Below are 288358 nucleotides of genomic sequence, written 5' to 3'. Positions count from 1 at the left end.
TATATTAGCCAAAAGGAAACTCTACTTTTTACATGTCCCTATTAGTATTGGAGCACATTGTTTCTCCTGTAATTTCCTTGCCTAAGCCTTGAAACTGGTGATTGCAACAAAAATACTACATCCTTTTTAGAAACCAGAATGTGATCACTAGATTCCAGAAAACTCAAGTAGTACAAAAGCACTGGGGTTTGAAGATGAGTATGGAAGGATCTAAACAGGTAATATCTTCAATTTCACAGTTCAGCCATCAACTGGTGGAAATCCAGCCCTTGAAATGTTGACAGTATGTCTATCCTGGCCCCTGGAGGTGTCCTATGCTAAGCAAACATAGTTTAGTAGTTTACAGAGCAGTCATTAATATCTCTAAACTTTTGAGCACCAGGGTCACTCACCCAGAAAACTGAAGAAATTTTAATGACTTCACACATCTTTGGTCACTAAGGTTTGGAACTCAGTAGCCACAAGCTGCAAAACTGAGAGAGCTATAAATAAACTGCCTGGCTCCAAAACTCATAGGGGCATGGAGGTCCCTCAGAAATGGGTATGACTGCCCAGAGGCAGCTGTGGACAGAAGAGCAGGGGCCAGCGATTCACCCAATGTGGCTCAACTACCAGAATAGAAAGTCAGGCATGGTCCCAAAGAGAAAGCTTTTTCAGTTAGAGAAGTATTGAGAAGCATGTCCAGGAAAGAAGTAGATATATAAATTATATGTGTGTGTATGTATATGTAAATATATATATGTATATATGATATGACTCATATCACATGCATAAGATACATTTATATCTTAAGCATATATGATATATACATATACACATACATATATATATACTTAAGAAAGAATATAGGTGGAAATAGCTAGATTGTTGAAAATTTCAAAAGACAGCATAAGAAAAGGAGAATTTTTTTGTTATTGTTGCTTTTAAAACCTAATATTTATTGTTTAGGTGATTTGATACAAAACAGCTTTCTTCTCACTTTGAATTTGAAAATACTATACAACTGAATACAATGAGAACAAAAGTACCAAAACTAAACTTGTGACTCTTATGTGTGTGGCATAAACCAGTTTTGTATCTAACTTGCAGTAGCAGTTTTAAATTTCCCCTTAGCAAAATATGAGCTCTACACACTTAGTGTTGTTTTCTGCTTAATGCACAAGTCAAAATCCTGGGATCAACTTCCTTCTTGAAGAAAGGAAAAAGATGGAAAAAAGTTGAAAAAGACCCTGAGTCTTTCTGAAATTGGCATCCCAACATCAATATCTTCCCTGGGGCCATTTGGAAAAAACAGCCCTTTGGGGTTTTTGTTTTGTTTTGACAGCCAGAAGTTTCAAATCATAATTGAATCTATTTTTTTTTAAAGATTTATTTTTTATTGGGCCTCCCCAGTGGCGCAGTGGTTGAGCGCTGGGCTGTGAAGCTGCCGGCAGCCTCTGCAGCACCGGTTCGATCCCCAGCCACAGGGCGAGGGTCCCACATGGCGCGCAGACCTCTCCTGCCGCCCGCTGCTCCCCTCAGCAGTGTACTTCGGTTCTTCTGCCTGTTCTGTTCCCCGCCCTGGCTCTGGTGAATTCTCTCACCCTCCCGCGATTCTGACTGTACCCAGTGCTTGTATAAATAAATAAATAAATCTTTAAAAAAAAAAAAAGATTTATTTTTTATTTATACAATAGCTGGGGTACAGGCCAGAGGCGTGGGAGGGTGAGAGTATTCACCAGAGACAGAGTGGGGAGTAGAACAGGCAGACAGACCGAAAGCACTGCTGAGGGGAGCAGCGGGCAAGAGAGGTTTGCGGTGCCATATGGAAATGTCCCTGGCTGGCCGGGAATTGAACCCATGCTGGAGAGGCTGCAGACAGCTTCACAGTGCTGTGCTCAACCCATTGCGCCACCAGGGAGTCCCCTCGTAACTGAATCTAAAGAGAAATTTTAAAAGATTAAATATAGCCTGGAATTGAGGGAACTTAAATCCAGAATTCCTACTTCAAGTAATAAAATAAATAAGGTCACTGCCCAGTTATTCCCCAGCTCTAATGAAGGCAAAGAGATAAAGAACGAGATTGCATTCACGCAGCAGCAACCATGTAAGACCTAAGAAATACTTTGTCCATAGTCAAGACTGGGCTGGATTTTTAAATGCTTCTTAATCAGTAAAAATCCTCCTGTTACAGTTCAGAAAACAAGCAAGAAAGAAGTTGACCAGGTTGTTACTCAGGCACCCTGAGAGCTCCTATTCACCACAGGGATCTGGCCAACAAAGGAGTGTATATAAATATCATTACTACATGTGTGTGCCATGTCTTCCAATTATATTAAAAACAGCTGCTATCAAGGAACAAACATTTGGTCTGTTCTGGGGCTGTGATTTTCAGCTCCAGAATGCACCAATAAATATGACATTTTAATAGTGCTTTCAAGGCCTTAGATAAAATGTTTAAATGAAGAGAGGGTTTATTTTCCCACATTTTTCTTCTCATTCTGACATCACCTTTGACCCTGGTTATGTTCCCTCAGGAAAGGACTTTAAAATCTGAATTATGTAGAGGCTTTCTGCCCACCCTACCCCGCCTCTCTAACTTGTGCACACCCACCCCCAAGAGTCCCATAGGTCTACAAGGATTGACAGTCACTCTAAATAATGTGCTAGTAAATCACTTGAGCACAGAGAAGCTCTGATGTGAGGTATTTGCTGATTTTCATAGTGTAAATACTCCATGGCTTATTCAAAGATAGTTGTGTTTAACAAACGACCTGAAAACTTCACAATGAACTCCCATGATCTACTACAGGCAAACATATCACACCACCGGCAGGGGAAGGCCCCATGAATACAATTCTCTGTCCCATGAAAAAGCCCAAACTATGAAAGAGCAGTCTTAGATAAAAACAATAAAAAGAATATAATCACTTCTTATGTGCCAAGCTTTAAAGTCCTTGGGTGGAGCATTATCAAGTCCCACAAGAACCCAACGGAGCCATCACCATGCCCATAGGAACAAAGGATTACAAAAGCTGAGTGAGGGTCATGGATATCAGAAGTTACTAAATCAGAATTCAAATTCAGTTCTATCTGACTCTAAAACCCATAATGTAACCTCTACCCTACCCTGCATCTTTTAGAAAAAGTGCAATCCCACTATACCAATGATCTTTTCAAAGTCCTGTTGTCTCTCTTTAGGGCTTTCCTGAAACTTAGTCTTGACCTTTGTTGGGGTCCCAGTCACTCTCTCTTCTTTTTATGAGGGAATTGTTGGCTACCAAAGAGCAGGTGCTAGGTCCTAGGCATCTTTACAAGCCCCGGGACCCATAAGTGCTCTGTCAATGCTGCCTGGAGGAATGATCGAGTGTGTGAATGAATGAATGAATGAATGAATTCAGAGTGACTCTAGTAGTCAATGTTATTCCTGCTACATAGACTTAGACAGGGCTCACTTTACCCAGGCATTGTAGCCTCCTAGAAGACAACTTCTAAGGACCAGCCTGGAAGTAAATAAACACACTGGAGACTTGAGTTAAAGTTTGACCACAAGATATTACTTACCACCCCCCTTGGATTTGGGCTTAATTTTTTTTATGGTAAGGAAAGATGAAAGACTCTTAAGGCAATATTCTCAGTTCATAAGTGACCTGGACCTGTTGCCATCTATATTTATATCTCAAACTCTCATCAAAATGTAAAACTTTCAAGTGGTCATTTCATTGCTGTTCTGACCCCTAAATGATTAAGTGTCACCTCTCCAGACTTGAGGCTATAACTATTCACCCTGACTCCCAGCTCTTTGACCTATAACATAGGCTCATAAAAATTACAGCCTGGAAAGCAACATCTGGAACAACCCATAGACAAGGCTGATAAATCATTTTACAAATGCATGAAAACTTAAGAGCATTTTCAAATGAAGAATAATAATCACACTTCAAAAGAATCTCAGCAGGTACTTTTGAAAATGAGGCACACTGGAGTTTTTAAGTAGCAGTATCTAATGCAGTATTTCTACGTGTTTGCTTTCTTTCACAATGTGTGAGTTAGGCAAATTAGCTTGCATTTTTAAGTCCTGTGACACACATCAAACCCAAGAGATAGTAAATTTTATGTTGATTCGCATATGAAAATCTGACCCATTTCACTTCTTCCACAGATACTTAGGTGACAGATGATCACCCCTTTTCAGTATCCTACAAGTGTCCTTTTATTGACCACAATGGCCTGAGGTAACTTTCATAGATTTCCAATTTGGTTTTTGCAGCACATTGGGGAGTAGCTATTAAATTAAATTAGGAAGTATTTTTTTCCATATATGTGTATCTTTCAAGATGTGGCAGAGAATTATTTTAGCAAGTTCCTTCTAAATGACTTTTTTATTTGATTTCATGAATTAATCACATTGTCTTGCTCATCGAAGGCCTTTAGCAATATTGCTGACTGACTTACCTTTAGTTCTGGCAAAACATCAGAAGAAGGAGCCTCAGGGGTTGTTCTTATTAGCTTAGAATATCTTATCAGCTAATAGTGAGTTGACTATGTCACCTAGGAAAACAAAGAAGAAAATCACTTATGACCCCTGTTGGTGCACACTGTGGTCCCAGAAAATACAGCCAGTCACCCTTTTGCTTTCAGAATCAGCAAACAAAAAATACAGAGAAGTATCATTTATGATCAGTTCAAAATCTGAAGTGTTCTTATCTTCAATTCATAAGACTAAACCAAAGGAACAGAGCAAACCCCTCTTGTGACAACAAATAGAATATTTTTAGAAGGAGGAAGTTAAAGAAAAGGAGGAAAAGGGAGGTGGGGAGGGAGAAAGCAGACAGCATCTTCAAGAAGCTGTATCCTTTCAGAGACCAAAAGGTCAGCACTTTCTTCCAGAGGTATTGGTAATTTTGTCCACGTTTCAACCTATACCTCCCTAAAGATCTGAGGGTAGAAGATGAGTAAGAAACTCTTCCTCATCTTCATCCAGGCCTCCTCCTTTGTGTTTCTTCAATCAAAGTCCATATACCTTCATATACCTATTAAGTTCATTTGCCTTCAAAGCTCCTTCTCCACAGAGAAGGAGCAAAAAGTTACTGTCTCTATTGACTACTGTCTCAAGGACCTTCTTCAGCATCTAAGTGTGACCCTCATTCTAAGACCATCTTCTCCAACTGGATAACTGAATAACTATTTGGTTTCATTCTGACTTTGGTCCTAGATAATGTTACCCCACCCCTACACCCTCCTCCCCAAACTTCAAACTCCAAAGAATAAGAGGCAATCCCACTCCCAACCCTAACAACCTAACACCCAAACAGACAGACAGACTAGGAAAAAAACACAATCTAGGAGAATGCTCAGACACCACATATACCTAGAGAAGGAGGAATACTCAGTTGCCTACACCATAAAGTAGGAAGTGATCCTAGACTTTATTGTTTTCTTCACTGCCAACTCCCTCACCCAACACACACACACACACACACAAAATCAATCAATCAAATACCAAGTTATACTGATTCTACCTCTTCAATATTTATGGAATTATCCTCTTATTTACAGTCCTTTGGTTTATACCTCCTCATTTCTTACTTTAAACTTTGTGCTCCTTTTCTATCTTGGTTGTGTTGCCTGACAACAGATTCTGAAGTATAAGTTTCTGTACTGGAAGTTTATTAAGGAATGCACTGAGAACAGCATCTGAAAGGAAGTGAGGGGCGTAGAGTTGGACAGCAGAAATGGAACTGTTATGTAGATATTATGGAGGTCTCAGGATAACCCACAAGGAGCTCCAAAGATGAGTTCTTAGGAACTCTTCCAGATAGGAGAAAGGGGGCTGACCACCATGTGGAGACTAGTCACTGGAGATGGGCTATACAGGAGCTGAGGCCCTGAAGGAGTAATGTAGGTGGCATACCACATTATACACAATAGCTTCCCTTTCTTGGACAAATACTTAGCTGATTTCCCCATCCTCTGTTTCTCCATTGTTGTCATAGTACTTATCTTAACCATGTGATTATGCCATCCCCAATTACAAAACCTTTCAATTCTTGGCCATATTCTTCAGAGACAAGTTCCTACCACTAAAACAACTGACAAGTTCAGTAAGAGCTGACCAACCACCTTACAGCCACATGTCACACTATATCTTAAGACAACTTGGGATCTAATCTTGTCAAGTCACATGATCTACCTTACCTCCACGCTTATGCTTCTTTTTTTTTTTTTTAAGATTTATTTGTTTATACAAGCACTGGGTATAATCAGAAGTGCAGGAGGGTGAGAGAATTCACCAGAGCCAGAGGGGAGAGCAGAGCAGGCAGACTGACAAAGTACACTGCTGAGGGGAACAGCTGGTGGCAGGAGAGGTCTGCACACCAAATGGGACCCTCGCCTGGGGCCGTGGATCATACCGGCGCTGCAGAGGCTGCGGGCAGCTTTGCAATCCAGTGCTCAACCGCTGCACCACCGGGGAGGCCCCTGCTTATGCTTCTTCCATCTGTCTAGATTGACAAGTCTTGACTTTTATCTTAAAAAGTCATGTTTTCAAACATAAAAATATGATCCTTTCTGCACATTGATTTATTTTTAAATAAAGAGTTAATTCCAGGAATTAAGGTGGAGAAACATAATTTCTTAGATAATTACGCATTTTTAAAAAAAAAAGAGAAAGAAGGCTAACTTAAAAAATATGTTAATATCTAATAAAGCCTATATTTATATGGAAGTTATGGTTGTAAATTAAAACCTTCAAGAATTACAACTAGAGGGCCTCCCCTGGTGGCGCAGTGGTTGAGCGCTGGCCTGCGAAGCTGCCCGCAGCCTCTGCAGCGCCGGTTCGATCCCCGGCCGCTGGGCGAGGGTCCCACATGGCGCGCAGACCTCTCCTGCCGCCTGCTGCTCCCCTCAGCAGTGTACTTCGGTCCTTCCGCCTGTTCTGTTCCCCACTCCGGCTCTGGTGAATTCTCTCACCCTCCCGCACTTCTGACTGTACCCAGTGCTTGTATAAATAAATAAATAAATCTTTAAAAAAAAAAAAAAAGAATTACAACTAGAGTAACAATGTTAGTTATTTTATATACTATCAACCAGATCCTGCCAAGTGTTTCATATGCATCATTGCTCATGCAAATAGCACTCAAGTCTTACACTGTGTTAGCTGAGATGCCAGGAAGTTAAAAATTTGTTCCTTATTGTAGATATAAATGACAAAGCTAGTTTTGAACCCAAGATGGTCAATACCAAAACTCATGATCTTGTGATTTCTCTTATGTTGTTTGTTGGCCTTCGAAATTCAGCTAAGAAAAAAGCTAATGGTAAATTCCTATTCAGTCATAACTATATTAGAAAACATTTGTGTGCAACTTAAAAATGTCATTCTTATTCAAAGATCACAGATCAGAGAGTTTGGTCTTTGATTATCACACTCCATGAAGTGGTTCCACATAAAACAGTAACTTAGCATGAAGAAAGGGTCAAGGAAAAAAAATGAATATGATTTTTGATGATGAAAATCATATCATAGAGAATGAAACAAAAAGTAAAAGTTGGATATATATTCAAAGAGAATGTATGAAATAGTCCCTCAGAGAGCAGAAGAGTAAAATGAAAAGGGAAATGCAGTTGGACTGTTGGGCAGACAGAAGACCCATCTGAGATATGTGCTAAGTATCGGCATGTTTTTGGACTTTTCTCCAGTCTCACTCAAATTCCCTGAGTGTTCAGACTTGTCGATGTAGACTCAAAGAGAATTGTAACTCTTCTCCAGAGATTATTAAGCAGATGACTATGAAAGCCAGGAAGGAGAACACAAAGAGGCAAAGAATGAAAAAATATGTTACAAAAAAAATTCCAGATAAATATGGGCCTGTGATTTGTTAATCCCTAAATAACTGCCTGATCGGATAACTTGAACCAACAGGAAAGGGTATGAGAAAGGTAACCATGGTTCCAGTTGGATCTTACACAGCTTCTCCTGAATGAATAGCACCAACTTTCACTCTTAAAATGGCCTCTTCTGGAAAATAAGTTATGTGCTCACCCTAATATGAAGAAAGTAGAGTTCACATCAAATACATGCAATAATAAAAACATTTGTGTTAAAGTGGAAAAGGGAGATCTTACATTCCTTCCATTCTTCCAATGAACCAAAACATTGTACTTAATGATTTTCATGTTTAACATAGAATTTCATCTGATTTGGTCTTAAAAATAGCACTTCTTATAAAAGTAAAATCATTATGCTGATTTCACAAATAAAGTGAAAGTTAGCATAAAACTTTGCTGGACATACAAATCTAACAATCAGGTTTGAAATTTCAGTCCAAGACTGACTGATTCTGATAAGAAAAAAAAAAAAAAGTTTATATGGCTAGATAGGCAGAAAAAAGATGGATGTATATATATATACCTTATAAATGTTAATGTATTTTTGTGTTTTAATTTTTCATTGTTTCTGTAAGATTTTTGTTAAACTGTGCTGTTGGAATGTTGTTTTATACAAAGAAAGTACTAAGTAGAAAATACTTCCTTTTGGCATATCATCGATACTTTAAAATTGAACACAGTCTAGGAAGCCATCATTTAACTGTTATCGTTCAACCACCATGGAAGCCTTGGTTTAGAAAATTTGATAGAGAACATTTAGTTCTATTGTGCAAATTCTTTTTTTTTAAGATGTATTTATTTATGCATACAAGAACTGGAGTATAGGCCAGAGTTGAGGGGGATGAGAAGATTCACCAGAGACAGAGTGGGGAACAGAACAAGCAGATCAACTGAAATACACTGCTGAGGAGAGCAGCAGACAAGTCAGGAGAGTCTGCTACACCATTTGGGTTGCTCCCTGGCCGGGGATCGAGCTCATGCTGCTGAGGCTGAGGATAGCTTTATAGTGCGGTGCTTAACTCCTTGTGCCACCAGGGAGGCCCCAAACCATTTTTTTAGTTCTCCCTCTATGATATGGTGTATTGTCATTTCATTTGAAGTCTCTCAGCTTTGACATTCCTCATATCCTACTCAAGAAGTCAAAGTACAGTTCTCCTAGCTCATAGCATCTTTTAATCTCTCCTTCCATTCCCTGGGTATTGTAAAGTACTAAATTTAAGCTGCATCATAAAAGCTCATCCTCATGTGTTTCTATTCTCCCATCCACATTCATTTCACCTGTTAATGTTTTAAATCTCAGTGATTTTAATATGAGTTGAAATGAATAAGATCCTAATGACTGTATCATCTCCATTTATATTAGACCAGTATATAATCCAAACTATAAATATGCATGTATTCTTAAAAAGAGAATACTAATGCATCACACTAAAGAGAGTATATCAAAAGAGGTGTTCTAAAATAAAGTACTTAAATCTGCAACTACCTATCATACTTCATACATACATGAGATATCTGAAATCATCAAGCACTCTCTAAATTTGGGTCAGAGTTTCTGAAATTTTGAAGCAGAAGAAATTATAACAGTAGGAGATTCTTCTGACTATTCTATGTTAATGTTTTTAAAGTCTGCATATACTAAAGACAAAGTGCCTTGCTTTTTAGAATCAGTATTAGTTCTCAGGAGATTTTCAATAATTACTTAATGTGTTTTAAATTTTGAATATTCAGAGTGCTAATCTATGATTGAATATCATTACCAGAAATAAATCAGCTCTATGGTATCTGCACAAACACACAAGGTAAATAATTCAATCGCCGTTTATATTCAGATTGCAGGCAAATATAATTCAGTCTTGAGATTTTAATTAAAATAAGCTTTCAAGTGTAAAATGTAACTCTTATATTTTTATACAACCAGAATGTAGAAGTCACTGAGTGACAGCAAGCCAAATGAAGAGTTCAATTTTATGTCAAGTTCAAGTTTGTGTCAAGTCCTTTGAAAGGCAATAGGTAGTTCTGATAAATGCACATGATGAACCAAAATGATGCCAATATTCCCTTCCAATTTAATTTTGTTAGACCTTGATCTCATATGTGTATGTGTGCACGCGCATGTATGTATAAATAATCAAAAATGACTTTGGAGCCTTATTTGGTGGCTATCTATCAGACTTCAAAGTGATTCTAATTCCAGCTTGGACATTTCATTATCTCTAATGTTCAAAATATTTATTGAGGCCTATTATATTAAAACTGTCTTCAATATTCTAATTCTCTTGCTCATAATTCAAGTTGTCAATACTGCAAGAGAGCTTTCTTATTGGAAGCGTCAATCACCAAGTGCTGTCAGATTTCTTTTCTTAAAGTGAGCTATCAGTCACGTTGTTATAAGCTGGTTATCTCAGAATGAAGAGTTCGAAATGACAATTAAAAAATGTGTTCCCTTTGCCCTTATAGCTATGCTTTAAGTTATTGTATATAAGGAACATAGTGTTTCATGTGTTTTGAAGTAAGTGAAAATTTTGTTCTATATCTCAAGGTGAGTTTGTGGTGAACATCTAAGCTATTGCTTTGCCAATACCATCCACTACTTTCATAAGGCTTTAGGTTACTGAGTTCATGGAGAACTGATTTCATCAACAAAGATACATCATTTGTTCTTTTTACCCCTGTCAATTTCCAAATGAGTCAACTTGTTTCTCTTTACCTTACTTTTAAGAATGCTAAAAGAAGTAGCCAACAGCCTGAGAAGTAGCCAACAGCCTGAGATGATAGCATTTTCCTACATAAGAGCCAACAGCCTTGTTTCTGTAAAATTGCCATAACTATCCCATTGAAAGGCTCTCTTGGGAGATGACAGTCTTACTGCCCCCTCCCCCCATAGCTCTAGTTTTTTGGCTCAGGTTAGATACGTCATTTAGGCTGAACCAAGTAAAACTCCTCTCAGGGATTATTTTAGAATGAAACTATCAGTTTTTACTGCTAGTGGGACACTTAACATGGAAAATTCATGAACTGTGGGATGACACATGTTCAAGTCTCTGTGAAACAAACTAAAAATGATGATGACATGTAGAACATCAGAGATGAGAAAGGCTATCTCCTGGTGGCTTTCAAACCCTTATAAGTGGCTTACAAAAACTAGCTGATTCTTGAAACTTGGTTGTTCAATAATCTCATGAATTCCACAAGGAAATTTTAAGTTTAATTATCTTGTTTTCACCTAAAGGGTCTGGCCCTTTAAGGGTCTGGTCAACAAGGTTAGGTCCTCATGAGTTGATATGGTTGGATTCAAGCAGCATGGAAGAAAGCATCAAGTGTTAAACTCCAAGACCTTTTGGTGTGACCGGAATTCTCTGGAGAACCTGGCCAACTTGTGATAAAATTATATCCATGTAGTGTAATTTTAACATCCTCCAACAAAAGATAGATTCAATATCTGCACATCCTTCAATGAACCCTGTGAGCCAAACAGTTTGATGCATACAGACACAACTTCCTGTCAATTTTTTAGTGATTCATCCTTAACTATGAGCAGACAAACAGGGATCAGCAGACATTTGAGGAAATCTTTGAACACCTAGGATGGACAATTAAATAAAGGGCTCTCAGAGAAAGGAAAGACAATAAAAGTAGAAAAAACAGTCAATCCTATAATTAACCTCAGAAAGATACCAGAGTGACAAATGCTTATGGGGGCTCTTGCTTTGGGTTAAGTGCAATTTTAAGCACTCGTTGAATCACAAAAATCCTATGATGACAGTTTTAGACCATTTTACAGATGTGGAAATTTGTCAGACTTTATGCAACCAGTAAGTGGTAGACTTGGGATTTGAATATATATGGTCTGTCTACATATGTAGATCATAACCATACACTATAATGCAACAATATAAGAAATTTCTCAATGAAACAAATTTAATCAATCTGAGAACAAGGCAAAGTTGTTAGAAATGAAATCATGGTGTACATAATTAATAATACAATAGAAGTTTCAAAAGATAATTACAAAAACCTTCCAGAAATTTGGGTAAAAAGAAAAAAGATAAATTTAAAAGATATAAAATTAGAGATCTGTTACATAAGATCCAATATGTGTGATTAGTGGAGTTAAAAAAAAGAGAATGGAAAAATGCATCAAAGAGAGCATCAAAAGTAATGATGGTGATGATGGTAAATTAGAAAATCTCCCAGAACTGATGGACATAAATTTTTAGATGGAAAATATTCACTTGAGTATCAGCCACATATAATTTTAAAAAAGGAAAAAAAATAGGGCCTCCCTGGTGGCACAAGGGGTTAAGACGCAACCTATGAAGCTGTCCGCAGCCACTGCAGTACAAGTTAGATCCCCGGCCAGGGAGCTACCCACGTGGTGTAGCAGACCTCTCCTGGCTCACCTGCTGCTCCCCTCAGCAGTGTATTTCAGTCAATCTGCCTGTTCTGCTCCCCACTCTGGCTCTGGTGCCCCTTAGCCCCCACACCTGTGGCCTGTATCCTAGTTCTTGTATGCATAAATAAATAAATCTTCTAAAAAAAAAAAGGAAAAAATACTAAGATATGTTTTCATGAAATATCAGGATAGCACAGGTAAGGAGGAGATCCTAAAAGCTTGGGAATGGTAGAAAAAATTCAAAACAAATTTGGAAATCCAAGTAGTATTGTTAGGGGGTAAGGATGTCCTGAGCAAACTCCATACAGGCTTTGTGGATGCCACCCCCACTCCATCAAGACACTGGGTACTACAAATCCCATGATTCCAAAGGGAAGTTAACTCTCCTAAGGGTAGAGTTAAGCATTCATATTCTCTGTTTATAAGTAAAACCAGCCATGTTAGTGGGGGCCGGGGCACTTGGCTCATGCTCTTGGCCAGGCAGGTTGGTCTTGGAGGGTCATTTGGGATTCCTGGTCGGCGGAATGGGTAACACATTTAAAAATTTATCTCCCTCTTTTCCCCCTGAGTTGTACATTTCCTCATTCCCCTTCCCTTGTAAATAAACCTTTTTTTTTTAACCTTTTGTGTGTGCCTGCAATGTAAGTCCCTTTAAGCGCGCAGTTGAGGACCCAAAGTCAGGCAACCTGTTTTGGAGCGGGGTTGCCCTGTAACAGTATTAGACTTCTCAAGAGTAAGCTAGAAAATGGAGGAGTAACTTTTAAGTCCAGGGTAAAAATTATTTTCAGTCTAGAAGACTATATGGCTCAGATTACAGAATGGTTTTTGAATGCTAAATTCTATCATTCCAGATGAACATATGGACATATGAACACATTTAGACATATGCTAAAAGTATGAAAAGCAGTTTGTAAAGATCAGTTTACATACAAATATATCATATCAGTAAAAATGCAGAAAATTCTGGTGGAGCAGATTGAGGTTTTTGTTTTTTTTCCTTTAATACAGAAAGTTGGGGGGGTAGTGACAGTCATACTTCATCTTCCATTCTGCAGGTTGCCTGTTCACTTGCTTAGTAATGAAGTAGGTAGATAGGCAGTGTCAGCATAAGTAGCAACGGTTACATTTACTACGGGTAAGGATTTTTCAGAACCATGAGTTTTTATACATTTTTTTCCATTTAACATTTGTGACTGTCACTACCCCACCTCACTTTTTGTATAAAAGGGAAAAAAAAAAAACCTCAATCTGCTTGACTTGAATTTTCTGCATTTGTATTGATATAATACATTTGTATATAAACTGTTCTTTACAAATTGCTTTTCATACTTTTAGCATATGTCTATAAAATGTTATGGCAAATAATAAGTATTATTTTAGATATGCTTACATAGATGTGCATCAGTGCTTATTTGTTGTGGCTTCTGAATTTAATATATTTAATCTACTCAAGAAAGTAGTTCTAATGCCAATATCACCCAAATTTCCATTTATTTTGTAGAGCTTATTCATTAAAAACATATTAAAGAGAAATATTCATAGTACATAACATAAAGACCATTAATTGTAACTACTTAAAATTACAGAATGATTTGAGATACAGTCATTCCAGGTCATAATAACATCATTATTCAAATATAATCAGTGTTAAAGCAATTTTTTCTTGTATTACTAGGTTTGGTTAATTGGATGCCCATATGGGAAACAAAATGCATTTTTTCAAACCCTGTAAAAATCAGTGCTAGGCAGATTTCAAGTTTAATGTAAAAGTTAAAACAATAAGACTATTTTTAAATAATGTAGGAGGCTGTCTTGATGACCTTAGATTAGGTAAAAATTTCCAGACAGGTTTAACAATAACAGATTATAAATGGGGCTGTACCAAAACTGAGAACTTCTGTTCCTCAAAAGACACTAGTTAAAGACAGAGAAAAGGGAGTTCACAGGATGGAAGGTATAATATATTTATCTATTAAAGGACATGTATCCAAAAGATGGGGAAAGCAGAAAATCGAATAGAAAATGACAGCTCAATAGAATATCACTTATATCTTGTAAGTACCTATAAGTGCAATTATATCAGCACTTAAGGTACACACCTTGATTAGGCATCCTGTTTATACAAATTGAAAGCATGTGCAATAGCCACTATAAATGCTCAAAGAAAGAAAATATTCAGTGTTGGCAAGGATGTAGACCAACCTCATGTACTGATGGTGGGAGTGTAAATTGATAAAAACACATTGGAAAATTATCTGGCAGTAACTACTAATGCTGAACATATGCCACACATATGATCCTATATACACAAAAGATGTGTGTACATATGTTCACCAAAAAACACAAAAAGAATGTCCATAACAGTGTGTTTATATTAGCACCAAACTGGAATGACCCAAATACTCATCAAGAATGGAATAAAAAATATATCATACATATTTACATATTAGAACACTAGTTAATTAGTCCCATCTTATACTATTCAGAAGGACCCACAACTATTCACAATATAGATAAAAGTCAAACACAATTCCAAGTGAAGGGAGCCAGGAGGCAAAAGAGAAAACATGGATTTCATTTATATCAAGTTTCTGATTGTTTCTTTTCTGGGTGTTAGTTTACCAGGGATGCATTCATTTGGGGAAAAAAAACTATCAAACTTCATATATTTCTCTTCGTGTATATTAGATTCAATTTAAATGTTTAAAAACAATACCTCTGATACTTGGAGAGTGTTGAAATTCTAAGAAGGATATAATAACAATTTGCTGAGATGTATTTTATCACCTCTAATAGAAGTGTGTGTGTGTGTGTGTGTGTGTGTGTGCAGGGAGTTGCCTTTTTGTGAATCTCAGCATGACCAACAAAAGAGCCATTATCCTCAATTAATATTTCTAATTCAGGTGAATCAAATACTTGAAGTATTTTTTACCTGCTTTCCTTGTATCTGCAGGGTTGGAAAGCTAATTGTATTCAAAGGATAAACTTTCTTTTTACTTTGTATCACCTTTTTTGACCTCAAATAGAATTAATTTGCAAATAAGACTTGTAAAGTCATTTCACGATGTGAGTTTATAAAATCAAGTACATTTTTAAAAGCTCTTAATATTCTTAAATATAAGAATCTTAACCTTTACCTTCAGTTTTTCACATCCAGGAGTGTCAGCTAGGAGTTGGCTATTCCCTGCTCACAGGATCTGGTATTGTTCATCTTCAGGGTATTCATGTCACAGATCATCTCCCGTCTACATACTTTTTTAAACCTGCCCCAAAAGTAAATAAAACTAAGTCATGAACCTTGATTTTTTTCTCAGTAAAGGTTTCTACAGTTTTCCGAAAGGTAAAGAAAGACAGCTTCCTTTCCCTGTCCCAGTAGGGATGCCAGGAAAGTTTGGTTTTTGAATGACAATCTGTAGGTCACTTGCTTCAGAATCACTGGGGGTTCTTTAAAATATCACATCTTCGGGCCTTCCTGTGATGCACAGGCCTTGAAGCCTAAGTGCTAGCAAGCTGTCACCAGCCATTGCAGCATAAGATAGATCTCCTGACTTACCTGGGACTCCCCTCAGCAGTATTTCAGCCTATCTGCCTGTTCTGCTCCCTGCTCTGTCTCTGGTGAATCCTCTCACCCCCACATCTCTGTCCTGTACCCCAGTTCCTGTATGTATAAATAAAAATAAATCTTAAAATAAATAAATAAAATATCATATTCTCATCCCCCCATTGGACCTATTGATCAGAACTTTTGGCTGGAGACTTGCAAATTTATGAGTTTCATAGTGTAATATTGATATACACTAAGTCTCAGAATCACTGGGCAAAACCTCCATGCCTGTCGCCCTAATTGAGCTTTCCGTGGTTAGGGAAGCTACAGCTAGCAAGCAAGTATATAAAATTTTACTGTAGCATTCAAATAACCCCCCCAAAAAAATCATTTAAATGAAAAGCAATCAATTGGCATGCAAATGTCCAACAAAAAGAAAGTACATGATTTAACTTGTGGTTCTGATTTCCAATTTCAATATTTTTTTCATCCCATTTGGAATTTTTTCAACGCTCTTAACCACCCCTCAGTATGTGCTTCTCCTTCCCAATCTAAAAAAGAAAGATTCCAGGCAACTTTGAATATGATCTAACAAGGTCTCCACTCTGTCTCTGGAACTGCTAGTAAGCCTCTAAGTAATTGATTAAAAAGGAGATGCAGCTCTCTTGGGCTCTGAGCACACCACCTTTTCTACATCCTTTCACTACTGCGTAGTACCAGGACACCTAACAAAATCATAGAAAATAATTATCAGACTAAAATTCCTTTAAAAATGATTGCATCTGGGGCCTCCCTGGTGGCACAGTGGTTGAGCACTGGGTTGCGAAGCTGCCCGCAGCCTCTGCAGCGCCGGTTCGATCCCTGGCTGCTCCCCGGCCACCGGAGGAGGGTCCCGCATGGCGCGCAGACCTCTCCTGCCGCCCGCTGCTCCCCTCAGCAGTGCACTTTGGTCTTTCTGCCTGCTCTGCTCCCCGCTCTGGTTCTGGTGAATTCTCTCACCCTCCGCGCTTCTGCATGTACCCAGTGCTTGTATAAACAAATTAATTAATTTTAAAAAAATCTTAAAAAAAAAAGTTAAGTTTAAAAAAAAAAAGATTGCATCTGATTTATGTAAAGAACTTGGAAGTTTGGAAATATTATCTAATTATATTTAATTTTATAGCATAGAATCTTATTAAATGTTTAGTTTTTCTTTAAGGTTAAACCAAATAAATTACAAAATGTAAATCATCAAAAATTTTCCTAACAAATCAAATTCACATAAATTTTGTTTTAGAGTCTTGGAGCAAGTAACCATGTGTTTCATAATTTCAAAAATTACAAAATTGCTTGCAGACTCTTCAGAAATACTACACAAACACAAAGAAAAAAACCCTGCCTAATAAAATTCAAAACATAAACAAACATTCCAAATTAAGCAATTCAATTATGTGTGGGAATTATTCCTTTTGACAATTTTATTATTGTTTTTTACTTTTCAATTAATCCACATATATCATACCTTCTATCTAAAAAAGTGAAATTTGGCATATGCACATTTTCTAAAAAAGTTGGTAGGGAGTGCAAGGGACTACAGAGATGGACTTTGGATCTTTTGGTGGTGGGTGTGGTAAAATAACAACACCTGAAGGAGGAGAGCCTGCACTTCTAAAACACAAGTAATGATTTTAAACAAAGTAACCACAATTAAAAAAAAAAAAAAAAAGATAAAAAATAGAAGGGATCCGGGCCTCCCCGGTGGCGCAGCGGTTGAGCGCTGGGTTGCGAAGCTGCCTGCAGCCTCTGCGGCGCCGGTTCGATCCCCGGCTGCTCCCCGGCCACTGGAGGAGGGTCCCACATGGCGCGCAGACCTCTCCTGCCGCCCACTGCTCCCCTCAGCAGTGTACTTCGGTCCTTCTGCCTGCTCTGCTCCCCGCTCTGGCTCTGGTGAATTCTCTCGCCCTCCCGCGCTTCTGACTGTACCCAGTGCGTGTATAAAATAATAAATAAATAAATAAAAAATGTTCCCTTTACCCAGCATAAAACCTTAATAAAAAAAAGAATTATTTAAAAAATAAAAAATTGAAGGGATCCTGATAGTGTTGGCTATTTAGACTTCCTGAATGGGAGGCAGTTGGGAAGGAGGACAGAGCAAAACAGAGATAGGAGATGGAATGGAAGAAGGAGACTTGTAGAGAGACACAAAGGAAGGTGCTCCTGGCCTTGGACCTGGAAGTTTTAGCATTTTGACAGAGACAATAGCAGCTGTCACCCTGACCTTGTGGTGGATTATCCAGCCTGCATAGTAATTGGCAAATTTCAGGTCTCTGCCCTTCTCTGCCTACTAAGCCCTGCCCAGCTCCTAGTTTTTCCCTCCAGGTAGGTGCCTTAGACTCCTGGCAAGCTGCCCCTTTAGGCCAAGCCAGTTTGGTAGGGCATTTGTCAGGAGGGGGTAGGTGATTTGGGGAGTTTTATTGGGTATTTATTATTTGAAATCCTTTTGTCTGGTTTGTTCATGCTCTTGCTTTTTCTGCCCTTTGAACTTATCAATTACAGGGTTGTTTTTTTTTTAAGATTTATTTATGCATACAAGAGCTGGGGTACAGGCCAGAGGTACAGGGGTGAGAGGATTCACCAGAGACAGAGCAGGGAACAGAACAGGCAGACTGACTGAAATACACTGCTGAGGGGAGCAGTGAATGAGACAGGAGAGGTCTGCTGCACCATGTGGATAGCTCCCAGGCAGGCAGGGCATCAAACTCATGCTACAGAGGCTACAGATAGCTTCACAGTGCTGTGCTCAACCCCTTATACCCCCAGGGAGGTCCCCAATTGCAGAACTTGAAGCACACTAAGCATCTGCTTTCTTTGCCTTTATGTTTAGGAGAGCCCAGACCATTTTTAAAAGGGCAAAATGTGTTTTCTCCTTAAGAGTTTGGCGTCCCTGTGATATAGGGCAGCAAATGGCACTAAAACTGGCCAAGGGCAATGCCCAAATAGTTTACTGATCACTGAGTTCTTCATCTGCGTGCACAATTGCAAGACTACTCAGGTTCAGAGAACAATAATGGAATTTATTTAACAAACCAGGGAAAACAGAGTTACTGAGACCACAAATGGCCATTTACCTCACCTGAAGCAATGTCCAGTGTTTTAAAGTCCTATACACAAAGGCTCCCGGGATGGCGTCTTCCCCACTGAGGACCTGGAGCTCCTCTCTGGAACAACAAGCCACATCCCCAAGATGGCGTCTTCCTGCCACTGTGGACCTGGAGAACGTGGCAGCCAGACTCTAGGCCGGGATCCAACTCAAGAAGACAGCAGAAGACACAACAGGAGATGCCACCCAAGCTGCTGAGATGCCCCAGCACAGCACCAGAAAAGCGACACTCAAAACAGCAGCTGCAGCAGTGAACTACCCTACAAACAGCCACACTCACACAGCTCAGATAGGCGCTTGGCCCCAGGACTTTGCCTTCCCTTACAGGCTATAATAGCAGCAAAGCTGGGAATGGTTCAGTTGCTCGGCTATTTGCAAAGCCTCCAAAATTTTCTTCTCTGAGGTTGGCCACTGGAAGCCTCTCCACATCCTTCAGAGGTCCACAACAGCAGTCTGGAAGATCTGTGTGGTGGGGGCAGAAATCACTGACCCGGGAATCCCTGAAGACCCCCTGTAGGGACAGGAATGGACACAGTGCAGGTTTTCTATGATCCAGCAGACCGGGTAAAGGAGGAGTCAGAGTCCTCAGTGGCTTTTTGCAGGCTTTTATTGGGGTTTACGAGGTACACAGTAGGCAGGGGTGCTGAGGGGCCAGGAGGTCTGCTGCTTCCGCTTCTCTCGGCTTCTCTTTCGGCTTCTGCTGGCGTCCCCGTGACGCTGCCCTTAAAAGCCCAGTCTCAGCCCAGATGAATTCCATCCACATATGCCCACACCCTACTCCAGGTGTCCGCCATCAGGCATGCATTCAGGACCGCAAGGATCCATCATCTGTCCTGATGGTGGGAGGGCAGAAAAGCCTGATTTTTTTTTCCTTACCCTACACCCCCAAACAGTGAACTTCTGAAAGTTGAATTCTGGGGACGGCTTTGGCAGTCACTTACATTTTTTGTCAGAGTCTCCACCCTGCCTGATACTACTTTGTTCTTACTTTGCCTGGGGCTATCAATCCTCATTAGCACCCCCTCCAGGAGGCACCACTTGTAACAGTCTTTGGCTTTAGGCCTCTGTTATACCTGGGTTCCCCTCAGTCTTGCTTGGTGTCACATTGCCAGAATTCTTGGGACCATAGCTTGCCTTGGGTGTTACAATAAGAGCCCTATTTCTCTCTGCAAAGTAAAGTTCCCTCAGGCAAAACATTTAAAACTTTTCAAAGAGCTTGGAGGCTAGGGGGGAGTGAAGTGTTTTTCCTTTATAGATTCCCTATGAAAAAAATAGATGATTTTATTAGGTAGTCTGGTCTTGGTTGAAATGAAAGAAACCTCAAACTGAACTTAGACAAAATATGGAGTTTAAACAACCTGAGACTTGAAACCAGCCAACTTATAGCCTCCTACCTCCACTCTCACCATAAACACTAACATTTTTTTTCCTCTCTCAGTACTAATCAGTTTTCTCCAACTGATAAAAATCATAGATGTTATCTCTTGGAAGTTTTACCATTTACAAATTGGATCAGCACCAAAGGAGGTATGGTCTGTCTCAAAGGGCTAATTCAGCAATCTGGCCTGTATCTTTTTAAATTTTCTTAATTCTGAGATGGTTTTTCCCCTGATTTTTTTAATGTATAAAAACACATGCTTTATAAATAATGATGGCTTTATCACCTCTATTCAACTGTCACCTTTATTATTAATAACTTGTAAATCAGTGTTGTGCTAGTAAATGTTTAGTCACTGCTTCTCCAATAACTAAGAGGAAAGGAAAAGAAAAATAAAAGATAAAAGTAGACATTTGCCATTTTGCTGGTATGTAAATACCTTCACCATAGCCGAGCTGAAGCTACCAATGTGATATCATTGAACACGGAGGTGGGATGAGATGCACAAAATCAGCTCTGTACAAATAGGATGCAGCAAGGCACTGCTTATAATTTATTTATTGGGCCTGTATTTGTGTAACATGTTAAATGGCAGTGATAGCCAGTGGCCTTTCTTTATTTTTTAACCTGATTTTTAGAATCCTGTGGCAAAGAGCTTGTGTCCTTAATGTTACATTTAATTAATGTTAGTGGGCCCTTGGAGTTTCTGTCTAGACTAAGAAAGGAGAGTCATCTTTGATTAGAGATGCTGGTCAGGGTCTAAGGAGCAGGAAATAGCCGCTGCAGTACTCTATGTCTATCAATCAAGGCTATGGTCTCTGCTGCTTCTCCCTGTGACTGGCAGAGCATGGGCGCTGACCAGTTGCACAACTCTGGCCAAATCATAATACTCTGAGCCCTTGCTGCCACCTTGTGAAGTGATTATTTAGGGGAGGGGGCAGACTTTCTATTTGATTCCTGGGAGTTCTTTGGTGATGGGCTGCTTTGGTAGGAAAGCAGGGCTGCTTGATGGGTGACGATATCTGGGGAGAACACTGGGGGGACAGTCAGGAGCTGCATTGGAATGCCAGTGGTCGATGCTCATTGTAAAATGTGGAGTTTCCCAGACTCCACCCCTGACTCCCTGGACAGGGGCTGCTGGAACAAGGAGTAGAGTAGAGCTGCCATGTTGACCTTAAAAACACTGTTCACACTGTCCACCACTGAGCTTCCTCCTCGACTACAGATTAGATGCGCAGAGCCTATTAAAGAGAAGCAGCAGCAGCATTTTTCTCTAAGAAACTACTAACAGCTTCCTGCCTCTCTTCCCATCCCTCATTTGGGTCTGCAGAGAATCTCCTGAAATCACAATCATTTCCCTCAATAAATCCAGAATTTTAGTCTTCTCTAAGGGTTTTATTAAAGCACCACTAATTATACCCAACAACCTATGTTTGAAAAGTAAAGTTATTCTCACTTAAAAGTTTGGGCATGAGGTCAATTTGTTTTGATTGATATTATGTAATTATTAGACAATAACAGTTCTTTGATAGCACATAGTATCATATGTTTTGGAGTAAGAAGTGCTAATGACTTCCTGGGAAAACTTAATTAAAAAAAGGTCATACAAATCTGATTGAGAACTGTTTTCACAAAAGCAGCTGGCTAAATGGATGAACACTTTACAGCAAATCCTTGTTCTGTGAGTCTCAGAACAAGTAAATCTCCTTAGATATTTTCAAGTGAAAAAAAATAAGGTGCAAAACAATGTATATATTAAAATAATATTTAGGTAAAATACATACATATACACATTGAGTACCTCTGGAAGAATCCCATGCAGTTGGTGACAGGAGGTATTCTAGGCAAGAATGAGGTAAACAAGGACAAGAGTGCCCTGAAACAATTCACTCTGTGGTTTTTGGAAAATTATACCACCTGCATTTGATAGCTGGTTTAAAAAAAAAAAAATGCGGGCCTCCCCGGTGGCGCAGCAGTTGAGCGCTGGGTTGCGAAGCCGCCCGCGGCCTCTGCGGTGCCGGTTCGATCCCCGGCTGCTCCCCGCCCACCTGAGGAGGGTTCCACATGGCGAGCAGACCTCTCCTGCCGCCCGCTGCTCCCCTCAGCAGTGTACTTCGGTCCTTCTGCCTGCTCTGCTCCCCGCTCTGGCTCTGGTGAATTCTCTCACCCTCCCGTGCTTCTGACTGTACCCAGTGCATGTATAAACAAAAAACAAAACAAACAAACAAATAAATAATAAATAAATAAAAACATGCCTCTATAAAAAAATAAAAAAAAAGTTAAAAAAAAAATGCAACAAGTATCAGAATGTGAAACTAGTATCACAAATCTGGAATTTGCAACTTTGTGATCATTGCTGCCTTTTTAACAAGTGACACAGTAGTGACTGTGCCCCATGCTGGCCTTGGAGTGGCATAGTGGCTGGAGTTGGAGGTTAGGAGTGAGAACCCAGGCTGCTAACTTAAGCACCTAAAAGACTGAGAAAAAAAAAAAATGTGCCTGCATCCGTTGGGCTGGAAACCTCAACAGAGCAAGCCCTGGGGCTCTGAAATGTAGGTAAGTGCATCTTGGACCAATGCAGTGAAATTCTCAAAGTTGAGTCTGAAGGAAGAATTGGAAAATATTGTCTGGCTATTTGATGATATTAAAGAATCATTAACTTTTATGTATAATAATGGCATCATAATTATATTTACTTAAGTGTTTTTCACTTGGAGATATTTACTGAACATTTGTGGGTGAAATGTTTAGTAAATTGTGAGATTTGTTCATAATCCAATGAGATTGGATATGTGTTGATAATTATTGAAACTGGTTGAGGAAGGTAGAGGAAAAGGAAAAATAGGCAAAGAGGGAGAGTCAGCTATCTCTTAGAGGGTCCTTGTCACCTTGAAGTCTGAGCCCAGGCTACCTGAAGCACCAATAGACACATCTTGGAGCCACAATAGAACTTGCCACCAATGAGAAATAAAAAACAGCATTTACTAAACTCTAAACCAATATGTATAGGCTGTCCAACAACAGTAGCTTCTTTTAAAAACACAGTAAATTTCACCGTTTTTTCCTGGCTTCTGCCTATGGAGGTGAGGGGGGAGGAACTGAACCAGCAAAGCTTTTAAAAAGAGACCTTTTTGTTACAGAAAGTTATGAAACCCAATATGAACAATGACACAGACTTGAGTCATTATAGTGAACAGACATTCTTATATATGCCATTGGGTATGACCAGGGCATCATCCTTGATGATGATCAATGATCAAGCTTATGATCAATGGAGTTGGTGGGGAGAGCATAGGCAAGATTTGTCCAGATGCTATGGGAATTTTGTTAACATAGGGATCTAATTCCAGCTAGGGCCATCCAACCTTTCCTCATGCCTGCCTTCCTTCTCTTCATGTTTTCAATCATTTCAGGTTTGTTTTTACTGCAAGAATTAAAATCAAATTAAGATGTCATTAATTAATTAAAGCAATTAATTAAAGTTTGATTCATTAACTTAATGTAGGAATTAAAATTAAAATGCACTGTATCCTATGGTCCATTGATTTCTTTTTTATATGTATATATTTAAAGAACAGTTTTATTAGAAAAAGGGACAGAAGAGTAAAAGACACTTGCACAGACACAAGTGGCAGGAAGAGCTGCCCTGAAAGGGACAGGTTTGCTAAGAGAGGCCTGCATGGTTGCAGGCAGAGGCCTTGAGGAAAGCTGCCTCTGCTGAGGGAGGCCAGCGTGGAGAAGCCCCTGCCTGGTACAGGTGACGGGCAGGCAGGAAGGCTGCTGCCCAGCCAGAGGGACAGATTTCTAATCAAGGCAGAGAGGATCGGCCCAGCTCAGCCCCACTCGAATCTTCTTTCTTTCCTTGCTGCTCCATGACCTTTGCAAATCCGCCTTTCCTGCTTAGTCTAGTTCGGTCAGTTAGGTCAATTGAGGCAACTTGGGATAAGTACTTAATGAGCTTAGTCCAAGAGTTCTGTGGTGGAAAGAAGTTTGTGTATAGAAAGTATTCATTGTACAGGGACAGAGACAGGTAAAATGAAGAGTAGGGAGTAAATTCCAGCAAAGTTTTGTCAGAGATATTTTATTAAGAAATCCCAGATGGGGACAGGTCTAGATAAAGCCTGGAAATCTGAATTCAGAGGGAGAATGGTGGAAAGGAGCTAGAAAGTGAAAGAGGATTAAACTGATATTATCCTATTATGCTAATTAGCATTTAGAATTGAAATACAATTTAGAATTGAAATACAATCCCATATTTCTATTGCTTTTTTTTTTTGTAAAAAGTTTTATTTAAAAAAAAATCAAGTCCATTTAATCTTCTATCCCATGAGCATCCATCCATACAGCTCTCTGCAACAAAGAAGTCATGTTTTAACCACATTTCCATTATTTCAATACGGTTAATTTTGAATACAGAATATCAGATCTTTTATTTGTCATCATATTATGAATGAGAGAGTTCAAGTTGGGGTGAGATCATCATGTATTCTATTGCTTTTTGATGTAACCAAAATTTTACTCTACCTCTACCAACAACACCAATTAAGCCCCTTCAGGATATAGTTACTTCCATACTGTAATTTTTGGTGAAGGAGGGATGAGGGATAAGCTGGGGAAGAGAAAAAGAAGTAATTCACACAGATAAGTGACAGAGATGGAAGGTGATGCTTTCTTCTATAAATTCATAAGAAATATCAGATTGTCATTTTACTATTAAAATATTAGTCAAAATGCAATACATCTTTCTAAATTTGATTAAAGTATCTAAAAACTAGCATTAAAAAGATGTTTCTAATAAAATAAGGATGGTGTTAAATAGCCAACCTCACACTTAACCAAAAATAACAGATAATATCACTAATTGGCAACAAATAGCACTTTCATTAAAGCCCAGAGCAAAACAATCCAAGGGATTTATCTCATTTAATCCTCTCAACAATCCTAAAGCTTGGGCTTCTTAATAATCCCTCTATACTAATTACAAAGCAGAGAAGTTGGATAATTTGTCCACAGTCACATAACTAAAAGAGACAAATCCTGAGATTTGAGCCTGAGGAAGGTGGCTCTAACAGAAAGTGAGTGTGCCCAGAGACTAAGTGTGTGGGAGGGAGTGGGGCAGGGACAGGAGAGAGGGCAATTGAGAGGATTAATCAAATTGGCCTATTAAGTGTTTGCTGCGTTTAAGATTAGAGTGATGTAATTGAGCTGATGGATAGTTCATAAGTTTTTTTTTTTAATTTTATTTCTTTTGATTGATAGTTTAATAGAATCATTCAGGTGCCTGGGTGAGAAGTGAACTGTGGGAACGCTTGAATGGAACAGGAAGTGTAGGGCACTGTTGCACCAGTTTGGATCCATTAGGTTTATAGCCAAGAAGATGCTAAGGAGTAAGAAGTGTGAAATAATTGTGGAGGACAAATACCAATTGTTAAAAGGATGAGCATGTGACCCAGTCCACATCCAGTTCTTCCCTGGTCACAGAGATTCAATTAGAAAGGAGAATGGGGTCAAATCAACCACTGACCACTAGCATGTTCCCCCTTAATGTTTGATAAGGAAAGGAAAAAAAAAAGAAAAACTCATGTCCTTTAAGGAAAGTGAAGGGACACTTGGAACTTAAATCTCTTGGAGGAAGAGCTAGTAAACCCCTTGAAGCAAATAATCCTAGAGAGAATCCAAAATATGCAAATAAGACAAACTGTTACCTCTAGTCCTAGGAAACTCTAGCTGTCCTCTCTTCAGCACTCCGAGGCTTGAGGGTGTGGAAGTCCAGATCCCTTTCCTATTTGTCAAGCTACAGCTGTCAACCAATTGGTAAGTTGTGATATCAATATGTGTGACCAACATCTTTTTCTAATGAAATATTATAAAAGAGAAAATTATAGTGTATTGCTCGTCATCAGTATTATTTCAGAAGGCTTGTTTTTCAATCTAACAAGAACCTGTTAAGGTGAAGGGGGTAGACCCTCACCTAGACCCAATGTTAGAAAAGTAAAAGAACTCTGAAATAAAACCTTTGGAATCAAAAGAATATAAGGAAAAAATACCCAAGCTGGGTTATTCCCCCACCTCCAATGAAGTAAGAAAGAGATGGCAGTTGACAATTCTGGGTGTAGGGTAAAGAAAATGTCAGGCTTTTCTGCTCTTCCGCCATCAGGATAGATGATGGATCCTTGTCCTGAATGCATGCCTGATGGCGGGCACCTGGAGTAGGGTGTGGGCATAGGTAGATGGGATTCAGCAGAGCTAAGACTGTGCTTTTTAAGGGCGGCGTCACAGGGACACCAGCAGCAGCAGTAGAAGCCGAAGCCCAAGCCGAAAGATAAGCGGAGAAGCAGCAGAACGAACTCCAGAGAGCTCAGATAGAGTGGGGACTTGCTGGGGGCTGGGAGGCCTCCCAGCCCCCCAGCCAGCACCCCTGCCTGCCATATGCCTGGTGAACCCCAATAAAAAACCTGCAAAACCACTGAGGACTCTGACTCCTCCTTTACCCGGTCTGCATGGGATCAGAAAACCTGCACTGTGTTCCTGTCCTGCCATTACACTGGGTCTCTGTGGAAATTAAAAGCAGATTCCAGAACATGTTCTAATCCAGCCATTCTAGAGTAGTTGTCATCATAGAAGTAGCTGACTCAGTAAATAAATAAATAAAATACAACCCTATGAAGACCTAAATGGCTTGGAAAGGAGCCATCACACGCATATAAGACTGAGGTATGGGAAATTGCTATCTGGAACAACAGGACATGGTGAGGGGAAGGAGACACAAATATTAGATTAGATGTGTGAAGGAGCAAGCAGAACATAAACCTCAAAACACCAAATGTTTTAATCTTATTAAAAAACAAGAACATGAAAAACAAATAGTTTTTGGTGAATGTACATTAACTTGTTAAAATGATTGATAAAAATTTCTACAAATCAAAATTCAGCAGCTGTGACTTGAGGCTGGGCTTGTTGGCAGACATCCTTTCATCTTGTTTTCATGCAGGGGGTTTGCATGCATAACTGCACCTGGCAGCCAGAGGACAACCTCAGAAAAGCCTTTTAGGAATGTTATAATTCTCAATATAAAAAAGAACAATTTAAAAAAAAAAAACATATATTGTAGTTGAAAGCACATAAAAATACTTGTTAAAAAAAAAAAAAACCTGAAGTTAATATGAAAAAGTTTCAATGGTGAAATTAGAATGGAAGATCAAAAACTCCCCTCACCCAGGATAAGGCTGATTCTCTCCCTTCTGAATCTGGAGGTAGAGAGAGGCATTTTAAAAAAAAAGGAAAAGAAAAATAAGAAAACGGAAACAGCCCAGAAACAGAGATTACGTACTTTGATTTGAGACTTTCAGCTGAGATCCTATATCCCCACTTCTCCTGGCCCCTCCTACTCTGAAGGGAGACATCTGGCTTTTTATAGGCCTTAGGATGAAGTCTCCACCCACAATCGTGATCATTATCCAATAATGATTATCAAAATTCAATCAAAGAACACTTAATTTAGCTTCTCCGTATTTATTAGAAATTAAATTAGAAAAACTTAATTAGTATTAGAAATTAAAACTAGAAAAAATATTAAATATTTAACTCATTTAAAGTAACAAAATCTGAGATGTGAATCTATACCCGTGAAATGTGTATAGTATTGTAAACCAATGGTACATCAATAAAATAAACAAGCTATAGAATAACAAAGCTATTGTATGCAAAAGTTTTTTTTTTTAATTTGTTTATTTATTTACACAAGTACTGGGTACAGTCAGAAGCGTGGGAGGGTGAGAGAGAATTCACCAGAGCCAGTGCGGAGAGCAGAACAGGCAGAATGACGAAATTCACTGTTGAGGGGAGCAGCGGGCTGCAGGAGAGGTCTGTACGCCATGTGGGACCCTCCTCACCAGTGGCCGGGGATCGAACCGGCGCTGCAGAGGCCACAGGTAGCTTTGCAGCCCAGCCCTCAACTGCCGCGCCACCAGGGGAGGCCCAGCAAAAGTAAATAACATAGTTTTATGAAAGATAACTTTACTGTCCAAAACAAAAAAGTGGGAATAGTGCTGCTGTTTTGTATGTTGTGAGCTAACTGTTGCACTATGGTTACAATGCATGAAGTAAACGTTGATTCCCACAATATTTACTTGGAAAAGAGAAGACTCTGCAGATGCCCTGAAAGGTTCTCAAGGACCCCCAGGACCCCTCGGACCCACTATTAGCAAATCACTGTTCTAGCACAAATCCTATTCTTTATTTTTTATTTCTATGTTTATTTTTTTTTATATTTTTATATTTATTTTATAAAATTCTTACATCATTTTTCATTTTTGCACAATGTGTGCATTTTCATTAACATAAATTCTATAACCCCAATTAGCAGACCCAAGCCTTAGTTTTTTGGTAACCAAAGACCATAAGATACACCCACTGTCTTTTTGTCTGGCTTCTGCAATCTCAAAACTCATTCACATGATGTGGCTAAATGTGAAACAGTCCCTTGATTTACCCAATCATGATGAGATTCTATTTGTTTTTCTATTTTAATTATTTAACGAGGGCCTCCCCAGTGGCACAGTGGGTTGAGCACAGCGCTGGGAAGCTGTCTGCAGCCTCCCCAGCACAGGTTTGATTCCCAGGTGGCCAGGGAGATACCCACATGGCACAGCAGAACTCTCCTGTCTTGCTTGCTACTCCCCTCAGCAGCGTATTTCAGTCAGTCTTCCTGTTCTGCTCCCCACTCTGTTTCTGGTGAATCCTTTCACCCTCCCGCGCCTCTGGCCTGTACCCCAGCTCTTATATAAAAATAAATTAATCATTTAAAAAATTAAAAAAATAAATAAATTATTTAACTGCAGTGATGACCAAAACAAGTTGTTCTCTACCACTGTCTAATACCCTGTAGGCTCTTGGTAGATATTTAAGAATGAGAAAAAGTATCATTTCTCCTTGATTCTGCATTTCTCAGCTGATGCTGCAGCTCGAAAATGTGCCAACACACTGTTGCTACTGAGACTTTGTCTGCTGTAAAAAATAGTTCTTCCCAAGAAATATTTAAATTTCCAGAATCTTCATTACTTCTATAATGCTGAATTCAGTGGTAATGTCATTTTGTTATTTTCAAGTACTGGAAGTATTTGGAGCCATTTATCTGTAATACCTTAATACCCTGATTACAACATATCAAAAATGTGCATAAAGATTTTTTTTAAGTTTTAGAATAATTTTTAATTATCATTAAGTGCTTCCCTGGGTTAAGAATATGTCACAAAATAAGCTTGTTACCATAGCTTCCTGATTAAAACAGAAATAGGCTTTCACACATGCTTGTTAGTTAAGATGAAGCTACTGGTGGAGGACGGGGCATAGTCAGCCGTGAAATGCATCTAAGATCCTCACAAAGAGATGATATGTTTGTTCAAAGCACAGTTTGTTTTTTTTCAAATGGTAGCAGCTGTAGCTGGATAATTTTTCACAATTAGCTTCCATCCCCTAGTGTGGGATTTGAGCTGATTGGGGACTCTCTTCTCATCAATTCTCATCTTTCCCTCCTCTCTGCTACCTGCTTATATACATCAAAGTGGACCCTCTGCCTATCTGAAGGAAGAAAGTGGACACCATTCTAAATTTAAGCCATCAAAGCCCATTAATGGTGAACCAATGTTCTCCTCTTCAAAAGGAACTGAGTTTTACAGACCTGGCAAAGTTGAAGCAAATGTATTTGGCACTTAGAATTTGTAGAATGTTCCACATCTGCTTGCTGCTTGCTTGATCTCTCTCTCTCTCTGTCTCATTTTCTCCTTTCTTTCTTTTCCTCCCTCTATTCTTCTCCCTCCTTCCCTCCCTTCCTTCCTTTTTATGGAAATAGCTCCAGTTTTTTTATTCATAAATATATTAATCAAGGGCCTCCCCAGTGGCACAGCGGTTGAGCGCTGGGTTGCGAAGCTGCCTGCAGCCTCTGCGGCACCGGTTTGATCCCCGGCTGCTCCCCGGCCACCCGAGGAGGGTCCCACATGGCGCACAGACCTCTCCTGCTGCCCGCTGCTCCCCTCAGCAGTGTACTTCGGTCCTTCTGCCTGCTCTGCTCCCTGCTCTGGCTCTGGTGAATTCTCTCACCCTCCTGTGCTTCTGACTGTACCCAGTGCTTGTATAAATAAATTAAATAAATAAATAAATAACTCTTTAAAAAAAATATATTAATCAAAACAGGAAAAGTGGATTTATAAACCACACGTCAATTCCAAAACATAAGAGGAATGAAACATTTCAGTGGCATCTTGGACAGTTTCAAAGGACTACACACTAGGTGAAAAATCTATAGTAAGTCATAGTTCACAATAGATTATAGTCAGTCCGGCATTTTCTCAATAAGTTTCTTCCTTATATTTGCCTTTCACTCTTCCAATTGCAGAGTGTTGGCTTTGCCTTCAAGAATGTTTTCCCCACCTTTGGCCAGCTTTAGTATTTTGCTTACCAACTTCCTTGGGTGAGTGTCCATGTGAACAGTTGTGCCATTAACCTTCCCCTGCTGAAACTCTCAATATAGATGACATATTTCTTTTTGTACACCTGGACTACCCTGCTGACTTGCTGACCTTGCAGTGTCCTTGACCCATCTGGAACTCTTCGCCCTTGAGGGTGGGCACGAAATGGACATAGTACTTCTGCAACAGCTCTTTGAGGCTAAAGGCGCATGTGTGAATGAGCACTGAAGTGCAGTTTTTCTGTGGTCCAAGATGGTGTTGAAGGAGGTGAACTTCATGGTGAAGCCTGGTGCCAGACTGGCTCGGAACATTGCATTATAAAGGACAAACTCTACCCCAAAAAAAAGTCAGGGAGAATTAGATGTCACTTACATATTTGATGATATGTAAAATCCCTACTGTGCTCCTAGTAATGAATCTGTTATTTTTTTGTTTCTCCGAATTGTTTTTGGAGGGGGTCAAAAATTAAGAAAAAATAACATTTAAACGTTTTATTCACAAGGTGTGTTCTCTCTATATAAGAACTGGACATCGATTTCCTTATATACAGCAAGTTATCTGTAAGAATAACAAGTTCAAACCTAAGTTTCTGTATATTTATCTTTCAATGACCTTAGACCAACTCCCACCCCTCAATGAAGGAATTAGCGATTGCCCACCCTTCTCTAGGCAACCGCATAAATTTGAAAGTGGTGAGTAGGAGCAAGGACACATATGTGATGCTGGCCCTTGGGCTGTTTATCTCTTTGGTTTCTAGAGCCAAACATAAGTGTTTTCAGATTGTCCACATGTTTTTCTCCTCTGTTTCAGGACTGCTGAATTATTTTTGTGTAGCTGAGGAAGTCTGAGTCTATATAGATTACTTTGCCCCAAAGTAACTGACATACTGAAGGTGGACTGCAAATCTCTTAAAACAACTTGAAATTCACCCCCATTCTGGGAATGGAGGTATGTCAAGGGAAGCAGCCTGAAGCCCTCCATGAGACTCATCAGAGACCATCTATTTGGCTCAGGACACATAATGCAGCTGTGGTCACTCCCTCTTCCAACAATTCATCCTCTTCCACAGCTGCCCATTGTTCTTCAGATAGAGACAAAATCCTACTATGTCCTCCTGACCCCTGTCCTTCTCTCCAGCTGCATCTCAGGAAATCCTGATTCAAAGCCTCCTGTCATTCTGTCCCCTGCTCCCTTCCAATTCAGAACATGTTGGATCTCTCTGACTGGAGTCAGCCCCTAACAGCTACTCATCGATCAGATAAAGCTAGAGCGCCAACTCTTCTGGGGAGAATTCCCCCAAATTAGTCAGAAGCCCCTATCACATCCTCTCATAGGACACTGTTCTTTCCTTGTGTAAATTATCAAAGTTTTTAGTTATTCATGTGATCATTTGATTAATCTGTGTCTCCATCCCATTAATAAATAACACCTATTGAGCTCTTAATGCATCTAGACCTTTTTCTAAGTACTTCACATGTTTTCTAGGATTGCATCCTTGCAACTTTATAAGGTAAGTGCTATTCTTATCTTAACCTCTCAGATGATGAATTTAAGCTTCTACCCAACCAAGCTGTGTGATCTCAATGCCTTACCTCCTCTCAAGATTCCACACTCTAGTTGACTTTCACACCACACAGAAATAAAACTTCTATCCTGTTTAAATCAGTGTAATTTCTAATTTTTCTATTTTATGCATTGACAGTGTAATTAAAGTCCAGTTAATTCTTCTAGCCTAATTCTTTTAAACTCTGGTCCTTTGGATCCATGCCATCTTGAGAGTCATAGTAACTCCAGTCTTCATCCAAGGATCTGAAATTCCTTCCATATTTTCTGTCGTATTTTTCATTTTACTGATAGTTTATCACCTAACTGAGAGACAATTGTGACTCACTGGAACGCCTATACTTCTGAGCGTACTTGTCAGTACTTGTCCACCTGGCCATTAGCTCTTCAAGTTTTTTACAATTCTTTTAATGAGTTCCTTAGCATGATATCATTCAAAACAAGAAATGGTTATGACTAATTAGCAAAGTAAGCATATTCCTGTGAACTCAGCAGAGGATGTCCTCTGTTGTCAAGTCTTTCAATTAACTATCATTGATACAAAAAACACCATCTTAGCAGCATGCTGCCCATTGTCATGAAGAAATCCAAATCAATTAGTCAAATTAACTATCCTCCTTTAAAAGAGCCAAAAATTCCCCTAACTTTACACTGAAACACCTATTTGTGACTACTGTCTTTAAGATAATTGATAATACTAAGGGATCCAAACAGTGGAATAAATAGCTGGGCAGCTGATGTCCTGTATATTACAACTAAATACAGGAGATAATACAAATACATGAGTAGACAAGGCAAATCTTGTCTTGAGAAGTAGACAAGGCAAGGCATCTAATGGACAGCTGGTTACATATATATCTTTTTAACCATATCTACATATAGATAGCGAAGGGCAATATATTTTCATCTGTTTTTAGACCATCTTTTCAGAATCTTCATACTATTTAATGCTCATTTCTTAAAGTAACATGAAAGTCCTTTGAAAGCATTTTCAACTCATCTTTTCTATGTGAATGGAATGAATGTAATTGGTATAGTTTTACTTTTCTAGCCAAGCCCTCCTCCCACCCTAATTCAATTTTTTGACTATGCACAGAAGGTACCCAAAAAATATCATGGATTTATAGTTTACAGTGAAGTTATTTAAGATTCATGTAGCTCTACCACAAATAATGTATTACTATGCTTCCTATATCTCATGTCCCTACTAAATGGAAATCATGTCCTGAGTAATAGAAAATAGATGAATAAACTAGTCATAGCGCCTGCTTCTACAGAACTTGTAATTTAGCAGGAGATAGAGACGAGTAAACTAGCAAGTGTATTCTATAAATGCTATGATAGGAAAAGGATATGGTGCTGAGAGCACATGAGGCAGGACTTCATGCAGGCTGGAGGGGGCAGGGTAGGTGTGGCATCTAAGTAGAAGTTTAATGGATGAAAAGGAGTCCAGGAACAAGCCATAGAAGAGTTTTAAGCAGAAAAATCAGTCATGATGAAATGAGCCTTCAAGGGGCATCATCCAATTGTAGCATGGTAAATGGGGTTCAAAGGAGCAAGACAGAAGATAAGATCAGTTAGAGGCTACTGTAGAAATTCAAGTAAGGTGCTGTAGGGGCAGGATGGGCACAGGGCAAGTTTTCTACGATCCTATGCAGACCAGGCAAAGGAGAATCCTGGAGCCCTTGGTGGCTTTTTCAGGCTTTTATTGAGCTTTAACATGTAGTGCAGCAATCAGGTACAAGGCAGCCAGGGGTGCCAGGTTGGGTAGGAGGCCCTGGGCAAGTCTTCACTCTGGGCTTCTTTCTCCCCTTCTCTCTCCTGCCTCTTCTCCTGCTTCTGCTTCTCTCTAGGGAATATCTCAATACTGCTGCATGGCCCACAGAAGTAAACAACATAACTTATAACAATATAACAAAATACAGGTGCCCCATCAGGCAGGGCAATCCTAATGGCAGGAGGGCAGAAAAGCCTGAAAATCACTTACACTACAGATGCTCAATGAAAGGTAATAGCAGAAGAAATGATAAATATACATTATTTATAACTGCTTTCTAAGGTATTGAGATAGACTATATATAGTACATATATTGAGGATATATATTTTTATTTATTGTGGATAGTTTGTGTGTGTGTGTGTATATATATATATATATATATATATATACTGAGGATAAATATATATAATGGCTTTCCAAGCCATTGAGGAGACAGAATCAACAGGACATAGTTATTGCTTGGAGGAAAGACAGATCAAGAATAAATGTGAGATTTTTGGTCCAGACACAAAGATCAATGCTGATATCAGTCATGAGTCCGGACAAGCAACAAGGAGAACAAATTTGTAAGGGAAACGATGCATGAAACTGTTGTCTTACAGAGGTGTCAGCAAGACAGCTAAGTGTGTCTGTAGGTATAAATTACCTACAGTTCTGAAGCTCAGAAGGGTCTGGCAGACAAGGACAGAAAAGGATTAGTACGTAAATACCAGTGGAACTGAAAGACAGGGAAGTGGTTGGGATGGCCCAGGAAAGTTGTGCAGAGTGAAAAAGAAAGACTTCGGGCAGAAACCTGGGAAATACTAGCATTTGAGGAAGGGGGGAAGCAACCCCCATGAGATACCGTGTTGTAGACAAGGAGAAAAGATCCTTGCAATCAACACCACAATATGGGAATCCAAGGTCTCTAGTCCAATGGAAGAAATTCTAAGAATGCCTACCAGTTCAGCCTAAGTGGACTTTAGGTGCCAGCAGAGGAAGTCAAGGCAGAAAAAGCCAATTCTAAGAGTTCCAGGAGCCTGTGGAATTGGGGGGAGATCTGGAATCTAAATGGACAAAGAGATTGGAAAAGTAAGTATGGTGGGCATATTAGTTCAAGTGTGGCTGGTCATACCCTACACACTGCAAAATGGAAGTCAAAGCAACATCCCTATGCAGGGACACAAATCCAGAAAGGAGGGAAGATTAGTAAAGAGTGAGTAAGGGTGTGGTCTACTAGGATTATTAAGTCTCGGTGTTATTAAGTACTGTACACAATTCCTATATAATATCTCTTCTTTGAGAATTCCTATTTTAGGAAATATTTTTAAAAATACCTATTACTGAAGTTGATCAACGTCTGCTTTGTTAGTGTTTACAGTAAGTGGCTTATTAGAAATGACTTCTTTGCTTATGAATGATGTCATCACAGCTTTTAGATCTTGAACAAAACAACAGCAGATGCCTGTCTCTTCTGTGATAAAAATTTTAATGAACCTTAGATATCTTTAGGATTACAGAAGAATGATCCCAAAATTTTGGGGGAAATAATGTATAAAAAAATAAAAATTCTTTCAAATAACCAAATAACACAGTCACCTAATCAAATGTGGTTTTGGAGAGTGTGTTCTGATGCTCATATTGCACCTAGGATGCTGAAAATGCAAAGCTCAAAATTCTGGTATATCCAGTACGAGTTTATGAACCGTGCACAGGGCTTATCAGTAGGTTTCCCAGAGTGATCTTGTTTTGGGGATTAATAAAATATGAGGCCCAGGGAGGTCAGGACATTATACAACTGAAAGATTCTACCATGAACTGAAGAAGTTTTGAAGTATAGGTTTGTTTTTTTTTCAGGCTTAAATTAAAGAAGCTTAAGTTCTTGGTGTCAAAATAGTTCATATAATTGCAGTTTTCTTTACTGATTCAGCAAAACCGAGTTTGTGAAGAGAAATCATTTCCTTGGAGGTCAACCTCTTCCTCTGACTAGGCTGGAAAAAACATTCATGTCCAGAGATTCAATCTCTTTCCAGTCGGTGGTCCCAGCAATAGGAGATGCTCAGGAATCTGTGTGGCATACTGCCATCTACCGGCCGCAGCAGGAACTGGCGCTCCGGGCTGCAGTATTTATGATCCTAGCTAGACCTTCATAGGCACATAGGAAACCAGTCAATGAGCATTACTCTCCTTTCACGTATGGGAGGTTTCGTGAATATTAGAAGAAGATGCCAATAATATATATGCATTAATGCAATTATATTCATTAATATCCATAGGATGGTGATTTTTAGAGAGTTAAAATTCGACAAGAAATTGTCTCAGTGAGGGGAAATATATTTGTAATCTTTCTTCTTAGCATCACAAGTAACAGACAAAAAGACATTCTGTTTTTTGATGAAATACCAAAGCATATAACTCTCATTTAGATGGATGAATTATGCATATGTGTGGAAAAAGAAAATATTTATGCAGGTCTGTTTTGTTTTCCTAGCTTTATCATGCATCAACTGTTTGAGGATCAACAGCCTATATTTGGTCTATTCTCTGTTATTTTTAATCTTGGCACCTACATTCTGGGAATTTCTGTACAGTAGTGAAACCAAAACAAAGGAGATAATGCATACCTCTGAACTCTCACACAGACTAGTTTTCTGAGCTTGTTAGAAATTTCGATTGGTCAGTGGGGAAAGAGATTTTAAAATCCAAAGAGGATTTCATTATGGATTTTATTCATCATATTATCCATGCAACTGGTTGTGTTTCAATGTAGAGGGTAACTAGAGTCAGTGTCTCCTACATAGTTGCCACACAACTAGAATCTAAAACTGGTCACCTCCAGGAAGTCAGCTTTGCAAGGAGGCAGCTTACTGATTGTTGGAAAGCACTAGAAGTGCTGCAATCCCAAATACATTCTTTCCTCACATGATAGGCATGATCTTGTCAAAGTTACTCTGTGGAGAATAACAAAGTAAGATGATCCCTTGATTAGGTAAGTAAGAATGTCATTCCCTGGGAAATAGAAGCGTCTGGGAAAAAATAGGAGACATGGCAGCACAGCGGGGAGGAGGGAGAGGTATTAGGAGATAGGGGAGCATGACCTCCTGCTGTGGGGAGCAGACCTCCTGTTCTGTGTTGGTTCTTACCCTCTTGTTCTTCAGTCCAAGAACCTGAAAAGGCTCCATTACTATTACTCAGGTTAATTACAAGAAAAGAATAGGTTGTTGGGGTTTTGACAGTCGGTTTTACTTAAAAAAATTTGCAAGATTTTGAGCTTTCAAACCTGCACAATTTCAGAGAGGGTTTGAACCCATTTTTCAGAGAAAGCTAACAGTTGCAAAGGCACAGCTGTCTCTTAGGTAAGGTGATACAGCAAAAATACTTTTTCAACTATTTTAGCCATTTGCTTCTCTTCCCACTGATCCAATATTTCAGAACAACCCATCTTGTAGATTTAGCCGAGATTCTAAACCTCTGTCACCACCCTCTGCTGTCACTACTAAAAAAAAAAAAAAAAAAAAAAATTTACTGATTTCTCTCTCCCCCAAAAATGAGATAGGTTTGTAGAAGAAGGAAATTTTCATCCTTCCTCATGCTCCAAGTATCTATCTAGTTCATCTTTCTGAACAGTTTCTAAGAAAGACAAGGCCAAACAAAAAATCATTTGGGCCCCCAATACCACACTCATAGAGTTCAACCAGAAACTCTCCAAGCCCAGATTGCTTCCCTCTCACGGTCATCCATGTCTCCCCACTATCCCAGTCGAAGCCTCCATTTTCTCGGGCCCCAACTGACACAACAGTCTCCCAGTTGTTGGCCTGGCATCACTGTGTTCCCCTGCCAGCCTTTCTGCTACTCAGATTCACCACTCCCTACCCCTTGCTTAAAACTCTCCAGTGAATTCTGAATTGTTCCTAAGATGAAGACCAAAATGCTTACACAGACCCACAAGGCCACGTATTGCCCTGTGTCAAGACACTATCTACTATAAGTGGAATAATGAAGAGTAACCTTGGAGCCAGTGTGTGGTGCTCATAACCAACTCAATGGTAGAAGGTGGAGATTTCTAGGCTCCACCCCCTAATGGGAAATGGGAGTGCAGCTGAGTCTTTGCAGTTCAATTGCTGGTGCTTTGACAATTGAACTGGCTGGGTCGGTGTGGTTAAACCACGCATGAGGAGGAGTGACTGTGGGGAAGCCACCAGTTTGCCACATATAGCTTCACTTTATTTTTTTTTTAATAATAAATTTTATTTTTATATTCCCCATACAATTGCAACCCCCCTTATTTTGACCCCAATCACCCCTTTCCCCGCCCCCCCCCATAGTGTGTCTCTGGTTCATAGTTGTTTGTTGATTTTGATTTTTTCTTTCTTATAGTTATTCTTTTTCCTGGTCCCCTATTTAGGTTTTCTAGATTCCTGCTATGAGTGAGACCATCCGGTATTTTTCTTTTTCTTTCTGGCTTGTTTCGCCGAGCATGATCCCTTCCAGCTCCATCCATGTTGCTGCAAATTGCATGTGTTTATCTTTTTTTGATTGCTGAGTAATATTCCATGGTGTATATGTACCACATCTTCTTGATCCAGTCATCTATTTTTGGGCATTTGGGTTGTTTCCAAAGCTTAGCTATTGTAAATTGTGCTGCTATAAACATAGGGGTGCAGGTGCTCTTTGGAATTGATGTTTCTGTGTCCTTTGGGTAAATACCTAGGAGTGGAATTGCTGGATCATATGGAAGCTCTATGTTTAGTAGGTCCAGAAATCTCCACACAGCTTTCCATAGTGGTTGGACCAGTTTGCACTCCCACCAACAGTGCACAAGAGTTCCTTTTTCTCCACATCCTCGCCAACATTTGTTGTTGCTAGTTTTTTTAATATGTGCCATTCTCACTGGTGTAAGATGGTATCTCATGGTAGTTTTGATTTGCATTTCCCTGATTACAAGTGATGTTGAACATTTTTTCATATGTCTGTTGGCCATTTGCATTTCCTCTTCAGAGAAGTTTCTTTTTAGCTCTTCTGCCCATTTTTTGACAGGATTATTTTCTTTGTTGTTGTTGAGTCTCATCAGCTCTTTGCAGATTTTTGTGATCAGTCCTTTATCATTAGTGTTGTGCGCAGCCGAAGTGTGCTGGGCCCATAGCTTCACTTTAGACTTTGGTCTCTGCTTAGCAAATGCTATCTGGGGTAGTACAGATGGCATTGACCACTTGCCAGCTCATAAATGCTCATTCTCTTTCTCTTTCCCTTATTTTGTAAATAAATCCTGTTATTGTTGCTTTACACCATGTGTCTGCTTTGGGGCCATGTCCGACGTCCTTAAACTTGCAGGCGAAGGCTCACCAACCTGATCAACCCAATGTCTATGGGTTTGCTCCATTTCACTACTTCTGTGGTCTTTATATCCACCACTCTCTCCCTTTATTCTCCATAGACAGTCCTTCCTTTATCTCTAGCATGTGTTAAGCCTATCCCTAATCCCTGTGCTTGCACTGATGAAATGATCTTTTCATCCGAAAGACTCTGCATTCCCTTTGTCACCTGCTAATTTATTCCCATCTTTTAATCATTCCTTCTTCAAAATTTTCTAGGTCCAACCCCAAGTCTCATTTTTTTCCATAAACTGACTCATAAACTGTCATTCTTTTACTTTAGAGCACTTATTTTAGTATATAGTTATTGTTAGTGTTGTGTTTTTATTATTACCAAACAACTAAAATGTTATTATTTGTTTATAATCTGTGTCTCCTAGTAGGCTGTGAGTTCCAAGAAGGTGAGAGTGGTTTCTGCTCACCCTTATCTTGAGCACTAGTGAGGGTCAGCTTCATAGATGTGTAATTGATATGCAGCTGAAAGTTCCATGTTTGGTTTAATGCTCTGCTATTGCTGTATTAAAATTCTTAATTTTTGAGCAAGGGGCTTCACATTTTTATTTTGAGTTGAGACCTGAAAATTATGAACTTCATCCTTCTTGATACACTGGAGGAACTCAATAATTCTATCTTCAATGAGTAATTTTTTTTAAGATTTATTAATTTACTTATATAAGCACTGGGTACAGTCAAAAGCGCAGGAGGGTGAGAGAATTCACCAGAGCCAGAGCAGAGAGTAAAGCAGGCAGAAGGACCAAAGTACACTGCTGAGGGGAGCAGCAGGCGGCAGGAGAGGTCTGCGCGCCATGTGGGACCCTCCTTCGGTGGCCAGGGAGCAGCCAGGGATCGAACCAGTGCTGCAGAGGCTGCGGGCAGCTTCACAACCCAGCGTTCAACCGCTGCGCCACCGGGGAGGCCCTTCAATGAGTAATTAATGAATAATTATAAACAATAATTAGTACACAGACTTATGAATTTCATGTGCAATAGAAAGGTCCTCTAAAATATATGTCTTTTGTTAACTTATATCTGAGATTCTCATTAAATAGTTCAAACATCTTACTAACAACTAGAGGATTACTCAAACTTCTTCCCCAAGAAAAGTAAAAACAAAAAAAAAAAGATAATTTAAATTCATTCAGGTACTAATCTCTGGTATTTTATGCTCACTAAGACAAAACTCATTGAAGGAAAATAGAAGAATTGTTGGCCTAATTTTGAAGACCACTGAGAGACCGGAATTGCTGAAAGCAGACCTATTTTATATGGAAGCTACAATACCATCTACCAAGCTTCTACCACTATGTTCTTTGATTAAGCCAATATTAGACATTCCTCTTACTATTTTTTTTTAATTAATGTAGATATTTTATTCCTGGAATTAGATAGACCTGCAATTGGTCTTCAGGTGCCTCATCCTACCTGGGTGGCCTCGAGCAACCTATTTAACCTCTCTGGTGTTCAGTTTCCTCATCTGCAAACTAGGGAGAAAACAGCCTATCTTAAAGTGCTATGAGGATTAGAGACAATGTATGCAAATCACCTGTCACTCTGGCATTTAGTTGTCACTCAAATTCTCTACATAGTTATATCAAGAAGAGGCAGAAATCACCAGTGAAGTTAACTGTCATTTACTTAATGGTTATGCAAGTAAGGAAAAGCATATTTCCCTTATTTCCTTTACCATCCACTCATTGCATTGAGTACTGAGATAGATAAGTCATTTAATTATGAGCTTATATCAACTCTTCATATTTAATTTAAGCAGCCCCTATATAATATAAATAATGTTGCAATTAACCCAAGTAGTTTTAAAGTGAGTTAATCTTTACCCCTCCTTTCTAAGTAATCAAATGGCTTGGAGGTCTATATATTTTAAAAGCACTTCAAAAATTTTTTGTGGCTCTGAAAGTAGTGTGTCTATTCAACCTAGACTTTATTTCCATTTACTATTGATTGAGTATTGGGTTATAGTCTCCTTATTGTCCAGAAGAAATGTCTGAGGAACTCTGTGGTCCCATATTTGAACTATGGCTTATTATAGGGCAAATTGGTAAGAAAATGGTAAACTGAGCCAGAAATTGAGGAAGTACTAAGTGGAGGAATATAACCTAATGTATAAAATCAAGGTGGAAGACATGAGATTTGCTCTAGCACATAAAGAAAAAGTAGCAGTAGGGCCTCCCCAGTGGCGCAGCGGTTGAGCGCTGGGTTGCGAAGCTGCCTGAAGCCTCTGCGGCGCCGGTTCGATCCCCGACTGCTCCCCGGCCACCGGAGGAGGGTCCCACATGGTGCGCAGACCTCTCCTGCCGCCCGCTGCTCCCCTCAGCAGTGTGCTTCGGTCCTTCTGCCTGCTCTGCTCCCAGCTCTGGCTCTGGTGAATTCTCTCACCCTCCCGTGCTTCTGACTGTACCCAGTGCATGTATAAACAAAAACAAACAAACAAATAAATAAAACATGCCTCTATTAAAAAAAAAAAAAAAGAAAAAGTAGCAGTAAAAAAATATAAATGAGAAAATCAAATTCTTTTTTGTTTTCCTTATCATGGTGATTTTATCCCTGGGCTCACAAAGCAAAGTCAGTAACAGATTAAAATCAAAGACCTCTAAACCCTGAAGCTCCTATCAATCTGATTACAGAAGAATTTATAGACATCAAGGCTTTTGTCATTATCATTCATCATCTGTTCACTCATTTGTTTTGTTTTGTTTGGTTTTTAAAGATTTATTTATTTATTTGTTTGTTTGTTTGTTTATTTATACAAGCACTGGGTACAGTCAGAAGCACGTGAGGGTGAGAGAATTCACCAGAGCCAGAGCGGGGAGCAGAGCAGGCAGAAGGACCAAAGTACACCGCTGAGGGGAGCAGCAGGCAGCAGGAGAGGTCTGTGCACCATGTGGGACCCTCCTCTGGTGGCCGGGGAGCAGCCAGGGATTGAACCGGCGCCGCAGAGGCTGCGGGCAGCTTCATAACCCAGGGCTCAACCGCTGCACCACCAGGGAGGCCCTCACTCATTTGTTTTATGTAATAATAATTTTCAAAGTCTTACTCTATACCACAAATTTTTATATGTGCTAAAGGTATTAAATATATCATGAAATTGGTTTCATAAATGAACATAACCATAGCATAACATAGTATAATAGTGTGGTTACTCTATTCTTGGTGTAGGGGGGAAATTTGAATCATGAGGAAATGGCCTCTAATTATGCTGGAGTAATGAATAAAGAATTCAAAACAACCACGTTTATAGCTTCCATATATCTGCAATATGTCATGCTCTATCTAACATATAATAGTAATGTATACATGTGTCTTCTATCCCCTGCTGGGTTACATTCTTCCTAGAAACCAAGAGAACATGTTAGATGTCCTTCTTCTCGGCCCTACATTGCACGCAATTCCCAGAATACTGTTATTAAAGTTCCAGTTGATATAAATTAAATTAGAGATATCTTTTTGAGAAAAAAAAATATTGTTATTGTAGTACAAGTGGTGAAAGTCTGAGTAATGGCAAATATGTGAGTCTTTCAACAGTATCACAGAATTGAAGCAAAACTTTGAAATTACCCACTTGTCAATGAACTGCTAAAAATCAGTCTTTACAGACCCCAATGCTAACTGTCAGATATCAACAAAAATAGTGACCCAACAAAAGAATAGAGTGGCCAAATTTATGACAGAGAATTCTTTTAAAAAGCAAAATTATGTCAAACTACTTTTGTTATTTTTAAAGTAAGAAACCACAAAGACTTGCTTTAAAAACAAGTTCAAAAACTCCCATGTGAACAAACCCAATGTCCTGTGCTATTAAAGCCCAAAGATTCTCTGCTAGCTCACATAATCACGGAATTTTTCTTTCAAATTTATGAGTAAAGCCATTGGTGTTAATAGACAGTGAGGGATTTTTATTTTTTTTTTAATGAATAGCCTCTCTATCATCATGGTTCACGACTTTCTATAATACAATTGTTGTGGCACATGTCATAGCATAATTGAGATTCTAGAAATGGAATTGGGAGGTAATTGAAGGGACAAAGTTACTCAAGAAAATGCAAATGCCATTTTAGTTGCAAATTAAATTAAAAACATAATGAAGTAGGTGTAGAAATTGATTGAAAAATTAATTGAGAGAAATGAATTTGGAATGTTACTGTGAGGGACATCTCTGACACACCTTTTCAGAGAGCAAAGCTCTCCCTGTCAGCTGAAACTTGAAAGGAAGCCATACTATAGACATCTTGAGATCATGTCAGAATTAGCCAGATTTACCCTCTGAGTCCAAAGGATGAATGTGTGGGCTTAAAACATATGTATAGGGAATTTTTTTTCCACTGTGAGCATTAAATCAATATTTAGGCTAGTGTTTAATATTTGTCTGCTTTACTCCCACCTTCTGTTGTTGTCGAATTCTTTAAAAAGTAAGTTGAAGACATTGAGACATTTTGCCCCTAAATACTTTAGCATGTGACGCTTAGAACAAAGGAATTCTCCTTCATAATCACAATAGAGAATCAAGCTGTAAAGGTTTACATTCTACTTGCTTGTCATGTCTCTGACATCACCTTCCTAGAACAGCCCACCACTACCACCACCTCTTTCCTTTTTAAGTTTTTCAGGATACTGGTGTTTGGATGAGTCCAGAGCAATTGACTTGTAGAATGGCCTCCGGTCTGGATTTGTCTGCTTATAACCTGGTTGTTCCAGTCAGGTGTAACTGGACCATCATTTTTAAACTTTTTTTTTAAATTTATTTATACAAGAACCAGGGTACAGGCCAGATGCGCGTGAGAGTGAGAGGATTCACCAGAGACAGAGTGGGGAACAGGCAGACTGAAGAAATACACTGCTGAGGGGAGCAGCAGGCAAGACAGGAAAGGTCTGCCGTGCCATGTGGGACACTCACCGGCTAGCCTGGATCAAACTGGCGCTGCAGAAGCTGCAGACAGCTTCACAGTGTTGCGCTCAACTGCCTGAACCACCAGGGGAGGCCCTGGACCATCATTTTTTTTTTTTTTTTTTTATAGAGGCATGCTTTATTTATTTATTTATTTGTTTGTTTGTTTTGTTTATACATTCACTGGGTACAGTCAGAAGCGCGGGAGGGTGAGAGAATTCACCAGAGCCAGAGCGGGGAGCAGAGCAGGCAGAAGGACTGAAGTACACTGCTGAGGGGAGCAGCGGGCGGCAGGAGAGGTCTGCGCGCCATGTGGGACCCTCCTCCAGTGGCCGGGGAGCAGCCGGGGATCGAACTAGCGCCACAGAGGCTGCGGGCAGCTTCGCAACCCAGTGCTCAACCGCTGCGCCACCGGGGAGGCCCCTGGACCATCATTTTTAAAAGTAGGCCACAATATTGATCTTTTGAATGATGAACAGTTATTTAAAATAAAGAACATAAGTTGAGCTTTTTAAATGTTTATAGTAGCAAAGAGAAGAGGTAAAAATTGTTGATTTGTTTTGGTGCCAGATTCTGTTGATCAGGTCTGGAGAGTATATTCATGGAGTGTGTATCTTGAAATTTTCAAGTATGTTTCTAAATGATTCATCCAGCCTTTAGAGATTTTACTCAAAACCTCCCTTTTCTTCCTTTACTTAGCGATTTTTGCACTTGAGAATTTAGAAAGTGATTGTTCGTTATCCAAACCCTTTTACAGAGAAAAAGGAGTGGGCAGCACTGTAAAGGAAGAATCTTAGTTTCTGGGATAAGAGACCAAATTTATGACTTTCCCACTGATTCCTCAGCCAATTTTGCCCCTTCCCAGCCCCCACTTCTCCAGAGATTAAAACATGCTTGAATTGGAGTAGTCGTTTCCTTCCTTCTGTTCAGTGCCAGTTCTCAGAGGAAAACATCCATTTTGCTCTTTGATTCTGTAGCCCAGACACAGCAATGAAAGAACCTGCCACTTCCTCAGTATAAGGATTTCATTTTGGGGGCTGCAGGACAGGAAAGAGAGCTGGGGGGTGGCGGGGGAGAGAAAGAGAGGGGAGACAGACAGAGAGACAGAAAGGGAGAGAGGGGGGAGAGAGAGAGAGCGCGCGCGCGAGCCAAGCCCATCAAGCATGGGTGTGAGAGTGATTTTCCCAAAGGTCACTTAGTTGGCCTGGAACCCAGAGTAAACCATTCAAGCACCTTAAATTGCACCACCAATCAGAGATGGCTGAGAGGAAGTCACTAAGTGATCCTGCCATTTGCTTCAGTTTTTATTGTTTCTCCTTGATACAGAAGTCCCAGAAACTGATGCAGTTTTCTATCTCCTCCTACAGGGGGAGCAAAAGACACACCTTTCAATGGGTCAATCAACTAAGTGAAAAGAAACAAATGTGAATATCCTTCCAATAAAAAGTCAAGAGTTGGACTAATTCTTTTAGTATTCTGGTTCTACTTTACCAGATGCAAAAATGTTCTCACTCCTTTATCATAAGCCCTATTTGTGAGTACTGAGTAATTGGTACTCTCCATACAGACTTGTAATCTATTTAGACATCAGATGCTCAAAGGTGGACCTACCTTCATCCATTTATATCTGAGAATTTTTTTTTAACATTGAGCTTTAGGTTTTAAGAAAAAGAAATATTCAGAAGCTCCTAACTAACCCTGGTTAAGTTCCTTGTAATATTGAGTCCTAGGGCAAGTTAGGGAAATTAGGCTGCCTCAGGGGCAGTGCAGGGACTTCAGGAGAGTTAAGGAAGTCTCCAGAGGTAAGAGCAACAAATTCCAAAGGGGACTAATCAAATGCCCCAAGACTAGGGACAAAAGGACATTCCTGGACAAGGATGATAAAGAAAAAAGACTCTAAGATAACGGCTGGGACACAGGGACTTAGTTCTGGGCACGGAGACTTTAGGGCGGTGAGTGAGACCACCGAGAATTAACCAATCACAAAGAGACTGGTGGAGCTTTAGAGTAATTAGGGAAAGAAGGGGTATATTCCCTGAGGCAAGACTCCACTTTGGCTTCCTTGTCCCTCCCTGGTGCCTCTCCTCACCTGGATCCAGAGGACTGGGAGTTCTACTTTATTTCTGTTCCTTTCTCCACAACAAACTTTTTTCTTTCTCTACAAATTTGCCTCTTTTCACTTGCTTGCCTGAGTGTCAGCAAAGGTTCAGCTGCAGCTTCATGAGACTCCAAATCCGTGGTGGTCTAGTGGCTGGGACTCAGTCCCAGTGCTGTGACTGCAGCTTGGGATCCACTCCATCTGGGAGACTAGGCCCGAAAACCTGAAATTACGGTATCAGTATGAAATCTATGTCTTCCATGGCTTCTAATTAAGGACATATGAGTTGATGGCACAGGAATTTTTTCATTTGAAACAAGAAGAAAATTTAGATCAGGGCACCTGGTGGATTTGGCCAAGGTTGGCATGGTCAACTCTCCCAATTTGCCTGGGACTAAGGAGTTTCTTGGGACAAGGGATTTTCGGTGCTAAAAACAAGACAACATAGGGAAATTTAAGAAAATAGATCACCCCAACAAGCCTAAAATATGCATAACCCCAAAAAATGGAATGCTTTTTCTAGTCCAATTATAATCTTAAATTCACCTCATAATCAGTGAAATGGAAGAGAGTGTTTACTAATTGGACTTTTACTGCAGAAAACTCTACACACACACACACACACACACACACACACACACACACAAATGTCCAGGAACAAAGATGACTTGAATCCAACATGGTATTCTGTTTTATGGTATTTGTTTCCAATAAAAAGTTAAAATAGATTTGCTTCCTCTTGACTTTTTCCCTTATGCTATGAATAATAACCATCCCAGGCTACAGAGGCAGGATTTCCAAGGCGTGATTACAGGGAAACAAGACATAAAAGGGAATTTTCCTGTACCAAACTGGCTAAATATTGATTCCTTAATCCTGAATTCCACAAAGAACTTATACCCACAGTAAAGAACTTATTCACATGGCACATGCTTCATTAAAATAATTAGAATAAGAATCTGCACTTCAGCCAGAGCTCAGTAATCCTTTGTGAAGCTGGCTCTCTGAGAAGATTGTTCAATAGGCAGTAGAAATATTGACAATAGGAAAATAATTTGTAAGGAGAATCAAACAAGTCATGGAGGAAAATATCAAAGCAAAACTACTTATAGCATGTTGATAAGGATACACTGTAATTTCTTCCCAAAAAGTGTGAGTGTTTAATGCAGAAATTACTAATCAGTACTTTAACATTCACTGAAAGTCTACATAGCATATGATATTTTACTAGTCAGGAAAGTTTGTTTGAGAAGCAGTTAAGAACACCTTTCACTTATATGTGGAATATAGAAAAACAAAACAAAGGTACTGACAAAACTAAACCAAACAAGCCCTAAGCCTGCATAATTAAGTTTACTAGAGGGGTAGGGAGGGTGGGAATGGGAGCAAAGTGGGGAGGCATCCCAAAGTTCTATGGTAAAGGGGTACCAGTGCTTTTGTGGTGGGTGTGGTGTGGTAACATACATCTGAGGAGGTGTGAACCTGTTCCCCTATATGCAGGGTCATAACCAATTATCTCAATTTTTAAAAAAGAAAACCAAAAGGTATTAACTTAAGCCACCAAGGTTCAAGAGAAGATAGAAAGGGAAGTGTCAACAGTGAGTATGAACACAATCTGAAGCTAAATATGATTGATTGGCCATGGTACTAGAATATCAGTTATTTTTCTAGAACAGTTTTAATCTGGGGAGCACCAGATTAAATTCTGGCATCTGGTAATCTGCAGCAAGGAATGGGCACAAAGACATTTGACAGTGAAGACAACAAGAAGAGATACTACTGGGAGGAGGATAAGAAGCTTGATGTAGGGAATCTGATGACCCTGGACTTAAATCCTAGTTCCATTCCACACAGCTTGGCTTTGGATGAGTTACTTAACCACTCGTTTATATATGAAGCATGTATAAATGCTGCTTTTGTAGGTTGAGATGGATGACTATTAGCAATGTCATATGCTCCAACCTGAAGGAGACCAATCCCATAAGGTTATTACAAGGATCAAGCACAATTGAGAAGCTGTTCACTGATTGGGTTAAGAGCAAAGTCTCTGGAACCACACAGCTTTTGTTTAAGTGTTGGCTCTACCTCTTACAAGTTGTTTGACCTTGTGAAAATTACTTACCTCTCTTTGCTTCATTTCCTCTTGTGTAAAATGAAGCTAATAATAGTAGCTATCCCATCTCATTGTCTTATTGTGTTGTGATCACTGGTTTGCAAACTCTTCAAAGGTTACTACTATTCAAAGATTAACAGGAATAATAAGCAACTTGAGAACTAGGATAGTTGTTTTAAAGTGAGCCTTGAAATAGCTAGTATACAACTCAGTGTTTTATTCACTTTTGTATAGGGCATTGTATATATAGTATTACCGACATGTAAATATCTAACTCTAATTGATCATTTAATCAGGGCATTTTATAATATATGTAAATAGCACCGTAAATTTACATATACACATATTTGTCACACACAGGTACATCTATATCTCTTTATTGGTGTTGTATTAAAGAGTAATGCCAGTTAATTGTAAAGTTGACTTTTGTGAACTTGAACCTTTCATTTCACACCATATGTGAAATAATATTTGAGGTTCAGATCACAGAATTTAGAGAATCAAAATACATTTTAGTGAATAAAAAAAATCGCAACTAAACAATGTCTTAAAATTTGCAGGATTAATGTACCTTCGGAAGAGTCTGTAAATTTTTCCTGATGAAAAATATTTAAGTTAGGATTTGGGTAAAAAATAAATGTGCACCGTAAATCTGAAATATTGACATGTTTTTAATTTTCTAGAATAGTCAAATAGGAAATAAAGGCAATTTAAAGTCAAAACTGTAAGATTGTTCTATTAATTATTTATCCAATTTTTATGAGCATTTTGATGATGGTTTTCTCTAATTTATGATGTACTAGAGACATAATTTTGAAATCAACTAGCTTGGTTCAGATATATATTATCATATTTGCATAAAGAGTAAATAATTTTTTGTTGGTCATATTAACTTATCAGAGATAAAGGCAGAACTTACATATTGTTTTTTGATCTAATAATGGTTTCTTTTAATTGTAAGGACAAGTTAAACAAAAAATTCAAATACATTTGAGATTTTCTTTGGTTTTAAATTTTCATTTTATTTATAGCAGGTTTCTACATAATATCTCTAGTAATCATCAAAATTAGTTATTCAGCTATTGAAAAAAATCTTAAATTCTCTAAAATCCTGCTAAATGTCCTCTAGAGCAAAAAATTCCAATTGACTCTGTCATGACAAATTCAGAAAAGTACCTTCTTTTTATTTTTTTAACTACTTCTTAGGACATTTGCAATTGGGAAAAACCTAAGCATGATGGCATATTGGTGAGCTGTCATTGCAAATTGGAAACTTAATATTTCATTTTGTGATGTTTCTTTATATAATAAAGTTACCTCAAAACAATTAAATTTTCTGTTTGAAATGAAAAATCCATGGTAACCACATTATATGTATTATCCAATTTAATCTTCATAACAATGGGGAATATTATCAACCCAGTTTTAAAGGACACAGGGTGAGTAGGAATTTATAGAAGCATAGATAGTAAGAGAAAAATGCACAAACTCTAGCTCTTTTTTTTTTTAAAGATTTATTTATTTATGCATACAAGAGCTGGGGTATGGGCCAGAAATGTAGGGGGCGGGTGAGAGGATTCACCAGTAACAGAGTGGGGAGCAGAACAGGCAGACTGACTGAAATACACTGCTAAAGGGAGGAGCAGGCAAGTCAGGAGAGGTCTGCTGCACCATGTGGGTAGCTTCCTGGCTGGCCAGGATTGAACCCTCACTGCAGAGGTTGTGGGACAGCCTCATAGATTGCGTCTTAACCCCTTGCGCCACCAGGGAGGCCCCACCAACTCTAACTCTTAATGGTCACCTTTAACAAACTTTTGAAATGATGCTAGAGTGGAGGGAACCCACATGGGAGAGAAGAGCATCCAGGTTGGAATGGTGAGAATAAGTGCTGCAAAAGCCAAGGAAATACATAGAGTATTTTAAGAACTAGGAAGTAGTCAAATTTGCCAAGTACAGCACACACACTTCAGAAAGACAAGAACTAAAAAGGTCAATTGCATCTTGGTTATTAGGGCATTTTTTTTAAAGATTTTTTTATTTATACAAGAACCGGGGTACAGGTCAAAGAAGCGGGGCGTGAGAGGATTCACCAGAGACATAGCGCTGCACTCAACCGCCTGCACCACAAGAGAGGACCCATTAGGACATTTTTGATGACCTTATCAAGAGCAGATAAGGAATGGTAGGGACAAAAACCAGATGCCTGTATAAATTAAGGAAAAAGAGGTAGGGGTCTGGTCCACTCCTTTGATAATTTTGACTTCTCAAAGAAAAAGAGAGAGACGTTATATTGGCTAGAGAGAGATAAAGAAAATTTACTTTTTTAGGAACATGTGCAGAGTGAGTGGTTAAAGATGGGAGAGAGAGGCAATGATGGTAAGAATGAGGTGCCAAAGAGCTCTGAGGGATCTGAGGGGTCAATGATTTAGGTCAATGACCTAGAGGACATGGACATGAAGTCTTTCTCTAAGACAGGAGGACAGCTCACTGGAACAGGGGTAGGAGTGGGCAGAGGGAGAATCTAGGCATCCCATTGGTGGTTGATGGGGGGTTTACCTGGGACCTAGATGTCCTCAGTGTCAGATAGCCAGGGAATTTGCTATGGCAGAGGAAGATGGTACCACAAAGGGGTCAGAAGGAATCTGATGAGCATGCAGGAAGTGTTTGTAGGAACCCGAGGAAGCAACAACTCTGAATTAGTGAAAGTGTTGGCAGTGTCTCTGATCTTCCAACTAGCATGGTTTTCCATATCCAAAGTGGTTACTCCCCTGGGCACGGGAGCAGAGAAGGCAGATAGACTCAGGATTTAATTTTGCTGTGTAAAGCAGTGAAAGGATATAATGATGAAGAAGACAGCTGGCAAAAGCCATTAAGATTCTAACTGTGCAATTAAAGTCAGAGATAAAAATGAGATCTTATACCAGTTATTGGTAAGGTTTTTCTCCCTCTTCCATATGTCCAGTGTAAGACCTAGTCATCCAGGAGTTAGATCATAAGCCATCGAAATTTCCTGGAGTGTTCCAAACATTTCACAGTTTGAGAGCTTGACCTACAAACACTGCACCTGGTGTGTAAGGAAATGTACTTTTAAATCAGATCCTTGTAACAAACAAAATCAGAAAGCAAGAAATACATACTAGCCTCTACACAATTGTGGAGAAAATGGATATGTTTGCCCCTGAATTCAAAACAGTATTTGTGGCATGGTCCCCAGAAGTAATTCCTTTCCTGTCTTAATCAAGAACCTGTCCAGTTTTGAGCATCTCTAATGAAACAAAGCCCTCCCTCAGTTCATATCAGTGATAGAAACTTCACATTTCCTTAAGTAAATAAAAGAAACAGAGCTGGAAGAGTGGTTTAGAATCATTTAATTCACCTCTTTTAATGTCCAGATAAAATGCTTTGTAGGTGAGGGAGGGTAAACATTTTGTAGTAGAAGTCAGAATAAGAATCTAGGGCCTCCCTGGTGGCACAGGGGTTGGGCACCACACTATGAGGCAATCCGCAGCCTCTGCAGCACGAGTTCGATCTCTGGCTGGCCAGGGAGTAGCCCACATGGCGCAGCAGACCTCTCCTGTCTCGCCCACTGCTCCCCTCAGCAGTGTACTTCGGTCAATCTCCCTGCTCTGTTCCCCCACTGTCTCTGGTGAGGCCTCTCACCTTCCACATCTCTGGCCTATATTTCAGCTCTTATGTGTATAAATAAATAAATCTTTAAAAAAAAAGAAAAAGAATCTAACCCTGCTATCCCTCAAGTTAGAACCTAACTTTGTTGTTTACTGGTTTGTTTTCTTTCTTTAAATTTGTTTATGAATTTTGTTCTTAAAAAAATAGGAATTCTAAAGCACTTAAGAAGCCACATGGAGACATTGTACAGGAGATATTTGCAGACACTGAAATATGAGACAAAGTAAGAGATGGTAATTTCTACATAAGGCAGGAATTTATAAAGAGGCAGTATATCAGTAAACTAAAACCCTCACTCAAAAACTTATCAAGTAACTAAATTATTAAGTGAATCTCTGTAGCGTTTCTCTTCTCCACGATAGATAGAATAATACTATTTTACAAGGTTTTAATAAAAACATATGCAAAGTATTTAAGCAAATATGAAATACAGGGAGTATTAAAGCAAACAGCTATTATTGCTGCTATTGTTACAAAAAGGTTTTGCTTATATTCTCTGTAACAATAGAGAAAACAAACAGTGATTACTTCCCAGCTCAAAAGGCACCTGGGTCTCATAGACTGCTTGCTCGCTATTGATAAGAAAATTTTCAATCTCTGAACACAGGTTCTTTACCTTTTGTACTAAAGAACATTACATCACATGATATGTGATGTTGCACATCACATCAATATCACAACGTATTCAAATGATCAGGTTTAAGTTAAAGATGTTTTATTTGCATTTCAACCACCAGGTGGTGATGGGAGCTCCCTGAACTTGCCACCTTCTCCTCTCTCAGTCTCTGAGATGTGGAGCTTGAGGTGTCCCCCAGCCCACCCATGACCTATTAGTGCTCACAGATTGTCACAGCACTCAGCAACAATATTGATTTCTTTTTATCTCCTCGATATATCACGAATGCCTCAAAGGAAAAAAATTAATCACACTCCTACTGGTATTCCAAGTTCTCACACAAATATTTGTTGAGGGATGGGTAAATAGGACCAGTCCTGTCCCAGCCTTGTATTGGGCTTCAACATCTTCTATTTTTTTTATCCTTTTTGGTAGGGCAGATTACTGGCATTTCTCAAGAAATACTTCTGGAGGCCTTCTAGAATCCTCAAATTCTGGAATACAGTTCTAAGTACTTGCCCCCTCTCTTTCTTAATGAAAGACTATGCAGATGCTTGCACATTGACTTAAATACCCTTGTCAGGTAGATATTAGGCCCACTCACACTAACAGATTTGCCCCCACAATCCTGCCTTTGTGAAATTGATCACAAATTTCTACTTGCTGAGTTTCTTGCACTGAAAATGCAGTGTTCACCCTGACAAGGATCCAAGTAACATTCTCCTAAATCGAAGTGACTATCTTCATAGTCCATGCATCAGGTAAATGTCCATTTTTCTGTTCACCTCACTTTCTGCATTAATTTACTGATTCATTATTCCATAAAACATTCGCTGAGTCTTAACAATGTGTCAAGTCCATAAAATACAAATAGTCCTCACAGACTATGCAATGTATTAAAATAAGATAAATAAAGATGTATTACAATCTGATGTGCAAATTGGTAGGGGCCAGATTATTTTGTTTTGTTTTTTAGGAGAATAGCTTTATTTTAGGTAGGAGCCTACAAACAAAATAGATCGTAAGAGCAAAGTCCTAAATAAGAAAGCAGTTATATTCCCCCACCTGATGCTATCTAGGTAACCCATAGTGTCCAAATGTCAGAAAATCAAAATACTTTAGAATCTCTATACTAACGATAACTCCTTAGGAGGAAGTAAAGCCAGAGCATTCAACATGGTATGCATTGATGACCATTCAGGAATATTCCTGAATCAGAGTTCTTTATAGAGCCATACTCTGAAGCCAGTTGAAAACCAAAACATAACATAAATTTCCCATGGCACTTGCAGAACATAAATTCCTGACTTGCTGTGACCATCAATTATTCTAAATTATTGCCTTTTGAGACCTTACATATGCCCTGTTTTATTCTTCATTTTGGATTGGGAGTGTCTCACCTCTCTCATGACTGATAAGATCTTGCAGATTCTTCCAGATGCAGTAGGTAGATCATACTGTGGAGTCAGTGAAAACTACCAGAAATGGTGTTTGCAATAAACAGCTCTCCAAAGCACCTTACAGGGAGCATAGATCAATGCCAGTGAGGGGTGGCCTCATGTTAACTTCAACAAGAATGTGGTATGAAAAGAAACATTTAAAAAAAGGAAGGTGGAAATACATGGGCTCAGCAGTCCGACGAGCTTGAATTCAATTGAGAGTGACCATTAAGTAGCTTACAAACTTTAGTGATTTTATCTGAGGCACAGGTTCTAGTTCATGTCTGAGAAATGCAATACAACAAGCACAGGAAATCTATCCTATGCTCCAAACATATCATAAAGTTAAATAAATTGTGTATATAAAGTGCCTGGCACGCCACACTCCATAATGGTACCTGGCTTATGGATGCTTATCAGGCTTATGATACCTGGCTGTAGGATCTTTACAAAGTTAGTTCCATTTGAAATGATAAGCTTCAAAAGAAGGGATATTTTTCTAGACCCACATCTCAAAGGACATATTTTAATATAGTGGGGAGAACAGATTGTTCAAGGAGATAAGAAAGCTCTTGGCAACGTGGATCTGACTTTATGTCTGGCATCTAATGTATCATGGGGAAGCTAATATATCACTGGAAGATATGCAACCTTGAACCAAGGATACAAACCTAAAATATTGACACAAAGCAGTATTAAGATGGAAATGGATTATTTATGTTCTTCTTTTTAAACAACCCATCACTCATTCTTCAAGAAGATGAGATGTGACTTTGTCTTTCCTAGATTCTATACTTAATTAGATGAGAGATGGCAGATAGATTTTATTAATGAGATAGCTTAATATAAACACGACTTTCCAAGTAAATGCCACTTCAAGATTTATGTTAGGGTACACATGCCCTATCACATTCTGAATAAAAGTAAGCTTGTGCCTCGCTGACACCATCAAGCATTGCATCATCAGGATGGTACAGTATTTGGGACTCAATATGAAGAACCCTGGGCGAGTTAATCAGAATTTTTTGGAGCATATTCAAAAGAAGTTTAGTATAGTTCTGAAACATTTTAAAATGAAAAGGATAGAACCTGGGCCTCCCCTGGTGACGCAGTGGTTGAGCGCTGGGCTGTGAGGCTGCGTCAGTCTCTGCAGCGCGAGGGTTCGTTCCGCCACCCCAGGCGAGGGTCCCACAAAAAAAAAAAAAAGAGAGAAAGAAAAGGATAGAACCTGATACAAGTGCCAACTTTCATTATTTGTGAAGTTGAACATTATGTATATGATACTTGCATTTTCTCTTCTGTGATTTGTATGCTTGTGACATTTGTCCATTTTCAGATCCGGGTGTTTATGTCTTTGCATGTCATTTGGAGGTTTTAATATGAGGAATGTGAATACGACTGTCAAATTTGTAGCAATTTTTTCCAAGTTTTTGTTTGCGTTGCCATTTTTTATGAAGTTATGGGTGTAGGGCCTCCCCCGGTGGAGCAGCGGTTGAGCGCTGGGCTGCGAAGTTGCCCACAGCCTCTGCAGCGCTGGTTCAATCCCCGGCCACCGGCAAGGGTCCCACATGGCGCACAGACCTCTCCTGCTGCCCGCTGCTCCCCTCAGCAGTGTATTGCCGTCCTTCTGCCTGTTCTGTTCCCCGCTCTGGCTCTGGTGAATTCGCTCACCCTCCCGCGCTTCTGACTGTACCCAGTGTTTGTATAGATAAATAAATAAATCTTTTTAAAAAAAAAAAGAAGTTATGGGTGTAGAGATGTTTTCCACTGTAATGTAGTCAAGTCTGTCTTTTCCTTTGTGATCATTTTAATTGAAAATATTTCTTTCTTTCCACAAACCACATTTTACTGTTCTACGATTAAGTGGATAGCATTAGGCATCGAATGCTACAGAGAGATCTAGGAGGATGGAAACTGAAGAGTAGTTATTCAACTAGACAGTTAGGATGTCTTTTATCACTTTTAAAGAGCAATTTTTGTGTACTTGTAAGGTTTTTTTTTTTTTTTTTAATAAAGATTTATTTATTTATTTATGCAAACACTGGGTATAGTCATTCACCAGAGCCAGAGCGGGGAGCAGAGCAGGCAGAAGGACCGAAGTACAGTGCTGAGGGGAGCAGCGGGCGGCAGGAGAGGTCTGCGCGCCATGTGGGACCTTCCTCCGGTGTCCGGGGAGCAGCTGGGGATTGAACCGGCGACACAGAGGCTGTGGGCAGCTTCGCAACCCAGCGCTCAACTGCTGCGCCAGTGGGGAGGCCCTTGTAAGGTTTTTTTAAAAAAAAGATTTATTTATTTATGTATTCAAGAATGGGTATAGGCTAGAAGTGTGGAAGGGGGGGTGAGAGGTTTCACCAGAGACAGAGTGGGGAACAGAACAGGTGGATCTACCGAAATACACTGCTGAAGGGAGCAGCAGGTGAGGCAGAAGAGGTCTTCTGTGCCATGTGGGTAGCTCCTTGGGCAGGGATGGAACTCGTGCCGCAGTGGCTGCCAATAGCGTCATCGTGCTGAAACTTAACCCCTGAGCCGCCAGGGAGGCCCTATACTTGTAAATTTCAACCCCAGATTGCTAGAGTATAAATGATAAGTATAGACCAATATTTCAAGAGCCTTTGTAGGAATAGAAATAGAAACTATCAAAATCTATGAATGGGAAGAATGAAGAGCTGGCTTGGGGACACTGGCTTGCATCTTTCACTTGGACAGATCTGGGATGTCTTAGGAGAGACAGTATCTTTCCCACATGTTAATGGTATCCTCAGAAGGAAATTCCATGACTTTATGTTAGTAATATCTGAGGGGGGAGGTGTGGGAGTAGAGGTTAAGCATCATCATAATAGATGAGTTTGAAAGCTTTGAAACATTTCTCCACATTATTTCATTTTAAACTCAGGCATCAAAATTAAATAGCTTGAGAGATATCATGAACTCCATTTTTCATAAGAAAAAAATGAATTTTAGAGAGTTTAAGTAATTGACTAAACTCAGTGTGGTATACATGCCCATATTATTAACTTCAGACATATAGAGACCCAGGAATGAGAAAAGATATATTAAAGGAACAATTAAGAGTAGTCCAGAGACTATACACTAGTATCAAATTTTTGTATACAATAATATGCTGCAACATAGGGAACTAATAATGAATGCTAACAGGTAACTTAGAAAGGATCATGTCAATGCTGGCCAACTATTAGCGAAGAGTTAATGGAAATATTAATATTTCAAATGGGAGCTAATTCTGGTAGAGAGAACATAGGAACATAATTCATAGTGTAAGACCTGGTGTAGGGAAGAAGGAGAGGCAATGAGGAGGCTGGAACAAACTTGTCAGAAGCAGGATGTTAAACTAGCAAGGTAAAATCAACTTGAAGAGCCTAAAATATTAAAATGAAACACTTGATAATAAATCTTTAAGCCCCATGGAAACATTGTGGAGAGTTTCAAAGGGGGAGGGAAGTGCTAGGAAGAGTGGTATGAGGGGACATGCAGAGCAGGCAGAAGGAAAAGATGCTGGAGGCTAGGGAGGAAGTTAAATTGCTAAAATTAGAGACTTAAAGAAATGGGATCTTTAAGATGATAGTGGGATCAATAAAGACAGTTTGATGCCAGGAAAAGAAGATAGACAAAGAACAATGCTTCGATATCTAATTTTTATCTCTATAAATGTGATACATGTGCACATGTATATGTATATATTACTTGCATACATAGCATCGCTGTGTTCGTGTACAGGCACCCAATAAATGCCCGTTCCCTGCTCCACTCTAGGGCTTAGGAAGTTATTAGTTTAAACATGATGGCCAGGATTGTGAGAATAGATGAATTCGCAGATGCTACAAATATAGAAATGTTTTTGAAAAATGAAGGATCCAGGGAGTAAGATTCAAGGGGCTTTCACAATTAATGGAAAGGAGACTCTAACAAAGGTGATTAGAGGAGCAAGGGAGAATCTTCGTTTCCTCTGGAAACTGCAAAATTACCTTCTAAACCATTAGGTGTAAAGCCTCATATTCACTAGGAAGGGGGTGATTGGTGAAGTTAATCGAGAAAGCAGAGTTATTCCACCGAAGAGACCCATTTGAAAGTGAAATAGCGGTCAAAACCCCACTCTAACATGGAAATTGGAAACGGCCAGATGTTCCAGAGCTACGGTATAGTTCAAAAAGGGCAGAATTGACAGATTATTAACCATGCCAGCTGGCATCGAGGAATTTATATCTTCTTTGTTATGTGAAATGTAAATCATAAGAGAAACATTAAAAACCTGAGTAAGTTCAAAGAAGGGCACAACATGCCATAAATCAAGTAACACTGTAATAAACATAACTAACAGCAGAGGGCTCCCTTCAATGCCTGGCAAATTCTGAAGGCAACAAATACCAAATGGGAAAGCTTTTTGTTTTCTGTTCACTTCTGCTAATAATTGAATGTCTTCATACATAGGAGAAACAAACAACTATGCATTTGAAAATAAATTGCAATATTTATATCTTCAGCTCCTGGGGCTCCTTTCTTTAATTTTTTTCCATTGTGCTTTTTGCTAATGAGAAACTTTTCTGAAGTTATTAATACAGTAATTTAGGGTGGTCTTGTAATAAAGTGCCTCAAGCATAGAGTGATTTCTATAACTTCTCTAATGTATTCCAGACTAGTCACCTGATGACACAGAAAGCATTTCCATAAAATTGCAATTTGGGGTCTATAATCCCTGTAGCTAAATGAACAAAATAGAAACACAAGAGAGCTAAACTCTGCACCCAGGCCCCTTTACCATCTGGTTAAATGCCAAGATGATTTAAGATCAAATAAAAATCCTATTTATATTTTCTCAAGATATTTTTATAGTAAAATATAAAGAATTATATATAAAACACACTACATGATATACTGTACAGTTCTGCCATAGTTTCAGTCAGCTATTTTTAATTTTGTGTAAAAAATATGGGTAAAAGTAGGCTTTATGTCCAGACTTGCACATTGTTCTTAGAAAATACAATGGTTTTTCTAAGGTCAGTTTCACTGCTAATCTAGTAGCACACTCACTTGAATACTGACTTACTTATACTTAAATGCGTATGTTTAATGGCTTCTTTAGATTCATTAAGGTATATCATTAAGTCCACCAGGAGTCAGCAAATTTCAACCCTTCAATTCAGAGGACAAGTCCAAGTCCACTAACCTATTTCTATATGGCACACAAGCTAGGAATGATTTTTACATTTTCAGTGGTTGAAAAAAATCAAGAGATATATTCACAACATATAGAAATGATATGACATTCAGAACTCAGTGTCCATAAAATCTTGAATTGCATAAATGGAAAATTTGTGGAAGTTTTTTTTTCTCTCTTGTTACCTTAGTTCTTACATGACATCATCAGTTTTGTCTCTAAGTCAACAAAGTCTACAAATATTTTATTTACTCTCAGGCATTATATAGAGAAGTCTGCTAGACCCTGACCTAGATCAAGCCCCAAAATCATTATTTAATGTTCCTCGGGCTCTTTATAAATAATTGAATACTTTGCTTCTTTAATACTAGAAACAAATAGTCTACTGTAGTGGTTCCTAGAATTATCTGTACTTTGGAAATACCTGTCTCTATTTACAAGATATGTGACCTTGAACAAATTATCTAATCAGTCTATTAATTTCCTCATTCATGAGTTGTATTAAAAATAATACCTACCTCATAGGGATACTTGTGGGGATTAAGTAATATTTACTTGCTACTTCAATTGTGTTCTTCAGATTAGCATCACCAGCATTACCTAAGCACTTGTTAGAAATGCAGAGTCTCAAGCCCCACCAAGACCTTCCCAATAAGAGTTTGCATTTTCACTAGATCCAATGGTGATTTGTGTACTCATTAAAGTTTGAGATTAATAGTACTAGGACACCTTTAGTTTCATTGCACAGCCAAGTTGAGTCTGTTTTCAGCCTTTCTACACCAATTCCTTTTATATTCTCATGCAAACATATATAGGTGGTGTTGAAGGTGCCCTTTGAGGTTCAAATATATTGATCTATCAGCCATGCACAGAATAATTTGAGTTAAGAGAAATTAGAGTGGGGAGAAGAATGCTTAAAAAGCACAGGGCCACCTTCAGGCAACTTAGAAAAAGAAACTCCCTCCAGGTATTCACGATCTCACAGGTACACAAAAGAATCCTTGTGCAATTTGGAAAAACAAATTCCTCTAGGCTGCTGCTTCCCTGGTTCAGAGCTCAGGACCTGCCAAGTACAACAAGCAATCAGCCAGTTCCCCTCAGGTAGCGTGTGGCAACCCTTTGGAGGTAAGACTAGGTGAGCTCCTGACCTAGGGTGTGGTCAATTGGAATGAAAATCCAGGATAGATTCCAAAAATTGCCAAAATGGTGGGGGGAAATGTAGGTTGGAAAACAGACCTGGATTTATTAAGGAAGCTACCTGGGAAGAGATAGGGTATGACAGAAATCTCAAGAGTTTGTAAAACTGAGGTATGGGGCAAGGGAATGGAATGAAATTAAATATTTAATATAGGGGCCTCCCTAGTGGCTCAAGGGATTAAGTAAGACGCAACCTCTGAAGCCACTGCAGCATGAGTTTGAGCCCCTGCCAGGGAGCTACCCACATGATGCAGCAGACTTCTCCTGACTCACCCTATGCTCCCCTCAGCAGTGTATTTCAGTCAATCTGTCTGTTCTGCTCCCCACTCTATCACTGGTGGATCCACTCACCCACCTACCCCACCATGCCCCTTCCCATCCCGCACCTCTGGTCTACACCCCAGTTCTTGTATGCATAAATAAATAAAAAGAAATCTTAAAATAAATAAAGATTGGCAGCTGTGGCACCATATGGCTGGAAGAAAGTGTACTAGAAGGGGGGGATTTAAGAGTCTAACTCATTAGCTATGAATATGAAACCTTGTTATTTTCCTCCAAAAGCTGTTCTAAAAACAATGTCCTAACCCTAATCCATGATTTCATCATTACTCTATTTGACTAGAATTTGATGTTATATTTGATTCAATGTATTCTTTCTCCTCACCTAGTCAGGAGAGAGGTCTTTATCAGACATCACCCCCTTACTACTCTCCCCTGAACTGTGTCCTCCAGAGTTGGGGCAGGACAGAGTGATGTTGCCTACACCACTTTAACCACCACCTCCACTTGTCAGTGCCTCCAGCATGTTTCACCCTCTCCAACATGCTCCCTCCAAGCAGCAGCTGTGGGAGGGCGCTGGCATTTTTTGCAAAATTTGTCCACATCTCTGGGTAACCCTAGCTGGCATTATTGTGTCACATGCTTTTGTCTCTCAAAGGGGAATTGATCAAGAGACACTTGCTCCTAAAGTTATCTAACTTTGCTGCCAGTTCCTAGACTTGCAACAGGGATATGGGCATATGTTGTGGGAGGTAGGGGGTGACCTAGTGACCTCTCCCCCAATGTGCAAGTGCAAGTACATGCACATTTGTAAACAGACATACAGCACACATTTAGTTATTCATCAGTTTCTGTAACTAACTAGGCAGACTTTCAATCTGGGAATGAAGTGTCAGTTTTTTCTTAGCTATTCAAAATTTAATGGCTTAATTTAAAGCATACATGCCTTAAGATTATAATGTTGGGTATTAATACTTTATTCTATATTTAAATGTGTTTAATTTAAAAAAAACTCATGGTGTTCAACAAAAAAGAGTAAATAACCTGGTCTATGCTAACAAAGATAAAGTTTTGTTTTGTTTATACCAAAACTTCTCTTCATAAAGTTCCTTTACAGAAAGACTAAAACATTCATCTTTTCCCCTTAAAAAATTGGCTTTTTGCCCCCAGTAGATGCCCTAACTTCATTCCTCCCCTAGCTAAGGAATTCAAGATGACATCAAAAGCCATCTGGATGAGCTGCTCAGTCATACTAAATCTCTCACAAGTATACAAAAAATGTATAGCATATTAAATCTCTCAGATTTTTCTTGCTTTTATCAATCTATCTAGTGCAAACTTAAAAAAAAACTAAAGCTGTTTTCACTAGCTTCCCACAACAAAATAAAGACCATGTAGGTAATTTAAAATCCTGGTGCTCTCTTACCATTAGTATATCTAAAAAAAGTTCTTATCCTGTCACCATTGCTCAGCCTTGCCAGAAATAAACAAAGAAGAGACCCATTCTTAAAAATCCTTGTCATTCTGAGTAACCATTTTATAAAAATCTGTAAGTTTGTTAATCAGGTGATAACTTCCCTGATATAAAAAAAATTCTAAAATATTAAATTTTTTTCTTAAAAGACTCCTAATGCAGGCAATAAAAATGTTTCCCTTGTGTAAAACAATTTAGGTCAATCTGGATACATTGATACCTCATAAAAAACATTGTCATAAAAAAATTTGTTACACTTTTCTATATAAATGTAAACTAATGGGAGTACTGTAAAAATACATAAGGCCTTCTTAAAAACTAATATATTCTGACCCCAGTGGAATTTACATCTCCAAGACTCTGGTAATAGAAACAAAAAAAAACATATGATTACCTGCTCCTTTAGGGTGGTCAATTATAAAAAACTAATAAAAGTTACTCAGAAACAAAAATCCTTAAATCACAACCTTTAAAACAAAAAGGGGGGAATTAGAGTAACTTTCCTCCATAGGAATGAATATGCAAAGCTTTATTTCCTTTAAACTTCTTAAATAGTAGTTCCTCCAGTTCCTCCGACCTAACAGCTGTTGAGCAACATTTCATTCCTAATTCTTCTGCCTCACAGCAGTAAAACAACATTTTATCCCAACACAAGCAAGCCCTAGGCCCTTGGTCTTGTATTACCACCCAATGCAAGGACCAACTTGGCTGTGACCTTAGAACCATTAATATGGGGGAGAGGGTATGTTTCTGTTTTATCACCTACAGGACCTCCTTGGCTTCCAGTGAAAGCAGGACACCCCTATCATGAGCTGGCATCAAGAAAGGACCAATCCTATTCCAGAGCTCCAGCTGTTAGTGATTCAGGCACCACCCAGGATGGATCCCTTTCCATCAACTGCACAGTTCTCCAGAATCAACACTTGATGCCCTGGAGACTGCTGTCCCTAGCTTAGTAAATACCAATAAGTCCTCTGGACTCTGTATTCTGGGCTCAACAACAAGCTATATCTTTCCTCCAATGTGACACAGCACATTGGTGCTGCCTCTACATCCAATCACATAGCCGCCAACAAGCCATGCTGATCTGCCAGACCACTCTTCATCATTTCCCCGTCTTCCCCTTGCCCATTAAAGGGGGGACATGTGGGTTCCTATGAGCTGGCTACTAGCTAGCCACTCATGGGCAGCTATGACCTATTTGCTATTTATGAATCACAGCAGAGAATTCCTTGACTACCTACAGAGCATAGCTCATATCACGAGGCAGGCCAGGGAATGCCTAGGCCGCTGTTGACCTGATTACGTGACTATCTCCATGGTGGTCTCGGGATAACTCTGCCTGTGATAACATCAAATACTTTGTTGACACAAATGTCTCTTGACATATGTTCATGATGTCCCCTTCCCTGTCCCTCGTAAAACTTTGTCCCCCATTCCTATCCCACCCTCCAGACTTTATTCCTCATACCATTGTCACATGATCAGCTTTTACTAGCCTGTATATATTCATTAAATGATATAAGAATTTCTGCTCAAGTAGTGGAGTCTTGCCTTGCAAACCTGCTCCACTACCGCTGTGTCCCTCATCGAGTTCATGACGCAGAGCAGCAACAAAGTTCCTGTCCACAACTCGAAAATTTTTGAGCTAGATAAGCCCATGAAAATGAGATGGTGTGGTCACATTTCATAAGCATGGCCTTCATTCGATCCCAGTAAATATCTCTACAGGCTTTTTACAAACTGACTAGTCATGGCATTGAATGCTGAGCCAGTTACAAGTATTTCAATGCTATGTTGGTTTAAGAGAAAAAGTAAAATCCATGCCTCATTATCCATTGTATTAATCATTCCTATAGGTTTTGACTTGCTGAAGACTGGGTCAAATGCTAATGGGCATCGATACAACCAGCTAGAATAAAGAGGGATCACTTTCCTTGGGAATACTGCTCCACATACATCAAGACCTTCCAACTAATAGCCATGGATACCTACCCTTAAACTAGCTTCCTGGGTCTTCAGAAAGGTATAAATGGACATCATCTTAACTCAACATTTAGTTTAAATTTAGGTCAAGTCTGTACAAGCAAAGGGAGAAAGAATGCTCCGCCATTGTCTAGAGCATTTGGTTTATCTCCACGGAACAAACCGAGATCATTGCAGATAAGTTTACGGGTAGGACACCAAGCATTACTTAAATCTTCAAGTCACTGAATATTTATGTAACCTTTCATTTTACTAAGGATTAGAAGGCTTACCTACATGGTAACACTACTCTGAGGAAGCCAGTGCAGAGCTATACCCAGGTCTATAAAAATCACTAGGTCAGATGAAGGTGCTTTAGAAGCCATTCAAGTCAAATATGACTTCAGCACACCAGTATTTGCCAAGCACCTGCTGAGCATTGTGTGGGGATTACTCTTCATTACTTAGTATAACTTCTTTGTGTACCAGACATATATTCTTTACAATTTTTTCTAAAGACACATGGAGCGATATGATGGTTTGGCCAAATTCTTGACACCTAGTCCATCCCTGTTAATGCACTAATCCATGCTGCTGAAGTCCAAGACCTTTGTTGCTTTCCAGATGGGAATCTGCTGACCCTTTCTTGATACAATTCATTTTGAGTTGGTACCAACAGGGACATCCTTGCTTGCTTCACTAATTGAGCTGTCAGTGCAGTTCTCAGTCCAAGCACTTTTAGGAATGAAGTAAGAAAGAAAAAGAAAGGAGCAGAAAGATAGGGGCTATGGTTAGTCCCATCCCCTAAATTTATAATTTAACCCATGGCATTGGAAATAGAGTTAACAGATTATTATCCAAAAGCTCAATTTTGTAGAGGAAGGAAGCCCAGAAAAATGTTTAGCATTACTGGTAAAAACATTATTAAGTATTTCATTGTTGTTAGGTCATGCATTCCCTTCATTTATGTATGTATCTTCTTCATTTTGAAAAGAGGTGATTAGCAAATATTTAATTGGTCAAATGAAAGGATAAGTAAATGTCTAAGGACAATCTGAATGTTTAAGTGTTCTTGAGTAGTTAAAGGCATTATTTCCTTAGGAACTAATGATAGATGATGCCTGGTGAAAGGAAACAAAGGCACCAAGAGAAGATTATAAGAAGGGTGGAGTTACCCAGACACAAGACTATTGTTCAAGGAATAACCTGAAGATTTATAACATTTAAAATCATAGAAGAAATAATAGGTGATGCTATTTCTAGAGAATCTTTCTGGAATAATGGAAATTTAACTAACTTCCTTTACGGAAGCATCTCAGTTTTTCTTAATATAAATAACCAAGCAATCAATAATCTCGTTAGAAGAGATTCAAAATTAACAATCAGGAAAGAGAGAAGAGAGAAGACACTGAAGAGAGAAGACATACTGTGGAAAAGAAGAAGGAGAGAAGGTAGGGGGCATTGAAGAGGAAAGGAGCAGATGGAAGAAAGAGAGAGACAGAGACAGAGAGAGAGAAAGAGAGACAATTGTTTCTTCCTTTAGTACTAACTTGGTAGTCATGAAATAAAGAGCATGTCTCTAGTTGAGCGATGGCCTATTCAAACTAATGCCACGTATAAGACATCAATTTTCTGCTAATGCCACTAAGAAAAGATGAAGAGCTTCCAATGGTTTGGGCAGCTTAGTGATGACTGGGAGCCTGCTGTCTGTTTGCCAAGTTTATTTCAGAAATGGAAAAAGAATGAAGTGAAACTGCAAAATTTATGTTCCCCCTTGGTCCACAGCTGAAACATAAAGCTCCAGTGTGAGAGATTAATGTAATATTATTCCCTCAAGTGTTTTGTTTTCAAATCTGTGCTTGCCAGCTCTGGGAGAAATGATATTTGTAGAAAATGCCACCCATATATAATCCAACTAATGGGCATAGTTATGATGTCTATGTTTTGCTTTCAAATACTCCAGCATAAACAGCATGCGTTCCATGAAGCCTAGGTGTAATCTGTTGTTCTCAGCAAATTCCCACCCCAGGGATGGTTAGCAAGCTAGTTAGTCAGCTCCCTGGAAAGAGGCTAGCACACATCCTTAGGTTTCTTCCTCTCCATCTTAGTATAACAAATATTAAAAATGAGTAGTCTGTGAGGAAATAATGGCACCTAAGTCCAGGGGGCAGCGAAAATAAAAGAGCTCTATAGGCCTCCCTGGTGGTACAGGGGATTAAGCACCACACTATGAAGCGATCTGCAGCCTCTGCAGCACGAGTTCAATCTCCGGCCAGCCAGGGAGAAATCATATGGCACAGCAGACCTCTCCTGTCTCACCCGCTGCTGCCCTCAGCAGTGTACTTTGGTCAATCTGCCTGTTCTGTTCTGACTCCTCTCACCACCCCTGCATCTCTGGCCTGTACCCCAGCTTTCGTATGCATAAATAAATAAATCTTTTTAAAAAAATAACATTCACTGTTATCCTTTAAAAAAAAAAAAAAGAGCTTCTATAGATCCTTCAACTTAAATAAAGAATGTGGCTTGATCTGTGGCCTGTCATCCTGCCCTGTATCCAACTGCAAAGTCAGAAGTCTTCTGTGTGCTAGAGGACGGCTCTCAGACTGACAGACCCCTGACTTCAGTTATGGATATGTCTACTTCAACTGCCTCCCATGCAGTGTGTGGCTGAATCACCCCAAGACAGAGGTAGGACCTGCACTTGAAGAGGAGGGTAAGATGGCCTGAACATGCTTAGGAATAAGCATTAACAAATGCCGCCACATCACTCAGAATTTTGAGTATTTCGTTCTGTCACCTCACAGCAAGGCAATTAGAGAGGCGTAAAGGTCTACCCACAAACTGTTGGAATTTCCTGTTATCTATTAAATGTTAATAGTTGTGCAATTTCAAAATGGGTTGGATCTGCTTGCAGTAGATAATTAAGTTTAAGAGGAAGAGCTGCTGCCACTTTCTAATTTGCCTTTCCAGGGTTGGAAAATAATGCTCAAAAGAGTGCTCCTTGTGCACCAAGGCCTCAAGCACCCAGCTCGAGCACCCCAACATTTGCTTTGATTTCCTATCGCTATAGTTTTACAGGCTCAACACATGTTGTTAAAGAACAAGATTCCAAATTTAAAGTTCTGACTTCATTAAACGATTCATCATCAGGGGAGCATCCCACCTAGCAGGGAGGAAGATGCTGTAAGTGCTTACGCAGAATGGAGGATATTTATGGACAGAGAGAGCATAGAGTAAGGTTATAGGCAAAAGATATTTCAGATAAAGTCACCTTCCTTCAAGGGAAGGTGGGGGTATTTGTGCAGATTACCTTATTTGTGCTGCTCTGGAAACTCCAGACTTATTGGTCTGTGATTACACTTTTGGGCAGTTTGAAACTGCAATTTTTCTGGTAAGCACAAAGCATGAATGACTCCAATGCAACTCCATTAGAGGCCTTTTTTTTTTCCTTCTATTTTTAACAGCCTCTCTATTAATATGCCTGCGATATTTAGTGTAGAAGATTAGCAACTGAGAGATATTAGTGGACAATTTAGACAGAAAGTATTTCACTACAGTGAACACTGGTTTCCTGAAATGTCAAAGCAACTATTCAACATTAAGTCATACTAAATATAAGGCATCAACAGAGCTTGTGTTCAGCAAATACTTGTTAGCTGAGCCCAGATCCCAAAATGAACTGCTGCCCTCCCAAAACCTGCTCCATGTAGCCTCTCTACCTCAAGCGAGCAAGTCCATGTTTCCAGTTGCTCGGGTTAAAAACTTTGGAGACATCATTGCCTCTTCTCTTTCCCCAGTATCTCTCTTACAACCAGAAGATCATGCTGGGTTGCCCTCAGAATAAATCAAGACTGACCACTTCCCACCACCCCCACGGCTCCCATGCAGTTCAGTCGCTGTCCTCTCTCATCTGAATTACTAGAATAGCCTCCTAAATAGTCTGGCATCCGCTGCTACTCTCCAGTGTCTAGTAACACAATAGCCAGACTAATTAAGTTGAAACATAAACTATTATTCCTTTCCTGAAAACCCTGCTGTCCTCAGTATTCTCTTGCAAGACAGTTGCCTCAAAGGAGGCCACTGTGGTTTCTCCAGACCAGGAAAATTAACTTCCTTAATCAGAGGAAAATTTTTATTTGTCTGCAGCAAAAAAAGCAGAATTTAGAGGTATAAATTCTTTAGCTGCATCAGATCCACCTAAGTGTTCCCATTCCAATTTTCAAGACCCTAGTATTTGCCAATCAATGCCATCCTCTAATGTGAGGGATCCTGAGAAGTTTTAGGTTCAATTTACTGCGTTTGGGGTAGCTTACTGACTATGTCACATAGGTTTCAATGCACAATGTTTTTCTTGTCATTAAATTTCCCCTGGTTTGTAATTGGTTTGACATCTCAGAGAAGTTTGAAAGAGTGCTTTTAATTTCTAAATGCCTATGTCTTTAAACACTATTCTTGTTAATGTTTCCCTTTGCTACACTGTTGTGAGAAAATGTTGTGCAAGCTTTCTTCTTTCTTGGAAGTATTAGAATTTTATTTGTGCTCTAATACATGGACCTTGTGCCATATACTGTGTGTTTGAAAAGCAAAAGCATTTTCTACATTCACAGCTAGTCAATATGTTAATTAGTTCAAATTCCTTCTATCCTTCTATATTTGTATTGACTTATTTTTCAATTTCTAACATGAATCTCTAAAAACTAAACAAAAGGGAATAAGACACCTATAAGGCCCATGTGACATGCAGAGAAAATCCAAATCTTTACAGTGGATATGAAGACACTACTGCCTCACTGCAGCCCTGGCCTTTTTTCTTCTCTTCATTCCTGTCCTGTCCTCTGTCTGGATTTCCTCACTGCTCCCCAAACATAACTTTTGTTCAGCTCTGCTATCCTCCAGCATCTACTTAGTTAACTTGCTCACCTGATAGGAATCTTTGCTCAAAATCTCACCTCTTCAATGAAGGCTACCCTCTCAACCTATTTAACATGCAGCTGCTCCCCACCCCAACCAGTAGTTTCTAGTCCCCTCCCACCCCTTACCCTGCTCTCTTTTTTCCCTTTCCTATCACCCTCTAGCATACCATGGAATTTACTCCTTTCATTTATTCCTTATTATCTATCTTCCTTACTTGAAAGTAAACTCTGTGAGAAACATTTGTTTTGTAAACTAATGTATTCCTATGCCTTAGAACTGCACCTGACACATAGTGAGGGCTTTGTAAATACTTGACAAACTACCTATCCTTAGACCGAGGCATCGGTTTTAGTCATCATGTCCAGGAATATTCATTGCAATCTAAGACTTGCCAATCCTCTAGTGGGAAAAACAGACCATAACTCTTTTAGCAATAGATTGTATTATATGATCAGAACACAATGCATCTATCTTTCAGTTATTTGACTTAACAATTTAATTTAGGTAGTACAAAATTATACTACTGTTTCTTGAAAAACTGCCCCATGGTCAGTTTTCTTAATTACTTTTGGCTCACTGTCCTCATTGATAATTCCCAGGACAGTGCACATATATGTATTTTCTGTCAATTTCAGAGAACCCAGGGAATGCCTGACACTCTTTTTATGGATGTCTAGATATTCATGACCCCAGTAAGGCTGCATGAACACAGACACAGAGACACATACATACACTTGGGACTACCGTTACATGGACCCTCTGATTTCAATTGCCTTTACTATTTTTTTTTGCTGTTTAACATCCCTCTATATCTTACCAAGTTGTTTTTTTTTTCCTGTTTAATGAAATAACTTTAGAGTGTCTTAGTTTAATGAGATACTTGCAAGTATAGATGACCATATGAAAGTTCTGCTGAAAATTTTCACTTCAAAGCAAATGGAATGCAAAATGAAAATGTGGAAATAATCCCCTGGTCCATAAATATTTAATAGGCTGTTGGGTTCATGGTTTTCAAGTAGCAAACTTAGAATATACAGTACTTAGAAATAAAATATGCCTGCCTCCTGCAATGTTTTGTAAGAAAAGCTACTCAACCTACAAATGATATTCATTATACTCAGAATCATTTATGTCTATTAACTACGATGTTCTTAATTATAACTGTAAAAACATTCTGGGTATGGTCCCTGAGCAATTGTTTACTATAAAAAATTTAAAAGTCTATATAAGGGACATGTTATAGGCAAGCTCTGCTTGGCCTATAGACAAGTAGTTTTGCAACACTTGGAGTGTAAGAGAATCTTCTGTGCCACTTGACAATTAGGCACTTCCATAGCACTCTTGAATCAGGATATCTTAGGCAGAGCCCAGAGATGTAACTCTGAAAATTTCCAGATGAGCTTTTTAAAACAACTTGAGCAATACTTCATAAGCAGTTGGAAGCCTTTTTTTTTTTTTTTTTTTTTGGATGTAATGTTGGTTTGCATCATTGCTTGTATTTTGTAAGTACAGCCTCTCCCTTCAGGTGCCACTACAGAAGTGCTTCCACCACCAAAGCACCCCCAATCCACCACTACAGTCCATTTTGCTCCCTCCTCACTTTGTGAATGCCTCAGTCCTATAGTCTGCTTTCAGTAGCTTGGAGTTTGGCTTTATCCAACTCTTTGCTATAATATTTTATTTATTGGAAAGTTGTTAAGATAATACAGAGCGTTCCATATACTCACACTCCATGTGAATCTCAGCAGTTTCCCACTAATATCTTCTTTCTGTTTCCCAGAATCAATTCCAAAGCAGCACATAGCGTTAATTCATTTTGTTCCTTAGCCTCCTCTGCTCCGAAAGTTTCTTAGTCTATCTTGCTTTTCATGACCTTGACACTTCTGGGGAGTACCAGTCAGATATTTTGTAGAACATTTTGTTCAATGTTTTCTCATAATTTGAAAAATATTTTCTCATAATTGAAAAATATTTTAAATTATATCAGGAAACATGATATCACAATCACTTATCAATGATATTAACCTTGATTACATGGCTAGGTTGCTCTCTGCTGGACTTCTTCACTATGTGGGAACAATTTTTTCACTTCTCTCTTAAGGAAAGAGTTGTTAAAGAGAGAGTTGTTAAGAACAGAGTTGCTAAGTGCAGTTAACACTAAAGAAGTAAGCTCCACCCTCTGGAGAGGGGAGTATATCTACATGCATTGCTTGGAATTCTGTAAGAAAGTTCTCCCTCTTCTTATTCAGGCATTCATTCAGTTGACCAGTCAACCGATCAGTCAGTTACTTACATTAATATGGCCTCAGCAGAGCTTGTTTCTTTATTCTTTGGGTTAGAATGTTACTTTGACAACACCTCATTAACAAATGGGAGTCATGGAGCAAGATGCAAAATGCAGGATGCTGCTGAAAGAACAAGATCCTGGTCTTTTTTATTCTTAGAGTAATCATACAGCATCCATTTGTATAGGAAGGAGGACAAAGAGAAAAGGGAGGGTCAAATTAGAAAATGTGCTATGACATCTCTAGTACAGGGGTCGTAAGACTGCCCCCCAGGCTCTTCTCATCTGCTTGATGACTCAGTATTGAGATTGAAATCAAACCCTAGTTCTCCAGCCTTGGTTTCAATCCTATCAAGGCATTCTGCTGATCAACTTCTGGGGTCAGCCAAAAGCCCCAGGTCCTACCTCGTGATGCATACCCTTCCCAGGGTGATCAAATTTCTGCTTTTTTTTTTTTTTTTTATTTTAAACTTTTTTTTTTTTTAATAGAGGCATGTTTTATTTATTTCTTTGTTTGTTTGTTTGTTTGTTTTGTTTATACATGCACTGGGTACAGTCAGAAGCGCGGGAGGGTGAGAGAATTCACCAGAGCCAGAGCGGGGAGCAGAGCAGGCAGAAGGAGCGAAGTACACTGCTGAGGGGAGCAGCGGGCGGCAGGAGAGGTCTGCGCGCCATGTGGGACCCTCCTCTGGTGGCCGGGGAGCAGCCAGGGATCGAACCGGCGCCGCAGAGGCCGCGGGCAGCTTCGCAACCCAGTGCTCAACGGCTGTGCCACGGGGGAGGCCCTCTGCTTTTTTTTTTAAAGATTTATTTATTTATGCATACAAGAACTGGAGTACAAGCCAGAGTTGAGGGGGATGAGAGGATTCACCAGAGACAGAGTGGGGAACAGAACAAGCAGATCGACTGAAATACAGTACTGAGGAGAGCAGCAGACGAGTCAAGAGAGTCTGCTATGCCATGTGGGTTGCTCCCTGGCCAGGGATCGAGCTCATGCTGCAGAGGCTGAGGATAGCTTCATAGTGCTGTGCTTAACCCCTTGCGCCACCAGAGAGGCCCCACTTTCTGCTCTTGATTGATTTGAAAGGCACTTTGTAGTGTTGGGCTCCTATAACTGATTGATAGGGCAGTTCTGATCTTGTATAGGAATGCAGAACCCCATAGATAACAAAATGGCAGCCTAACAGGGCTGCTTAGGATTAGCAGAACCCCATTAGAAACAAAGTCTACTTTTCCTTTAATACTCAAATTATTCTATCTTTCACTCTCTTGAGCTCCTTCAAGTTGACTCCTGTGTACTTTTGACATGCCCCATCTTTTTATTTATTTTTTTTTTATTTTTAATATTTTAGAGAACAGGGTAGGCAGGTTTATTGAAATACACTGCAAGGGATCAGGGAGCCAGACATCTGCCCACAAAGTAGGAGTTGAAGCTTTCCTTTATAACTTATTATCTGCTAGGATGTCTGGTCTTGGATGTTAACTTTTGACACAGAATGTGTCCTGACTCTGCTTTTGGGCCCATCTTATTAAATTATTGTTGTTATTATTAGTGCATTTCCTCTCTTTCTGGGACTCTGAATGTGCCAGGCTAAATTTGGATTTTCTGCGACCCAGGACTAGAATTAGACATTTCTCCAAAGAGCTTTGGTTCCTTTTATTAGAATAAAACATGTCAAAGCCAAACTCTAGGGCATGCTTGTTGCTACTGTGGGTTGTCACTGCCTCTAGGCAGTCTCAAAGGACAGACCTAGGAAAGATACACACACATACACACAAGCCCACATATCAGCACACTTATCAACAATTATTTCTGCATGTAGATTTTTAAGTATCAAACTGAACATGGGTTGTATTGAGGTTTCCAACTCTAACCCTGCACTGCAAGGTTTGTTCCAATTTTTCCCACTTACATATTTGTAACTTCTAACCCTGACAATGAGAAACTTAGGTCCCACTGTCTGTAATTTATTTACACATTCATTTAATCCTTGTACATTGTAAGTATTTTCATAGTTACTAAGACATAACCCTCTAAGAAATAAATTTACCAACTAAACTACAGTGTATAGTATTTGTTTGTTTGTTTGTTTGTTTGTTTTTAGCATTACAGCATCTAGTAAAAATACTAGTTTCCAGTTACTTAGGTCAGCTTCTTTTTATTTCATAGATTTGTTTTTAAATAATATTTTTGCTTTGTTAGGCAAGTAACATATGCTCAATGTAGAATATAAGAGCAAGCAAAAAAAAAGAAAAGAAAACTCATCCCTATTATGAGTCAGAAATAACAAGGTAATCACTATTTACATATTGGCGGTGGTGGGAGGGGGCAGAGGGTACATGTGTGCTATTTTACTAATATCAGAATTATCCCTTATATTCTGTTACATGATTTTTTTTCATCCCAACACTGTGAATCCTTAAGGAATTACAGTTTTATAAATTGAGGCATTCATTGTTAAGTTTCATACTTAAAAAAAATCATGGCATAGAGAGAATATAATGGATTTGGAGGGAAGGAGGGGGATATTGAAATCAAAAACACTAATCAAACAGATAAAATGGGGGCCTCCCTGGTGGTGCAAGGGATTAAGCATCAGCACTATGAAGCAACCCGCAGCTACTGCATCACGAGTTGGATCACCGGCCAGGGAGATGACCCACACGGCCCAGCAGACCTCTCCTGTCTTGCCCGCTGCTCCCTCAGCAGTGTATTTCAGCCAGTCTGCCTGTTCTGCTCCTAACTCTGTCGCTGGTGAATCCTCTCAACCCCTGCTTATACCCCAGTTCTTGTATGCATAAATAAATAAATCTTAAAAAAAAACAAAACAGGTAAAATGAGCTAGACTGAGAGATGATGTGTGACATATTTAGAGTAACAATTGGAATAAATGAATTTGAACAAGATAGAATTGCTAGAAATTTGGAGAAGAGATAGGAGAATAAGGTAGAGGGAGGGCTTGAAGAGCTCTGATATTTTATTATGGAATGGATCTGTCAAGCAAAATGATCTTTTCAGTGTCCAGATAGAACACAAAGCAAGGGATGGATTTTATATAGAGAAGTTTTGCTAGTTTTACTTTTATGCTGTTGAGTTTGAGATGCTTCAGATTTTCCAGCTGGATCATGTCAAAGATCACTTGGATCCTTGTATTCAAATAAAATGATCACATAGGAGGCACAAGATGTGCCAAAAATACTGGCATTTACACCAAGAGATTGGGTGAAATTATTCAGGGTGCTTTGTAAAAATAAAGAATAATAAGCACTGTTGAAAATTCAAATAACATTTAAAAACTGAGCAGGGGAAGACAAAGAAGCAAAGGAAACAGAAAAGGGGAAAAAGAAGAGTAAGAAAAGCAAACGTGAATAGTGTCTAGAAAGTTAATAGTGTAGAGCATTGAAGTAATGGAGTGGTTGCTATGTGACCGCTGTCTTCATGACAGTTGAGGTTTCCAGGGACTGAAAGAGGCGAGGACTTTGAAGGGACACCTCTCCTTCCAAGAAGGTAAAACAAAAAAATAGAAACCGTATGGTATCTTGAGGGGAAATTAGTGTAAATGAGAGGTATTGTTTCCTTTCTTCTTATTATTATTAGAATCAGGAAGACTAACAGGCCAAAGACTGGAGGTGAGCGGCTCCGAAAAATCTCAGGGGCTGGTAGTATCTTTTGCTCATTTAATTACCTTTATAGCCTAAAGGTCATGTGATGAATTAGTGTACAATATATACAGTATGGGCTAGGTGAGGTCAGAGCTGATAGAAAATATTGTGAGACTTCACAATTTACAGACAGAGAAAGCGAGAAAAAGGTAATAAGAAAAGACTTTTCTTTAAAATGGTGTTTGGCAAGTTGTTGTCATACACAATTACAGCTACAAGTAAAAATTCTGAGATTATTGATGAAGACCCAAATAATGTAACTTTGTATGTTTACTCATGATATGATTTCTTAACTCATTCAATCTATAATGTTCAAGTGGTTCAAAAATAATACAATGTGTTTCCTGAGGGCTTCAGATTTGTAATGACCTTGATTACAGATGGAACTCTGGTTAACTGCTAAAATACTGTGAGAAACATCTAAACCTCAAAAGAAAAATCTACATTTCATTCCTCATGTCAGAGTAAATGTTTTAGTCTTGTCTAAACAAACAACTTCAAGTTATTTATTTATGCTAGATTTTATAGAAGAATGTATTGAAAACATAAACAACACTGAACTGAAATATGGGCTGTTTATTTATTGAGTGGCTATTTTTAAAAAAAACATAATAATGTGAGTCACAGAAGTTAACTGTTCCCTTTTGTAATACAACCTGGAATTTCTTTTGATGTGAAAAAGAGATAACATCATTTACAATGAAAATAATTTCTTTAGATCTCCTCAATTAAGATGAGAGCATTAGTTTGAATCAAACTGACAATACAGGTAGAAATTCTACTCTTTGTTCTAACTGCTCTACTATATCATATCATATCATATCATACTACACTGTATTATATTATACTCTGTACTCATTAAAATGTAAGTGTATTCTGTAAAAGAGGTGTGAGAAAGAATCTTGAGTTCTCAAGCTAATTCTAATAAGTGGAAGTCACTATCTCGGAGTCTGGTTGAAGTATGTTTTGCAGATTCTTTAATTCCAACCTCTTGTAGTAAATCTATATAAATACATTCTCATTTTTAAAAAGCAGAAAGATAAAATGTCCTGATGGGGAGATTAAGCCAAAAAGAAATACATCAATTTACTGAAGACAAAGAACAAAGACATCAAAATAGTTGGAAATAAAATAGAAACTCAGTTCACACCAGCATAGTAATGTAGTGCAGTAGCTAATAGCATATGTTCTGGATTTGGATTGCTTGGGTTAGAATCTAGCCTCTGTCACAGTCTAGAACTCTAAGGCAAGTTATGTAACCTCAATATCACCATCCTAAAAATGGGCTGTTAAAAGACCTAACTTTTAGGGTTTTTGTGAGGATTAAAGGAATTAATATTTTTAAAAAATGACTAAAATGGTGTCTGACACATGTAAATACTCAAGAAAGTAGGTACTCATATTACTTGTGGCAGCTTTCTCATATTTAACTTTCAAAGTTAAAGTTGAATTTCCTAAACTAGGGAAGGGTTAGTCAAGCACAAGGTTGATTGAACTACTGCTCAAATACTCATTAGACCCACACTTGCAGTGCCCTGAAGATTGCAATCTGGGAGGCCATTTTTAAGAAATAACACAGAATTATGAAGTAGGAATGCAGCAGGGGTCCCTGCCAGAACCCATGCCTAAACATCGTGACATCCTTGTATACCCACTCCACCCCCCACCACCACAGGATAGATACAGCACGTTACTATGACTTAGAAGCTCTCTTTGTTCCTTTGCTGTAAAAGAGGACGAATGTAATGTAAGAATTCTATAAATTAGCCACAGCATAGTCCTCACTCTGCTGAGACATACTTAGGATCCTACAACTCAAGGCTGAGAGGCTTACAGAGTGAAGTTGGAAGAGACCAAGTCGATGTTTTTATTCTTAAAGCATGTTTTACGTGCAGGCGCAGAGGCCAGTGCTGGGTCCTGAGAGCCAGAGGGAGCAGACGGGAGTTGTGAGGCTGCCAAACAGCAGGGCCCCAAGCAGCTGCATGTGGTGTGTATTTAGAGCCAGCTTTCTCAGACAGTGCTCCGGGAGGGCTCAAGTTACAGAACGCCTGGGTGAAGTTAGCCTGTTATTTGTTCCAAAACAATATAGCTGAGTAGGGAAACAGGAAAGAATATGGGTAAAAAAGAAAGCCAGCAAAAGATGTTTCCTGTCTGTGCTCTTGAAAGGCAATGAGGAATTTTCTAATGGCTTCGGTCTGACAGGGACAACTTTCTCTTGAGGGTGTCCCAGTCAGTGAAGGGAAAGCCAGGCCATTCCATCAAGGAGCAAGAGCAGCATTTAAAAGCAAACAATTAAGGAGTGAATTTTCTTTTTTTTTAAATTGTCCTTGCAAACCATCCAAACCCTTGCAGTTGTCATTATTTATCTGCACAAAGCAAACTTAATCAAGAACATACTAATAGAATTTCCTTTCCCTTTGCGGGGGGGAGGGGGCAAGAAGAAGAAAAAGAGGAATATCTTTGGAATTATTTTTATAGCTCCTGTGTAAAACTCCTTCTCTTTTGAAGGAGGCAATATTTCTTAGTGATGAAATGGGATTTGGGTGCTCAGTCTGGTCTCCTCACTTTTTAGCTGCATCCCTGACAGTGGGGAAGCCTTTCTTAACCTTAGTTTCCTTGTATGTTGTGCTGGAAGACTAGAGGAGAAAAGACAAATTAAGTTCCTTGCAAACATCTAGCACCTACCAAGTTCCTTAAAAGTGCAAATTATTATTGTTACCATTATTCATGACAATATTTTCTTTATCCAATGTATCAGTCATTTCACTGTTCTTTTAAATTTTTAAATGTGAAAAGTCACCAACTGAAGACCCTAAGTGAACATTTCTATAGAATGTTGGCTATTACTGAAATATCTTTAAGAAATAATGTCCTAGATAAGAACACAATGTTTGTAAACTTGTCTTTAACATCTCATTAAAGCAATACTATGTGTTTTGCTTCAGTATCCCTGAAATCTATTCTCAGAAGGGCATCTGACCTTCTGCAGAAGCAGAAAGTATGGTCAATGGCCCTGGGAAACTTGTATTTTAATAGAGCAAGTGACTGTGTATAGAATCACCTAAATAAATGTCACAGATGCACATCAGCAAACATTTATGGAGCTGAGCACAGCTGCACAGGTTTACACAGGAGCTAAGTAATGTATCAGGGAAAGAGAAATTAAGAAAGTGGTGGTTATTATACCTCTAAATCATATACAGTGTTGTAAACTAATGTTACCTAAATAAAAAAATTATACAGTTCAAATAAAGTGATGATCCAAAACCATGTAAATTTAGGAAGTCTTTATGGTTACTAAGTAGTATGTTGAGACTAAGGAAGCACAAACATGAATGAATTCCAAATTATGTCAATGAGTGGAGCTGAGTTGTTGTTGTTGGTGCTTATGACTAGCATTTGAGTCCAATCATCGTACCAGGAACAGGATTTTTTGTGAATCATCTCATTGAATCCTTACAACAGCAAAAGGTTGTGTCATTGTTATTCCTATTATATAGATGATGAAACTGAGGCTCATGGAAATTAAGAGACTTGACCAAATGTGTGTCTGTTTATCAACAAGTGCCTCTACTGGGCCTGTCTGATTCCAAGCCTGCCCTCTTAAACTGCCACCCCATGTCCTTGCTGCCATGAACTGAAAAGATCAGAGGTAAAAGGGATTATTTTAAAAACACACAGTGAGATTAATGACTGTTGTCTAAACCCCTTAAAGCCCAAGAAAAAAGATTATGACAGGGCCAATCTGCATAGAAGAGGCGAAGAGTCGTGTGAGGGGTAGAGGAATGTTGGTGAGGAAAAGCTTACACCAGTGGCCTACATCGTCATCTACCTAAAGCATTAGTGGCCAATTCCTTCTCTATGACCAAGCAAGTTGCTTTTAAGTGAAAGCGCCAGTTCCCTCGCAAACACTGCACACATCACAATGCCACCCCCTGGAAAGCAGGTCATCTCAAATATGCATCTAGCTGACCAAAGAAAATAACTGGTTAACCACTTGGTAACAGCCAATTGGGAACTAAACTGAAAATACTATCTGTTGCCTAATTACTGTTCTTCCAGGCAATCTTTTCCCATTGAGTTCCCTAACCATATTCTGTTAACCTTCCTATTAGGAGAAGACTAGAAGACTAAGTATCTGAGGAAAGATCTGGATTTCAGTTCAAACTCAAACACCTACTGGTCCTCTGACCATAAACAAGGATCATAAGTGTTCTAGGCACCACCTATAATGAATGCATAATAATTCTATGCTAGGGCTTTGGAGAGGAATAGCTGAGATGATACATATGAAATTAGTAGGGTGCTTGGCCCGTAATGAGTGCTCAAACACATTAGCTGTTGTTTTTAAAGACAATACAAGTAAGAACACTTTGTAAGCTCTTCAAAGCAGAGGCATCCTTTGTCTTTGTTACTGAAATCAGCAGTGCTATTCTCCCATTGAGGATATAGAAATCTATTATTTAGCGTCTTTATATTGAACAAGCACATTTTGCTATGGTGGTAGCACTTATTCATGCAAAATAAAGAACTATCTAGTTAATTACTGTGTGTTGGAACTCCAGTAATCAAACCCTATGACTGAGATGGTCTGCGGGGAGAGAGACCAATGCTAATTTAAACATTTCCTGTTAGGATTTTTGTTTCCCTCAGGCTTCTTGTGTTTGCAACCAGGGCTTGCAGTATGGTTTAATGACTCTCCAATTGTGTGAGTTTTTGTTTGGGTGCTGCTCAGTCAAGATGATGGGGTTTAGAGCGAGGGGAGCGCAGTCTATTGCAGCTGTTCATCATTAGCCAGATAAGCTCCAGAAGACTGTCAATTAACCTTAGTGTGTAATAAAATCAATCAGTACATGAAAACAAGAATTTCTCATTTACTGAAATGATATTTGCCTTGTAATTGCTGTCTGGGAATGTTGAACCAAGAAAAAATCACTAAGGAAATTTCCCTCCTCCCCACAAACTTAAGTTGGTGATTTTTTTTTTTTTAAATCAAAGTAAGTTACTTGATTTAAAAGTTACAGAAATATGTATTATGTCTTTTGATGTAAAGTAATAATTAAAACACACTTGTAGTTTAAAACCTGAAATATATTTATGACACATACGTATTTTCAATAGTCTTTATTGCCTTAAAACCTAAATAATAGAAATTCCTTATTTAAATAAGGAATCTATTATTCATCATCACAAAAAATTAAAAAGATCAATCAAATGATACCATTTTACAGATACCATTTTCTAACAGGGCAGTCCCAAGGAAAAAAGGAAGTTTCAGGTTTCCTGACCCACCCAAAGGAGGGTGGAGCTGAGCAAAGAGAAGAAGAAGAAGCTGCAGAGGAGATGGAGGAGGGAAGGAAGCAGGATGGAGAGCCAGGAGACCAGGAGGAGGCACATGGAGCAGAAAGACACGTGAAGAAACTGCACTTGCCTTTTGGTCATGGACTGGTTGAAACAGATGTGGGTGAGAGACCCATGGGAAGGATAACTGTGGCAGCTTTTATCTTGATTTTGATTTTGCTCTTTTCCTTCCAGACTTGTCTGGTTGTTTCTGATCCTTTTCTGTGGGTCCCCACTGAAAGGTGCTTTAGACTTGTGGCAGGCTTTTGGGCCTTGCTCTGGGTCAATCCTGCTTGGGTGGACTTTTACCCACGAGGGGACAGGTAACTTTGGGCACTTGATTTAGAAACTATATTCTTTGCCTTTCCTGTATTGTTTACTAATTGTATTTAAAGTTCCTTCTCATTGAAGTCTTATATGTTTTGTGCTGATGCAGCGGATGGCAAAACCTATTTAGAGCAGGCAGGTTTGCAGGGTCTGGAATGCCCCTCTCCCTGCCCTGTAACAATGTGCTAGGCTAAATGGACAATATAATACTAAGAGTGAGAAGATTAATTTTGTTTCTAGTAGACTCTCAAATATTTATTAAATGAGTTGATCTTAATTGCAATGAAATTGAACAAAACTTACTTGAAATGGGACAATTATGAAATACTAAAAGTATTCTTAAATCTCCAATCTAGCTAAGGAATTAAAGTATAAGTGCATGGAATTTAAATAATACAACTAATTAATGACAATACACATTATTTTGAAATAATGGTAGACACACAGGAAGTTGTAAAAATAGTGCAGAGTCCCATGACCCCTTTAACCTGCTTTCAAGGTGCCATCTATATAATAGTAGAACAATATCAAAATGAGGGAATTGAAATTGGCACATACTGATAACTAGACTACAGATTTGATTTAGTTTTCACCAGTTTTTACTTGCCACTCTAATGTGTGTGTGTGGGTGCATGTAATTCTATGCAGTGTAATCCCGTGCATAAATTTGTGCCTTCACCACTACAATCAGGATGCAGAATTATCCCATCACTGCAAAAGGACTCCTGCAGGTTACCCTTTGCAGTCACACCCACCACCTTCCCTTTTCTCTGGTAACCACTAACCTATTTTCCATTTCCATTGACTTGTCATTTCAATAATGTTATACATAATATTGTCATAAAGTATGTTTTGAGATTGGCTTTTTTCACTAAGAATAATACCCTTTACATTCATCCAAATTGTTGATTGTGTCAACAGTTTGTTCTATTTTTATTGCTGAGTAGCATCCCATGATGTGCACGGTCCAGGGTCTGTTTAACCATTTAGCCATTAAAGGAAATTGGGTTGTGTGATATTGTAAATTACAGAAAATACATGAATTTGGTCAGTCAGGTGACTACCAAAATTTAATAGTTCTGCAGCTACAATTCCTGACTCACAGCTCCCCTTGGAATTTCTTAAGTGTTGAGAGTATTAAAAGTATGTCCTGTTATGTTACTTCAGATAAAATCCAAGTTCATTGGCAGGCTCCTCCAAATCTTTCTCTCTGCCTATTCCTCCAGCCTCATCAACCTCCACTCTCTAAGATTTCTAACATATAATATGGCAGTAAAAGATCATTGGTAACTTGCCACATACAAAATATTTCTTGCAAAATCTCTGCAAGTAGAACCTGAGAAAATACTTTTTTTTTCAAGTACAAGTACTCCTAATACACAATAATATTTAAAAGACACCGTACTTCCACAATTTACAAAGTGATTTACTGAATTGTTCATTCCTCTACTTAGCTATCATTCATTGGGGAAAAAAAAAAAAAAAAAGCCACCACACGCATAACTTTGAGTACTACTATGTACCAGGCACTGGAAAGAGTGGCTTATGTTGCAATGGTGGGATGTCCTAGAAGATGAGTAAAAGAGTGACAAGTGGGTGGGTTAGCACAGGGATTCAGGTGGCTTTTGGGAATGGACTCAACCCAGTTAGAGAGTAAGAATTAGCAGGCAGCGAGAGATAGGAAAAGATACTTGCTAAAAGAGAAAACAGTATGTGTAAATGCTAACAACAAATCACATGACTTGTTCAGAGAATTTTAAAACCTTTGGCATAACTGATGCAGGAAGGGAAAAGAATGTTTGCATTCTTTGTTCAAATGTTTTAATTACATTACTTTAATGTCTCTAATAAAGTAATATCAATAAATAAGAATCAAGACTGTGACTAAATAAGATAAGGTTATTTTTGTTAAGCAAACACTAAATATAGTTGCAGTTTAAAGGGCTTTTGAAGATTCCATTGGAAGTAGCCTCCTCCTATTAAACCCTATTAAGGGTCTTTTTTAAAGTCTTTGACCTTACCCAGGAGTGGTTGACCTCAACTTCAGGGTCAAGAGATTTGGGCACTTATTTCAGGCCCTAACTTCTATTAGATCTAAGTACTCCCCCTTCCTCCAAGTGTCCAACTCTGATGGAGGGAATTGCTCTGCTCCCTAAATGACACTAACACTTCACTTCTGTGATACGTGTCAGCTGTGCTCTGTGTGTGCACAGCATGTCAGGGACTCAGAGGAGCTGCTCCCAGCAGTGCCTGTGTGTGGAGGGGCCCGGAGGAGGGACAGGGATTAAAACCCAGGTTCCAAATTGAAGTACTTTAAATTGCTAAAATTATTCCCATGCCCTATCTCCATTGGAATTAGAAAGAGATGAATTCTTTCTTTGAACTGCTGAAAAAGTTATCAAGAAAACTGAAGAGAGAAAATAATAAGTAAAATTTTGTTTTCAAAGATTAACAAAAACCAGGCAAGACTCATCTCACTGAAAATCTTTGCTGTTCCAGAATGACTCTAAGTTCACTTAGCGATATTTTACTTTTATTTATGTTTTGGTAAAATTTATGAGCTGAAGATCATTTCCTGAAAATAAGGCGTTCATATTGTTGCTGCCAACACTGGAGTAAATGTCATTATCAAGCAAAACTGTTCAGGCTTACAATTTTTTTTAGAAAATAAGTTATCCTGGATGCTATGAAGGGAAATTTCTCTTTCCTCTGAATCCCTGAGAACCAAAATACCACAGTGTCCATTCACACATGGGAATAACCGTGCAACAGGAGAACCTGACCTGAAGTCACCACTAACCAGCTAAAAGTTAGGACTTGCCTCCACCATCCTCCTAAAGTTTTAATAAAGAACCTTCTTGAACATGAGGCCATGTAGACAGAGTAGTGCATCTTCTCATAAATTTGAGAATATTTGAAGAGACCTCAGAACAGAACATCTGAAAATCTCGGGCTCATGGAAGGCAGCTATGCTCACCACTAACACCACCACCTCTGCCTAAATCTCGGGCAGTGGTCAATGCTTCTACCCTCAACTGACTTACTGTCTAAATCACACTGAGGCGGATGGATAATGACAAGGCCAAAGAACAGTAATCCTGAGCATATAATAAGCATGGATGAGAATGTATATTCTAAACAGGTTGTATTTTATTCTTCAATATTTTAGGCTGATACCTTATTCCATTTGTGACTGCCTCTGTGAAAAATGACTCTAAAAGAGGCCAGAACTTAGAAAATCAGTAATTCTGGTTCTTCTCTGAGGACAGCCTGAGAGTAGCAGGGCCTTTCTCTCGTCCTATCAGTTCATGTTCACCCAGCTTTGGTCTTTTGATCAATGGAGCATTCAATTTGAAAATAAATAAAATATCCTCCAAGCCACTGCTAGCTATGAGGCAATCTGTCTTCCCCAAACTCTGACAATATGTGTCCAGTCTCCACCCATCTCAGAAATTGAATAGGACAGACAAAAAGGCAGCAAATTTCAAACTATCATTTCCTTCCTCCCCTCCCCCACTCTAGTCCTTGAGTTTTTGTCCTCTGCCCTAAAACTGTCTTGCTTTCCCCCTTGTCATCTGGCAGCCAAGAATATTGAATGTATCTCAAAGAAAGAATATCATATTATGGAAACTTCCTTTTCTTAAGACAGCTGACAACATATGTTAGTGCATGTACTCATTCTTTAGATTACTAGGCCATTTTTACTGCACAGAGAGGATTTGGATGTAGTCTTTATGCTATTTTTCAAATTTCATGTGCAGTGGGTAAAAAGCAGTTTGCCATTTTCCATTTTTGCAAGTTCACGAGGATTAGGGAGTATTTTCTCTATACCCTGACTTAACATGACTTTGAAAATCACCTAATAATTCCCAAGATTTTAATATTGTAAAGCTCTAACAATTTCTAAAAAGAAAAAGATCCCTAATTAGCAACAATTCCTTTCAGAGAATGACATGGTACTTTCCCAGAGTAGGGGAAATAATCCTAGCAAACGTGGCAAGTTGGATCCTTTAAGTATCATTGACTCTACATGTGTGAGCTTTCTTTCAAACTCACGTGTCAAACCCTGGCAGGTTTATTTGATGGTTGCTCCTTCCATAACCCTGATTCTCTCTTCCAGAAGAGCTAAGCTGCAGGATGGTAAAAGGAAATGATTTCATCTGGGTGGAGAAGGGAAAGATATAACTTTAGTCCCAAATCCTCTAAGTCAAATGTGCTGTGCAAGAAAAACAGCTGCTGAGCCCCAGGCTGAGTCTCCTTAAGTGTCAGGGTCTCATTCTAGAAGCCTCCCCATGGGATGGAGCAGCACGGGGTGGGGACAGGAAAAAGACAGAACCAAGATTTGCATCTTGCTGACATGTTCATAATTCTCTTTATCCTGTTGACTTTTCCCTCTCTTTTAGCAAGAACATTTCTCTTCAGAGGTCCAGAGTGCTGTCTGGCTGTCATAACTTAACTCTCACAAATTATAAATACAGCGCTAACTTTCCCTACCTTGGGTTGTGCAAAATATCTATTTCTCAGAACATCACATGATGTGCTGACTCTGAAAAAAAATTCTAGAAATATATTCATTAAATATATTTGAAAAACTTGGATACAAGATTCTTGCCAAGCCAGAAAAGCACAATTAATCTACAAGGGGAAAATACATGGCAAGGCACATGGTAATTGGACTTACTCTGGCTCATTTTGTCATGCATTATGTCCAGCATGCTTCCCTGAGGAGGATTTGCAAAACACATTGAAATGGCCTGAGTTTTAAGGTCACAATCACACACAGAATGGATGTTGGTGGACTTCTAATGGGAAAATGGACTCAATCTCTGGGTCCATCATGGAAGTCTTCTGGGGAGCACAGATTTGGGAATAGTTGTGGATTTGCTGCTTCAAATACCAATTTTGTTTGTGTATTTCTGTTAATCCTTTTTGGATGGAATTTTTGAACTTTTTATGTATCTCTGTCCTCATAACTAAAAGACAATTTAATTATTTTAACTGTTTGATGACCCAGGTATGTATGTATGTATGTATGTATGTATGTATTTATTTATTTATTTATTTATTTATGTGTTTGTTTATTTTTGGGACCCTCACAGTTGGCCGGGGAACAAACCAGCGCTGCAGAGGCTGCGGGCAGCCTCGCAGCCCAGCGCTCAACCACTGCGCCACCAGGAGAGGCCCTGACCCAGGTCTTTATTACAAAGTTTGCCCTCTGACCCACCTCTTTCCCTCTGTCCTATCCAATTCTTTCACAAGGGAGAAGACTTTTAAAACTGATCCATCAAATTAAATGGCATTGACTGGTCTGCCATTCACTGGAAGATAGGAACAAGGTCACTTGTGCTCCTTATGGTCCTATATAGAATCTGCCTTTATGTATTTGCTCTCTTTGAAGTCCTATGTCCATGTACCTATTAAGAGGATGCATTAAATTTTACTTACTGGGGCAGTACCTAAATGATCCTAGTAGATTTTATCATTAAATGTTCAGGGTAGCCCATGAAACATGTACTATTATTTTTATTTCACAGCTGGGAAAACTGAGTTCCAAAAAAATGTCAGTAACATGCACAAGGGCCAACACCTAAAGGAAGGCAGTTGGTTTCTAGTCCTTTCTCTTGACCCCTGATCTATGAAGTATTTATCCTCAGCCCCAACTGACGGACCTTGTACAACATCACTGATATCCTGCCAGCAGTGTTGACCCAGTATTGCCAAAGTAGGAGGTCCTATTACAGGCCACAATAACTGAGTAGAGTCAGGAAGAAGGTCACGATCACTCTCAGTTTTATACCTAGTCATGTGGATGCCCAAGCGGTTGTGCTCAGGTCCTTGTGTTTAAATTGCCTTATGAAAAATATCCTTCAAGTTCTGTAATAACCATTTTTTGTAAAGGACAAGATACAAATATGTGGACTCAAGGTGAGATCTATGCCTCTCTCTTCCCACTCTTTACATCAAAGTACCCTTGCAAACTTACCTTCTTTACAAGGGAGGAGGTGAGGGTGGTGAATGAAGAACAGATCTCACACAAATCAATTCTTCCCTGACCCTCTCAAGGCCCTCAGATAGAAAGTACTAGATTAATTATAATTCTGTTTCATGAAACATTCTCATCATAGATATATGCATATCTTGATTTTAAAAACTAATTAGCTATCCAAGATCTTCAAAGAACTCATACTAGTCAACAAAGAGAAAACAAAAAAAAAAAAAATCAATCAAAAAATGGGCAGAAGACCTATACAGATGTTTCTCCAAAGAACACATAAAGATGGTCAACCAGAACATGAAAAAATGTTTATCATCCCTTATCATCAGAGAAATGCAAATCAAAACCACAATGAGATAACACTTCACACCTGTGAAGAAAAAGGAACCCTCATACACTGTTTGTGGAGAATGTAGACTGAGCCAGCCCCTATGGAAAACAGAATAAAGGTTTCTCAAAATATTAACAATACATCTGTCATATGGTTCAGCAATCCCACTCCTAGATATCAACCTGAAGAATGCAAAAACATTAATTCAAAAGGATATATGCACTCCTATGGTCATTGCAGTACTATTTATAATAGCCAAGTTACAGAAGCAACTCAAGCTCCCAAACATGAATGAGTAGAAGATAGATATCTATTGATAGCTAGATATAAATACATACACAATGGAATATTACTCAGCTATAAAAAAATATGAACTCTTGCCATTTCCAACAACAGGAATGGAACTAGAAGTGAAATATGACAGAAGGAGAAAAACAAATATCATATAGTTTTGCTCATATGTGCAATCAAAACAAAAAATCAGACAACATCAAACCAAAAACAAATCCTATAAATCTGACTGTAAAACTTAGGCTGCCAGAAGTGGACAGAGAGAGTGTAGAAGAAAGAGGGGAGAGGGAACAATGGATTGTGGTTGAGAAGTATGGCTGCTTTGGTGGTGAATGTGGTGTGGTAACATACACCTGAAGAGGTGGGATGCTATATTTTTGAGTCATATGTAGTATTATAAACTAATTTGGTAAGAAAAAGTAATTAATTTATTTAAAATATGGCTATTTAAGTGAGTATTTTAAATAATTCACTAGGTACCTATGAAGTTGCTCCCTCCCCCAAAAGCTAGAACTTAAGAAATAGCACACATTTCTCCATATGGTTCTTCCTCAACCCTTTAGTCTCCCAAAGAACCATCATTTTGAATCATCAATCATTTGTTTTCCTTTTCAAATAATTTTATTACATCTATTACATATTCTAAAATATATATTTTAATTTTACTTCTTATTAACTTCAGAAAAATATCATAAGTAATCCTTTTGGACTTAATAATTTTAATTTAATATTATTTTATTAAGATTAATCTAGCCACTTAGACTCTCATCTTCTTTGCTGCAAGTATACCCGAATTTATCCCCCCAGTCTCCCGCTGGTGGGCATCTGGACCCTTTTTTGTGTTTTCCTTGTTTTGAGCAGCACTGCCATGAACATCTTGAACACACATTCTGTACATGTGCAGGATTTTCTACTGGGAATACTCCAAGTTGTAGAATTACTGGGCCACAGGCTATTGGGATGTGAGACTTTACAATGCAGTGTCAAACATTCCCAGACAAGTCCAATTCTTCAGTTCAATTCAAACAGCGTAGTTCCTCCAGAGATGAGAGTCAGCAGCCAACACAGGCTGTAGACTGGAAGGGACATAATGACTAGCCCTGCGCCACAAAGACTTGGGTCTTTACTAAATTCTGCTGTGGAAGTGTAACAGGGGGCTGAAGCCTAAGTCTGTTACAGGTGGCGCCCCCTGGAGGGGGCTGCCAGTGAGGATTGATAGCCACAGGCAAAAAACAAAGTATCTGTTACGGTGGAGACTCTGATAAGGAATATAAGGGATTGCAGAAGCAGCCCTTGGGATTGAGTGTTCAGGATTCAGCTTTTAGGATTTCAGCATTTTCGAATCTTCAGCCATTCCGGAGTCAGCGATTTCTGGCCCTATCATGCTGATCTTCTAGAAGGTTGTTGTGGGCTACTAAAGGATGCAGAGAGGCTTCCACAGCCAACATCATCTCCAGAAGAAAAGCTGAGAGGCTTTGCAAGCAGCCAAGCAACTGAAACTGTTCCTGGTTTTGTCGCTATTATAGCCTGGAAGAGAAGGTGAAGACTTGGAGCCGGGCGCCTCGCTGAGCTGTATGAGTGTGGCCATTTGTCAGGTCATTTGGCTGCTGCAGCTGCTGTTTTGAGTGTTGCTTGTCTGGTGCTGTGATGTGATGGGGGCATCTCGGCAGCTCCGGTGGCATCTCCTTTTGTGTCTTCTGCTGTCTTCATGAGTTGGATCCTGGTTTAGAATCTGGCTTCCGCGTGCTCCAGGTCCACAGTGGCAGGAAGACGCCATTTGGGGACGTGGCCTGTTGTTCCGGAGAGGAGCTTCAGGTCCTCAGTGAGGGGAAGATGCCATCCTGGGAGCCTTTGTGTATAGGAGTTTAAAACACTGGACACTGCTTCAGGTGAGGTAAATGGCCATTTGTATCCTCAGTAACTCCATGTTTTCTCTGGTTTGTTAAGTAAATCCCATTATTGTTGTTTGGGTTTTTTTTTTTTAAGATTTTATTTATTTATTTTTGTGTAGAATAACTTTGGTGTAAGCCAGAAGTGAGGTGGAGGGGTGAGAGGATTCACCAGAGACAGAGTGGGGAGCAGAACAGGTGGATTCTGAACTATACTGCTAAGAGGAGCAGCAGGCGACAGGAGAAGTCTGCTGCACCATGTGGATTAGCTCCCTGGCTGGGGATCGAACTCTGGCCACAGAGGAGGGCTGTTGCGGTGGTAGCACTGAGTTAGCCCCCAGACCACCAATGAGACCCCCCATTATTGTTGTTCTCTTATAATTGTACCTGTCTTTTCCCTAATGAAAAACTCTTGTAATCCTTTGTGGCCATAGAAACCACCAGCCAAATCTGTTGTGTTTATAATTTAAGAATAAATAAACTCTGAGAGATACTGTGAAGAGTTTTTTCCCTAATAAAGTGAATTTTATGGATTAACATGACTGTCGAAGGTTAAAAGATCTTCTTGAGTTCATTTGTGTTTTGGATGTGAGGGGTTACTAAGTGGCAAATTCCAGCTAATTAAGATAGTTGCCTAAATGATTCAGAATGCAATTTAGGATCTATTTCAAGACTGATATTTGATTGCTATGACAGTTAACAACAAACCTAGTCATCCTTTACATTTCTCAACTTATGGAAACACAAAGTGAAAGCATCCACCTCTATTCAGATGATGGGATCATTCCTTAATATTTCACTGGAAGTCCTTGTTATACCATAAAGCATTATCTTAACAAATTAAAATTGCCTTTGAACATATTGACCGCTGTTTCTAAATCTTTCATTAGGCAAAGGGCCAAGTAATTGAGCTTTTCTAACAAATATGCCAATTGGTGCAATAACATCACGGGAGGCCTTAAGTTGAGAAAAAATATATATCTGGATTATTAGATATCTAGAAATCTAAATTTTTCTTAAACTATTATAATAAGTAATATTTTATTAAAATGGATAAAGGCAACTTTTCTTTCTTAATCAACAATTTTTGATTAAAATTTACCAATGCATGATGACCAATGCAGAAGACTCAGTCTGGCATATTGCAAATGTGACCACAACCTCATCTATTTCTTTTAAGTAGAAGCTATTTTCTTATCCTTTGAATCTGGGATAGCAATGATCTTGCTTTTGGTCAATAGAATATTAGCAAACTTGACACCAGCAGAGGCTGAACTTGCCTTTACACATTGTTCTTTGAACCTTTCTCCACCATCTAAAGAAGCCCATACTAGCCTGCTGGAGAATGAGAACTTTTGAAGGAGTACCAAGTGTCCAAACTGATGACCAGTCAACTCACAGCTATCTTCAGACACAAGTGGGAGGACCACACAATTCAAAGAACCAGCTAACTAAATTGCTGACCCCAAAATTTTGCACTAAATTAAAGATGGTTAAGTAGATTTTGCTCTTTTGGAAAATACAATAAACAATTTTATTTTTACCCCAATTATGTTTATTGAGGTAAAGCTGGTTTATATCACTGTATTTATTTAAGGGGTTACAGGTACAGCCTTGGCAATTACATGTTTTCACACCATACCCACCACCAAATCCCCAATAATCTTCCTCCGTTCTCCATTGGCCCCTCCCTGCCCCATGCCTACCCCCACTCTCTCCCATTCTGGTTGCTCAGTCTTGTAATCATATGTCAAGGGCTTATTATTGATTTGGTTTTGTCTGACACTTTGTTTTGTTTCTCTGTATTCCACATGGGGTGAAAGCACCCGTATTTGTCCTTCTCCTTCTGACTATTTCACTTAGCATAATCCCCTCCAGTTCCATCCTTGTTGTGGCAAATAGCAAGAGAAGTATCCATTCTGTTTTCCATAGGGGCTGGACCAGTCTATATCCCACCAACAGTGTACAAGGCTTCCTTTTTCCTCTCACCCTCACCAGTATTTGTTGTTTCTGATCTTTTTGATATCAGTCATTCTCACTAAGTCTTGAGACAGTTTGTTACTCCATAATAAACAAAAAATATGTTAAACATCTATACCTCCTTCCTTGCTGGCAGAGTGTAAATTCGCCAAGTGATTCAGAGAACAATAATAGAATCTGCCCCCCCCCCGAAGATTAATCTTGAGTGATTAATATAGGCCATTGATCTATTATCTTGCCATTTATGATTTGTTGTCTAATTGATACCTAGAAGTCATAATTGATCTGTTGCCATTGATTGGTAAGTAATGAATGTAATATGAGGGGTGATTGGCTGTGGGGTATCTGGATCTGTCTCTGCTTCTAATAATGGCGTGTGTGTGCATGTTTGTGTGTTTAAGAGAGAGTGAGAGAGTGAGAGCGAGAGAGAGCGAGAGAGAGAGAGAGAGAGAGAGAGAGAGAGAGAGACCTGAACTACTTGCAACCACTTTACTAGCAGTGAGGATGAAACCAAAATATCAAGGAAAGAAGAACCAAGCAACTCACAGAGAAACAGAACTGGAGCCTTCACACTCAATGCTTGTGCCTAGAGTCCCCACTTCTGAGCCTTTTATGGTGGGAGAATTCGAATTTCCCTAATGTCAGTGCCAGTTTGAGTAGGAGTTTTCAGTTTCTTGAATTCTAACTGAAATTCTTGCCTTCCTTGTTTACTCACTCCCTATAAAGCTGGACATACCAACTGAGAGCATGGAATGTGTCACTTGCAATGAACCTTTTACAGTCATTGCATAAAGTGTTCCTTTGGCTTTTTTTATAGAAACACATCACAAATGAAATATTTATTTTTCATTGTATCATAAACTTTAATCTTATTAGATTCTGGAAATTTTCTTTGATGTGAAAAGACACTTAAAATTTTGTTATTAGCACTGAATATAGTTGTGGTTCATAATTAAAGAGCTACCTGTAGACTAGGGTAAATACAACCAAAATCAGTTCTAGGACCTAAAAGAAAGTACAATGCATGCAATGTCCATCTGTTTCAGTTTATAGTAGCATTATATAGAGGCTAATTTATCAGCTTATTTAGGTAATTTTGGAGCATAGCTTTTCTACTTGTTGATATGTGGAAATTCCAGTGGAAATTGGTAGGTACCACTTAAAAGACAACTTTTTGGTAAGCCCAAGCAAAATCAAATTAGAGACAGAGTGAAATGTCTATGATCACTTAAAAGAATTTCGAGCCAAGGTAATACTGAATATGAGATTTTTTTTATCCACTTTTAAAATGCCTGTGTATCTGTGGTAATTTTCACAGGGATTATAGAACTTGTTTTCAACAAACTGCATAAATGATTAGTTTCTGGAATCAGAGACACTTTTAGGCAAAAAGCCCACTATCTTTTCTGCATGGCTCTCTAAAAGATACATCAAAATGTTTTTATTAAAGAATGACATTTTTTTCTATGCTTGATTTTGCCAAAATATATCCCTTTGCCTCCAAAGAGACCACAATAGCTTTCTTTTGAAAAGAAGTGTCCCCTTGGTATAATAAGTGGAGAAATGCAAAGAAAACTATGATTTAAAATGCAATGCTCTGAGGACTGCAGTTTAATTTTTTTTAATTTGTTGAACTCATTGTTCTGTAAGATTCTGGCTTATGAAATGCTGCCTTAGTAGAATCTACTGACTTGGCAGTGGATGGAAAATGAGGCTCAGGAAAAAGACAGTAGTAAAAATTATACCAATATTTTGAGTCTGGATCTTGGAAATAAACGGCAATTCTTTTAGCAAAAAAGGAATCATGAAAAATGTCCCAGGAGGTGGAAGACAATGCTGTGTGAGCTGAGCACCCTGAATTTGATGTAAAGACCCCTTGGGGGATATAACTGCCTGGCAACTTGAAATTCAGTTCACTAGAATTGTCCTGACCAGAAATGAAGAAGTTCTCACAGTCATATGAAAATGCAATAATTAGAGTCAGGACAAGTAGTGGATTGTGGAGAAACTGATAGAGAGAGGAAAATACTGTCAAAGGCAGGATGCCTGTCCATATTGAGGGCACCATCAGAGAGTACAGACTAGAACAAGAGACATGTTCCTATAGAAGACAGAAGAGTAAAGTGTCCTGACAGGAGAGACATGCTGCCCAGAGGCAAAAAAAGCTAAGAGCTCTTGGAGTGGAATTGCTGGGTCATGTGGTAGATCTAGTTTTAGTAATTTGAGGGTCCTTCACACAGTTTTCCATGGTGGTTGGGCCAGTTTGCATTCCCACCAGCAGTGTAAGAGTGTTCCGTTTTCTCCACATCCTCACCAACATTTTGTGTTAGTGTTTGGAATGTGGGCCATTCTTACTTGTGTGGGGTGATATCTCATTGTGGTTTTGAGTTGCATTTCCCTGAGTATCAGTAATGTGCATTTTTTCATGTACCTGTTGGCCATCCACATTTCTTTTTTTGGCGAAGTGTCTCTTTAGCTCTTCTGCCAGTTTTTTGACTGGATTCTTTATTTTGTTTGTGTTGAGTGGGGTAAGCTTTTTATAGGTCTTTGCTATCAGTCCCTTGTCAGTTGTGTGGAGGGCAAATACTTTCTCCCAATCTAGGAATCTAACCAAAGGACACAAAATCAGCAATTCAAAAGGAAACATGAGCTTGATGTTCATTGTAGCACTATTTACAATAACTAAGATGTGGAAACAACCTAAATGTTCCAAAACAGATGCCTGGATCAAGAAGATGGGGTATATATACACAATGGAATATTACTCTGCAATCAAAAAAGATAAACTCATGCCATTTGCAGCAACATGGATGGAGCTGGGAGGGATCATGCTCAGTGAAATAAGTCAGAAGGAAAAGAAAAATATTAGATGATTTTACTTAGAGGGGGTATTTAGGGAAACCAAACAAGGTTAGGGAAAGGGGAAAAAGAGAGAGAGAACTAGCGGGCAAACTATAAATTGGAGACATATAGCAGGGGAGTGAGAGGGGTCAAAACAGGGGAGGGAAAAGCACAAGAGACTATTGTGAGGGTTCACAGGTGACTTAGTGTTTGGAATTTTATGAGTATTACACCTGAGAGGAAAAATAAAACATTTTACAAAAATGAACAATGTAAAATACATATTTAAATAAATATATGTAATTAAAAAATAAAAAGGCTAAGATCTGAGATAAGGTCATTGAATGTAGAGATTTGAGGTGAATGGGGAGCATTGTTAGCATTATGGTGAGAACCAAAATGTGGAAAGGGCTCAGAATTGAGGAAGAGCAGAAGAAAAGATGAACAGGAAAATGGACTTTCTGTGTCAGTCAGTGACCAAAGGAGTGAGAGAGATAGCTTGCCAGCTCAAGAAATAACAGAATAAAGGGAATGTCTACATTTTTAAGTTGTAGAATGGCCTCAGCTGTTTTGTAAGTGAAAGAAGTGATTATGTATGCAGGTGAAAAGGACAGTTGATAATGTTTGAGAGAGGCTGGGAGACTAAGGTCAGAATTCTGATTGCCAAAAACAAATTTATATAGCCTAGAAAGTAAATATCCTTTCAATAAAGGAATGTTTACATTAATCATGGTTGATCACTATTCAGTTATTCATGGTTATTCATAGAATACCATACAGATATTAGAAGCAATGAGCAAAATATATGTATGCTGAAATGGAAAGACATTCAAAATATTTTTTCTGTTGCATGGTAGGGTCTGCTGGAGTAAGTCATGTCTGTCTTCTTACTCTTGTATGCACATACCCTAGCATAGAGTTTGACCCATAGTAGGTGCTCAATAATACTTGTTTAAAGGAATGCTTTTAAAATATGTTGTAGAATAGCATATGAAAAGGCTCATATTTATTATATAAATTATATCTGTATATTTTATATAAATGTATATGTTTGTGTATGTATAGAACAGATTCTGGAAGAATACTCAGTGTGTTAAAGTAGTTATCTTTGTGGAGTAGGACTGAATGGAAAGTGAAAGAAGTGCTATAAGACCATTCACTCTTTTTTTTTAAAATATTTATTTATTTATCTATGCAACCACTGGGTACAGTCAGAAGTGCAGGAGGGTGAGAGAATTCACCAGAGCCAGAGCGGGGAACAGAATAGGCAGACCGATGAAATACACTGCTGAGAGGAGCAGCAGCGTTGCAGGAGAGGTCTGTGGGCCATGTGGGACCCTCACCAGCGGCCAGGATCGAACCGGCGCTGCAGAGGCTGTGGGCAGCTCTGCAGCCCAGCGCTCAACCGCTGCACCACCAGGGTAGGCCCAAGACCATTCACTCTTATTAATTTTTTGTGTTCTTAGAATTTCTCTTATAATTTTCATATATCAATATAAGAAATAAAATCACAGAACAAAAGGGAAGAAGAGTGCAGTAGGATGGACTAACCTTGACAAGGGTCATGTCTCCTCTTCCTAAAAGATAGTAGTAAATGATGGCAAAGCTATAAGAAGGAGGAAAAGCAGGAACCCCCATCATATGTCTCAAAAAGTAGAAGATAATGTCATCAATGAAATTAAGGGCAGTGCTGATAGGCTGACATCTGAGTAAGGTTAAAAATGTTAAGAACTTTGACTTAATTTTTAGTGTGAGGGATACCCCAGAGACAATTTAACTCAACCACCCATTTGACACTAAGATTTGACTAAGAACATAAACCTTGCGAGTGATGGCGCCAGTTCATCACAACAACCTCTAAAAATATGCAACAAAAATTTAAAACAGGTGAATAAATGAATTATCAGGCATTTGTGAGGACCCTGATAAAGTGACAAGGAAGAAAATGTGTGGAGTCTGCACTACTATGGCATCCTGCATCAATGCCAACCAGCCCAGGGATGGAGTAGAGGCAAGAAGTAGATGTAAAATGGGAAAGACTAGAGTTTGAGGGGAGACAGTGGTGAATCCTCGGGGAGCAGATAAAAAGTATTTCACAATAATGAATAAACACAATAAGGAGCTATAACTTGTCAACTAATATAAAAATTCTGAACTTAAGAAAACAGCAACAGGGCCTCTCCTCGTGGCGCAGCAGTTGAGCGCTGCGAAGCTGCCCGCGGCCTCTGCAGTGCCGGTTTGATCCCCGGCCACCGGTGATGGTCCCACATGGCACACAGACCTCTCCTGCCACCCGCTGCTCCCCTCAGTAGTGTATTTTGTCAGTCTGTCTGTTCTGTTCCCTGCTCTGGCTCTGGCGAATTCTCTCACCCTCCCGCACTTCTGACTGTACCCAGTGCTTGTATAAATAAATAATAAATCTTTAAAAAAAAAAAAAAAGCAACAAAATGGGAGACTGACAAATTGGCCTTCAGACTGATTGAATGAGATGGTCCATTTTCACCAAAGAATCATAGCTATGCTAGTGTTGTGTGATTGGGTAAGTGAGCAAAGATATTGCTCCAATTTTAAAGGCAGTATCCAATGGCTTGGTGTTAAATGAAACCACATCAGTAAATCAAACTGTCTTCTGGTTTGAAGAATCCTAAGCATGGCTCTTGAACTACCACTATGAACTGGTTTAGCTGGGAAGCTGAAGTGGCTCATTAGGACTAAACATCTTGGCAGTTGTTTCTGAAACAGAAGCTCAATCACTGGACTATTCTGTGGATACCTGTAATATTGTACTTCCTGCCCAGATCCAACCAATTTCTTCTAGATTCATGTCCAGTTATGATGTCCAGCCATGATACAATAAAGTAATTTCCAGCTGGAGGGTGGACTACAACATAAGTATTGTCAACCATTCCAAGAAGGGATCAGAGGCAACTGCTTTAGTTATTAAAAGGTGTGGGGATAGGGAGACGGAAGGCACAGACAATATTCTTCTGATCTCTTTGTGATTGCTTTGTGCTTTAATGCTCCTGGTTTGGTTTTGTTTTTCAATTTGTTTATTTTTAAATTTCTTTTTCTTTTATGGTTTATCCTCACGTATGTTTCACATAGACCAAAGGGTTAGGTTTGCCTATGTCCTACTTTGGCTGTATGTGCTACTCAAAGCTATCTAATAGCCTCAACCTTATTGCTGTTTTATTAGGTTAAATAAGAACATTTTTCATGAACATTCTGTTTAATTTTAGTAGTAGATTACACGAAATTTATGAGTAAGGAATCCACAGTTCAAATTATATACATTCTAATTCCCCATGTTCCTGCACATAGCAGACACTCAATGTCCTATAGAGTTTCAATCAGGTTTATGTCTACACTTGATCTTGGGCTTATGAACTTGGACATTTTGTCATAGTTTATCCTTTTGCTTTTTACCAATAGTGATTTATGCATTTAGTATTTTCACAAAGAGATCCACCTCTAAGAAAAACATCCATGTTAAGAAAAAAATGGGGGCAAAAGGAAAGGAATGGAATTCAACTTTATTGAACATTATAATTCAGTAAATGTTTTCTGAATAACCAGGCAGTTGACCTAGTGACTGAGAGCAACCACCCTTTTCTGACAGTAGAGTCATAATTTCCTGTTGCAGAGTTCTGAGTAATTTCCAGGTCTTTTTCCATCTCCAGCACTACATGATTCCATCACTTACTGTGCTAAGAAAGGCCAGTGAAGAGCTGTTTAATAGAAGGGTGAATTGAGGACAGGAGACAAATTTCCAAATTGTTTTCCTTTTGTGGTTTCCAGAGGCATTATTTCTTTTCTGGCCTACAGTTCTGAATCTGACAAAGTTTAAAATAATAACTCATTTCTCTCCCTTTGTTGCACATGATTTGTTACATGAACTATCCACCAGCTTTCCTGAGGCAACTAAAATAAAGCCTCAGGTACACTACACCAGACCCTGGGTTTAATTATTACTGCAGGGACAGGTGTGGAATTGGTCATGCTTTCTACGTCATCCATTTGCTCCCGGCTAGAACAAGTTTCCTAGAGCTTGAGAGCCCTGAAAACCAAAAAGGACTCCAGGCTCATCTTATTTTTCATTTTATAGAGGGGAAAATAAAGGTCGTGGAGTTAATACACTAACTCAAGGCTGTGACTATCCTGTGGCAACCCTGGAATGAGAACTCCATGTCTCCAGCCCTCAGTCAAAGGCCTTTTCTCCCCCTTGTGTTCTTTCCCAGGCTCTCCATGGCACTGCTAGTCATCACTCATTATAACACCAGGTTAAAAATCCTGCTGGATCTTTCCCAAAGTCTGTCCAGCTGAACTAAACACAAGAATGTCATGAACCAGATGGAAGAAACATTTATTTCAAGGTCTTTGGTTTATAGTCATATTCACCCAGATCACTTCCCTAGAATCCAAGCCTTATTCACAGTAAGCCCAATCTTTAAATTATCTGTTCTCAGATATCTCAGTCCATAAAGAAAGAGAAAGAACAAACCTTCACTTTCATTCAGTTGTTTAATAAAGAAATGTGTGTGTGTGTGTATATATATATATATATATATATTTCAAATATATATTTGAACTATACCCCCTTCTCTCCTCCTATCCCATAATCAACTTCTTTCCACTGGTATTTTTTTTCCTAATGAATATCAATTTAAGAATAAGTAATTGCTTCTCAATATCTGATGGACAGCAATTTTGAATGCTGCTCTCCTTGTAGCCTTACATCGCAGCTCTGACTTGAGTCAATTAGGGACATGATTCATATTAAAATTACTTTTGGCTGTAAGAGCCAAGTAATTAAGGACAGGTTAGTTGCAGCTATGGGTTATCTGTATGATGCTAAGTGTTTAGATGGGGTTTCTAGTGAATGTCCAGATGTTGTCTTAGGTCAGTGATGAAACCTTGACCATGTGATTGCCTGGTTAGCAGCCTCTAGGACATTGATAATGGACATTGATAATAAAGTGTCTATAATTAAGTTATAACTTCTGAATATTAAATGACTGGATTGATTTTCTATAAATTTGTCAGCTGTAGTCATTTTATTAAAAGAGAAGTTCAATGTAGTTGTTAAAAACCTAGCCTATAGATTCAGATTATCTTTTGTACCGTTAAACTTTTCTGCTTGACAGTGGTATGATCTTGGGAAGTTACTTCATTCTCTAATAGGGAGTATTCCTGTCTCATAGAATGTGTGTGAGGGTAAAATAACAATCCACATCATTGTCTGGATAATCCCAGGCACACAGGAAACATAAACTTTTGTTGTTATTATTACTAGTAATATTAATATCATTACTCTTACTATAAAATAATGTGTTCCAGTGAAAACTAGACAAAAGAAAGGTAAGTTGATGATTATAGTGATGCTAAAATCCTCTGTTGTCTATAGAATACCATAACAAGTGCAGAGAAGCCAACTGCTGTTGTTTGTTAAACTGGTGACTATGTTTTGGCTGAGAAACACAAGTATCAATCACTGCTTGTTTTCCCAGCCAATCCTTCTCCTTTTAGAGTAGCAACTGACTCCATTCAGGCTAAAATCCACCTGTTTAAAAGAAACATTGGTTTCACTGCACTGTGCCTGGATTGCCCTTGTGGGGAGAGTTGTGTTCAGAGGACACAATGATAATTCATAAGCAATATTCTGTCACCTGAGGCTGGACTGTTATTGCAACCAACTTGACCCCCCATTCTCCAGTCTCCACTTTAGTGCATATGTGATATGGTTTCAGATTAAACTTTATTATCTCCCCTGTGATTCTCTCTCTTTTCCAGTAGTAAACTAATAATCAGGCTCATAACTGTCTCTTCCATATTATCTCCCATTATTCACCCAAATAAACTTTACAAAAAATGCTTCAACCAGTCTGCCCTTGTCCTTACCTGAATTTGCAGGTGTTTTCCACTCCATGCCTGTGTGTATGCTGTTCATTGACCTAAAATTCCCTTCCCATATCCATTCTCCACCTAATTTCTCATACTTCATTTCCATGCCTATAAGGAGATCCACCTCAAATCTTTAATCCCTCCTCTTCTCATTGAACTCAAAGGTATTCCTTTCCGCTGTAAGTACTGAAAACAATCAATTAATGCTCATCTTGGACACCTATTGACTTGAATTGTTACCTACATACTATAAACCTCCCTTGCCAGACAATAAGGATGTCCCACAATATTATCCAAAGTGTCTCACACTAATAGGTCCCTGGATAAAAATCCATACCTTGTGCATTATGCATTATGTATTATAGGTATATAATGTTTTTAAGTCTTTTTAAACAACTAAAAATATACAGTGTAAGAGTTTGCTCTAAGAGATATCTCAGAAACACTTGTTCAAAAGTAAGCTCTTCATCATCTCTGTTACCCCAACATCTTCTACTTTTCCATTCTATTCAACAATAACAAGTCCATTGTTTAAGTCTGCTCAGGCCAAAAACATAAACACTGACCTTGAGTCCTTTTATACTCTCATTCATTCCTATATCCAGTAAATCTCATGGGTACTATAGTCAAAATAAATCTGGAATTCAGTGACTTCTCATATCTAATGTTAACATCCTGGGCCAAAATACCATCATATCTCACCTGTACTATTGTAATAGCCTTTAAATGGTCTCTGTTTTCTCCCCACATCCCCTATAGACAATTATTCTCCACAGCAGACAAAATAAGTCAGATCAAGATAGTCCTCTTCACAGAATGCTCCAATTATTTCCCATCTAATTCAAGGCTCATGCCAAATTATTTATAATCATCTCAAGGTTCACCCCTACTTTCTGACTTTATCTCCACATATGCTTTACCTCCATCTTTTCAGCCTCTAACCTTCATTCAAACATCTACATTTGCAGCCTTCTCTCTTTATCCCATTATCCTGCTTACTTTTCTTAACAGCTTTTACCATTTGACATACTATATTTCATGCATACCTGTTTGTCTTGCTTACTTGCTTATTCTCTTTCTTTTGCCTACCTTTCTTTCAATTAGAAAGTAACTTCATGAAGGCAGGAATTTTTATCTGATTTCTTATTTTCTCTATCCACAAAGCATAGAAAACTGAAAATTGCAAAATTGGCGTTTGAAAGATTTTTGCTGCTCGCACAAAGCAGGCTAGAACACATGTCAGCCATCCATCCTGCTCGCACCCCCACCCCTGTGACAGCAGTTCTTTTGGAAAGGGGTGGCTGTGGGACACAAAAAGCCAGTTTCTCAGACCTTCTATTTTGAATGCTGCAAAATTCTCCTTCATTATATCATTTTATCATTAAGTCCCAGAAGCGCCTATTTTATATTGATCTCATGACTGAGCTAATGGATGTTGACACCTCTGTTCTCTGTTGATTACATTCAGTTGAGCATCAGTCACTTCCCTTTAGCCTGATGTAGTAATTATTCTAGTAGGCCAAAGAAATAGCAACAGCCAAAGGGGTCAATAATGCTTGTTAGGAAATTCTCTCTGTTCTGTCATTTTCACCCCTTTCTTCAATAGGTCAAGCCACTTGGATCAGGCAGCCTTATTGCTATTATTATTCCCTAATTCTCCCTTAGCTCCACTGTTTGTGTGGACAGTCCCTGCCCTTAGGGCTGGCAGAGCCAGTGTGAAAAGAGCCTCCGACTGGTATCTGAGCTCAGTGCTATCCTACAGTCCAGGACCATCCACCCTCTATATTCCTCCCCAAATGCAAACTCTAGAAGCTATTCATAGAAATGTATTGGAATTACCTTGACCTGGAAGAAAAGTTACAAAACATGACATAAGATTTGATTCATTTTTTCAAGAAAAAAACTAGATGGAATATATAAAATATATCTTGTATATACAAAAAATATATATGAGGAATATATTAAATATAGAAACAGATGGAATACATTAATATAGATTTGGCACATATACCAAAGCATTTTCAGTGTTATAAGTCAGTCATTGTCCCAGAGTAGTATAATTCCTGATGACTTTTATTTCCTAACTTTTTTGATAGTAACCATTTTCAATTTTACTATAATTATTATAACTGGTACATTTTTAATTCTTGAAATGCAAATATGATCATGTCATTCCTGGGCTCCAATATCTTCATTTAAAGGAAAATGACAAGAATTTTGTGATAAGATTGGTCAGAGAAGCAAGCGCAAGCTAGCCCCTGCCATGGGGTCTCCACCTGACAATCAAGTAGCAAGAAGGCAAGTAGAAGATGGTGTCTCTTTAGCTCATATCTCTCTTGCCAGACCATGCTTCTTCACTATGAATGACTCTGGTGGAATTTCAGGCGACTGAGGAGGAGCAATAAGCAGAAGTGGAGGAAAGGATGGATGTTCTAAAAGTTCTCCTTCCCTGAATGTCACCAAGCTTATAAACAACAAAACTGTGTTGCATACTTCAAAACTGGAGGGTAGATCTCCTGTTAAATGATCTGACCACAATTAAATTTAAAAATATTAATGAAATGTTTTATTTCTTCCCAGGCTTTTGCTCAGGATGTGAATATGACTGAACAGTGCCCTGGTGTTCAGATTTGTTTTGGCAGGATCCCCTTTTGCATCCAGTTTGGACCGCAGGGTAGACCTGAAAAAACAGGAGGCTGAGAAGCCCTTTCTTCTGCCTTATCTCTATAGGTCCTGAAGTTTGGAACTGGATCTGTAAACATGGGGGCTCAAAGAGCCACTGGAGATCATAAATCTTTCTCACCCCTCTGGTGGTATCTGATCTCTGAATCATTGTGATCTCTGAATCATTTGTGCCTCTGAGATTCAGCACAGTGGCCCCTTTTTCTGGAGCTTACCTTGACATCCCCTAGGTGTTCCAGGTATAGGCTTACTCTATGTTTTATTAGCAGCCTGTCTAGACTTTCCCTTTGAACTCCTATTGATCTCTGTATTTTCCTGACAGGGTTTACTTATAGTCTGTCCTTCTAGACTCTGAACTCCTTGATGGTTTGAATCATGTTTTTATCATTTTATCCTCAACTTCTAATCTTCCATACTGAGATGTTCAATAAATGCTGATTAAATATGTGAATAAACTTATGAACAGGTGGGTGGGATGGATGGATGGATGGATGGATGGATGGATGGATAAATGGGTGGAAAGAATGAAGGTGGCATGTGTTAAAAGCCCAATGAGGCTGTGACAAGTATTATAGGCAGGAGGGTAAGCATAGATGGCACATACTAGCCACATTCTGAACAAAATCCTGAGAAAACTAACAGCAGAAAGAACAATTTTTAGAATATCCTGTTCTTTTCTAACACTCTTGCTTATTGCTTTTCTTCAGACAGCCTGAACGAACGTTCACCAAAGTCATGTACAGAGAAGCAGGCCTGAGTAGAGAGTAGTATGGGCAAAAGAAAAGACACCATCTTCTACCTTATGTTCCTGCCACTTGATTGTAAGATAGAGACCTCAAGGCCGGGAATAGCTTATGTTTGCTTTTCTGACCAATCTCATCACAAAATTATTTTCACTAGTACACAGTCCCCACAACTCTAAGTTATGTCAAGATTAGCACCTAAAATTTCAAAATAGCTTCTGACATGACTTTCTATTTACAGAAGGGCACATGGGATGCATTAGCAACACCCTCACCAGGGACTTGGATGCTGAGGACAGGCCCAACAGCCAAGTGCTGAAGGGAGTGGGCAGCCCTGATATTTATCTGCTGATAAATGTATTAGGGGACTCAGAAGGGAATTCCAAAACCTTCTTCAGATAAAGCTTCCAAACCACTAGATCTGCAGCCACCAGAACTAAACATAGCTTAGTTTAGTTGGGAAAACATTGGTCTGGGCATCAGAAAGTGTGGGGCCCTCATTTTATATTAACTGGCTTAGGGCCCAAGCCCTCTGAACCTCTCTGAACATCAGTGCCGTCTTCTGTGCATTGGGGATCGATGGAACGGCACTTCTTTGATCACGGGGTAAATGATAGTCCCAAAGGAGATAATGGACATGAAAGTACTTGGTGAAAGCCCAGCCCCATCTCAGGAGATGGAGAGAGGGAGGGTTGTGATAAGAAAGCAGCCACCCAGGAGACACTCCCCAATTGCAGTTTTAGCAGAAAAATAATCCTCCCACACTGAACCCTTTGATGGTCTGGGGGTGGCCTTTTGGTGAAGAGATGATTCCCTTTGTTCTACTGCCTTGTAAGTTGCTGAAAAATAGTAAGCCGTGCTCTCCTTGCACACCTTCCCTCCTTGCTCTATGATTTATGGTTAATGCAGGGAAGACCCAAGTTTTAGTCAGAAATGTGTGCCACTATTTTCAGCAAACAGGAGCTTACCCAAGCCACAGGATAAACACAGGTGGCTATTTTTCTTCTTTAAAAATAGTTATTCTATTTTTTAAGCTTTTAAAAAAATACAGGATAAATAATATATGTTGAGTGTGATGTGCCAAGCTATGTTTCTTTTTTAGTATTATTTCATTTACTACTCATAGTAACTCAGCGAAAGAAACATCATTATCCCCATATTTAAAAAAATTATTATTGAGGTAACATTGACTTACAATGTTGTTTGTATTTTGGAAGTGCAGGATCTCCCCGCTCAGATTACCTACTACCCACTCTACTCCCTTCCTGCTTAGCTCTCATCTTATAGTCAGTTTCAAGGGTTAGTTTTTAAGTTTGGCTTTATCTGACACATTGTTTGGTTTCTCTGTATTCCACATACCATCCCCTATTTCTCCTTCTGACTTTTCACTTAGCATAAGCCCTTTCAGCTCCATCCATATTGTGCAAATGGCATGAGTTTATCTTTCTTGATTGCTGAGTAGTATTCCATTATGCATATATACCACACCTTCTTCATCCACTCATCTGTTTTGGGATACTTAGTCTGTTTCCATAGCTTGGCCATTGCATTATCCCCATTTTACAGATGAGGAAATTGTTTACATTCACAGAGACTAAGTTATGTATCAAGCTCCCAGAACTACAATAAACAAAACTAGGACCAAACCCTATTTTATTTCATACAAAATCCATGATACCATCTATTATGCTGTTTTTCCTTTAAAGTAATAATAGTATCTTCAGAAAGATGATGAGAGGGATGATTCAGAAGCACATATTTAATTAAAAATTTAAAATCCATAGGACTTGGACAATTATAATTCCTCCTCCCGTTGCTCAGTCCTCTCATAGAACCTGAACATATCCTGAGGGAGCCAGAAAAAAGGTCCTGGATCAAATAAAAGGTGTGTGATTGACAGCTAATGAAGAACAGGTTGCACTACTTCAAAAAACAAATGTGAGCAGTTTTTGTGCGCTAGAAAGTTCTAAATCTGAAGGAGAATATGATGTATACAATTATTATTATAATAATAATGATTAGTAGTAGTATTTATTACTTTTTTAAAAAGATTTATTCATTTATGCATACTAGAGCTGGGGTACAGGCCAGAGGTGTGGGGGGTGAGAGGATTCACCAGAGACAGAGTGGGGAGCAGAACAGGCAGACTGACTGAAGTACACTGCTGAGGGGAGCAAGGGTGAGTCAGGAGAAGTCTGCTGTGCCATGTGTGTTGCTCCCTGGCCTGCCGGGGATAAAACGTGCTGCAGAGGCTCCAGACAGCTTCATAGGTTGCGTCTTAACCCTTTGAGCCACCAGGGAAGCCCAGTATTTATTACTTTTTGAAGTTCTTTTAAAGGAAGAGTAGAGCAGGATACTCAGGCATCATTGTTTACTCTTCAGAGTCTGGATATCTTAGATCCCAATATAAGTGTCTCTAAAAACCAACCAAGCCAAACAAATATATATTTTTAAATTCTACCACTTAATATAGTGGATAACTTATTTATATGGAATAAAATGATCATAATTTAGCTAAATGGTTCATTGCAAAACTTTTTATTTCTTAAATGAAAATATTATATATACTTTGGACTATATGGGAACTTTTTGCTTTTTCCAGCATTGGCCTTTTGTATCACACATACCAATTTATCCTTTAAAATCAGCAAACTTAACATCAGATTTACCTGAGCCCACAAGCACTTCTCCCACTTACCCATCACCAAATGTGTGTAACAGTAACTATCCCATTTGATTATAATGAAGGTGAAATTAAATGAGATCATTTATACAAGTTTTTGGACACAGAAGCTACTAAAAAAAAAAAAATGGGAGTGCCATCTCTACTGTCTCCAAATTTGTGGCTTTATATCATGAGGTTCGAGTGGTATAGATGTAAAAGGTAGTTTTTAGAATCAGTGAGATACAGATTCAAAAATCAGCTCTGCTTCCTACCAGCTGTGTGACATTGAGCAAACATCTCAGTCTCTCGGAACCTCCCTTTCTTCTTCTGCCAAAAGGAAAGGATCCTACTTTACAGGAATGCTGTCAGACTTAAAATAACATATATAAAGTAAATGTAACATAAGTATGGTAGGTATAATAATGGTTGTTTTGTTTATCCTTAGATAGAATTATATATCCTAAAGAAATAGTTAACAATTAGGCTTTATGAAAATGTTTTATTACATAATTGCCTGATTTCAAACACCTCAAAACTTACTTGGGTCTCATCTTATGATTGTCTTATCTAGTCCTTTTTACCCTCTACTTGGGTCTAGGGGGCATATTTAAAGCTCCATAATAAAACTGAAGCAGAGTACTTATCAGTTGTAGCTTCCCCTGACTAAGCACTAGAGCACCCCAGCATAATTGTAGCCCAACTTTGCCCCCAAAGTATTGGAAAGGTTACATGACTTAGACAGATGTAGTAGGCATGAAATTACAGGCTAAGAGGAAGAGGTCGGTCGAGGCTGTGGGCTGTATATTTGACATGCTCATACACTGCAAGCCTTGTTCCGGGTCCCTTACAAAGCACCTCTTTAGGATGAAAACAAGATGTTCTTTGTAAATAAAAGTTCATGCATTTGAGTAATGAAGTAATTTTCCAGCACTGTATTGAAAGATATTCTTCTCCCAGCCCCTCTGGGTGAGGACAGTGGAGAGGAAGAGAGATGGCCAACCAGTCTCAAAAGAAGACATTAGCATAGAGAGCAGTCACCCATCCCTAGAGAGTGAGAAACTTGGCTCCTGAAAGTGGGTGCTCTCCCCACTGTCATCTGAGATCACTGATCTCTGGCTCCAGCCCCCTAGAATCCCTTTTCCACCCACTTTCCTGCAAACTACCCAGGGCCACAGAAAATATCTATATAAATATAGATAAGACATCTGGCACCTTTGCTAAATGAATAAGATCTGTGAGGAAGCAATCACAACGTTGACTATTCATCTGGGGTCCTTGGAGGAGTTCCCAACTCAGAGGAGAGGAGACGCCAAAAAAAAAGGGCCAGCCCTGCAGTCTGCAAGACCGGGCTGGACTGGGAGGGGCTGGAAGTGGAAGGTATAAAGGGAGTGGTGAGATGGGTGTGGGAAGGAAGCCAGACAGTGCAGACCCGCCCCGGGAAAGAGGGTGACCGTGCTCGCGGGCTCGCCCAGCCCTTTCTGCCTTTGATGATCAGCTTTAAGTTCCATCCATCTGTATATTCTTGAGCCAGAGAGAGGAGAGAGGGAGGGGAAAGTAGGGGTTGGAGAGAGAGAGAGAGAGAGAGAGAGAGAGAGAGAGAGAGAGAGAGAGAGAGAGAGAGAGAGACACTCACTGACTCTCTCACTCTCCCTTTTTACACTAAGTTGCTCTGGGCTTTCTGGAGTTCCCTCCCACATCTGGATACTGCAGGCACCGAGAAGGTAAAACAAGCGAAGCACAGCCGCACCGCTGGCGGGGCCGAAGAGGGCGAACAGTGAGCCAAAGCCTGGAAAAACCTTTCGGCGGGGACATGGCTCTGAGCTCAGCCTGGTGCTCACTTCTGCCTCTGGGGCTCCTCTGGGGCGCTGTCTGCTCCAGCCCGGCATCTGGGGACGACAATGCTTTTGCTTTTGACATTGAAGGGAGCTCAGCCATAGGCAGACAAGACCCGTCTGAGACCAGCGAGCCCCACTCTGCTCCCGGAAACCTGCCGCCTGCCGCTGAGGTACAGTGTCTGCCATTGTCACCCTTCTGGGGCACCTCAGTGCCCAGGGCTGTATGTGTCATGCTCGGGGTCCCTCTCTCATACTCCCCCTACCCGCCTCCCCCACCCTCTTTGAGAGTTTTGCCTAACTAGGTCTGTCCAGAAACCTAAAATAGTTTTACTTTGCGAGTTGGATTTGGATATTGTGAGCTGAGCGTGCAGGCTTTGGAATTTGTCACTTCAAGCTGGCAGAAGTGCACGTGTCCCGCGTCAGCTCAGGCAGTCCAGGGGCTCAACTGGGGCTGCTCGCACACCTGTGACTTTTGCCACTTGCATGTCTCAGAAGAGTTATTTTTGTCAAGCCACACTTCTGTGTGTGCGCTGTCACTGACTTCCTAAGTGTCTGGGATGTTAAGACAGCGGGAACAATAAGGCAGGACCAGTCCTTTTGTCACAAATTAAACAAAAGTCCTCTGCAATAGGAGGGAGCACCCAAGGCTCCTTCAAGAAAGAAGCTGTTAGGAAGCTGCAGAGCAGATATCTTAAATGGACAGGAATCATTATATTTCAGAAGCAAGAAATTAGGAAGAAAATCAAGCCCCATCCAAAAAATAAAAAATGACCCGGAGGTGCCAATAATACCAGAGCTGCTGTTTGGCTACTTTACAATAGTTTTTGTGTTGAAAGCGTATGGAAATTGGGTGAAGGAGGATAAATCTAAAGTAAGTGATTTAAGAGCCCCATGAGCCGAAAATGACAACAGCATGTCTAGTGCGTGGGAGATGCTAAGTAGGAGGAAAATGAAGTCTCCTAAGTTCATGGGAAAGGAAGGAGCAATTGACCTAACAAAACACATACACACACACACACACACTCTAGCTATGGTTACAGTACTATAAGACAAAAGCAGTCATGTGTTTTGGCATCATTTCTAACATTGAAATGTGGATTACTTACTGTTAATTCTACTAATTGTTAGTATAACTGTAGTTTTCATTATTATTGATAAAATAAAGATCATGAAGATGGTCTTTCTCCAGGAGTGAGTCCTACCCATTCCCTCCAGAATGGGAAAGTGGGTAGGGCCAAAGCAAACCAACCTCCCACTGTAGTGCAAAATGTACCCTCCATGAGAAAGCTGAAGGCTGTTTTCTGGCCAACTCTATAATACCCAGTCATGGGGAGAAGCTGAACTAGAAGACACTCCAGAAATGAAAGGTATTGCTTCTACAGAACCCTGGAATTCTTCCCCAGGAAGCAGTATCACCACCTGTTGCCTTAAGCATGAAAAGTCCCTGAATGAAATTCTTGACTTAAGGTAGGGTGAGCAGATCCAATACAAAATGTCCAATTAACTTGAACTTCAGATCAACAACAAATTAAATTTTGACAATGTCTCAAATATTGCATGGGGTGCACTTATACAAAAAAAAATTATTGTTTATCTGACATTCAACTTATCTGAGCAACCTGTATTTTTATTTACTAATTCTAAAAACACACACACATAACTTTTTAACTCTCATTTCATGAAAAGGAAGAAAATAATTATTTGATTTGTAAAGAAACTTGAATTTATTACAGGAGACTCTGACAACTTCTTATATAATCATATGTTCAGGGAAATAATGGAAAGGTGGCAAGCAGAGTACTTTAGATGTTTAACTTACCCATTTCTTGACCAAGTTACAGATACCCAAATTTCAGATGAAAAAACAAGGACTTAGAGAACTTATTTGATGTCTACTACTCACTTGATATAATTACTGTGATTAAATTAGATTTTAAAAATCTAGATAGAGTGATTAGCACAGTGCGTGACATAGTATAAATGTTACATCTTAAGTGACTTTAATATTATTATAAAATATAGAGCTGACTGGACTAAAAGAAACCCCTATTTGGAAATACTTCTCAGAATCATACTTTCATCGTGCTATTTTACTTAATGTTGCTGTATCTCTGTCTATATCCTTCCAACCAGAAAGAATGTCCTATAGTGAGTTAAATTTGTCATAGTGTCAGAGTCTAATAGGGTCAGAATGGCAGCTGAGGTCTTTGGTTTAAGGAAATAGAAAGAAGTTATTATTCATTCCAGGAGGGTCAAAGTATATGATGTGCAAAGGGTGGGATTGAGGTAATTATATTTCCACAGCATAGTTTCATATAACACCTCCAGTTATCCTGTGGTCCCTCTGCAATGCTAATGCCTTTACAGCCAGGAAGCAGACCTTAAACCAGACCTTTGTGGAGCTTTAATAACATGGTACATACACCCTCTCTACTGAATTGGTTCAGAGCAATGTATATACATCTTGAAAGTGAGAACACAAACACACATAATACATTATTCGTTAGAGGTTTGAGATGTTCATGGAAGCCTATTCTAAAAATACATGCATTTTATTTGGCTTGGATTTATATGAATGGTTATTCTTCAATTCTCCTTCAAAGGGGAGGAAAAAAATATAAGGCAAGCCTGGAGCAGTGGGAGGGACTTGGCTGAAGGCCTTCCTAAGACTCTCCCAAGCTCTTCCACAGCAGGGCTGCAGTCCTCTCTCCACCTCTGGCTGTGAGAGTTAGAAGAACAAATACATGAAATATGCGATGAATAGACTGTGGTAGAGCACAGCTGACCTTTCCTTCTATAGCAAGCCAACTCCCCCCAGGATGCTAAAAATTTGAAAAGGGGCTATGGGTAATTCTGTGCTAATTGGAAAGATTTATCCACCTTCTGCTTATTTACAAGCAATTTACTGAGTCCATCATTGCAGAGTTTATGATCTTTCAGAGGGCGGGGGTGGAAAAGGAGAGATTAGGCAGCTCAGCTTTAAAAAGTCTATTCAGTATTCTGATATTTCACAATTTAGAAAAGACAGTCTTCATTTCATCCTACACATGATAGCCAGTAAAATGAGAAAAATGTCATCTCATCTGCATATGCGTAAGACTGGAAGGAGGTACAGAGACAGAGATGGAAACAGGACCCCACACACACACACATACACACACACCGGAAGAGAAGTTATCATAGTAACCTTGGGAGGAGTGACATTCTTGTTATCAAAGGGAAGCAGAAGTTAAGCAAGGTCAAGAACACTGTTAGCAGTCGATGCTTCATGGCTGCAATGAAGTCACACGGGGACTCTGGAGGAGCACAGGGGACTCTGCTGGGAGAGCAGAGTGGGAGTCAGGGGAGGGCTGCCTTGGATGGATCATTGGGAAAATAGGGGAAATAACTGAAAATGTGCAACAAACTGCCCTGAGGGGGGAAACAGGAATTTATCTCTTAGTAATGTGATAAGGTATTATATTGCTGCTGCTCACTTTCCTCCAAGAAAATCAGTGTTCCACACACCACATGTGCACATGTACCCTCCACTAGAAAAATATACTTGCTTTAAAAAATCACTGCGAACTAGACTAGTTCTGAGGAACTGTTCCTCTAGACTTTTTTTATTATTGATATGTGATTGCTCATCCCAACACATAAGCGCCTGGTCACTGAAGGATTGCAGAATGGTTATTAAAAGATAGTTCGGATTTCTTTCACTGTTTTCCTTTTCCTTGTCTTGTCCTCTTACTTTGAGAAAAGTCCCTGTGGGCTCCCATGAAGGTCTCCATGCACTGGCCCAGGCTGTCGTTATACTACCGCTGAGCAGTGTAATTGGGTGACTTGAATCTCAGCATAGAGACACTATTTTGTCCACCTAACATTCACCCTATAAGTAGGTTTAGAAGCTTACCATGTGCAGAGCAGTAAAGCCAGCTCCAGAAGGACAGAAAGACAGCAATCTAAGAAAGGAAAATATATGTAAAGCTACTATGAAAAAGCTCACGGGTGAATGCTCTATAAAAGTGACTACAAGTTAAATGCCATGGGGGTAATGTGGGAAAATTATTGCTCTTGAACTAGAGTCAACAAATACCAAAAGTTCCTTGAAAACATTATTTTAGAAAGACTGAAATATAGTAGTGGTAGTGGGAAGAATAATAGCATGGCTTAGAGCTAACACTCATTCAGTGTTTACCACACGCCAGTTAATGTTCTAAGCACTCTCCATGAGTTACTGTCTTTAACCTTTGTGACAATTCAGTGAGATTGGGATAGTTATTACCTCCTTTTGCTTGCATGGAAACAGGTACAGTTGCTCAGACTCTCTACCTGATAATTGGCACAGTAAGAAAGGAACTTTCAAAAGTAGTTCAACTGTGCAGGGGTGTTTAGGAAAAGGTGGTTGGGTCAGTAGAACTATTTTACTGAAATTTTGGGAATTTCTTAAAATGAAGATATATAAAATGCCACTCAAAGGCCACTTACGCATTGCCTATGAGGTAACTGGCTAAATTGCCTAAAATCTTAGGATTACCAAAGAATTGAGAAAACTTTCCTTTTCCATCCAGTCTAATAACTAGTTTTTAGACTACTTATATAGGAAAGAAAAAAATATGAACACTTACTGACTTCTATTCTGTCCTATGAAGCTACATATATTCTCCTCTTTAATATTCAATGGTGAAAATTATACCCATTTTACAGATGAGCAAATTGGTAGCTGGACATGATAAGTATACTTTTTCCAAAATTTCCAAATTCCATTACCCTTTCCCATTATATCCCTTGATCTCCCAAATAGAAATATCTTATTTTTAACTACAGAGCTCTTTTGGATACCATTTCTGTTTTATACACATATTGTATTGTATTTCTTCCACAAGGTGCTATAGTGTACAATTAGAAACACCTGATTGAGATTAGTACTCAAGAATCCAAAACAGCATTACCTACAGGAATCCCTGGCCCATCCTACATAATTCATTATAAAATTGCAGATAAATAGGAATTTCATTTGCTATAGTTCCAGAGCTCTATGATTTAATCAAAAAAAGTTTTTTTCAATTGTGATATGATGTACAAAAGGTAAAATGTATTATTTTAATATTTTTAAGTATGGCATTAAGTACATTCACATTGCTGTACAACCATTATCACCCTCCATATTCAAACCTTTTTCTTCTTTCCAAACTGAAACTCCATATTCATTAAATAATATTGTAGCCTTCCATATCCCTTTCCTTCAGGCCTGGCAATTACCACTTTACTTGGTTTCTCTGGATTTGAGCCTTCTATATACCTGGCATAAGTAAAATCATATCATATTTTTCATTTTATGTCTAGTTGTGTCACTTCATACAATGTCTTCAATGTTCATCCATGTTGTAGTGTGTGTTGGAATTTCAGTCCTTCTTAAGGATGAATATGATTCCACTGTAATGTATATGACACTTGATTTTTCCATTTGTCTGCTGATAGACCTTCAGTTGTTTCTACCTTTTGTCTTTTGTGAATGCTGCTATGAACATTGTTGTACGGGTATCTGAGTCCCTGCTTTCAGTTTCAGAGAAGCAAAATTGCTGGACACATGATACAGAGAAAGGTTTAATTCCTATGGAGGCCAAGCACACACTTGGTAAAGTCAGCTCAGTGAAAAGAACACAGCCAGTGAGTGGTGGAGCCTCAAGCAGCAGGGGAAGAAGGGGGGCCTTGTCCCCAGGGTCAGCCTCCTCTCAGTGTTGCCAGGTCTTCTGTTTTGTCAGGAGAAGCCAGAATCTGGATTCTTAAGTGAAATTGCTGACTCAATTTTGTTTTACTGTCCTCTGGGCTAAGTACATCTAATGGTCTCATTCAGCCCAAGGACTGTTTATTTGCAGTCTCTGTTTTACAATATTTGAAATCCACCTTTCATCAAAGGCAAAATGTCAGCTCCACTACTTGGTTGTCGTTTAATTTGGGGCAAATTAACTTGTCTTTAGGAAACTCCATTCACTTACTTGTAAAATGAATATAAAAATGTAGAATGGCAAAATTGTTATGAAATTTAAATGCTGTAATAGATATAAGCCACCTAACACAAAATCAGCCTGCAGTTTTCTCTCTCTTCTGTCTGTCCTTCTCTCTCAATCTCTCTCTCTATTGTTCTTGTTTATCAGGTTTTGTCTACAGGTTAAGATTTGTATTATCAGCCTATGTTTATCTACATTTTTACTTACTATGTAAATTTGATTGCTTTCTACTTTTTTTTTTTTTTACAAATTTTCTGCTTCTCCAACATTAGAAAAGAGACTATAGCTTTGTTTTTATAATTATTGTATCCCAATAATTCTTTAAATTTAGCTGTTCCCCAGTAATAGGAAGATTTGGATAGTTAAAAGAAATGTTTTTTTCCTAAATCCCTCGCCTCAAAACTTAAATTAAAAAACCCAAGATCATTGATATACAAGAATTATAACATTTTCTTCTTTTACAATTAAATTCTTAATTCTGACTTGTTATATTTTCTTCAAGTATCTAATAATGCCAGAGATTCTCCCCTCTTTTAATGTTTTCCCTCGCCCAAAGTAATCATATAAACATAATGATGGCCAGACATAATTTCAAGACATTTGATTCATTAGAAACCATTAAAATTAGATTGCTAGTACATGCTTTGAGTTCTAAAACTTAGCATTTCTAAACAATTGCTTATTTGTTCTCTGAAAAAGCTAAATCTGCTCATTCATTGAGATATAGTGACCACATAGGAGAATAATTAAATATCTACCCCTACATTTGCCAAAAAGCAGCATTCTTTCTTCAACTGTTTTTCTTTTTTTGCTCCTGGTGTGGTAAAGTTAAATTCTGGGAAATGGTTTACTAAAGGGAAGTTTAACCACAGATGTTTGTAATTCCAACTTAAGTTTCCCATCAAAGTCTTAATGAAATTCAGCTGCCAGAAGTTCAACTCTGAATCTAAGTCTTTTTTATCATGAGAAACTTGGGAAAACAGCATTCCAAGGCTGAATGGTAGTGTGAAAATGTCCACATTCAAGCCCAAATCCTTTGCAAAAAGAAAAAAGTACATAAAAGAATAAATCCTTTTTTAAAAAAGAGGAAAGATGGGTATATATACTTTGAGTAATAGGCAGTATGACCCTTTCTTAACTTTCAGGACTTTCTTAGTTGGTGTGTTATGTTTTGATAGAAGCTAGAGATATAATATTTACAAAAATGGAATGAAAGAATCTGTTTATAACTCCTTGAAAATGATGAGATGGAGAAAGACCATAACATTAACAGCTGTGCTAGCACAAGTCTCTTGCAAACTAGGTCAGTAATCCATGCTGTATACTACAGTTAAAAGGCATGCATATGGTGTAGACTTTGGGTGTCAATATTTATTTTGAAATTATGCCCTCCATTAGATAGAGAAAAGAAATTAGGGAGTCTAGAGATCAAAGATGCCTCAGATATGACTATTAGATGCAATAGTATTGTTTGTTCACAATGAATTGCAACATGGAATAATGAATTAAGTAGCTCTATAAAGTTACATGTCAGTCCAAAGGAATGCATAATATAGACATCAGCAGAAGGTAGGAAAATGTTTAATGAACCTCAGATCTTGGGATGCTAGGGTTGTAGAACCATCTAGAATCAGCACAGAGCCAGAGCATAAAATCAGGGTCTCGGACTTAAAATCATGGCCAGTCTCCCCTTCTATAGTAGTTATTCCATAGTGCCTTTTGAGCTTCATGGCCACAGAGGATGTGTTTCCCCTTTATGAACAGTGATAAAATTTGACAAGCTAAGAGGCTTTAAGTGTTATCTCTCTTCCTGCTGATCTGCCATGAGTTCTGGGAACAGCAGAGTGGTTCTGTCATCTGTGACAAACCCCAAGTTGCAAGTGAGGTGCTAAATGCCAAGTTCTGTCAAACCCCAAGTTGCAAGTGAGGTGCTAAATGCCTGTTATTTGGAGATTGAATTGAGTTTGAGTGTCTGGAGATGGGACTGTGCTTCATTGTGGCTCATTAATAATTGTTTCATTCTGAAAAAAAAAAAAATAATAATTGTTTCATTCTGTATTGCTCCCTTGGAATTGATATCAGGAATGATTAATGCCAAGAAACACCCTGAAATTCCATCCATAAGAGTCAAGCCCAGAAGTCTCCATTGCAGCACATTATTCTGCATAAGGGAGACCCATATGAATGCAGAGGCAGTGGGTGGTTAATTATCAGACACATAACTCTGTTACACAATCTGACCTGTAAAATCAAAGGAATCATCGAATTAGTTAGATCAAATTTGGGAGTTTAGTGATTCCACACTTTTATTTTGTAGGTGAGAAAACTGTCTTGGGGAAAGGGGCATTGAGGTCCTTCACTTTCATATTTTCTGTTTACTCTTAAGTAGAATTACCAGTAAGAGAGACCTATGGAATTATATAAAGCAGAAAAAGTGCTGGACTCTGAGTCTGGAACTAACTATTCTTGTTCTTAATCATTCCATCAACAACGAAATTCCCCTTAACAGTTAAGGAAAACTAGGAGAGTTCCTTCACCTCCTGGGTCTCAGTTTCTAATGCTTAATTACAACAACAAAACAAGGTTACTTCTAACAACAACATTCTGTAATTGTCTAATAAATATATTAAAATTTATACTTGTTAAAGGGAAGCTGGTCTCAGGAACTAGGACACAATTGCAGTCCTAGTAAGAACCCCAAGATTTAGGAGGTCAGAGCCTGAGGGAAACACTAGGTCCTGGGAGATGTGGTGGGACATTTTAATGGAGAATCTGTCCTTGTTTCCCTACAACACTAAGGAAAGGCACCAGACTAGGGTGACTTACAGGGCAGGACACCGGCCAGTCATAGACATGAGCTTTCCAAGGTGACACACAAAGGAGGCTTCCAAAGTGGCATTATCTGCTGAGCTCTAATTGTGTGCTGTGAATGTCAGCAGTCTCCCACACCAGTTCCTGGTGCTATTACCTGCCCTATGCAGACCCCTTCGGATGACCTTAAACAGGAATATTTACACAGAGAACCAAGGAGTATGTCAGTGGATGAGGTCAGGGACATGGAGATCTACTCAGGAAGACTCATGTTTCTGCATCTCATGAAGTTGAGTGTCATGTGGTCAGAGGAGAATGTATTTTCACTCTGTGCCAAATAGAGAGAAAGGTGGTGATGGGCTAGTGATTCAGTGTAAACGTCAGCTGAAATCACTGCCTTATGTTCTACACAGTAGTGTCACAGGAGTCTTAACTGAGTAACCTGCTCTAGATTTGGCAGAAGGCAACACGTGGAAGCAAATATTTTCAAGTACCTTTTTATATATCAAATCTTCTGTGAGAGAGGGAACCAGCCCATGGTGGGGATGCCCTGCCCATATGGAATAGGGCTCTAAATTGTCTCAACTTCCAAACATGACCCAAGACAGCAACATCATCACCAGAGGTAGAACCTCAGGTCCCACATCTGAATCTGCACCTGCAATTTCTCCAGATCCCCAGGCTGTGGTTCTTTACCTTAAACTATGAGAAGTACTTGCCTCTAAAATGCAGCTGGGCTTGAATTTTGGATGAATTTTGGATAAATTGGTGAATCCCCCCAAAAAAGCTTTCTTAATATAATTGCAGGGAGTCCTAAAAAGTGAAACCCAACTGTAGCTGTGTGAAACTAGTAAAAGGACTTACAGGTTCCTCCAAGTACCAGACCTGATCCCCAAAAAAGGAACACTTTAAAAAAGGAGAAAAAATTTAATTTCAGAGAAAACTGCTATTTCAGGACTGAAAGGAGCTGAGAAGATGTCACTTCCCAAAACCCACAGCCCTTCAGTGGGCAGAAGGGGGATTTGAGGAAAGACATGAAATGATTAAGAAGATTCCCTACTCCTGCCTATTTCTCAGCACCCGAGACATGGCACCAAGGCCTCCAGAGACTCTGTGCCCTTGAGGGGAAAGGAAGGAAACACAGGAAGAATTTACTTACTGAATCTGCTTAAAGATAGGGTTTTGCTCAGACTGATCAAAAAGAAGTGGAATTATGTTTCTCTTGCTAACAAGGGAAGATTTCTGGTTCAGGATCATGTGTCTTTAGGGAATGAGGAGTGTGGTTGTGTCCAAGAGTAGAAAGATAATGTTGAAAGATGCAGAAGAGTTAGTTACCCCAAATGGAAACTGCCAAGGCCACTCAGCAAACTGGTACTTTTCTGGGGGAATTGAGATTTGTAGGAATGTGCTTTTGAGTCAGGGGCTCTGCCTCCTGCAACATCAGAAGAGGCACCTCCATACTCCCAGCATACTCCAGGTTTCTTTGAAGCAGCCCCAGCTGGGAGGGTCCCCTTGCTGTTTCAGGACAGCCTTGAAAGACAGCTATCCTTGAGCCCATTCAGAACAGCCAACTGGCTGATTCTAAAAATCCTTCTAGCTTTAATTTTTAAGCACTTCATTAATACTTGCTATGTCCTAGGCATCTTTCTAAGTACTTTTTATGCATTATCAATTCATTTGTTCCTTATAATGAGAAAATTTGACAGATGAGGAAGTTTAGACAACAGGTAGGATTGATGTCAGAACTAAAAGAAACATATGCTTGTTAATCCCTTTCCTAAAAACTTTCAAACATTGTATAAAACAACAGGTCTGAAATAAGGGACCTATTCATTCAGCACATAAAGATTAAGAGCTGGTACTGAGATGCACCATGCAAGGCCCTATCTGGAACATCCCAGGGAGTCCCTGCTTCCAGGGTTAGGAGACGGTGGTGGTGGTAAGTCACTTGTGAAGTCCGCCGATAACCTGAGGAGACTGTTGACCTGGTCCCAAACTCATGTCTAAGAAACTCTATTTCTCCTCTTCCTCTAATTTCATATTTTGAAATATGTTGCCTACTTTACTAGTCTATTAGGTATGCCATAGCAAAGGACCACAGACAGGAAGCTTAACCAACAGAAATTTATTTTCTCAAGTATATGAAAGCTAGAAATCCAAGAGCTAAGGTGGTGGCAGCATTGGTTTCTGGTGAGAGCTCTTCCTGGCATACAGATGGCCATTGTCACATGGCTTTGCTCTTTGTCAAAGAGAAAAATAAATCTGATATCTCTTCCTCTTCTTATAGACACCAGTTATATTAGATTAAGGTATTATCCTTCAGACCTCATTTAACTTTTATTAACTCTTCATAGGCCCCATCTTCAAATACAGTCACATTGGGCATTAAAGCTTCAACATATGAATTTAGAGAAGATAGAGTCCATAAAACCTACTAAATAAAATGCATTCAGTCATAACTCATTTCTTAATGAGACCAAGTAATTTATAACGACAAAGAAAGTTCTGATAAAATAAGATAATCAGTGTTGTTGCTGTGTATTAATTTCAGTTCAAAGCAAAAACAACACAAAAATTAAGCATTTCATTTCACTTTGTACCTCTTATGGATATGTCAAGTTAATTTTAATTAGATATTTTGAAATATGGGTAATAGGATGTCAGACCCTAGATTGTAACCTTCTACTCCTAGGTGTCCAGGAACACTTGACTGATCTCCATCTATATCTTTATTCTCTTGTTTTTTTTTAAAGGGCACGTAATACTTAGGCAAGTGCCTTATAAGTTACATAGATAAATAAAACATAATAGAAAACATAATACAAGAATATGAATACTGTAATACAACTACATTGGCATTTTATCAAAACTCTTAATGCATCTGGAAGGAAAGTTTACTACTAGTGGGCACCTCACAGGTCACTTTGTGTGGGAGTTGAAACCCTGTAACTCAGGAAAATTCAAACTGGGGAGACAAAATGAGGAAAAACAAAAGACTCAGGATTTCTTCTAGGAAGAGAACATAATCTGAACTGGTAGGATTAGGAAACAGGGAGCCTTTGAATATTTCCAAGTAGAAGAGAAACTCAGTGAGGATTCTTCTTCATCAACATGAATCTGGAAATGGGCTACTGTTTGGATTGGGCAGGAGACAGCAGAGTGCCTGGAATCAGGGTGACCTAAGGTGAGCATTGGTAATTATACAGAAGCGAGTAAGAGGGCTGGGAGGTGCATGGTGGCAGTGGTCTGGGGAGGAGAGAATAGTTGTTGGGGTCATTGAAGAGATTCTACCAAGATGACTTGCCATGTATTTGGAGGGAAAGGATGAGGGTCAGAGGTGCTACTAATGCTAGTAGAAATGTATTACATCATGAGCAGGAAAGATCTCTTCACAGATCTTCAGATATAAGCCCTAGTAAACCAGGAACTTTCAAGTTGAGGCTTCGTGAAGATACCTTGAATATAAGGTGGGGGGGGGGGTAAGAGAAAGTTGACCAGCAGGATATGGGGGCTCTGCTTCCTTTAACAAGAGTAGCTTCTTTGTTTTATAGATAAACTCCACGTGAGATTTTGGGGAGGGGGGGAGGTATTTCTCTGCTCTAAGATGTGTGAGAATCATTTGCTGAAAGCTCCCATGTGATATTCTAAATCACGACAGGTTTCCGAACTGTTACTCGAAATCTCGTTCCAATAATGCCACCTGGGCAGCTTCCCAGGAGCATGTACCTGCCTCTGAGCCAGGGTCTGTTGCTAATGGCAGAGCCTCGGATTGCCTGAAAATTTCGCCCGCTCCGCGCTGGAGCCGGAGGTCTCAAAACAATTGGTGCTCTCCAGAGAGATCTTTTCATGCTTCCTGTTCCCTGTCTGGTGATATTTTTGGCCCTTTCATAGGAAATTCAGAAATTCCACTTTTGTCTCAGTTGTCACCTGGAAGTGCTGAGGAAATCGACAAAGGTGGTTTAGGAAGAGCGTATGGCGGGAGGGGGTGAAGCAGAGAACTGCTCCCTTTTGATATTCATAGAAACAGTCAGATGTTTGCGTGCTTCTTATTTTTCTACACTGATCATTCTACCACCATAAACATCATCTTATGGTAAAAGCTAAAGCATCGTTTCTTTACCTGTGCCCTAAAAAAAAAAAAAAGGTAGTTCTCACTCTTACTTTCCCTTCCTCAACATGATATAACACCCATCTGTGGTGCTTTATCTCCAAAGACCAAAATGCTTACACTATCAAAGTTATGTCCATTAAAAGGGAAAAAATAAACATTAAAACTGTACTTTATTTTTACATTTTTATTTGAATGAAAGAGTAACAACGTAAACATTTCACTGTGTCATGAAGGCAAGTTGCAGTTTGTTTTGTTTTGCTTTATAACATATATGCAGTACCCTAGGAGACCTGACCTGATGGATTAGGAAAACTTCCTGCGTCTCTCAATCCATAGCTTGAAGAGTTCAGCTTTTAAGAAGCTGTTGAAAATAGACAAATATTATTCACAACACAACTGCCAACTGTTAGAATTTCTGATGACAACTAACTTGATTGAAAATGAACTGTCATACTGATAAAGTTTCCATGGTTTGCAGGGTGTATTCCTATGTATTTCCACGTCTACTATTCACAACTGTCTCACAAAACAGGCAGGCCAGTGGGTATTAATCTAAACCATGGATATGTTAAGTGATTTGCCCAGCATCTCCTGGCATGTAACTTTATTGAAATAGGAAGTTCCACTGCATTTAGACTGTTAGAATGGAAAGAGGCTGGAAGTCATTGTGTAGGGCACGTCATTGAAAGAGGAGCAAATGAGCCAGAGTTTTGCCACTTCCTGAAGGTTCCACAACAGGTTTCTAGAATGGAGCCAGAACCAAGTTTCCTGGCCCTTGAAGCAGTCCTCTTCCCTACATGACCTTGATTGTTTCCCCAGAACAAAAAACAGGGGTGAAGAAAATCTGATGGTTGTGTTGGGATGCCCAAAAACTATGTAAGACAAACACGTATCCACATTTATCTTCTTGTATTTCGTATATCACCATTGTGCCTTAGCCCCAAGTAATTTACTAAAATATTAAATGTTCTCCTGGCATTTTGGCCAATACATCTATCCCATTTTTGAATTCAATTTATAATCACATCATTTGTACCCTTTCTTTCATTTCAAGGATTTTTAATTTAGTCCCATATGGATATTGTCCCCTTAAACTATGTTTTCAGCACCTATACTTAGAAAGCAAGCGTTCAAGTGCAATAAGATTTCAACATTTCTGGCTAGAGTTTTCTGATGTTCGTGTAAAAGTAAACAACAGATTCTGCATCTTAAAGGGAAGAAAGAAAAAAGATCTTTTATTTAAAAAAAAAATCATCATTAACCCTTTTGTTTTAAAACAATGAAGAATTAATTAAAAAAAAAATTTTCCACATCATATCTGGTATTCCCCTATACACACACATCATTCAGATTTCTACATGATTTTAAGAAACATTCTTATTATATAGCAAAATAATTGCAACAAGAAGAAAATGAAATGGAAGATAGCCCCAAAGTGAACTACTCCTGCTATAATCTCCTCCGCCTACTGAATAATAATCCTGGGTTTTAGCATCTACACTTACTTTGTGGAGCTTTTGCACTGCTGATTTCAAAGCCAGTTCCTCTGACTCTTCTAAAGGCATGGAAATACCTGTTTCTCAAAGGAAGTCTGCCAATTCCCAGGAGTACTATCAATAGTAAAATTCAGGGATTTCCCCATGGACAACATCTGTTTGGGTGTGCTCTGCATCTAATAGTAGATAAAGAACTAGGGGAATTTCAGGGCATTGGAACAGCCCCCTCATGTTGAGCAAAATAGTAAATTCTTTGGGAGGCAGGACAGCTCTGAGCTGCTGCCCGTGCAGTGGTTCAATTTCAAAATGGTGGGCATCATCATCCCTGCTCTCTCCCCTGGTCTTTGAGGTGAAGAGGATCCTCAGTCTGGTGAGAGTAATTCCATGTTTAGGATAATATAAGTATCTTTGTAAGGACAGAATAATAACCCTTAAAAGGGAAAGATTATACTCTGTCAAGTGTTAAATAACCTCTGTATTTTAATAAGGACCCAGCTCTTCCTAATCTCAAAGAATATTTCGATTATTTTGGCAGCTGAAGCACATTTTTCCTGTAACCTGTGGTTTGGGACTGGTGGCATATCAAAATGTTCAATGGAAATACCATTTTGTAGAACATAATTGCTCTTCCACTCAGTTGTTTTGAAAACTAATAAATGCTAGATACGATTCTAGTTAAAGATATACTGTCTTCATCTCAGAATGTCTAAACGATTTTGATTTTCCGTTGGTTATAATGTCTCCTCTTTTTTATCTACAAACAAACTGATGTTCATTTAGAAATGAACTCTTCAGAGTCAGGTATCAGCTTGAATTTCCTTTGAGCTTAGTTCAAATCATCTAAGAAATTCATGACTTTCAAAAAAGGAAAAAACCTGAAATGTACTTGAGGAGTTAAATGAAGTTTTTTGCTCTATATCAGCAGCTCAGTGACAATAGACTGTTGAAAAGCAAGTGTACCATGTTCTTGTTTTAATTCTTGACAGATTTGAATTCAATTGAATCAATCTTGCAAAGAGCCACAAACTATTTCTGTCATCATTTTTTGTTTATCTCACTTTGGGCAAAAGCATTAGATAGCAGAGTGAAAGAAAATAAAACAAAAGATGCCCTTTTTATAGCTGAGTAACATTTTCCTTACACATAACTTATAACTTGGAAATTAATGTCAATTCCAAAACTGATTTTAAGCCACCTGAGAGTCACTCATGTAGTAAGCTACATAGAATACATTTTTATTGCCTCCACTAAGCTTCCAGAGGCCAGCAGGGTCTATGATTCCTCTACTGGTTCTCCAAATTGTCTCTTACCAACACCTTCAGTATAACAGATGTTCAAAGAAACAGTTCGTGCGGTCCTCAGTTATTTGTTGAATGCCTGCTTTGCACTAAGTCCTAAATTGGGCCCCAGATAAAGAGTGGTATATGAAACAGAGAGATGGAATGAATAAATGACCATAACAAAAGCTGGAATTCAAAATGGCACTTAGCTTTGTTTGTGGCATGTGCATATTCTGACATATTTCTGTCGTATAATTCTGATAAACAGTCAACATTCGCCTTGGCATCAATAGTGGACCTGGGCGTTCCTAGGGTACTCACCCCGGGAGCTGTGCACTGCAGGCGAGAATGCCTTTTAAGCTAAAAGCTTTGTCTTTCCCACTGTATATGGAAAAATTGACGATGCACTTTCATGGAGAAGGTCTAGCAAAGAAATGTTTATATTGGAACAAGCCCCATCTCTAAATCTGGGCTTGTTGCTGAATGGTATTTTGTTTCCTTGGATCAGGGAAGGGGGTCTGGAAACATCTGTAACTAAAGTATTGTTTTAAAACCAGCACAATTTTCCCCCTCAAATAACAGATAACAGAATTGCTTTAAATCAAACATTCTCAGCCTTCCCCATCCATTTCCTTTCACCAATGCATATTATTTTGTTGTCATTAAGATGTATAGAATAGGCTTGTAGTGCTCGAGGCTTTACCAGCTCCTGTGCATTCATATTCTTTTCATTTCAGCTTGTGTACTTTTGCTTCCCTTTTATAAACATGCTGTAACAGAACAACTATGTGGATCACAGCAGTTATTTGGGGCGAAAATGTAAAAGCTACAAACAGATAATATCCGATTGCAATGTGATTCTGCAACTATGCTCTGAAAATTTTATTTAAGAGAAATGTGCAAACCATTTGTGTCCTTTATAAATATGAAATTGAATGAAATAAGATATAAGTGTATTTTACAAAAATTTCAAAAAGGAACCTTAGAGGGAGCAAGTTGAGGAGAAAAATCACAAGAAGTAATCTCAAAAACTATGAAAAGGATGGAAATTTGGACCAATTTTAAATATCATTTGTATTCTAAAAATGTAGAAGTAGTTTTTGAATAGTTCATGATACTATAGTTAAAATTTTATTATAGAGATTTTCCATTTATTGGGGAAGATTTTGATTTTTTTAAATAGTTTGCCAAATTAAGGATCTAAATATTTAGGATGGTAACTTATTTGCCTTACTTTTTGTATATATACTTGGTACTTGATATATTTGTTTATTTATGAACTGTTTGAACATAACCCTATCTGAAATCCCTGAACAGACTGTAACTCTGAAGCACATCAATCTTGACCTAAAGATTCTCTCTTCTGAGGCTTTTAGGTGCTTGACACATAGTAAAGACATTTTTTTAATGAATGCTGTTCTTCCCATTTTACAAATAAAAATACTTGAGGTAAAGATTCATTGCCATTCATTGTCATAAAATTTGTCTCATAAAATACATCAGTGGCAGTGTGGGTGTTAAACACCTGTGTAATGTAGCCTCCTGCATTGCAAAAGGACAAAGTTGTTGGTTTCATGGCTCTGTCAAAATCTCAGGATGGTGTTTTGAGTAAGTTTGTGGGTCATAGTTTTCCTGTTAGATGGGACCAGATGTATGCCAAGCTGTCACACATTCTACCTAAACTGACATCTGTTTCTGATTCATAAGGGGAAATACCTGCACACAAGCTGATGTGTATAACACAAAGGGGCATCCTTTCCCAAGGCCTTTTATCAGATCCTGTCAATGGAACATGCGAGGTGTCAGGGACACACAGATGGCTGTCATGCAATCAGCTTCTAACAAGAGTTGACTTCTCTAACAAGTAATCTACATTATTTGCTTGGAAGTCTGTTTCTATGAGTACTATATAGAAACTGTTAAAAACAGAAATGCTAAATTTAGGTTATTGTATTAAAATCAAAAATAATTGCCATCTGCCAAATGAAGTGATGACAGAGAGCCAACGGGCAACGCTTCCTATCTAAATGAGCCCCACAAGCTCAGAGCAAACATGCAAAGGCTTAAAAATGTTCTCTTCCTTCACGGGCCCCTACTTCTCTTCCCACCCCACCCCAACTCCTCACCCTGGGGCAGGATATTAAGGCCTTTTAATTATAATGGCACTCACCAGGGAAATAAGGAAATGGTGCTAACAGAATAACTTTTCTGAGATTCTTGCATCTGATAACCATTAGCAGAGTTGATTTTTATCCCAGGTATCCCTGGGAAAGGTGAAGTGGACAGCATAGGCCTTTTTGAAGCTGCCTAAGAGGCACAAGCTTCAGCAATACCTCCACAAAATCATTGTCATTTTCTTCTTCCCTGTCTTCAAGAATAGTGGTTTGGTGGAAAGCACATTCAGCGCAGCATTAACTTGCTCCATGTAAATGAATTTTGGTATATCCTTTACTAACATAGGTCACAATTTACTCAAATTTAAATGGAGGGATAGATGAGGTGACCTCTAATGTGCTTGTAAGCACAGGGTTCCTGTGATTCTGTAATGCCAAGACATTTAATACATAATGAATAATCACCCTTTCTATACAAGGCACTGAGGATACAGTGACAAGTCACACAAATCCAGTTTCTGTTCCAAGGGAGTTAAGTCTTCTGGGAAAGAAATACAAGAAAGCAATAATTTCAAGAGTCATTGCTGATCTGTGTGCCATAAAGTTACAGCTCCCTGAAGAGCTACTAGTTAAAATAGATAGCCCTGGCATAGGCACATGCAAAAGGAAGGGAGAAAACTAATAGCCAATAACCTTTCCATGCCCTTCTATTGCATTTTAAATGTATAATATTAGTTGACCTTCACAACCAGTCTAGTAGATAAGGTGACAATCACCCCCATTTTTTTTTTGAAAGGAAAACTGAGATCTAGAGTTAGTAACCCGGGCAAGGTCAACCTTGGTGGTAAAACTGGAACTGGAATCCAGATGATCTCATGCTTTCCACTGCTCTCAGTGGTCTCCAAAAGACACAACTATAGGGAATTATGCCTGCTACAAGGAGTAAGTTGTACTGTATCACATCAATGCAAGACAAATCATGTAGAAGACATGTAGAAGCCAGTTGTATCCTAAATGCAAGAATATTTGAAGGAGACATTCATTCATTCATTCACTCAACAAAGATTTACTAAATGCTGCCAGATGCATAGCTGACAAGTGGGGACTTCAGCATAGACGCACATGTGCATTTCTTAAAATGCCAAAAAGTAGATTTTTATCTTATTCTGACAATTTTGGGTATAAATTCTAATGATATGAATGAACATGTTACTGGGCAGGCAGAGTTGTAGGGCAGATTATTGATTTTTAGGTTGTGAAAGGAATAGGAAGAAAAAGTAAAATACATTTGAATGGAAGTATTTCTCCCACCTGTAGTACACTCTTAAGTTCCTTGATTTAAATTAACTGCAATTACCTTGAGAAACCTATCAAAACTGATTACTTGAAAGAAATCCCACTTTCGAATACAAACTCTTATCTATTTGGAGTCCCTGAAAATATGTTCCATCTACTGAACAAGAGAGACATGTCACTTATTTTAGACTGTTCTAAATTATGATAGAAGAGTCCAAATGTGTAAATTGTCACCCTTCTTCAGATAACACAATTTCAGCCCCCAGATAGATAGAATTCAATTTGTTAGCTCTTTTCAGTCTGATACAAACTATTCCAAAAATGTCTTGTAAGAGGCAATGATAGCCATGTTGTTTCCTGACAACAGCCCCAAATGGGACCACTTTGAAATCTTTTGTGACCCCAAATTAATGTTTAGAATAATTACAACTAAAAATACCCTTCCATTTCAACAAAAAGAATTGTCACCCAAGAACTGATTAAAGTTATATGAAATGTAAAGTTGAATTCAGGATGTTAGAAGAGATGACAGATGTGGTTATGGTTTGGCCTGTTTTCAGAGGCTCATTTCTGAGGAAGGTTGAGGAACAGGCCTATCTGAGAAAGCAGGAAACACATGAGGGAGGCACTGCTCCCCTCATTGGTAGGTGTGAGTGAAAAGAACCTGGATATAAATAATCTCAAGTCTTTGGTCTAGTTCTAGCTCAGTTTATGCAGTTATAATAATTTTGGGATCACATTTAATAATTTTCTAACAAAAGCTGACTTTGCTTCTATTTGAGGGTTTAAAACCATCCTAATTAGTAAATTAAAATTTTTAATATGCATTCAAAGATTTGATAAAGGCAACTTATAGAGTACTTTCCCTTGAGCTTGAGAAAGAATGTCGGTCACTTGTCACTCACACTTCTGGACCACTGAACTGTCCCTGATAAAGAGCTGGCAGGTCAGTTATTTCCTGTTGCTGCTTAAGGTCCTTCTCTAGCCACACCCCTGAAAATGAGGCTCTGTTAGGTTATTCTGCACCTGCCTCCTACCTCCCCACAATGGGCAGCTCCAGAGGCTACGGCCTGCCTACCTCTTCTGCTTCACCTCCTGAGGCCGATACCTGCAGGGCACAACCTTCAGGTCCCTGGCTGAGCCAGATGGGAGAAGAGGCAGGGCAGGTCTGTCCTCTTTCCTTTCTACTAGCATTGCCTCTTGGGTAGAAGCTGTGGTCCCCCAACACTTCAGTACCCATGGTGCCCTCTGCCACAGCGCTAGCCTCTACCTGGGTTAGCACAAAAAACTTTCTTTGCTCCTTTGGTCTTAGGAGATGTAGGCCTTTTCTCTCCCTGCCCTTCCTTCCTTACTACTTTAACTTGCCTACACTTCTGTAAACCATCCTTCCATTCTAGTGCCTTCTTTCTCATCATTTGAACCCTCTGAAATTAATTCTGTTTCCTGCTGGGCCCCTGACTAACTGACTAAATCAGTGACAACTCTTCTTTTGAAATTCATGACTTTTCCATTTCCTTTCTGGTGGGGGAACCCTTTCCAAAAGTATTTACTGCAGTCTGTGGTATTAATTCATAAATTATTTGACTTTCATGTAAGGGAATAATGGCAAATAGATTACACCAGATCTTACATTTCACAATTCAGCTTCATTTGTTTTGAAACATTCCAAAATCTTTCCATATTCCCCCTTTTCAGCTCCAGGCTAGAAAAGGCAGCCTTTAGCCAGAGCTTGTGGGTGACTCTGTAATGTTCTGCTAATAAAAGGCACAGATAGTTGTGGCTCCTGTTATTAGCTTTTTGGGCCCTGATGAGGGAGGGCTCTTTGAGTTTGAAACCCTACTCCCCTCTTAAAACAGAAAACTAGCCTGTAAACTTTAACTTGGACTTTAACCTTTTAGTTTCTCAGTCATTTCAAAGTGAAAATATTGTGCACTATTTTAAGAATCTTTTACCGGGGGCCTCCCTGGTGGCACAGGTGGTTGAGCGCAGCACTGTGAAGCTGTCCACAGCCTCTGCGCATGGGTTCGACCTCGGCCAGCTGAGGAGCTACATGCTTGGCGGGGCAGACCTCTCCTGTCTCGCCCACTGCTCCCCTCAGCAGTGTATTTCATCAGTCTGCCTGTTCTGTTCCCCGCTCTGTCTCTGGTGAATCCTCTCACCCTCCCGCACATCTGGCCTGTGCCCCGGTTCTTGCATGCATGAATAAATAAATCTTTAAAGAAAAAGAAAAAAAATGAATCTTTTACCTTTGCCTTAGATAAAATAGTCACAAATAGAATAAATTAACACCCTAAACATTCTCCAGTGATACAGGCAGCCTAGTACATATAGCTTTACTGTACTTGAATGAATTCATTAGTGGAAATCATATTAAGTAGCCATTCAAACATTTGAGACACATCTAAAAGCATGTGTGCTTTAGTGGAGAGATTTACAGACATGTGAAAGCCTTCCACGTGGGATGAGGCAGCTGCTCATTGTAAGATGAAAAACAAAGGAAGAACAAATTAAGTAAGGAATGTTCTTATGCTTATTTTTTTAACTGTGTGTAATACTGGTACATAAAGTGAATAACAAGGAAGTTAGGGAAATTATACACCATCTATTGTCAAGACTGCATTAGTCACTTCCTAGAGATGATGTTTTTGAGACCTTACTAGGTCGAGACATGGAAGTCCAGGATCCAGCCAACCTAAGTGGGATTTTTTTTTTCCTTTCATTTCTCTTTCCCCTTTTTCTTTCTTCTTTCATTCCCTCATGTGCATTTGTATCCCCTCCATGTGCTTAAGAAATAAGATATTGCTAAATGGAGTTGAAACCCATATCCCTTCCTCAATCTCATTCCCTTCCTTTACTTTTAAACAAATGAGATTGATTGATTTTGTGTATCTGTGCATTTTAGATTTTATTGAAGTAAAATTGCATTATACAAGTTTATGTAAATTTGTTTCAGATGTACCATTATAAATCAATATCTGTACATATTACATTAAGTTCATCACGAAAGGCTAATCCTATCCTTAGTCACAGAGTTGACCCCATTTTAGCCAATTTATCCATCCCCTTATCCTTTTTCTCTGGTAACCCTAATTTGGTCTAAAATAGTCTAAAAGTTTGTTTTTGTTTTAGTTAGTTCATTTGGGTTTGTTTTGCTTTGCTTTATTTTTTGGTTCCTCTACATATCACATGAGTGAAATCATATAATGATTGTCTTTTTCTGTTGGCTTATTTCACCATGCATGGTATCTTCTGGGTCCATCCATGCTATTGCAAATGCAGAATTTCATCCCTTTTTAATAGCTGAGCAGTGTTGCATTGTGTATATATGCCACATCTTCTTCATCCAGTCATTTGTCGATGGGCACGTAGGTTTATTCCAGCTCATGGCTATTGTGAATAGTACTGCAATAAACATGGTGGGATATACATGTATACATGTATATTACATTTGAATAAGTGTTTTTACATTTTCAGGTAAATGGTAAATATCCAGAAGTGGGATAACTGGATTGTATGGAATTTCTATTTTTAATTTTTTGAGGAATCCCCACACTGCTATCCATAATGGCTCTACCAATTTACATTCCGAGCAAGAGTGCACAAGGGTGCCCTTCTCTCCATATCTTCTTGAACACCTGCTTCTTGTCTTTGCTATTCTTTCTTACAGGTATGGGGTAATGTTGTTATTTTTGATTCATATTTCCCTAATAATAAGAGATCATGGACATTTTTTTATGTCTGCTAGCCATCAATGTATCTTCTTTGGGAAAGTATCTGTTCAGGTTTTCTGCATATTTCTTAATCAGGTTGTTTGTTTCCTTCTTGTTGTTTTTGAGTTTTATGAGTTCTTTATGTATTTCAGATATAACTCTTTATCAAACACATGATATGTGAATATCTTCTCCCATTCAGTAGGGTGTCTTTTCAATGTAATGAAAGTTTCTCTTGCTGTGTAGAAGTTTTTAGTTCCGTTTGTTTATTTTTGCTTTTCAAATGGTCAAAATTCATTTCTATTCATAGTTTTCTTCATAGGCACATAAGAATGCATATATGTAATTTATTACAAGTATTATTTTGCATGTTTAATGCATTCTGAATATTATACTATTTCTATTCAGCAATTTGCTTTTCTTCTTCAATATTATCTTTAAAAGATTCATTCATGATTAGAAATTGTGACTTGTAATATTTGCCAAATTGCTGTCCAAAGTTTTTGCACAATTTTCTCTTACTTGACTCAAATCCATTTTTTAAACTAACATATTTTCAGTATATATTTGCTAATTACTATGGTAGGAGATGAGGATACAAAGATAAGTAAGATGGTTTCTGTTTACAAGGAACTGACAGTGGCTTCAGAGAGGCAGGGGTGAACATTAAAATTATAATATCATGTTCCATGTGCTTTAATGAGGTTATGTGTAAAGTGCCATGTGAGCATAGAGGAAGCACAACTAACTATGAAACTGAGATCAAAGGAGATAGAGGGGGGAAAGGTGCCTAGTGAACAGTATGTGCAAAGTCAGAGTGGGCAAAAAAATGGTAAATTTGGTAGGGGAAAGAGAGAACAGGTGATTTAACTAACTAAAGAGATAGGTTAGGGTTCGATTGTAAAAGAGAAGCTTATTAAGCCATGCAAAGGAAATTTGTTTACTCATGTAGGCAATGAATGAAAAGCCATTGGGAGGTCAGATGCAGAAAAATAGTATGATAAGGTTTTAAAAAATCACTTCTGGTAATAAAGAGTGGGCTAGAAGAAAGACAGTCTAACAACAAAGAGAGCAGAGTGGAAGTAATTGTAATAATCTAAGAAAAAAATAGGAAGATCTTGAACTAAAGAGTGGTTTGGGAAACAAGGAAGAATTATCTTAGAAAATAACTCAGAAGTAGAGTGTAAATTCTACAAGGTAACAGTATAAAGGGGTAGTGGGAGGTGAGAGCATTTTAACCCAGATAGAGGCAATGAAGGGTGCATTGTGTGTAGAAAATTTTAAAATAGTGGTAAAACTTAATAATCCTCAGCCTGCTTTTTATTATCACCATGAGCCAACAATTCTGAACAATGTCAATGACATAATTCTCCTCCCTGAAAAATCTTTTGTTGTCTAAATTCTAAGCAGTTGCTGTAGTTACTATTGCGTTTGAATAATATAACAAATATGTAAGCTTCAAATTAGCACATTCCAATTACTTAACTTTTAATAAACATTGGCTCTACACAGAAATTATTTTGGTTACTTCGAGTCCTACAGTTCACCCCAACACAGAGGTATTACTTCAGAGAATATGTTTATAACAGTTCAGAATTGTGCAAGTTCATTTTGAACTTGAGACTAGAACCTCTGTTATACTCATCTACCTGCATTTAAACCATAGATTTGAAATAAACAATAGCAAAGGAGTGTGAGAAGGAAGAGATAGAGCTTAGTACTTAAATTGTAGAGTTCACTCTTTTGGAAGAATTTTCAAAAATTACTTTAATGCAAAATACATTAACATAATTTAGACGTATAAATCTATTACTTTTTCCTTTTATTTTCTATAACCTGTAGCATTGACTGAGATAGATATAAAGAAAAAATACCAATAGATTGAAGGGAGCGTATAATAAGCTCAGCATGGGACACATTCACCTCTGCCCCTATAGAACTGGGGTATATTGTCTAACAGATATTTGGAAACACAAATGTGGCTTAAAAGAGCAAACTCAGAAACATAGATTTGGAAGTTACTAGCTGCAGATGGAGTATGCAAAAGTGGGAGATGTTGACATCACAAAATGTGTACACAAGGAATGTAGATAGAAAAGAGGGAGAAGGAGATTATCCTGAAGAAGATCAACCATCCAGATGCATCAGAGGAAGAACAGCCCAACCTCTCCCTCCAACTCCCAAATGAAATTTCTGGAAAAAATAAGCAGGAGAAAAACCTGAAGCAAACTGAGAGGAGAATTCAAGGAGGGAATTGCAACAATGTTAAGCACTGATGTGAGAAGAAGCAAGATTGGAAAAGCAAAGCCACAAAGACATCATCCCATAGCTTTGTCAGTGCTGATTCAGTGGTACAGTGGAGGTAGAAGTCGGATGATGGATTGGGGCATAGATTAGCAAGAAGGAAATGCTCCACTCAAGAAACTTGGTTGTGTAAGAGAGGAGGAAAATGAAGGGGAGGTGGAACTGAGGGAAGGTGTTCTTAGAATCTTATCCCAGAACTGTTATCCAACATGGGGCCCAGCACCTAATTGTACTCTGTCTCTCCCCCACTCTGGGAGGAGCAAAAAGATGAATAATATGTAAGAGAAGGAATCTAGGTAAAGCAACAGGCCACAGGTTTGAGGGTCCCAGAGCATAGATAAAGGTGAGTCTCCTCAGAAGAGGAGCACTACCTGCTCTGAGGTAACCAGAGGACATTAGGATGAGTCAACGTAAAAGTAAACTTTGAGATGGAGAAGAGAAATAAGAGATTTTCCATCCAGTGGCTTCTATTTTCTCATTGAAAGAGGAGGCAAGCTTATCTGAGGACTTGGGTCCAGTAGCGGTTTGAGATGCATTTCTCCTTTTCTAGTAATTGATAATACCATTTCTTTGGTGAGGATAAACCCATGAATGACAAGCATAAGGAAAGAAAGATATATTTTGCCAGTCACCAGCTTCTTGGGTAATCCAAAGTGAGGATAGCACTGAAGTGCAGGGGAAAGCTCAAGACAGAAGCAAGTACAAATTCCAACAACAGAAATCAATGAAACACCCCAACCAGAGAACCCACCCAAGGAAGCACTGCTGCCTTCCCTGTGCACGCTGAAGAGAAGCCATCAAACATTTATAGACAATTAAACCTCCAACTTCTTGTAAAAAGAAAAGGTAATTTAGTCAGACTTTTCAAGACTGTGGGTCACTAAAAGGTAATGATCAAATTGGAATGTCTATAAAAAGCATTCAGCTCAGTGCATGGTGCCTGTCAATAAATATTAGCTGCTCTTATTCATGAAGACCCATTGAAGATAATAGAGATGTCTATTATCTCACAACACTGATCCTAACTAAGTGATTCTGGAGTCATATAAAAACCCCCAAAATGCCTGCAACTCTGAAGTCATTATTCTCCTCCTTCTTCTAGCTAGGCCTTGTAGTCCTCACTCTCTTCCTTTCTTGGAAATGTGTCCATGGCATTTGCCCCAGTAAATTAAATAGAACTGAGTCAGTTTTCAGATATTAAAAAAAAAAACTCTGGCAGAGTCTATGTTGTGTAACCATCACTCGGAAGGCGAAGAGTGAAAAGAACAAGCCGGTTACATGAGGTGACGCGAGAAGGGATCCCGAGCAGAAAACCAGATGTTAGCAGGAGATATTTTTCAGGAAATCTAAAGGGAAAAAGGCACCACTAAAGCCCCATTATGTTGCATAAGTGGCAATCACTACCATAAATGAGCAATCCCAAAGTGCTTGAAATTTTCAGGGAGAAAAGTGAAGAAATATTCATCAGTATCAATCAACCATGTCATCCCCAATCCAGCTCTTCAAAAGTAAAGTTTTTATGACTGTAGGACTCTAAATTTTCTTGTTTGTTCCTTTTGTACTAAAAAGAGAGTTATTTATTAACAAGTATGGTAAACACTTTATCACAGTCAGGGTCTGTTGGTATTGAAGTTCAAATAAACATTTGCTCAAGTGCAAGGGCAGGAAGAGTTTGTAATCTTTGAATGAGGTGTGGTTCCTACACCCAGAAGAATACATGCAGACTCCAAGAATTCTGAGGAATAATCATATTAGTTTGATGTAAATAACATGATAAGTATCTCTCCAGCCTAAAAATCAAAGGATCTGACCTAATCATGGTCAAGAGAGCTCTGTGCACCTCAGAAATGCTTGGAACCTAAATCATTGTCTCTGTTTCATCAGTGATTTATTTGAGAGCTGGAGTGGTTTTGCAAGTCGGCCAATGGCTGGTAGACATGGGTCCTAGGCAATAAACACAAAGATAGCTCTAAGAACCAACTAGGGGAAACCAGCACCATAACTATATTTGACTGATGCCCTTGCTTTTCTATGCCAACCAGAAGAAATACCTTTGAACTGGATAAGCCTCTGAGGAATGTTGAAACCACTTTCCTAGTCAAGTGATGGTGAAATCACTGTCAAAATCTAAAAATTAACTTCATCTATTGAAATGTGGGGAATTTCGATTACGCAAACAAAAGTTTATAGAGACCCAGGGAGGATAGAAGGGTAATTCTCTCCATATTCAAGTAGTTAATCAAGAAGTCAACTTCAGCTAATGCATTACATAAGGCATTTATTTTAGCATTTTGGTTACAGCTTTACATATCAACAAACCGCACAATGTTCTGCCCTACTGGAGAAAAGTATACTCAAAAGTTATCAATAACTTAATCTAAGACTGTTTTCCATCCCAGGTACTTTCTTTCATTAAGACTCAGAAAAAAAAAAAAATGGCCTATGAGAGGCCTACCCATGTAACAAATTCTATTCTCAAAAGTCATTTCTTCCCAGCCAAAGTTAAATTTACTTTGTGAGTAGATTAAATTGAACTATTTGTCCATAATTAAGGGTTTTGTTGTTGTTGTTGTTTTAATTAATTTATTTATGCATGCATGCACTGGGTACAGTCAGAAGTGCGGGAGGGTGAGAGAATTCACCAGAGCCAGAGCGGGGAGCAGAACAGGCAGACTGAAAATACACTGCTGAAGGGTGCAGCAGAACAGCAGGAGAGGTCTGCGCGCCATGTGGGACCCTCGCAGGCAGCCGGGGATTAAACCTGCCTGCGCTGCAGAGGCTGCAGACAGCTTCGCAGCCCAGCGCTCAACCGCTGCACCACAAGGGAAGGCCCAATAATGAAGGTTTTTTAATGCTGTCTGATTCTTAAGTCTGCCCAAGTTTTAAGTAGATGGAAGTCAGCATTAGGCAGAACCCATAAATAGAGGGCAGGCACAAGGGTTTAACTACTAAGTTTACATAATATTTAATTGTAAAGTGACTTTTCATTTACTAAAATAAAAGATAGAATTCACTAAACTGGAACTAAAGCTAACATCATTGTTGCCAGGAAACAGGAGAAAAAAATGATTCATTATATAATTATATACATTAAAATCCAAATAATGTGGGCTGTTAAATTTGAAGAATACTAATTTGGAAAGTAGCATTGACTCTGTAAACAAATAAATTCAAAAAGGTGTTTTGGTTGGGTTTGTGGTTTATGATTTCTACATTGATCCTCAGTAATTAATGTAAAAGTTGTTGAATCAAAATCGTAGAGGTCTAAAGCCTCCCTGGTGGTGCAAGGGGTTAAACGCAACCTATGAAGCTACCTGCAGCCACTGCAACACGAGTTCAATCCCAGGCCAGGGAAATACTCACATGGCAAGGCAGACCTCTCCTGTCTCGCCTGCTGCTTCCCTCAGTAGTGTATTTCAGTCAATCTGCCTGTTCTGTTCCCCACTCTCTCTCTGGTGAATTCTCTCACCCCCCACATCTCTGACCTGTACCCCAGTTCTTATGCATAAATAAAAAAATCTTAAAAATAAATCCTAGAGGTCTACTTCAAAAAGCAAGATCAGAGGCTTAGCCTGGGCAGCAGGTAAGTGGACAATGCCAGACTCTCAGTGTGAAGTCTCCTAAAGTTGGCATATGTTCAGTCATACCTCCCTGAATGCACCCGATCTCTTCTAAACTTGATGTAACTTGAAGACTTCACCTTTGCACATAGTAAGAAAGGCTGGAGACCAAATCTAGGCCTAGCAGAGAACAGTGGGTAAACTAGCAGTATAAACCATTGGTTTCCAACAGCACACACAGTATGCCTCAGATTTCTTATCCTGGTCCAAACCACTCAAATCACAAGCATTCATTGAGCAATTAATAGGAACAACTCACTGTGAGAGAGCCTTTGAAGCAGTTTTTCCAAACTTGGCTGCACATCAGAATCTGCAGGGGCCTTTTTAAAAATACAGACTCTTCATAATTTTTCACCAAATCTGAAGCTATTCTGAAATACAAAATTTACAATTTTTTTCTTTTGCTTATTTTGTTTTTCTGTATTGTGACAATGTTTTTATTTAAAAAAAAAAAAATGAGTCGATTTAGCCAGTGGGGACATAGCATTTAGCCATTGCCGTAATCATAATGATTTATTTATCTAAGGAAAATCTTTAATTTCCTTTGTCTTCTTCAGATGTAGGAATGCCTAAGAGATTTTCAGTGACATCAATTTAAAACACCTTTACTGAAACTTCATTCACCCTAAGGAAGGTCCTTACTGTGGTTGATGGTACAAGTAGTTCCCATGTGCACCTCTTCCAGACTCCCTGCCACCACCAATGTGGTTTTCCTCTCTAAATCCACCTCCAGTCTCATCCCCACTTATTGGAACTCATAGAAACAGCAACCAGAATAGAGGCACAGGTGATGGGGCATTTGGAAATGGGGAGATGTTGGCCAAAGAGTATAAACTTCCAGTTTATAAGATGAATAGGTTTTGGGGATCTAATGTACAGCATGGTGATTATAGTTAATAATACTGCTTTATATACTTAAAAGTTGCTAAAATACTAGGTCTTCAATGTTCTCACTACAAAAAAGAAATGGTAATTATGTGACATGATGTAGGTGTTAATGCTATGGTGTTAATCATTTTGGCACTAAGTATATCAGATCAACACTTTGTACACCTTAAACTTACACAATGTTACAAGTCAATTGTATCTCAGGATGGATAAAATGACAGATTCTTTGGCTTCACCATCAGAACTGAAGCAGTAGTTTCCCAGAAGTCTCTAACATGGTCAGTTAGAGAGCTCAGAAATCACTTTTTGAGAGGTTACTAAGATAACTGATAACAAGCTTTATATTCTTTTATATTCTTTTCCTTTCCTCTTAAAAGTGAAATCCTCCTAATTTTGAACTGCAAGATGCTACATACTCATGCATTATCAAATCACTTTGATGTGTCATTACCAGGATATATTTATAAATAAAATAAAGAGGTTTAAGGTAAATTACATAGAGTAAGGTTGATCAATGTTTTGTAAATGTAGTTTTATATCAGATGATAGATAGATAGATGGAGATAAGTAGGTAGAGATGGATGGATGGATGGATGGATGGATGGATGGATGGATGGATGGACGGGGTAGATGTCAGGTAGATATCCCTACTTATCTGTGCATTGTATCACAATGAAAACATGTATATTTTACTTTGGAACAAAATTCAAAAACTTGAAATTAGATGGTGTAAGTTCAGTGCTTTCTACTACAATTTTTGTACCATTTCCTCTCTTATGATCCCTTGTGGAAAGTGAGAAAAAAAAGGTTCACAATGAACTATAAACTTCCCATGATAAATTACAAACTGGTCCTCCTCAGTCTTAATTTCTCTCAGTTTCTTTTCTTCATTGGTAAAAGTCATTTTTTATTAAACTTCTCCAAATGGAATATAGTAAATTTTAGTTGTAGGATCTAAACTGGTGGTATTATTATACTGGTTATTCTTTCTTTACTGAGGAAAAAAAAAAAAACAAGAGGAAATGGATCTGCATAGCAGTCAGCAAGACCTCAGTCAGATATGAAAAATTTCCTAGAAGCCAGGACTGTATGGACTACAATGGGTCAATGGGAGGAGTGATGAGAAATCGACTCTGTCCATTTGTGAAAACAATCCAGATTCTTATCTGTCTGCAATTCTTTAGACATAACCCTGTCTGATAAGCAGGAAGTGGACTTCTAGACCTATACAGTCAGCCCTTTCTGTGGGTTCTATATCCAGGGATTCAACCAACCTCAGATGAAAACACATGCTTTGTAGTAGGCTTATGATTGTTGTGTCTGAACTGAGCACTACCGACTTTTTTTCCTGGTTATTATTTGCTAAACAATATACTACTTAGCCTTTCCATTCTAAGTGATGTGTAAATGATTTAAAGTATATGTGAGGGGGCCTCCCCGGTGGCGCAGCGGTTGATCACTGGGTTGCGAAGCTGCCCACAGCCTCTGCGGCGCCGGTTCGATCCCCGGCTGCTCCCCGGCCACCGGAGGAGGGTCCCACATGGCGCACAGACCTCTCCTGCTGCCCGCTGCTCCCCTCAGCAGTGTACTTCGGTCCTTCTGCCTGCTCTGCTCCCCGCTCTGGCTCTGGTGAATTCTCTCACCCCCTGTGCTTCTGACTACCCAGTGCATGTATAAAACAAACAAACAAATAAATAAATAAAACATGCCTCCATTAAAAAAAAATAAAGTATATGTGAGGATGGGCATAGACTATATGCAGATACTCTAATTTATATAAGATACTAGAGTATCTGCAGGTTTAGGTGTTAGCACCAAACCTGGAACTAATCTTCCCCAGATACCCAGGGAGGATGTAAAGCCATTTCTGCCTTGCATCATCCAGACATTCCAAAGAAAATATAAAACACTATCCATAACATATAAACCAGCAACAATCCCGCACAGTTTCTCACCTGAAACAATGGTGGTATTTGGGGAGACAGTTCATTGTGCCACTCAACAAGTGATTTGCAAAATGGCTTCATATCACCACAAGCCACACAGCACTTCTGGGTCTAAATATCCCGTTGTAACCAGTGGCTGAAACCAAAAGACAAGTTGCAGGTCGTCCCTCCTGGAGGGGGTTGCTGGTGACAAAGATAGCCCCAGAGAAAATGCTAAAAAGTGGGGTGGAGCGACTGATAAAAAATGTAAGTGACTGCTGAAGGGGGCACGGGGTCATTCAGCATTTCAGGATTCAGCATTTGGGGTCGGGATTTGGACCCCAACTTGCTGATCTTCTAGAAGGTTGTTGTGCACTTCTGAAGGTTGAGGCTTCCAGCAGCCAACCTCAGAAAGGAAAAGTTTGGAGGCTTTGCAAGTATCCGAGTGACTGAAACTGTTTTCTGGTTTTGTTGGTGTTGGAGCCTGGCAGAGGAGGTGAAGGCTGAGCCAGGCATCTAGATGCATGAGTGTTGCTGTTTATGGAGTCATTTGACTGATGTAGCTGCTGTTTTGAGTGTCGCTTGTCTGGTTCTGTGCTGGAGCATCTCAGAAGCCCCAGGAGCGTCTCCTGTAGCATCTTCTGCTGATTTCATGAGTTGGAACCTGACCTAGAGTCAGGCTGCTGTGTGCCCCAGGTCAGCATAGGCAGGAAGATTCCATCTTGGACACGTGACCTATTGTTTGGGAGAGGAGCCGCGCATCCTCCAATGGTGGGAAGTGCCATTTTACTACTTTTGTTTAGGATTGAAAACGCTGGACACTGCTTAGGGTGAGGTAAAGGCCATTTTTGGCTTTCATAACTCTGTTTTTCTCTGGTCTGTTAAATAAATCCCATTGTTGTTGTTCCCTGAGCCTGAGTAGTCTTGGCGATTGTATGTGTGGGTGAAGAACTCAGACACTGACTAGTAAACTATTTGGGCTTTGTACTTGGCCAGTTTTAGCGCCCCTTGCTGCCCTGTATCGTTGTCATCTGTGTTCCTCACAGAGTTATGAGGATAAATAACTATATGAACAGCACCCACACAGGATGTGACAAGAGCTCCTTCATTTCCTTACTCCTTCCTTTGAAATTTTAAGATCTGAAAAAGACAGATTTTTTAAGAGCCCAAGTTTATGGAAGACACACAGCTCTAACTCATTATGCCATAGCCAAAAATTCCTGAAATCATAAGTCTGTATCTATAGGGAACATGATACCTCCAAAGTAATAACTGTGGTGTTTTACTTTGGATAGGAGAAAACTACTTTCTCCCTAACTGTTACCTAAAGACTCCTATTCTTCCTTATAACTATAGGACATATTAAGTAAACATCTTCCAGTTCTCCTGAAAGGGGGGGAATTCTGTAAGAAAGAAAATTGAATATACATCAGCTATCACTAAGCAGTAGTTGAACAGTTCATTTTGGTATGTTTTGTAAAGAATGTTTTGGTAGTTTAATAATCATATCCTTATATTTCTCTCAGAAACTATTGATTAAAAATGATCTTTTCAATAATGGAACTGCTCTCTGTTGTGTTTGTTTCAGAAGTGTGGCCCTGGCTTGTTCCGTGCCCACTCAGGAGATTGCCTGCCCTGCAGCTGTAATGGTAATTCCAACGAGTGCTTGGATGGCTCCGGATTCTGTGTGGTAGGTTGGGGGCACCTGTCACTTTTCCATATCTCATTGGACCTTTGATTCTTTTTTTTTTTTTAAAGATTTATTTATTTATTTGTTTGTTTGTTTGTTTATTTATTTATTTATACAAGCACTGGGTACAGTCAGAAGCACGGGAGGGTGAGAGAATTCACCAGAGCCAGAGCAGGGAGCAGAGCAGGCAGAAGGACCAAAGTACACTGCTGAGGGGAGCAGCGGGCGGCAGGAGAGTTCTGCGCACCATGTGGGACCCTCCTCCGGTGGCCGGGGAGCTGCCGGGGATCAATCTGTTATAGGACAGGGAGAGGGGCAGCCCAAACCCCGCAAACCTGCCTATTGTCTATTTTAAATGGGTTCTGCCATCCGCCACATCAACACAAAACATATGAGACTTTAATGGGAAGGAACTTTAATAAAAACTAGGAAACAATACAGGTAAGGCAAAGAGTCTAGTTTCTAAATGAAGCACCCAAAGTTACCCGTCCCCTCGTGGGTAAAACTCCATCCATATGGGATCGGCCCAGAACAAGGCCCCAAAGCCTGCCACAAGTCTAAAGCATCTTCCAGTGGGGACCCACAGAAAAGAATCAGAAACAACCAAACAAGCCCAGAAGGAAAAGAACAAAATCAACATCAAGATAAAAGCTGCCATTGTCACCTCCCCACGGGTCTCACCCACATCTGTGTCACCCCGTCCACGACCAAAAGACAAGCGCAGCTTCTTCATGTCTCTAGGCTCCATGCGCCTCCTCCAGGTCTCCTGGCTCCATCCTGCTTCCTACCTCAGTCTCTTCTGCAGCTTCTCCTCTTCCTGCTCAGCTCCACCCTTCCTTGGGTGGGGCAGGGAACCTGGAACCTCCCCCTTTCCTGGGGACCACCCTGTTACAGAACCGGTGCTGCAGAGGCCGCGGGCAGCTTCACAACCCAGAGCTCAACTGCTGCGCCACCGCCACCGTGGAGGCCCTGGACCTTTGATTCTTAAGTGGGAATAAAATATTCTTCATGGACATGTGGGCTACAGACTACTAATTAAGCTCTCTTTGTTACCCTTCACCCTTTCCTGTAAATCACCTCACAAAACTATTGATACTTAGGACTGTAAGTGGCCAGCCCCCAAGGAGTTATGTCTGAATGTGCAAGCACTCCTGGAGGTAACCACATTCCCTTCCCTCCAGGCAGCTGGTTTCCTGCTATAGACCAATGGTGATGGGGTTGCAAATAATACACAAGGAGGAAATCATCCATCCAAATTCCTCTGTAATAGTATAGTTTGCCATATGTTTGGCTTCACTCCACATAAACCAGGAGAATGAAACAATTGTTTCATAGCCTATTTTACAACTTATGATAGGTCTATCGATCAAAATTAGTAAATAGAGAAAGAAAAGATAAAAAAAAAGAAAGAAACTAGATTTGAACCAAATAACTCATAAAAATGGAAGCTTTGGCCTTGTGTTCTATGTAATTCTGTGTTCAAACCCCCAAACTTATTTTTCTCCTTAACTGAAATGAGTTTTCCAAGATTATCCCTTAGTAAAATATGACAAAGACTTATGAAGAGACAAAAAAGCCTTCTAGCAAAAAAAGTGCTTGTTACATATCACCCATTTTCTCCAAATGGATTGAAAACTGAGTGAAAATAGGTACTGAAATATTTCTACCAGAAGTGGCTTCAGTGGAAGCCATAGGTGGCCTTTTTCAAGACCTATGCTCTATGATCATTTTTTCCTTCATGAACTAGCAGGAAAATTAGATTCTTCAAGTTCCTATGAGGCAAAAGAGACTTTCTGAAGCTGCAAGAGTATTTTTGTATAAACTATAAGAATACTTAATTAAGCATACCTATTTACCTCAAAATTAGTATAATAATACCTATTAAACAGATCATTTTGATTATAAGTGGTCTCCAGGATGTGTGAGTGGTATTATTTTCTGTGTGTTTACATTAAGATGCAAATTAGAGCATTTTCATTTCTTTGAAACTCAGCAGTTGCATTTTTTTCCTAGGGACTGAGAGAATTTAATGGCAAACAGTAAACATTGCTATTGCTTTGTATTGTTTATTTTGTCTTGGAGTTTCTGTTTTCCCTTCCCCCACCTTCTTAAATAACCATCACATCCAGGATGTTCTCTGTAGCAGTGTAGGCCCCCACAGCTGCCAAAATCTACCCCTTTCTATTTCTTCCATCTCCGGTTTCCTGTTATTTTAATCCCATGACATTTGAAAAGAAAATCCTATGGATGCACTTGAACTAATAATGTACGACTTGATAACTTGACCAATTATAGTCCCTTTGTTAATCTGGTTTATTAAAATGTAAGCCAATAGGTACTGGCAAGCCTGTCAATTGCTGTTAGGCAATAAATTAAAGGGGGAAAAAAATCTACCTGCAAGTTTCCTAAAGAGAACAATGACAAAGCCACACTTACCAGGATAAGAGGGCAAGGCCAGTTTCTGAGGGGGAGAGTCATGATGTGGTTCCTTCAAGATCCCCTGGGGCATAGGAGACTCTAATATAAGTTTGGAAATGGGCTGGGTGTAGACATTTATATGTACCCTCAGAGAAGTTGCCAGTTTTCTTGCAATTAATGTGTCCAAAAGAGAAAATCTTAAAAGACAAAATAACCATTCTACTCATCCTAAGGGTGGTTCCCCCACCCCTCTCTACCCACATGGAAAAAAAAATTACATTGGGCATAAATTTTATATATATATGCTATACATAAAATTCAAAGCAAAATGTACCCACAATCCTATACTTCAGATCTATATGTATAAAGGTATCTTATAAGTTTAATTTTTAAAGGGCCTCCCCGGTGGTGCAGCAGGTTGAGCGCAGCACTGTGAAGCTGTCTGCAGCTTCTGCAGTGCCGGTTCGATTCCCGGCTGGCCAGGGAGCTACCCACATGGCAGGGCAAATCTCTCCTGTCTCGTCCTCTGCTCCCCTCAGCGGTGTACTTCGGTCCATCTGCCTGTTCTGCTCCCTGCTCTGTCTCTGCTGAATCCTCTCTCCCTCCCGCGTCTCTAGCCTGTACCCCAGTTCTTATGCATAAATATAAACCTTAAAAAAAAGAATCTAACAAAAGAAAGTAAAAAAAATAATTTTTAAAGATAATAACAAGAATATAACTTGAATTTGATTAAGTGTAAATGAGGGAGCAGAAAAAGCTTGACAATTCCGAAAGATTATTTTGTCATATTGTCTTTGGTGGGGGTCAAACTGGAATCAACCTCATCTTCTTCTGTTTCCTTTGGCATCCCTATCTGGCCTACAGGACAAGCAAGGCTGGTGTCTCAGCTCAGACCCTCCTGCCCAGCTCATTTTCAGCTCTAAGGAGTCCAGAGAAGCAGTGACTCTACATGAGCACATTATTGTAACTTACCGTGGGCACCAGAGTTTCAATCACTTCTTACAGTTTTCCAATTTAACACATTTTCCTCACCTTCCAGAAGCAATCAAAAATAAAGGGCTTTCTTTAGTTTAATTTCATTCCATTTTGCTTTTATTTTGAAGGTTTTTAATGCTTCTGTCTTGTCTTTGTTTCTGTTCTTCCTCCATTCAATATTTAAATTCAATATTCTTGTACTTACAGACTTGATTTTAGTTCCTTGATTTTAGTTCATTTAACAATAAAATAAAGGGCAGACAAATTTATGCTGCTAATTTAGACATATCAAAAAAGCATAGATATCTTCACAAAAGGAACACTAACCCTTCAAATGTAGCTCCTCAGTTCTCTTTTGATTAAGGATTGATTTATCTATTGATTCCATTTATCTAATCAATGAGTATTTTTTAAACACTACATATATGCCAGATACTATTCTAAGTTCAGATGTTCTGCTACTTAATTCCTGTGAAGGAGGGATCTTGTCCACACATCCATGGAATCCTCATACACCAGCAGGGTGTCCTAATCAACTCAACCTGTCATTCACTAGATACACAACTCAGAATTATCCAAAAGAAAGAGGTGCAAGACATGGAGAAAGAATCTGGGGCTGCCAGGTTTTCTCTTAGCAGGTCACTCTCCCAACATCTCCATGAATTCACCAACCAGGAGCTCACCGAACCCTGTCTTTCTGGGTTTTTATGAAGGCTTGCCATTAAATCGTCAGTTATTGGTGATTGATTCAAACTCCAGTCCCACTCTTCTCCCTATAGGGCAGGAGGACTGGACTGAAAGACCCATCCCTCTAATCCCTTGTTGGTTCTTTTGGCAACCAGCCCCCATCCTTAGATGCCTGCCTCAGGCGCCTCATTAAAATTACAAAAGAGGGCCTCCCCTGGTGGCCAGGAGGCTGAGCCCTGCTCTGTGAAGCTGTCAGCAGCCTCTGCAGCGCTGCTTCGATCCCGTGGGTGAGGGTCCCACATGGCACAGCAGACCTCACCTGAGGCGCTGGCTGTTCCCCTCAGCAGTATATTTCGTCAGTCTGTGTCCCCTGTCCCTGGTAAATCCTCTCGCCCTCCCGTGCATCTGGCCTGTACCCTGGTTCTTGTATAAATAAATAAATAAATAAATATTTAAAAATAAATAAAATTACAAAAGATACTTCATGCTCCCAAAATTTAGAGAAATCCAAGGGTTTTAGTTCTGCGCTAGATGCAGGGTCAAAGACTAGTATTTATTTCTTATTATCACAGAGACTCTGAATTAAATGACTCCCACCGTGTGGTTGAAGAATCTTGGGGACAGAGCCACCTACTTGAAAATGTTTGTGGACATCACCATGTAATGAAGTGCAAGCTGTGGGGCTGTACTCGTTTTAAAAACACACACGCAGACACACTTATCTGCTCAGTGATAATTGAACATAAAATTAAAAAGATTCTGCTAGCATTTTAGGGGCAGAAAAATCCAAGTATGAATAAGAAGATTCAGCTCTTATGAGAAAAATTATTATTGAAATCTAGACAGAATCCCATCAAGTTGTTACAAATTATATCTGGCTGGTGAAGTATGGATGGATTTTTTTTCTTTTCATTTGGACTATATATGACCAAATTTTCTACAGCTTCTTGTATTAATTCCCGGGTACCACCCTGTTACAATTTTATCATTAAAAAGATGTTAATATTTACATGGACTTCTGTCCCACCCTAAGCACAATGGAGAAGGGGAAATAATCGAACATATTAAAGGGTAATAATTTTTTTATTAATCAAAGCCTAGCTAAAACTCCATTCACAAAAGAAAAAATTACTATATCTCTAATTTCTACAGACACTGTATTTTCTCATGATTTTCACACTCTCCTTTATTATATATAAATGAGAAATCAACCAATGTAAATCCTTATAAGACTAAGCATGTGTGATTGATAAATAGGTACACTCATTAGGTTTCCAAGAGCAAAAAGAAATTGAGTTGCAGAGTCTTCTTTTTCCTGCTTTACTGATAACTATAAAATTGGTACCTAGATCAAGTGCATTATTTTTACATTAAAATATAGACAATTTCCCAAACTATTAGAAATGGGAAAACATAGAATTTGAGTCCCTGCTGGCTCAAGTATTTAACAAGGTTAGAAAATGTTTTCTTAACCACTGACCAAAAATTCACAATGCTTTTTCGTGTTTAAGTGGAGTTAGTTTTCTTTAAAACAAAACAAAACAGGCTGCAACAGACTTCTGGTTGTCACTTTTGCTTTCTGTTTTTTAAATGGCAGAGCATTGAAGGGAAAAAGATAGTAGCACTCTCAAAGTAAAAGATATTAAGAGTTTGAAGAAAACTTACAAGCACTTTAGCCTAAGTCCTCATTTTACAGATAGGGAAAAGACAACTGGAAAGGTAGGGTGACTTGTTTAAAAAGTTGATCAGCAAGGAAATGGAGCAGCTAGAAAGCTTTACCCCTGCCTCCAGCATTCTCTCTGCCCACCTCCTAGAATGTGTATGGATGATTTTTAGGGAATTTCATATCAAATATTTATAAGCACAAAGTACAGCCTGGCAACTTAAACTGGGCTTGTTTTCTCCTACACAGATGGGCTTCATCTGTCCAACAAGGACTCGGACAAATTTGACCCCAGTCCTGCCAGATTGCTTATGCCGTAGATTCTTCCTGGTCGCTGGCAAAGGCTCATCGGTTTTCCCTAGGATGAGAGATTGCCACCGATTTTGGGCTGATTTAGGATACATGCTAATTTCCTTTATTTTCTCCATATGGTAATTTATTAATTCACCCTTTCCTACCTCTTCTTTCATTTTTTTAAAACAAATATTTACTGAAGGTTGACTTAGGCAAGACAGTATTAAGAACTGTGAGGAAATATGTTAACATCTGTTGTCAGCAGATCATACGTTATTTTTCAGTTTCTCACTGATCTGTCAGTTAGTCTGAACTTGCCCTAAATTGGTACTATGCTAACATAATTCTAGTCAGGGATCAAAGATAGCTGATAAGATACCCAGAGTGTTCCACCAGGAATAGCTTACTCCCCACATTAAGTTTCTCCCTTCTGACTGTGTGGTGTACTTCATTTGAAGCTCACATTGGTAATAAAATAGTCTGTTACCTTCTAATGTAGTCATTATAAAACTCTTTTGGGAAAGGACCTTTTCTCTTACCCACTGGAGATGCAATATAATAAGGAAAGTAGCGCCAAGCCTGTCTGAGTTTCAATCTCATTTTTTGCCTCCTACTATCTGTGGGGGGGTGGGGGGGAAATGCTGAAACTGGGGCAGATGATTACTGTGCACTGTAGGTAGCAGGAGTGTAACAGGGTGGTCCCCAGGAAAGGGGGAGGTTCCCTTCCCCACCCTGTTACAATAGGATGGTCCCCAGGAAAGGGGGAGGTTCCCTGGGTGGGAGGTTCCCACCCTCCCTTGGGTGGGGCAGGGAACCTCCCCCTTTCCTGGGGACCACCCTGTTACAATAGGAGGGAAGAGGGTAGGGAGGCTTTGGGGAGCCTGATGTAGATATCAAATGATGAATAAGCTTTCTAAACAGGAGAATCAGCCTATTTTGTGGTTTTCTTCTAATTATCTTTATCACAAATGGAAAAAAATCATACAAATAAATAAGCTTATTATTTCTTGTACTTTACTATCCAAGATATGAAGCCATTAGCAGAATATTCTTTACCTATCTCTACTCCACTTATGCTTTAATCTGACACACTATGTTCTTCAAGCCCTTAAGTTATTAAATTATTCCCTTATTTAGGGTAAGCAACAGGGGGATTTTTTTTTTCCATTTTATCTTTATTCCAAGTTAGTAAGTTAATGGCTCTAGGACACCAAGAGTTTGATCATTATGATTATCATTTTGAATTGAAATAAGTAACTGATGAATAATCCCCTCTTCACACAAACTCTAAAGTGTATCCCCAGAATGCTAATGGACACACAAAAGTCTAGGATAAAGTCAACTGCCATTGTACATACCTCCTAGTGGAGGAGGTCATGTGGCTCCTTCGTGCTGCCCAGTCCCAAAGCACACTTTCTCTTCTGTCAGGCCTGCCATCTCCTTGGACTAAAGTGTTGCTTGATACTCATTTGCTGTCTATAAAATTTCTTTTGTGTCCTTTTGTCTTATAGCACTGCCAGCGGAACACAACTGGAGAGCACTGTGAGAAATGTCTAAATGGTTTTATTGGAGATTCTATTAGGGGCACACCCCGGTTCTGTCAGCCATGCCCCTGTCCCCTGCCCTACATGGCCAAGTAAGTCCTGAAGGAAGGTGGTCTCTGTACTGCTTCCCCCACCTCTTCTTTTGTTCCACTATCAAGAGTTCTAAGGTTTTCCCACAGTTACAGCTGAGCAGCTGGTGCAAGGTAAGACCAGAAAAGATACACTTTCAGGGAAGCTTAAGCATTTGCTGTTCACAAAATATTGGAGTGATCATAAGGTTAATGAAGTCTTCCAAGTCTTATAAACAAAACTAATCTCATCTTTCTTGACTGTTCTTTGAGTTAGAGAAATCATGATTGGTAATGTCAACAAACTTGTTATAATCTAGTATTTCTAGGAGTAGTGTTTCATCTGTCAGAGTGTGGACATTTTCCTACATGTGGCAGCTAAACTGGCTTTCAACCAGAATTAGAATACAGATAAACAGAATGTAGGCTTAGTCCAATCAGCTCAGGGAAGACTTCCAAGTAAACCAGTTCTCATCTCGCAATATTTTGACCTGAGTAAGAAATTAAAAAGAATAGACTTACATCTTAATTAAAACAATGGAATTGTTTTCAGGTGCCTAATCTGTATAAATCCAGTAGTCAACTCATAAGTAGTCATTGTATTGGTTAACAATTGTGGAACTTGGTGTAATAGTATTTGGTTTCCAAATATTAACCAGTTCTCAATTCTCTGGCATAAAGTAGGAGTCCGACAATCAATTCAATACTTATATGACCCAGAGTTCATGCAGATTTCATAGATTAAGGCTCAATCCGACTTTAGACACCAGATACAAACTGGGGTCCCCAGGTTGCTCACAATCCTGCCCAGCTAACTATAAATTCAGAGGTTCCCTAAATGCTGCTTCAAGTTCAATAATTCTCTAGAATGACTCACAGAAATCAGGAAAGCACTATACATACAATTGTAGTTTTATTATAAAGGATACAACACAAAACCAGACAAATTGAAGAGTGCATAGGACTTGGTATGGAGAGGGGATAGGAGGGAGGAGCTTCTATGCACTCACTCTCAGGGTGCACCACCCTATCAACAGTCAGTGTGGGGCCTCCCCTGGTGGCGCAGCCTTTGGGCACCGGGCTGCAAAGCTGCACACAGCCTCTGCAGCGCTGGTTCCATCCATGGCTACCGGCGAGGGTCCCACATGGCATGACAGACCTCTCCTGCAGCGCCCACTGCTCCCCTCAACAGTGTGTTTCATCAGTCTGCCTGTACTGTTCCCTGCTCTGGCTCTGGTGAATTCTGTCACCCTCCTGTGCTTCTGACTGTACCCAGTGCTTGTATAAATAAATAAATAAATCTTAAAAAAAAAAAAAGAATCAGTCAGTGTGTTCACCAACCCAGAGGCTCCCAAATTTTGTTGTTTAAGAGGTTTTTTTAATTAAAGTTTAATTACATAGGCACAATAATGAACGGCCATCTCTCCAGCCCCTCATTCCTCCCCTGAGATGGAAGGAGGGATGGGGTTGAATACTCTAACTTTCTAATCAGTCATGTGCTTGGTCCCTCTAGCAGATCAGTCCCCATCTTTAAGCTTTTAAGGGACCTAGCAAGAGTCATTTTATTAGCATAAACTCAAATACAATTGGAAAGGACTTATTATGAATAATGAAAGATTGCTTTATCACTCGGAAAATTCCAATGATTATAGGAACTCTGTGCTAGGAACTGGGCCTAGATGTGTATACTTTTGGTATAACACCAGTGGAAAAAGTAAGGAACCCAGGTTCATATCTCTGCTTTGACACCTAATAGCTGTGTGGTCTTAGACAAGGTTTTTTTTTTTTTTTCCCTAGGTCTCATTTTCCATAGGACTTGGGGTTAAGGGAACTAGATTCACATCTTGGCTCCATTCATTGATTTCTTTACTTGTTCTGGAGCCCAGATTTTTCCTTAGGAAATGAAAGTTGGTCTAAGGGCCTGCCTTATAGACTGGGACTAGGATAGTATGTGTGGAGCACTTGGGCCAGTGCCTTACATATGGGAAGATGGATGGTAGATGCTGGCTTTAGTAAACACATATACTGTATTTTTTCTTATACTTATATTTTGCTTGTTCTATATCAGGCACTATTCTAAGTGTTGGTTGTGATATATATGGAATTGGTAGTTGTTATAAAGATGGAATGAAATAATGCCTATAGCATAACTCTTTTAAAAGGCCTGAGTACCTGCTTACACACACATTCACACACACACACACACACACTTTCAATACAGTAAGAAATGAAAAAGGATGAAAACCAAGTTTCCCCCTAATTTTTTCCTTAGTTAAACACCAGCATCAACTAATGTTTCATCTATGAGCAGATCAAATCCTTTGATGAGTCTGATAATCAATGAAGCTAAATGTTTTACAGCCCCATCTTTCTTTAAAAACCATTAAACTGCCTCAGCCCTTACTTTGTGATTTTTCATGTCTGATGGTATTAATTATGTATGCAAAATGGATGGTACTGGGGTGAGCTCAGAAATTCAAAAATTAAATGTTCTGTTATTTTCATTCAAGTGTGTGCTGATTTATGAGCTTCCATTCCTCATTGAGGTATATTCTTAATTGTTCATTAATATTCTGCTCTCAAACATTAGTCTTACCCATCCCTGATGAGATGTTCAGCATGCTTCTCTCTTGCCCTGGCATTGTTATTTTGTTAAATATATTTATCATTAACTTCCTAATAACAAGTTTCACTCATTCTCCCAAGGAAACAAAGACATTCTGCTCAAAACAGGTTTATGTGCTTTGAGCAAGTTTCCTGGGAAACAGATGAATTAGAAAGGCAAACCCCTTTCAAAGAAATGCTTCCTTCTCATTGTATTGTCCCATTTTTTTTAACTTTTTGCCCCGTTCATGTAACAAGACATTCTTATCTAAATTATATGGCATTAATGCCTTAGATATGAGACTTTTGGAACCTCATTCCTATAGACTGAGAAGTCCTGCCCTTATGCAACCAACACATATTTATTGAGCATTTATTATGTACCTAGCACAGTGGCAACTAAAAGTCAAAAAGGCCTACCTTCATTACAATAGGTCAAGATGCAACAGTATTTTGAAGCTCCTAAAACAAGTGAATCTTTACCTTTTGAGACATATTATCTAATATTTCTGTTGAAAGAATTTCTTCTGAAGTTTGTTAACTGTTTCAAATAAATGAAGCAAAAACTTGTCAATTGGGAAATGAGCTTCCTGTCTTGAAAGAGGATAGTTTCCATTGACATCATTTCTACTCATGTTCTTTCTGTTGTGTGTGTGTGAGTGGATCTGGGTTTAATAGAGGCAACTGAAGTTAGAAATTCACAAAGAAGAAAACTGAAGTTCAATAGTGCAGATCTGAGGCTAAAAAACATGCTGAAAATTAATAAAAATATGCATATACTACCCATAGGTAAAGGACATCATGTGAGAATGTGGGTGAACTGAGAAGGGCATGAGAGATCTGCTTTCTCTGTATGGCAATAGGTCTATTTCCCAGAATCCATTGGAGGGAAAACTGGTTGAAAGGGGAAGGAAGAGGTACTTTGAGGTCACACACTGGCACACATTTGCCTGAACCCTATGAAGTCCTAGCCTTTCATATGATCTTATTGTTAACTTAGTTAACTAATCTCAAAAACAAATCAAACATCCTACCAAAAGTCAAATCTCCATTTCCTCTTTCAGTTTTTCTTTATTCATATTCCTACCTTCTATAAAAATAAAAGTGCCCGTACTTTTATCAGAGCTCAGAAAGTCATCTAGTATGGAATCTAAATTATATTTCAAAACACCCAGTAACTGAATCTATAGACCCAGAATTTTGGATTTCTAGTTACAGCAGTCAAATCAGAAAGCAAAGAGATAATGCTTGAGAGAGGTAAACAAACAAGCAACGCTGAGTCCTTTTTTTTTTTTTCGGGTCCCGAAGGGTTTCCAGGAGCAAAGGCACCTTTTCACTTGGAGAGAGTGCCACCGTTGCTAGTGTAGGCTGAGAGAGGCACAGTGTTTTCATTTCCCCAGCCAAAATCAGATTTTACCCTAAGAAAACATAAACAATTAATGCCAATGAAAAACAAAGAAAGAGCCCTGAATGGCTGCCACTGCCTCTAAGTCTCCCACCTGGGAGACCAATGGTCAGGCAGCTATTCCCAGGGACCATTTGCACAGAGCTCATTTATTTATTTTGGGATTGGCCAGACATCCTCCTTGTCTACCAAGTAGCTGTGATAATCATTCCAATTAAGCAAAATTTCATCTGTTTGAAACAGCAGGACTTAAGCTCAAGGCAGACAACTCTAGACATCGGCAGATGTTTCAGTCCTTCAAGCCAGGGGCAGGCAGCTGAGTGGAACATCTTCAAAGAAAGATGCATGAGGGCTTGTTCTTGTTTTGGACCCTTCACTGAGAGTGTTTCTTTATAGGTTAAGGAATAAGAACAAGCAAAGTAAAGGGTAAAGGACAGAGAAATGTAATTTCACTGGAATGTTTCTAACCAAACTGTTAGAGGAAATAAATTGTGGGTATTGCCTTTCACAGAGAAGCACAGATTGTTTTCTGACTGATTTTATAAATGTCTTCAAACAAAGAAAACACATCCATTTACTTTCCTCCAAAGACCATTTAAGGTAAAATCACTGCAGGAATTTGAAGACAGCAGGTCACACGCCTTTGCTTATATAGCACTGCGCCAAAAGTAATTTAAAAGTCCTTAAAATTTTTCACACTCCCTCATATGGATGGATTCATGTGTCGATATAAAATTTTTCCAAACATGTAGACAATAATAATTCTATTCCCCTGCTTTAATTATTAAGATATTTGTTCTGCTGAACCAACATGTCTATTATTTTTCTGTTCTGTGTCCTAATTTATAATTAGTAAAAAAATAATCAAGAGAGAGAGGTGGTAGGCTAGAATTCTTTTACTGTGGGTCCTATTTCCTATGTATTGCTTTGTGACTTTGTTCAACAGAACCAAACCCCTTCAGACCCTTTATTCCCAATCTCAAGGTACACATGAAAGACATTGAGGTTCTGTAAAGATTACATATAGTTTAGCATTGGTTCATGATCTTGAAGAGCAGAAGAGAACTAGTGCCACAAAAAAAGAGAAAATTTCAACTGTATACAAAAAGTTATGGGAATAAAAGTCTCACATAAAGCTAAAATCGCAGGCAAAATTTTATTACCTTATTTCTGACTTTATTTTTTGTTGTTGTTGTTTTTTAAATGTTTTATTTATTTATTTTTTAGTATTTATTTATTTATTTATACAAGCACTGGGTACAGTCAGAAGCACTGGAGGGTGAGAGAATTCACCAGAGCCAGAGCCGAAAACAGAACAGGCAGACTGACGAAATACACTGCTGAGGGGAGCAGTGGGCGTGGCAGGAGAGGTCTGTCACGTCATGTGGGACCCTCGCCCACCCAGAGGCCGGAGATCAAACCAGCCCTGCAGAGGTTGCGGGCAGCTTCACAGCCTAGCGCTCAACAGCTGCGCCACCAGGGGAGGCCCTTATTTCTGACTTTAGAATATCTAATTCAGACTTGTATTTAAACTTACAATTGTCCTGGCAAATGTCTCCTCCCACCCCCCACCCGCCTACCTTTCCGCCCTTGGAGTGGCCCTTTCTATTTGGGTTTGCTGGTCTCACCTCTTCTGAAAGAAGGGGATTTAATTTAACTAAAGCAAAAGATCTCACCCATTAGAATGTGAGAGGAAACCATGATAAGATAATCTAATCAATAGTTCATGCAGTCTGTTGAATGATATGCAAAATTGATTTCTAATATTCTCTTACACTTCTAGTTTTGCAGAATCCTGTTACAGAAAAAATGGAGCTGTTCGGTGTATTTGCAATGAAAACTATGCTGGACCTAACTGCGAAAGGTAGGCTAATAACCTGTTTTCTGTGTGTGTTAAAAGAAGTTTTCTAGTTCTATACTCATCAGTTCCTGCCATGCTCCCATTCAGAAGGTCTTCAGTGTTTAAGAAGAGGGGGTGGGGGATCATGTTTCAGAACCAGAGGGGGCCTTTTCCAATCCCTTCTCCCTGAAACAGCTATGACAATATGCTCTCCAGGGCCCGAGGCCAGAGTCCCCTCTCAGGACAAATAGGCCTGGAAAGAACAAATGGCTATGAGTATTTTGAAAGTCTCTACAAGGCTTTGATAACAGTCCTCTCTTCTCTCTATCACTGAGAACCAGTAGTGCAATTAATATTCAAACAAAATGAAGCAGAGAGAAGTATCTTAGGTGAATAAAAAGTAAATCCAATCTACTGTCAGCTCATAGAGGAATAAACTGAAAAAAGCACTGACCTGTATTATTTAACCTACTAATTAAGCCATTTTTTATGTCATCTCCTCTCCTGGAAAGTAAACAGATTTCATGAGTTTAGATTTTCAAATCTGTCTGGTGTTTACACCTAATACTCTTTTTAAATTGGCTGTGGGTTTGCTCAAATAAGAAAGGCCTGGTGACTAAGGGTCACTCAGTGCAGTGCAGGGCTTCATAGAGTGATTTCCTGGTGAGACATTTCCCATTCTCCCCACCTGTCAGCCATTCACTGTTCTAAGGTAAAGCTGCTTCCTCTGATAGAGTCTCATGGAGAGGGCTTCTTGTTTTTAACAGAAATGCCATTTTCACTGGTGTCAGCATTATATTTAGGCCTGAAATGATATGTGGTGTCGTAAAGACAGCCAGGAAGAGCCAGTCTACTTCCAAGGCAACACCCGCAGTGTGCTCACCTCACAACAGCACACGCCCATCTGACAACCTGAGGTGGCTCTCAGTGCTGCCTGGGGCTGGAAGTATAAGCCTGAAATTATATGACTTCTCATCTCACCTCTAAAAAAAAAACATCCTCCATCTCTCAAAAAAAGGAGTTCCGGAGTTCTTTTGAAAAAGCACAGTATTTGTGGTACAGAGAAAATCTCTGTACTCCAGGGCATGGCTATTATGATTTTGACTCCTTGCTCCAAGGAAAGAAGAAAGTAAGTGAAAGCTGAGGTGCCCCATGGATTTCATCCTGTGGGGGGACAGCTACAGATGATCAGGTTAGCTTCAGCTGATTAATGTCCGGGACACACTCATTCTGTATTTCCTGACGGGGACCTAGGAATATGAGATACCCGATTTATTCATTTTCTGACTCTCTAGAGGGGGTGTTAGAGGACAGTCAGGGCTGGAGTTCTTTTTTTTTTTTTTTAAAGATTTATTTATTTATTCATACAAGAACTGGGGTACAGTTCAGAAGCATGGGAGGGTGAGAGAATTCACCAGAGCCAGAGCGGGGAGCAGAACAGGCAGACAGACCGAAGACACTGCTGACAGGAGCAGTGGGCGGGGCAGCAGAGGTCTGCAGCACCATGTGGGGTTCGCCCTGGCTGGCGTGGAATCGAACTGGTGCTGCAGAGGCTGCGGACAGCTTCGCGGTGCGTCGTTCAACCGCTGCGCCACCGGAGAGGCCCTGGAGTTCTTTTTTTTTTTTTAAAGATTTATTTATTTATTACAAGAACTAGGGTACGGGCCAGAGGTGCAGGGGGTGAGAGGACTCACCAGAAACAGAGTGGGGAACAGAACAGGCAGCTTGACTGAAATACACTGCTGAGGGGAGCAGCGGGCAAGACAGGAGAGGTCTGCTGCGTCATGTGGGTTGCTCCCTGGCTGGCCCAGGATTGAACTTGTACTGCAGTGGCTGTGGATAGCTTCATAGTTTGCGTCTTTACCACTTGCGCCCCTAGGAAGCCCCCAGGGCTGGACTTCTTTCCCTTCAGTGTCTAGGTTAAACTCAGTTTGGTCTGATAAAGATGGAGCACCATCACCAGCTAATGGGGACAGGATGGTTTGAGTGAAGGGATGAATGGCCTTAAATAGAGCCTTGCTGATCAAGTGCAAGGCCTCTCAGAATTGAAGTGAGCTGAAGTGAGCAAGGACTCAGCAAAATCAGACAGCAGTGCAGCAAAGGGCTCTGTCAGCAATAGCAGGGGCCTGGCACAGGACAACACGCCCGCCTTAGACATGGGCTATGATTGATATAGCCCCCTGGCCCAGCCCACATCAAAGGGTCCTCAGAAAATCCACTGCCCAGTTAGCCTGAGTCAGATGTACTGCTTATCTTTACCTGAAATGATCAAGATTGGTTCTGAGATGAGAACACTAGTTTGAGAGCTGGAAATAAGAGTGTTGAGATTTAGTCTTGGCCTGGTTGAGTTTGTATTTCATCTCCAGTCCTTTGTGATCCTCCTGAGCAAGTTATTTGACTTCCAAGTGACAATTTTCACATTTCCATAGTGGTAAAAATGGAAATATTCACCTCACAGGGCTATTGTGAGGTTATGCGGTCAAGTTTTTACTATGGCCCCTGGTGCTTAATAAAGGCTTAATAAAAATCAGCTGGTGACAGTATGAGTAATTGTGGTCCTGGCATAATGTGTTCCTGGATAACTGAACTCATTTCCCTGAATCTCATTTTCCACTGATAGAAATTGAGGCTTTAAGTTAAATAGTGCCCTTTACTGCATGTCTCTTGTGTCATCATTGCTTTACATTCTTTCTCTCTCGGCTTCATAACCACCTGAGAGGAGGTTACAATTTTGTCATTTTGCAAATGAGGAAACTGAGGCTAAGGGACTTTAGACAAATCCCATCTCTGCTAATTGGGGACCAGTTTGAATTAAAAACCTCAGTTCTTTCCCTGCCCCAACATTGCTTTTTCCAAATGACTTCCTAAGGGTTTTTATTTTAAACTTTGACAATTAATTGATGATGAGGCTCTGATATGCAGAGGAAAATTTGGTTATCTGTTACCAGATGCCCTTTGATAGGAGCCCATGTCTACACAGGAGCTGGAAGCAAGTGTCCCTTCTGAGGCCTTTCAGTCTGTTGTATGGGAGCTGTCACTCAGAGCAACTTTTTTGGTTCTGTCTCTTTCTCTTTCCCATCCACTACCTGTCCACTGAGGTAGTTTATATTAAAAATTTATCCTACTGTCCAGGGAACTGTTCCTCAAAATGGAAATGACCACACAAGTAAATTGGTCATGGGAGTAGGAGTTTGATACATCTAAGACTTGGTCCCTTGCTTCAGTGAAAATCAAGGATGGAAGGGGGGACAAACCTGAAAACCTTTCATTACAAGGAAGAAACATGGAAATTCTGAGTGAAAGGACAAGCAAAGGCTCTTCAAAAGAGTGCTAGAAACGTAATTTCTTCCTCACAGAGGGGCCAGAACATCCAAAAGGAAATGACACTTCTGCTTTTGATTTGTATTTGACTCTGGGAATAAGAGGGTTGTTTTTTTTTTTTTAAGTTTAACAGCCAAGTTGTTAAGTTGCCCCAGTTAAGTTGCATCTACTCTATGGTTTTGATATATATTTCTGAACTTGCACATCTCTATAAAATCTTTTCAAAATATGGGTCTCATTTGTATGTACAGCCTCAGCGTCTAGAACTCTTGATACTATAATGTATAATTGTGATTAATTCATTTCCTGATCTTTCAGAGAGGGCTGTGTGTTTTTCCTTTTCCTGTCTCCTTCCATGCCTTACATAAAATAGACATGAATTGTCCTTTCTGTTGGATGAATTCACTCATTCATTTCTAGAAGCCACAGTGTGGTCCAGGGTGGAGTGAAGGGAAGAACATCAGGGTTATAAGGTCTGTGATCCTGGGAAACCAAAATTACCCTTCAACCTCAGAATGCCAGGCCTATGAGGTCAAGCCCCCAGTGTTTATAATAATGAAAGTTAGTCACTAAAGAAAACCATGAGATGTAATACAAGTAAAGGGTGTAAAGAATGAACATATATCTTCATTACAAATGCATGAAAAAAAGACAGAGACATAGAAATTAAAGATTGAAGAACTTAAACCAAACTCTATCTTATTATATATATATTTTTACATCATTTTTCATTTCTGCACAATATATTCATTTTGATCTTGGTTATATTTTCCATACAATTCCCATCCCCCCTTATTTTGACCCTAATCCTCCCTTCACTCCACCCCACCACTGTAGTGTGTCTCTGGTTAAACCGAACTTTCAATGGTGATTTTGTTGGTGTCCTGAGATTAGAGGTGTGAATTTTCTTTAGGTTCTCTATTTTTCAGATAATTCCCTTAATTAAAATGGAAAACATTTTAAAATGCAATGTCTTATTATTACTGGCCAGGTTGTAGTGATTTCCTTGGAAAATCCTCCCTTCCTTTCCACTCCCAAAGCCAACGGCCCAGCCCTGGCCCTCCGCACCTCAACAGGGTCTCCCCCTTCCAGCCTGCCCAACCCGCACAACCTCTTTTATGGCTCTCAGAATCTTCACTGACTCTCTTTCTTTTTCTCTATGTGAGAACTCATTCCTGTGCCTGTCCTTCAATCCCATGAGGATGTGATCACACATTCTTTCCAGCCACTCCCAAAGCATCTTCACCAATTTCCAACACTAATTGAAGGACCATAGCAGAGACGGGGTCATAGCCAGTCAGCAAATGCATAGTTTGGCTCATGAAGTATTCTTGTAAAAACTGAGCTAACCTTTAAATATTGACGTTTCACATCAGTATCCAAATTTCAACCACTTTAAAAAAAAAAAATAGAAAGATTTGACCAGATGAGTCTCTCATCCCCTCAAGGCTATACAGTCTGGTGACAGTTAACAGGAGCTGAGTAGCGACTGCGCCCTTAGATGGGGCCTGTGTTCCCACCACTCATAGCATGGCCTCTGGTGACTCACAGGGCACAGAGAAAGGCATTTCTTCCTCTGAGCAGAAACGGCTCCACCCAGAGTGCACAGCTTGGCAAGACCAGCACAGACTAGATGGATTTCAGTCTCCTCTATCCAACTAGGCTGAACTTTCTCACTGAGGAGCCAGTGGCATGACCATAGGCACCACAGCCCCCCTCAACACCCCCCCAATACACATACTTAGGTGTCTGGTCTTTGTAGGCTCATATATCTAAAACATCCAGAAGTATGGCTGTATTCTCTGTCTGTCCTTTATCCTCTCATCTCCCAGTCATAACCAGCTGCCAGCAGCTAAGAGTATTGTCTGTCTCCCTATCAGAAATGGGAAAAATGCTTCCCACAAGTGCTCCAAGCTCAACTCCAGTTGAATCACCCCTGAGTCAGTCCATTTTGGTCAGGACAATGCCAGACTCTAATCAATTCAGTTTAGGTTATTGGATGGTGATTAGGCAATATTTCTAAAGAAAAAACGTGATTAACATTTTATCCAGGATAATGCTTAGCTGTGCCCTGGTGGTACATCTGAAGTACATTTTAGCACAACTGATACCTCTCCTCATATGCCAGCTCTGCACCTCATTTTGGGAAGACCAAAAATGTTCACACACTAGTTATATCCAGACACTCACCTCTGGCTGAACAAAGTGGGCTGTAACGATGGCCAGGAGTGGTTCCCTGAAAGCAAAGCCTTGTCCTTAGGAACATAGGAGGGTAAGAATAAACTCTGGGAGAGTAATTCACAAATATTTCTTATACTTTCTTCTAGATAGGAAAGAAAATTAAAAGGAAGGAACATTACAGCTGTTAAATTTTAACATGTGATTCCCTTCAGATGTGCTCCCGGTTACTATGGTAACCCCTTGCTGATCGGAAGCACCTGTAAGAAATGTGACTGCAGTGGAAATTCAGATCCCAACCTAATCTTTGAAGACTGTGATGAGGTCACCGGCCAGTGCAGGAATTGTCTCCGCAACACAACCGGATTCAAGTGTGAACGCTGTGCCCCTGGTTACTATGGGGATGCCAGGATAGCCAAGAACTGTGCAGGTACAGTACTAGAAATCCAAGGTCAGCTACTGGCCAGCAGGTGTGTGATAAGAGAAGATCCTCTATCAACACTGATTTGAGATGAATGTATCATGAGGAAATTGTGTCACTTTGAAAGAGCAATGTACATTCTAGGAAGGTCAAGCCAAACTCACCAGAGATAAATATTTTTATCGAAACAACTACTGTGATTTAGTTTATGGGGAGAATAAACCATAAGATATTAACACAAATGAACTCTTATTTTATATTCATCCAATTTTGGTCAAAAAAAAAATCCAACTTCTGTAGATTACCTATTTTTGACCAAAGACTGAATGAAAGCTTGTGTGATTCACATCAGTTTGCTTATTCTGAAAACTAAGTCCCTTTTTTCATTTATATTTGGTGAAATGACACTTGAGGAAAATAAATTACTAAGCCCAGGGTAGAATTCAATCACCATCTCCTCCCCATAATTTCTTGAAATAGGGTATTTCAGGGATAGTATAAGAAACCTCCACAGCTGAAGCTGAAATGGACAAATTTTATACATGATTTCATCAATCCATTTACTATATAAAGTGAAACTCTTCAGAAGTAAAGTTAAGCTTTCTTCCTTGAGGAATAAAGGAAGGCTGAGATTGAATATTTCTTATTCTTTTGTGACTCTGAGGAGATAAAGGGCAAGGAAAAGGGATCTGGCCATTGCACTAAATTTCTATTGAAAACCCTCTCACTGAGACCGATTCCCATTTAAAGAAGTGAAAAGTTTAAAAATGAGGAGGAAGCACATGTGATCTTCAGATGTCACAATAAAAGTAAACTTGTCTATTGAAAAGTCATGCTCACAGAGGCTTAACACCAGGGATAAAAGAAAGAAGAGAAGAGGTCTGCGTCCAGTCCGTCGAAACAGAGAGAAAGCAGGTCCCAGAACAAGCGTTGGCAGAACTGATACCTTAAATGTTGACATCCTGATTCTCACAACATTTACACACTTGGGTTTAAATTGTATAGATGCCAGAGACTCTAAGGATGAAGCAATAAAGCATGATCTTGCTGAATTGTTTAATAAATCTACATTTTGTGGAACATTAAACAGCTGAAATATAATAAATGTCTCCCTTGAAGCTAATTTTTTATGATTATTCTGAAAAGACAGTGAAGAAGTGGGAGGAAATTCAGAATTCTATTCCAGCTCATTGCTAGCTTAGGAAATCCTTTTTAAATGTCACAAATTAATTTCCATTCCTAAACTTAGTGGAAAATAGTTTGATGAGATTAGGATTTGTTTGTTTATTTTTCCAAAAGGCTTTCTGGAAAATCATTGATACTAAGGAACTCTCAGATCTAAATGTACATAAATCTGTTGTTCATTCTATGATATTATCCCCAGTTATCCCAGAGATAGTTATTTGGAGGTTTGGAGTCAGCCTTGCCAAATGAGTGCTGTGGGAGCCAGGAATGGCTCTTGGGACTCCTCCCTCACTCCTCCCTGAGCTGCTCCTCCCTCGTATCTGGCAAAGATCAACCCTGGAGTTAGATTCAGCTGAAGAATCAGCCTGTGATGACTCCAATTGAATGATGGGCTCTGTGATTGTCTTGTACCTGGTACAATTTCCCAGGAGGTTTTTTGGACTGAAGTAGATGCACAATCATGTCAGAGTCCCCCAAAAATGGGGAGAAGAGTCCTCTAGAAAATTTAGATTCACTTTTGATCCAAAGTCGCTGTAGGGTAAGGAAAATGTGTCAGGCTTTTCTGCCCTCCCGCCATCAGGATAGATGATGAATCCTTGCGGTCCTGGATGTATGCCTGATGGCAGGCACCTGGAGTAGAGTGTGGGCATATGTAGATGGGATTCACCTGGCTAAGATGGCGCTTTTAAGGGTGGCGTCACGGGGAAGCCAACAGAAGCCAAGAACAAACAGAAGCCGAGAAAGGAGCAGAGAAGCCGAGAGACGAAAAAGAGAGAACATGAGAGAAGGCCGGAGAGCCCAGATAGAGTGAAGACTTGCTGGGGGCTGGTAGGCCTGCCAGCCTCATGGCCCCCCAGCCTCCTGGCCCCCCAGCAACCTTGCCTGCTGTGTACCAGGTAAATCCCAATAAAAGCCTGCAAAAGCCACTGAGGACTCTGACTCCTCCTTTACCCAGTCTGCTGGATCAGAAAACCTGCTCTGTGTCCATTCCTGACCCTACAGTCACTTTGAAAATTTCTCTGGACTGGGCCTTAATTACAAGAGGAACATCACAGATTCCACATAGTCTTAAAAAAGAATGTAATTAATCCCCATTGAAGAATTATATACTAATAGTATTTCCAGAAACTGTAAAAACATTGCCATATTTTAAGCATTAAGAAATGAATCCCTAATCTCTTGCTTTTGTTTCCCACAGTGTGCAATTGTGGGGGAGGCCCGTGTGACAGTGTAACCGGAGAATGCTTGGAGGAAGGTTTTGAAGCCCGTACAGGCATGGACTGCCCAACCATAAGTAAAAATAACAGTACATGATTGACTAACCCCACTTTCTCTAATGTGCTACAGGTGTAGGATTAAGAAGAGCTATGTAAAAGCCTCTCTCTAGAAAACCTGAGTCCCACCCCTGGCTTTAACTCTGTTTGTGCCTCAACCAAATGAAACCCGCACATAAGATATTCCGTAGTCTCCTTGATTCCAATAGGCAAATAGGTGATTCACATTTAAACACCTCTATTTTGGAAAATGTATTTTATCAAATTTCTAAATTCAATATCTTATCTAGTGGGTAAAGGCAAAGTCAGAAATATAACTCCCAATGACTATGGTCATTTTAGTTCCTTTTTCCCCTCAGGTCCTCAGATTATATGAGAAACAGCAATGCTGTACTGGGAAACTGGGATATAAAGAGATTTAAGGCTTTTCTCAAATCACTCCAAATCTGAAGTGACACAGGAAATAAAATATTCAGGTGTTAGGAAATGGAGCTGCCATCATTTTTTACCCACCTGAATTTTTCTGTTACTCCTGTCAATCAAATCACAAGTAGTCTTGATAGGGCCAATACCTGTTGCATTTCAAAACAAATGCCCAGGGCCAATCTTAATGACTTCTCAAGCCTAGAAAAATTCAAGATTGTTTCTTAGAAGGATTAAAGAAAAGCTTTGCTTAAGAAACCCTTCTATCGTGACAGCAGTAGTAATATTTGCCTTTAAGTAGAGTGGTTTAAATACTATTTTTTAATATTAAGTATTCATCTTCCCCAAACTAAATTATCTTAGCACCCTAGTCCATCTGGACACAAGAGATTAATGCTACCAAAATATCACATCTAAGAAGACAGGGGAGGATGGGAGGCACAACAGAGCAAAATTTACGCACTGATAGCACAGGTGGTACCTTCCTAAGATCTCTAGAAGGATATCAAGGTGCCTGCCTGAACCCACACATCTTTACCAGCGGCCAGATGTCCTGACTCAGGAGTCATTCTTTTGAGAGAGCAGACAAGTAAGACCATGTTAAACTTCAAATAACAAATTAACATATTAACAACCATTAACACCTAAAAATCCATGTCTCCATTCTCTGAAAGAAGGTACAGTCTGAAGGAAAGATTGGGAACAGGGTAGTTTCAGAGAGCAGTCAGACAGGTTTCACAGCATATCCTCCAGTCCATGTCCCACAGGAAGGCACTTGGTCCCTGGGGGTGATGACAGTGGGCAGAGGAACTCAAATGTGTAATACAAATGTAAAATGCCCACGACCTACCTCACTGTGCGCCCAGGTTCAAACAGACCTTTGGCACCGTTGTCAGATAGCAGGGAACCATGCTCATAAACAGGGTATTTTACAGACCCCCCTGCTGCTACAGTGGAGGTTGTCCAGACGGGGTCAGGTCATGGGGAGGCACTGAACCACCCCTGGATGATGCAAAGGCACAGCACTGGGACCTGAGTCACAACTCAGGTCAGAAAAGGTCATTGGAAAATAGGGGTGCCTAGCAAATAGCTGTCTTCCCCAGTAGAAACCAAGCCAAAGACCAAAGCCAGACATGAAGAGAGACATCCCAGTGGGCTGTCCCACACTGAAGAAAAGTGCACAAGGCTTCTGCTTACCCACTCATCTCTTAGATGCCTTGCCCTTTTGTGCTTCCCTTCTTTCTTAGGCAGGAACTTTCCTGCTGCATATGTTGTTTGTTCTTTGTTATGTTTCAAGCAGGAATAATGTCTTATGCAGAGCTTGGCTCATCTTAGACTCTCCTCCACTTTGAGTGTAAGGACTAGTTATGTGTCCCAGAATAGCTCCTCCAAAACCAAAAATAGAAATAATACTAACCAAAGAAGTGCACATAACACTCTACTTAAAGTGGCATGCTTTCCAGTTAACTTTTGCTTTTGAAGAAATGACATGCCCGATTTTCCCCCAGGCTGTGATAAATGCATCTGGGATCTGACTGATGACCTTCGGTTGGCGGCACTCTCCATTGAAGAAAGCAAGTCGGGTCTGCTGAGTGTGTCATCTGGTGCTGCTGCTCATAGGCATGTGAATGAAATCAACTCCACCATCTACCGCCTCAAAGTATGCAGGAATGTTGTGCCTTCTGTGTATTTTTATTCTGTTTTCACAGGGTTATTCCGAATAATTAATACCTTTCTCTGATAGTATCTGAGCCCAGTGCTGTACTACAGATTATTACAACCATGAGCTTCAGTCTAAACCAGGATCTGCCATCTATAAAAGAGAATAATTTGGAAAATAAGTGACTGAAAAACTAGCATCTGTGTACAAAGCTATTTAGGGAAGAGAAAGACTTATTTCCATGGTGAAGTTGTACATTCATTATTGTCATTGCCACAAACTTACCATTACCTTAGCCTAGTATTTTGAGGAATTTCCCTAGAAACTTCTCTCTCTCTCTCTCAAACACACATACACTCCCTCCCTCTCTCCTGCCCTTACCTTTCCTTCTCTCATTTCCCCACACTTATGCACACATTCAACAGAGACTTGCTGTTTCTCCTCATAAGTCTAATAGTTAATATCTAATAAATGCATTCAAGGCAGGCTACAGTCAAAAAAAAAAAAGTGCTTATATAGCTAAGCTTATCTAAGAGGTGTGATTTCTTTTCCCCTTTAAATCATGGACTTTCTATTATAGCCAAATGATATAATTTTTGGCAGTGATATTGACCCAATATCAAAGTATAAAAAAAAAAATGGGAAATTATAGAGCTGAATGGACTCATAGTGCGCATGCTCAGTAATTATCCTAAGCAAGCATTCTTAGGAATTATTCTTGTCTAAACTTACCTGTTCTGAGCCTCGCTGGGGGCGCAAAGGGTTAAGATGCAACCTATGAAGCTATCCACAGCCGCTACAGCACGAGTTCAATCCCTGGCCAGGGAGGTGAGCCACATGGCACTGCAGACATCTCCTGACTCACCCACTACTCCCCTCAGCAGTTTATTTCAGTCAGTCTGCCTGTTCTGCTCCCCACTCTGTTTCTGGTGAATCCTCTCACCCCCCCACACCTCTGGCCCATGCCCCGGTTTGTGTATGCATAAATAAATAAATCTTAAAAAAAAAAAAAAAGAAAAGGGTGTCCTTCCTACATGGCCAGCACTGTCCAGGCCAGGATCTCAGGCTGCTGAGCAGAGCTCACAGAATTCAGCCCCCAGAGCCCTACGTGCTCTCCCACAGACCCCAGCCTTCATGCCAGCCTGCAGCAGCAGCCCGAGAACCATTATTTTTGGGAACAGAGGCTCACACTTTATACTGTCTTCTTACAGTGAAAGAGTTTTATGTATAGCTTTACAAACCTGGTGTGCACATCTGCTGATTTTTTCAAAACAACTTTTTCCACAGACAAAATTGTCAGAAAGAGAAAACCAGTATGTCCTAAGAAAGATACAAATCAACAATGCTGAGAACACAATAAAAAGCCTTCTGTCTGACGTGGAGGAATTAGCTAAAAAGGTATGTATTCGGTTTCTGGGACACCTTGAGAGAAAGGATTTTACTGATGTGAGTCCAGCTACTCAAAAAAAAACTGAGGCTTAACATTGTCCAGGAAAAAAAATGCAGTGATTCATGTGTCATTAAAATAAATCAAGGCAAGTTCTGTGGAGAAAGTTAACATTGTTGGTCTATGGCATTTCTTCCACTTTTGATTAGTTTCCTTGAAAAACTGTTGATGGGCATTTTCAATGTATTTGCTTCTGATTAATATGGTGGGTATATATTCTAATCAGGGTAGTCATTTGACTGTTTACCTTAGCTTATTTATTTATTTTTAACTGAGATAACATAACATTGAGGTACCCCCATCAGGTTTTTACCACCATAGTAATCCACCATCAACTCACCCATAATTCACCTCCACAGACAATTATATCTAGCATTTTATAGTGAAAAGTCATAGAGCACTCAGAAATAAACTCTATTCTATAGAACACAACATTGAAATGTTTGCTAAGAGATGTATTAATTAATGAAAGGAAAAAAGAGAAATTATACTGAGAAGGAAATTTTGTAGTTTGGCAGGAAAAATAATCACTTTCAACCCTCAATACATACCATGCACTAAAATAAATTCTAGATAAGTTAAAGATTTTAGTTTAGATTTCAGATTCACAAGAAAATAGAAGTTAGTGATTTTAAACCCTGAATTTCAGTGTATATTTAATACACTTAAAGATAACATGAGGAATTATAATAGAAAAAGATAATGGGTCTGACAAGATAAAATTTCAAATAACCAGTAAAACATTTACTAAGTAAGTGAAAGCATAAAGTAGATTAAGGAAAACATTGAGGGAAATATGACTTGTAAAAGCTCTCACAAACTAACAAGAAAAATAGTGAAACGTGGACAGTGTTGAAGGGAAAACTATTAAATACACTCCCCAAAACCTAATGGAAAAATATCTTTCCTTTGTACTAATGAAAACACAAATAATTCTCAAGGCACCATACTTAGCAAATTAAAGTGTTTTAACTTTTTTTTTGCAAAGTATGCACCACTGGTGCTATGCAGAGTGCTTTGAAAATTTTTCTGTCAGACACTAGTGTTTAATACTATAAACTGTTGTAGTACTTTTCAAAACAATTTTCATTTTCTCAAAAACAAAGTTTAAAATAATTTTGATAATCTCTTTTTGTCTTGGACCTCTTAAACTTTTTAAGATACTATGCTTCTAAAATTGTGAATTATTCTAACTGGACTTTCAACTATTTTGAAATGCGTATGAAAATCGTATTCTTCCTTCCCATGCAATGGTGCCTATTAATCCAACCAGGAGCACTTAAGAGCAGCAAGAGTTCTTAAGTTTCAAAGGAAATTCCAAGAAAGAAATCTTTGTGAAAAGTCATTTTTATTTCATTTCAGTCATGGTTGGAACTTGCCAAGTGTGTCTCAGCCAAGATTAGTTTCTCTGACAACTCAGACATAGAATTACTGATCTTTTTGTTGTACAAATTTCCTACCTCCAAAATATTTAAATGCAGGCTTTCAAAGGGAGGAAATACTGCAAGCTGAAGGCGACATCACAGTGTAAAAATACTCCCAGGCAACAGTAGGCCACCAAAGCAGAAGATTGATGATTAAGTTACTAGAATGTTCACCCAGCTGTTTCCATTGATTCTTTTTTTTAATATTTATTTATTTATGCATACAAGAACCAAGGTATAGGCCAGAGGTGTGGGTGGTGAGAGGATTCACCAGAGACAGAGTGGGGAGCAGAACAGGCAGATCTACTGAAATACACTGCTGAGGAGAGCAGCGGGCAAGATAGGAGAGGTCTGCTGCACCATGTGGGTAGCTCCCTGGCAGGCCGGGGATGGAACTTGTGCTGCAGAGGCTGCGGATATGTTCACAGTGCTGTGCTTAACCCCTTGCACAAGCAGGGAGGCCCTCCATTGATTCTTATTCAAAATAATGCTCTGATGGTGCAAGAATCTGCTGAAACATTTCAAAACAAATAGCCAGTGCTGGTCTTAATAACTCCTTGGGCATCCATGAAGTCCTTAGTCTAGTAAAGTCCATAATTTATTCTTAGAGGATTCAAGAAAAGCTTTGTCGCAGAGAAGCTTCTATCAAGAAAATAATTAATATTGAGCTTAAATAGAATGAAAGATTTCCCCGTGGAGTCTCACAGTGATTTAAAAAAAAAAAATCACAATAATGTTGCCTTTTACAATCTGTTTGCAAATCACCTGAATGTCATGTGACCCAAATCTCGCAATGGACATCAAGCTAAAGTTATTGGTTTTGTTCCAACCATCATATTCCAAGTCCTCTTGCTCCTTTTGGTAAATCCTAGAGCCTCTGCCCACCCCCTGCTTCTGGAAACTCCCTAAATAGCTGCCCACATGCCAAGTATGAATGTATGTTCACAGCCACTGCTTAAAAGGGCCTCACTTTTACCTTTGCTGATCATGCCTATAATGGGAGTGCCAAAGACTGCATGTCCAGATCCCCTCTCCCATGTTCTGAACCACCATGTTCAAAGTCAGAGAGTAACAGCCTATGAGCAAAAGTGAAGGTGGTGGTCTTCTCCCAATGTTAGTGCTGTCCCTTGCCTTCTTGGCTTGAAGGTACACTGTGGAGCCCGTGCCCTGAGCCCCATCTACAAGTAGCAGGATGGTGCTGCACCATCTTCTCCATGTCTCCATCACCTTGCTCTCCTCCCGACTCCTTCAGCCACAGCAAAATCTCCCTGCATTCAATGTACACAAAGAGAGCTTTAGGATTGAAAGCACCCTACATTAAAAGCACCCTAGCCTCATCTCCAATCCTAAGAAAAAAGCATGACAAAAATTAGAATGTTTGGGGCCTCCCTGGTGGTGCAGCGGGTTGAACGCCGCGCTGTGAAGCTGTCCGCAGCCTCTGCAGCGCCTGTTCGATTCCCAGCCAGCCAGGGAGAATCACACATGGCACCATAGACCGCTCCTGTCTCGCCTGCTGCGCCCCTCAGCAGTGTTTTCAGTCTGCCTGATCTGCTCCCCGCTCTGTCTCTGGTGAATCCTCTTACCCTCCCGCGACTCTGGACTGTACCCCAGCTCTTGTATTAATAAAAAAAAAATTAGAATATTTGAATTACAAAAGCTTTGGTTCACACATCATGATTATGGTAGGTGCTAAGGGTGCTGAAAGGAATATAAAAAGTTCCCTGCTCTCAAGGGACTCACAGTCTAGTAGAGAAAACAGAGATATAAAAAAATAATTGCAACACAGTATTCAATAATAGAAGCATGGTACAGGCTAAAGAGATTAAGAAGTAATAATTAACTCTTCAAGCAGGGTCCTTTACGAAAGTCTTCTTCAAGATTATTGCCCTGTGTATTGAAGAATAACTAGAAGATTATCAAGTACTTCCAAGCAAGGGATAATTCCAGTGAGCTGCAATTGTCCAGAGAAGAGTCTTGATTGCTACCTTGTCTTCATTTGAAAGGGGATAAACTGAGGCTGAGGTAGTAGGAAACAGGAAGAGGGCAGAATGGCAAGTAAATTAAAAGAACTTAGTGACCAACTCAGTATGTGAAGTAGCAAAGAGGGAAGCTCAGTCTTGCAGAAATGGATGGCTAAGGCTAAAGACAGAGATTTGATTACTCTGGACAGTTAAGTGTGAGATGCACAGAGGATGATTCAAGATTTGAGTCAAAGAAGAAATCAAGGCTGGAAAGATACTTGGATGTCATTAATGTTTAGGGACTAGGTAAAGCAACAGAAGTAGGTGTCACTGCAGAGATTCTGAAATGGCACACAAACATTCTTACTAGTGTTCTTTCAGCACTATGCCTGTTCATGCTTGTCTCCTGAAGTGACTATTAGATGTTTCTCCTTTTACTATGGAGAGTGTCCTATTTTAAACAATAAAGTATATCACCCTAGATATTCATAATCATCCTCACTTATTCTGTTGATTTTTTTTAAATATTTATTTATTTATTTATTTATTTAAGCACTGGGTACAGTCAGAAGTGTGGGAGGGTGAGAGAATTCACCAGGGCCAGAGCGGGGAGCAGAACAGGCAGAAGGACCGAAGTACACTGCTGAGGGGAGCAGCGGGCGGCAGGAGAGGTCTGCGCGCCATGTGGGACCCTCCTCCGGTGGCCAGGGAGCAGCCAGGGATCGAACCGGCACTGCAGAGGCTGCGGGCAGCTTCGCAACCCAGCGCTCAACCGCTGCGCCACCGGGGAGGCCCATTGGTTGATATTTTAACCATTAGTATTCTACATACTAGAATGCTTTGTTATAACAAAAAAATTCTTACTACTTTTTATATCAGACATGTACAGGAGAACTCACTGTGAGGTTGGTAAATAATTCATTCATTCACAATATAAACCATCAACTGATTTAAAGTTGTGAAGTTATTTTTTAATTTCAGATTTCCTTAAAACGAGGTACACCTATTTATCATGTGCCCATATCATTATTTACCCTCTATAAATAAAGTGACAGGAAAAAATAACACATTCAGATAAGGCAACACTACATATTATACCTAGTAATTTTGCAATTTAAAGTAATACATGCTATACTTTGTCATGGTCTTTATATATATATATATGTATATATATACTTTTAATACACACACACACACTCACACCCCTCTGCTGGTCAGAGAGAAGAGGTTTTCTTAGAGCTTTGACATCTTCCACCTTACTTTCATTGTTTCAATCAAAGTTCCCACATCAAGAAAAAAGTTAAATAAACACAATAATAAGTATAGACCTTTTCCCTTGAAGGACGAATCAAAGTTAAAAATAAAAGTGTTAGGTTTTGCAAATATAAGTCAATTTAAACTGTATAAAAATCAACTTGTGACAAATTTTAACAAGTTTTGAATGTTTATATACATACATGTGTAGATAATATATATACATAAATTATATATTAACTCTCTCTCTCTCTATATATATATAAATATATATGTATATATAAAGCCAGGAGTTGATGACATAAAGAATAAGATCAACTTTTTTTCAAATTATCTGATCTTAAAATGCCTACAATTTTTGTGTCTCTGAAAAGCATCAGAACAAGCCAAGAGGAAGACTAGGATTTGAGGAAGAAATGCAATGACTCAGACTGCAGTGTCCACTCAGAGAGTCCCTGTTTAGGGAAGAGACCAGTAGCTGCATTACTGCTGTACAAGGATCTTTGTATGGAAGAGATTTTGAACTTGCCCAATAAATAAAAACCCCTGGGGCATGTGTTTACTATGATATCGTTTCTGTCGGCATTTGCTTCCTGCACTGAAGGGTCATTTGTTGGGGTTATGCTTGGAAAGTATAAAAACATTCCCAGTAAAATCATGGCATAATCATCTAGGTAGAACACTGGATGGAAGGAGAGAATTTGACACACCCACTTCCTTCCTGGGGAAACTCTCCAATGTGTCTACCAGGGCTCCGTGCAGTAGAAGACACAGCAGCCCACTCAGGGCCTGTAGTGCTTTGCTACAGAACTGAACCCAAAAAGCATCAGACCAGACTGGTGGGCATACCAAATGCCAGACTGGAGACGGCCTCCTCCTCTTAAATATAGCCTATGAACCAATCTTTCTAATGCCAAAAGGAAGTCCATACCCCCACACTGTGTATAAGGCCATTGTCCGGGACTGGAACCATTTCTTAGATCAGCTTCTATCATTACACAGAGAAAGAAATACACACACACATATCCACACCCATTCACCCTTTCTTCAGAATTCGTATTTGAGTTGGGATTTCAATTTGACAAATGCTATGTGAAATCAAGCTCCAGGCTGAGAAAATGAAGTCAGCTTCTCAGAAAAGAGCTCCACTCACTCTGAGCCAAATCTGCTCGAGCTGTTATTTGTACACAAGTGCCATCGCATTGATGGGAATTTGGAAGGCGGCACCGAAAACAGCATTTAGCCAGGGAGCATAATCCTTTACAGCTCTGTGGCGATTCCGCTTCAGCAGTGTTGGACCACCCAGGAGCCACTGGATGCATGGAGCATTTCAAGATCGGCCTACTTTCCCATCAGTTTTCCCTTTGAAACTTTAAGCCCGTCAACCAGCACAATCTCATACTGATCAGCAGACATGGGTAATTTCTTAGTCTGACATCTTGAGACACAGTCAAAATTCAAAGGGTAAATTACATATGAAAGGCAGTTGGTTTGGACTGAACTGTGACTGATGGCTTAGGAATAGTATCTGATTTTATAGTATTCTGTACTTCTAAAGCTGGTCATTACAGTAGCCTGCATACATGACTCCTGGGACCATTTTATGTTATAGAACTTTTACTTGCCAGGGAAATTTATGTTGATGGACTACAGCTTGCCCATCCAGCCCTGCAAGCACATATACATTTCTTTTTCATAAAGTTAATCTGGTGTTTTTATGAATTGTTTGTAGGAAATTCAAAGCTCAAGAAAGGGTCAACTGGCTCAGAAGGAAAGCATGGATACCATTAACCATGCCACTCAGCTTGTAGAGCAAGCCCATCATATGAGAGATAAAATCCAAGGTAAATAAATATATGTTCTCTATCCATGTTGCTGCAAATGGCATGAGTTTATCTTTTTTGATTGCTGAATAATATTCCATTGTGTATATATACCACATCTTCTCAATCCAGTCATCTATTTTGGGACATTTGGGTTGTTTCCAGGTTTTACCTATTTTAAATAATGCTGCAATAAACATAGGGGTACAGGTGTTCCTTTGAATCAATGTGTTTGTGTCCATTGGGTAGATTCCCTAGGAGTGGAATTGCCAGGTCATATGGCAGCTCAATTTTTAGTAGACTGCGGAACCTCCAGACAGCTTTCCATAGTGGTTGGACCAGTTTGCACTCCCATCAGCAGTGTAGGAAAGTTCCCTTTTCACCACATCCTTGCTAACATTTGTTGTTGCTTGTTTTTCTGATATGTGCCATTCTTACTGGTGTCAGGTGGTATCTCAATGTGGTTTTGACTTGCATTTCCCTGATTATAAGGGATGTTGAACATTCTTTCATTTGCCTGTTGGCCATTTGCATTTCCTCTTTGGAGCAATGTCTTTTAAGTTCTTCTGCCCATTTCTTGACTGGATTGTTGAGTCGTGTGAGTTCTTTGTATATCTTTGTGATCAGTCCCTTATCAACTGACTGGAGCGCAAAGATTTTTTCCCAATCAGTGGGGTCTCTCTTTGTTTTGGTCAATGTCTCTTTTGCTGCACAGAAGCTTTTCAGTTTGATGTAATCCCAGGTGTTTATCTTTTCCTTGCTTTTCTTTGCTTTGTGTGATGAATCTTTAAATATGTTTTTGAGATGTATGTCTTGTAGTGTTTTACCTATATTTTCTTCTGTATATTTTATGGTTTCAGGAAGGAATTATGTTCAGTGAAATAAGCCAAAGGAAAAAAGAAAAATAGTGCTTGGTTTCACTTATAGCAGGAATACAGGGGAACCAAATAAGACATCAGTGTATAAAAAAAAATAACAGTACAAAGCACAACAAAGGGAAAACAGACAATTATAAATCAGAGACATCCTGCAGGGGAGGAGGAGGGAGAGGGATTAGAGGGAGGGAGGGAGGGCACAGGGGGACTGAGGTGATGGTGCACCGGTGCACGGGTGCACTGGTAAAGGAAACTCTATGGGGACTATACCTGAGGGTAGGGGGAAGCAAATATTGTTTAAAAATGAACAATGATGTAAAAAATAAAATTATTGAAAAAAATGAAAAAAAAATAAATGTATGCTCTTCTGGTTCAGCTTAATGGCAAGCAATTAACAACCATTGAATAATGGCTACTGTTAGTGCTTACTCTGTACCATGAACTGTGGCTAGAATGTTTAAACTTATGTAGTCTTCACTACAAGTTTGTTTACCTGGCATTTCTGAGCACTCATCCTTACTCACCACTGTTTATTTTCAAGAATAAATATACAGAATCATTCCCTTTGCAGGCATTTCGCAGAAGTAGCAAGATAGTGTGCCTTTCTGGCAGAGTCAATTGCATGCTTTGGTGTCTTTAAAATGCCATGGTTGAGTAGGAGTCATGTGTTTTTTGTTTGTTTTTTTTTTTATTTGCAGAGAAAACACTACCTTTAGAGTGGCAATAACTGCCCACTAATCTAAATCACCCTAAAGTGTCCCAATGATGTTCTTTCTTAAGACCAGGCAGGAAACCTCCTCTGGTCCCTAATCCAGAAGGAAATCAGGGAGGGCGCTTGTGCTGTGAGGTTTCTTTGCCCTAAAGCATCATGGCAAATTTTACCTTTCCTCTTGGACCACTTCTTATTCATGTTCTAGCTTCTGATATGTGCAAGTTGCATTTGAAGGCTATCTTCAGCATGCACTGAAAGCCAACCTTCAGTTTGCCAACAGAAAATAAGCAACTTCATTTGTTCCAAGATAAAGAGAATTTCCTTGGGTTACAGTCTACTAAGATGCAGTATTTGTATTTCCATAGTTTTTCTTATCCTACTATGAAGCACTAGATAACATCAAGTGCACCTCAAGGCACATTGGCAGTAAAGGAAGCCACAGTGGGAGATTCTTATCTTTATACAGAGGTTTAGGGGGTGTATTCCAAGCAAAGGGGTATATGGAGCCAAGATTATTCATTTTCTTTATTTCCTTTAGTGCCTATAAAACACAGTAAAAACAAATGCCATGCATTTCAAATGTTCCCACCTCACATTCTTTTTTTTTTTTTAAGATTATTTATGCATACAAGAACTAGGGTACAGGCCAGTGGTGTGGAGGGTGAAAGGATTCATCAGAGACAGAGCAGGGAACAGAACAAGCAGATTGACTGAAATATGCTGCTGAGGGGAGCAGCAGGCGAGGCAGGAGCGGTCTGCTGTGCCATGTGGATCTCTCCCTGGCTGGGGATCGAACTCGTGCTGCAGTGGCTGCGGACAGCTTCATAGGTTGCATCTTAACCTCTTGTGCCACCAGGGAGGCCCCCCACCTCCCATTCTTACTATTTCACACTTTTACATCTATCAATGAAACATTACTTTCATATAACATGTTAGAGTTACCATTGACTTATTCAAAAAGGAACCTAGATTAGCTAGCTGACTTCCTCTAATTAAGAAATAAATGCCCCTCAAGGCAGTAGATAGTCAGCATCCAAGTAAGCTATTCAGAGAAAATAATTCCCCTTTGCTTTTGTAACTCAAAATTTGATTCTAGGGTATTTTATTTGGAAAGAATCTAAACCCCCTTATTTGACCCTCTAATTATAGGAAAGTTGAAAATAGGTCAAAAGGAATGTAAATGGGAAACAATAATTTCCTTCATTTTTTTAACCTTATAAAAATAATGGTTTCCAAAGACCAAACAAAAATATTGTTTCCCTTTCCTTTTTCTAATCTATACCAGAAATGGCTAAAACAAAATGGACCAAAATTGTAAATATAATATTTGCATCAAAATGCCAAAGAATTCAGTACTGTAAGAGCTAGGTCTGAGGAAAAAAAAATCCATTTGGTTTATTTCAGGGGTTCATATTTTATAATTTTCTTTAAAAACAAACATTTAATCCCTTTATAAGCTTTTTCTTTAGCCCATTTTGTTTTTCCTGTAACTTTCTCAAAAATGGTTATAGCTTTAAAAACCTCTTCCCCCATTTCTCTCCCTCTAAGAAATTCAGGAATGCTATAATATATACCAATAGTGTGTCATTCCTTATTCCCAGACATTCCTAAAATAACATAAAATACAAGCCCTTTTCCTGGTTCTGATTTATGTAACCCTCTTGTTTTTTCACCCATTTTGCCTGGACAACCACACAGATCGTAGTAAGCCATAGACACTCAATTCCATTTATGCCAGGAGATAAAAATCTTCCTCCTGGAACTGCTGTAGGACATGATGGCAATTACATAACTTTTATCTGATCCCATGTAGAGGACGGGGGAGTCAGAGAACTATTCATGTCTACTAGTATTTAGACAATTCATTTAATTCTGAGCCTCAGAAATCTCTTTAGTTTTCAAATACTCCATCCTGCTGATGGAAATGAGGTGAAAATCACCCAGAGGTAAAAAGGCATAATCTTGACAAGTAGTCATACTGCAAAAAGCAAATCGAATTGAGATATCTATATGTCTCTCTATATGTAAGCACTCACACCATACTATAACGCATCTCTAATTAAATCATTCTGTGGGGCAATCCAAAAGACCCTCTTGAATACCTGTCAATATTCTCTCATTTTTGCTTAGAACCTTGATCAAATTCTTGGCTAACATACAATTAATATCTCCAATGCATCCTACATACAATAGGCTATGTGTTTTATATAATAGGTTGTTCAAAGACTCCAGATTTGTTAGCATTAATTAGCATTCTCAACTCACTGTGGAAACCACCCACAGCTGGCATCAGGGGTAGGCTCTGCATTACTTCCATTCCCTTTCTGAAGACTTCAAATGGGGCCAGATCTTACCCTGATTGCCCACCTGCATCTACGCAGGTGTCTCTTTTTTCTCAGCAAACCTTCCCCTTTCTAAATGCAGCACTCTGCCTGCCTGTATCTATGTAGAAGCCTTTTTTTTTAATTAATTTATTTATTTATATAAGCACTGGGTACAGTCAGAAGCACGGGAGGGTGAGAGAATTCACCAGAGCCAGAGAGGGGAACAGGACAGGCAGACAGACGAAATACACTGCTGAGGGGAGCAATGGGCACGCCAGGAGAGGTCTGCGTGCCCTGTGGGACCCTCGCAGGCAGCCAAGGATCAAGCCGGCGCTGCAGAGGCTGCGGACAGCTTTGCAGCCCAGCACTCAACCGCTGCACCACCAGGGGAGGCCCTATGTAGAAGTCTTTTTCCCCTTCAGTTTCCTTAATAAACTTGCTGTGTGCTGCTGAAAAAAAGGGGGTGGGGGGTGACACCAAATGGGAAGCAGAGAAGTGGTGTGGTTTCCTTAGGTTTACTTTCTCCCTGAAATATTTGGTGATTGCCAGGGTCAACCCATTTCCAAAGCATGAAGCTCAATATGCTTTGAGTGAAGCTCTTTTTCCACGGTGGGATCAGCACTGCCCATTGTCCTCACTGACGTGTGATTTCAGTGGCAAAAAATGTAAAATACCCTGTCATCTCTCTCTCTTATTTCTCTCATTGTTCTTTCCTTTCAGAGATCAATCAGAAGATGCTCTATTATGGAGAGAAGCAGGAACTTAGCTCTGAGGAAATCTCTGAGAAGCTGGTGTTGTCTCAGAAGATGCTAGAGGAGATTAGACACCGTGAACTATTCTACACCCAACGGGAGCTTGTGGATGAGGAGGCAGATGAAGCCCATGAATGTAGGTGTATGCAATGTGTAATGCCCAGCACATGTCTGCCTTCTTTGTGAGGCCTGGAGAGGACAAAGAGTCTCAAGGCAACATTTGGTAAAAGCAGCACATTCCCAACATTCAGAGCTATTTAGAACTTATATTTGACAGGGAATCAGAATTATGAGATCCAGGCTTAATCTTGAACTTTTGAGGCACAACTGAGATTCCATAGGGATTCTATAGAACCTTTAGTCCTGAGATGAAATTGGGACTTAGCAGTTGATAAACATATTTAAAACAGGGAGAAGAAGGCTAAGGGAACCAATTCCTGGAATAGTAAGAGAAATCTTGAGAGGAAAAATAAAGCTACAAACCCAGAAACCTAATGAAATCTATAAATGACTTAATGACTTTTAACTCTGAACCTGCTATAGTGCCTTTAGTGATGAAAGTAGGCAACAAATACAGTAATACTAGTGACCCTATAACTTGGTCACTGTATAAATAATCAAAAACCAACAATCCACTCTAAATGTATTCATTTAAAACAATAGCCATTTGTCTGTTCTTAATCTTACGGGCCAGGATTTTGGACTGGACAGCTCCTCTCTGCTCCATATGACATGGGCTTAGCTCACTCAATGTCTGGGGCCTTCACTGGAATGACTGGGTCTCATACTGCACGTGGGTGTCACCCTGAAGGAGACTTGCCCAGATTGTTCATGCAGTGATAGCCTTTGAAGAGGGTAAGATGGAAAATGAAGGGTCTCTCGAGTCTTGGAACTCAATGAAATCTTTACCCATCCTATTCATGAAGACCAGTCCAGAGACAGGTAATAAGAAAGCAGACTCCATTTTTGATGGAGAAAAATTACAAAGAATTTGTGTCCAGGCATGATTTGTTTGTTTTTGTTTATACATGCACTGGGTACAGTCAGAAGCACAGGAGGGTGAGAGAATTCACCAGAGCCAGAGCAGGGAGCAGAGCAGGCAGAAGGACCGAAGTACACTGTCCATTTTAATCTATACAATCAACAAAAGAGACCACAGATTTACATATTTTGCATATTACACATTTTAACTTATAACATTAAGTGAATCAATAATTGAAATCATAGCAGTTATTGACCCCACCTCTAGATTTTGTTATTCAATGCATTAACAAAGAAGTACATATACTATTATATTGCCAACTTTTTTTAAATATATTGGTCTCTTTTTTCATTCTGTGGCATTTGTGTTTAAAAATATTTTAAGAAGGGGTTGAAGGCTTTGCTAGATTGCAAAAGGAGCCCATGAAACAAAAAGGTTTAGAACATATCTACATAGTTATTTTCCTACAATTGTCACTATCAACTTCCGCTAACGGTATTATGATACTCTGAAGACTATTCTTCTTGACATAAAAGCAAATTGCAATAGCAAAAACAAAAAGTCTTGAATAAATAAGAAGTAAAGTACAAACCTTAGACCCCATTTCTTTCTTTTTTAAATACCTTTTATTTTATTTTTTAAGATTTATTTATTTATTTATTTATACAAGCACTGGATACAGTCAGAAGCGCAGGAGGGTGAGAGAATTCACCAGAGCCAGAGCAGGTAGCAGATCAGGCAGAAGGACTGAAGTACACCGCTGAGGGGAGCAGAGGGTGGCAGGAGAGGTCTGCGTGCCATGTGGGACCCTCCTCCGGTGGCCAGGGAGCAGCTGGGAATCCAGCCAGTGCTGCAGAGGCTGCGGGCAGCCTCGCAACCCAGCGCTCAACCACTGCGCCACCTCGGAGGCCCATTAAACCCCATTTCTAAGGAGGATGAGGTCAACAGTCAAGAAAGCTGGAGCTCTGAGGTCACAGGCAGAGGCTTCCAAGACCCTTGTCTACTTTAACAATTATATCTCCCATTTAACCCTCTTCTACCTACCGAATGCATTTTCAACCATTTTCTTTACTCAGTAAAGAAACTATATCTTTTGCTCACATTAATAAGAAAAAAATACAGGACCTTAGCAAGACAGACTGATATTTCCTGGAGAAAATAGAATTAAGGCATATTGCCAATGCATGTACCTTTGGTCAAAGAATTTAAGATACATACCAAATTTAAGAATTTATCATTGCCATGTAATTTTCTTTCCACCCAAAGTAATGATTTTGGTTTTACCTAAAGGAACTAACTAGAAACAGTTGTCTGCAGAGGATCCAGAGAGTAAGTGATTGTGAACATCATTTGTCAGTAACGGAAAGATTTATTTTTATTATTTTTAATAGTAAGACTTACTATCAATATATCCAAAACTCCTTTATTTGACAAAATAATTAATAACCTGGGTAATAATAAGCATAATATAATGGCATGGTTTCAACATAAAACATAATCTCAGTGGGAAAACTAATCAAACCTTTCTTTTTGCTGAGTATTGTCCAGGAACTCAAATCCTACAAAAAAGAATTATTTTTCTTCAAATATAAAATGTAAGGCTATTTTTGTGAACAATATTAATCTCTATTGCTGAAGGAGGCATAGTCAGACACGTTTGTATGTTTGCCAAATGCTGGATGGAGGAGATAAGAGAAGCCCAGATGAGACTCTATATCTTTTCTTCCTAGTGTTGAGCCAGGCTGAGAGTTGGCAGCGACTCTACAATGACACTCGCTCTCTGTTTCCTGTTGTTCTGGAGCAACTGGATGACTACAATGCTAAGCTGTCAGACCTCCAGGAATCACTTGACCAGGCCCTTGACCGTATCCGGGATGCGGAAGACATGAACAGGGCTACAGTGGCCAGGCAGCGGGAGCACGAGGTATAGTGCTCACTAATTAAAAATGCATTTCAGGCATAGACAATGTCAAATTAAATCAAGAAGGAAAGCTGATATACAATTTTTTAATACCAGTATATTTAAATATTTATTTTTTTTAGATACTTGCACTTTTTGACACAGTAGTTGTTAATTTTTGTGTGCATGTAAAATCTAGTTGAAACTTTCTAACAGTTTAGTTCTTGCAATAATAAGAACTTAACTGTACCTGGGGGTTGTGTCCATGTATATAGGTATGTTGCTTCTCCAAGTGAGTCAGATAATCTGTTTCGATATGTGACTTATATGGAGCAGGCTGAGCTTGAATACTGAAGCATGCTGAATAGTGCTAACAATGTGATTTTCTTAGTTATTAGTTTCTGAGACTTTCTTTTATTGAAATTGAAATTTTCTATGGATATATCTTCACTGGTTTCAAAGTTAATTGTATTCATCTCTGTCTAACATTACATGTAAGTGGGGGAACTTGGACGATGCTGTTTTCTAGCTATTGCAAATGAACTTATCATGCAGTGCTACTTTCACATAACTTTGAAGTGTGGTTATGACCTCAGGGTGTTAGCAACATTCCCATAAGGAAACCCAGATACTAGGCAAAGGGGTCATATCTCGGACTCTGTAAAAGGAAACTGCTCTGAGAGAGCTAACTAATACAAACCTTTTTTTTTTAACTTCCCTTCCTTAGATATTTTAATATACCTGCTTTAAAACATAGCTTTTTGTGTGGTGATAAGAATAATTAACCCCAGATAGTCATACTGTATTAAGCTTGATGGGTATAGAGGAAAAATTGATTTTTTTTAATGTTCTTGCATTAAGAGATGTTCCAATGGGATTCTTTTCTGTTCCTTGACCTTTCTCTTCCCTGTAGCAATGTGTTTAGAGAATATGAGTTCCATGCTTCCTTCCCACTAAATCAGGAAAGGCTGCAGGGAGTAATAAAGGATGTTACAGTGAACTTAGAAAGCTTTAAAATACGTTCCATAGCTAGTCTATAATTATTTCCATGACATCCTAGATGATATGATAGCTTACATATTTCAACTCCAATTTAAATAACCATTTTTAAAGTAACTTCAACTCATTTTGATTCACATCACTTTTCCCTCCTAAAATTTCATACTGTGTTGCTTTCAAATACCGAACACATTTGAAGCTCCATAATATTTCTTCAAGAATCACAACATCCCTGTCTTTAGAATCCAAAGAGGAGTATAAAAATTAAGTCATTTATCAAAAACTCTATTAGAACTTAGACAATTTCTGTTCTCATAAAGTCTGATGACCTAACATATAGCTCAGAGTGCCATGCAGCAAGATCACATCATATGCTTTGACAACAGGGCCATTTAAAAATTGTAAAGGGACTCTAACATTGTTTTATGTGTTTTCTTCCTGCTGAAATGAGCTATTCATGCCTGGTTCAAAGTTAGCACATAATAAATGCTTTTTTGAATTAATTCATTTCCTACTACTGTAAACATTGGCCTTACATTCAATCCTATACCCTTAGACTCACTTTGCATTTATGGAGAAGAGTCCAGGGTCCTCTTTGGATAGTTAACTCTTTTGAGATGATGATATTGGAGATGAAGTACAACTAAGTATTTCAAAGCTCCCATAGTACTTACTTTTGTTATCTCCACATTTAAAAAGAAACAGCATCAGTCTGGTAGAGTTTCCCAAAGTCACACTGCTTTCAGGTGGTGGTGTTAGGATAGGAACTTGAATTCATCTGAATGCAGTGACCACAAGTTGACATGTGCCACTCACCCTGGTGCTTTATCTGAAGTGAACTTCTCTCTCTCCCCTGACTTCCTTCCTGTAGAAACAATACGGGAGAGTAGGTGAGCAGGTGGAAGGAGTGAACACTTCTCTGCAGACGTCTTCAGACTCTATGGAAATTTCTTATCTGACCCTATCAGAATTTGATGATATAATAAAGGTAAGGACCCATGTGTGACTTGCTCAGGTTTGTATTTATAGCATATTGGGTCAGTGACTCAGTGTCATGAAGAATAATCAAATCCAATTCAAACATATCAAGTCAGCTGATGTAAAAATAAGGCCAGAAGACTTTTTTTCAGTTTCTTTCCTTATACAGTAGCTACTAGTCATATATGGCTACTCAATTTAAATTTAGATTACTTAAAATGAAAAAAATTTAAACTTTACTTCCTCAGCCACATTAGCCACATTTCAAGTGCTCAATAGTACCACATGTGTCTAGTGGCAGCTATATTGGACAGCACAGATACCATTACAGAAAGTTCTATTCGAAGTACAAATCTATGTCCATCCTACTCACTCTTTACTCATTAAACTGTGTGTTTAATAAAGCTTACATTCAAAATCAATAAATGGGGCCTCCCTGGTGGCGCAGCAGGTTGAGCGCAGTGCTGTGAAGATGTTCGCAGCCTCTGCAGTGCTGGTTCGATTCCTGGCTGGCCAGGGAGATTCCTACATGGTGCGACAGACCTCTCCTGTCACCCCCGCTACTCCCCTCAGCAGTGTATTTCAGTCAGTCTGCTGGTTCTGCTCCCCACTCTGTCTCTGGTGAATCCTCTCACCCTCCCTCGCCTCTGGCCAGTACCCCAACTCTTGTATAAATAAATAAATAAATCTTTTTTTAAAAAATCAATAAATGTCACATTTATACAGCAGAAATTTTCCATAAAATGCAGTGAGCAAAGCCTTCCTGAGATTACTCTTAGCTCATTTTTACTACCTTCGAATGGATATCATTTCAAAGTTATCTGATCACTATCTTATCCTTTGATAATTTCAGCACCAAATTTCCTCTTTTCTCCTCTATCCCCATTCCCATCACTCTCCTTGGTAACATCAAAATCCAAATGGATGAGCTAACCAGCTCTCAGGCCTTCATCTCCTTGAATTGTGTCCAACAAGCTTTTCTTCCAGTTCACCTCTATTATCAGTCCCATGCCCATACCCATGTCTTGCCTTCATTATTGGTACTTCCTCCCAAATCGTAGTTTCAAGTACCTCTCTCCTTGAATTCTATCTTCTTAACTCACTTACACTAGAATGCCCTTCCCAACAGTTCTCTGGCCCCATTGAAACCTTCTTCATCTCATTTACCTCACTCCTCTAAAATCTTCTCCTCCCTACTTAAATGGCTAAAAATATCAATATAATATAATCATTCTTTGCAAACACCCTTATCTTCCATATCTATCTATTCTCCTTTGATACTCACCTGAGTATTCACATCCTCAGTGAAGTCAAACATCCCCAGTCTTGTGACCAACCAGAGTAGCCAACACAACTGGCAGAGAACTCACCTCTCCATCTATCATTTTCAGCTAGTAATTTTCTTCTTGCTTTACTGGAACATAAACATCTCCCCTCATCTTTCTTCCTCAAATCTGCCAAATCTACATCTATATTGCCCTCGTCGATCCCACTGAATCTCATGGCTTTAAAAAACAATTACCTGCAGCTCAGGATTCTACCTCCAGCTCAGATACCTCCACTGAATTCCAAACTCCTCAATCCAAATGCTTAATGTTTTCAAATAAAACTCCGTGTGGTATATAGCAAAATCACAGTTTCATCTACCACTTACATGTGTAATAGGCATATCAAACATAACATGTCTTGAATAAAACCCTTTTTCCTAGTCTCGCCTGTCTCAGAAAGTGCCACAACCCAATAGCTCAAATCAAAGCTCTAGGGTCATTCTTGACTTTTCCTTTTCCTCACTTTCATTTCAGCAAAATATACCTGCACTATGTCCAAAACAGATCCTGATTTCTGCCCCTACCCTCTTCTCTACTGTTACTCTTTTATCTGAGTCACCTCACCTCCAGGGCAGACTGCCATGAAAGCCTCCAGCTCATTATTTGCCTCCACTCTTGCCCTCAAGGCTCATGCAATAGCAGAACAATCTTTTAAAATCAGATCAGATTACATTATTTCTCTTACATATAACCTGCAGTGACCTTTAATGTAAGAAACAAGCTTGTCTTACTATATGTCCCATGAGGCTGTAAGTGACCTGAATCTAGCCCAGGTCTCTGACCTTATACTACACTCTCTCCCTCACCCACTAAATTCAAGCCCACGCCTCTTTGTTACACTCCTACTCCACTTTATTTTTCAAACACACCATACTTTTTCTTGCCTCAGGAGGACCTTTGCAACCGCTATCCTCAGATCTTCAAAAGACTGATTGTGAACATTTAATCCAAGTGGGTCTCTTATCTTCAATCACTCTCCAACCCATTTACCTTTTGTATTTCATTCAAAATAGTTTTTATTACCTGAAATTAGCTTGCTCACTTATTTGATTTATCATTATCCATATTTTCTCACTGGACTGTAAATTAGTTGAGAGTAGAGACTGTGTTTATAACTATGTATTCTATCTCTTGTAAGAATGCTTGTCACATGGTAGACACCCAATGAATATTTGTTGACTGAATAGAGGAAAAGTAGAATGTCAACAGTACTTTATCTGCCTATATAATTAAAAACAATTTATTTTAAAGTTTTTTCCTCAGATGACCAACCTAATGTTAGAGGCTTAAAACTGTCTCCATAAAAACAAATCCTATGTGCTAGGATCTGTGTTATATTCTGGAAATTCAAGAATAAATTAAACATAGTTTCTGCCTCCCAGGATTGTATGTTCTGGTGAGTGTAATACTCAAGTGAAAGGATTAGCATGATGTGATGGGTGTATAAAAGAAAATATGTGGCAACACTACGCTATTTTGGGGAGATTGGAGATTGATTCATAAAGGAAGTGATATTTTAGCTGAATTCAGAAATATAAATAAAAATTTTCCAGATGGATCAAACAGAAGAGAAAGGAAAGGTATTCCAGACAAGGAAAATGTATATGCAAGGACCAGAGCCAAAAATAATAATGGAACTTAAAGTCAACAATCGGTCAGGTTTAGACCATGGAGTATAGTGGGATGGGAGGTAGTAAGAAATGATGAAAATGATGAGAGAGGAGGGGTCAGTGAATGAAACCATGTTAAGTAATTGGATTTGAGCCTACAAAGCAATTGGCTGATTTTAAGACAGGAAATAGCATGATCAGATATGCTTAAAAGAAAAATCACCATTCCTGTATGTTAGTAGAGAATGGATTAGACGATTGAAAGACTGGGTTCTAAGAGAGCAAGCAGTAAGAGAGAGGACAGAGCTAAGTCCTGAGGAACACCAAATGTTATGTTTTCCTTTCTAGTCAGTGTTCATTCCTAGGAGACCTGGAATGGTCAGTGTCCCAGAAGCTAAGTGTATTTAGCTTCATTTATTTTGTTTTCAGATCAGAGATGGCAGTGCATGTCTGAATGCCAAGGAAGCAATCAGTAGAGGAGAAGGATTTGAAGATGCGAGCGAAATAGACCTAACCTGAAATTTACTGAAGGAAGAATAGATATTATCTTTTGATGCTTCCAGGAAAATATGCTTTAAATTCTTTTTTTATAAAGATTTATTTATTTATGCATACAAACCTGGGGTATAGTCCAGAGGTGCGGGAGGGCAAGAGGATTTTCCAGAGACAGAGTGGGGAACAGAACAGGCAGACTGACTGAAAACACTGCTGAGGGGAGCAGTGGGTGAGACAGGAGAGGTCTGCTGTGCCATGTGGGTATCTCCCTAGCTGGCTAGGGATCAAACTCATGCTGCAGAGGCTGCAGATAGCTTCATAGTGCTGCGCTTAACCCGTTTTACCACCAGGGAGGCCCGCTTTAAATTCTTCTAAATTATCACAGACATAATGCAGGGGAGGAGAAGGGAGAGGGATCAGAGGGAGGGAGGGAGGAACACAGGGGACTGAGGTGATGGTGCACAGGTGCATAGGTGAAGGAAATTTTATGGGGACTACACCTGAGGGTGTGGGGGGAAACAAATATTATTTATTTTTTTAAAGATTTATTTATTTATGCATACAAGAGCTGGGGTACAGGCCAGAAATGCGGGGGGGGGGGGCGCGGATAATAGGATTCGCCAGAGACAGAGTGGGGAACGGAACAGGCAGACTGATTGGAATACACTGCTGAGGGGAGCAGTGGTCAAGATAAGAGAGGTGTGATTCGCTGTGTGGGTTTCTCTGTGGCCGGCCGGGGATCGAACTTATGCTGCGGAGGCTGCGGATTGCTTCATAGTGTGGTGCTTAACCCCTTGTACCACCAGGGAGGCCCGAAGCAGATATTATTTAAAAATGAACAATTACGTAAAAATTAAAAAATAAAAATAAAATAACTTCTTCTAAATTAAATTCATTTAAAAAATATTTTCTTTAGAATGTATCAGGGATTTATGCTGAAATAGATGGAGCCAAAACTGAGCTACAAGGAAAGTTATCCAACCTGAGTAACCTCAGTCCTGATTTAGTCCAAGAAGCTATTGACCATGCACAAAACCTTCAACAAGAGGCTGATGAACTGAACAGGTAACATCCTAGGTTTGGAATGCAAATATCTACATAGGCTGACTCAGGTATCTTTATTCCAATTTCACATGTCAGAATTACTGGGATCCAGGTTAGCCAGTTGCTATTAGGGTTGGATTTGTTTCTTGGTTGCTTGGTCAGTCGATCATTGCTCATTATTATTGCTTTGAGGAGACAATTTTTAATCATAAAAAAATCTGTCAGATTAGAGAACTGTGTTGGGGGGGGGATTCTATTCCACAGTTATTAATGGGATGACCTAATGCATTTTGGTAAAGGCAAAGTGCCTTTATATTGGTCTAAAGGCAGAAGTTATATATCAAAACATATCAATAAATCAGATCTCTTTACATCTGATTCTAACATCATCATGTATTTATTTCATAGACAGCATTAGCTTTCCACAACCAAGTATCTTAAATAAAGCTGGCTGGAAGCTGGCAACACATCTGACTTTGGTAAATACTCTAGATACTCCACTGCACCTAGCAGGAACTATTTGAGTTCAACACCTGTTAAGGGAAAATCAATTGACAATTTTCCTCACAGCATCTAGAAGCAAGTCATGCACCCTTTGGGCACTCAATGTAATTGAAATGTACTGAAAGGTTGGATTTGAATTCATGACCCTGAAATAATAGCTAAATAACATGATAGCTATAGAGAAAGTCTACAAATCTGGTAATTAAAGATAAGGAACAATAAAAGTCATGAACAAAATAAAAGCCAATATTAACTTCTGTTCAAAACTTAAGTCACTTTTTATTTCTGATTACCAAAATTTTCAAGCATCCTTCCATATCGCCTAAAAACTGAGAGAGAGAATAAAAGAATGAGAGAGAAAATGTGTCTGGGAGGCTGGGGGAGAGACAGAGAGATCAGTCATTAAAAATCTTGTGAGATGGATTTATATTTAACTCAGTTATGCCCCCAGAAAGTGTGCTTTTGATAGAACCAATAAAATGGAGTTTAGATAAATACTGTTTTGACAATATGCTGTATTTGGTAGAATATTGTTCTTGAGATCCATCCTGACTCTCTTTATCACCCTTTTATAATTCTAGTCACTGCTTCCCACTGATACTTCCCCAAACATACCTTCTCTAAACCCTTCTGTGCATGAATACAAGGAAGAGAGTCCCTGTGACCCCAGAAGTATTAAAACCAAGTGCTGAGAAAGGCTCCATTTCCCAAGGAAGTAAGGAGAAGTAACGACAGGTTTATTTATTAACAGGAATTTGCACAGTTCAGATATGAATGGGCTGGTCCAGAAGGCTTTGGATGCTTCAAATGTCTATGAAAATATTGCCAATTATATTAGTGAAGCAAGTGAATCAGCAGAATTGGCTTTGAACATCACTGACCGAATTTACGATGTGAGTATTACCTTATTTTAAAATTCATCTATATATTGCCTTTCCCCAAATTAATGCCTTTTCTGTTTTCTAATGTCATTTTTTGAGCTTCTGATACAAATAGTAGAAAGGGCAGAACTAAGAAAAGTTCATTTTATTTATCTTATGAAGTAGTGCAAGTTCTTTAAAATGTGCCACACTCCACACAACAAATGCCAAGTCCTTTGACAGCTTTCAAAAGCCAAAAGCCCCTGACTAATACATAATAAAACTACTTCCTGCTGATAGACAAGATACTTTATGCATTTACTCAAATTTTTTCAACCCCCAAATTATTTATTGAAGGGCTTCTACATGCCAAGTACTATTGTGAGTCCCTGGCCAGCATTGTTTTAAGCTCACTGACTTTTCCTCAGAAAAAGCATTAATCTTGAAAATGCCAAGGACATTATTCTCTCATGTTCACATTTGACCTTGATGTTGAGATATGAAAATGCTGCTGTATGAATTTTGCTCTGGTGTTTAACAGATAAACTAAGTCATTTAAATCCAGAAGTCATAAAAAAAAGATGATTTCTTCTGCTGTTAATCTTACTCTCTCTGCACCCAATTCCTCTGTAGGCTGTGAGTGGGATTGATACTCAAATCATTTACCACAAAGATGAAAGCGAGAACCTCCTCCGTCAAGCCAGAGAACTGCAAGCAAGGGCAGATTCTAGTAAGTATCCTCACTTTCCTACCTTCCTTCTCATTTATAGCTACTTCCTTTCACACAGTACTTCTGCATGTACATAGGATTCAATTTTAGGATTAAGGAATAAATGATATTTCAATTGAATAATGTTAATAGTTTCTGTTCAGAGTCAGGATATTTAAAAAAGCAACAATTGGATATGTTTAAGTAAAGTGTGATTTAAAAAAATTTTCAAGTACTGAAATAGTGTGGAGACACATATTTATTCAAGATATGATGAATAGTCTTGTGAATTAAATTGACAAATTCCTAGTAATTTCCCATAAATACCAATTTTTAAGATGATAATGCTATAAAATACATTAAATACTAAAACTATAATACATATAATTAAATCTTTCTTGCAAAATTCAGAAGTCTCTTTAAATTTTTACCTTGAAGGGATGGGTCCTCTCTGTGAGAATCAGGAGGTCATAATAACACAGAACCTTCTGGTTATATGCACTTTCTTGTGGCTAGTGTTATACATTATTTATGGTAATCAGGGCAAATCTAATGACCATATGGAAAGAAGCCTTTCCAAAAGCCAGTTTTTGCTCCTCCTAAAGCAAGCTCCGTCCTAGAGTGAGGATGAAAGAAAGTAAAATCATTTTAGTCAATTTTGAATCTTATGAATTATTATTAAAAACAATTGAATTAACTAAGAATTTCAACCAACATTGCTTATTGCTGAGCTGATATCTCATTCTTAAAGATATTCAGGTATTGACTAATGAGATCTCAAATCCATTATCTAGGTTCTAACTTTTCCCTAAAGGCAAAGATCAAATTGGATACTAAAAATTTCATGTAATTTCATAAAAGCATTTAATTGCAAATCTAACCATGCATCTTCTTTTAAGTGTTACTATATGGAGAAGAAATGCATTTTGTTTTCCAGATGCAGGATATTTAAATAATTAACATAAATCAATTCTGTTTTATATTTTCTGGATAAACAAAGGCAATAAAAATGTTATTTAGATTCTCTATTCTAATCAATTTATGTCTAATCAGTTTATTGTATTAGTCTAATTTCAACAGTCTTTAGAAAAGAAATAGGAAATTAGTGATAAAGAATTGGCATACTAATAGAAAATATTTTAAAATAAGTGCTGCCATATTTGTATATTGCTTTTGTTTCTTGTGATATGAAGACCAGAATAAGTGGGTCTTCATGACATGGTGACATATATTTTTTTCTACTTGATCATTTGTAATGTGTTTTCTCAGTCTTGTCATTATAAAGTTATTAAGCCTCATGAAAGTGACTTTTCTATTCAGAATAGTCAAGTGACTTTTCAATTCTTTTCTTTCTTTCTAATGAAAGCTCTTCGAAGTCTCACTTTTTTTTTTTTAAGATTATTTATTTATTTATATAAGCACTGGGTACAGTCAGAAGCGCGGGAGGGTGAGAGAATTCACCAGAGCCAGAGCGGGGAGCAGAGCAGGCAGAAGGACCGAAGTACCTGCTGAGGGGAGCAGCATGTGGCAGGAGAGGTCTGCGCACCATGTGGGACCCTCCTCCGGTGGCTGGGGAGCAGCTGGGGATCGAACTGGCACTGCAGAGGCTGCAGGCAGCTTCTCAACCAGCGCTCAACCGCCGCGTGACCAGGGAGGACCCGGAAGTCTCACATTTTATGTGCAGATAAATCTCTGAACACTTTGCGTATCTGATCACTTATTTCATGATCTGGTTCAGTTAAATTCCTTCATATATTTATCAACAAAAGGGATACCTGCAGGGTGTAAGGACTGTGTGACTCGGGACTTGATTGACCTTATTCATGCACATGCTTTGTGGCATGAATTCAGATTTTCAATTTGAATTATATTCATCTACTGGACTACATTATAATTTCAGATTACTGTTAATTGAACTCAGTTGTAATGAAATTTCATATTACTATTAATTCATTTCCAAATAACTTTCTATTACCAGTAACCTTTTTTACCAGGCTTGACTTGTCTTCATTATTTATATCAAATAGTTAACAATCTAAAATAAAGTCAGGAAGCTCTTGTTTAAAGGAATCTGCCACTGATTTAACTTGTAAAGTGAAAAATGTTAATGTCAGATCATAATTTCCAAATTGGACACATTTTTATTAAACTATTCTTATAAACATCCAACCTAAAATGGATTTTCTTTCTCCTATTTTGAGCAAAGTTTCCAAATACATAAAAATTCAGTTTTAGGCTATGCACAATTAGAAATTAACTTTTAAAAATAATACCATTTGCAGCTGCATAAAAAAACTTGAAATAAAATCTGATGAACAATGCTAAGATCTCTACACATGAAGTTATAATACATAACTAAAAGAAATTAAATATCATCTAAATAAAGATCAAACTGAAATTTTAGTTCTAAAGAAGAATAAATTAAAACTACATTAAGTAGAAGACACAAATTTATAAAAATGATCATTTTCCCAAATTTATCTTTAGACTCAGTGTGGTATCAATTGAAGTGTCAGAACTCTATGTAAATATACAGGATGGTTCTAGAAATTTTATGTAAATAGGGGGCAGGGAAGCATAGTCAGCACAATCTTGAAGGATAAAAATAAAGCTGGAGGCCCTCCATGGTGGCACAGGGGTTAAAGTCTCAACCCTATCAAGCTATCACCAGCCACTGCAGCATCAGCATGAGTTGGATCCCCTGCCAGGGATCTAACCCACATGGCACAGCAGACCTCTCCTGTCTCGCCTGCTGCTCCCCTCAGCAGTGTATTTCAGTAGATCTGCCTGTTCTACTCCCCACTCTGTCTCTGGCGAATCCTCTCACCCCCTACACCTGGCCTATACCCCAGTTTTTGTATGCATCAGTAAATAAAAATAAATCTTTAAAAAAAAATAAAGCTGGAAGACTTCAATATATATCGAGTTACAAATCTACAGAAATCAAGACAGATATAAATGAAATTTAAAATTTATAATACTGATCATTTCTTTTGAATAAAGTTTAAAAATAGATACTACTAACAGATGGAGATAGAATTCAGAGTAGTGGTCCCCTCTGGATAATCTTAGAGAACGCAGAGAGCCATGAAGGTGTTAATAATGTTTTTTCTTTACATACTTTGCAGTAATTTGTGAAAATTCATCAAGCTGTGTGCTTATAATGTGTGTTTTAGTGACTAAAATTTTATTAAAACAGTTCAGAAAAATGGATTTATTCTTATATAACCAGTCATTGCCACAAATAGAGATCAATCTTTTCAGCTTTTTGTAAATGGTGTTCCTAGGTGTCATTTGTCACAGCAGCACTTCATTTTCTAATCAAAGAAATTAGCCATTAATTCTATAGCTTTTATGAGTAAATTTATGGCATCCTAAATCCCTCCCCAAACTGTTACCAGTTTCCTGCCATTCTATACCTCTTAATTGAAAGGCCACTTTTCAGAATTAGTGTTCTATGTTCAGATCAGACTCAGAATACTATTGCAGATAACTCCATGGCCCAATAAGAATTTTCCTTGTGGACACGTTTTCCCTGCATCTTGGTCCCATGTTTTGACCGCTCCTCTGCAGGCAATGAAGAGGCAGTAGCTGACACCACCAGGCGTGTGGGTGGGGCGCTAGCAAGGAAGAGCGCCCTTAAAAACAGATTAAGTGATGCCGTCAAGAGGTTACAAGCAGCAGAGAGAGGTAAGCATCACAGACAGAACTAAAAACTCATCTGTTTTTTAAAATGAAACTTTGGGATGGAGGGCAGTGGTGGAAATAAACCTTTGAGGAAGTAGTAGGTGATTCCTTATCAACCTTTTTTAAATAAGTATTTTTTGATGACCAAAGAAACTGCAAATACCAAAAAATCCTCGCCAATGCTTATTGTTTTTTGACTTTTTCATAATAACCATTGTGAAGTGAGATTGCATTATGGTTAAATTTACCTTTTAATTTGAAAAGAATTTTAATGAGACTAGAGTCAAGTTCACTTATTGATGCTTCCTACAATACTCTTGTGCCTTATACCAAATCAACATATTTAAAAGTTTTAGTTTAGCTTAAAAGCCCAAAATTTGAAGTTTGTCTCATCCCAGTGATTAAATAGATGTCAATGTCCCCAGCAAATGTCCTCCTCCTCTGCAAAGTGACTAGCCTTGTGTTCTGTGTGAAGGTGATGCTCAGCAGCGCCTGGGCCAGGCCAAGCTGACCCTGGAGGAAGCTAACAAGACCACACAGCAAGTCCAAAGTATCACCGACCCGCTTGCCAGCAATCTAACCAGCTGGTCACAGAACCTTCAAAGCTTTGACTCCTCTGCTTACAACACCGCTGTGGACTCTGCCAGAGATGCAGGTATGCCTAAGGATGTTGCAGTTTGCATCCAGTTGAGGAATTAGCCATTAAATGATGCACATTTTTTTTATTAAAAAGCAATTTTCTTCTTTTGGGTTTTAGTTTGGACTATTGCAAACATTAACTTAGAAAAGGAGAAAATCTTTTGCTCAGTTCATCTGTATTGGTAAAGTCATTTATTTCTGTGTGAAGTAATGGAAAAACATGTTTTTATCAATGTAAGACTGATCCTTGAAAGAAGCTCATTCACATCTAAGATTCAATAATCTTAACAAAATATTGATTTGTGTTTAGGGAAAAAAATACTTAATGGCATTGTTTTGACTACATAGCATTGTTTTCACCCAAGTTATTACCAACAAGTACTAACTATGGCCAAAGTAAACTCAAGCTTCCCATTAAAAATGGTGTTGACCAACTTGAATATACAGATTTATAGCAACGCAATATTTTGATGCCTAACTAATTTATTTAGTTACGCATGTACGTTAAAATTACATATTTTTTGAGAAATTTCCTTTTTACAGTTTCGTGTTTTTCTTCAATTTCTTCATCTTAAATATCAATGTCTCAGTCATAACTAGAATTTTCAGTTCTCTGCATGACTTTGGAGACCATATTGCCTTCTTCCATCTGAGTTAAGAAATGGCTTTATGAATCTCTCTGTTATTTGCCTATTACTAGAAATTTTATCCAGAATCATAAATATCCATTCCCATAACACGAAGATATGTCTTTTATATTTGTAAAAATTTCAAGTATCCTTACATCTCAATTTTAAGAGATGTCCTTACCTTTCAATTAATGAACTTCTCAATTGATTTTAAATTTGATTTATAAAAGATTTGCCTATATGACATCCAATATTTTCATTTATAAAGATATTGCCTCATGAATATTTATTTAATCTGGGTTATATGAATATTTATTAAATCTGGTTTATTTATTTTCATTCTTTATTCCCCAGTGATTTTTATTCCAGTGATTCCAATAAGCATCCAAAAGTCACACCAACTAAAATAACTTCAGACTACTATGTTTTCCTCAATGACATTTTGTGGTTCATAACAAAATAAATTAAAAAACATAACAAAATATAAGACTTGTAAAGACTTAAATATAAGATGTTTCCCTTTTGCTAAGAGAATTAAGGATAAAGTATGCTGGTTTCTATACATTTCCATAGTCAAAATTAATATGATGCTTTAAATATGCTTTATTTTATATAAGTAAAATATACTATATATTTAAAGACTATTACATTATAAAATGGCTTTTGCAGTCTGTAATCCCAACAATGAATTTTTGCTTATATAGCAATACTAATCAATAAAATAAACTGATAGTTGCTATTATCCTATTTAATTCCATTCCACCTCATCCCCTAAGTAGAGATAAAAGATGGTTCCTTGACTCACTGACGTAGTCCTTGAATGAGTTCAGGGAACTCCAATTAGAGGCTTGCTCTTGCCCAGCTGCTGATACTTAGTGAGGCCCTGCCCTTAGTAGGAAAAAACACCCAGAACATATTAATTCTCTGGTGCTGCAGTTCTCAAACCATTGGGTCCAGCAGCCCCACTCCTAACCCCAAGCCCAACCCCACCCCCCAGAGTTTCTGAATCAATAGATTTGGGACGGGGTAAGAGAATTTGTCTTTCTAATACAGTCCCTAAGTGAAACTTATACTGATGGTCAGGGAACCACCCAGTCATTCAAATTTCAGAGAGATTTATGCCCTTCTCTGTGCTTTGGGTTTCTCTCAGCAAGCTGTAGTTTTATGATTTGTGCTCTGCTCCATATGTGCATTATATAGTTTGTTTTTTTAAAAAAAAAACTTGTACCATCATCCTTGTCTGGGCCCATAGACTCTGGCTGCCTGCCCTCACCTGGGCAAAACCACCACTTTTCTTGGTGCTACCTTGTTTCCTTCATTTAGCTCCACCTGCAGACCATAGAAGCAGCAGCAATGTGATATGTGATGGACATCCTGGAAAACACCCTTTCTACCTCCTTTTGCACTACATTCTTTTGAGCTGCTATTTCAGTTACATTCAAAACTCAAAAAGCACCATTTGCTGTATGGTAAAAGAGACATCTGTCATGGACCCTGCCCTTTAGAAATGTATATTAAAAGTCCGCTTGCTCTAAATACAGTTTTGGTTTTTTTTAAAAGATTTATTTATTTATGTAAGTATTGGGTACAGTCAGAAGTGCAGGAGGGTGAGAGAATTCACCAGAGCCAGAGCAGGGAGCAGAACAGACAGACTGACGAGGTACACTGCTGAGGGGAGCAGAGGGCACGGCAGGGGAGGTCTGCGCGCCATGTGGGACCCTCACTCAGTGGCCAGGGATCAAGCTGGCACTGCAGAGGCTGTGGGCAGCTTCGCAACCCAGCGCTCAACCACTGCGCCACTGGGGAGGCCCCTCTAAATACAGTTTATAGGCCAGTATGTATTATAAACCCACAACATAGGAATTGATTATGCTTTGGGCATAATTTTGCAGGATTAAAAATCACTTCTTATACTTCTACCAAAAGTAACCATATATTTGTTGCCCCTTCATCTGATTCCTAAAATATATTAATATTGTGCTATTGACACAAGTGATTGTAGGGGCAGGAATGGACACGGTGCAGGTTTTCTAATATCCAGCAGACCGGGTAAAGGAGGAGTCCTTGGAGCCCTCAGTGGTTTTTGCAGGTCTTTTATTGGGATTTACCTGGAACACAGCAGGCAGGGGTGCTGGGAGGCTGAGGGGCTGGCAGGCCTCCCAGCCCCCAGCAGGTCTTCACTCTATGGGCTCTCTGGCCTTCTCTCGGCTTCGGCTTCTGCTGGCGTCCCTGTGACACCGCCCTTAAAAGCCCAGTCTCAGCCCAGGTGAATCCCATCTACCTATGCCCACACCCTATTCCAGGTGCCTGCCATCAGGCATGCATTCAGGACCGCAGGGTTCCGTCATCTATCCTGATGGTGGGAGGGCAGAAATGCCTGACATTTTTCCTTACCCTACAGTGATAAATTTTTATTAACTGCAGTAAGAAATCTGTCAGAAGTTGTCCCTCAGCTCCTGGACCAGCTTCGTACAGTCGAGCAGAAGCGGCCTGCAAGCAATGTTTCTGCCAGCATCCGGAGGATCCGAGAACTCATTGCTCAGACCAGAAGTGTCGCCAGCAAGGTAACCCCAGAAGAGTCATCACTCAGTGCTAATGAGAACAAGAGGATGAGTTCCAATTTCTCAGGCAGCTTCCAGAGCCTGGAACCTTTCCACTGCATTACACTACTCAGTGGTTCTCAGTCCATATGTTCATTAGGATCATATGAGGAGTTTTTGAAAGGAAACCAACCTCAAAATAAACATCAGGCTCTCTGCAGAAAAACCTCAGCATCTATGGTTTTTTAAAGCTCCCCAGTGAGTCAAATCTATAGTCAAGATTAAGAAGCAGAGACTTAGTCAACAAAGCTCATAGAGCAAAAGAAATCAAGTAAAGCTAATCCCAATTAAAAACTCCATCATTAGTAGTAATAGTAGTAGCACTAGTAATACTAGTAGTAATGACCTTAACAGCTATTTCGATGTGATTACTATCTAATAATCTTGCACTTCTATCTCTCTGATGAATTACTGGGTATAACATAGGTGACTTGAAGTTTTTATTTGCTCCACAGACTTAGCTGAAGAACTACATACTAACTAAGGTCTGCCGCACCATGTGGGCTTCTCGCCGGCTGGCGGGGATCGAACCCGCGCTACAGAGGCTGCAGACAGCTTCATAGCACTGCATTCAACCACCTGCACCACCAGGGGAGGCCTAGGAATCATTTTTTAACAGCCAAATCATATGGTTTTATTTTCTCAATTGAGAATTGGCTGGAACACACTATTGGCCCAAATTAGTGACAGAAATAAGAATGAGAAATCAATTATTTGGTAATGAGGATATTGTTCTTGTTAAACATACCCAACTTTCAAATGTATTATGATGCCTGTACCAAACTACAATTTTTTTTTAGATATTTACCCTTTTTAGATACCTTAGAGCACATTTCTTTTTTTTTTTTTTTAAAGATTTATTTATTTATTTATACAAGCACTGGCCACAGTCAGAAGTACAGGAGGGTAAGAGAACTCACCAGAGCCAGAGCAGGGAGCAGAACAGGCAGACTGATGAAATACACTGCTGAGGGGAGCAGCGGGCATGGCAGGAGAGGTCTTCGTGTCACTTGGGACCCTCGCCAGCTGCCGGAGGTTGAACCGGCGCTGCAGAGGCTGCGGGCAGCTTCACAGCCCAGCGCTCAACCGCTGCACCACCAGGGGAGGCCCCTTAGAGCACATTTCAAAAAAGGTTTATCATAAAAATATAACGATCCTCAAAGCTAGGTTTCTGTGAGTGCTTTCTTATAATTTTACTTAATTGAAGCAGAATTTTTGGTACATTATCTGCTAAAACCTTTTTCTAAAGAGACTCCTGGCTCTCTGTTGGGGAAGCATACTTAGTTCCCCAAAATGAGGTGCTTTCTGTGCTGATATACATCCTTCTCAGATTCTCATTTTTTACAAAAAGACTTCTGTCCCAAACATTGTTCCATTGTTTATTAGGATGTATTGATCTTGACTCAACAGGCAGCATAGGACATTCACACTCCAGACATTTGGGAACCTAATCTTGAGCTCACTGATCATCAATGTTAATTAATTGATATCAATGCATTTAATTTATCACAAATATTTACACACATGGCATCAATATACATAGTTCATCTACTTCTGAATGCTCCAAAACCCACTATGCATCCAGCTCAGTATATCACACAGGGCTTCTTAGAAATGAGTTTACTGAGTTGTGCTTTGTTATGATGTCTTCCTGAGAAGCATTGTAAAAAACATCTAAATGAACTCATCATTGTAATTATAATGATAAAGTCAGGCATTAGACAGCACTTTATCGTTATCTTTTTTTCTCACAAGAAATTTATTGGCTTAGTTTTACAAATGAGGAAACTAAATTTTAAGTAACTTGTTACTAAGTGGAAGACTCAAATTTCAAGATCCCAGTTCAGACTTGAAAGGTGCTTCTAGACCCCTCCCAACAGTCAGAATGTTGCTGACAGCCTGATACCATGCTCCTCTTTTGAAGACCTTGGAGAGAAAGTCCTGCCTATACTAGTACCCAAGATTAGTTATACTTCTTTTGTGAATTACTTGTTAACTTCATGGACTTTGTGAATTGTATAATTGACTAGGTATCCCTTTAAGATATTTAGTTCACTCCAAACAAGTATGTAGTTCATTGTGGACTTCTCATTCTTTTTTTTTTTTTTTTTTTTTTTTTTTTTTAGAGGCATGTTTTTCATTTATTTCTTTATTTGTTTGTTTGTTGATACATGCACTGGGTACAGTCAGAAGCACGGGAGGGTGAGAGAATTCACCAGAGCCAGAGCAGGGAGCAGAGCAGGCAGAAGGACCGAAGTACACTGCTGAGGGGAGCAGCGGGCGGCAGGAGAGGTCTGCGCGCCATGTGGGACCCTCCTCCGGCGGCCGGGGAGCAGCCGGGGATCGAACCTGCGCCGCAAAGGCTGCGGGCAGCTTCGCAACCCAGCGCTCAACCACTGCGCCACCGGGGAGGCCCCGGACTTCTCATTCTTAATCTACTTTGTCACTCTTCTTTTTTTTTTTTTTTTAAGATTTATTTATTTATTTATACAAGAACCGGGGTACAGTCAGAAGTGCGGGAGGGTAAGAGAATTCACCAGAGAGAACAGAACAGGCAGACTGATGAAATACACTGCTGAGGGGAGCAGCAGGTGCAGCAGAAGAGGTCTGTCGTGCCATGTGGGACCCTCACCAGCGGCCGGGGATCAAACTGGCTCTGCAGAGGCTGTGGATAGCTTCGCAGCCCAGCGCTCAACCACTGCGCCACCAGGGGAGGCCCATCACTCTTTTTTTTAACTCTATTTTAAATCCAAACTATTGCATTTTCGTCTGCCTTACATCCTTTCTCTAACAATCTGAGTATATAAGTAAATAAATAAGGGTGTGAAGGAGAGTAGAACTCAGAAACCCCTCTAAGAAATGAGGAAAGTCCATTGAGATTGATGGGAAAGTGCCTTGCGCCTGTCTGCATAGTATTTTTGATGGAATAATTTTGCAACTCCAGATCCAAGTCTCCATGATGTTTGATGGCCAGTCAGCAGTCGAAGTGCACCCCAGAACCAGTTTGGATGACTTAAAGACCTTCACATCCCTGAGCCTGTACATGAAACCTCCTGTGAAGCAGTCAGAACTGACTGGGATTGCAGATCAGTTTATCCTGTACCTCGGAAGCAAAAATGTAAGAGATTGAGGTTTTAAAAGATGGAATAATATTGAAAGAAAAGATAAGTATTTTTCTCTTGCCTTAAAACAAAACTATCTATACAAACAAAAAAAATTCACATTCTGGAACCTGAAGTTATAAATCATTTTAATGTCAAGACAAAAGTAGTGATTTAAGAAAGGTCATTCTATATGCGAGATAGATCTGGGGCTGCTTCTTATCAGCATCACACAGCTCACCTCAAGGAGTCTGGATGTAACATTTCAAATACCTTTGGAATAACAGAGACCTATTATGTTTGATGCTGACACCTGCTTAAAGATTCATAGCACATGTTTGTCAAGCTGCTTTACATTCCTGGGCTAGCCAACAAAGTAAGCCCATTTCTAGATGCAGCAAATGTCCACAAGCCTGCAGTTGCTTGCTTTCTATTCACAATGTACTTGCAACCAGCACACAGACCAGAATACTGTAACACTGACCAGGAAGCTGGAAAGGAAAAAGTGCTGCCCAGTTTAATTGGAGCTTCTGGTAATAATTCAGACCAGATATACCTAGTAGACAGCCAAGCATTTGATTGCAGGCTTATCCTTTAAAGAAATGAAAATAAAGATGATATTCATTTCTAAGGATTTTATTTCAGTGATTTCTTAACATTTCAGGCCAAAAAAGAATATGTGGGTCTTGCAATCAAAAATGACAACCTGGTATACATTTATAATTTGGGAACAAAGGATGTAGAGATCCCCCTGGACTCCAAGCCTGTCAGTTCCTGGCCTGCTTACTTCAGCATTGTCAAGATTGAAAGGTAAAGTAAACCGGTGACAAAGGGCTTTTAAGCATATTTCATAAGAAATCTGTTGAATGTACTCACACACATACACACACACACACACACACATGCACACTCTTCCTGTGGATGTTGTTGTGAGTAGTAGTTTCTTCCCTTTATTCTAAATCATCTTTCTTCCATTATTCCTGCATCCCTTCCCAAACTTTAGTGAAAAAAAAGATTAGATAGTATTATTTATATATTTGTTTGGTCTTTTTATCTGGCCAACCCAAGAATTAATTTCAAGATGGAATGTCCTTTTTCTCACATCTCTTGATTGTTGGTACTCTATGTTTGTGAATGTGAAAATATCAAATCGCCAATATGTAAATAGAAAAAACTAATATTTTGGCATTAAAAAATATTTTCTGGCTAAGGGAGAAAATTATTTATCTCAACAGGGTAGGAAAACATGGAAAAGTGTTTTTAACAGTCCCAAGTCTAAGTAGCACTGCAGAGGAGAAGTTTATTAAAAAGGGGAAGTTTTCAGGAGATGACTCCTTACTGGACCTAGACCCTGAGGACACTGTGTTTTATGTTGGTGGGGTACCTTCAAACTTTAAGGTAAGCTATCCCGCTATATTATAAATTATTACAAATCTGCAATGATTATTTTTCAAAATTCATAAAACCTACAATGATGTCAAGGGGAGAACAGAAACCTTGCCATTTTAAGGAAAAGCTTAGCTTACTTGGTCGTAGAATTCTGAATCAGGTTCTATAAATCTGGTCTCTAATACTTATATTTTCATAGTGTCAAATGCTTTCAAGCTGTAGCTAACACCAGAATATCAGTTCATTTCATTCTGATATCTCCTATGTAATTAATATTACCTTTATCCTAAACAAGGTAACATTGTGGGTTTATATCTAATGTTTAGTTTTGCAGGTGGCAGTTTCAAAAACTCAGTTATCTTAGAGAATTTAGGGATGAAATAATACCTAGGATGGGGAGAAGTGAGACCTAAGGGGGAGTATGACATGATCTGATGAAGGGAAGATAAAGAAAACCCCAAGAAAGTGATGAGTTGATGTAGGATTTCACTTCCAGGGCTATCACTTACCAGGTGTAAGCATATTATTGTACTCTCAGAATTACTTCCCCTTTCTTTATATAAGAACAGGAATGCACATCTAACAGAGCTGGTATAAGGATTGATTTTGGTCATGCATTCATTGTCCAGGGTGTGACGAGCACAGAGTATATATGCTCGGTAAATTCCACTGCTCTGCTTAAATATGCATGACTGAAAAAACATTGTTTAAATGGATTTGGCATAGACTAGACACAAACCCAGGTTCAGAGAGATATCACTGAGTAGGTCTCTTGACCTGTTATTTGTCATTGCCTATTCTGGACCATCTGGATGATATGTGATCACGCTCAATTGACTTTACCTTACCTGTTACACAGCTCCCTGGCAGCTTAGACCTGCCTGGCTTCGTTGGCTGCCTGGAATTGGCCACTTTAAATAACCATGTGATCAGCTTGTACAACTTCAAGCACATCTATAATATGGATCCCTCCAAGTCAGTGCCCTGTGCAAGGTAAGGAAATGTTAAAGAACTGAAGACTTCAATAGGCATGAAAGAGCAGCAGAAGAAACAGCTGTGGGTCAGTATGTGGGATCTCACTCTTCTCTTTGGGAATACCACCTTTGAAAGTGCATTAATGTCAAGCCACAAAGCATTCATTAATTCTTCTCTACCATACAGAAAATGTGCATGTATTAAAAGTGTTAAAAAAAAAAAAACTTGTTTACAGCTTTGATTTAGGATTCCAGCAACAGGGGTTCCATTTCATATTTCTATTGTGTTAGCATAGAGAGCATAGAGGAAATCCATTAAAAACAATTCATTTAATGTACCTGTATGTGTGAGTTATGTCTTACATCTCCCCTGCAGTCATCAGGACTTCCTATATATATTGTAAGGTGGATGGAAGATACCTTGAGAATGTTGAAAGAGCCTCACTTGAAAAGCATAATAGAAACTGTAACAGATCCCTGGGTTTTCATTTCAGAGATAAACTGGCCTTCACTCAGAGTCGGGCTGCCAGCTACTTCTTCGATGGTTCCAGTTATGCTGTGGTGAGAGATATCACAAGGAGAGGGAAATATGGTCAGGTGACGCGCTTTGACATAGAAGTTCGAACACCAGCTGACAATGGCCTTGTGCTCCTGATGGTCAATGGAGTGAGTAAAATAAAAGGCTTCCATTTTCTCCTTTATTTCTTGTGCTTTCTGCTATACATGTTTCCAGGTATCTTCCCCATTTGAGTGTGTCATGACATCAGGCTGATTTTTTCAGTTTAGGAAACAAAATTAGATTTTATTTTCCCTTTAGGAAAGTGAGATCAGCAGTAAATATAAGCAGTCCTCAAATGTATTTTTGGATGTACATGATATATGTCCTTTAATAAACTAAAGGAATTTTGAGGAAAATCAAGACCAAGATCTGCAGTATGTCTGCCAAAATTTAGCACTGACAGTAAAAAAATAAGTTTACACGCTTTTAATATATATACAGGGGCCTCCTTGGTGGTGCAGAGGATAAAGACAGTGCTATCAAGCTATCGCCAGCCACTGCAGCACAAGTTCAATCCCCGGCAGGCCAGAGAGCAACCCACATGGCGCAGCAGACCTCTCCTGTCTTTCCCTCTGCTCCCCTCAGCAGTGTAATTCAATAGCTCTACCTGTTCTGCTCCCACTCTCTTTGGTGAATTCTTTCACCCCCCATACCTGTGGTCTACAACCCAGTTCTTTTATGCATAAATGATCTTTAAATATATATATATATATATATATACACACACGCATACTCATAAATGATAAGTATATTCTACATATGGATATAATATTCAAAACTAGGAATAAAACACAAATTTTGTAAAGACAATAAAAAACTTCCTGCCATTTTTAGGAAACATCTCTCCTGAGTACAACTTTCTTAAAAAAAAGAGTTACTCTCTCATTCATTATACAATAATAATACCTTAGCCTTGAAGTGACAAATCAAGTATTTTTTTTTAATAACTAGTGGGTTTCATACTATTAAAATATATTCATCATCACAAATAAAGGTCAATAAATTTAAAATAATTTATCTTGTAAAGAAAAATATGTAGTTATCTTTATCCTTCACAGAATTTTTAGGAATTTGTAGAAAGTTGTCTGTAAATATCGAGGTGGCTCAAAATATTTTCTCAATAGAAAATCATTGAAAAATTAGTAATCTAATTCACCTCACTCATATATCCACATGACCAGGTACACATAACCTGCAATACATTGCAACAGGCTGAGATCACAGAAATGAGTGAGGGGCCATCACCAGCCCCTTCAAGTGTGGAATTCACATACCATGTGAACCCTATGAAAATCTATCTCAAGTGTGGAATTCACATACCATGTGAACCCTATGAAAATCTATCTAAAGGACAAAATTAAGGCCCAGAGTCAATTCATGCATTAAATATTAAAGGTTAGTTTTTCTCCCCTCTATTTCAGAGTTTTAAAATGAGTCATATAAATAGAAATTGGAATAATTTCTTTCTATCCCCAACAGATCGCTTGCTACATTCTCAACAGTATACAAACACACTCTGGCACTTCCTATAGAATAGGGACCTCATCACAACACCTTGTTTTTCAAGTCCACTGAATTTTGTGATGAACCATCTTCTGAAGCAGACAAGTCTGGCCAGAAAATTACTTGAGTGTTACAGAATTACTTTGGTTCTTGGACATCATGTGGTTCAAGTGCATAATAATTTCATATTTGTTTGCATAAATCCATTGTTTCAAAATAACAGAGAAATGACTTTCATTTTTAAATATCCAGATTTGCCCAAAATCTGGGGATTTCTTCTCCACATTCCTTGGGACTATTTTTCAATATCACCCATTTTCCTCTCACAGTAAAATGCAATTACCAATTGTGTTATGATTTTTCAAAAGTTGTCTGAGAAAAAGCAGTTGAATTCACATGATGTATAATATTCTGTTTTCAAGAATTTCAAAAGATCAATGAAATTGACCTTTAAAATTGAAATTTTAAATGAATTAAAATTTCATTAATTCAAGTAAAAAAAGCAAAAGAAGATAGTTTTAATTTGTCTATAAATATTAACACTTTGTTATATGACTACAATACCTAATTACTGCTGGAAGTAGTTGTGATTTTTATTTCACAACAAGAGTTTCATGAGACTTCCTTAGTCAAGCAATTTCAGTAAAAAAGAAGAGTGCTATTTCTCAGATTCAGCTAAATCTTCACTTTCATAATAGCAGGCTCTCATATCTTTTAACTTCTTTCTCTCCACAGAGTATGTTTTTCAGCCTTGAAATGCGCAATGGTTATCTACATGTATTCTATGACTTTGGATTTAGCAATGGCCCTGTCCATCTTGAAGACACATTGATGAAAGCTCGTATAAATGATGCAAAATACCATGAGGTACAAATTGTTGCGATATAGGTGGTTTGTTTGGTTTTGTTGTACTCAGAGCTATTGATCCAATCAGAGGGTCAAATGAGGTAGGTGGGATAGTAATTAAACTAAATACCTTCACACCTAAAGTACAACTGCAAGGCCCTCATCCACCCAGCAACAGGACAACAATTACTTTTAAAGAATGGATTTTTAAAATCAATTGACATTTCCAATAAAAAAATCATTTAAAGATGCCTTATACTTCTCTTGCCCTCCCGCACATCTGGCCTGTACCCCGGTCTTGAATGAATGAATAACTCTTTAAAAAAAAAAAAAAGATACCTTTTACTTGCTTCATTGACCAAAAAATTCCCATTAGTGCTCAATATCTCAATTACTATGGCACTCCTATAGAATCCTTCTACAATTTGTTGAAAATGACAGTGTAGTTACACAGCCACTTTTTAATTTATCCTTTGAGTCCTACTAAGTATATAAAGAGTACATGTAAGTAAATATAAAACTTTTTAAATCATTGTGCAGAACTTAAAAAATACTAATATAGGTTTCCTTATAAAGAGAGCCCACAAAAAAAGAACTTTAACCTTAAAACAGATGTACAGTAAAACACATAAAAAATATAGTATCTTTTAAATTAAACTGAACTGCAAGGCATAGGAGGTCATAATTTTTTCCCTTTTCAGTTCAGTTCACAGTGTTTACGGGAAATAGTTTATAATAAAAGAATATTTTTAACTATTTTGATGACTAGCATTTTCACAAATTCGTTAGAGCCTCTCACTGTGGCACCAAAAAATGACAACTGGTAATAGTTTAGGGTCCAGAAATCACCTGCTTATAATTCATTCTCAGATCCCCTCAAAGAGACTTCAAATACAATAGGTCTCATCACAAAATTTTTCTTAGACTGACTCCTTCTCCATGTGAAACTCCTTTTCCAAAAAAAGTGAACTTCTAGTTATATAAACAAGAGTTTTCATGTCTATGAGTAAGAAAGGAAAGTCAACTCCTCATTTTGTGAACCCACAAGCACAACATGGAAGCCCAGCTTAACTAGAAAAATTAAAATATATAGCCATCTTCAAAAAGCTGATTGTTAAACAGTGATCAAGACTTACAACATGTTATTTCTCCCAGATCTCAATAATTTACCACAATGATAAGAAAATGATTTTGGTAGTTGATAGACGGCATGTCAAGAGCATGGACAATGAAAAGATGAAAATACCCTTTACAGACATATACATAGGAGGGGCTCCCCCAGAAGTCTTACAATCCAGGTAAGGTCTGTATGTGTGTCGAGATGAAGTAGCTGGCTATTCCTAATGCACTGGGCTGAGTATTTGACATCCAAAAGAGATCTATAAAAGGCCAAGCACTTCCCCTTGCTTCTTCTACACAAGTAGAGGCATGTACCTTCATGCACCCTCTCAGCCAGTCCTCATGACCCCCTTAAATCAGCAATTATTTTGTTACTCTTCAAGTTTCTATAAGTTTCTTCAACTATTATATTACTTTTGGAACATATTCTGATGCAATATTTCTCACTAGCAAAAGGAAAGGCAGAGCCATGTGTACTATATGAAAACAAGGCAATATTGTGCTCTTTATTATTGTTTTAGTCTTAATTTAAACTTATTTGAACTCTCAGATAGCATCTGAGGGCACAAACAATTTTAAATTTATCTAGGTGGTATTCTCATGCATTCAAAAATTCAGCTTCAATTCATAATATGAGAGTATCCATTCATATTATGAATTCATAGTATCAGTCAGGCTTAAAACTAAGAGAAAACTTTAGGAAATTCCAGTCCAATTCCAGCCAAATCTGGCTCAACCTATTCATCAGAATAACCTAGAGAGCTTTCACAAATACCACTGCCCATGACCATGCTCCAGAAATTGTAATTGGTTTAGGATAAGGCTCCAACATCAAGCTTCCTTGCCAAGCTAAATACCTTCTCCAGTTCCTTCAACCATGCCATATGGGATATTTAACCCTATGGTTGCCATTATATACACCTCATCCTGTCAGTGTGGCCCTCCATGGGTGAACTTGTCAAAGCGAAATATAGTTTGGCCAGTGTTCATCTAAAATACATTGAAGTCATTGTGGCTTGGTCAAATCTCACCTCAGACTAATTTATTCAATATCCAATAACTTGTTCTTGGGTACCTGCTATATACTAGGCATATAGACTGAGCTAAATGCCATCTCTGATCTTAACGATAAAAGATTTATTTCTTTCCTGTTGATCCAAAGACATAGCATTGACTAAGACATTCCTCCACCCTTAGTTGATTACAACATGTTGTAGATGTAGTTGAGAAGATGAATCCATGATCCATGTGGATTACTGGAAGACTAAAGACTGGATTCAAATCCAAACTTAACATTGTGACATGAGAAATAAGTTAATATTTCCTAGTTTAATTTTATAGATTAAACCATGTGAAACTGCCAAAAACTGACCATTTCAACCTACAAATATGTTACTTCCTTATGGTTCAAGATAATAATCTGTAAATGGGAAATAACAGCAGCAGCATTGATCTCCTGAATTTTTAGAGATATAATTAGCTAATGTTAAGTTAAAGGATTTTGAAAACTGTAAGTTAAAGGATTTTTTTTTTATCAAAGAAAGCATGAGGATAAGACTGATTTTGAAGCTACTATAAATGACTAACTAAAATCAAATTTCATTGCTTACAAATGCAGAAATAAATCATCATTATCTATATCAGTGAAGACTAATTTTCTTTTCCAGGACCCTAAAAGTACACCTTCCCCTAGATATCAACTTCAGAGGATGCATGAAGGGTTTTCAGTTCCAAAGGAAAGATTTCAATCTATTAGAGCAGACAGAAACCCTGGGACTTGGCTATGGGTGCCCAGAAGACTCTCTTGTAAGTACCAGTCAGTCAAAAGCCTTTAAATGAATACAAAACATCACTCTCAGATCTAGAAAAGTTAGTATCAACTTCTCTGGGATACTAGGTACATCCTGGTTCCCTCTGCCACCAACAGAAAGAGTAATTTAAGCTAGAATGGCTTGTGGTGGTGGTGGGTGGGTGGGGGCATCCCCTTTGTTTTCTCCAGTTGCTTCAGTTTCCCATGGTAAGGGCTTCCAAAGTCCAGAGGGCTGTGCAAGCATGGTTATTCACTCAGAGTAGAGAAATAGAGAAGTTGGAACCCCATCAGGTAGAAGAATGCAGAAGGAAGGCTAAGATGCCTGCATTCCAATATAAATCAGAAGTTAAAACTATTAATGTCGAAACTAACAGGTAAGGCCTTTGGCCTTTGAGAAATTTGATAAACATCCATCTGATAATCATCACAAGTACCGCGTTAATCTTCCTTTTTTTCTTTCTTTCTTTCTTTCTTTTTGGCACACAGATATCTCGCAGAGCATATTTTAATGGACAGAGTTTCATTGCTTCAACTCAGAAAATATCTTTCTTTGATGGTTTTGAAGGAGGTTTTAATTTCCGAACATTACAGCCAAATGGGTTACTGTTCTATCATGCTTCAGGAGTAAGTATTCGTTTTTCCCTGAGGAAATTTTTTTGTGATAATTATTTCATCTATTAAATATTTTTAAAGCATGTTAGAATTGATTGTTTATTCATATTAATTTTGGCTCACATGTACATATGGAGAGTGCCTTATTTCAGAATTTTATAAGATATTATAAATATTGTCCCTTGGGAGTTCTTAACCCAGGATTTGTAAACCCATCCCTGAGAGGTACATGGAAAGAATTCAGTGAATCTGAGGACACAGGGAGGGAAAAATTACATCTTTACTTTCTTTAACAAGAATTTAGTATTGTCTTTTTATATATAAAAATTTATTTATGCATACAAGAACTGGGGTGTAGGCCAGAGGTGCGGGGGGGTGAGAGGATTCACCAGAGACAGAGTAGGGAACAGAGCAGGCAGAATTACTGAAGTACACTGCTGAGGGAAGCAGCGAGCAAGTCAGGAGAGGTCTGCTGCACCATGTGGGTATCTCCCTGACACTGGTTTAGTGATATCTTTGTATATTTGTCTCTAATAGCTAGATAAATGAAGAGAACATTTTAAAAATGTTTTGCCGGGGATCCAACTCATGCTGCAGAGGCTGCAGATAGCTTCACAGTGCTGTGCTTAGCCTCTTGTGCCACAAGGGAGGCCCAAGAATTTAGTATTTTCTTCAACTGTGAATGTTGGCAATAAACCACAGTAATTTAGCAAGTACCTGTGACTATGTCATTAATAGAAATTTTTCATTTCCTATTAGCATTGTCACAGATATCTCAAAATGTTACTGTTGTTCATTGTTACTTCCAAATAGCAATAGTTATAAGCTCTGTTACCAGATTTCATTACTTAATTTGTTAATAAAGGAAAACATGTTATCATATCACAGAATTATTGCTTTAATATTTTGAGACTACATTTCAATATAATTGGTTTTCTTTTTATTCCTACATATTTTGTCTCATTCATTTTAAATCATTACTTATAAGGAATCCAGTTGTATTCCCAAACTGCCAAAGCAGCCCCAGACACAAAAAAGATGTTAAGAGCTCTTATGTGTATGTTAAGAACATACATATGTGTAACTCATTTTATAAAATAGTAGAAAGAAAATACTTTTCTGTTCTTGGGTATCCATAGGACACTTCAGTTCAGTTTATAAAGATATGTTATCCAAGAATAAAGCAAGATTTATAGAGATTCCTTGACACTATGATCCAAATGAGTTTTCTCTGAAAAGGTCATCAACTACATACACACTGATGGTGAGGCCATAATATATATACATATATATTAGATAATGTATATCATATATATAAATATATTTTTATAATTATTGTATTCACCTATATAATCATTAAATTTATGTTGAATTTAAGTCAGTAGCATCTGTGAAAATTCACCCAAAACTCTTCTGCCACCAAACTTGCCTCAGGTGACCCTGGTTTTTTGTCCAAAGAAAGTAACGTTAAGAGCTAACTGTAGAAGCTAGAGGGAGGGTCATTTTGCCAATATTTTTATTTTTTTTAAAGATTTATTTTTATTTATTTTATTTATTTATACAAGCACTGGGTACAGTCAGAAGTGCAGGAGGGTGAGAGAATTCACCAGAGCCAGAGCGGGGAGCAGAGCAGGCAGAAGGACCGAAGTACACTGCTGAGGGGAGCAGCGGGCGGCAGGAGAGGTCTGCGCGCCGTGTGGGACCCTCCTCCGGTGACCAGGGAGCAGCCGGGGATGGAACCGGCGCTGCAGAGGCTGCGGGCAGCTTCGCAACCCAGCACTCAACTGCTGCGCCACCGGGGAGGCCCGTTTTGTCAATATTTTTAAACAAGCAATAAGCATATTTGGAAAAAGAGATGTTCATTTTTACTTCTTTTTATTTTTCTTCTTCCTCTATCAATGAAAAGCAAACGTTTTAAAAGATAAGCTAGCAAGTTAACCCATGTCTCATCACCTAGCAGTATCCCTGAGGAGAGTCAGATATTGCCTTTTCCAGGGCAAGACTGAGGGTAGAGTAGAAATGCCCCCAGTTAGGAAAGTTACTGACACTGGGTACATCTCAGCACGACAAAATCACCAGAAACATTCAGTTCAAAACATAAAAGATTTAAAGAAAAGCCCCTTGAGACTTGTCTAATTTCATAGGCAACACCAATAAGCTCAATAGGTCATTGTGTTGTGTTATTCATAGAAATTATTTCACAAAGGGGGGGGAGAGAAAGGATTAGGCTCAAAATAAGGGGGGTGCATTGTATGGGGAATATAACCAAAATGAAAATGCATACATTGTGCAAAACTGAAAAATGATGTAAGAATTATGTAAAATAAAATATTAAAAAAGAATAGAAATTATTTCACAAGTAAAATGCCTCCTCGCTGGCTGTTCCTTGAAGCAGTACCACCTGACACACTTGTACTTGCCTTTCAGTCAGACGTGTTCTCCATCTCGCTGGATAATGGCACGGTGCTCATGGATGTGAAGGGGATCAAAGTGCAGTCATCCGACCGGCAGTACCACGACGGGCTGCCCCACTTGGTCATCGCCTCTGTCTCACAGGGGAGGTACAGCATATGCCTTTATATTCTTTCCACCCGATAACTATTAGTACAGCATGGTTCTCTCAAAGGACTGTTATGAACTGCAGGCTCTTTTACTTTCTAGTATTTTTTTCAAATGATGGAAGAGACAACTTTTCAAGCAAAGTGCTATTAATTTTCAAGACATTGCAAATAAATCACTATAAAATTACTTAAAGTTTTCCCCCAGTGTAATGATAGGCTATCATCTTGAAGGAAGTGCCTGCACATGTACCACTTACTGGGTAGAATACAGTGTTTTGCACATAAAAGGAGCCCCACTAATTCTGATTTCATGTGGATTTTAATGGAGAAAATTGAAATTACTTTTATGGTCACATTTTGAAAGCTCTCATTTCATCTTTAATATATGTAGTACTGAATTTCTTTCTTTGTACCATTAGTTTACAACACTGAGTAGGTTTCAGGTGTACAGTTCTCACCCCAGCACTGATGTGTCTTACCATGCCCACTACCACATGTCTACTCACCAGGCACCACCAACCAATCTGCTCCTCTCCCTGCCCCCACTCCACCCTTTTCCCTCTGGTAACCACCCTTCTGCTGCCAAAGTCTTGGGTTTGTCTTTTTGTTGTTTGTTAGCTTACTTTTTTCTCTATATTCCTCAACTGTGTGATATCATTTGCTATTTGCCTTCATTTCACTTAGCATAATATAGTTAAAATGGCAAGATTTTGTCTTTTTTATGAGTGGTATTCCATTGTGAATATACAACAATTCTTTATCCATTCATTGATCATCAGACATTGAGAGGATTCTATATCATAGTTATTTTGAATATTGCTACAGTGAACATAGGGGCGCATATATATTTTCATATCATGTTTCCATATCCTTGGGGTAAATACCCAGAAGTGGACTACTGGAACATATGATAGTTCTGTATTTAATTTTTTGAGGAACTTCCATGCTGTTTTCCACAATGGCTACATCAGCTTACATCCCTACCAACAGAACACAAGGGATCATTTTTCTCCACATCCTTGCAAACACCTGTTGTTTTTGGTCTTTTTAATATGAGTCACTCTCTGGGGTGTGAGACAGTATGTCATAGTGATTTTAATATATATTTACCTAGCGAATGACAAAAGATGTACACTGCTTTTCATGTGTCTGTCAGCCATCTATATGTCTTCTTTGGTGAAATCCTTATTTAGTTCCCCTGCTCACTTTAATAAGACTGTCCTTTTTTCTGTCGTATATTTATATATTTTGGATGTTAACTCCATATCTGATATATGGTTTGCAAATATCTTCTCCCATTCTAGGCTGCCTTTTTGTTTTAACAATGGTTTATTTTACTGTGCAGAGATTTTCAGTGTGATATAGCTCCATTTTTAAAATGTTCTCTTCATTTCTCTAGCTATTAGAGACAAATATACAAAGATATCACTAAACCAGTGTCAAAGAACTTATCACCTATGTCTTCTATGTATTTTATGATTTTAGATATTATATTAAAGTTTTTAATACACTTTGAATTAATTTTAGTATCTGTTGTAAGGCTGAATTTCTTTTTTAAAAGAAGAAAGCTTTCTGAAATAAGAAATGAATCTGCTGTAGATGCTTCGATTGTACGTCTACTTCTATAGAATCTTCCATTAAAAAAAAGCATTAATAGGCCTTTTCTGGCCATTCAATGTGCTTTGTAATGAAAATAGTTTCCCACAAAAGTGACTAAATGATCACCATGAGGCATGTTCTGTTTTTCCCACAAAAACAAAAACTGGAAAAAAAGAAGAAATCAATGCTGAGCCTAATCATCTGAACTCTTGATATTATGAGTTTAAATTCCAGTAGTGATTTGGAGGGCCTTTTCTGCATATAGAACCATTTAACCACTTTATCCTGGACCTCATGAAGAGTCTGACAACTCATTATCTTTCCTTTAACCAGATGTTCCATTTCTTTTTTTTTTTTTATAATAAATTTTATTGTTATATTCCCCATACAATTGCAGCCCCCCCATTCTGACCCCAATCCCTCCCCTCCCGCCCCCGCCCCCCTAAAGTGTCTCTGGTTCATAGTTTTTTGTTGATTTTGATTTTCACTTTCTTATAGTTATTCATTTTCTGGTCCCTTATTTAGTTTTCTAGATTCCTGCTATGAGTGAGACCATCCGGTATTTTTTTTTTCTTTTTGGCTTATTTCGCTGAGCATGATCCCTCCAGCGCCATCCATGTTGCTGCAAATTGCATGGTTTATCTTTTTTGAATGCTGAGTAATATTCCATGGTGTATATGTACCACATCTTCTTGATCCAGTCATCTATTTTTGGGCATTTGGGTGGTTTCCAAAGCTTAGCTATTGTAAACAGTGCTGCTATAAAACATAGGGTGCAGGTGTTCTTTGGAATTGATTGTTTCTGTGTCCTTTGGGTAAATACCTAGGAGTGGAATTGCTGGATCATATGGAAGCTCTATGTTTAGTAGGTCCAGAAATCTCCACACAGCTTTCCACAGTGGTTGGACCAGTTTGCACTCCCACCAACAGTGCAGAAGAGTTCCTTTTTCTCCACACCCTCGCCAGCATTTGTTGTTGCTAGTTTTTTTAATATGTGCCATTCTCACTGGTGTAAGATGGTATCTCATGGTAGTTTTGATTTGCATTTCCCTGATGGCAAGTGATGTTGAACATTTTTCATATGCCTGTTGGCCATTTGCATTTCCTCTTCAGAGAAGTTTCTTTTTAGCTCTTCTGCCCATTTTTTGACTGGATTCTTTTCTTTGTTGTTGTTGAGTCTCATCAGCTCTTTGCAGATTTTTGTGATCAGTCCTTTATCATTAGTGTTGGGTGCAAAAATGTTCTCCCAGTTGGTGGGGTTTCTCTTTGTTTTTGTTATTGTCTCTTTTGCTGTGCAGAAGCTCTTTAATTTGATGTAGTCCCAGCTGTTTATCTTTGCCTTCACTATCACTGCTTTGGGTGATGTGTCTGTAAAGATGTCTTTGATGTGCAAATCACGTAGTGTTTCGCCTATATTTCCTTCTATATATTTATGGTTCAGGTCTTATGTCTAGTTCTTTAATCCATTTTGAGTTGATTTTTGTGTATGGTGTGAGGTAGTGGTCAAGCTTCATTCTTTTGCATGTAGCGACCCAGTTTTCCCAGCACCATTTATTGAACAAACTTTCTTTGCTCCAATGCATAGTCTTTGCTCCTTTGTCAAAGATTAGTTGACCATAAATCTGTGGGTTTATTTCTGGATTTTCTATTCGATTCCATTGGTCTGTATGTCTGTTCTTGTTCCAATACCATGCAGTTTTGATGATTATGGCTTTGTAGTATAGTTCGAAGTCTGGGAGTGTAATGCCTCCATTCCCTTCTTTTTTTTTCAGGAGAGCTTTGGCTATTCGGGTTTTTTGTGATTCCATATGAATTTCATCAATAATTGTTCTATTTCTTTGAAGAATGACATTGAAATTTTGATTGGAATAGCATTGAATCTGTATATTGCTTTTGGAAGGATGGCCATTTTAATAATGTTTATTCTTCCAATCCACGAGCAGGGATGTCTCTCCATTTCTTTGTGTCTTCTTCTATTTCTTTTAACAGTGTTTTATAGTTTTCTTTGTATAGGTCCTTTACCTCTTTTGTTAGATTTATTCCCAAATATTTGATTTTTTTTTTCAATAACAAAAGGGGGATGGTTTTTTTGATTTCTTCTTCTTCAGATTTATTGTTTGTGTATAGGAAGGCTACTGACTTTTGCGTGTTGATTTTGTATCCTGCCACTTTACTGAACTGATTGATGAGTTGAATTAGCTTTTCTGTGGAGTTTTTGGGGTTCTCTATGTATAATATCATATCATCTGCAAATAGTGATAGTTTGACTTCTTTTCCTATTTGGATTCCTTGGATGTCTTTCTCTTGTCTTATTGCCCTGGCTAGGACTTCCAGTATTATATTGAAAAGCAGTGGTGAGAGTGGACATCCTTGTCTTGTTCCAGATCTTAATGGAATTGCTTTCAGCTTTTCACCATTGAGAATGATACTGGCTGTTGGCTTGTCATAGATGGCCTTTATGATGTTGAGGTATGTTCCTTGTATCCCAAGAATTTCAAGGGCTTTTATCATGAATGGGTGTTGCACTTTGTCGAAAGCTTTCTCAGCATCTATTGATATTATCATATGGTTTTTATATTTCTTTTTGTTGATGTGTTGGATAACGTTGATTGATTTTCGGATGTTAAACCATCCTTGTGTCCCTGGAATGAATCCTACTTGGTCGTGGTGAATTATCTTATGGATACATTGTTGGATTCTGATGGCTAAAATTTTATTGAGGATTTTTGCATCAGTGTTCATTAGGGAGATTGGCCTATAGTTTTCCTTTTTTGTGTTGTCCTTGTTCGGTTTTGGTATTAGTGTAATGTTGGCTTCATAGAACGTGTTTGGTATTGTCCCTTCCTTCTCAATTTTTTGGAAGAGTTGTGAAGGATAGGCACTAATTCATCTCTGAATGTTTGGTAGAATTCATTTATAAATCCATCAGGTCCTGGGCTTTTGTTTTTGGGGAGGTTTTTGATTACCATTTCAATTTCGCTAATTGTAATTGGTCTGTTTAGGTATTCTATTTCTTCTTTATCTAGCTTTGGGTGATTGTAGAGTTGTAGGAATTTGTCCATCTCCTCTAGATTGTTAAACTTGTTTCCATATAACTGTTCATAGTAGTTACTGATTATTCTTTTGATTTCTGCTGTGTCCGTTGTGATTTCTCCTCTTTCATTGATGATCCTGTTTATTTGTGCTTTCTCCCTTTTTTCCTTTGTGAGCCTGGCTAGGGGTTTGTCTATTTTATTGATTTTTTCAAAGAACCAGCTCTTGGTTTCATTGATCTTTTGGATTGTTTTTTTAGTTTCAATTTCATTTATTTCTGCTTTGGTTTTTATTATTTCTTTTCTTCTACTGGTTTTGGGGTTTTTTTGTTGTTCTTTTTCTAGATCTTTGAGCTTCGAGATTAGGTTGTTTCTTTGAGTTCTTTCTTGTTTCTTGATGTGAGCTTCTATTGCTATATATTTTCCTCTTATTACTGCTTTTGCTGCATCCCATACATTTAGGATATTGGTGTCTTCCTTGTCGTTCAATTCAAAAAATTTTTTAATTTCTTCTTTGATCTCCTCCTTAGTCCAGTGGTCTTCCAGTAGTGTGGTTTTTAATCTCCATGAGGTAGGAAAGTTCCTTGCCTTCTTTTTATGGTTTATTTCTAGCTTGATGCCTTCATGGTCAGAAAAGATGGTTGATATGATTTCAATCTTGGTGTATCTGTTGATGTTTGTCTTGTGCCCCAGTATGTGATCGATCCTGGAGAATGATCCGTGTGCGCTTGAGAAAAATGTGTACTCCGTTTTTTTGGGGTTTAGTGTTCTATAGATGTCTGTTAAGCCCAATTGCTCTAGGTCCTTATTTAGAGCTTCGGTTTCTTTACTTATTTTTTGTCTTGTTGATCTATCCATTGTTGATAGTGGTGTGTTGAAGTCTCCCACTACGTATGTGTTTTCTCTGATGTCTGTTTTCAGAGAGGACAACAGTTGTCTGATATATTTTGGTGCTCCTTCGTTTGGTGAGTATATGTTAATGAGTGTTATTTCTTCTTGAAGTATTGTCCCCTTGATCATAATGTAGTAACCATTGGGGTCTCTTTTTATCTTTTTGAGTTTGAAATCTGTTTTATCTGATATAAGTATAGCTGTTCCTGCTTTCTTTTTTGGTCCATTTGCTTGTAGGATTGTTTTCCATCCTTTAACTTTGAGCCTATTTTTATCTTTTGTAGCTAAATGTGTTTCCTGGAGACAGCAAAAGGTTGGGTTTTGTTTCTTAATCCAGGCTGCAACTCTGTGTCTTTTTATTGAAGAGTTTAGTCCATTTACATTTAGAGTTAATATTGATATGTTAACATCTGTATTTGCCATTGTGTTTGTCTGTCCTTTGATTTTATTTATTTATTCTTTTAATAACTTTTTTTTTTTGGCCTTCTTTCATTGTTATTCGTCCCTCTGAGGTTCTGGCTTTAGGACTCCTTGTAGTATTTTTTGGAGTGGGGGTTTAGTTGCAATGAAATTCCGGAGTTTCTGTTTGTCTGGGAAGGTCCATATTCTTTCTTCAAAGAGGAAGGAGAGCTTTGCGGGATAGAGTATTCTTGGTTGGCATCTGTTTTCTTGGAGTCTGTTGACTATGTCCCTCCACTCTCTCCTTGCCCGTAGTGTTTCTTCGGAGAAGTCTGATGTCAGCCTGATTGGCTTTCCTTTGAATGTTATCTGTTTCTTCCCTCTTGCCAGCTTCATTATTTTTTCCTTGTCCTGGATTCTAGGGAGCTTTACTATTATGTGTCTTGCTGTATTTTTTCTTTTGTCGTGGAAGTTTGGTGTTCTTCTTGCTTCTTGTATATCAATTTTCAGCTCCTTCTTCACATTTGGGATGTTCTCTTCAATTATCTCTTTGAATATTTTCTCTGTTCCTACTTCTCTCTCCTGTCCTTCTGGTATTCCTATAACTCTTATATTTCCTTTCCTCATGGAGTCAGATAGTTCCCGAAGTCTTTCTTCATTCTTTTTCCTTCGTACTTCTCTTTCCTTTTCTGTTTTGGTTCTTTTTATTTCTGTGTCTTCAAGAGCACTTATTTGTTCTTCCATTTCATCAATTCTGCTTTCATTGCTTTTCCCAGAATTCTTTAGTTCTTCCACTAATTCTTTGATCTCCTGCATTTCTTTTACTTCCCTCTTTAGGGACTCAATTTCATTCTTCTGATCGTTGATTATTTTTCCCTTATCATTGTTTTCCTTTATGACTTCTGTCAGTTTTTTAATCACGGCAATTTTAAATTCTCTTTCTGGAAGGCTCAGAAGTTCTTCCAAGTTACTGTCGTTGCCATCTGGGGGCTGGTTTTCTTTTTGTGGTGTGCTTTTTCTCTGGAGAGTTGCTAGGTTGCGTGTGGTTCTTCTCCTCCCTACTGTCTGTTTTCTAATTTGCCGTATGCGTTGGGACACTGTGTTGTTGGGACTGGCCGGCATCTTGGGTGAGCTTCTCTGCTCCCCTCTGGTTCCTCCAGGAGTCATCTGTCAGTTTCAAGCAGTCTTTATTGGAGAAAGGTCCCTGTCCTATAATGTCGATGTGGGGACACACTCCCCTGTGCGCCTGGTCTGCCACGGCGGTAGGTTCCTGCTCCCCTTCTGGGCTTGGACTGCAGGCCAGAGGGGGTCTGTCGTGGGTGAACTTCCCCCGCTCACCTCTGGCTCCTGAGGAAGCCTTCTGCAGGTAGTCTTTACTGAAGAAATGTCCCTGTTCTAAAATGGTGATGTGGGACACACTCCCTGCGTGTCCGGTGTCAGGCACACTCTTCTGCGTGCCTGGTCTGCCCTGGCTGTGGGTGCTCGCTCTCCCTGTGGGCTCAGACTACTTGTTCGGAAGGGGCCCGGTGTGGGCTAACTCCCCAGCTGGCCACTAGCTCCTTCAGGAGCCTGTGCTGGCTTCAAGTCGCTAGGTGGCACCAGAGATCTCTCCTAGAGCCCTTGGGGAGCTGATTTTCCACCCCGTGGGACAGGGAGCAGAGCGGGGATGGTAGGGTACACCTCAACGGCTTTGGGGTGCTGTGTCTGCCTTGTGCCCCACCGTCGTGGGGAACCCACGCCCCTAATTTCGTGCCCCGGGTCTCAGTTCCAAAGCCCTCAGGTCCAGGACGCGGGCTGTAGCCCAGTTCAGTGGCGCGGGAATGGCGCCTTTTGCACCGCTCCCGTGCCTGGACGCCTGGTTCCTGCTCACTCAGGGAGGGACCTTCACCTCAGTGAGGACCTCCGCGTGTCTCCCCGCAAGCCTAGGTCGTCTCCCAAGCCTAGGTCGCAGGCGCGGGGACCTGGGCAGCCGCGATCCCGGTCTGCACTTGCTTTTCAAGCGCGCCGAGCGCGCCCTTTCCTGCGCAAGCTTACCAGCAGCCCGGGCTGTGTGCGCGTCTCCCGGGGTCTTTGTTCTTCTCTAATGGCGCCCGGAGCCGTTCGCTCCCTGCCGCGGTGAATCCTGCAGGGTTCGCCTCAGCTCCCGTTCACGGGGTGTGGTGGCTGCAATAGTTCCTTTCCACTCACAGTCCCGCTTGCTGCGTCGTTTGTTCTTGTTGGCCGTTTTGGTTTGTTGTTTTCCTCCTCTCTGCCGGTGGGAGAGTGCCGCCTCTGTGTCCAGATGTTCCATTTCAATCTCATGAGAAGATTTGTAACCGAGAAGGGAACTAAGGTAATTCAGTGGTATCTCAAGGTGATTCTGTAGTGTGTAAAGAAACTTTTTCCTTTGCAGATATGAACTGATAGTAGATAAAAGCAGACTTGGGAGTATGGACGATACCAAAGGAAAAGCAGAACAAACACAAGCAGATGAAAAGAAGTTTTACTTCGGTGGCTCACCTATCAGTCCCAATTTTGCTAATTTTACTGGCTGTATAAGTAATGCCTACTTTACCAGGTATAGTATTTTTATTATTCATAAAGATATGATTGATAAAGAACATCAAGTCAATAATGAAAATGTTTGCATTACTGAAACTAAACTATAAAATTTCTAATTCTATAATGCAGAGGCATTAGAAGGCAGTATTAAAACTTGCATGGGCAACTAACATACTTGGATTTTTGTGTGGGTTTCTTGCCCTTTAAATTCTTTTTGACCGTGATTAAATAGACCCTTCATTTCTTCACCTGCAAAACGCAAATAATAATAGTGCCTGCCTGGTAGGCTTTTTATGAGGATTAAGTGAGATAATGTACATATAGCCCCTGGCATACAGCAACTATAAATATTGGATGTAGAGCTACATACCCAAATACTTGTTAGAGGTTTAAGAGAGACTTCTTAATTAATGCATGACTTTAGACAAAGCCATTAATCTAGATCCTTCATAAAGACAAGAACTCCCTGAGTACAAAAACAAGCACAGGAGAAATTTTAAGTTAACAAAGAGGTGGGCCAATTATACAGAGTGTGGGAAGGAGAAAGATGCTCATCTGTCAGAAAATGCTGGTGCCAGCATATTGTTATTATCGATTAATTGATTGAATGATCATTTAATATGTGCTGATGGAGATAGTGGCTATTGGATAAAGGTCCGTAACACACACACACAAATTTAATTGCCAAATTTCTTTGACTTTCACAGTTTTCATAATATAACTCTGAGCAATGTTTTTTATTTTTTTTTCTCTCTGTTACAAATGTAGGCTGGACAGAGATGTAGAGGTGGAAGATTTCCAGCGGTATTCTGAAAAGGTTCATACTTCTCTCTTTGAGTGTCCCATTGAGTCTTCACCTTTGTTTCTCCTTCACAAAAAGGGAAAGAATTCCTCAAAATCTAAAACAAGTCAGAATAAAAAGGTAAAAGTTGATGCTGTGCTATATTTCCAATTGTCTTCATAGTCCACACACACAACTCTAGATGCTGGTGCTTTATAGAATTTACTCTAGTTTTCACTGCACACAGATGAATGATGGAATTTTTATAGTATTAGATTTTTTGCATCAATTCCTGTTCCCAGAGAAACAGTCTGAATCAGCTTTTACTCATACTTCCAATGTCTTATCATTACAAGGATTAAAATTGCTTGGTGCTCAACAATTTTCATATCTAATGTATATGATTTAGTACAAGAAATGTCTAGTAGCATTTGCTGTCATGTTACAGTCTTTTGTCACAGTCATGGAAATGATTAAAGTTTCAGATCTTACCTTTGTTTTCTCTCCTTCCGTGACCTTCACTTCAGCCACATATAGGGACAGTTGATCTGTAACATCAATTATACCTGCTCCCCATCAAATCTTGAATTCCTAAAATGCATTTTCTAATATTTGCCTTCATTACAAACAAAACTCTAAGTTCTTTCCCAATCTTCCAATCTAACCACCCCCCCCCACCTTCCTAGTCTAATTTTAATGATGCACTCAGGTACCAGGACTCCCACCTGGTCCAAAAATGCCATCATCTCACGTATGAATTATTGCAATAGCCTTCCAACAAACCTCCCTGACTCTATCTGTTGCCAACCATCTGGTCCGAACACAGCAGCTAAACCCTGTGAACATAAGCCTTACTAGGTCACACCCCTGCTCAAAATGGCCTCCAATACACTCAGTAAAAGCCCAAGTCCCTACAAAGTCATGAGGGGCCCTATGTTGCCCATGCTCCTTTTCTTTACTCATTCTTCTTATACTGGCCACCTGGCTATTCTAGAATGGACACATCCACTTCTCCTTACAGTTTTCACTTAAGCTTTCCTTCTCTTAAACTCTCTTTCCCTAAATATCTGCAGAGATGACCCCTTCTCTTCCTCGCATTGCTCAATTCTCATATGTTCAGCAAGGCTTTCCTTAAGCACCTGGGCAAGACCACAGCCTGCTTCCTGCCTTCTACTAGTACCACTGTGTAAAGGGCCGGAATGGACCACAGTGCAGGTTCTCTGATCCCATGCAGACCGGGTAAAGGAGGAGTCTGAGTCCTCAGTAATTTTGCAGGTTTTTTATTTGGGGTTCACCAGGCATATGGCAGGCAGGGGTGCTGGCTGGGGGGCTGAGAGGCCTGCCAGCCTCCCAGCCCCCAGCAAGTCTTCACTCTATCTGGACTCTCTGGCGTTCGTTCTGCTGCTTCTCGGCTGCTTCTCGGCTTCTGCTTCGACTTCTGCAGCTGCTGCTGCTGCTGGTGTCCCCGTGACGCCACCCTTAAAAAGCACAGTCTTAACTCAGCTGAATCCCATCTACCTATGCCCACACCCTATTCCAGGTGCCCGCCATCAGGCATGCATTCAGGACAAGGATCCATCATCTATCCTGATGGCGGAAGGGCAGAAATGCCTGATATTTTCTTTACCCTACACACTGATCTTTGCCTTTTCTGCTTTTTCTTTTCTTCATTGCATTTATCACATTTTATTTTATTATAGACTTTTATTGTGTTTATTATTTATTATCAATTGTCTCTGCTAGATGCAAGTTCATTTTTCTTTTCTTTTTTTTTTTTTTTTTTTTTTTGGTTACTAATGTATCCCAAGAGCTTAGAACAATGATCTTAATAGATATTGAATAAATATCTATTGATATATGCCTCATAGGACTGTTCTAAGGATTAAATGAATTAATGCACAAAATGTGCTTAGCACGGTGCCTTGCTTTGAGTAAACATTCAGTGAATATTAGCTTTTCTACCTCTATAAAATCTTGTGAGTTTTTGGAGGACCAAGTCCCAGAAGCAGTATTGTCTGATTTCAGGGAATGTGCATTAGTATTGAGGCAATACTAATTTATACTCCCACAAACAGCATTTAAAAGAACCTATTGTTCCAAGCAATGCTAACACTAGATATAATAATAAAATCTTTATAATTTGACAATTGAATGAACAAAATAACATCTCATTGATAACCTCATTGAGGTTTTAATAACCTCATTCAGTAACCTCATTGAGGTTTTAATTTGCATTTCTTTGAGTGCTAGTGAGGCTGAGAGTCTTTTCAGAGAAAAATAGATTTCCTTCCAATGCTGGGTTTTGAGCTATTAACAGGAGAGAAGCAACCTCACCAGTTTCTCATTTGTGATGGTTTTTCACTGATCATTATATATTGAGCATTTCACCATGTGTTTGGGTTTATGTGGATTCTTTTGAGAATCCCTGTGAAACATCATATTCACAATGGTATCTTTATCATTAATAAAATAATCTTGTCCACATGTAATCAAAACTTGGTTATTTGGGCAATGTCTTCCTGAATTTCATATGGAGGACTTTTTTAAATGACTGATTCGTGTAGAGAGATAATTTCATTGATTTTTATGAAGAATGTTGCTAGTGGGTATTATGAAGGATTTTTCAAAGAAGACTAGAATGTCTGATAAAGTCTTACTGTCACCTTTGTATATTGATGCTAAAAGGGTTATCCTGAGAATTGTTTAACTGGGACATGAACACTGGACGGGATCACAGGCAGGTTTACATCATAGGCTGATGAGAAAAATCAACTTTCAAAGCAAATACAGTTTTCTCTATGAAATTGTCTATCAAATGTAGTTTCCTAACAAACTTTTATGGTTACAAATTATCAAGGTTACAATCAACTTCCCTTTGAATTATTAACAAAAACTTTTCAATATCATAGGAAACTTCTCAATCTTTCTGGTAAATGATCTCATAAGTTCAACTTTATAATAGCAAGATATAATATCACTATAAATTTCACTTATATTTTCTGGTAACCAGAATGTCAATGCATGCTAATCTTCTATTTAGCCTGTATCAATAGCTTCTTAAATAGCTACCAAGAAAAATGTGTGAACTCTGGTTCAAATTTTATTAAAGCCGAATCACACAGAGAGTTGAACTTCTAGTAATTTATTTTCATAATAACTTCCAGATATTCCATTTATTATAATTCACTTAATAGCTAATAGACTTCTAGATGTTTCCAGTTTTCTTCCTTTTATGAGCAAAGATCATTGCACATTGATTTTTGATCATATTACTAAATATGTCTTTGTACAGATTCCTACAGGTAGAATTATTTGTGAAAGCATCTCAGTGTTTAATATGATAATTAACATTGTGTGTATTGTAATAGACACCATTTGAGGTATCTTACCAACTACTCCTTTCTCTGAGAATTATTCCCCACCCACCTGCTGGCCCACTTATTTTAGGTATTTGACCTCCTCTACCTGGATATAGATGATTAAACCAGGGTAAATCATGTGAACCAAGCCAATCTGTTAGATTGCTTCCTTGGAAACTTCGAACCCAGAGAAATTAGTCTAGGTTGGTGGTTGAATAGAAAACTTGTGAACTAAGAGTTCTATATTAATCATGCACAGAGAAACAAAGCTGCTTTATAGGAAGAGAGAAAGGCAAAAGCTATATTATAGAGGAAGAATAAAAGCAGATACTCTAAGAAAAACAAAGCTCACACACAGAAACATTCAGAAAAGAAGTGTTTGATACTTCTTAGATTTCCAATTCTTGATTCTTGCCCCCGATAGTGTTACAGAGCAACCCCAATATAAAACGGGTTGCCTAACTGTGGGTCCTCACCCACGTGCTTAAAGGAGACTTATTAATGTTAAACTGCAGACATACACAAAAGCTTGATAAAAGGTTTATTTACAAGGGAAGGGGAAATGGGGAAATGAATAACTCAGGGAGAAAAAGAGGAAGATAAGTTCGTAAATGCATCCTACCCCTTCCTAGAATCCCAATGACCTGCCGAGCTGGCAAAAAAACAAGCACACTGAGTGGCCAAGAGTGCGACCCCTGGCCACATGGCCAGTTAAATACTCAAACCAAGAACCCAGTGGCTTAACTCCGCCCTCAGGTCCTCACAACCTTCCCTTTGGTGATGATGAGATATGTAGTTCCCAGTGTCTTGAAGGATTGGGTGTGGAGTCCACAAAGCCGGTATGGAGTTTGCTCAGGACATCCTTTCCCCCTAATAGTAGGACCCCACTATACTATCATCTTTATAGCTTCACTATACTATTTAGTAAAATAGCATTGCTAAATTTAAATTGATGCCACCAGTGAAATGACAGCTAGTAGACTCTCAGAGTAAAAAATTCTCTGTAGTGCTTGCTGTTCAGAAGCCCCCCACACATATCCATTTTAGGATTACCTCTTGGCAAATGGAGTGTGTTACATGGCAGTGGTGTAATTGATTAAGTTATAACTTATTATTAGAGTACATATCCACAGAGGATTTAAAGTATTTGGTTGCCATATATAAAGATGTCAGAAAATACTAATTTCTGCAGCAGACAAAAGACAGATTCTAGTCCATATATTCCCACAATAAAGCAGAAAAAGACAAGATTCACCGAGCTGGTAAAGTAGACTTTCATGTCCAATAACCCAGCACTTTGTCCAATAACCCAGTACCTTTTGTCTGTAGTTACTCTTTTTCCATAACTAAGTAAATGCACTGACTTAGAAAGAGAGAGATCTTCTCCATAGGAATGGAGGGAACATGGAATAACCAAAATTGGAGGAAGACCCCAAGGCCCCACCAGCCTCTCATCCCCACATACCAGATTCTGCACAAAGTATGTATTTCCACTGTGTCCCTCACTGAGCTCATAGCTCTCACTACAAGGCTTGTTACTCCACCAGAGATGAAATACAGCATGGGGTTGCAGGAAATATTGCCCTCCAGTGGGTAGGCCCACTCTGTCTACCCATTATTTGAAGGTATGGGCTATTATTTGTAGGTCAGAATCTGGGTCCATAAATAACGGTAACAGGACATACTTCCCACATTCAAGAGAGAAGCCTTGCTTCTGTAGCATGTGAATCTGTTTCCAAGTCCTGACTGTGTGAGGATGGGAAAGGGATGGTGCAAATTGGTGGGCTTTTCTTTAGGGTATATGAGTCTCTGCACTCCCGGCTAATCACGCTATCAGTCTCCACTGCCAACACCTGACTAGAGCAGCTGCCACCTAAAAAGAGGGCATGGCACAGCTTGTCTGCACTTTAATTAACTCTCCTGTCCTCTGCCTACTGTACCTGGATTTTGAGGGTGATTCTAGGATTTGCCTGGAACACTGAATTTTTTGGAGGTCTTTTCTTTTGCACAGGTGAGATTGAGATTTTTTACTGCCCATCTGTTTAATCTTTATTTTATCTCCCAGAAATTCTTTTTTCTATGAACAGAAATTCCCTAATTTTCCAGGACTACAATGAATTTTCTGTATGTATAGTTCTTCTTATTAGGAACTTGGGAGGAGAAAACTAAATGTATAAGTTCTTGCAATATTCCTGAACCAGAAGTCATCTTTCCTATCTAATCCTTTATCTCATCCTGACTCTATTTTCTTCATTTTTTTTCTTTTATCAAACAGTTCTTCTCCTATCCTTTCATTGCGAGCTTTCCTTGTAAGTGGGTCAGTGCTTTCAAAACCTCGTCACCTGGAAAATAAAGCCCATCCTCTGGCAGGTCATATAAGGTCGTGTCTATGTGGTACCAGTCTGTCTTCCAATTTGCTATTTTTATGCTTGTTTTTCCAAATCAATTTTTGGTTCCTTTAAAAACAGGAACCATTTCTCACCTTTTTATTCCCTGCCACACTCTGTGCATGGAGGGCATGCAGGAACATTGATTTCCTTCCCCTTCACTATGCCTATTAGATACTCCATAAAAATTTGCTTGACCAAATAAATAAATGACTGAATGACCCAATTTATTTGCATTTACTTTTAACTTGTTTCAAAAATTAAGGCTAAATAACCATCAAATGTTAGCTTATAGTTTCACAACTCTAAATTTTAAAATCAGCAAAGCAATTTGCTGTATATCTTATATCCTATTGCCAAAAATATTGTTAAATCATTTTGAAGCTATCACTAAATATGTTAACTTTTTACACAGCATTGTAAATAAATATCTCTGTGTTAAATAGACACGTTAAAGTGATATTTTCCCTATGTCTTAAAGTAATATTTTTCCTATGATATATGTTTCATTGATTGGTTCTGTCAGGGTTTTATTATTACCAACTTTTCATTTTTCAAATTGTTTAAGATGTGCAATTTAAATGATAGAGCAGCAACCTCTGTAGCTTCCATTTAACTCTGCTTTTCTATGACAGACTGCAATTGTGGGCTTGTAAAATTATTACTCTTTTTTGTTGTTGCTACTGCTATCATTTGCTTGTGGAAGTAGAAGAAAGAAAGACAGGGGTCTAACATTTCATAAATGTAAAATACCCAGATGTATACTTCAAGTATTATTATTAATGATAAGGCATTCATAAATGAATTTTTGCTATTAGTAGATCACTTTTATCCCTTAAAATGGTCCCTTTCTTATTTTTAAAGGGAGTGAAAAGTAAAGATGCACCTTCCTCGGATCCTATTGGCCTGAAGTTTCCAGAACAGAATGCCCCCAGAGACTCTCATTGCCACCTTTCCAGCAGGCCAAGAGCAATAGAGCATGCCTACCAGTATGGAGGGACAGCAAACAGCCGCCAGGAGTTTGAACACTTAAGAGGAGATTTTGGTGAAAAGTAAAGTAACACACTATCTTTCCAAAAACATAAACCCTGGACTGGCTTCATCCTTATTTGCCATGTGCTACCTTTTTCCTGAGTTTGCCATCCCACTTACATTCTATTCTTTTATCAACAAAATAAATAGTACATAACTCATACTTGCCAGTAAACTATATTCTCTGACTTTCTTCCTAAAAGTAAGGTACATGAAACAACATTCTCCTAGGAGTTTCCTATATTTTACGAAAGGAAAAGACAATCAAAGAAAAGAAGATGGGGCATCAAATGGGGCAAATGCCAAATGACGCATCATCTAACCTTGCTATCACCTTCCCTCTCACATCCAAATTGCCTTCAGATTATAAATGGGAACACATCTGAAATGCTAGGTTAATAAGGAAAGACACTGAATATACAAGTACACATATCTCTACTTGTCCTCAAGCTATCTCTAAAGCTCAGCACCTCTTCCCAGTATTTTGCAAATCTCCAGGTGATTTAGCATGATTAAAGACTTCTTTTTATAGTGTTAGCACCTAAATATTCTCATATAGGCCTTACATAGTTCTTTCAGACATTAGTATAGGCAATACATTCAATAAGAAACATCAAATGCCTTCTAATTTGCTACTTGCTTCATAGGCAGAAACAGTGTTTTTATATTCTTCAGCAAAATTTAGACTCAATCAAACTAGAAATTAGTTTAATAAATGAATCTTATCTATGTCTTGGAGCTAAATTTCTGGAGAGTTTTGTTTGATTTCTACACACTCTGGTGGCTGTTTTTTAACACATGCTATCTATTGATTAACTTTTACTGGGTAAGAACTGAATCTGTATTTTCAATAGTCATAAATCATACCATTTCTGTGCAAACTTTTATATGACTTTTAATTACTCACTTGTAATCTGTTCACACTAACATGCTTCCTTAATATATAAATTGTTACTAAGCTAATTGCAACCATATTTTCAATGTGAAATATGATGTGATCCTTAACTGAAACACTTCCTTAAATGTGGACTGTCTCCCTGTTAAATGAGGAAGTAGAGAAGGGCCCACATTTTTGAAGCAGCCATGCTTACTTAATATTCATTTGTATTACTACGTGATAATTAGAAGTAATGCTGCTTGGGATTGGATAGAATGGCTACTTATCCTTCCTTATGCTGTATGGCTTTGGGAAGTTGGAGGTCTCCCTTCATCTCATTTACACAGGATAAACTTTTCTTTTTCATTTACCAGATCTCAGTTTTCCATTGGTCTCAAAACTCGGTCCTCCCATGGGATGATTTTCTATGTCTCAGATCAAGAAGAGAATGACTTCATGACTCTATTCTTAGCCCACGGTCGCTTGGTTTTCATGTTTAATGTTGGTCACAAGAAATTGAAGATTAGAAGCCAAGAGAAATACAATGATGGATTATGGCATGATGTAAGTTGAAGACAGAGCATATTACCAACAAATATCCATTACTGCTATTTGGCTACACTAATGCCCCACTCGGTGTCTCTTGAAATACCCATTAAATTCTGTTACTATATGCCTACCACTACAGAGGGACATATACGTTCAGAGTTCAATTTCAAATACTTTGAGTAATTCCTCAGAAGAATCTTGAAGCATGCTGTTGTAAAAAAGATACAGGCTGAGTATAATTTTTTCACAGATCAACTTTCACTTTATTTTATTATTTAGTGCAATTATTTTAACGGAAGGATCAATGGCCAACAAATCTAAACTGAAGTTAGATTTCTAATGAGCCGTTCCTTGACTTTTCACCCCCCTACTGCCTATAACTTTCTAAATTTCAATAGTTATTATGACTGTCCTTTATAAGCTAAGCTGTGAAGTATAAATCTGTCAGGAAAAGAGGATACCACAGGAAAAATTACCTAAATATTAAAGTAAATTGGTGTGTATATAATGGAAAAAGTAAGAAACATGAGCTGCATTATAAATAATTAGAATAAATTCAGAAAAGGACTAGAGCTTGTGGTCTGGCCATCTGGGAAGAGGTTCATGGAGAACTCCCCTAACTATAAGTTATATTCAGAAATTAAGTCTGTAACAAATTTGTGACCTTCATTGAAAGGGCCACGCCTTTCAAAGAACTTCAGCCGATTCCCCACAGTATTACAGCAGCAAAGTTGGGGACAGAAGCACCTCAGCCTTTCCCTGAACTTGGGGTATACTGAAGATGTGCTGTCTTCCTTCTCTCCATCCAGGTGATATTTATTCGGGAAAAGAGCAGTGGCCGACTCATAATTGATGGTCTTCGCGTTCTAGAAGAAAGTCTTCCTCCTACTGAAGCTGCCTGGAAGATCAAGGGTCCTATTTATTTGGGAGGTGTGGCTCCTGGAAGGGCTGTGAAAAATGTCCAGGTAAGCCAGGCATGACCAGGTGGATCCACTGATCTTTAGAACTGGAAAGCCATTTACTATTAAGAAACTGGTAGTTTTCTAGGGCAGCAAAGTGAATGTGTACTGCAGATGTCTCTCCTGTAGCATCACAAGTCTGGAGTGATCTTTTGATCCCAAGGTAAAGATGAGGTGAAAATTTTCAAAGTATAAAGTGTCTCAAGGAGGTCGTTATATTTGTTCAAGTACCACACTTTTAATATAAAACATACCAAGAAACAAAGGAAGTCATTCCGTTATATATTACTGAGTGGAAAAAGGCTTTTTAGGCCATTACATACACTAAATCTCATTTTTGTGTCTTACACACACATGATTTATAAATATGCAAGGAATTGTGGCTCCCCCTGAGGAGTAGTAAAGGCATGATGTTACTTTTGTAATTTAAAACTTAAAAATATTAGCTCTTTAAAAGAAATGCTGAGCAACAAAGGAAATGATTACAAAGACAAAATTTTTCTTACTATATAGATTTAGCATTAGCACAAAGAGTTAATACATTTCTAAGATTCATTAATATGGGTGGATAAAGCAAACTAAAGAGAGGTTTACATTTTAATTGGATTTTAGGTAAATAGTCCCATTCTATGACACCCTTTTTAAAAAGAAAGATTTCCAAAGCAGTATGAAATCTGTTGTCTAAAGTGACCCAAGTTTCATTTCCTTTTGTATGATAAATGCTCAATGACAAAAAACAGCCAATGAAGCCAGAAATGCAAGTTTTCTGCTATTTACTTAGCCATGGTAGATTTAACAGTTAGGAATTTTGCTAACCCTTATTAGCATTAGTTAACCTTAGCATAGCTGTCATTCTTAAAAGAAAACAAACTAAGATACTTCTAATATTAATTTAAGAAACCACAACTGCAATTTATTTTTTCATGTTACATATAGTATTTTCATAGCATAATTATTTCAGGCTGACCCTACCAAATATAAAGTTTCAGCTTCAAAGAACTTCAAAGAAAGCAAACTACCTGGAAAATTATTGATCATTGAGAGAGCTAAGATAAATAAGGCAAGGAATTACTTGGTTACTCTCCAATAAAACCCTTTCGGTTTGGTTCCTTTTGCTATTTCTGTGAGTGTTGAAATCATTAAGAAATGTCTTCTTCTCTCAGATAAATTCAGTCTACAGCTTCAGTGGCTGTCTCAGCAATCTCCAGCTCAACGGTGCCTCCATCACTTCCGCAGCTCAGACATTTAGCGTGACTCCTTGTTTTGAAGGTCCGATGGAAACAGGAACATACTTTTCAACAGAAGGAGGATACGTGGTTCTAGGTAACAGTGGTTTATACTGAAAATATGAATCATGAAATCCTTCCTTCCTGGAGGTGGTTCATAGGGATATGAGTCCAGAATGGAAACTTAAGAATGCCAGACTCACTCAGTCCTAGAAAATGATCTTTTTCCACAGGACCACCTTTCTTATCTCCTGCCACTGCAGACCAGACACACAGCGCCCTTCTGTTCTGCTTTCCCCAACCAGAGCTTCTCCCTTGCTACTAACTTCAGGCTTCTCTAAAATGCCTCATGCAGTTCTGTGATCTCATCCTTGTTGGTTCTTGATCTCCTTGCACTCGAGGTCTTTCTGTGATCTTCTTAGCATTACCCATTTTCCCTGCTAAAGAAAGGTCCACTCCATCACCTTGTCTTGCAACACTAGCAGACAACCTAAGTTCCCTCAGAAATTTTGTTTCTGGATCTTTATTCCCCTTGAGCAATACTCTCTTACTCTTTCAACAAAATGTTTTTTTGAATGTTTTTGTATGGCAATCCCCGTATTAGGTGATAGACCAAAATAGTTCTAAATATAAATAGAATCCAGCAGACCACCCAAATCACCACCTGATCTATTCCAACATACATTCTATATCACACTCACTAAGTGTGAGGAAGGCCCAGATTAGGTGCTGGGAAAGAGAACAGAATGACATAATCCATGTGTTCCCTTGCTAAAACATCCCCCGAAAAACTAAATCCCAATGCACCCAAGTCTAATTTCTAAAATCAATAGCAAGCCCAATAGAATAAACAAAGGTAATGTTTCCTCTCATTGTCTAGCTCATGATTATACTTTCCTTTCTCCTACTTTCCTTTAACCCTATTAAAACACCTGTACTCACATTTCTCAGCCCTTCACTGAATTTCAGTGATGAGAACTCAAAATGGATAGCTTGAAATGTGTGGTAGTCTACAACTGATGTTCTCCATGAACAGTAATAGGAAAAATTAAAAAGTGATTTATAAGGAAACACATAATGTGAACATTGCTAAAATGCCAAGATCTCTTGAACACAACTATTCTTAGTAAGAATTTGTTTTCTTGCATCATTGCAATAGCGGCTCCTAACTGCTTTTGTTCTTCTTTCTCTTTCCTCTGAAATGCTTTGCAGCCCTGGCACCGGTGATCTTTTTTTAAAGAGCTATTTTAAAATGCAGATATGATAAAGTGAGCTCTCTTACTTAATGACTGTAAAATAAAGTCTAAATTCCATACTTATGCATTGGAACTCTGCCTGGTTGCTCCACAGCCTGCCCCATTCACCATGCCTCCTCCACCCTTTGTGCAGGACAGACCAGTCACATGACCTCCACAGTGCTCTCCAAACACTCCAACTACTGCACTTGTGTTTGAACTACTTCATTTGCCCAGATTGTCCTTTCCTCCTTCCCACATTTGAAGTATTAAATGGTGGGGTTAGTTGGAACTAGTTTTTCCTCCCTGAGCTTGTATAGCATGCTGTCCCTGCCCACACCCACCAAAAACAGCAGTGTACTAGTTTTTTCTCAGCCCCCCACAGAGCTAGCCAAGGTGTGTTGAAATGAAAAATGTCACTTTCTACTTATCATGTGCCACACTTTCAAAAAGATATGAAAATATATGGCTACAAAATTACACCGTATTTACAAATTTAGGTTTCCATTCTTGAGAGTTAATAGTATCTTTTCTCCACAGATGAGTCTTTCAATATCGGATTGAAATTTGAGATTGCATTTGAAGTCCGTCCCAGAAGCAGTTCCGGAACCCTTGTTCATGGCCACAGCGTCAACGGAGAATACCTTAATGTTCACATAAAAAATGGGCAGGTAGTGTGTTGAAAATTATTTTAACAGTCTCTCTTCTCTGACCTTGGATTCTAGATCTATAGCCAATTTACTTCACAGAATGATTTCATCAATCTTTTCTAACTGGAGAAAAAATGTGGGGAAGCTATAACATGAAATGTAAGAGCTGTGAAAATGTGGCAAAACTGAAAATAAAATCAGCAACAACATAATTAAAGCAACAACATAATTCTTTTGTTTCCACAAAAAAATTGAAAAGCTCTTTCACAACAATGAAATCAGCAAATGTATCCAACTATCAAAATCAACAAATGCTAAAACATAACATATACGTAAACCAGATGTATATATGTATATATACACTTATATTTTTCATAACAGAAATATAAATTGTTATAATACTACTTTCATCCTAAAATAATATTGCTAACGTTCATAAAAGTATAAAAAGCTGCATATTTTCATTATTGTCCTACATTAATATAACTGATTTTTAAGTTCCACTATATTCTATTAAGCTTATAATAATAAAACAAATCCTTATATGGTGCCTACTGTGTGTCAGGTATGATTCAAAATGCTTTCCATGGTATCATTCATTTAAATACCCCAGATTCCTGTGAGGTCAGTAGTATTATCATTCTTGTACAGATGAATAAATGAGGTACAGAGTAAGAAGTAGAAGCACTATAGTGTGAATTAGGACAGTACGATTCTGGGGCCTCCCTGGTGGCACCAAGGGTTAAGCACAGCATCATGAAGCTATCCGCAGTTTCTGCAGTATGAGTTTGATCCCCAGCCAGCCAAGGAGCTACCCACAGGGTGCAGCAGACCTCTCCTGTCTTGCCTGCTGCTCCCCTCAGCAGTGTATTTCAGTCGATCTTCCTGTTCTGTTCCCCACTCTGTCTCTGGTGAATCCTCTCACCCCCCATCTCTGGTCTGCACCCCAGCTCTTGTATGCATAAATAAATAAATCTTTAAAAAAAAAAAAGACAATCTGACTGCAAGGTCTGTGTATTCATCAATAACTTAACCTGCTCGTATAACACAAATTAAATTTAAAAAAAAATCTAAGGAATTCAGTTATCTTACTGTTCCTTTAAGCCGTCTTCTCTGCTGTGTCATTATTTTGTCCTCTCTCCTGTCAGTTTAAACTATTTCAATAACCTACCAAAGAGTGACACCTTGTGTTCAGATTGCAAAGCTAAGCATGTGTGGATGTTTGCTCCAGTATTGATTCCCTGCAGTGAATTCCTTAAGAAATTTAGTTTCATCACAATGAAGAGAGTTGAGATGAAGTTATATAATGCACCCTGTCTTTTGCAGGTCATTGTGAAAGTCAACAATGGCATCAGAGACTTTTCCACTTCAGTGACACCCAAGCAAAGTCTTTGTGACGGCAGATGGCACAGAGTTACAGGTGAAAAAGGGGTTTCCCTTATAAAAAAGGTTTTCCTTTGAACTGATGGCTTGGCAGAACTTCAGGCTATAATTACAACCTGTGTGAAGGAATAGGTGATGGATAGCACTCTACAAGTAGCCAAGAAATTATATCAAATATATTATATATTAATAATAGTAATAATATTATTGTATTAAAATGTGTATATTGAATCCACACGTGATTTGAAAACATGGATACAATCAAAGTAATCTTGGGTAGTTGCTTAAATAATGTATAACTTAAGGAGCAAGAAAGGAATAGAGTTTCCTAAATAGTCTCCCTTTTAAAGGAAGATGTTAGGGAGATTGCTTGCTTGCTTAGACAATATTTTGATGATCTAGAAATAGATTTTATTCTGGAATAAAGGCCTTTATCATGACAAATTAGTCCCTTTCATGTAAAAATTAATCACTCCAGTGATTGATGACCAGTTTTTTTCCTATGTTTCAGTTATTAGAGATGCAAACGTGGTTCAGTTGGATGTAGACTCTGAAGTGAACCATGTGGTTGGACCTCTGAATCCCAAACCAGTTGATCACAGGGAGCCTGTGTTTGTTGGCGGTGTTCCAGGTAAGAGTTGCTATGAGGGACAAGTTTGTAAATCCAAAAAAACACATTCTTTTTTTTTTTTTTTTTTTTTTTTAATAGAGGCATGTTTTTCTTTATTTATTTGTTTGCCTGTTTGTTTTGTTCATACATGCACTGGGTACAGTCAGAAGCGCGGGAGGGTGAGAGAATTCACGAGAGCCAGAGCGAGGGGCAGAGCAGGCAGAAGGACCGAAGTACACTGCTGAGGGGAGCAGCGGGCGGCAGGAGAGGTCTGCGCGCCATGTGGGACCCTCCTCCGGTGGCCGGGGAGCAGCCGGGGATCGAACCGGCACCGCAGAGGCCGCGGGCAGCTTCGCAACCCAGCGCTCCACCGCTGCGCCACCGGGGAGGCCCCAAAAAAACACATTCTTATCGTTGAACTGAGCCATGTGTGTTCACAGTTTACCTAATAACTCAAAGGATTTAATGTATTATGGCCTTTCATAGGAAAAAGCATACTAATAACTGTGGCTTCTTATCCAAGGATCACAACAAATAACACATAAGAACTAGATGCCAGCATTATGACCATAGATATTAGTTTTTCCTTGCTATATTTGCTTATTTCTCTTTCCTTTACATGTATTCCTCACATTCACAAAGTGAAACATTCTCTTTTATCTCCAATACAAAGAGAATTCATTTATTGATTCTATTCTTGGATCTTAATAGTATCTTGGAGGACTAGAGGTTTGGTGACAATTGGTCCTCCTCTTTGTAGGTAAGAATACACAGTTCTCCCTGTCCAGGAATAGTCTGAACTGTGAAAACAGCTGCAGACCAAATTGTTTCTATGTAGTGAAATCCCCTAAGAGAAGTTCGAGTTGCAGTTCTGTAAACATCATCAGGAACATTGGTGCTGCCAAGAATGGTGTATTAATCAGGATGGTGACAGGAGGCACCTAGAATTGAAACAGGAACCATGACGTTATGTTGAATGTGTTCTCACACATTTCATTACCTGGAAAAAATTGAATACTATAATAAAGAGAGGGGTGTAAGAAAGAGATAACCAAGATTTTACATCTGGAATTTGGTGTGGATTTGATGAAAAAATTTAACATGGTTTATGCTTGCCTTCTAACAAGATTATTTTAAAGTGGCCCATGTAAAAGCAAAAAAAGTGCTTTAATTATTATCTCTGAGGCATCTAGACTTGGGTATTCCCAGCAGCTCTCCTGCCTGCCTGTGTTTATGCAGGTGTTTCTTTTCACAAACCTTTTCCCTTTGCAAAGCTGCAGCAGCAGTTCTTCTGCCCACCTGTGACTATGCAGGTGCCTGTCTTTTACTTTCTCCTTTTCCTAATAAACCTGTCCTTTTCAAATGTAAAGAAATAAAATAAGCTTGGATTTTCCCAAAATATTACTAAAGATTCCACTGCTTTGTAATGTGAATTTATCAAACACCAGTATTGACAATGAGAGTAACTAGCTCTGGTGCAAACAGTTGCAGAGAGGTAAGGTGGGGAAGCAGGTGGCTGGCCAGGCTGGGGGTGGGGGTGGGCCAGGAGCCTTGGAAGGCAATTAAATTCCCCCCAAACCCCCACAAATCTTTGTACTCTTTCTCTGGACTGTCTCTCTCTCAGTCTCTCTCTCTCTCTCTCTCTCTCTCTCTCTCTCTCTCTCTCTCTCGCCTTGTGGTCTCGTCTAGTGGTCTCTTCTGTAGCCACGCTACTTGTCCTCTCCCTGCTGCCACAGCAACACCCTTTATCCCCACCTTTAGGCTCAGGTATGCATATCTTGTGTCCACAATCAGGCATGCATGCCCCGCACCCACGCTCCCAATCGCCTTCTGTATTAATGCTATCAAGGCCGAAGGTGCTAGCCATAGAAGCTAGTGACATAAAAATACTAATTAACTCATTTACCCTACACTTGCTGTTGAAATATTTAAGACCTTCAAAAAGAAACCATCCCTCTCCTTTGATTTCCTTATCCAAAACCATCCCCCCAAGACTACTCCTGCCTCTGGTTTCTGTTCTGAAAAAATTCTGGTAAAGGCCATTGCTGCACTTCATGCAAGTACAATGTGGAAGAAGTGTTATTTCAGTTCTTGATTTTCTGCACATTGCTCTCTTCCTAGAAATCACAGCATAGTTTAAAATAATTCTCAGGTTTCCAACGGCCTAAGGATCAAATTGAGCATAGCATGCAGGGTCCTGACCTTCTGACCCTTTCTTGCCGTGTCTTCGTGGTCTCCCCATTCCTTCTGGGACTTGCATCTCTGAATGTTCAGTGATCTCTCTTTGTTTTTGCATTGGTGCACAGTCTATCAATTTCTAGAAAATATTCTTTCTTTCCTTTCCTAGTACCTTTTAGGGAACAGTTTCTCTCACTTCTCCCTCAACTTAACTTTTCATTGACCCTTAAGTCTTCTACTTACAGACATGCTCTTCTTTGCTTAGAATATGCTATGCATGCCACTAAATATTGTTGAAGTTTAGTAGTACACTACTTGCTGCCAGGAACATGACATCATTCAACACACAGCACTTATTGAATGCGTATTAAGCACTATGCTAGGCTCCAGGAGATAGACCAAAGAAGTATGACCCTCCCTCATCAAGTTATAGTATTTGTTCTTTGTTATCAAATAAGTATTTTCCTCATTGGTATGTTTGTTTTTTAGAGTCTGATCCCAGCATTAGACAGTGCCATCACCCCCCATACTACAAGAGTTATAAGATCCTAGGTGAACTTGACTGGGTGGGTGAGATTAGTCTCCAAGATGGACAGGAAAAATAAATGTTCCTTACCCTAATCTTTCCTATTCACTCATTTCTTATGCTTATGGTGAAGTACACTGAGCAGGGCTGAAGAATATATATAGTTCCCTCCAAATCTAAAACTTTGTAATTACTCTAAGTATGAAATGCTATTTCCATGATTTATTTTCAGTACAAATCTTCTGTGTATTAATCTGCATTGCTTAGGAAACATTACAGCTGCTTGATGATGTTTAATTTGCTGTCCTGTTTTATGTTCCTTCCTGAGTTACTGATTTCTGAGTGTTTTTCATCTTTTATCTGCTTCTGCTCACACATCTATTTGTACATAATCATAAGCTTTGACTAAATGGATTTTGATTTCATGATATCTCTGAGCTCTCCAAATTACTTAAAACTATATTGCTTCTATCATCCCAACACATTTAATTCTGTCTGTACAATTAATAAGCATTAGGCTTCTCCTAGATCTCTCATTAAGATAAGGGGAGAAAGTCCCCCTGGCATACTTCAGGGCACCTGTGCCCACACAAGGACTAAGCTAGTTATCATTATCCTATTTATAGTTCTTAAACCCTGAGCTCAGAAAAATTAAAATTTGACTTATTTGAATTCATTATTTTCTCATTATATTTTAAGAACTTGGCAAAATGCAGAGGCTTAAGGGTGAGAAATAATGATATGAATTAAATGGGAACAGTAACCATTAACCACATCTAAAATAATATGAAAGTTAAAATTTCTTTCCTCCATCTCAGGTAAAATTCTAAAAAGCATAGGTATATTCTGAAAATTCACACTGAGGTTTTACCTGTAAATGGTAAGTTTTGGCCTTGGAAAGCAGCTAAAGTGCAGACATACTTCTAAGATATCATGGGTTGGGTTCCAGATCATAAAGTAACTATCCAGCAACAAAGTAACTATCATAATAAAGTGAGTGACATGAAATTTTTTGGTTTCTCAGAGTATATGTTATATTTACATTATACTATAATCTATTTAGTGTGCAATAGCATTGTCTCTAGGGAAAAAAACAAGGTATATACATTAATTTAAAAAGTTTATTGCTAAAAATACTAGTCATCATTTGAGCCTTCAATAAATCATAATCTTTTTGATGTTGACAACTGCTCAGTCAGTCAGGATGAGGTTGCAAAAGTTTGGGGTGACTGACAATTTCTTAAAATAAGGCAACCATGTAGTTCACCACACTGATTCTTCCTTTCATGAAAGAATTCTCTATAGCATGCCATGCATTTTACTCATAATAGAACTTCCTTCAAAATTTTAGTCCGGCCTCCCCAGAGATGGAAGGGGTTAAGATGCAACCTATGAGGCCTCCCCAGTGGCACAGCGGTTGAGCACTGGGTTGCGAGGCTGCCTGCAGCCTCTGCAACACCGGTTTAATTCCCGGCTGCTGGCGCTTCCCACATGGTGCACAGACCTCTCCTGCCGCCCGCTGCTTTCCTCAGCAGTGTACTTAGTCAGTCTGCCTGTTCTGCTCTCTGTTCTGGCTCTGGTGAATTCTCTCACCCTCCCATGCTTCTGTGTCCAGTGCTTGTATGAATAAATAAATAAATCTTTAAAAAAAAAAAAAGATGCAACCTATGAGGCTATCCGCAGCCACTGCAGAAGGAGTTCGATCCCCAGCCAGGGAGAAACCCTGGCGCAGCAGACCTCTCCTTACTACCTGCTGCTCCCCTTAGCAGTGTACTTCAGTCAATGTGCCTGCTCTGTCTCTGGTGAATCCTCTGATCCCCCACACCTCTGGCCTGTACCCCAGCTCTTGTATGCATAAATAAATAAATCTTAAAATCTTAAAAACAAATCTTAGTCAATCCTCTCCAACTCTGCTACTGCTTTATCACCTAGGTTTATGTAACACTCTAACTCCTTTGTTGTCATTTTAACAGTGTCCACTGCATCTTCACCAGAAGTTTATTCTATCTCAAGAAACTTCCAAAAGCCGCCATTTATTATCCATTAAAGTTTTATCATTAAATTGCAACAATTCAGTTACATCTTCAGGCTAATTTTACTCTTTTTGCTATTTCTACCATATCTACAGTTACCTCTTCCACTGAAGTTTTAAACACTTCAAAGTCGTCCGTAAGGATTGGAGTCAACTTTTCCAAACTCCTATTAACATTGATATTTTGACCTCCTCCCATGAAACGTAAATGTTCTTAATGGCATCTAGAATTGTGACTCCTTTCCAGAACCATTTATAGTCTGATCCCAGAATTACACACTGATTTCAACTGATTTTGCATATGCCATCAAAAAATCACTTTTATTGCAACTATAGCCTTACTTAATTTATTTCCAAAGTAATAAGACTTGAAGGTTGTAACAACCCCTTAACCCATGGTCTCCAGAATGGATGTTGTATTTAGCAGACATGGAAATAATATTTATACCCTTGTACATCTTTATCAGAGCTCTTTGGTGATCAGGTGCCAATGAGCAGTAATATTTTGAATCTTTTTTATGAGTAGTCTCAACAGTATATAAGCAATATTGTAAATATATGTTGTCATCCAGGCTTTGTTGTGCCATTTATAGACCAAAGGAAGAGTAGATTCAGCATAATTCACAAGGACCCTAGATTTCCCAGATGGTTAATGATCTTTGGTTTCAGCTTAAAGTCACCAACTGCATTAACTTCTGATAAGAGCGCTAGCCTGTCCTTTAAAGCTTTGAAGCCAGACATTAGCTTCTCTCAAGTTGTAGATGTCATCTTCTTCCAATAGATTATGTCTACATTGAAAATCTGTTGTTTAGTGTAACCACCTCCATCAATTTTCTTATGTAGGTTTTCTGAATAACTTTCTGTAACTTCTACATCAGCCCTTGCTGCTTCACCTTGCACTTTGATGTTATGATAGCTTTTTTCCTTAAATATCATGAACCTACCTCTGCTAGCATTAAACATTTCTTCCACAGCTTCATCTCTCTCAGCCTTCATAGAATTTAAGAGAGTTAGGACCTTGCTGTGTGTTAGGCTTGACTTGCAGAAATGCTGTGGTTGATTTAATCTTCTATGCAGACCACTACGACTTTCTCCTTATTAGCAATAGGGCTATTTTGCTCTTATCATTCATGTGTTCACTGGAATAGCACACTTAACTTCCTTCACGAATGTTCCCTTTGCATTTACATCTCAATCTACTATTTTAGTGCAAAAGGCCTATCTTGACTTTCAACCTGCCTTCCTCAGTAAACTAAATTCAACTTTTAGTGTGAGAATGCAACTTCTCCTTTCACTTGAAATTTAGAGACAAGCCTTGTAGGGTAATTAATTTGCCTAATTTCATTATTGTTGTAACTCAAGGAAAAGGGACATCTGTGGAAAAAGAGACAGACCAGGGAATTGATGGTTGATGGAGCAATCAGAATACACACAACATTTGTTCAATTAAGTTTACATAGTCTTATATAGGCAGCTTGCAGCACCCAAAACAATTACAATACTAACATCAAGGGTCACTGATCACAAATCACCAAAATGAATATGAGTGAAAAAGTTTGAAATGTTATGAAAATTTCCAAGATATTATGAGAATTACATGGTTGGAAACCTGGTGCCACTATACTTGCTTGACGTGTGGTTGTCACAAACCTTCAATTTGCAAAAATAGAGTATCAGTGAAGTGCAATAAAGCAAGTCACAACAAAATGAGGTATGCCTGTATACTCAGAAATATCATCATGGAAAACATGACAAAATTTTAAAATTGCCTCATGTTTATATTCAAAAAAGTAGATTCTTCAAAAAATAGTACTCGTGAAGAATAATTTTACCATGTTCTTTTCCTACATCATCGTTCATTTTGTACAGTGTTTGTGTACTCTCCATGTATACTCTCCATGGTTCTCCCACTACCACAGCACTCGTGATCCATCATCATAGTCCCTTGTGCGCTTCCCTGTTTTGACCCCTCTCCCTATGCCTCCCCAAGGCTGTGTGCCACAGTTCTATGGTCAGCTTGCAAGTTTTGTCTTTTTTCTCATCCTTTGTGTGGTTTCTCTATATTAAATATATTGGTGAAACCATCTAATATTTCTCTTTTTCCTTCTGACTTATTTTGCTTAGCCAAATCCCTTCCAGTTCCATCCATGTTGCTGCAAATGGCATGAGTTTTCTTTTTGATCACTGAGTGGTATTCCATTATGTGTATATATATATACCACGTCTTCTTGATCCATTTATTGTTTGCAGGTATTCTTAGCTATTGTAAATAGTGCTGCAATAAACATAGGAGGGCAGGTTTTCTTTCTAAATAATGTGGGATTTGGGCATGTAAATCTTAATGATGTAAGCAATCTTTTTTTTTTCCCCTGATATCTGGGTTTAGGATGCCTCACTTATAATCTTTGTATTTCTTCCTCTTCTCAGAGTCTCTGCTGACACCACGTTTGGCACCCAGCAAACCATTCACAGGCTGCATCCGTCACTTTGTGATTGATGGACGTCCAGTGAGCTTCAATAAAGCAGCCCTTGTTAGCGGCGCTGTGAGCATCAACTCCTGCCCTGCAGCCTGACACAGCAGAGCAAAGCTGCCCAAGTACAAAGTTCTTTAGAGCACTGAAAGAAACACAGAATCAGCCAGGAGAACAGAAACTCTTCTCACTCTGTGGAAGTTTCCATCTAGTTAAGCAGGACTTAAATGAATCATCAGAACTGGATGTTTATTATTTTTCATTTGGATTCTTACCTTGAAACCAACATGTTTGCAGTGGATAACAAGCAAAGGAATGCTAAACTTACTTGTATTGAGAGTATACTTATCCCTGCTGGTGAAATTACTGTTCCTGTTTCTAATAAAATGGAAGGGATTCTAAATAAACACTGGCCCACATTTTTCAAGTGTGGCTAGATTCTCAGATTCATCTTTCTTTCAGAGAAGATAACTTCCAATCTGTACCAAAATATCTTTGACATACCTTTCTTTATCCTGAAGAGATTTATAAATTTACATAAAATATAAAATTAGACAATAGATTTACTGTATCACTTTTGTTTGGTGTACCAGTAAAACAAGAAATTTTAGGTTTATAGCAGCTATCAATATTTTATTAAATTTCTAACAAGTTATTAGAAAATGGCAGTACAATTTTTTAAATGAGAAAAAAATTAAACTACTATTTTTCCTTACTTCTTTAAAAGAAAAAAAATTATGCATGAGGAAATTCTCCTATAGGATATTATTACTATGGGTGCTGAACCATGGAAGACATTATAGCAGACAATAGTACAAAATTTAAAAAAAAAAATGATTTCAAAGTATATAAGTCCTTTATTTAAAAGTTTCCTCACATACCTTCAATACAAGTAGTTTTACTTCTAAAAAATTATAATCTTTCTTAAGGTATCAATATCAATAAAGTCTAGAAAAAGAAAAATGGGTTTGAATATCTGATAGAATATTAAAATCCAGAAACTGAGAGACTTATACATGAAAAAGATAGTCAACATTGAATATAGAATGAGAGAAAATAGGCCCACATATCAACATCCTACCATTCAAGGAGGCTGTTTTACCCCCTCCTTCTCAGAAGTGGTACAAAGTAAACTACGCCAGTCAAGCTGCAGACCCTACCTGGACCTCAGGAGAAGTGCACATACATTTACTTGCATGTGCTTATTGAAACCAAGGAAATTCTTCTACCTTCTCAATAATTTTCAAGGACACTTCTTTGCAGAGTTAGGATTTCATATTCTAAAGTTTAGCAAAAGAGAATTTCCTGACACATACCTATTAACAACCACAAGGTTTCGATTCTGAAACCTTGCATTTACTATTTCTAAAAACTTGATTCAGTTTTCTTAGATGGGGTCCCATTTTCTCCCAGCTTCTGTCTGAGGAGAAAGAAGTAATATTTTTTTCTCTTTTAAAGGTATAGTAATCAGGACTTCATAGAGAGAAATGTGGATTTAATGCTACACACAGTAATTTTGACTATTTTTTCATAGTCCCTGGCAAATCAGTCTATTATCTGATTTTGAAAGCTCCAACTTAAAAAAATAACCATATTTGAACCATGTCCCACCTGCTCTCATTGCCACAGCTGAATTGACAAGGGTCCCATTCTATAACTTCCCACTGATGCAAACATCTCATTAACTAATACAAAAAGGTAAGTTAAAACAATTATATACTTTCTCTTGAAATTTTGAATTTGGAAAGAATTTTACCCTTAGCAATAGAAACTGAAACCAAAATAATTCTATCTAAAAGTATGATTTTACATGTTTACCAAACACATTTATAAAAAATTAAAAAGAAAAAAAGAGTTTTCCACCTCATAAACCTAATACATGAACCTGCTCTTTGTCTACCAAGAACCACCTCAATTTTCAGTCCAGAGTTGTAAAGGGGGTATCTCCAAAGACATTGGGATTTATCTGTTCTGAAGGCTCCCATTTGCTAATATGTAACATGGTAGTATAGGGTATCCAGTTTCCCTAAATTGGTAACTACAACCTGTAGCTGGGACCATAAAATAGTAAAAATATTACATTTTAAGTTCACTGAACTTTGATGTGTGGAACCAACCCAGAAAAGCCATTTCAGCACAACCAACAATGTAAAACCAAACACTACATGGCATGGAGGTGTATGTACAATAAATAGTTGAGTGAATTTCAGGAAGGCAGAGTTTCCATAGGTTATCTCTTCACCTCATCTCTTAAGGGAATCATTTATAAGCTGCATAGGAGTCTCAGTAATGGAAAAACTGATAATGACTTGTCCACTTGTCATTATCCACTGAGCCTCTGAGATCTCTAATTTGCCTAAGGGCATGGGGGAAAGACAGAAGGGGTTTAAAAAAAAAATAGAAACAAGAAGCATTCCCCCAAGTCTTAAGTAACCTTTCTAGTCCTGAAAAGTAAAGAAGATTGGCTACCACAGATAAGGCTGCTCAGCTTGTAAACTTCACAACACCAAAGGAAACTATTTCTAAGAAACACTGCTAGGGAGGAGAATGGGACAGGTAGAGAATGAGATTAGGTAATAAAAACCTGATATGATCTGCCAAAACACATAGAGAGGCACAAGAAGAATGAAAGATGACCTGCCAGTCAGAATAGCAGTTGACTCTCTCAAGAAGCTCCTGAAGTGTAGTATCAGTGACAAGTCAGCATTGAATACTTGGCTAGCCCGGTCAGACCATAGTGAGTTTACAATGAACTACATCAGCAGTCTCAACAGAACATATTTTTAAATTATGTCTAAAACTGGCTGATCACCTACTTTGTTAAATTTATTTCCAGGTATTTCGTTCCCCTTGATAGGATTATAAATAGAATTGTTTTTCTTGATTTATTTCTCTCTAATTCAGTTTGTGTATAGTAACCTAGCAGATTTTTGTGTATTGATTTTGCAAACTGCCAGTTCACTATACTGATTGTAATAGTTTTTTAGTGGAGTCTTGAAATTTCTGTTATCATGTCCTCTGTAAATAGTGATAGCTTTATTCTTCTCAATTTGGATTCCTTTTATATCTTTCTGTTGCCCTATTTCCCTAGCTAGGATTTCCAACACTATGTTGAATAGTAATGGTGTGAGAATGGACATCCTTATCTTTACCTCCCTTACAGGAAAAGCTTTGTTTATTACCGTTGAGTGATAGCTAAGGTTTTTGTTAAAAATGGCTTTTATTATGGTGAGGTATGTTCCCTTTATTTTCATTTCTGAGGTTTTTATCAAAAATGGATGTTAAATCTTGTCTAATGCCTTTTCTTAACTATTGACATGATAATGGTTCGATCTTTCCTGTTGTTGATGTGGTGAATTACAATGATTGTGTATATTGAACAATCTTTGCATCTGTTGACTAATAGATCCCCTTAATCATAATGATCTTTTAAATGTATTGTTGAATGCAGAACCCTAAGATTTTATTGAGCATTTTTGCATCAGGGATATTAATCCACAGTTTTGATTTTTTGTTGTTGTTGTTTTTTTTTTGTGATGCCCTTGTTTCCATTTGGTATCAAAGTAATAGTGAGAAGGTATTGGTCATCATTGGCTTGGTAAAACTTACTAGTAAAATTATCTTGTAGTGGGCTTTTATGGGGGGGAGGTGCACTTTTGATTACTGATCCACTCGATTGTTATTGGCTTGTTCAGGCTTTCTATTTCTACCTGATTTAGGTTTAGAACCTGATTTAGGTTTCCAAATATTTGTCCATTTCTTCTAGTTTATCCAGTCTATCAGCATAAAGATATTCATAGTAGTCACTTATGGCCCCCTGTATTTCTAAAATGTCTGTTCTAACTTCTCTATCATTTATTTCTGTTTATTAGAATTTTCTTTTTATCTTAGTGAGTGTAGCTAGTGGTTTTATCTTTTATTTTTTCAAAGAGTCAGCTCTTGATTTCCTTCATATTTTGTAATGTCTTTAAAATAATTTTCTGATTTCTGATGATAAATGTGCTTTCATTCTTAGTGTTTCTCTGAATGAATATGTCATTTTTTTCTGTCAAGTTTTAAGATTAATCCCTAATTTTCTCAGACAATTTGATTATGTAATATTTTATTTCTGTTGTCATACTTCTTCCCATTGGGTCAGTTAAGCTACTTGGATCTGTGTAGTTTTCATTAAATTTGTTAAAAGTTTGGCAATTATTTCTTTAAATATTTTTCCATACGCTCTCCTTTTCTTTATGGGAAATGACTTGCACGTTAGATGGCTTGATATTGAAACATGAAATTTATGCTTTTTTTAAGTCTTTTTTCTTTGTATTTCATTTTGGATATTTTGTATAGCTGTCTTCAAGTTCATTACTCTTTACTTCTCCAGTGTCTAATCTGTTCTTAATTTCATTTAGTAGATATTTTTTATTTTCGATATTCAATTTGGGTCCTTTATACCTTCCATTTCTCTCCTTATGATGATTATGCTTTCATCTGAGCATTAATGGTGTCTTGCCTGCTAATGCTATAATCTGTCATTCTGAGTCTGCTTCTATTACTACTGATTCTCTTAATTCTCCTTCCTTTCTTTTCATGACTGGCAATTTTTTATTGAATGCTTATCATTATGGATTTCATATTGTTGGTACTGTTGTACTTTAAATTTGGAGTTGTTTTTTATTTTTCCCCTGTTGGATACAGTTTAATTAGTGGGAATGTTTGATCATTTCAAGTACTGCTCTTAAGTTTTGTTGGGGCAAGTCCAGAGCAGTCTTCAGTCCAAAGTCATTCCTATACCTCAACCCAAAGCCAGCCCTCACCTAAGGCATTATCTTTTGAGGATTCTACTTCATGTTCTATGTATTAGGAGCTCTCCCCACTATTGAAACACAAATTATCACCAAACTATATGTGCTCTAAGAAATTTTTCTCCTTTCCTGTATTCTTTCCCCAGTCTTGGGTAATTTCTTTTCTGGCTTTGTTTTCTTTCATTCAGTAGTATTTCATTTTTACTTGAGAGATACTTAAGTTAAAGATTATTTTGAATCTCTCAAGTCTTATTTTTTAGCTCTCTGAAAATTGGTATACATTAGCTTTTAGTCTGGTGCTAGTTTAGACTTCTTGCTAGTGCCTGACCTTTCTGAGTCTCCAATCAATGCCTCACACTTTCAATGAGGTATGTCTACTTTGGCTAGAACTTAAACATCTCCCTGTACTATGTGGGCTCTCAAATTTTCCTATTTATAAATCCATGGCAGTTTTTATTTTTTACCTCATGTCATATACACGCACCTATAGTCATGTAATATTAAGCTAACAAACGTTTCATTTTATAGTCTTATGTATATATCTTCAGGAGCAATAAGGTATATAATAAACTTGGGGAACTATGGCTAAACCTAAAATTAGTCTTTTTGAAAAGACAGTTTCAGGGATTGATGATAGCAGCCATCAAGAGGAAAATAAAACAGACTGGTTCCTGGGACTATTGCAAAAAGAAAAAGAGAACACTGAGCACTAGACCAGACCTCAAAAATGATCCTTAAGTCTAATTTAATAAAAAGATCTGATGCTTCAATACCAATTTTAGAAAATTTCAAGATGATTAATTGAGATTTAAGATACAATATGATGATGGAACATCATGTTTCTGGAAAAAATAGAGGCTGGAACCAGAGCTTTGACCTCATTATTATAATTTAACCTATAACCTGAACTGTCTATGCAAGCAGTTCCTATGCTTTGCAGATTAACCTCATACTAAAAACATTCTTTGGTCTTGGGTATTCCAAAATTCACATCCTATAGGCTCCATTTCTCATTCAATATAATTATTCTTGGGAAGAAAATATCTTTATTATTAAAAAAATCAAGCCAAGAACTGACTTCGTGAAGTGAAAGAATACACATTTTAAATGAAGTGAAAAGTGAAGTAAAGTGAAAGAATTAAACTAAGTAGCAAACCCACATATAAACAAAGGAAACCAGTCTAAAACACATTGTGTAGATTGGGTGTTTCCTAATTGCTAATCAAGGTGAATTAAGCTTCATCTTGAATTTTTGATATTAATAATCCACTGTGAAAATGATGATCTCTAAGGTACTTTCTAATTGTGAAATATTATTCTGTCTTCTTTAACAAATGTAACTAATGACTTTTCACTACACGTGTTTTACAGACGACATTTCTTTTCCTACTAAAGTAATTGTTTCAACTGTTGTCATTGTCCAAAGGTGCCACCACTTTTATTTGTTTACCAGATTGTAAGAGGATCCTGGCCCATTACCCTTCACCTAGTCAAACCTCTACAAAAGACTTAATGATGCTATTTAGGATGCATTTCCTTGCTGCTTTGTGCAGGTGGCTTTCTCATTGTTGCATAGATAGTAATAGGAACATCAGTTATTGTCAGGCAATGACTTCCAGGGCATCTTCGGAGTTGCCTGAAAAAAAGAGAACAAATGACATGTAGCTAAGATACTAAAAAGGAAATTTTTTTCAGAATGCCAAAATTTAAGTGATAGTCAACTGCTTTACATTATGACGTCTTTAAATGTCACAAAATAATTAAAATATAGTGGCACTGACAAGGCAGACATTTTAGACTTATGTTGCAAAGAAATTCATAAATACAAAGATAACCGTCCAGATGTTCATTTTGAAAGGTATGCAGCAATTACTACACAGCAAGAAAAAAAAAAAAGAGGAAGGAGTTCAAAGTCGTAAAAATAAATGATAATACTATGGCAAAAAAAAATGATAATACTATGGCAACTCATACAGGTATGTGCCTAAAAATTATTTTAGTCAAATAATTTAAAAACTACAATATTTTTAGAAAAACATAAAACTATACTATTTCACATACTATTCAAAGAGAATCACATGTTATTCAGTTTGAAAGAGTCTTTAAATGATATCTAGCCCAAAAATACATCTAGTTCTTGAATTTCCTTTCCAACATTCCCACCAAATAATCACCCAGCTTTAAACATTTCTAAAGACAAGTCAGTACTTCCCAAGGTAACCTAGCCCATCCTTGAATAAGTCTGGTTTTTAAGTACCTATTTCATTATACTTAAATCTGTGTTCCAAAAATCTCCAAGTCACAAGAAATCTAACAAAGTAGTATTTGACATTTCACAATAAGCGGTAGAAAAAATGGAATAAATCCTATTATAGCTTTCTTTAATTTTACAAAAATTGTTTTATTTTATAGAATACCCATACTCTATAAATTGTTCTCTTTCTGTCCCACGTCAAATCAAAGCCAAAGCAACACCAAATCTGAGGACTGAGTCTTGTTATATTTGTAGTTTTAAGTTTAAAACAGTTTAGCTTCTTGAATGCTATCTAAACTTGAAACTATTAATTTTTAAAAGTGTCAAAATTTACCAAAAGAAATTTATTAAAAAATTGGTCTTCATTAAGACTTACAGATGTACAAAATACAGACCATGCTAAAAAGTAAATTAAAAATTAAAATAAAAAAGTTCCTTGTTTTTCTCTTGCTAATATCAGCTTTAGCTTGTATTGATGATAGCCACCACATGTTTGATCAGTTGTCATGATTAAGTTATTCTACCTGGCTGGTGACAGCTCTTTCCCGTTACAGGCAGCACTGGGGCTCAGCCCAGGTTCCAGCCCAATTGAAGAATCCCCTCCTTCCACTGGAAACCTCCTTTGTTGGGTCCCAAACCGAAAAGGCATAATTCACCGAAAACCTAAATTAGAAAGGTAAAATAATGGTTAGAGAGGATAAGTTGTCTTCAATAGTTCTGTGGAATCTTTAAAATGACTATTTTATTGTTGGCATACAGAAACATTCTCAAAATGACATTTTTTTAAATATCTACAAAGCATCTAAATGCTGTTACATAACTGTCCCTTCCATACAACTTTAAGTCTCACAACAAATACAAAATATCCAGTAGGTGATAAAAGTAAACAGTTTCCTATGGTTAACAAAACTCAAGTGCATTTCTGCTGTGTGAAAAAAAAAATTCAGTTTGACTTCAAACGGTTGTTGCAATGAACAAGCTTGAGTCTCTACTCCTATTCCCCGCTGCCTCTACCTAAGTCCTTTGTTATAGTACAGCTGAGTTTCACATCCATCGTCATATCTTCAGTGAATCCTTCTGTTCCTGATAATCATTCACTCTCCCCTCTCTCTACTTTTACAGTACATTAGTTAAAGTAATTTGAGAGAGTTAGACTAAGCTGGGTTTAAATCCTCATTCTGGCCCTTCCCAACCACATGATCTTAGACAAGTTACTTTACCAAGTATGTTTTCCCAGGATAAATCAGAAATACTACAACTATCTATTGCAGGGGTAATAGTGAGGATTAAGTAAGATTATACACATAAAGGGCAGTACTTAATAGATAGTAGGTGCTCAATAAATGTTAGTTATTACTAGTCAGCAGATATTACTAAACATGATTAAATGTATATACGTGTATGATAAGATATACATGAGATACATATAATATTGATATAAATACATACATACTTACATGCTCACAGTTAAATAAAATAATTTCCTTATGGCCACTATTATTTCTGCTTGGAACTCTATCCCACCCCATTGCTTTCATCCTTTACTTGTTAGGGCCAATATGTTCACTAAGTCTGAATTTATCTTTCCCTTCTTAAGAAATGCCATAATCATTCCCATTCCCCCCAATATGTAAGTTCTCATAACACTCTATTTCTTCTTTGTAATTGTCATCATCACTCTAATTTAGGATTTCTCAACCATGGCACTATTGACATTTGAGGTGAGATAATTTTTTGTTGGGGAGGAAGAAGGGTGTCCTCTGCCTTGTAGGATGATCTGCAGCATCCAAAGCCTCCACCTGATACATTAAATAGCACCCCTCCCCCAAAGCTACAACAGTCAAAAGTGTCTGCAGACTTTGCAAAATATTCCCTGGTGAAAAATGAGCAATAAATACCTCCTGTTGAGAACGACAACTCCCAATTTTTTGTAAAAGTTTTTGGTTAATTATTGTCCTCCCTACTCCCATTCCACGTCTGTCTTTGTTTCACTGGCTGAATCCTAAATATCTACAATATCTGGCACACAGTGAGTATTTGCAAGTCTCTAACTAAAAACTATCTGAGAACTGGTTCTTATTCTATGCCTAATATGTGTTAATTGAGGTAATCATAAAACTAAATTATTAGAGTTTAGGAATTTGAAAAGCATATAATGGATTCCATAGACTGTGTATCAATTATCAAAGAAAAAGCTTTATCTTCAATGACAAGTTAGTAAAACCACAGTAAAATCTATGATTTAAAAAAACTATCTTATGTAGACACTAAGTTTCAGCTAACTTAGTAAGGGAGACATAAACTTACCAAAATAGGCCGAGTTTGATTCCTGTAGGTGAATAAATCAATTGCTTCTACTGACCTTCCATAGAAGACTGGAATTGCCAAAGGAATGATGATCAAATGTTCCAGTGACACCCAGAAATTATGACATCAGAAGATTCTTTCACATAATTTCCTACCTGCTAAATAATAAAACATCGGCGTTTATAGCTCTAGCAACAAGAAGATACTTACTTTAAAACTGTATCCAAAATGTGAAGGTTTTATTCTTGCTCTCACTGCCTTATTTTCAAATACCAAGTATTTTAATCAATTAAATTATTTACACCTATTCTTGACCTATGATTTAATGAATTTCCATGAAATCACACAAGATTATTCTTTGTATCATACTTTCCTGTCTTTATCTTCTACTTTTCCTTAATAATCCATATCAATTCAGTCTACCTATATGTTCATCCTACTTCAAAAGCCTCAAACTGCACCTCTATAAATTTCTCTACAGCTCTTCCTATGCAGGATTCTTGGCATAGGCTAATGCGTGGACTACCTCTTCTCTCCTATTTCCTCAAAAGACTCAAAATTTCCAAGTGACAGGAATAATGACGATGAGAAAGGAAGAGTACATCTTGTACTCTTCTATTCTGTCCCCTGAGATTGTGCCCTGCACATACCATCTTTGCCAAAGGAATGATGTTCCAGTGACACCCAGAAATTATGACATCAGAAATTTTTTCCTGCCTGCTAAAGAATAAAATGTCTCATTCCAGCAACAAGCTGAAAGTTAGGCTTTTGGTTGCTCTCCCTCTCCCAATTTCAGTATCAACCTCACTGAATATTATTTCACTGAATATATTTAACTGTTAAACCAGACCATTTCTCTCCAGGTAACCAATTTTTTTCTAATTCTTTCTTTTTTTTTTAAAGATTTGTTTATTTACTTATACAAGCACTGGGTACAGTCAGAAGTGCGGGAGGGTGAAAGAATTCACCAGAGCCAGAGAGGGGAACAGAGCAGGAAGAATGACAAAATACACTGCTGGAGGGAGAAGCGGGCATGGCAGGAGAGGTCTGTCGCGCCAAGTGGGACCCTCACCTGTGACAGGGGATCCAACCAGCACGGCAGACGCTGCGGGCAGCTTCGTAGCCCAGCACTCAACCGCTGCGCCACCAGGGAAGGCCACTTCTAATTTTCTTAGTTCATGACTTAACTATTAAATGGTAGTGTTTTTCTTACATTTAATGGAATATCCTTTTTCACTATCTACATTTCAGACTTTTGTCATATGATTTATGTTATAGAAAATTGTCACTTAACAATATTAAGTTGATATTAGACAAAAACTTACCTCTGCCTTCTTTTTCCTATGAGGGTGTAATCTGTGAATAGTTGATCACAATTTTAACTTAGAGAAACCATATGACTGTGTCACAGATAAACTGAAATGATTACTGGCCATTATTAGTTAATATTTCATTAGGACCTAAACATTTGATCCTTAGGATGGCAATGTTTTTAAAGTTTACATTTCTGTGTAGAGACAGCCATGGAAAACAATTTTCACAGCAGAATTAAGTTTGACTTTTAACACCACGGTAACTCTGTCACTTTGAACAAATCACTGAAAGTTTGTCTGTAAAGTGGTACTAATTCCTACATTATAATTGTTTTGAAGAATACAAATCAAATATGTATAAAACCAATGTCTATGATAAAAATTCAATCAGCACTTATCTTTCCATGCAATTTTTGAAACCAGAGTGTTGCAGCAATGTTTTACTTTTTTAGCTATTTGGAAACACTTGCTAAAGACTTTGCTAAACTCTGATAGCCTAGAAGGCAGATGATTTACTGATGAACTTCAAAGCCAGATGAAGAGGTTGAGAGACTGAATGTTAACAACATGTTAATTGCTGCTGGCTGTGTTTGTCAAATTATATGAGAAAGAAATGGGCTTAGAAATGGTAGTGTGTAAGCAAGAATAAAAATGGAAAGGCATCCAAAAATTCAAGTTTTATTTAAATGACAACTTGGAAAGCTATCAGAATATGATTTTCTAGGAAGATATTTTTCCTACTCAGAACTATGTATCATTTTTTCAAAGTCTTCCAGTACTGAATGTGCGATCGATGACTCTGAAGTAGCTTAATTGTTTTTACTCCATACCCACTGTAGGGTTAGGTAAAAAGTATCAGGCTTTTCTGCCCTCCCACCATTAGGATAGATGAGGGAACCCTGTGGTCCTGAATGCATGCCTGATGGTGGGCACCTGAAGTGGGTACACCTGGCTGAGAGACTGAGTTTACAAGGGCAGTGTCATGGGGACACCAGCAGAAGCTGAGAGAAGAAGAAGATAAGCAGAGAGAACGCCAGAGAGCCCAGACAGAGTGAGGATTTGCTGGGGGCTGGGAGGACTGCCTGCCTCCCAGCACCCCAGTACCCCTGCCTGCCATATGCCTGGTAAATCTAAATAAAAGACCTGCAAAAGCCGCTGAGGGCTCCAGGACTCCTCCTTTACCCAGTCTGCTGGATCAAAAAGCCTGCCCTGTGTCATTTCTGCCCCTACACCCTCCTTTTTGTCTCTTACCTGAGTACTTAAAGAATTCATTATTCTGAAAATTAAATAACATTCCCAGGATGTGTCCCTCAGTGTTGACCTGTAGAATTTTCCCATGCTATATTCTTTATAGATATTAAAGTTATTTTTATATTAGTAAGTACATTTCTTCTTGCATTTGTTGTAATCTATTTCTGGGGGCATTTATGAATCATGTTAAGCCATCTTCATCTTTTTCATGTATTTTATCTTCTAAGAGTTTTAATGCCTTAGTTTTCTCTGCGATTATCTCAAAATTTTATTCAGTAGTTTGTTCCCTCTAATGACTAATTTTACTCATTAGTTGTTTAGGGTGTTTTAGTTTTCAACTAATCCCCTTTGCTCTTTTATCTCCATTTTAGTTCATTTATTCCTCAAATATTTTTGACTACCTATAGTATACCAGTCAAGGTTCTAGGTACTAGGGATGTAGCAGTGAACAAAACAGACAAGACTCACCCGTCATAAAGCTTACTTCTCAATAATTATGGAAAAGAAATGGGTTTAGAAATGGTGGTATGTAAGATATTGGGAAGATTTTCAATAAATTATAGCATCTTGTCTTTTAAGTTCTTGTATTATTGAATTCATGTTCTTATTAAACTCTTCTAAAGCACAAAGATGTGATAAATTTTTCCTCATAGTTTATGTTCTATCCAGGCCATGTACTTCACCCATCTTTTGCATGCTATTTTCCTTCCCTCCTTCTCTTCCTTCCTTTATTTTACAATAGTAGTCTAAATATTTCTTAATGATTCTTCTTGCTTATATTTAACATATGAAATTCTATCCAATTGATTTTCTAGGTGTGTATGTCAGCTATTGCTCCAGTACTACTGCACCCCCAAGTCTCAGTGGCTATAACCAAAAACATTTTCCTTGCTCGTGAGACTGGGGAGTCTAATATTCAGCTAATCTCCATTCACTTCACCTGGGTCTAACTAGGATCAGCAAAACTCCACATTTCAATTGAGATTCTGATCCAATCCACATGTTTCATCATTTTGGAAACAATGGCCACCTGAGGAACAAGTGTTTTTTTCTTACCAAAAAGAACAAAAGTTCAAAAGGCAAGAGCATACATTCTAAAACTCCTGCTTCTTTCAAATTTGACATTATTCCAGTAAATAAAGCAGGCTACATAACCAAGTCCAGAGTCAATAGAACAAAGATGTACTCTGCTACTCTGCTAGAAGATAATTCATGGTTATGTGCAGAGGGAGAGAGTGAAGAATTCAGAATAATTAAATCCCACACTCATCTATTGTGTGGGTAAATTACTTCTTTCATAATTTTATCTGAAATCTGTTCTTCCACTTACAGCTAGTACTTGAAAAGGTAGACCATATTTCCTTTTTACTGTGTTTGTATCAGGAATACATACTAAGAAAACCACCAGAGTTGTGTAGGCTCCCAGAATGGCTAGGACTCTGCTTGCTCTTCTGAGAGTTTGTTGAATATCTTAAGAGGTCGCTAATTAGGAGTGTAGTCAACTCCGGGATATCTTAGATTTGATTTATCTGAATTAATGTAGACTTTAGGAAAATAGACGCTTTAAACAAAGTTTTCTGCCTCTACTAAGAACATGGAGTGGCTCTGAAGCAGAATTGCTTCTCAGTCAGAACTGCCTCTCAGTCTAATTTTCTCAAGACTAAAGTTATTATGTGTCTTGTTAGGACATTCTTAATTTAACTTATTTTCCATGTATAACTTCTGGGACCTAACCACTGAATGAAGAGTACAGCTGAACAGTAGCCAAAATAGCAGATTAGCTGACACCACAGCTCACTGATGCAGACCCACCTATATTACTGCCTACAAACTGGGCCAAAGTTTGCAAAACTTTGGGACTTTAACATGATGTTAAAGACCTCATATGTTGGAGGTGTATGATTGCACCTCCTTCCCAGAATCCATGCTCATAACAAGAGTTAAGAGAAAAATTGAGCAAATGCAAAAATTTCCTGATTAAAAGTTGCCTACTAATCATAACAGATATAAGTACTACCATGGAAAACATCCAAATGGAACATGATCAGCCATTGCAACTTCAAACCTATGTGCTAGCAGAAAAATGTAGTAACAACTACTATTTGCTGCTTGGGGAATAAGGTGTTCCAATCAATCAAATATTTAGAGTCCATATTATCACACATTAGTTGCACATATAACTTTTTTAATGAAGACTTCCAGATACTTAGTTCCTCAGAATTTTTGTGGAAAATGTTAATTTCATTAAAGAAGTGCTTGAATTCCTAATTGAAATCGTGGCTAAATGTATCAATAAGAGTTTTCAGTACTTTTAAATATTTGACAATTTTAAGGAGTTGGTAATTTTCAGGTATGCCTAATTTTCAATCTCCTCCTACTTTCTTATATCTAAACTGTATATACATCAAATGCCTACATTTAACTTCGTCAGACTTCTAAATGTACTCCTCCACATTCGCATCCACTGAATCCTGCTGCATTTATACTCAGCGCTACACAATGTTTGTAAATATGCTAGTATTTCAGGTTTCAGGTATATCTTCAATTAGAATATAAGCTTCTTGAAGCTGAATCTATGTCTTAATTTCTTTTAAATCCTCCAGAGGGCCTATGATTTTGAGAGCATAAAGGTGTTGGGTGTTCAACAATCACTGGTTGGGTGTCTGAAGTGCCATTGTTGTCGAAGTGTATAACCACACGGTACGTCTACCTGGGGTTTCTTTGTGCTCGTCGACATTGATCGTATTGTATTAGAACAAAGGGCTGGCTGGGTAGAGATACTAACGCAGCACGCTGAAGAATCTGAATAAACGTTATTTGACCCGCCGCCCAGGACGTAGAGCCTGGGAACCAAGACTACACCTCCGAGAGCCCGCGAACAGTTTTAAGGACACACGTTTTAAATCCCTCTCCAAAGCCTAGTTACCCTCCAGTTACCCCGAGCTCAGGAGCTGCCGACTCTCAAAGATGTTGACAGGGCAGCTAGGATCTGCGGTCCAAGGGCCCAGTAGCTATGGTAACGATGAGACGCTAGGGCACTCTGGGCAGCCTTCGGACGCAAAATCTTAACCCTAACCTGGGGAGAAGCGCTTTGCGACAGCGGCGACTTGCGGCAGCAGCGTGACTTACGGCCGCCCCGCCCCTCTTACGGCGCCGTTGGTGGGCGGGGCCAGCACAAGAGGCGCGAGCTCTCGGAACCGCGGCGGGCGGCGCGGCAGCATGACGCAGTCGGTGGTCCTGCAGGGTGAGCTGCGCCGGGAGAGGGGCCGGGTCGCGGCAGAGCTGAGCCGCCTGGTTTTCCGCCTCATGTCTCTTCTGTTTCCTTTCTTTCCCTGAGCGCAGTCGGCCAGTGCGGAAACCAGATCGGCTGCTGTTTCTGGGACCTGGCGCTGAGGGAGCATGCTGCGGTCAACCGGGTACCGCCGACTCCCCATCCCTCGGAACCCCCTCGCCTGTCACCCAGCCTCTTCCAAAATAAATAAGCAAGAATTACTCGTCTATCTGACTGATATAAGTTGTATGGAATTTTGTCAGTAAAGTATGCGACCGTTAGACACTATAGACTAAAAGAAAGCAAGAGATCTTTAAATTTCCCTAATGACTAAGGATTAATTAATTTCTAATCAAGCTTGTGAAGAGCGGTGAGATCGGTTATGTATTTTGTAAAATAGGCTACATGTGTGGTGACATTGTATTCTTAATTAACCAGTTAGCGTTTAAAGTGAAGTCTAGGAACACAGAAAGCTCTCATTTGATGCACCCGTTAAACCGTCCTATGGGAATTCCTTTTTTCTGCTGCTCTAAATCCATAGATTGCAGTATTTACTCTTCTCTAATTTGAAAGAATCGGTCTAAGCATTTTATGATAATTTGCTTTTGATCATATCTACTAGTAGCTGTTATAGTACCGTAGGATTGTTAAATTTGAAAGGACTTCATTTCGGAAATAGAAAAAAATTAATTAAAAGCTATAAACATGTTCTTTTTTTTTTCCTTTTTAGAAAGGAATTTATGATGAGGCAATAAGCAGCTTCTTTAGAAATGTGGATACCAGGTAAGATAGGATTAAAGTTTGTTACATAGTGTGTAGATTCATTTCATGTCAACAGATTGAGGTAATTTTTCAAAGGACATTTAAAACAATTGAAAATGTAGATTTGACATAATGTGAAAAAGTTAAGTTTTTCTCATTCAGAGTATAGTCTCATTATTATTTGCGTATCACTAATATTTTCATATTCTGCAGAGCACAACAACAGGTTTCCTTTTAAGACCATATTAAGAAACAAAAACAACCTGTAATGTGCCGCCTCTTAACTTGACCTTGAAATAAAGTTTCATTAAAGGAATGCTGAAAATTTCCCTGAGAATAACTTGTTTGAATGAGTAATGACTAACTTTTTTTTTAAAGATTTATTTATGCATACAAGAGCTGGGGTACAGGCCAGAGGTGTGGGGGTGAGAGGATTCACCAGAGACAGAGTGGGGAACAGAACAGCAGACTGATGAAATACACTGCTGAGGGGAGCAGTAGGGAAGATAGAGTTCTTCTGCGCCATGTGGGTTTCTCCCTGGCTGGGGATGGAATTCGTGCTGCCAAGGCTGCGAATTGCTTCATAGTGCTGTGCTTAACCCCTTGCACCACCAAAGAGGCCCTGTAATGACTAACTTTTGAAAAAAAAATATTGTATTTCTATGATTTTTTTTTTTTTATGGTCAGGAATACTTGCTCTTTTAATGCAATGCTAAAAAAGGAGAAAAGTAATTGTCATTACTTTCATTTAATAAAGATTGTATGTATCACATGCCTTTTGGCTGAAAGTAATTTAACATTAAGTTCATGCATTCAAAATACTTAATGGAACTAAACTTTTGTGGTTTTGAACCAAAAAATATATGCTTAATATCCAGCTCTAATCTAATTTACTAAAAATTCCAGTTCTGGTTTGTATTATTAGTTGGTCGAGTATTTGAGACTATTGTCCTAGGGAAGTCTAATTAGTCCCCACTCGTTTGGTGAATTTGAACCTTACTCTCGGGCTTGCAAGCTAAGAAACCTTATGGACACCTGAGAATAGGCCCAGTGCTCTCCAGTATAGGCAGATAAACCATTCTCAAAAAGAATGAGGGATTACAAAGCAGAAAGTCAAATGTAGGGACTATAATTCAAAAAAATCAGATGTTTCTTTTCCTTCAAAGGTACATTCTTTTAAGGAAATCAACCTGAAAATTAAGTAATAGAAGGTTGCTTGGTGACCATGGAATCAAACCAAGAAAAGTTAGGTGTATTGCCTTAGTGACCATTTTTCTTTATTTTAATGAGCTATGTCATATAGACTAGATTTCTTGTTTAGAAACTAGAACATCCTCACTACTAAATGTTAAGAGACTCAAATTTGCCTTTGTAATACTTCCTTTTAGGTTCTTCACTTCTAATTCTTTCACCCCTTTCATTCTTATTGTCCTATCCTTTCATTGAATATATCATTGAGACTCAGCCTGAGCTATTTTCTCTTAATAAGGTAACTTTACATAATTGTACTCTTACCTACCCTGTTTGTTTTATAATTTAAGCTAAAAGCATTCTTGTTTCCTTAATATCAAGTTTGGAAAAAGGGGAGAAGAGGATTGCATCTTGTTCTTTCAGCACATGTAGATATGCTGATAGTACATATATTTCTCAAGCTAGTACAAAAAACCTTTTCAAGAACAAGACTACAGCTTTGGGTATTCTTCTGTATCAACTTGGGGAAATGATCATACCTTTCTTATAGCATAAGAATTTACTTTTAGCAGTGGAGGATAAACCTTTTCTGTAAAGGAGTAGATAATAAATATTTTGTTTTGTGGACCATGAAGTCTTTGTAGCTACTCAAAACTTGTCAAGTACAGAAAATATGTAAAGAAATGGACATGGCAGTGTTCAAATAAAACTTTATCTAGAAAAACAAGAAGTTGTTCAGATTTTTACCTGAGGCCCTCAGTAGCCTCAGGAATCCCTGTAGCATCACCTGTGCTCATTTGTACCCTTCTTCAGGGCACAAAAAGGAAAGAAGTTGGCTTCAACTGTATCTGGTCCTTTTTATCAGAAAAGCTTCCCAGTATACCTCCCCCTATATTTCATTACACAAAAATGGGTTGCATGGCCAGCTCTAACTACAAAAAAAGCCAGGGAACTAAGTACCTCACTACATCAGTCTGATAGGAGGTAGGCAAGGGCGTGGGACATTAGGAATACTTTCTTCTTTTTGGTCTTTTGTGTATGCTTCACCCAACCTGTAAGCAGTTTTATTATATAGATGGAAAATAGCTTTATAACCTGATAGCATTATTAGCCATGGGACATCTTAATGGTCTTTCCTCATTTTTTATCTTTCAGAGCTGTTGGTGATGATGGCACCATTTCCAAGGGGAAAATTCGTTCTTTAAAAGCACGAGTAAGATATATTTAGCTTTTTTTCTAAATCTTTCAAAGGAAACATACACCTGAAACATAATAAAAGTAGTTTTATTGTCTCTAAAGATCTGAATTATATACAAATACAGGTTAATATTTTGTTTGAAAATAATGGGAAATTTATTTGCATCGTTGTTACTACTCCCAATACAAAACATGGATCCAACTACATTACAGTAAATAAATATCATAACCATTTATGTAAGATAATCTGCACAAAAATACTTTAGCCAATAACCCATATTTACACTCAGTCTCTTGCCAGCAACACTTTTCTTTTGTGATTGTTTCTCCACAACAAACTGCTTTATCTAATTGCTGATCTGTAATTGTTAACTGTAACAAAAAAGAAAGGTAGTTTAGAGACTATGGAAGTAACATAGTAAGAATCAAACTGGGAGTATTGGCTGAGAGAATGGAGATCAATAGTGTTGTGGTACCTGGGAACCAACTCTTTGTGGCTGATCTCTGATGTCTGGAAAACAAAATATAAGGCAGAGACCATGTACTTGTAGACTGTCAGCAATATTGATTACCACTAGATATACCGCATTCTAATCCAAATCACAGAGAAAAAGATGCCAACATTTTCTAGACCACTCCCAGTTTGAGCCCTTTCCTGCCACCATCAATGAGCAAGGGAGGAGGTAGTGGAAACACTCTTGGGAAAGGATAAGTTAGCATGTTTCTGTATCCTTTGACTTTTGTCCTGAAAGGTTGTCATTACTCCGGGAGTGCTTGGTATTATATAGCTATGATCATTGACATTAAGGCTTCACAAGATAACTTGGTGCTTGGGTTCCTCCACTGTGCCCAATATCTTAGGTAAATAAATATTCTTAGAATTTGTAAGTTTTATATTATAATTGAGGAAAAGTTCAAAGGCCAGAAAGTTTTTGCCAGGTAGCTCTAGAAGAAAATAATAAACATGAAATCCTTGAATAGCTGGTAATTCCAACTTTTGGATGACTAAGTGAGGAACCCAGTACATTCCTCCTAATTTTAAAAATTTTCCAAGGGAAAAGCAAATCAAGGAGCTGATGTAATTAAGGGAATGTTGTAAGAGTTATGTATTGTGTCAGGGTTTTAATGTTAAGTGACTAACACAGTGATGATTCTATCAAAACTGACTTCAGTAGGGGCTTGAATATCAGTTAGTTTGTATGCTGCATGTTACCTCCTTTGCCAGATTGCAAGATAATCGAGAAAAGGACTTAGGTATGTTTAATCTTCCACAAATCAAAGAATAAGGCCAATGTAAGCTCCTTTCTTTTTGTGCTCTTATGCAACTTGTAGTACTACAATTTTCCCATATAGTGATAGCCCTCTTATGTGGTTGGTTGGGTGTTAAAGTTGGTGTTTAAGGTAAAAATTGCATAATATCAGCAATGTCCTTGAAAATCCGTCTAATTACCACTAAACAACCTTATACAGTATATGTAAAGCATATGTGTAATTATTGCATATAAAAGAACACATTTGCAAAACAATTGTATAGCCTTTCTAATATACTGCTGTAATATACTAATATGCTATGTTATTATACAATTAAAAATACATCTTTAATATACCATATAATTTATACTATGTAATGTGCTATTTTAATTGCCAACTTTTAGTAACGTATTTAATTCCACAAATATTTGAATTCACAAAACTTAAATGGCCATAAATTGTAATTCCATTATAGTCAGTACTCTATAAATACCAAACTTGACTGTCTCCCTTCTATTAGATGGTAAGGCATAGAATTTGGTGGTTAAGAGTTGAAGATTTTGCAGCTACCTAGCCAGGTTGAATCTCAGCTCTACCACTTAAGCTAGCTGGATGTTGACAGCCAAGTTATTTAAATTTTCTAGGCCTCTCCCCAGTGGCGCAGCGGTTGAGCGCTGGGTTGCGAAGCTGCCCGCGGCCTCTGCGGCGCCGGTTCGATCCCCGGCTGCTCCCCAGCCACCGGAGGAGGGTCCCACATGGCGCGCAGACCTCTCCTGCCGCCCGCTGCTCCCCTCAGCAGTGTACTTCGGTCCTTCTGCCTGCTCTGCTCCCTGCTCTGGCTCTGGTGAATTCTCTCACCCTCCTGCGCTTCTGACTGTACCCAGTGCATGTATAAACAAAAACAAAACAAACAAACAAAAATAAAAAAAAAAAAAAAAAAAGAGTAAAAAAAATAAATAAATAAATAAATAAATAAGTAAATTTTCTAGGCCTCAGTGTGTAAATAGGAGATGATTATAGTTTCTATTGATAGAGTTGTGTGCTGATTAAATGGGGTGATAAATTTGAAGCATAACAGAAGCATGTAATAAGTGCTTAAATGTTACGTATTCACAGAACTAAGAGCATCCTAAACCAAACATTTCTCTGACAGTGGATCAGAGTTAATAGCCTTATTGTATACCCTGAAGTTATTTTAAAATATTTTTTTCAGTTTTGCTTTTTTTTATTTGTTTATTTTGCTTTTTACTCTTATTCTCTGCAGAAAATATGGAAAGCAAAATACAAAGAGGTGGCATAGAGAGCATATAGCATTGTTCACATTTTGATGTATTTCCCCCCATCTTTTCTTTCTATAGTTAATTTTATGTTCCCATTTTCTTTTTAGTAATACAAGTTATCTCCCATGTCACTAATATTTGAGGTAATAAATGATGAGTTAGATTATGAGGTACTTGGTGTAAGAGACCCTTTGACATCTATCCAGTGTCTTGACTGCACGTAATAGTAAGGTTACTCGTTTGAGTTTTATTTGCTTTGTTTTAATTTTTTATTATAATTTGGGGATTACATTTTTACTTCTTCATATGTATACATGTTTCTTGAATTAGGATTCATCATGTGCAGTACGGTTATTCCTAGTGAGTAAATACATTAACGCACCCTTTATTTCTTGGCGTTTTAAGGTTGTTTTCTAGATTTCTGAGGCTTTGTTCTCAAGAAATTTACAATCACACAGACAGATGAATAAAAGCATTGTTAGAAAATCAGTTGAGATTAGTCCGTTCCTTTCTTTCCCACTTGACATTTGAAATATGATAAAAATTTGGAATCTATCTTTTAATTGGATTCTACCTTTAGAGTGAATTTTTTTTCATTTTTTTAAATAAATTTTATTTTTATATTCCCCATACAATTGCAACCCCCTTATTTTGACCCCAATCCCTTCCCTCCTCCCACCCCCCATAGAGTGTCTCTGGTTCATAGTTGTTTGTTGATTTTGATTTTCTAGAGTGAAATTTTTTAATTCTTTAAAGTTTCTCCACAAAGAAAGGTTTGGTTAAACTTAAACTTTAAAAAAAAAAAAAAGCAACTTTGAGTTCATAAATTCTTTTCATTCACAGTGATTAACTCCAAAGAAAAATATGCTAATTGAATTTTATTTCTCTTTCTCAGGCTGTCTTGATTGATATGGAGGAAGGGGTAGTAAATGAAATTCTGCAGGGTCCCTTGAGAGATGTATTTGATAACAAGCAACTCATCACTGATATTTCTGGCTCAGGGAATAATTGGTGAGATATGCTAAATGTAAAAACTGAACATCATCTGAAGGAAATGAGCAGTCTTTCTCTCATTTTAATAGATCCTGCCAATATGGAAGATGTTAACTACCATACCTAATTGTAGGCCTTTCAGCCCATCATCTTTTCCTTGATAAATGATAGTAGTTCATAATGCTTGGAAGCCTCCTGTGTCCTTTTTTTCTTTTTTAAGGAGAAAGGTGAATCATGAAAAATTGATTCACTAAGTTCTTCTTTGTAAATTGATTCTTCCATAATACTACCTAGTGAAAGTTTCAAGGTTCTTTAAAAACTATTCTCTGAAAGTTTTAAGTGTCTTTATAAACAGTTCTGTGATATATATTATTCAGCTTTATCAAGTTCTTCATTTGGTTATATTTTACAGAATTGATCTAAAGATGCAAACCAGGCCAGTGTTTCAACATTCAAGTGCAGCCCAAGGCTTTGTTTGACCCTTAAATATATGATAATTTCTTCTCCTGAGAGTGTGGAAAGAGCTCCAGCAATGATTAAAATTTTTCATTGAGACTTTTAAAAAAATTAGATATGTCCTTGTGATTTGAAAATCTCATATTCATTATTTTAACTATTTGTAGCTAGTCCCTCAGGTTGATACTATATCAGGATATATAATTTTACCAAAGCATGAATTTGAATCTTTTGTTCTGGGAGACTCATTTGGGGAGAATCAGTCACTTAATAAGTGAGCCCATCTGGTCACCAAAGTGGCTTTTCTCTAATTGTTTTATAACTTATTCTATAACATTTTAGTTATATCTGACTGCATGTTGTGGGGAAATCATAATTTTTAATTCATAATAGTGAAACTTACAACTTTGGGCAGTCAAAATGGCTCACAGCACCTCAACTATGTGTCCTACTGTGTGCCATATCATGCAGTAATATGATATGACCAACATTTTTCTCATTTTAAACTAAAGCGGATTAGTTTAAAATGTACTGTTAATATCTTTCTAGTTGAGTCTAGTCTTGTTATTATGTAAAATTACTACAACCACAATTTATATTAACTGTAAATAAGAAATTGGTAACTAAAATCTGATTTTGTTGTAATTATACCTTAAGAGAAAAATTAAGTTTAGAAAACCATAATTTAATATTCATTAGTAATGAAGCAATCTTATCAGAATGTTTGAGGACTATAAGTATACAGTGTTTGTTAAATTTTCCTCCTATAGTATATTAAGGTGTCATAATATGGTTTGTTGATAAGAAACAGGAAAAGAATTAATATTGTAAAAATAAATTTTCAAGTTTTCCAATAATCTTTATTTATAGATGTAATAAAATCAAAAAATAATAAATGCAAAGAGATTTTAATCTGTTTTCTTATTTTCAGGGCTGTGGGTCACAAGGTTTTTGGCAGTCTTTATCAAGAACAGATTTTAGAGAAACTCAGAAAGTCGGCCGAGCACTGTGATTGTTTACAGTGTTTTTTTATAATACATTCTATGGGAGGAGGTAAAGTTTATACTCATGTGTCTTTAACATTATGGTAGTGTAAATAGGAATTCATTTTGCAAACACAAGTCTTGCTTTCAAATCTACACATTGTAAAGATAAAACTGTTAAGTGTATATACGTGTTTATGAAATACATATACATAACAGCTTTTTATCTTAAATTTTTGTCAATTATGTCACAGATTTCCAATCTTTTTTAAATTTCAGTCCTTTTAAGAGTCAAAATCTGATACGAATATATTTTTCTTGTACATTTAGTTTCATTTTCCAAAATTTCCAGCTACATTTCAGTGTTGCGAACTTATTTGGGAATGCTGACTGACTCCTATGAGTTTACTTATGCAGTCCTGTATGCTAACTAGAGCTAAGTCTTTCTGGCATATTCACATATAAGTATCTTTTCTTGAACCATCTTCAAACCTTTTTTCATCTGTAGTAAGAGAATAAAAGTAAAAAAAAATCCTTTTATCATTTCCTTTAAATCACTCTTTATATGATATTGAATCACCTTGACCTGGAATAACTGATCTGCACTGCTTTCTTTCCTCAAGGAAGCCTGTACTTTGCAAGTGAGGCATTTTGCAGTGTTCTGTTTTGCATCCCTGTTCCGTGAACTGGAAACAGGTGATGATTTTTTAATTTCAAAACAAAAGTATTTTCCATTTTTAAAGAAAACATTTGCCAATTTTTTTCTCCAAGCTCTGGAATTATATACAGATTATATAACAGGTTATATACAGATTATAGACAATTTATCATATTATGTATATCTGTTATTAAGTATAATAGCACTTTAAAGTTAACAATTTCTGTGTTATCAGGACTTTAGAAGACCATCATAATCCCTAAATTCAGAAGCAAATTTTCTGCTAGTATAAGCTTTGAGTAAGTTTTTAAATGAAAACATTTTGATTTATAGTTCATTATAGTATCTTTTTAAAATATATTCAACATCTTGGAAGAATATACTTTGTTCGTAATTAACTGGAAATGGCAAAGATAATTTAAATACTGAAAGTTAAAAAGGCCTTCCTAGTTTGTCTCTTCACGGGTAATCAAGTCTGCAGGGATTTCGGGATTTTTTTATATCTATTCTACCAAATATTTTCTATACTTATAAAAATGTGTATATTTGAAATCCCACAATACATGTTATTTTGTCATTTTTGCTACTCTATATCTTTACAAAATATCTTTCAGTATCAACTCTGTCTCATAAAATTCACTCATGTGGATTTGTAATAATTTTTTAAAGCTAGTTCTTCATTGATAGATGTTTTATATTTGAAAATTTTATAAATTCAAGGTGATCATCCTTGTTTTTAAACAATTTTAACTCAGTGTTGAAGTTGCTTGATGTCATGAATAGTGTTCTTCATCATTAAAATTGAATATTTGCTATACCAAAGATGTCGAGATAGTTTTTTTTAAGTGCTTAACATCTGTTGTAAACTGAATACCATCTTACTTGAATTTTTCACTTTCTTCTTTTGGCATCATATACATATAACTTAAAGGTGAAAAAGAGTGAATTATAGAAAGTCTTCCAACCTTGTGGTCAGAGACAGAATTGGAATTCAGTGCTTTAAGCCATACTATCTATATTGTCTTCATTTCCTTATCTGAATTTAAAGTAGTTAGTATAAAATCACAGGTATGATTTGAATTCTTGATTATTTCTATAAATAAGACATAAAATTCTAACTTTCTTACAATTATATTTTGAGTCATTTATGCTATTTTCTTTTTGATATTTTAATCCTCAGGAACAGGATCTGGACTTGGAACATTTCTTTTAAAGATGCTTGAGGATGAATTCCCAGAAGTATACAGATTTGTGACTTCAGTTTATCCCTCTGGTGAGGATGATGTCATAACCTCACCTTATAATAGCATCTTGGCAATGAAAGAACTTAATGAGCATGCAGACTGTGTGTTGCCCATTGACAACCAAGTAAGAAATGATATTGTAATTTATGCACATATTTCATATACATTCAATTCTGTATGCTTACGTATTTATCTGAGTCTTTTAATACAGCCTTCTCACTTAAGAGAAAAAAATAAGGTTAAATTTTTTTTTCTGTTCTTTCATTTATGGTAGAATATCAGCCATGTCCACAATTAATAGCTTCTCTCCCAATATTTTTTCCTTGAAAGTCTTTATTTGACATCGTTAGCAAAATTGACCTCATGGTGAATTCTGGAAAGTTGGGTACAAGTGTGAAGCCAAAGAGTGTGGTTACTTCAAGTGCTGGGGTTTTTAAAAGGCAGCAGGAAAAGCCCTTTGATGCAATGAACAACATTGTGGCAAATTTGCTGCTCAACCTAACAAGGTAAGCCTAGTGATGTTCTACCTAAAGGGCAGTTTAATGACATCATACACTTAGATCATATTTTCCTTTTTCCACTAGCATTTTTGCAGTAGCATTCTTGTCGTCATTCTAAGGTGTGTAGGAGCTTCTTTTGTTTATTTTGACTTATGATTTTGGACTAATAGTCTAGAATTTTCACTTCTATCACTCCAAAGCAGCATTTCCCCAAGTACATTCCAGGAAATATTAATCAATGTAAATAATCAAAGATTTTGTGGTAGATACACTTGAAAAACAGTTTGTTAGATAAAAGTACACTTTGTTATAGAATGTGTTAATCTTTTAAACCAGCTAATCTGTACCTCTGTTCCAAATATTTCCTTGATTTTGCTCTGAAAAATTGCTTTTGACATTGTATTCCAAATTATAGATCATATTCAGCAGACGTTTGAGGAATTTAGTATGTTTCATTGAAAAATTAAATATTCATTAACCTATGTGTGTTTAACTCAGTATAAAATCTGTTTTAAGTAAGATATTTTTATGTGTGTAATGAGTAACTGTAATAGTGTTTTGGTTGCTCTTCAAATTAAAGCATCCAAAAATAAGAATTGCTATAGAAGTTGTCTGTTATATTTTGATCATCTTTATACTGGTGTTCATGCTACTAAATTCTACTACTGCTAAGTAAAGCATACATTGTATACTAATGAGCAGTATACACAAAGATTTAAGAAAATACCTTCTACAAAGAATATAATTTTAAAATTAATTTTATTCTGGTCTTCATTTTTTTTTTTTTTTAGCTCTGCAAGGTTTGAAGGCTCCCTTAATATGGACCTTAATGAAATCAGCATGAATTTAGTTCCTTTTCCTCAACTTCATTATCTTGTATCAAGCCTAACACCTCTGTATACACTGGCAGATGTTAACATTCCTCCTCGAAGGTAAGATGTAGTAACTTTATTCCAATTTCTTGAGAACTTGAATTACTTTTAAAAGTTCTTTATATTATTTCCTTTGAGAGAAGTGTGTAAGATACATTTACAGCCTGTTTTCTATTAATGCTGCTTTTAAAAGTCATTGTTTTTAGGAATGTTAGTATTAAACTCTGAAATTAAATCTAGTAACTAAATTTTTAGACTTAAATAATTAATAAAGATATACTTTTTAATGGAAAGATTTTTAAGTCTGAAAAACTGACTTGAATTCTCTGTGGTTTGTTTCACTATACAATGAGAGAATACCTACTTTATACTCTATATAATCTTGCTGGGTACTTTAAGTAAGAGTTTGCTTTAGGGCCTCTCCTGGTGGCGCAATGGTTGAGTGCTGGACTGCAAGGCTGCCCGCAGCTTCTGCAGCGCCGGTTCGTTCCCTGGCCGCCAGCGAGGGTCCCACAAAAAAAAAAAAATAAAATAAAAGAGTTTGCTTTTAAAACTCTTATCACAATAGGTAGCATATTGTGATTTCTGTAGCTCTTCCCCACAGTGTACAGATGTGAGATTTAAGAACCCTATTAGGGACCAAGGAGACTGTATTATTAGATATAAACCTTGTCAGTCACCTTTATCTTCCTTCCTGCAATGGAAGGATTAAAGAATGATGTTAAAAGACTTCACTCAATTAAAAGACTCCCTTTTCAGGAATACTGCCACAGTTTTATCTTTTAGAGGAGAGCCTAACATTGTCTTTGGTAGTTTGTTTTTTTTTTTTTTTTTTTTTTTGTGGGACCCTCTCCGGTGGCCGGGGATCAAACTGGCGCTGCAGAGGCTGTGGGCAGCCTCGCAGCCCAGTGCTCAACCGCTGTGCCACCAGGGGAGGCCCTTTTTTAATTATTTTTAACTTTTATAGTATGTCTTAGAGAAAAGAGTAATCATCTTAATATGCAGTTTTAGTTGTGTTAATTCTGATATTATGAAGTAGGTAAGCATAGCAAACTAAGCAATAATTAGTTAAGTTTTAGAAACCAGTACTATATAGAGCTCACTAATAATACTCTGGTTGATATTTTGTAGCTATTTGAAATCAACTTACTGCAGAAGTTTTTTACTCTAAAAAACAAAAATAGGTATTATATATTTCACTCCTCATATTTTATCAAGCTTATCTGAGAAAATGAAAGCTGAGATTAGAAGATATTTATGTGATTTATCTATAGATAACTATCTTTTCATTTAATACTTATACTATAGAATAAAAATGCATTGTTTTTCTTGTATAAACAGTGACTCTTCCATTGTTCTAGGTTAGATCAGATGTTCACAGATGCCTTTAGTAAAGATTATCAACTCATTCGGGCTGACCCCAAACATAATCTCTATCTGGCCTGTGCCCTCATGGTTCGAGGAAATGTACAGATTTCAGATCTTCGCAGAAATATTGAAAGGTTTGATTTTATAATTTTCAAGATAACTTATTGTGTGTACCACTTGGGACAGTGTAGCATAGTAGTTAAGACTGCCTCTCTTCAAATTCTAGCATTGCCACTTAATGATTGTCACCTTGAACATGCTACATTACCTCTGAGAGTCTTATTTTACTCTAAAAGAATAATAATAATAGTAGTACAAAGTTGTTATTCATGAGTATTAAGGGATATGTGAGATGTTTTATTTTAACTATGACTGTTTTTATTGTTGCCACCATTATTCCCACTGCTGAGTTTAATTTTACTATTTATTGACAGTCTGTTTTTTAGAAAAACTGCTCTACTGAATGGTAAAGAAAAGAAAAGAATGTTTCATTTTTTTCTCATCCCCAGATTTCTGAATGTTTCTAGCTTTTTGAATCACCATCACAGCCAATCTGCTCCTACTAAATGTTAGAGTTCACTGTCAAACTATGCCCTAATACTGCGAATAGTAAAAAAAAGATATTTTACATTATAAAATAAGCAATTAGAATGATACCATCAGTAAGGTCCTCATTTAATTAATGTGGGTTACCATAATATGGGAGACATATTTAGTACCTTGACTTTTTGAGTTTTTGTATTTCAGATTAAAACCTTCTCTACAGTTTGTCTCCTGGAATCAAGAAGGCTGGAAGACTAGCCTGTGTTCAGTTCCTCCTGTGGGCCACTCTCATTCACTTTTAGCTTTAGCAAATAACACGTGTGTGAAGCCTACCTTCATGGAACTGAGAGAGAGATTCATGAAGCTTTACAAGAAAAAGGTGATTGTCAGTACCAGGCTGACTATTTGTTTATTTTGCTATTGAAGATGTATTCTCAAGAATTATAGTTAGGCCTCCCTGGTGGTGCAGGGGTTAAAGTGTCAATGCTATCAAGCTATCACCAGCCACTGTGACATGAGTTTGATCCTCAGGCTGGGAGCTAACCCATATGGCTCAATAGACTTCTCCTGTCTCGCCTGCTGCTCCCCTCAGCAGTGTATTTCAGTCAGTCTGCCTGCTCTATTCCCCACTCTGTCTCTGGTGTATCCTCTCACACACACCCCCACCTCTCACCTCTGGCCTAGACTCCAGTTCTTGTATGCATAAATAAATAAATATTTTTTAAAAAAAGTTATTTTGCACTGTTAAATAACAGGGATAATCTTGTCTGCTTAGTTAGACTATTGAGGTGATGGTGCACAGATGCATTGGAGAAGGAAACTCTGTGGGGACTACACTTGAGGGGGTTGGGGGAAGCAAATATTGTTTAAAAATGAACAGTGGTGTAAAAAAATTAAAAAAATAATTATTAAAAGAAAAATTAAAAAAATAAAAAAGAAGTCTCATGAGTTTATAATTTTAGACAAAATATTCACTGTGACAAAGAATGATCATCTTAAGAATATCTACATTGGAATAATTACATATTAAATTTTCTGAAATGGTAAATGTCCTTTTTTTTTAATAGGCTCACCTTCATCACTATCTACAAGTTGAAGGAATGGAGGAAAGCTGTTTTACAGAAGCTGTGTCATCTTTATCCGCTCTCATACAGGAATACAACCAATTGGATGCCACCAAAAGCATGCCTGTGCAAGGTTTACCTAGACTAAGCATAGCTGTGTGAAAAGAAAAAATATATATAATATAGATAATATTTATTTTTCTTAGTTTTCCATTTTTGGTCACCTTTTTGATTAGCATATTTGTGATTTAGAAAACTCAGTTTGTATTTTTCATATTATCAGAAAGTATTTTTGTCTCAAAGAGTATTTTCTACTCAATCACAATTTGTCCATGATATCAGTATGTGAAATTGGTGAATTAATAATACCTCAGTTTCAAACATTTCTCTCCAGAAAGTCACCTTTTCTGAAATAAAGAGAACAGAGTTCTTCAGCATTTTATTTATAGTATATTTTAGCATTTACACAATAATAATCATCTTCAATAAAAAGCTTGCACAGATATATTTTTCTATTTATTTATAATTTATGTTTTCATATTCTGTTTAAATTCTGCTGACTCTTTAAATACTGGGAGTAGAGGGACCAATATAAATATTTCCATGTACTTCCACTAACTTCAGGGATAGGCATTATTACAACTTGTTAAGGAAGTTTAGTTTCATCTTTGGGTGATGATTTATTTACACTCAAATCACAATTTACATGTATTTTAACATGTATTAATTTATTTTTAAATATAACACTTTTTAATCAAACCAGTTGATTTTATAATAAATTTTCATATTTTAAGCAAAGCTACTTGTTATCATTATTTTGCTTGTCACCATTTATATAACTGGACAATACATTACTAACTAAGTTTGCTATATTCTTCCAAACTTTGCAATAAAAGGCTAGAAAAACCTAGTGAAGGTGTTCCAGATACTATAATCTCCAGTTTTAGTCTTTAACACTATTAATCTTTCATTACAATGTATATTTCAAATTTATAGGGTGAGTAATCATTTAAGGAAGTAATTTTTAGGGACAATTTATTTTCAAACCAAAATAATCTGTTACGTGCTTTCTTTAGCATTATATTTTTAAGTTTTTTTTCTTTCTCAAAGTAAGGGCACTGCTCTTGGTTTTTTATATCTTGGAAGTTTAATTTTTTGTAATATTGGTATAAAAAAATTTAGATTATAGTTGTTATCAGTGGCCAGAGAGGTCCCATTTTCTCCTTCCAGAAGAAATCTTAAATTGATATTCAGGATAGGGCAATGGAAATTATAAGTATATTTACAGTTTATTCTTATTCCCATTCAGGAATTAATCCAGTAGGATGCTCACCCTATATTGATTATCATCTGATAGGAGCCTATGCTACATTGTCAAAATGCAGATAGTTTTAAAAATTTTAATGTGCTTTTAATACATTTTCAACAAGCTGTTCCAGATTATTTCATAGAATAAAATGTTTTCTCATAAATTTTGTAATTTTTCCATATTATAAGGAATGCATAGGTGGAATCAAGTATCTTTCAGAATTATAAGATATTTTTAAAGTAAGTTCAATTTTAAGGTTTTCAAATTTTTTGTATTTTAAACAGAACCTTTTTTTAAAGCTTCCAATGCCTTATATATAGTCATCTAAGAATAGCTAGACATTAATACTTTTTTTAAGCCAAAAAGGTAAATTTGCCATTACTTTATAACCATTCTAATTTTTAGATGTAATGACTTCATTGACTAATCTTAACTTTCCCCAGACACTTGGTTTATAGAATCTGGAGCTCAGAAAATAAATCTCCTGGATCTCTGCAGTTTCTCTGGCATACACAAGATGTAATCCACAGCATCTTCCATTTAAATGACCCTTCATTTGGGCAATCAAATTGAATGGTTATCATTCTAGACTTATTAGGAACACAACATCTGTTATCCAGACATATTCCACAAAAAGTAGGTTTGTAACTCTGAGTACTTGAACATCCAGAAAAGACAAATTTTTCAGCTTTGAAGAGTTGGAAAGTAGGTTGACATGTTTTTCCTTTGGGGATCTGAAAAGATATATAATATAAAAAAAGCCATTCTTTAAACTTGATTATAAGTCTTAAAAAAAAAAGCCATACTATGTAGACTATAACGCAAACACAGCTATTATTTCTAAAGCATTAATAGTTGCTACTTAGTGACTTCCAGGCACTCTGTTTTCTGCTTTTAAAAACCCATCTCACTAGAGGTGTGCCCACCCTATTCTTGCTCCAACATTTTAAAGGAACCATTCATCAATATTTTTGCTGTTTACCCTTTGCTCAGTTCCATAATCAAAATGTCTCTGCTTTTGTTTAATGTCAAGGGCCAGGTCTTACTAAATGTTTACCTAAGACTTAGCAAATTCCCTAACACGGCTCAGGTAGTTTTGAGTGGATGGATAAATAAAAAAAAAAATCTTAATCCCTTTAAAATTGTCAGCTTTCTAAAATGATCAGAAAATATCTTGGAGATGCAAAGGGTTTTGTAGCATTTCTGAAAATCACTCAAGACAGTTTTGTCTTGCCTAATTCTAGAAGCAGGAACAGCTCTATACCAAGCAATCAGAGTATTTTATCAGTCCTTTTGCAAGTATACTATATAAACACAGCATCTTGGAATTGGTGTAGTTCCCTGTCCAAGTTGATGCTGTATGTAAGATCAAAACTTCTCTGATATATGTTTTTTGTGACCATGACAACCAAAACCTTTTATCCATTGCTTTGATTCCACTACATAAATTATTTTTTTTAAAAAGTTAAAATCTGAGAAGAATCTACTTTTAAAAATAAATATACATGGGGGAAAAGCGGGGGGTGGGCAGTGGGTACTACAAGTCAGGCTAATCAAGACTCATGCTATTAAGAATATATAGAATCAACAGATTATCAGTACCTCTTTTGGTAAAAATTTCCCCATGAAATGCAGATAGATTAATACCTGTTTTCCTCTGAGATAGTTTAATAGTTATAATGAGGTGATTTTATAAGAACCAAACCTTCAAAATACATATACACATACACACACTCTTCAGAAGTCTCTTCATATTGAATTATAATGAAGTTAAATCTAATCAAACTTTACCTTTACTGTCTTTGATATATTACTGTCACAAGGTTGAATATAACACAGTCTTTTCTCTTTTCTCATTTTACAGTTGCTATTTTCATTGGTTACCCTATTAGATATTCCCATGCCACATGTTCTGGAGCAAGGAGTCCACTTTGTTGCTTGCACAAGACATTTTCTTTTCCAAACAAGTGGGAGATTCCTATAAGCTAAAATAAAGGAGGAAAGTACATATGTTTATATACTTACGTAGATAGGATTTTTAATCCTTTTAAGTTAATAGCTAATAGAGCTAAACCTTTATATTCTGTAACTCAGAAAAGCTTGTGGTCTAATTCATTCTCTTTTTCCTACTTGCCAAGTTATCTTTCAATCAAATGTTGAAGTACAATTTCGTATGAATCAAAATACTTTATCTTTGAAAAACTGTAGATGGAGTTGCCTTTTTTCTGCTTATACCAATATCTTAGTACTAAATTTAAACTTACGTTCTGATGGATATCTGCCTTTTCTCTCTTTCTTACCTCATGCTTATTATTTCCAAAAGACATTGAAGTGGACATTAGTAGGATTAGGGAATTCAAGATATTAATCAGAACAATGTGATCTAAGTGTAAAATTTCATAATATGTTAAATATATAAAATATGGAAGTTATATTTGAGAATTAGACTATCAATGAGACCAGGCATTCTTCCTAAACTTGCTTTAATCAAGTCATTTAAGAAATTCTCTATATTATACTGAACTAAACTAAACAATCATATACTATGCCATGACAAATGCGTAATTTATTTTATTCATTCAGTTTAATTGTTATAATTGCCTGTGGTATCAGACCTGTAGTATCCTCTTCTTTGGCTAGCTATTTCATATCACTCATACACATGACATGGATGGATGGATGAATCACTCTATGAATGGAAGGGTGAAGAGGGATAGATGGAGCCCCTCCAGTGCCTACTATTTAAAAGGAATAGGAGGGAAAGGGGATGGGTAATGCTACTATAAGGAGAACATAATCATCATCCCATAGCCTTGTAAAGCCATTGGGAGCTTTTAGTTCTGTTCAAGAATGAATCAGGCCCTGGTTCATTTTAAGCAAACTACCTATTGGTTTATTTTCTAAAGGCATTTCTTTAAAGTTAACCAGCATACCAAAATTAATGTTTGGGGAATTAGGTTGTGATTTGAACCCGCAGTTGAACATAACAAAATTCTGTCTACCTTACTTCAAAATACAACTTAAGGGCCTCCTGGTGGCGCAAGGGGTTAAGCACCACACTATGAAGCAATCCACAGCCTCTGCAACATGAGTTTGATCCCCGGTTGGCCAGGGAGCAACCCACATGGCGCAGCTGATCTCTATTGACTCACCCGCTGCTCCCCTCAGCAGTGTATTTCAGTCAATCTGCCTGTTCTGTTCCCCACTCTATCTCAGGTGAACCCTCTCACCCCACCACACTCAGACCTCTGGCCTGTACCCCAGCTCTTATAGGCACAAAAAAATAAATCTTAAAAAAAAACCATTTAAAACTAAAAGACCCCCCCCAAAAAAAAAGATCCTTCTTGGTAAGAAATATCAGTTATCTTGAACTATGTGCTATCTTTGGATAAAATACTTTGTTATGTCTTCACTTTTATCACAGGAGGATTTTGTAATTGCACATAGAACTGAGAAGAGGAAGCAGAAACATGAAGATACCTGGAAGGTAGACAACAGTTTAAAGACCTCAATGCAGGAAGCAGATTAAAAGCCTGGCTCGCATCTGCAATAAATAAAGGTAAGTTAGATTATTGCATTACAAATTACTTCACAAAGCCAAGAGCTGCAGTTCAGAAATTTGTTTAACATTCATTAAAAAGCAAGAAAACTAGAACAGCTTTTAAATAATGTAAAAATTTAGTGTTTGCTGAGCATTGAGAAAAGCATGGGCCATATGTCATTGCATGCTTCATACTGACAAAGCAAAAACTATTTTCCAACCACAGGTTTCTGGAGTTAACTAAGTTTATAAATTACTGTCATAAATATTAAGTATATGTTTGTCACTGTGCTTAATTTTGAAAGCCAAACTCATGTTTGGGCCCGTAGTATAGTTTCATAGTTAAGCAAAGAAGACACATTAGAGTGAACATAAACCTCCTCTGAAACCTATCTAGGCCTGTAACTCAAAGCACTTTGAGAGATTTTCTCATCTTTTGTAGCCAAGCACTAACCACTAAGAATGTTCATCTGACACCTCTTCCTACCAGGTTCCAAGTGAATCCACTAAAACTGCTCTAACTCCACTGATGAAACCAAACTGAACTTGATCCAAAGGCCTTTAATTGTTGAAAATTATTCATTTAAAATAATCTCTCACTAGAAGGTTCCTGCATGGGTCTAAGAGTCACTCAGGTCCAATGCAGAAAACCATCACTCGTAATGTCAAGCTTTTAGCTGAATAGCTATGTGTGATAAATGCCAACTGCTCCTGTATGTTTTGAAAAAATAACTATTGGGTATAATTTCAGAAGTTTTAGGACATTATTCAATTCACACTATTAGTTAAATAACTGTATGGTAAATGCAAATTATCTATAACCTATTACATTTTTTTCAAATTCACTAGCATAATTCAGAGTCCCTGAGGATATTTCTAACTCATAGTTAGTTTTTTAAATATCTAAAACTCATTTCTCTGATAAAACATACTTACATATGTGCTAAATACCCACATAATGTAAGTGAACTTATAATAGCATATATTAACATTCAATAATCTATGGCACCTTTTATTCACTAAACTCTAACTTTCAAGAAAAAGTCATTTTTGATTTCTGGATGAAAATGCAGAGAGCTTACTAAGAGCAATATTGCCCCCTTTGAGTCCTTTTTTCTATGCTTTATTTCCTGATGTCTTTGCAAGTCCTGTTTCTAAGCATTTAAAGAGTTGGAAACTCTTCAAATTAATGTCCCTAGCATTTAAACAAATTGCTAAATTTGAGCAGAGCAGAATAGGAGATGCATGAATAAATTGATGCTAATTATAGGTGGCCAGGTGCTCAAGATTAGTAGCAAAGAATTTCATTTCATATGTCTGACTACACCTGGCTAGCCTACTTAAAATGCCTGTGAGTATGTATTTGTGTTTATTTGGACAGAGCTTGGTGATTGTTAAGCTTCAAAGTGAATGAAAGGATTACTTTGGATGCATAGTTTTCTATTTTTGAATAATATTTGCAAATTCAAAACATGTCTTCACATATTTTTGATTAGTAAGAAATATTGCCTTTAGAGTTTTCAGAACAGGATGGTTCAGATTTCTTGCCCAAAATTGACATTACAGATAAAAGTCTTTCCAGGGAAATGTGAACAGTATATAATCAGTTTCCCTGAGAAGAGGTTCAGTGGGAGAAAGCAGGGGCAGTTAAAATTTTAAGGGTTTTCCTTTGCATAGCTTTCAAAAACTAGAATAATTTACCTGAATAGTCTAAAATTAATAAAGTTCCCTATTCAGATACTTAGAATAGGGCAAACTCCAACTACATTTCATATTGGCCACCAATCAGTAAGTACCTAGTGCCAATGTTGTATAAAGGAACATGAAAGAAAAACCATGAAAAATCATATATAAAAAATGGTTCTACTTAATGAGCACCTGGCCTTGTTTTGTAGCTTGTTGAGAGCTGCTGTTGTGATTTTCCCAGGCCACAGTTTGATTGATCAGATTTCTTTCCACCTTTGGCCCCAGAACAGTGACTGTCAGCAAGCTTTGGTAGGAACAGAGGAGTGCATCCAATGTCCCCACTCACACAGAGGCAACGGAACAGGGGATTGGGCTGAAATACTTCGCCATTATGATAATATACTTTGTTGAACTCACATCCCACAGCTACAAGATCTGAAGAGAGAAGAGCACAAAATTTCCAAAAAGTTATAATTAGAACAATCTAGACCAATGATAAGCCTTGGAGGAAATAGCTATCTTCTTTATGAAGTATAATTCTCAATTTCTTGACCCTATCCGGATCTCCTTTTAGAACTCTGTAAATAAGTGGAAATGAGACATTTGGGTTTATCAGACCTAAATGGTCTCTTCCAGAATTAAAACCAAGTAATTTTGTAGTAAAGGTAATAATCACCGTGAGGATATCAATGAGATCATGATTGTAAATCTAACGGATGGCTTGGTAAGACTGAGACAACAGTAGCCTAGGATATATTCTTAGAAAGTCAGGATACTTGAATGACTAAAGAAATCATTATTTGTTTAACTACAGTCCTGTTAGGTAACTGATTATTTGTTGTTGTTGTTAAGTGAATTGAGGAAACTTTCACTTCCTCTGAGGAGTTTTCTTGATCTTTGGATCAGCAGTTGTCAGCATATGGTCCATAGATACCTTGGCAGTAACTGAGGTCCTTTCAGAGAATCTTCAAGGTCAAAGCATTAGTGACTAAAATTGTTACTGGTCCCTTAGCATGAATCAGTTGTCTGGGTTAGTCATTATACATTTTTTAAAGCTAGCTTTTTTAAGAATGTCCTTCATGAAGCAGTAAAATTATTAGTTTTTATTAAATCTTAAAATCTTGCCCTTTGGGCTCTTTGAGCAGCACCATGATGGTCAGCAAAAGTAAGGCCCTCATGAAAACTGGCCAATAAAAAGCTAAGAAGGTAGATCCAACTTCTAAGATTGATATGATGTGAAAGCACCAGCACTGTTAAATATAATAAATATTGGGAAAATACTAGTCATGAGAACTCATGAAACCAAAATCACATCTGTGGCCCCAAGGGTCATATTTTTGAAGTGAGCCCTACTGATCTGCAGAAGAATGTACATGCATTTAGAAAATTCAAGCTAATTACTGAGGATGTTCAGGGTAAAAACTGCCCCACCAACTTTCATGGCATGGCTCTTACCCATGACAAAATGTGCCCATGGTCAAAAAATGGCAGGCTATGACTGAAATTCATGTGATGTCAAGACCACCAGTTAGTTGCTTCATCTATTCTACTTTGGCTTTACTAAAAAATGCAGCAATCAGACTTGGAAGACCTCTAATGCTCAGCACCAAAAGGCCTGCCAAATCCAGAAGATAATGGAAATCATGACCTGAGAGGAGCAGAAGAATGATTTGAGAGAGGTGGTCAATAAACGAATTTCAGACTGCTTTGGGAAATATGTAGAAAAGTCTTGCCAATCTGTTTATTTGCTCCATTACATCTTTCTTTGAAAAGAAAAATACTAAAGAAGTCCAAGTTGAAATTGGGAAAATGCATGGAGCGTCATGATGAAGGTGACAGTTCTGGAAAAGCTACTGGGAATGAGATATGTGTTAAAGTTGGACAAGCTGTTAGATATGAGTCAACAGTCCAAAAATCTGTTTAAAATTCAAATTTTTAATGGTGACAAATAAAAAGTCTTTATGATTTAAACAAATGAAATCATCAAATACATGTCTCTTTAATATTCTGTGTGACAAAATATGGAGGTATACAGAGAGCATTCCTCTACATATTGTACCAAAGTACAATAGTTCGCTGAAGGGAAGCACCTATGCTATTGTTACACTTGTCCCATCATACAAGGCACTTTTTTAGTGGAAATTTTACTTGAAGAAATGACTGACAAATAAACCATGGTTATTCAGATATGGGTATTTATCAGTCATTGTGTTACCAATCAACAAAGTGAGCCTGTCACTTCGAGGAAAACAACTGACAATATTTATTTCCCATGATAGAATTCAAGCTTTCAAGCAAACATCAGAATTTTGGAAAACTTCTGTCTGCCACTGAGATCTTTACAAAGATCCAGTACGCAGACTTTTCTTATGAGATTGGTATTCATGTAACTTTAAATTGTACAAATAAAAATCAACAATTGGAACATCTCTGTAACTCATTTTTCCAAACTGACATTTTCCAAAGAAGAAGATAGGAGAGTCTATTTATCTTTGGTGAAGTTAGACATTAGCTTAACAGAATGAAATAATAATTATACTCTTCTCACTAAATTTTTCTTTTTATGAAAATAAGGTATTTTCATAAAAAATATTGCTCCTTATTAATTGCAATGGGTTTCTTTAAAGAATTAGTAAATATTTTCAAATTTCTAATCTGGTAAATGCTAGTAGAGGTTACTCATGTAACTAAAGCTGTTTAGGTCCTCATTAATTTCTAAGGCTAAAGGGGTCTTCAGACCAAAGAGTTTAAGAACCTTTGTTTTAGATCATGGATCAATAAATTTTCAGTGAAAAGGTTAAATGGTGGCTGTCTTAACTTTTACAGACCATTTGGTCATTGTTGTAGCTACTGGACTCTGCTATTGTGCAGCAGCCACAGACTGTCTGGAACTAATGGGTGTGTCTGTTTTCCAGTAAAAGTGATTTAAAAAAACAGAGTATGAGCTGGATTGGATCCCTGGGACATAGTTTGTAACCCCTGTTATAGATCACACCCCCTCCATCCCTGCCTCCTCATAGCTGTGCTTTGTTAAAATACTTACTACATTGTATGTAAAATTGTAAAAGAGCTGCCTAGCATAATAAACTTTGACTCAGTAAGGGTGGGGACTATATCTTTATTCTCTGTTGTGTCCTCAGCTACTCACCATAGTACCTGGTTCGATAGTGGATGTTTGTTCACTCAGTGTTTTTTTTTTAGGTTAATGAAATAATTTCAGGAGTGGGGTATCCTGTACACAAGAGTCCAATAAGTTGTGTTTTCCCTGATGAATTTTTATAAATAATATCAAGAGTCTATCACATGTCATATGTCATATGAGGTGTTTTGAGTTTTGTGTCATGATTACACTTGATTTTCCTAACAACTTTTTAAGATAGGAAGTATATATGATGTAACTGAGCTCAGAAAGGTTAAACAACTTCATCAAAGCCATTCTTGATAGTGCTGACATGGAGTTCAGCCTATAAGACTTGAACAGCTTCTATTTCCATGCCCACAACCAAACATAATAGTTTACCTTCCCAGTAAGATTTTTTTTTTTTTTTTAAAGATTTACTTATTTGGGCCTCCCTGGTGGCGCAGTTGTTGAGCACTGGGTTGCGAAGCTGCCCCCAGCCTCTGCAGCACCAGTTCGATCCCTGGCTGCCGGCGAGGGTCCCACATGGCGCACAGACCTCTCCTGCCACCTGCTGCTCCCCTCAGCAGTGTACTTCGTCATTCTGCCTGTTCTGCTCCCCACTCTGGCTCTGGTGAGTTCTCTCACCCTTGCTTCTGACTGTATCCAGTGCTTGTATGGATAAATAAATAAATCTTTTATAAAAAAAGCTATTAAAAAAAGATTTACTTATTTATGCATACAAGAGCTGGCATACAGGCCAGAGATGTGAGGGGTGAGAGGATTCACCAGAGACAGAGTGGGGAACAGAACAGGCAGACTGAAATACACTGCTGAGGGGAGCAGCGGGTGAGTCGGGAGAGGTCTGCTGCTCCTTGGCCACCTGGGGATCGAACTCATGCTGCCAAGGCTGTGGATTGCTTCATAGTGTGGTGCTTAACCCCTTGCGCCACCAGGGAGGCCCCCCTGCCCCACCTAGAATTTTATGGAGAGTCCAAACTGTCCTGCTGATACAAGTATTTACCTTCCTTCAGAAATTTTATTTTATCCCAAATAACTTGGTCCCCAGAATTATCATCAGGATGTTATATGATCAGACTGAGACGAAAGCATTATACCTGAATACTACTTACATAGCCTTACATTTTAAGCAAGATTTTTTTTTTTTTTTTTTTAGTTACAGAGAGATCTGAATTCTGTGACTTTAGTTAGTATTAACAAAGTTGTCATTTCAAGGCATTTTAAGAAATCAGTACATTTATATAATTTCACCTATTTTTATCCTTAAAAGTAAATACCTGAAAAGAACTGATAGATTACTTCAATGCAATAAAAGTAACAGGTTTCTGAGTGTGTGTAAACATCTGCTAATTTCACATGATATCTAATATGATGGAGCCACTCCCACTGATGTGTGAAAACTAAATTCCCCTCATGTTTAGCCAAACTAGACTGATTATTCCAAATTAACAATTGGGGTGGGCAGGGGGTGGGGGGGAAGGAGGAGCAATCCCTGTCTAAACTCAGCCTTTTCCAGCAGATCCAGATGAAGACACTTACATGCACACACTCCTGTCTCGTACCGAGGCTGGTCTGCTGAGTAGTCACAATACAGCCCTTTGTGTGGATCGCAGAGGTCAGCTTCATTGCAGATATCCCCTGATTGCTTGGCACAGCTTTTGCAGCACCCACAGCCATCCCTCACCATGCTCACCCCAGGAGGGCAACTGGGCTTCCGACGAGGGCATTGACAGGGCCAGTGACAAAACTGTTTACGATGATGTACTTCTGACACTTCGAGCCTTCCTCCAGGTGCCGTGTCTAACAGCCCAGTGCCCTGTGCCCTGCAGCAGAACTTCATGTGATAATAAAGGTCATGTTAGAAATGGTTCCTCCAACATAAATTCAGGGTTTATATAGGTATAGAAGATCCCCACAAATTGAAAGAATATATTGTGGTGGTCATAGCAATAACAACAATGTCTGTCTACATTTGACATGATCAGTCTCCTTAAACTTTCCTTTGCTCAGTCTTCCAAGACATCCCTCCTTAGTCCTCCATTCTCACTGACTGTTCCTTCTCAGTTTCCTTGACTGGTTTCTTCTCAAGCTTTTTATCTCTGGAGTATCTCATATTTTCAGTATACCTCATATCTCCCACCCAAATCTCTCTTCTGAACCCAGACTCAAACTCCTATTTAACTGATCTCCACTTAGGTATTTCATAGCAACTGTAGTATGAACAAAAGCAAACTCCCAATTTTCCCCTCCACTCCTGCTCTTCTATGCGAGCAAATGCTGTTTTTATTTTTCCAAAATGCCTTAGGGGTCAGGTCATCATTGACTCTTCCCTCGCATTTTATAGCTAATCCTATCAGTAAGTTCTGTTGCTTATAGCTTTAAAATACACCTAGTCTGATAATGTCTTAATACCCCCACTGCTACCACAGTGATTTGAGCCATCATTTTTTACCTAGATGATTATAATAATATATTTGTTTCCCTTTGTCCTCTATATTCTCCATTCAGCACCCAGAGTGGACTTTAAAAAATAATAATAAAGCAAAAATAAGTGGAATTACATTAAGCTAAAAAGCTGCACATCGAAGGGAAAAAAGTGAAAAGTCAATATGGAATAGGAGAAAATATTTATAAGCCATGTATATACCAAGAGGTCAACTTCCAAACTAAACCAGGAATTTATACAACTGAATGACCAAAAATCAGGCCAAGAACTTGAATAAACATTTCTCCAGAGAAGACAGCCACGTGAAAAATGTGCTCAACACCACTAAGTATCAGGGAAATGCAAATCAAAACCATAGTGAGATAGCATCTCATACCTGTTAAAATGATTTAAGGAAAAAGCAAAGACAACAAGTGTTGGTAAAGGGAGAAAAGAGAACCCTGGTACACTCTGGATGGGAATGTAAATTGATCAGCCACTATGGAAAACAGTTGCTCAAAAAATTAAAAATAAAACTATCATATGATCCAGCAATTTCACTTCTGGTTATTTATCCAAAGGAATTGAAATCAGGATCCCAAAGAAAGACCTGCATTCCCATGTTCACTGCAGCATTATTAGCAATAGCCAAGATACTGAAATACCCTAAATACCTATCAATGGATAATTTTTTTAAATATGTCATGCATACGTGCCATATTTAATAAGGCAATATTATTCAGTCTTTCTAAAAGGAAATCCTGCCATTTGCAGCACAGAAAAATAAATTCTGTGTGATCTCACCTGTGGAATCACTAAAATAGTCAAACTCATAGAGGCAGAAAGAAGAATGGTGGTTGCTAGGGCCTGAGGAGGGTTACTAGGAGTGATGGGAAAGAGGAGATGATGATCAAAGGGTATTATACTGTGATAAGACATAATATTTTGGTCATTCAGTAATGGGCCACAATTTCCTGATTCATTCAGATGACCAAGATATATATTCATCATACATATTTGGTCTTCATTCACCGTTCCTGGCTCACAGCTCTCCTTGGAATGACCTAATTCCATCTTTCCCACCCATCCTTACACTGCAGATTCTCTAAAGTTTGGAATTAGGCAATTAAGAATCATCTAGGTAATCTTCCTGACCACCCATAACCTCTCAGTGACTAAACTTATTGTTCTCATATCCATAGAACTAGTCACTTTCCCATTTGCACTGCTGCTAAGTACTGATCTTCCTCAAGAATGGCTTTTGAACAAATGCACCGTATCACCACAGGAGGGATCTCCTGAAAAGACAAGTCTGATTTACTGCTCCTCTCTTTACTGTCTACAGTATACAGTCAAACTTCTGAGTGTGATATCTCAAGCTCTCTCTGCTGGTTATGCTGCCTGTCCAGGCTTACCTTTGGAACACTCGCCTATACTTGCAGCTTATCAGACTCACCATGTAAGTTTTCTTCCTTCATAATTTTCCTCATGAAAGTCCTAGTCCCCATAATTTTCCTCATGAAAGTCCTAGTCCTAGTCCTAGTCAGGGACACCTGTTTACCTTTCTTCTCTTGAAGTATTTCTATATAATTTCTGAGGTCAAAAGTCAACACTGTTAAAAACCAAGGATAAAGAGAAAATCTTGAAAGCAGGCTGAGAAAGGGAAGCATTGCATCCACAAGAGTACCAATAAGAATGAAACCTGACTTCTCCTCAGAAGGGGACCAAGATGTCCTTCAGAAGGGAAATGGATAAACAGTGGTAATCCAGACAATGGAATATCAATCAGCACTAAAAAGAAACGAACTATCAACCATGAAAAGGCAGGAAGGAAACTTAAATGCATATTAGTAAGTGAAAGAAGACAATCTGAAAAGTGTGCATCCAACTATATGATATTGTGGCAAGGGCAAAACTATGGAGACAGTGAGAAGATCAGTGATTCCCAGGGCTTGGGGAAAAGGTGAAATAGAGGAATTAGGAATAGGTGAAATAAAGGAATTTTAGGACAGTGAATATATTTTGTATGATACCATTATGGCGGATGCTTGTCATTATACATTTGTCCAAATCCATAGAATGTGTAACACCAGGAATGAACCCTCAAGTCAACTATAGACTTCAGGTGATTGTGATGTCAGTGTAGGTTCACTAGTTGTAACTGATGTACCACTTTGGTGGAGAATACTGATAATGGGGAGGGAGATGCATGTGTGGGAAATCTCTGTATCTTTCTCTCAATTTTTAGACCCTAAAATTCCTCTGAAAGAATTAAACTTAAAAGAAGAAGAAGAAGAAGAAGAGGGGGAATTGGAAAAAGAGAATGAGAGAAATTACTTCTACCAAAAGGGTAAATAGGTGAAATAGAGAAATTTTAATACACAGGAAGTAATAAAGGAAAATCTTAATTCTGAAAGGAAAATTACCAAGAAATGAAGAGTCCTAGAAATGGCAAATATATGGGAAAATATAAAGAATTATATGTATTTTTCTCTTTTCACACATATTTTGATTGTTTTCAAAATAAGTATTATCAGAACAGCACATAGAAAGAATAGGGTTTAGACAAATAGAGCTGAGCATAAGGATAGCTCTGTGAGGATGAATAACTTTCTGACATTCATTTGACCTTTGGACCTCAGTCCTCTCCTGTAAAATGGGATTACTAATATTTACCTTGAAAGATTATTTTGAGAATTAAAGTAATGACTCTAGTGCCTGCCACAGTATGAGGCACATAGCAGATGTTTAAAAAAAATGGCAAATATTATTAGACCTTTTAGAAATTCATAATGTTAAAGTTTAAAAAATATATTGTTGCTCTATGTGTCACACCTTTTTGTGTTTGTTTTGTTTTTCATTTTGGACTCCTCTCTATGTTGGTCTCGTTCTGTTTAGGAACATGGAATAGCTCTCCATCCATAGTAACGACAGGCCTTTTCTCAAGTTTGGTGGAATAGGAGACAAATAGCCCCTTCTCACTTCCCCTGCCCCATCACATATTGGTGGAAATGAACCTTACTACTGACATTTTGTTATGATCCTTTTAAAATCCAAAATTGCTCCCTTTATAATATAGGAAATTTCAATCCTTTTTCTACTAAACATTTATTTTCCACTGCCCCCAACAACTGTTAACTCACAAATATACCCATGTTTTCTAAATCACCAGAAGTTTTCAGAAACTCCACCATCTGTGCAAGCAATAACCTCTACCATACATATAAGTCCATAAATAAGTCATCCTGTTTTAATCTCCTTATTAAAAAATGAAGTGACAATAAAGTGCTCATATTAACTTAAACTTCCCTTTGGTTTGTTGCTTGAAATATTTCAAACTGTTCATGGACTGATGCCCTTTCATGAAAAGAAAAAAATATGGGTTGAGAAAAGACAAAGTAATATGTTTGTAAAAAGTAAATGCTTATTCCAAAATGCTCCTTTCCAAGAAAGACAAGCTTTAGCTGAAGGAAGTTGTCAAAATCATTTTTTCCATTGACCCTTTGCACATTTTGCCCAGGACTACGAAAAGCTGAGCCCCAGTCTGCAGCCCACACGCAGAGTCACTGTTTGCTCTAGCATCCCAGGCAGAGCTGCCACTTCCCAAATACATATATTATATTCCAATTAAAAAAAATATATATATATAGAAGTAATGTTTGGGGTTTGTTCAAACATATCAAAGGTAGTATTAAAAGTCATTACCTGAAAGGGAGAAATGTTTCTACACTTCTTTCATTATGCTAATAAACTAAAATAGAGCTTTACTTGGAAAAGAAAATGGCTCCCTATTGCTCATGAAGTATTTCCACAAGGAATTTATCCCTCTTCATCCCCCATCTTCCTTTTTTAGCTTCAGCCTGAAGAAATCAGAACTGCTAAAGACTCCTGAAGAGAAAGGTAGCGATTGAGACCTTACCTGTGACAGAGCAGAACAGAGGAGAGTTCCAAGGAGAAGCCCCTGCATGTTCCCGGCACTGGCGCGCAGCACACCCGAGAGATAGGAAGCCAGTGCTTAGGGCCGGCCACACAAAGCTCTCCTCTGTCTCCTCAGTAGAAGAACACACACACCACCACACACACACACACACACACACACATACCCCTCTACCTCCCAAGCTACTGACTTTGTGTGCATACATTCAGACTCTGCTTTCGCTTTCCCAGATCCGTTTTAAAACCCTGTTTACTTTCATGCAACTCTCCTCATATTTACCTTCCAGTGTCGTGAGGATGTGAGCACTTTCTTCCAGGACTGAGAAGGGCAGACCAAGTGGAGACTTTTCTGGGAGTAACTGCTCTACCTGTTCCTAGGCCCTCTTTGGACTGCTATCTGATTTTTCCTCAGTCCTCAAGCACAGAAGACTGGCCTGGTCTCTCCCCACAGCACCCCAAAGCCACCTGCTCTGGGTCCTGCCTTCACATTGTTAACAGGCAAAAAGGCCGTCCTTGACTCCCCCAACTTCTGATTTCCTCTCTCTACTGTCCCCATGGTGTCCTGTACTTGCCTATATTCCATTTCGCACCACCAGTCAATTATCATTCAAAAAAATGTAGGTAATACCCAGGCTGAGAGAAGCCCCTTTCTGTGGTCACGATCCCAAAACAGATGAGAGGAAAGTTAACCCCAATCTTTTTGCTGTACCAGTCATCTCTTTAACAAACTAAGATTTAAAAAAATCTAC

At 38.3% G+C, this 288358-nt stretch overlaps 3 protein-coding genes, 1 long non-coding RNA gene, 1 other non-coding gene and 1 pseudogene across 6 annotated transcripts; 4 read left to right on the top strand and 2 right to left on the bottom strand.

The window, feature by feature from the left end:
• Positions 1–24736: 24736 nt before the first annotated feature.
• On the bottom strand, positions 24737–24814 carry LOC119253617 (small nucleolar RNA SNORD81). The gene has a single exon (XR_005127148.1). It is a non-coding gene; the product is annotated as a small nucleolar RNA SNORD81 (small nucleolar RNA).
• An 83124-nt stretch (positions 24815–107938) lies between these two features.
• LAMA4 (laminin subunit alpha 4) lies at positions 107939–245944 on the top strand. Of its 2 annotated transcripts, none has more exons than XM_037520257.2 (38): positions 107939–108270; positions 141237–141338; positions 148887–149011; positions 154780–154860; positions 160551–160765; positions 163140–163235; positions 165147–165298; positions 166586–166696; positions 173117–173228; positions 177839–178006; positions 180583–180776; positions 182623–182739; positions 187079–187227; positions 188462–188603; positions 189204–189300; positions 192853–192969; positions 193442–193621; positions 196659–196798; positions 199779–199952; positions 200600–200745; positions 201171–201333; positions 202184–202317; positions 202793–202964; positions 205096–205227; positions 206362–206504; positions 207993–208131; positions 208622–208759; positions 211175–211308; positions 219622–219786; positions 220539–220692; positions 227162–227349; positions 228581–228770; positions 229565–229720; positions 230878–231037; positions 232716–232846; positions 234152–234245; positions 234720–234839; positions 241982–245944. In XM_037520257.2, exons 1-38 carry the CDS (start codon positions 108076–108078, stop codon positions 242125–242127), a joined length of 5472 nt encoding a protein of 1823 aa, XP_037376154.1. In that variant the 5' UTR covers positions 107939–108075; the 3' UTR covers positions 242128–245944. The 2 variants fall into 2 exon arrangements, with proteins under 2 accessions (XP_037376154.1, XP_037376153.1); XM_037520256.2 differs by having other exon boundaries at positions 108038–108270; positions 163140–163214.
• Positions 245945–257117: 11173 nt separating this feature from the next.
• Positions 257118–272364, top strand: TUBE1 (tubulin epsilon 1). The gene is made up of 12 exons (XM_037520247.2): positions 257118–257184; positions 257283–257356; positions 257942–257994; positions 260320–260377; positions 263788–263903; positions 265273–265394; positions 267163–267350; positions 267557–267732; positions 268518–268658; positions 269960–270100; positions 270714–270888; positions 271577–272364. The coding sequence occupies exons 1-12, from the start codon at positions 257160–257162 to the stop codon at positions 271733–271735; spliced, it is 1428 nt and encodes a 475-aa protein (XP_037376144.1). The 5' UTR covers positions 257118–257159; the 3' UTR covers positions 271736–272364.
• A 912-nt stretch (positions 272365–273276) lies between these two features.
• On the bottom strand, positions 273277–283094 carry CCN6 (cellular communication network factor 6). The gene is made up of 4 exons (XM_037520255.1): positions 282788–283094; positions 278302–278544; positions 274674–274867; positions 273277–273616 (listed from the first exon to the last, which is right to left on the bottom strand). The coding sequence occupies exons 1-4, from the start codon at positions 283086–283088 to the stop codon at positions 273335–273337; spliced, it is 1020 nt and encodes a 339-aa protein (XP_037376152.1). The 5' UTR covers positions 283089–283094; the 3' UTR covers positions 273277–273334.
• LOC119252795 (40S ribosomal protein S3a-like) lies at positions 276310–281269 on the top strand (annotated as a pseudogene).
• LOC129146500 (uncharacterized) lies at positions 283016–287741 on the top strand. Its single transcript, XR_008553315.1, has 4 exons — positions 283016–283039; positions 285019–285132; positions 285922–286023; positions 287527–287741. It is a non-coding gene; the product is annotated as an uncharacterized LOC129146500 (long non-coding RNA).
• The last annotated feature ends 617 nt before the right edge of the window (positions 287742–288358 follow it).

This window comes from Talpa occidentalis, unplaced genomic scaffold, assembly GCF_014898055.3.
Source record: "Talpa occidentalis isolate TD23 unplaced genomic scaffold, MPIMG_talOcc4v2.1 talOcc4.2, whole genome shotgun sequence".
Classification (NCBI taxonomy): Eukaryota; Metazoa; Chordata; class Mammalia; order Eulipotyphla; family Talpidae; genus Talpa; species Talpa occidentalis.
The sequence above is the reverse complement of the archived record's forward strand: the minus strand, read 5'-3'. Positions and strand labels throughout refer to the sequence as shown.

Excerpts from the sequence above, each read along its gene's own strand:
- LAMA4 (XM_037520257.2), top strand. The coding sequence starts at position 108,076 with ATGGCTCTGAGCTCAGCCTGGTGCTCACTTCTGCCTCTGGGGCTCCTC. Across the intron at positions 163,236-165,146 it reads CATGGACTGCCCAACCATAA|GCTGTGATAAATGCATCTGG; the intron begins GTAAAAATAACA and ends ATTTTCCCCCAG. Across the intron at positions 173,229-177,838 it reads TATGAGAGATAAAATCCAAG|AGATCAATCAGAAGATGCTC; the intron begins GTAAATAAATAT and ends CTTTCCTTTCAG.
- TUBE1 (XM_037520247.2), top strand. The coding sequence starts at position 257,160 with ATGACGCAGTCGGTGGTCCTGCAGG. Across the intron at positions 257,357-257,941 it reads AGCATGCTGCGGTCAACCGG|AAAGGAATTTATGATGAGGC; the intron begins GTACCGCCGACT and ends TTTCCTTTTTAG. Across the intron at positions 268,659-269,959 it reads GTTAACATTCCTCCTCGAAG|GTTAGATCAGATGTTCACAG; the intron begins GTAAGATGTAGT and ends CCATTGTTCTAG.
- CCN6 (XM_037520255.1), bottom strand. The coding sequence starts at position 283,088 with ATGAAGTTCTGCTGCAGGGCACAGGGCACTGGGCTGTTAGACACGGCA. Across the intron at positions 278,545-282,787 it reads CGAGACAGGAGTGTGTGCAT|ATCTTGTAGCTGTGGGATGT; the intron begins GTAAGTGTCTTC and ends TTCTCTCTTCAG. Across the intron at positions 273,617-274,673 it reads ATATATCAAAGACAGTAAAG|ATCCCCAAAGGAAAAACATG; the intron begins GTAAAGTTTGAT and ends ATATCTTTTCAG.